Source organism: Accipiter gentilis, chromosome 15, assembly GCF_929443795.1.
Source record: "Accipiter gentilis chromosome 15, bAccGen1.1, whole genome shotgun sequence".
NCBI lineage: Eukaryota > Metazoa > Chordata > Aves > Accipitriformes > Accipitridae > Astur > Astur gentilis.
Genome location: NC_064894.1, coordinates 24,479,239 through 24,723,031, shown reverse-complemented (window position 1 = coordinate 24,723,031; position 243,793 = coordinate 24,479,239). Strand labels below are relative to the sequence as shown.

General features: G+C 41.5%; 3 protein-coding genes across 11 annotated transcripts; 1 reads left to right on the top strand and 2 right to left on the bottom strand.

Moving 5' to 3' along the window:
- The first annotated feature begins 17,344 nt into the window (after window positions 1-17,344).
- On the top strand, window positions 17,345-25,702 carry CCN6 (cellular communication network factor 6). The gene is made up of 5 exons (XM_049817892.1): window positions 17,345-17,407; window positions 21,244-21,520; window positions 21,947-22,189; window positions 24,694-24,887; window positions 25,288-25,702. The coding sequence occupies exons 1-5, from the start codon at window positions 17,345-17,347 to the stop codon at window positions 25,567-25,569; spliced, it is 1,059 nt and encodes a 352-aa protein (XP_049673849.1). The 3' UTR covers window positions 25,570-25,702.
- Window positions 18,442-40,751, bottom strand: TUBE1 (tubulin epsilon 1). Of its 9 annotated transcripts, none has more exons than XM_049817885.1 (13): window positions 40,662-40,751; window positions 40,508-40,581; window positions 39,234-39,286; window positions 36,507-36,582; window positions 35,824-35,939; window positions 34,691-34,812; window positions 33,181-33,368; window positions 32,192-32,367; window positions 31,304-31,444; window positions 29,598-29,738; window positions 28,532-28,706; window positions 27,335-27,449; window positions 18,442-18,473 (listed from the first exon to the last, which is right to left on the bottom strand). In XM_049817885.1, exons 1-13 carry the CDS (start codon window positions 40,684-40,686, stop codon window positions 18,457-18,459), a joined length of 1,419 nt encoding a protein of 472 aa, XP_049673842.1. In that variant the 5' UTR covers window positions 40,687-40,751; the 3' UTR covers window positions 18,442-18,456. The 9 variants fall into 9 exon arrangements, with proteins under 9 accessions (XP_049673842.1, XP_049673843.1, XP_049673839.1 ...); XM_049817886.1 differs by lacking the exon at window positions 18,442-18,473 and adding an exon at window positions 21,403-21,428; XM_049817882.1 differs by lacking the exon at window positions 18,442-18,473 and adding an exon at window positions 24,072-24,127.
- Window positions 40,752-45,132: 4,381 nt separating this feature from the next.
- Window positions 45,133-151,987, bottom strand: LAMA4 (laminin subunit alpha 4). The gene is made up of 38 exons (XM_049817891.1): window positions 151,734-151,987; window positions 128,453-128,554; window positions 116,289-116,413; window positions 112,213-112,293; window positions 106,893-107,107; window positions 102,701-102,796; window positions 100,515-100,666; window positions 100,262-100,372; window positions 96,913-97,024; window positions 93,423-93,590; window positions 92,469-92,662; window positions 90,447-90,563; window positions 88,285-88,433; window positions 86,090-86,231; window positions 84,975-85,071; window positions 84,072-84,188; window positions 82,847-83,032; window positions 77,833-77,972; window positions 76,436-76,609; window positions 75,243-75,385; window positions 74,750-74,912; window positions 72,511-72,644; window positions 71,149-71,320; window positions 68,931-69,062; window positions 67,699-67,841; window positions 64,155-64,290; window positions 62,874-63,011; window positions 61,215-61,348; window positions 59,725-59,889; window positions 58,870-59,023; window positions 57,953-58,146; window positions 56,198-56,387; window positions 55,179-55,334; window positions 54,202-54,361; window positions 53,044-53,174; window positions 50,445-50,538; window positions 49,345-49,464; window positions 45,133-47,884 (listed from the first exon to the last, which is right to left on the bottom strand). Exons 1-38 carry the CDS (start codon window positions 151,932-151,934, stop codon window positions 47,739-47,741), a joined length of 5,484 nt encoding a protein of 1,827 aa, XP_049673848.1. The 5' UTR covers window positions 151,935-151,987; the 3' UTR covers window positions 45,133-47,738.
- Window positions 151,988-243,793: the final 91,806 nt, after the last annotated feature.

The window sequence follows — 243,793 nt, the reverse complement described above, 5'->3', positions numbered from 1 at the left end:
TCCCAGCACTCACCAGCGTGAACGGCAGACACACAAACTCCAGAGCTTTAAAAATGCCTATGTTGGGTCACTTTTAATGCCCATTATCATATATTCGTACATGCTCAGATCTTGGAGAAGGGTGTATTTAATTCTGATTTCCAGCTACTCATCTCTGCTATCTTACCGACAGTGCAAACAGACAAAATGCAAAGCAATACAATTTTTTTGCTGCTTCCCATTTCTTATTATGCTGGTTTTGGCTGGGGTAGAGTTAATTTTCTTCACAGTAGCTAGTATGGGCTATGTTTTGTATTTGTGCTGGAAACGGTGTTCATAACACAGGGATGTTTTCGTTCCTGCTGAGCAGCGCTTACCCAGAGCCAAGGGCTGTTCTGCTCCTCACCCCACCCCACCAGCGAGCAGGCTGGGGGGCACAAGGGGTTGGAGGGGACACAGCTGGGACAGCTGACCCCGGCTGACCCAAGGGACATCCCAGACCGTGGGACATCATGTTCAGTAATGTAAAGGTGGGGGAAGAAGAAGGAAGGGAGGGATGTTGGGAGTGATGGCGTTTGTCTTCCCAAGTCACCTTGATGCTGGAGCCCTGCTGTCCTGGAGATGGCTGAACACCTGCCTGCCCAGGGGAAGGGGGTGAACGAATTCCTTGTTTTGCTTTGCTTTTGTGTGCAGCTTTTGCTTTACCTATTAAACTGTCTTTAGCTCAACCCACGAGTTTTCTCACTTGTACCCTTCTGATTCTCTCCCCCATCCCACTGTGGGGGAGTGAGCGAGTGGCTGTGTGGGGCTGAGCTGCCGGCTGGGGTTAAACCACAACACTTCTTAAGGTAACTGTTAACCCACTGGTGGCAAGCTACGTAATTTTATTATTTCTTTAACCAGGTTAACAGAACTGTGTGTGGGATTGCAAATGAGAATATTTGACAAAACTCTTTCAACCTGTTTTACAAACTAATTTTTTCCTGTATTATGCATTTATTTCCATTTTCTGTCTGTCCAGGTGCACCATAAAGGAAGCCAATGTAGTATTTACTCCACTCTCATGCTATTCAGAAATCTGATCTAGGGAATATACTGAAGACAGCAGTCAAAGTTTCCCAGCTGAATCCAGCTGGATAGACAGAAAACTGTCTCTTTCTGAATGCTCCCTGACTCAGTAAAATTCTGCAATGCTGAGTATATAAATACTCTAAGTACTTGAGGTACCACACTAATTAAAAAAAAAAAAAAAAATTTAAAAGGAAATCCAGTACTCAGTTCTTCAGGAGTTTCCACAAAACCAGAGAGCATTTCTGAGAATTTTGAAACCCTCTTTCTCTGCAGGCTTATATGAAAAATTGTGTGTAATGCCAAGTCTAGGACATTATCAGGAGTCTTGTGATCTTTGGTGTTTTTTTCTTAAAGTCTCAGTTTGTGTGACTAAACAATTCCTTGACAAGCTTGGCTTTCATTTTTGGAAAAAGTTTGTAGCCCTTTGGCTGCAGAGCCTGCCTCAGGGTCCAGAAGTCTAGAAACTGAGTAAACAGAAAAATAATACAAAATGTTCAATTTTTTTTAATCATTTAATTTTCAAAACAATTTTATGAATTTTGAGATTTGTGGCATGATTGTTGAGCGTGTTAATTTGGCAGTATCGATCCACGTTTGGGAGGATGCCAATGAGGGACTGCTCCTTCTGCGGAGGACAAATTATGGGCACTCAGGCGATGCTCCAAGGAGACACAGCCCTGTGGCCCAAACCTGTTGCTTTTCCAGGTGAATTGTTGAATTTTGTTGTCCTTTCGTGGCAGAGAGCTGGTGTCCAGCTACCCTGGATGAAAAAGTGGGTTGGGGCATCTAACCCAGCTGCTGCCCCTTCATTTTCAACACAGGTCACTCCTTGGCCCTGTGCGGTCACGGAGTGAATTTTGACCAGTTTTTCAAATGAAAGAAATTTGGCTTTTTTACTGTGTGTTTTCCTGCAACATTTTGCTGTTGGTGCGGTTCCCAATGTGCAGACACTTTTCCTGTCCGGCCCTTAGGGATAGGGATGACAGAGGACCCTCCCCAAAACATCTGCAGGGATAACCAGGAGAGAATGCTGGAGCCACCTCAGGTCCGAGAGAAATCTGGGGGTCTGGGTTTTCCTGGGACTATGCCGGGCACTTCCCGGGGGGGGCGTGTGGGGGAGAGCCCCATTTGCTCTGCCTGGTGCAGGGAGGGGGTATCCCTGCTGGCCGTACCGATCTGATAAAGCCAGAGCATAGTCGTTATCTGCACCTCCAAGACTGAACATACAGTAGACAAAAGAAGTTGTATTCATGGGGCTCTTCAGTATTTATAGGATCTGATATAAGAGTAAGGGCTGAGGGAGAAAAGGCAGAAAATATGGATAGGTGTTATACCACAGAATACCTCCTAAGAATCAAAACTTTTTTTCTTTTGAAGCCACAGCCGTGGTCACAGTAGAGACACCTGTGTAGCTTCAGTGGCAAGTTACAGCTGCATTTAAATTATATGTATTTCTATTCTTAGCCAAATTAACACATCATTGTCTACATCTTTTCCCAGATTGCCACTGATCATATGAACAGCCTGCTTTACTAACCTATTTCCACTCTGAAAAGCATCCATTCATTATTAATATTTCTTGTCTCCCAACGAATTTGGAGCTTACACCTTCTTCTTTACTTACTCAGCTTCTGAAAATGTCTCTGGGGCAAATATCATAATAATTCCCTGCTTCCCTCTAACAGTACCAAGCAAGCTGCTAAATCAAGGGCAATATGCACTCCTACAAACTGCCCCGGTTGCCTGCTTCCCACTGGCAGCTCCCGAAGCCCTGGCTCGTATCACGGGCACCCTGCATATCGCCACCCCACCGCCTCCTCCTGCCCGTCCCAGACCTGCCTCGGCTCTCCTCTGGTGCCGCAGTTCTCTGCCTTTTCCTAACATGAGGCACGTATAGCACGGCTATAGGCTGGCTGGAGACAGACGGAGAAAGGGCAACCCTTCACCCGGTGGTGACAGTCTCTGAGCTGGCACGCTCCCACCCATTACCCTTGTAAAAAGCACATTTTCGCCCTCCGTGCTTCACAGTGTGAACCGACAGTTGCTTAGGCAGTAGCTAAATAGCTTTTCCTTAGGAACAAAGTGTTCAAAAAAAAGGTTTCCTCTGCCGCAGGGAGCTCAGGAGTGCACCGTCCATGTCAGCCGTCCTGTTCTTCTTCATTAGGCAAGGCAAGCAGCGGTCTGCCTGCAAATCCTACTGCAAACTTTCCCAGCCAAGCCATGTTAATACTGCCCGTGTGATGCGCTATCAGGCCTCACGGTGCAATGGGAAAAATGTCCCTCTGGGAGTTTTGACTAGCGAGTCATGATGCTTCAGCGTGGGAAAGGCAATGTTTATCTGGGTGCACCAGTGCTGCCTTTTCCTTTCCTACCTGCCGACGCTCAACGTGCAGCGCCGCGCACAGCAAAGCCACGTCTGGAAAAGTCTCTTTGCAAGAGCTTCCCCTTATCATGACCCAAATTCTCAGTTCCTGTTAGGTGACACTGGAGCTGTTGTTGCTATAAAAAGAAATCCTCAGTGGTTGCCTCTCAGAGCTGTAGCCACCCAAGAATATCACAACAAAGCCACTTTCATGTTTGCTGTGGGTTTTTTTTTTTCCTGATTATCAGAATTTAGTCTCCTCCACGGTGCTGTTTGGCATTTCCAAAATGGCATTAATGACCCAAGTGGTGAGAAATGTTGGAGCAGCTGGACTTGCTGCTGGGTGTCGGGCAATGACTCTCTCCTGTCCCCCACTAGATATCCCACCCTCTGCAGAAATATCCATTTCAGCAACGTGCAAGATCTTGGCAGGACACAAAGGGGACCGTGAAACATCCCCCAATACTAAATTCAGCCCAAACTCCCCTTCTGCTTCCCTGTGAAGGAGAGCAGTGGTTCACAGTGCTGCCACCCACACTTTAACCAGACAAAATAGGCAGCCTCAGGAACTTGGGCTTTTAAAGTCTTCTGACAGTGTGTATTGGTTTTGTTTGGCAAGGTTTTGGTAGCGGGGGGGGGGGGGGGTTACAGGGGTGGCTTCTGTAAGAAGCTGCTGGAAGCTTCCCCTGTGTTCGAGAGAGAGCGAGCCCATACTAGCTGGCTCTAAGACGGACCCGCCGCCGGCCAAGGCCGAGCCCATCAGTGATAGTGGTAACGCCTCTGTGATAACATTTTTTAAGAAGGAAAAAAAGTTGGGACGGAGAGAAACTGCCGCCGGAGTGAGGAGTGAGAACATGTAAGAGAAACAAGCCTGCGGACACCAAGGTCAGTGAAGAAGGAGGGGGAGGAGATGCTCCAGGCACCGGAGCGAAGATTCCCCTGCAGCCCGTGGTGAAGACCCTGGTGAGGCAGGCTGTCCCCCTGCAGTCCAGGGAGGTCCACGGTGGAGCAGATATCCACCTGTAGCCCGTGGAGGACCCCACGCCGGAGCAGGTGGGTTCCCGAAGGAGGCTGTGACCCCGTGGGAACCCCGCGCTGGAGCAGGTTCCTGGCAGGACCTGCGGATCTGTGGAGAGAGGAGCCCACGGAGCAGGCTTTCTGGCAGGACTTGTGACCCCGTGGGGGACCCGCGCTGGAGCAGTGTGCTCCTGAAGGACTGCACACCGTGGAATGGACCCATGCTGGAGCAGTTCGTGAAGAACTGCAGCCCGTGGGAATGGCCCACGTTGGAGGAGTTCGTGGAGGACTGTCTCCCGTGGGTGGGACCCCACGCTGGAGCAGGGGAAGAGTGTGATCAGCCCTCGTCCTGAGGAGGTGAAGCGGCAGAAAATAACGTGTGATGACCATAAACCCCATCCCTGTCCCCCTGTGCCGCTGGGGGCGCTTGGTGGTGAAATCCGGGAGGGTAGTTGTGCCCGGGAAGAACGGAGGGGTGGTGGGAAGGTGTTCTGAGATTTCATTTTACTTCTCATTACCATGCTCTGGTTGATTTGTAATAAATTGAGTTAATTTTGCAAATTGAGTCTGTTTTGCCCGTGACGGTAATAGTGAATGATCTCTCCTGTCCTTATCTCGACCCGCGAGCCTTTTGTTATATTTTCTCTCCCCTATCCAGCTGAGGATGGGGGAGTGATAGAACGGCTTTGGTGGGCACCTGGTGTTCAGCCAGGGTTAACCCATCACAAGTGTCACCAAGGCGGCTGCCTACGAGAGCCTGGACAAAACCAGGCAATGACAGTCGAATCAAAGCCCTGATCTCCAGGTGGCCACGGCCAGTGGAGAGCCACCACTGCACAGCCTCCCTTGCTGCTGCTGGGCGTGCAAGCACCCGTGTTGGTCTCTCCTCTCCTTTTCTTTTACTAGCTCTGCATTTCACTCATGTCCCAGCCCTTGAAAAAAACCCCACAAACCAACAATCAGAGGCAAGAGAAAAAAAACCTGACTTTTTCTTTCCTCCCCCAATTTCAAGGAGGACTGGTTCACCTAAACCCCAGTAATTCTGAAAAAAAATCCCAACCTGGGAAGCAGTGACCGGCTCCTTTGCAAGTGTTGCCTCTGGCTGTGGCCAGCCCATGCTGAGGCTCGCTGGGGTGACGATGGGGACGGAGGCAGGCGGGCCATCCCACAGGACACTTCTGCTTTGGGCTGCTGGGTCAGCGGTTGAGTCTGTAGAAAACCTGTAGGAGCTTTTTGTTATGTTATTGTTTTTCCAATAAATGCTGTGTTACTTTGACTCCTTAAGTGGTGGCTGTCCAAATCATTGGCAGTGCGTTTCCCTGATGCAAGCACAGGGGCTGTTAACAAGACTATTTCACTGAGGGCTTCAAAATTACTGATGTGTCCTAAGTAAAAGGAGGGGTAAAAAAACCCAAGAACAAAGAAAATATGACCCAGACATGTTTCTATTCCTCCTCTCCCCGCCACCCTCCTCCCCCCTTTTAAGGAAAGAGAGCATTTCTTAGAGGAAAAAACACAGCACTTGGAAAAAAAGCTGCAGCTTAGGTGGCCTCCTAATTTATTGTGCAGCTGATGTGCATGGTCCCTGCTGGGAACAAGGAGTCACTCATGGGAATCGGTGGCTGGGGGAGCCTGAGCCAGAGGGAGCCCCTCACCCAGCGCAGGGCTGTTCCCTGGTGCGTGCGTTGGTGGGAGCTCACTCCATCAGAGATCAGGTATGAGCTGCAGCACAAAAAGAAGATTAAAAGGCTGATGGAGTACCACTCACCATGAGAAAATGAGAAGGCAAATATAGAAGATGCAACAAGTCTTGTAGCCTGTGCAATAGAAGATGAATGGGAGAATTCCTTATGGCCTATAAATAAATGCCTGGGATACATTCAAAGAGGAGTCAATATGGCAATATCGAGAAGGACCAAGATAGTCAAGTGGTTGAACTTCAGATTCAGGCAGGCTGGGGATATGCATTGGACTTGTTTACACAGGGGAAGAGGATTCCTCAAATCCAGATTGGATACTCTGCAGACAGAAATGCTGTAGGTCAACAGGAGGCTTCTGTGTTCAGTTCTGGAGATATCTGGCTCAAAATAAAGCTCTGGGTGAGGTTGAGTATGAGGCCGTAAGAGTCTCATAAATTTTAATTATGGGTCAAGCTTCAGGGCAAAAATCAGGAGGGATTCCCTTGTTCCTTCCCTGTGTTCATCATTGCACAGCTGGACACGTACAGTGTGAGCAACTTGACGGAGCTGGGGATGTTTGCATCCCTCTGGATTATCGGGTCTTGACAGGACTCAATTATTCTGAGCATTTAAGAAGAGCTCCTGCATTCCTGTTTCATAGGGACAGAAGTTACTGGTCATAAATGGCTTTTGATGCTGCTGAGTGTCTCAGCTTCGATTTTGTCCAATCAAGATTGAACTCCTCTGCTACTCTTACTAGTTTTGTCCAATTTTCTGTGCTCGTCAGGTCAGGCTCCAGCCCTGCAAATACTTAGGCACAAACCTTTATGCACATCAAACAGCCCCTCTGCACAACTGCTCTGGGCAGATTAAATCCCATTCTGAGGTCTTTGAAGAACTGAGACCAGAGGTCCTGGAGGGCAGACGCTCTCAACTGTCTTTGTAATTCCAGTCAAACATTAGACACTCCTATAGCATGATGAAAATACTAACTACTGGTGTTCAGTATTGTTTATTTTCCTGCATTGTGTGTGTTTTTTCTAAATGTTTTATAGCAGCACGGATATTCAGGAGAACTGCAACAAAAGCTGTGTACTTTCCAAGTGCAGTAATTTCTCCTGTCAGAAGGAAAGTGATGAAGGAGAATAAAGCCAGGTAGTTTCAATAGCAGTAATTACTAGCACCACAGCCATCTGCAGAAGGCAAGGGAAGAGCTGCAGCACTGCTGTGCCAAGAGCTGCTCCAGCCACTGGCAGTGACACGGCTGTGTCCTCATTGCTGGGGGCTCGTTCTGATTTCACATCAGGCTTACATGGGTCTCTGATCCCAACGGGCCTCTTATGCCACTGGCTTACCCCTTTTCTTACGTGACTAGTGATTTTAGGTCTCAGGTTGATGCTTTAAGAGAGTGGGGCAAGCCAGGTTTTCTTTAAGCCTGGTTTGTTTTAAAGAAGTATCCATTAGATGCTCCGACTGGCTTGTCACCTTTGGAAAGGCAAGCAAAGATGTCCTGCCGGGCCAGATTTCCATGCTGCCATGGCAACTCTGTTTGCAGGACCCCAGCTAGACATTTTAAAGGTGTACTTGGTATTTCCGTGACACCTACAAAGGGCTGACAGTCACGCAGACACACTTTCGGTGTGCACTTAAAGACAAAAGTTGCTAACTGCCAGACGAGTATAAAACTGCATAAAGTGATTTTTAATGATAGTAATTTCCTGATTTAAGGCATAGTAGGAGACTCTACTCTAGATCCTGTTATCAAAAGGTACATGGAAAAATGATTAGGTATGTTTTAGACCCAGAGGCTGCCTCTCCACTGTAATAAAACAGACCAGAGACCATTATCTAGTTCTGATGCCAGCAGGTGCAGCACAGCTCAGACCTGTACTACTAAATTCACTTACCCCCAAAACTGGATTTGTGTCTCCACCCTAACTGCTGTGAAGGGTGTCAGACCCGCGCTGACCCTGAACTGTGTCTGGGAGAGCACAAGCGGCTGGAGGTCCAGCATCACTGAGGAAAGGTCCAGGTTTGTCCGATGCTTTGAAGATGCCTGGAGACCCTGTGAGTTGTGCGTGGAGGTGAGGTGTTACCATCCATACGTGAGCTGCTGAATTTAGATGGTGTGGCCACCCCGACTGAACTGGTGTGTCTTTTTGTCCTTGCCTCCTGCCTCCTCCACGGCTGGGCAAAGTTCAGGCTGCCCATACATGTGTATGAGCATCGTGGATGCTAAGTGAGATATCGCTGAGATTTTAATTGACAGTTGAGCTTTACCCCTCCATAGCAGTGTAGTTACATCCTCTGGGCTATGTCTGTGAGAGCGCATTTGCCCATGGCAGAGTTCTGGAGTGCATGTGCTGCAGTTCATGTAATGTCACCTTCTTGCTACTGTCGTAACTCAGGCTGGGTGTCAGGCAACGTCGCTCATCCATGCGCGTTCACCCCAGGCTGCCTCTCCCAGCGCACTGTAACCTTGCCTTGAACCAGGTACATGACTCGGGTGAAGCAGTTTTCCCCGGGTTCTCTGTTATTTTTGTCAGGTTTCAGCTGCTGTTGGGGCAGGACCGAGTTCCCCAAGAGGTTTTGAATGAGTCTGTTGTGGGGAAGAACCTCTGGGGGGTGGGAAAACCTCTCAATTGCAGAATAGATATGAGCTTTTTTCCTGTTGTTTCTGTTGTAGTATAGAAAATCCATGGCATTATCTGCAGTGGTTTCCGTTAGCTGCCTGCTGGCTTTCAGAGAGGAAATTTGCCTGTGTTTTGACACAGCAATAAGAGCTGCAATGTGAAACTGGACAAGACTATTGGAAGAACAATGTGAGCTGCCCGCTGTGAATACACCAACTGTTCTAAAAATCCTACTTCCAACAGCGTACTTCAGGGAGCGTCTTCTGCCATTGTCTGCAGTTGCAACAGCATCTTGCATAAGCAGTTTCTAAATGCTGCCTTTCATGTTGTCATAAGAAAAAAGATCCAGTTGCCAGTTTAACTAACCTTACCTGGGTCTCTCAACAAACACCACTTGGGACTTTCTTTTGAGTGTAGCCTAAGTATATGAAAACAGAAGCCAGAGTGCTTGTTTCTTCTGTTCAGAGTGAATGACTGATGCCAACACAATCAAAAGCATCAGAGGCTCGAATCAGAACGATGGCAATGAACGCATCCTCCACGCTCAGAGGCTCACCGGTAAGTCTCTTTTCATTTTTTTATTGAAGGCCTCTTCATGTTGAAAGCAAGGAGCTGGTGGTGGGTGTTGTGCTGGGCAGAGCTGCGGAGCGAGTGCTTGCTGGGTACCTGCAGCTGATTTTTCCTGTGGCTTGACACTGAGCACTGCCAAAGGGGCATCTCCTCCCATTGCCCCTGACATGGAGCAAGGAACCAAAAGCACTTTTCAAGCTCATCGAGATCATGGGCTGGCCCTGACTGCCTATGCCAACCCCATGGCAGGCTGCACCATGCCTATGGCTCTGCTGTGGTGCCAGCCCCAGACACACAGAGGGCAAGGCCAGAAGGGACTGTGAAATCACCTGAGGACATGTAAGAATCAAGTTTTACGCTGCAGCCGGTCACCCGAGATTTGGGCATCATTATTTGTGTTTCGTTCAAGTGGTTCTGCCAGAGAGATGCCTAGACACAAAAGGCACACTTCTCTGACCAGATGTCATCCTGAGCTCCCTGCATGGTCACCAGAGAGAAAAAGATGCAGAGGTACTTCAAGGATGTGATTCATCTCCTCCTAAGGACGAATTGTCCGTTTGAAGAAATGAACTACACCATGGAAGTGCCTGTTCCTCTCCAGAGACAGAAAGGGTTCCTAGCTGACATGCAGCCGTCTCCGTTGGAGGACATCTAGGGGAATGTCATCCCCAAAAGGCAGACACCTGCTGCTTCCCTCCAGATATTGTGTTGTAGTTTATCCTCTGTTAAATATTTGTGTCTAATAAGAATTTGTCTGGCTTGAGATGTCCATCGCTGGGTCTTCTTATCCCTACCTTTGTTAGGTTAAAGGGTCTTTTAGTATCCCTGGTCTTCTTCCCCCAGAAAGTCTCTCTGGAGCCCAGACAAACATACATGACAGATGATCTGGTAGTCTTAGGTGAAAAAACCTACCTTTTTCCCTTAAAAGGAACCTTTTCCTTTTCATGTGGGAAGGTGCCCACAGGAGTAGGATGTTGCCATTGCTGAAGCCGGTTTATACCTTTGGCGAGACGGGCTCCGAGCAGGAGCGCAGCTTTGGGTGCAGGCTGCCTGGATGGGGCCCCAGATGAACTGGACTCCCCAGGAAATGTCAGGATTGCTGCTGGTTTCTGAACTCCTTTAGGAAAGCAAACACATATTTAACTGAAATGAAAAACCAAGCAACTGCTGTCGGGGGTTTTTTTCCTTATATTAAACAAGTGTTTAATTTAAAAAAAAAAATCCAACAGATGGCAGGGCTGTACCTAATGCAAGACCGAGCACTTCTCCGGTGAATTTAAGGTGGTCTGCAAGAGATTTTAAAAGACAAGGATTGAGGGAATCCATGCATTATTGAGGACATATTAAAAAAGCCCCTAATATCTTCCTTGCTTTTAATTACATTGGAAAAATTTTCTTCTCTTTTCCTAATTTCTTCTTAGCTTTGCAGTGTGGGGCCATCCCTGGTTTATCCAGAGGCCTCTTGGGTATCTGCCCAGGTACATGTGGGGTATCCTTCCTCTGGCGACTGGTCAGCAGGAGAGACAAGGCAAGGTGTTAGGTGCAGTGCCTGCGTCCCTCAGCCCTAGCTGGAGCAGACCAGAGCGGTGATGAAAGGACACCAGCTCTAAAGCTGGCCCTGCGAATGGTCTGGCTCCAGCAGCCCTAAACCTTCTGTTTCTCTCCCCTTTCCCATTTAAAGTTCCCCGGTTTGGCTTTCTGCCACCACATCATCCCACCAGCAGTCAGCACCATGGCTCCCACCCCGTAGGGAGCCAGAATTTTAAGGTGGCAAAAAAAAAACAAAAGGAAGGCGACATCTCTGGGGCCCAATTTTTTGTAGAAGGAAGACGGAGACTTTTGTAGCTGTCAATAGGTCATGACTCATTTATAGAAAATGCAAATGAAATAATCCTCTCTGCAAAATGGTACCGAGAGCCTTGGATCTCAGACACATTATTCACTTGTTTATGTTTGAGCTCTCCCGTGGGGTTTTCCGGATCGGAGATGACTGAGCCAGGCGCAATCATTCACTAGGAGACTTCTGCCTTAACCCCTTACTGCTTTTTTTCTTTCCTCCCTTCCACCCACACGGCAAATGAGGTTTGGGCAACCCACCAGCCGACCCCTGCCTTCCATCTTCTTACTTCAGCCTGGTGGTGGTGGACACGTTACTTGGAACGAAGCATTGGGATGAAGTAAATGGACACAGTTGTGCAGCGGCGGTGGTTGTTTTCTTTTCCCCTGTTGGTTTACGGGGAATTCTGCTCTAGGCGTGAAAAAGGAAGGGTAACTATGCAATGGAATTGCTGGGGTGGTCAACCCAACACAACTTGGCAACATTTTCTTGCAAGCCAGGCAAGCTTGCAAGCCCTCTGTAGAGTTTCAATTGATGTGGCGTTTTGCTTGGATGTTTTGTAGATTTTGATGCTTTTTTCTATAGGGGAAACTGAAAAGAAACCAAACATGACTGTTTAAACTGAGTTTCCCATAGGTTTTGCACTCTTTCATACACATATGCTGAGGTGAGATTCTTAAATAGAAAAATAAAGACATTTCACACTGTTCTCCATACCCTTGCAATAAAGAGGTGTGGATTTTTTCTCTTGGATACTTCATTGCTTTTTAGAGTCTGAAAGACACAGCCTGAGGACAGAGGCAAGACCTCTTTTATGCCCTTTCCAAAATCTTCCCTTACAAGAGCCTCAAGACAGGCTGTCACCATCTTTGTGAACCCTGGACCTTGCCCAGATCTGATGTGCCCACCCGGTGTTTGCTCTTTGGACTGTCCACCACCAGTTCAACAGCTTCTGCTATTTTTTATGGACCCATCCAATGAAGGGGCAAATCCTTTCAGCTCTGAAACTTGGAGCAGCTTCCTTGTACACGGGAGGAGAGAGGTGGAGGTGACCTTCGTACATGAGGGGACAGAGGTGGAGGTGACTGCACCAGCGGGAAGGAGAGGGTCGGGCACAGCCTCCCTTCCCCTTGCTGAGGGTTTCTCACCCTCTGGGACACTTGCCATGCAAAATGGGCACCAGATCCAGCCAATGCCCTACAATTTATGGGTGTCTCTGGGTCTGTAGAGAGCATCATATACTTTCTCTGTAGACTGAAGAACTGAGTTTGTCTTTCGGATGACTTTGTGCCAAAATAAATCTGGAGATAGCAGTGAGAATACACCAATATTTAGGTGGGATTTTTTTTTTTAAAGGTTAATAAAGTATGTACTGGGAATAAAATAAAATTAAAAAAAAATCCCCAACCAGTGGTTTGGGAAAAAATACAACTCTTTTTCTGTGTCTCTCCCATGCCCTCCCCTCAAGGAAGGTTTGGGTAGGACATTGGCCGGGACCTTATTTTCATTTCCACCAGGAATGTTTTTTAGCTGGCACACGAACTACATGTGTAAATACCCCAGGAGTTTGGGAAGCTGCTTTACTATTTCCTCCCGTAACTAACAATGGAAACCCTTTGAGAGCCGTACGAGCCTCGGTGGAAGTTCGCATGTCTCCTGACACGTGGGATTAGCCGCCGTGCTCAAATATTTATCCTGACGGCGCTTCTCCCCAAGAAGCAGCTGGCTGCCTGCTCCGCAAAGCGCTGGCCAGCCGCGGGGGCAGAAAGGTAGGGGAGGCTGGAGCTGCCGGCGTCGGGGTGCCCACAGAGCTGGGCTATGAGGAGAAAAGCTGCTTTGCAAATATGATGTGGGCTGATCTGAGTTTATTCTGTCACAGTGAATTCAGCGTCAAATTAAAAAAAGAGAAAGCAGAGCCGATGCATTGGCCAATTCCAGAGTGTAATAGGTTAGCTCAGTGCAGTTACACTTCTTTGCTTTGCTTGGTGGGTCCCCAGTTTGTCTTCATTTTTTATTCCTGTCTCTGCTTTTGCTCTTCCTGGCCTGTATTTTATAGCCTATGCCTCTCTGGATTGATTGCACAGTCTGCCCTACAGAGCTGGGCAGAGCGCAGGCTGATCCTGTTTCACATGTACAGGTATTTTTAAATGATCTGCTAACAAGAAAATGAAAGCTCAGCCTCTTTTTGCTGACAAATACTTAGCTTAAACAATTCTGGGAGTTACTTGTTTCACATGGTTGATGCTCATGGAATGACAAAACATTTCGGAGATGTGTCTGTAGGAATACAGGTACTTTATGGCATCTTTTCTGTGTTTAAGGCCTGTTAGAAGAAAATAGGATATAGACAACTACCTGCATAAGTCAGTTTTGAAAATGGGACCTAGACATCTTAAATCAGCATGTAAATATCTTCATAAATCAGGTAGCACGGTATGGCTCTGAGAGGCTTTGTAAATTAGTTTGGAAGTAGACAACAGCTGAAATAGAAACAGAGGCACGCTGTGGGGAACATAGTATAGCTGCCCTTCCACAAAGCTTTCTACGCCTCCGACAGCGACCTCAGTGTCGCACGTGGCCTTGTGGAAGTGGGTATGAAGGACAAGATGAATTTCTGTCCCATTGGCAATACCCCCGTCGTCTCGGGAGAAGTTGGTTACTCAGCTCATTGAGGACCGTGCTGGTTTTGGTGGTGCTCCGGGAGGAGAGGTACGGAGCCTTTTTGAGTGCAACTCATGGCTGACGCACAATTTGAAGAGAAGCAAAAGTGGCTCAAATTTACTAAAGCTGAGCAGCTGGCCAGCCGAGGAGGACGGCACCTCACAAGGGCTTGTCGGTGGTGGGTGGGTGGCTCCTCTGCAAAGTCCATCACAGCACCCTCAGTGCCTCAGTGACCCAGCTGGGAACTTCACCGCACGCTTGAGCGCGAATAAGCCCAGGACCTGGAGCACGCCGTGCTGCCCGGGAGCAACCTCTGCCGCTCCCAGCAGGGACCCGTGTGTGTCTCGGTGTGGCCAAGCTGCTGTCAGTAGCAAGCATACCTCTTGGTGAAGTCCCTTGGTGTTTTTGGAGCACGGTTGTTTTGAAGAAGGCAGCTTCTTTGCAAAGCCCGGGTGAGCAAACAGCATGTGAGACAGGGTGAGCCAAGGGCAATACGCTGTCGTATAATGTGCCTATTTCTTTTTACTCATCTGTTTATTTTTTGGAGCAGAGACACAGACAGTAGGCTTGACTGACTGAAATAGCGGAGTCTCTTCGTAGCATACGTGCACAAAGAACGGCAAAACAGGACAACATATTAAAACCTTCCTGCCAAAAGGTGAGCTCCCAGCTCTGCTGCGTTTCTGGGACCGACACCGTTATTAGGAATGACTGGACCCAACCCTGGTTTCACTGGATTTTGTCACAATAACTCCACCAACCCAGTAAGGAGTATTGAAAATCTTGGCCCATAACAAATATCAATAATGAATACTTCTGGCATTTTGTCTAAGGCAGGGTATCCTGTTAGAATGCATGGTTATGTTCATTTACGGGTTTATATCCCATACTTTTCCATCTCTTAAGACAATGGATTTACATGGCATGTTTCACAGACAGGAGGAGGATTTTTTTTGGCACCAAAGAAATGTGTGCAGTACGTAGAGACCACTGACTATACAACCAAATTACTTTCCTTTCAGGGTAGTATTAGAATGGCACCAGATAACAGAGCAGGTTTAGTTCAGGAAATGAATGATGCTTTATGTAATCAAATCTGCAAGGGAGATTTGGCAAGAAGGATGCATACAGACAAATGATTGCTGAGACTGGACATGGCATTAAGAACATTAATTTTTAAGTTGTGGGGATCACTAAAGATCTCTAGGAGAGGAAAAGGGCACACAGCCTCCATTTATTTAAATCAGAGGCAATACTGGCAGAGGCACAGACCTAATACTAAGTCAAAGTATTGGCGTATTATTTATGCAAACGAGTTAGTGTTGCTGTCTTTGTGGTCTTATGGCTCCTTATTAAATACAGTCAGGGTTCAGTACTGCGGGTACTGCAAGCTCCAGACAGCCTCGGTCAATGCGTTTGCTAGGGAGAGGCAACGAAGGCATGTTACTGCTTTGGAGACCTGAGTCCTGCTAGCAGGAGTGCTGCTTCTAGCAGCAGGCTTTTCCCGGGCTGAAGAAGCGTGCCGGTTACGTTGCACACATGTGAGCAACCGTCCAGCCACATAAAAATCACATTCTAATGTGTTATACCATCAGAATGTCTTCCTCAGAGAGGAACCTTCCTCCTACCCATCCCAAACCAACATTCTCTATCAATCAATCAGCTTAATTATACTCAAAGCCCAGTTGCAAAGTCTCACTCTCCGATCCTGAAGATACCTGCTCTCCAGGTGGACTCCAGCAAGATACACCATATAAAACAAATGGCTAATCCTACAGGAACATCTCTAAAGACAGGGGACTGTTACCCACAGCAGACCAGTCTTTGCCAGCTCGCACAGGGCACTCCCAGCCCTGCACTGGCCACATGCTTTATTTCTGCGAAGCAAAGAGGAGTGACACATTTCAAATGAAAGCTGTGTGCTCCCCCGCAGCCCTCGGAGGAGAATGGATGTCCTAGTCCTCTGACCTTCCTCACTTCTTCCAGGCTGGAGAGCGAAAGGGGTGTCTTTGGGTCTGCAGGAGAAAACTGTACCTGGGATCTCCTCAGTCAGCCTGCATTGCTCGTTATTACCTCTCCGAAAAGCTGCCAGGAGAGGTTTGTCTGTCTCCACCCTTGGAGCTTTTCCAGACCCAAAGAGACAGAGCCCTGAGTAACCTGGTCTGATCTCCCAGCTGACCCTGCTTGAGCACTGGTTGGACTACAGACCTCCTGGGTCTCTTCCAACCTCAGCTGTCCTCTGATCCTATGAAACAAGCTGTGTTTTGAAAGTATACAGAAGAGATTTTTTGGGAAACCTAGGCGCTATGCTCATTACCTTTTAATGGGAAACACAAGGCTTGAGTCAGACTTGGTCTGCACAGATGCATGTTTAGGGTAATGTCACTGAAATTAACTGATCTGCAGCATCCACTTGGTACTGAGGTATTGTTTGGACTTCACGTTGAAGTATGTGACAAAGCAGATGTGCTAAAGAGGAGCAGTTTTTCAGTGACTTACAGCTGACTGCTCAGGAGTTGGAAGGGCAGTTCAGGTTTCACGTGTAACTGCAGAGGGCACGTGGTGCTCCGAGCCGGGGACCAAACCAGAATTGCTCGGACGGGATTTGACTCCATATTCCCACCGCCTCTGTCCACACACAGCTGCTGCGGGAGCGTGGGCTTCGGCAGCCTCCCCTAGTAACTCCTGGACTTCGCAGGAGGTGACCGAGCGAGGACAACGCCAAGGAGGAGCATCCACCAGGGCACCACCACCACCGCTGCTGCAGGGGTGGATGGAGCTTTTATCTTATCCTGCAGACCCTCGCTCGTTAGCCTGAAATCAGGCACATCACCTCGGTAGTATTAGGGAGGAGGAAATCTGGAGATTTGAAGGGTCTTGTGTTTAAGCGGCGTGGCACGGCGGTAAGACAAGGTGCATACTTCACGGAAAAGTACAGTTTGGGTTTCCCCATTAAGAGTCCATGGAAAGAAGCAGTGCGGGATACGTACTAGTGCTGTAACACACTACAGCATCTCTTTCCCTATTTAGAGAGCAGGTACTGACAGTGTTAATTTTTACGCTGTGATTCTGCTAGGCACAATACATTAGAAATTTTGAGAAACTCTGCTTTCTCTGTCTCAAAAAATACATATGTTTGGGGCTCTGCCCTTCAGATTTCAGAAGTTCCTGTGATATGGACTTAAAGACAAGTTGAAAATAACACTACATTTCCAGCAGCGAGATTTTAAGAATCAGATGTCACCCTACCCGACCTCAATTAAGTCAGGCAGAATCTGCTGAAGCAGCTGGATGGGATCAAGCAGGGTGTGAAAATCTGTATTCTAACGCTGGGCAGAGAAAAGAAGATCAGTTGGAAATTTCAGTGTGAAGCTGGTTCTGTATGAAGTGGAGAATTTCAAGTGTGAATGCGTGTATGTGTTCGTGCATGTGCTGGGGAAAGTAGGGTTGGCAAGGGAGACAGAGGAGAGCTTTGTGTTCAGTGCTTCCTCTGACACAGCTCAGCCTGTTCCCTATCTCCCAGTTTCACTTCTGAATGTGCAGGAACATGCGGTGGCTCCTTTTTCCCACCATCTTCATCATCCCTTGTACGCAACAGGTAAGTTCATTCAAAAGAAGAAAAAGATTTCTCCCTTCTTCACCCTGTCCCGGTTTAAAGTTTTTATTTGCTTAATGACAAAAAAAATTGCAGAGAAGCAAATTCCTCATAAAGAATAAGGAGCCATTCCCTACTCCTGAGTAAATTTCATTTGCAGCTTATTTACTGCATCAGTCCTGATCTTGGTGGTTTTTTTCTCTCTAATCTGTACATTAATATGATTCAGTGGAAAAAAAGTATTAGGGAAGCTTAAATTGTCAGTGACCTTGCACTTTTTTTTTTTTTTTTAAATATAAGCACAAATTATCTGATGCAGTAAGAAAGTAAATATCTTGTCCATGCTCATATTCCATATATATCTATATCTATATGTATATATACACAGTGGTCTGACTTCAGGCTAGTTTTACAAATGAGAAAGGCACCTGGACTGTGTTATGCTTTGTCTCTTATGAGAAAATTTTAAGCGATGGCTTTTGGTGAAGGTATTTGTGTCAAAGGCCAATTTCATTACTTATTTACTTAATGTTTAAAATACACTTTACGTATACACAGTGCATTTTTTCCTTTACAATCAAGATGAATGTTAGATGGGGAATTTTCAAATGACTGTCTTCCTCTGCTAACTTTCTGCATATTTAAATCCAGACTAAGATAACTGAACATTAGCAATAATACATTGCCTACTTTTTTCTATTTGCTTATTTATGCCATACAGACCTTGTTCAATCTTTAAAACATAAGAAAACAAACAACAACACATGAAGGGTTCCTACACAATGGTCTCATTTTCTGATCTGCCCATAGGATCAGGAAAAGTATGCAGTGTGCTTGTGTGATGTAGATAGCTTTGGTATAGAAACTTTAGGAAGCAAGAATTAGAAAAATATTTGACCTGTAAACTTTGCAAGCAAACTTTAAATTTTCATTGTAACTGAATAGATTTTTGAAGATTTTTCAGGTAGACTGAGTTTCTCAGAAACTGCACAGTTAAAACTGTCAGATATTTGCCTGATGGCGTTTTTCTTACTGGGAAACTTTGTCACCATTCAGTTGACATCTTTCCCTAAAAAAAAGGAGAGAAAAATCACTTGCTTAGGTAAAATTCTGTAGGTTTAAAGCACGTTTTAATTTGTAATACAAATTAAACATACTGGTTGAAGCACAGGGATTATTTCCTGCTACACATACCCATTTCGAAACGCGATATCTGATTTAAGCCACATAACCTCATATAGCTGGCACGTGGCCACATTCCTAATAATAACAATACTCTGCTTAAAAGGAAAAAGCAGCAAGAAAGTGTTTCCTAAAGCAACCATACAATCTTGAACACTGCTAAATGTATAGGAACACCTGTGTGTCTTGTTTCCAGAACAAGCCTTTAAGAAGCTTTACACTCCAATGCACGTGTTCATCAAATTAACATTATGGTTTATAGGAAAGGCTTAGCTGCCTAAAGAAAAGAATGCTTAAGTTAGTTGTTTCTATAGTATTTCTGCATTTAGGTAAAAAAGGATTAAAAGAAATCCTTTATCAGCAAATGAATAACAAAATAACACGTTTATGAAACTATCTTCCTCACGCTGCGTGGGATACCACATGACATTGTTTAAATTTCATTTATTATATGAATTGCCTTTGTGAATGAATATCTATCTTAAAAATCATTCAGCCAAAGGAACTTGAAAGCTGCTACTTTGGAGCTTCATTAGTAGCTGTGGATTAAGATATCGTTAAGTATAGTTGTAAATGACCATGAAAAATGGAAATTAGTGGTAGAAAAAATCCTTTTAAAAGGTCATTTACTGCTGCATGCAATTAGGCGAGCTCAATTATGCTGTGAGAGCTTTCACGGGATTTGACACATGAAATGCTGAATTCTGCAGATATTTCCAGTTTGAAAGCTGAACTGAAAGGAAACCCAGCCGAACGACCCCTTCCCCAGCTTTTCCTTAGCGTCTCTGCTGGAGGTGGTGTCTACATTGCTAGAGCCCTGCAGTTTGGAGGAACAGAGAAAAACTGGTCAGTGGGGCTTCACACGCCCAGAAAAAACATAGGCTGTATTTTTTTTTTTTTCCCTGCAAGCTAGATGGTGATACTGGCACCTGATGAGGAGCTGGATCTTGTCTTTCCCTCTTGCTCTTCGGGCAGTCAGAGCTGCTTGATGAGAGCAGCTCCCAAGCCTTACATTGTACTAGTGGCCAAGCACTGTGTGTGCCCCCACATAACTATGGATCCAGTCATCCGCGATGAATAACTATATCACAATCTGCATTTCTGCTGAAATCAGCAGCATGGAAAGATTTAATGCTAAGATCTAAACTTGTTATGTTTTAGATGTCGTTCTTCAAAAAAGCAGATTGAATATAGCTATCTCAAATAGATCCTTTCACACTCTGTGCTGACTTAATCTTCCGTCGTGCCACAGAAAATTAAACCCATCAAGAATTACTTAGGACTTCCTTTGCTTAAAAAAAAAAAAAGAAAAGAGAGACATGAATTCTGAGACAGAATGTGGAAAACAGTAAATTCTGGCTAGATCTTGACTTCCTACTGCTGATACAAATCTCCTTTAGATATATGTCTTTACCCTGTAAGCCCTGGATTCAATAAACACTTACTCATGCAAACAGATACACTCTTAGAAAATTACCTGTTAAGCTCAATGCAACTACTAGCCTCCTTTATTAGGGTGCAATTTTTGCATCTAGCACAAGAGAATTTGTAAATACTATAATGCTTCTTCCCAAACAGCTACTCAAATTTTGGAGCAAAAGTAACACTCAAAAGAGGTTTACTATTTTAAAAGGCTTTTGCCATCAGAAGTGGCACACAGGGCAGTGGCTGGCTGTCAAACAGTGGGAGCAATCAAAAGCTAATTAATTAGATAGGAGGTTTGTGGGAAGGAATATTTAAAATAAATCCACTGTCTACTTTAAAACACTTTTTTTCCCTACTTTAGGTCTACTACAGGTTTTGTTCTATTGAAGGCAAAGGAAAGAGTGGTGAATTTTGTTTCATACAAGCAGTAGGCCAGGCTCATTGGTGGAATGACACCTGTCCTGGTTTCAGCTGGGATGGAGTTAATTGTCTTCCTAGTATCTGGCACAGTGCTGCGTTTTGGGTTCAGTATGAGAAGAATGTTGATAACACTGATGTTTGCAGTTGTTGCTAAGTAATGTTTGGTCTAAAGTCAAGGATTTTTCAGCTGCTCATGCCCAGCCAGCAAGAAGGCTGGAGGGGCACAAGAAGTTGGGAGGGGACACAGCCAGGACAGCTGACCCCAACTGGCCAAAGGGGTATTCCAGACCATGTGATGTCATGCCCAGTATATAAACTGGGGGAAGTGGGGGCAGGGGGATCACCGCTCTGGGAACTAACGGCATCAATCGGCGGGTGGTGAGCAATTGCACTGTGCGTCATTTGTATATTCCACTCCTTTTATTACTACTGCTGTCATTTTATTAGTGTTATCATTAGTAGTCTCTTCTTTTCTGTTCTATTAAACTGTTCTTATCTCAACCCATGAGTTTTACTTCTTTTCCTGATTTTCTCCCCCATCCCACTGGGTGGGGGGGAAGCGGGTGAGCGGCTGGGTGGTGCTTCGTTGCTGGCTGGGGTTAAACCACAACACACCTCAGTGCACCACAGTGACTGATGAAATTGGTCCTGTCTCCTACCTACACCTCACAGCCTCTCCTTTTTTGGATCCTGTGAGATGAGAAATATGTCTTCATGCAACTTCACAGGTTTTTTTTCCATCCCAACTTCATTTTGTACCATCCCAGCTACGATAACGTATTCAGCTCTCAAAATATCTCACTGTGTGCAAGTTTTTCCACAGCCCACCAGCGAAGCCTGGAGAAAAACCTTCAGAAACTGGTGAAGTCCACCAGCGCAAGGAGGTCTGTCACTGGCCATGCAGATGCCCACCTGTGCCAACCTGCACCCCCGGGGTAAGCTTGGTGAAGGACGGTTGTGGCTGCTGTAAGGTCTGTGCCAAGCAGTCAGGAGAGACCTGCAATGAAGCAGACATCTGTGATCCCCACAAAGGCCTCTACTGCGACTACTCGGAAGATGAGCCTAGGTATGAAACAGGCGTGTGTGCATGTAAGTTGTTGTTTCACATTCCCTTCTTGAAATCTGGGAGGGTGGGACCACACAGGTGAACGCTTTTGGAGGAAAACTCTGCTTGCTGGTGCTGCACGGCTCTGTGCTAGGCCATTTATCCTAATTTAGTCCCCCATCTGCTCAGTCAGAGAATCTGAGAGTAGGGCTGGGACTGTCTTTAAACTTACCTGCGTATGAATCAGTAAAACAAGTTCATTGTGCACAAGCCTGTTATTTGCAGACATGTTGATGACTGATTTAAAGTTTGGTGGCTGTAGTTATCACTGGGCATAATTAAAAAATATGTGCTTGGGTGGGAAGAGCTTGAAGCTGTGGGCACAGTAAAGGCTGATTGCACTTTAGCACTCCGTAAGCAGGAACCATGTGTTTCTCCTGTGTTAGTTAACTATTGTTTACTATTTGCAGATCTGGTAGCTGTAGGATGTGAGCTCAATGGAGTTTATTATCTTAATGGGCAGACCTTCCAACCTAACCCACTTTATAAGTGCCTGTGTGTCAGTGGTGCCATTGGATGTACACCTGTATTCACACCAAGATTAGGAGCAAGTCCCTGCACCAGAGTCACAGGCAGGAAGAAGCCTGGACAATCCATCTGTGGCCCAGGACAGCACAAGCAGCTTCAATCAACAAACTACAGACTGATGTCAGGTGTGCCTGGCTACTTTTCTGGTAAACTGGTTCCTGCTAAACTTTTCTGTACATAAGCCTTGCTGCATTTAGCATCCCTGGCTCCAACAGCCAGGCAGGCAGCGCACTGGCAATTTCTCAGTTCTTCCTGAAGGCCATTGCCAGGGTGACCGGTTTGTCCCAATTACCCCTCTTACTCTTAGGTCACAGATTCTTTTCACTAAAGTTGATGACTATGAAAAGCAAAAAGCTTTTTGGCTTCTGTCACCAGGGAATTGGCCAAAGCTACCTTCAACCCATCTTTCTGCTGAGGTTTACTACTCATCAGATCAGACCAATTAGGGCTGCTGGTGGACAGCCATTTCGCAGCTTGGGAGCCTTCTCACTTCCTCCTGCTTTGTGGTGGTAGGGAGTCTTGGCCTCTTCTTTCAATAGAAAGCAGAAAATGAAAATTGCAAGGACAATGCTTCTCCCAATTTCTTCTCTATTCAGTCTAATCAAAAGCATACATGAGCTTATCCATGCAGTTCTGCCAGGGTCAGTTGATATTCCCTTTAACCTCATTCTTGCTCTGCTGTTAACACTGTAGCTCTCTTTTTTTTTTACTTCAAGGAAGCACCATTGTCAGAAGCAGCTATCCTTGCCCTTCCCTGGCCACAGCTGCCTGTGCTTGTGCTGTCTCCTTCTAGGTGCACATGCAAGTTTCCATGGTGAAACTCCTCTTTGTTACAACTAATGTGGGTACCAGAAACCTGAGCCATTTTATTTGGTGGCAGCTTCAACTGTGGGAAAATTATGGCCCAAATCATCATCATGGATCTATAAAATAAAACTAAAAGGATCACAAAGCTTATCAGAAAACCTTCCTAAAAAGGCTACTGAGTAAATAAACAGATACACATAAGTCAATCTGCAGATAAATAGACCTGCTTACAGAACCTGAAGTTCAGTTTGGACAACTTTTAACACATTAGCAGTGGTTACGCAAGTTAGCAAAAATAATAGAAAAAAAAGCAGCTCATCTTTACTTCAAAAGTATAATACCTATAACTAGTATCAAAGCCTTTTTACAGAAACATATTTAATGCTATGTATAAACACACACTCAGTATAGCAACAGACTTCAAATGAAGAGTTAATTTCTAGAGAACATTGCCAATTTGATCAAAGAGAGAACATAACATGTTGAAAACAATGGCAACCAAACCATTTGACCCCATGAAATGTATTAATTGGGTTTGTGGGGAGCTGTACTTCCAACACCTGGATCACAGCAGTAAGCCATTTACATTGTAGCACTTCAGCAGCTCCAAAAGCTGAAGTCCAAGCTTCAGTAACTCCTTCACTGACTGCAATGCTGCACCTCACGGTGTTTATTCAGGAATTTGAATCAACTGCACAACATAACCTTGAGAAAAGATACCCAGCTTGAAAAGCACACTTGGTTCAGGGACCTGACAGCCTGTCCCTGCGGTGACTGTATGTGCTGAAGGATGGCATCCTTCAGCTGATACAAACCTTCTGAAGAAAAGCACCTTGAAATTTTTCTTTCAAAGTGAGGTCTTCCCCCTTCCCTTTCCCAGTGCAGCAGAAGTATCAAGTCAACTTGTGCATGAATTTCATGAATGGCTCAATGGACCAGTATTATATAAATGTATATTATATTTATTTTGAAAAGCCTTTTTTCTGTTACTGTGGATAACAAGTGCTAAGTTTCACTTCACTGCTCTTGCTTTGTTTTCTGGCTTTCCCCGTCAAATTGATTTACCTAATTCAGATACACAGGGATGTACCTAGGTCATACTTTAAAAAAACGTACCAAGTATAAACAGCCATTTAACTTGCCTTTATTTGTTGCAGATCTGTAGATGTGCAGGCTTCTAATCTGCTTGCTGCAATGAGATCTTTAAATTTCTGTCTACTTTCCAGGTATCCTTGTAATTCTGCCTGTGCTCTTACCTAAATGCACAGATTCCACAGAGTCAGGGGTTTTTTGCAGTTTCACCATGAACTTTTGCACCACAATTTTGTTTCTTTTTTAAAGTGTAGTCCACCTAATCCATCCCTCATCCATCAGAAAATAGGCTTTTTGGTGATATTTAGAAGTGACTGGAGAATTTTACTTCTCAACACAAACCCTAAAGCCTTCACAATATTGACAAAGAAACCAACATTAATGTTTTCAGCACCCGTTTTCAAGCTATGCTTGGCCTTCAATAATTGTCAGTGTCTCTTCCATCCTGGACATTCCCTAAAAATTCCACAAATAACTCTCTCCACAAAATTTCCAAACTGGAGGGCCATACAACACATGCAACTTCATAGCCTTTGCTAGGGTCTGAGTATCCAGTGTCAGTAAAGTTTAACAGCAGCTCAGCCAGCTTTTGTATAACTTTGTTTATGCCTCATTTTGAGATTTACCTACAAAAGCACCTTTATAAACAGAAATCAAATGTTTATCCTTCTATTTTCAACTAATCCTTTTGGGGCTGTTCTGCTGCATAAATAATATATTGCTGTCTTAGCTTACAGAAGCTTACCGCTAGTTTTGAAGAAAAAGTGCCTAGTACAGGCAACTCCCTGGACACCCTGTTCCAGGACCTGTGGCATAGGCATATCCAGCAGAGTGACCAACGAAAACAGAAAATGTGAAATGAAAAAAGAAAAGAGATTATGCTTCGTCCAGCCTTGTCTGACCAATATACTGAAGACAATAAAGGTACTTTCTAATATAAAATGACTTCCTACTAGAAAATCAAAACATTGGAAGTAATGGAAAAATGGATATATTGGCAACTACTAATATAAAATGACTTCTTTTTCCAAGGGTTCTAAAATAACTCTTCTCTGTTTTCTACCTTCAGTCTTCAACTTTCAATAGTGAGTGACAGATGTATAATTTCAAACAAAACAATATAATGTCCTGAAATATAAGTGCTGCTAGTGCTGTCCTGGTGCTCAGTCACTCAGAAAATATTTTCTGACTGATAAGCAAAAGTAAGACAGCTTTCAGAAGGAGTAATTTTCAAGATACTTCTATGTAAATGTTGCAATTTTTTCTTACGTGTTGAGTTTTTAATGTGTAAAAACTCAGGCTTTTCTTTGTTTCTATATTAAAGATTCCAAAAGGAAAAACATGTCAACCGACATTCCAGCTTCCTACAGCAGAGAAACTAGTTTTTTCTGGATGCTCAACTACTCAAAGCTACAGACTAACTTTCTGTGGGGTGTGCTTGGACAAGAGGTGCTGCATACCTAATAAATCCAAAATGATCACTGTACAGTTTGAGTGTCCCAATGAAGGCTTCTTTAAGTGGAAGATGATGTGGATAACATCATGCGTATGTCAGAGGATTTGCACTGCTCCAGGAGATATATTTTCTGAACTCAAAGTTGTATGACAAGTTAAACCACTGACTGTAACATACTGAGAGTGCAACAGCCCACTCACACCCTGAAGAGTTAGCATAACCCCATGCCACAGCAATGTTATAGTGAAACTACGCATGAGAATATTCATTTTTTAAATAGCACCTGGAAAACACAAGTAAGAGTGCATCTTTTTAAACATAATTGGTTTTATATGTGGAAATACATTCTTGAGAAGGATGTATATAACACTAGGATTATCAAAACAAGAACTTTGGTAATTGAAAAAGGTACAGCAAGACAGCTTCATACCCCACTGTAACAAGTTGTTGCCCACAAAGACAACTACATGTAAATTCACAGATGCTCTGACTAACCTATTAGAAAAAAAAAATTACCCTGTAATACTTCATCTATCATTCTTGATTCTCAAATTAACATTTTCTACTATCTATCTGCAATAGTAAAACACATCAATACTGTTTCAAACAGAAGTCAATTTTAAGCTCAGATTGCTTTTTTGCAGCAGATAATCTTTCTCTAGTGTTGTGAATATAAACAATGCACTTGGTAAAGGAACAAGTAAGTGGGCACCTGCAGATAACAGATGCAAAACTTCAAGGAAATTACTACTTTTAGAATGTTTTCTTAGAAAAAGGCACTCAAATGATATCACAATGTTTTCTTGAATACTTCTGGACTTATAAATTGAAAATTGTGCTTACTTACACACCCACTCCAACTCTGCTAGAAGGGCTTCAAGCTTTAAGAAATCATTGTATTGATCCATTCTGATTTGTAACAGTTCGCTAGTCTTGCTGTTCTAAGACAGCCAAAGCTGGCAAGCAATTGGAAATAGTTGTACATTCTGTTTTGTAAAAGTTCTTACTGTAATATAAAAATCTACTTACCCTGATTATTATAAATATTAAAACATCTATTTTACTTGCATTCTTTTAAGCATATAAACTTTGTTCTCTGAACAGTCATTATAACTTCACTATAAGTACATGTTTTGCTCAGAGGTATATTGTATTATCCCATTATCAAGTGCAACTCAGCATTCATGAATATGAATCATTAAAATAATGTTAGTTAATACTCCAAGTATAATACTTGAAACAAAATTTATTTTGTTGAATTTTCTGATATTGCCAATTTTGATATCAACTCAGAATGCTCTAATACTGCTAAGTACAACATGGAAGCAGAAATATTAAAACTGTGAACACAGCTTCGAGCATTCTGAAATGACTACTATCCTGCAAAGTTTAAGAACCCAGTTTCATTAGAGACTTGCTTTCACCTTTGAAAAGACTATGCAGGCTTTTCTTCTCTTCATAGTTGCTTGTTAAAAACCAAATCTAGCAACAGTGATCCTTCTTTGAAGCAAGGCCTGCCTTTAGTTTACTGTAAGCTGAAAGTCTGAGAAAAGAACTACATTTTTGGCTGCTATAACCTCTCTTTTCTTTACAGCATATGGTATGTCAATTTACTCTACAGTAAGGAAGACTGCTTTTACTGATATCCACTATAATTAGGTGCCTTCAAATCTTTCTTACAGGCTGGGCCTTGTCACTTAATATGACACCTCTCAGAGCTGACGAAGCCATTGTCCCAGCCTCACTTTGGAATTACAATAGCTAGGCATGCTGCAATTCATTCTGGTTAACTGAAGTGGTTGGATGCTTGGGGGATATATATATTTTATTTTTTTTTTAAGAAAAAAAACCCCAAAACAGTTCTTCCTTCTTTAAACAGCTATCTTCAGTCTTGATGGGTCTGTTCTAGGCCCACCTTTTGTGGCATCCAGTTCATTGTACTCTTCTATTAGGTCAGACAAAGACAATATGGCTTCAGAAAAACAGCTTTGCTCCATTCCATCTATATGCAGGTAATGGTGAAGGTGAGCCTACGAGAATAAAAAATATTCAGTGTTATCCTTTTTCTTGGCACCTAATTCTTTTGGCTCAATAAGCACCATTTAGCCTGCACTGAAGAGGGGAGTACAACCAATGTAGAAAGTAGATTTAAAGACTTATATCATGATATCCCTTGTGCAAATAATTGGCAACTTCAGTAACAATGCCCTATAGAATCACAGTCGATATTACTGATTTCTTACACATCCATCTTTTCATATGCTGTCTTCTTGGGTACAGCTGACCAAACTGTATTGAGTTTATATGGCAAGGTTTTGGTAGCAGCAGGGAGCACAGGACTGCAGGGGTGGCTTCTGTGAGAAGATACCAGGAGCTGCCCCCATGTCAGACAGAGCCAGTTCCAGCCAGCTCCAATACGGACATGCTGCTGGCCAAAGCTGAGCCCATCAGTGATGCTGGTAGTGCCTCTGTGATAATGTATTTAATGAGGGGTAAAAAAATGCTTCACAACAGCTGCAAGAGAGAGAGAGCGCACAAGCAGAGTTAGAATAGTGTGAGAAACAGCCCTGCAGACACCAAGATCAGTGAAGGAGAAGCAGGAATGAAATTAAGCCTGGGAAGAAGGGTGTGGGGTGAGGTGAAGGTGTTTTCAGTTTTGGTTTTATTTCTTGCTATCCTACTCTGTTATTGATTGGCAATAAATTAAATTACTATTCCCCACGTCAAGCCTGTTTTGTCCATGACAGTAATTGGCGAGTGACATCCCTGTCCTTATCTTGACCTACGAGCTCTTCTAACGGAGGGAAGTGAGAGAACATCTTGGTGGGCACCTGGTGGCCAGCCAAGGTCAACCCAGCACAAACTGGTAGGCAGATCTGTCAGATACTGCCTCATGGCTGAAGAAAGTAAGTATATTGCCTGGTAGGTACAGATTAATCAGGGGTTTATGCTTTTTAAGCAGCAGCTGTTGGAATGATTCCTTGATAGGTAACACAAATAAAAATCTTGGGCTGTTACTTTTAAGCAGTCCCATTGCAATACTAAGATTTGCTTCCCAATAATGCCAGAAGATAATGATTAGTGGCTACAGATGTTATAATGAGAGTTTTACCTTTTTCTTATAGAGCTTCATAAATCTGTCTTTGAGTTCAATGAAAGTTGGTTTTACACAGGTGTTGTTTGCTAAAGACAGAAGGGAATGGGAATGGCCCACAGGAGGTACTGAACACAAACCAGTTTTCCAGCCCTCTTGGTTCCAGGAGACAAAGTGCAGGGAAGGCTTCAACCTGTGATACGAAAATGTAGTTACCTAAGGAATGTAAATAACACAAAGCTTAAGTTTCCTTTGCTAAAAAACAGTCCGAAAAGGTTAACATTTAAGCTTTCAGAACTAAGCAAGCCAGTTATAACTATCATTTTGAATAAGACATTTTAAGACTTCAGACTAAAACACTGTGTGTATTTTAAATTTAAATGGCAAATGCCAATTTTGTTAATGTATCAGGGTTTGAAAAGTAAAGTTACACACACTCATTTCTATATCAGGGACTGCAAGCACTCAGATTTAGGAGACGGGCAGTTTATTATTGTGTGAAGACAATCACAGTCTACCTGTAGTTTAGAAAAAAGTGCTCTAGACTCTCAGAAATTTCTCCCACACCTGTGTGCCTGTAAACTCCATTCTGTATGCAAAGCTTGCCTGCCTTTTCTGTTATAATTATGTACATCAATAGTGTAAAAGGTAGAAACAGACTGCTAACAATACAGAGTTAAAGTAAGGATGATTCCCTATCTACGTGAAAGTAACCATGAAAGAGAGTGGCCTTCTGTTCAGTAAAAACAAACTTCTACTACAGAACTTATTCCTCCAACATCTTTTAATGGCAGAAGACCTCTGGAAGGTCAGGCTTTGCTTTGTTTTGCATTTTTGAGAATGAAAGGAGCAGCACAGGGATATCTAGTCAGCTCCCTTTATTTGGAAATCCAAGAATGCTGCAACTTACTCTAACTCACAATGTAAATTAATTACATTTTCTTCCCTTCTGAAATTAAGAAAAATATTTCTGAGTAAACTGATTCAGTATTGAAATTCTTCAAATGAAAAGTGAGAGTGCTCTGGACAACTGACAACAGTTTCAATAGCAAATCCCATGACAACTTTGTGTGGTATTACCAACCTTTCAATATTTCTGCGAAGGTCTGAAACCTGCACATTTCCTCGAACGAGAAGTGCACAGGCAAGGTAGAGGCTATGCTTTGGATCTGCTTGAATTAGTTGATGTTCTCTACTAAAAGCATCTGAAAACATCTGATCCAACCTAGGTAAAAAGAAAACAGTTATCTACTCTTACTAAACCAGGCTACAGAAGTTCTTCAGAATGCTGACCTTCAGGGTTTAAAAGTTCATAAAATTCTGGAGATAAAGGTACATTTAACCTGGGACCATGAATGACAGGAAAAAGATTCAAACCTTTATATGTACATGTGCTGGCATTAGAAGTTTTTTAAAAACACACCAGATCCATTTTTCCCTTCTCTTTTCCCTCATGTTACAAGCCACTGTTGAGTCTAAATTCAGAGAAATGGAGAGACTAAGAGACCTTTATTATGGCAATTTTAGGTCAATGTTTACAAAGTATTAAAAATATGTTAAAGGATTTAACTACTTGAGGTTCTGGTTATATGACAATTTGAGTAGAGAACGTCACTGTTTGTGAAGCATCTGACAGGGAATACCAAAGTGCAGCTGACACTTACAGAACAGATTATTGGCCTGTTACACTCCACTATTTAAAAGAATCAATGAATCATAGATTTGTATTAATTTTGATTAATGATTTAGGAAAAGACAGACTATATATTTGTCTACTTATTCTAATTTTATGATGTATGACTGCTTTAAAAGATGACACTGCAGATCATATTCTTTCCCTCTTCACCTCCTTAAGCAAGTTCCACTGTACTGTGGGATAGCAAAGATGCTGTCTTGAGGAGGTTTCTATGGACCCATAACATCCAAGTTATTCTTTCCATTTGTTTCAAACTCTCTGCATCTATCATCTCTATTTTTTTTTTTTTAAATCACCTCTGCCACAATCTGCCTATTAAAAAAATAACTAAATAAAGGAGACAAAAATATTACTGTTCATTCTGAAACATGATTGACCGAGCATCTCCCCATAGTCTGCTACCTTCCCTCCAGCACTGTAATGTCTCCTCAGGGCATGGTTTCAAGAGATCCAACTGATTGTCAGAACTTGCTATCACAGAAAAGGGGTGGTTCCTGCCCTCTTCTCCACTTCCCATACTTCCACCGCTTACCCTTAGCTGCCTCTATCACTTTTTGGACCTTTTGCTGACTGGACTTAATTCACTAAAACCAGTAAAATCTATTTTAACTTATTATTTTTTGGCCATGTCAGTGGGATAAATAATCTCACAAAATTTGTCAAGTGTCAGCTTACTGTTACAATAAGCTGTTAAATAGGCTCACCACATCTCCAGACTGAAGTAAGACTGAAGATTATTTCCCAAGGAGTCTAGTTTCTAAATTCCTTGTTTGTCTTTACAGTGAGTCAAGTGTCAAATGTTACTCCAAAGAACTTGTGGTGAGTTCTATCCAAGTAACACATTTTTCCAACAGAAACATTTCCCAGCAGAGATAACAAAAATACATTTCAACTTTACTGGCTCAACCGTTACAGAGAAAAGGGACAAAGGATGTTCCTAAAATCAGCAGGATGAATTTCAAATGTGGCAGACTTAAAACATTTAGAACGTCTACCCTTAGTTTTGCTATAGAATGGATTTTTTTAAATGAAAACTATGGAAGAATCAGAAATTAAGCTTCAAATGTAAAACTTCCATAGTACTTTTTTCTTACCTTCTAGAAGGTACATTAACATCAGCCAATGTATACAGAGGAGTCAAGCTTGAAACCAAGTAATGAAGTCGAGGAAATGGAACCAAATTCATGCTGATTTCATTAAGATCCATGTTAAGTGAACCTTCAAACCTAGCAGAGCTGAAAAATTAACAAACTGTTACAAAACTGATATAAACTAAATTACTTTTATAATGTAAACATTCATTAAATCTATTTCTCAACTGTTCTGTACAATAAAACAGTAAAACAACAGAGCATTTGAGAAACTGTTCATGTATAATTACTAAACTTTCACATTTGGCAGTAACAGCACTTTATCTTACTTATTTACACTTCTCATTATAGAACAATAAATCATCAAGAATAAGACCTTGTTTCCCAATTGTAATCTTTAGCACTATTTTTCAGTACATGGACATAGCTGGTGAATACCAGTTTTAATAGGCTATAATAAAACATGCATGACTTGGCATTCCTGACAAGCTGTTTAAAAGAAAAGCAGGCCAATACTCCAGAAGTATATTTCACAGACATTTCTTGAAGCAACAGACAGTTTAGGAGCAACAATGATCTGACAGTATTTATAAAACAATACAACTGGCCTAGAAAGGCAAACCTCCCTGGGCTCCATTAAGCATTAATGGAAGATAATATCCTTCTGCCTATAAACCTTTTCTTACTTCAGTTCTAAGACTATCATGGCTAGAGCAATACCACTGCAACCTGAATACTTCCAAATACTTTAACATTTAGTAGCTAATTCGTAAAAAGAGGAGCCTCTCACAAAATGGAAACCCATTTTCTTTGAGTTGATACAGGCCTGCATATTTGCAGCACACACCGCCTCCAGCAATACTACTTTTACAGAATAACCTATAACTTTACCTTGTCAGGTTCAACAGCAAGTTAGCTACGATATTATTCATTGCGTCAAACGGCTTCTCTTGTACAGTTTTTGCACTGCCTGCACTTGATGTTACCAAGCTGTTTTGCTTCACAGTTGACCCTAGCTTCCCAGAATTGATCATCTGATGAATTTTATTAACTATATCAAACAGAGACTTGAGAGAGGAAAAACAAAAGCATACAAATAGTCTTGAGCAGAGCTTTCAAAATCAGTACTCCAATTTTCATTTCAATTAATCTTAAAGAAAAAGCTAAACATGGTACTGTCAGTTCAAAAATTATACCTTTCATACATGTAAGTCCAACTTTTGACCAATTCCAATTGACTGAAGTGTTTCTAAGTCTGTTCCCTACATGTCACAAACCAGTACACAGCTTGGTGAGAATTTTGAATTTTATTCAACTATTCAAAGTCCTCATCTTCTAAAATTACATTTTAAATTTTCATCATTCCTGTGAAAGCAAAAATATATTCTCTAAATATATTTCACTTTCTCTTGCTTTTTTTCATAAACAAACAACAAGAGTCAAAGTTATATTCAAATGATCCAGTGGTTTGCGTGGTCAGGTATGCTTATGATGACCGTATCACTAATCAGCAAAGTCAAGTCTGTTGGAATTTGGAATGGTTAGTCATTTGCCTTGCAGGACTCTACTAATACTACACACAAATTGATTACTAAAAGATAAGACTCAGCCTCAGTAAATGGAAGCTTTTCACTGTTTACCTTGAAATAGACATGAAAAAATTCACTCTAGACTACTATGAAGGTGCAGAGCAACTTTTTAGTGATACCCATATTAATTTCAAAAGCCTGCAAGTGACTTGGGAGTTCAATTATTACTTCAAAAAATGAAATTATGGTTTTTAAGACTTGGTACTCAAATCAATACACAGAAGGAAGAAACACTTCCTATGTGCAGTCTAATAAAAAAGAAATTGACAGTAATAGAATATTATTTCTTACTTCATTCTCTATTGGTAGCACACAGTCTGCATGTTCATTAAGCTCCTTCATAGCCAGAACAGTGTTATATGGAGAAGTAATAACATCATCTTCACCAGAGGGATAAACTGAAGTAACAAATCTATATACTTCTGGAAATTCATCCTCAAGCAAATTTAGCACAAAAGTTCCGAGACCAGATCCTGTCCCTAATTATGAATGAAGACAGAATGAGAGAAGATAAAAGGTTCCCCGTGTTATCTTAAGCCTTAAGTCTCATATGTTGGAAACACAGCTTTTCAATCATATGTATTAATATTTTCTGAAGCATTTGGCTGACAGTAGAGGCTACTCAGATGTAAATTAAGGCAGGAAGGTTTTTCCCAGACAGGACAATAATTAAGTGATAAAAGTATTTCCCATGGTATACCAGACAGGATGAAGTATACAATCCCCCAATTTTCTGCAAACCAAAAAGTCCTATTAAGTAAACAACATTTTTCTGACCTAATATTTTTATTTCTTATTTTAAAGTCTTTAATTTGAATTTTGAAATAAAATATTTGTTTAAAAACATTGAACTGCCCCAAACAATTATTTACTTTCCTTCTGGGTTTTCTTTATAAAGTTTTCCCATTCTCCAGTCAAGAGAGAGCAACCCCTTTCCCCCAGCACAGGCTTTTTTCCTCTTAACACTAAGCACATAGCACGGAGTTCAAATCAGAAAACTGAACTGTGTTTTTTCTGTCTTGGACAGCTAACATTCTCAGCAGCAGACAATTTCATCTATGAATAAGACAGCAATTTTTTGCAATACAGAAACAATATCTGCAGGGTCTCTCAAATTAAGCAAATGGCCACAAAAAAGGCCCTTGACAAAACTCTTGCTTCATATTTAGATCCATTTTCTGTGTCTTTTTCCACTTCATAACCAATTATAATACATGCTCCCCCCACGTTTTTTGGGGAGGAAGGCTTAGTGGCAATTCAGTAATGACAAAATTGTCACTGCAAGGGATTCTCCCTTCTGATTTATTAAAAAAAGTAGCTAGACTGGATTCAAGAGAATTATGTGGAAGGAAAACAGAAAAACAAAGTTTTTCTAAAGTTAAGCACATTAGAAGTCTCCTTCAAAGCCCTTTGGAAAACTTTCCCCACGATTAAAACCAACTTGATCACAACAATGATGTCAGTGTTCTGAAGCCACTGTCCCTTCTTCTGATCAGTAATACCTCAGTGTTTCCTTGTATTTGGTACCTGTCTTGATCCACCCACTTCCTCATATTTAAAATTTCAGCTCTATTTTTGTTCTGGGTAGCACTTACCTTAATTCATGATTAAGGCTCCTCAGTGGTCTAATAAAACACATAATAAATAATTACAGGTCCACTTAATGTCACTGTGTTAAATCTTTTTATTCTGCGTTCTGAATGATCTAGATTATTACACTGATCTTCTTTTCAAGATCCAGGTTTTTCCTCTTTCATCTGTGGCTGGTGCAATCATACTAACCATTAAAAAAATTACTTACCACCTCCCATAGAATGAATTATAAAAAAACACTGTAGACAGTCACAATGTTCTGCAGCTTTCCTCAGCTTTTCCACAATGTTTTCCCGGTACTGATAGCCATATAGCTTATGACCTACAGCCCTGAGGATATGAAAAGTACTTTAAAAAAAAAATCCATCAATCAATCTTTCAGTTTTTTATTTTAACTCCTCCTATTTGACATTTTAGAGTTCAGAGTCCAGAGCTGGGTGCAACACCTAATTTGAGAGAGTTGCTCAGCTGTGACTACGTCATGTGAATATGGGAGTCAGGATATGGTTTCAATTTTGAGGATGCAAGCAGCACAAAGTTCACAGCTTTGGAGTCTGCACTATTATTTTGTGCCAATAAGGAAATAAACTCATACATTGGATGATCAAATTGTAATTATGAAATGAAAGTTATACTCTCCTTAACAATAAGGATATCCCTATGTAATATGTGTACTAATCTTCATTTGAGCACTATGCGAGTCAGTTGCTACCAGTAATAAAAAAACCCAAACAGCTTGTTTTCAATACACTTGCCTGCTAGATGGTGAAGTTACAAGATGCTTTATTCCTTGTATTGCACTCTCTTTTGGTACATTTACTGATGATTTGCTTTCCAGTCTGTAGTATGCTGAATATTAGAGGCGCGTTAAGGTCTTGGTGAAAATTTGGAATTCGTTATGTTAATCAATCTTTTTTCTGAATTTCTTTTTTTGGTAATGTAGTTTATATGCACATAGCACTGTGGTGCTTAGAAATCAGGAGTGCGTTTGTTCATATATCTCATTTCCACACTAGTTGCACAGTCTCAAACTAGATTATGGCTTCGACTGAGCAATGGAAACAGCTGAATACCAAAGAAACAAAAATAAAAAGCATGTTCTTTTGAAAAAGAAAATCAAAAAAGAGGAAGAAAAAATAGATTAAATGATGTATCAGCAGAATTATCCTTCTGTAAAAGGCTTTTCAAAGCCCTCCTCCAGGCAACAGTGACACCAAAGTTTACTGCTAATATGCTGCAGCTCCCCAAGTGCAGAAGGAACCAGAAAGCTACTGTTATAATTTCCCTTTTAAAATGCCATCTAATTAGTTGCTAAGAAGTGCTTTCTGAAGAGGTTCTCACCAGTTGTTTCCTGAACCAGAAACATCTGTGATAAGTTGCTTGCTATCAAACACATCCCTCAATGGTCCCTGCAGAATTTCATTTACCACACCCTCCTCCATGTCAATCAACAGTGCCTTTGAGAAAGGAAAGAATTAAGATTCAGTCAATAAGCAAACCACCCTTTGAAGTAATCACACAAAGAAATATAAAATTATTTACAATATAAAAGGTATGTTGTTTCTACTGTGCTCCAGAAAAACTTTTTTAGTTTTTAATTTGGGGACCAACTAGATTCACCTTGGCTGATTTGCTAGAAGTTGTTCAATAGGGATAGCATTTCTGACAATGCAATTTTGTTAAAATCTTACAATATTTTGCCCCAATACTTAGGAATAAAGAAATTAAAGCATTTTTAAGTTTCAAGTTTTCTTGCTTCTTAATCACTTAAAGTAGCTCAAGGATACGCATTCCTTAGAAAATTCAGATAAAAACTTGGTTTGTAATATCTGCAAACATTTTATTAAAATTATAATTTAAATTACTCAACAAGACTAGCAGCAAACTGCATTACTCCACTGAGAAAAAAGTTACTATTAGAAATTTTACTATTCTAAGTAGTATTTAAAAACATATGCAATTATAAGGACCTTATGAAAATTCCTACACAGTTGGACTTAAATATGCAATGTAAAAAGAATAACCTTTATAGATTGCCTTACTCGTGCTTTTAAAGAGCAGATTTTTCCTTTGTAAATATCAGGACCATCACCACCACTTCTGAAAAAGAAAAAGAAAATCCAAGCTCAGAATCACAATATAAAATAAGGCAATATATATTAGAATAAGATTCCCTCCTTAATCTTTCACATTCAGAGGACTGTTACAATGTAAACAAAGAGAAATACCCTGAACATGCTCCTAAGAAAGACCTCATAATTGCACTCCTTTAGGGAATTACAGGACACGCTCTCAATCAGAAATATCCTAAGCAGTACTTCAGGAAGCTGAAAAGTATTGAAAGTTTACTCTCTTTCTCTTTTATTCTTAGATACAGCCTCGGCTCCGTGGTAATTCTACAAGCATTGCCAAAACTTGAAAGGATTATTTTTTATGCAGCATGTGGTATATCTGCATCATATAATGAAACAGAGCACCAAATAGCACCACTAGCTTTTCAATGAGGGTAGCACAGCACTGTACTACTGCTCAAGGTGTGAAAGCTGTGTAACTGCACTAGCATGGCACTGTGCTTGACTTACTTTGTCATTAAGATTTACCAATTCAGAAATCATGCTGGGCTGACATAGCTTAATTTTCCTTTTTTTCCAGGATCGGTCGTACTGAGCCAACCTCGGGGACTATGCATTGTGTACAATCACTTTTTTCCACAATGAATGCTGGTGCTTCTGCACTCAGAGGATGAGATACTCCAGTCTGGCCAAACTATATTCAACACAGGGGAAAAGGCAGGGATACTAGAAGATGGATCTAAATTTTCCCCTCAATTATTTACCTAATTTGGTGGCTGGTCAAGCCTAAACTTAAAGTATCTCTTAGACTGTTCTACATTCAACCACAATAATACTCCAAACACAACAGCTGAAATTTGCTACAGCACCAAATATTCTGACCATGCTCAGTCTTATCAGGAACGAGGGGAAGAGAGTATGGGGCTGCACTGGATTCCTCAATCTTTCACCCTCTCACTCAAAGCTCTCCAGACACTTCTCATTAGTTGAGCAGCTCACAGCAGCCTCCAGTACTCACGTGATTCCTCTAGCCTACACAACTCCCTATACGAGTCCACTACAGCACCAGTAAATCCAGCTAGAGAAGTTCTATTTCTCTTCAGGGACTAACAAAACTCAAAGAGGAAAAAACAAACAAACAAAACAAACCCCACAAATCAACACTTCTTTCTCTTACTATTGTATTTGTGGTCTTTCATACCAGCCCATACTTTCAATCACTTTGATTCAATTGCTGAAAAAAATCCCCACATTCCCTAGAATCCCCTAGGCTTAAGAGATGCATTCCTGCATATAAAACCATACATATGCATAAGCACATTTCCAATATTACACAGTTTAATAATTGTGATAACAGGAAAAAAAAAAAGCAACACTCCCAGAGTGTTGTTCATAGCTGTTTCTGACAGGATAACCCATCTGGATTAACTACTTTGAACAGTGGTATGGCATAGCATAGAAGACTGAAGTTTGTGACTTCTATGACATAGGGTTTTATGCCTGCAATGACCTGGAAGGTCAACTAGTTCTTTCTGATAAAACCCCCAACCCCCCCCCCCCCCCAAACCCCACAACAATAACAAAAAGACAAAACGTCACAGCCTGAGCAAGAGTTTGAAATGACTCTTCATAACTAAACCGTGTTTCAAGTCTCCAGTTAAAAGTGGGAACTGTTTCAACAGGAAAATGAACAGCGCCTGGAAAAGACGGGATTTGAATAATCATTCTTCTGTTTCATAGGTAGGGGATTCTTCCTTGAAACTTCTGCAGTATTCAGTAAGGTAAGTCCTTCCTCTTTAGAGAGAAAACAGATGTTTCTATTGCAGCCAACCTGTCAATTATAAATTTGGTGGTTTCATCTGGTACATACAGAAACATAGACATTGTTTATAACTAAATTTTCTTGGTTAAAAAAACCAAAGAAGATATTCTAGGAAATGCCCACATAGAAATGGCAATGATAAACTCCAATGCACTTGCACATTCTTTTGAAGAGGTAAAATTTGAGACAAAACAATTATTATTTCAATGCCATTTTAGTTAAAACTGCATGCTGTGCTGCAGCCTTGCCATATGATGGAAGGAAAGAGGCTAGTCAAATGCATTTTAATTAAAATGCAACAGCAATATCCAAGTGCGCAACTGTTTTATTCTTGCAAACTGCAAGGATTTTTGTAACTGGGCAGGTAAGAGATGACTGAATGCTCTTAAAGTATGAATTTGTTAATTTTTTAAAAAAATGATAGCCACCACTCTTTGTGCGACAAACTAGTCGGATAAAAGGGATTTAAAAAATGACATGACCTTTTCCGATTAACTTATATACAATTCCTCTTACAACTCTTCTAGAAAATTCTCCTAAATTGGTATTCAGGGGGCTTGCAGTCCGATCATGATTTGCAATGGCAAAAGCTATTAGATCTGACTATCCATTTTTGGGACAGAAGGAAGGGAAAACAAACCCAAAGACTTTCAACAGCTTTAACTACTGATGTAAGTATAGTTAAAATGGAAAGGTAAAGACAGTGTTTTGAGGCGAACACAAAAAAGCAAAATCTTTTTCTAGCACAAACTAAATGTGACCTGAAACAAAGAAAACTGTAACTTAGGTTAAGAGAAGATACTAGAACTGTTCATCTACTGTGTTAAGCTCATGAGCTGCTTGATAAGGAGACTTACCTTGTATCTACGTTCCTAAAGAAACTGCTTAATGCTTCATCATAAATTCCTTTCTAAAAGGAAACAACACAACATAAGATGATGTGTAACGTCATAAATTCTTGGTGTTTTTCACAGAATAATTTAAGTTGGAAGGGACCTCTGAAGGTCATCTGTCAAACCTCCCTACTCAAAACAGAGTGAATATCTATGTTGAATCCAACTAGCTCTAGTCAGCACTAAAAAGAACATTTCATTGAAGCATCAGCTTGATATTAAAAACTGACAGGAGGATATAACTAAGAAATTAATTTTTCAGCACAAGATTGAACAACCACTCTTCCTTCATTTCTAAAGATTTAGGATTTTACTAAAGATCCCAATGCAAATATTAAATTAAGCAGCTGCTGTTTAGCTGACTCTGTTCATCAGATACAACACTCAGTTCCTCATGGGCTCCATGCCCATACCATGAAGTTCTGTGGAAAGGAAAGCACATCACGCTGCATCAGCGATTCTAAACTCCCTGCTGAGGGGTGGTGTGGCAATTACTTACCCCACCATAAAGTTAGAGAGACCTGGCAAGTTTGAATACTTTAACATCATTCTTTTACAGACTGCTTACCACACTACTAAAGACCTGATGAAGCAGAATTTGGGAGTCCCTGTTCCCTGCAACACTAAACCCAAGAGACTCTCCATACACATATGGCTTCATCCACTGCCTTTTTACAGCTGCTTCAACAGAAGGCATTGAGAAGGACTGCTCATCATTATCTGTTAACCCAGTGTTTACCAGGATACAGCATCTTTATAGTCATGGCAAGAAGAATGCATTTTTGCCCAGGGTACTTAGCACAATCCTAGGCCCTCTTTACGCTGCTATTTCGGTCAGCAGAACCGCACAGCAAGTGCTGACATGGAAAACAAAGGTGGGCTTCGGCGGGCTGCCTTTTCGCTTTACTGCCAGTGGCAAAGAACCTGCATCGAACAACCCTCTCTTTTCACTAACTGCCTCAAAACTGCCTGCCTGTAGGGAGACGTCCCGGGCTTTTCAAGGTAGAAAGGCTAGAGAAAGCTGATCTGAACTAGAGACTCTTAGCTAAAAGGCATAAAAACCTGGGGACGAAGCGGCCTGGGCTTAATCTAACAAATACGGTGCTTTGCCCCCACAGTAAAGAGCACGGCACGACGCGAGGGCCGCCGTGGGGGGGTGCAGAGGGCGGCTGAACCCAACCGCCGCCCCCCCCCCCCCCCCCTCAGGCCAGCAACGAGGCGGGAAGCGGCGCCGTTACCTTGTTGACGGCGGCGTGCTCCCGCAGCGCCAGGTCCCAGAAGCGGCAGCCCACCTGGTTCCCGCACTGTCCCACTGCAAAGGGGAGGGAGAGACACGGGTCAGGCACGGGGAGGGGGCGGCGGGGAGGAGCCCTGGCCGCCACGGCCCCTTACCCTGCACCACCACCGACTGGGCCATGGCGGGCGGCGGCGACCACCTCCGCTTTCGAACTCGGCGCCCGGAAGCCGCGCCCCCCTAATGGCCGCGGCGGGCGGGCTTTTCTAACGGCGCGGCCTCCTTCCCCCCGCTTTCCTCCTGCGGTGGAACGTCCCATCCGCTGGCATACCTGCGGGCGCTCGCCGCCTACGCGTCGCGAGTGGAACATTCCATTAGGGAGCGGGGGGGAGGAGGGGGTTTGAGGCTGTGCCTCCCGTGCAGCGTGGCGGGCGCGTGGGCTCGCCTCAGGCCGGCGGGTGGCAACGGCCGCCAGTCTGAGGGAGCGGCGTTTGGGTGTTGATCCTGGTGGCTCCGACTGTTTCTATAACGTTCAAGGCTTGGTGTAAGAATAAGTGTGCACTGAGAGAAGCTGAGGGAGTAGTAAGGTGTCTGTCGCCCGTTTGGCAGTACGGGAACAGCGGACGTAGTGAGGTACTCGGGGACTCCGTGTAGTCTTGAGGGTGAACCCGTCAGGGGCTACAGGGTCTCTGCCAAAGCCCAAACACAGGAGACGTGGCAGAGATCTAAAATGAAGTCTTTCTGTGGGAGAACAGAAATACTTCCATGCCATGCAGTTCATTACCTTTTATGGCTAAAAATGTGTGATAACGTATGTTTTATTTTCCCCAAATACATTATTCAGAACGATGGTGTGAAATGTGCCAAGTGATATGAAAATACAATTTAAATGAAAAAATGGTCATGTGGAAATCCTGTAATGATGTACCCTTCCATCAAGTTTGCAAATTATGTTTTTCTTTAAGCTCAGTTTCATATTTCTCGTGCAAATAATTGTCCACAGTGCAATTAGGAGGTGCTTTTGCCTATGTGTTGAACATAGCAACTTTGGGACTAAAAATGAGAGACGAGAAATATAAAGATGCTATTGTCTCAGCATGGTAAGACTGGTCCATGACATAGCTATGCTGCAAGATGATGTAAAAAAATGTGTTATGTGCAAAGCAGTCACTTGTAGAAAGCTATCTTGTGACACAGATGGCATTTCTGTTTCCTGTGGGAGAAGAAAAGTACTTCCATACAACGCAGTTCATTAGGTTTTATGGCTAAAACTATCCAACAAAATACACTTTTTCCAAATATATTATTTCTAGTGCTGGTGTGCAAACAAAATTTGCTGAATGAAATTCTTAGTAGAAATCTGAAGTTCAGTGTACCTTAATCCTTTATTTGCTCTGGAGAAACCATGATGCTGACTCCTGGACAAGACCTAGGATCCTGTAGAGATCAATAATAATTCCCCAGGAAAATAAAAGTATACCAAATGACTATTTTAAAAAACTTTCCTGGAAAGATGAAGTATGTATTGCAGCAAATACAGTATTGGACAATATAATATAATATTGCATTACATATAAGAAATACATATCAAGACTAATTTTTTAAAACTTATGTCCTGGTTTCAGCTGGGATAGAGTTAATTGTGTTCCTAGTATCTGGTACGGTGCTATGTTTTGAGTTCAGTATGAGAAGAATGTTGATAACACTGATGTTTTCAGTTGTTGCTAAGTAGTGTTTAGTCTAAAGTCAAGGATTTTTCAGCTTCTCATGCCCAGCCAGCAAGAAGGCTGGAGGGGCACAAGAAGTTGGGAGGGGACACAGCCAGGACAGCTGACCCAAACTGGCCAAAGGGGTATTCCAGACCATGTGATGTCATGCCCAGTATATAAACTGGGGGAAGTGGGGGCAGGGGGATCACCGCTCAGGGAACTAACTGGGCATCAATTGGCGGGTGGTGAGCAGTTGCACTGTGCGTCATTTGTATATTCCAATCCTTTTATTAGTACTGTTGTCATTTTATTAGTGTTATCATTAGTAGTCTCTTCTTTTCTGTTCTATTAAACTGTTCTTATTTCAACCCACGAGTTTTACTTCTTTTCCTGATTTTCTCCCCCATCCCACTGGGTGGGGGGGAAGTGAGTGAGTGGCTGCTTGGTTGGGGTTAAACTACGACAATTTAATTGAAAGAGAAGAATCCATCTACTGGAAATTCATATTGTTCTTAAGAAAAAGTATTGAGTGGCCCAAGCTTACGCAAAATTCATGTTTGATGTTGAAAGGACCAATGGCTTCAGTGGTATAGGCAGGTTGACTACAGTAATAGTGCCTCAAACACTTCTTTTATAAACTAATCACCAGTGTAAAACACATGGATATTAATCAGGAAAGTAGATAGTAATTTCTCATCGCTCTCTGGACAGACTAGATGTAACCTATAGCTTGATTTTGTTTCCTGTGGTTACCTGAACTGGTCTGAACCTGCAGGCTGTGGTCTGTTCTAGCTACTAGATGTGAAACCTTCTATACTTTTTGCCTACTGTAATGTGCTTAAAGTCTTCCCTTCACATGTCTTTTTGGCCTTACTTCAGCTAAAAGCAGTGCAACATTGCTTGTAAACATTCTAAAGCTTAATTTAAAGTCTACAGAAATCTCTTAGTGTTACTATATCTGGCTTGCTTTCTTCCTGCATAGTTAGCTACACTTTCTAGTTGTTCGTTCAGTTAGCTGTTTTTGTGTTCTATGTCCCATCAAGATTCATCTTACTTAATGGGATTCGCTCCATTGAACATGAGATTGCAGCAAGAAACTCTATGCTTTGGCTTCCAATATGCTATTAAGAGGTCTGTGATGGCAATTGTAATTATTCTCACTGAGCTTGGAAACACTGTGAATCAGAGATGCAACTGAGATTCATATTCATGTGGGAATATTTTCTAGCTTCCAAAGGAGGTCCAAGGGCAGAAAGTGGATGCGTAATAACCAGTTTGGCTTGATGCATGTGCTCAGAGGTTTAATGAAACAGGCAGCTCAACTATGTGAAAGAAATAATCACACACTGACTTTCTCTTTTGTTATAGATGAAGCTCTACTTCATCTACCATAGTATAAATGCATGAATCTAGCCAGGTCCCCTCAGAGACTTTTGTCTATGTTAATTATTTAATCAACAGTCTTATGCTAATGTGTGTTTCTTACCCTTATTTTCTCAGTAACTTTCTGTTGTTGATGCTATACAGTAATTGTGTTCCACAGCTTTGGAACATGAATTGAATAATTGAATTGTAGGAATAACTTACTATGGTATTGAGAGGAACTGAGTTGACATGGACCACTGTGAATCTATGAATAACCCTTAAATCCCAACCATAACAAGAGCCAAATGTACATCACAAGTTAAATACATGTGCTATGTTCAACATCTTTTTAATGACAGTCATTTGACTATTTAGGCCACATGCTGCTGTAGGGAGAATACAGTGGAATTTGAACTAATGTTATTCCTTAATTTCTATCAGTGCTTAGTTCACATATGAAGGTCTGTTGTGTTTTCTGGTTTTGGCTTTGCTTTTTTTTTTTTTTTTTTTCCACTTAGAATGGTTGACTTTTGGGGAATTACTGTCAGACCTGTAACCCTTCATCTTTCATTTTTCTTTTCAGGCTGTTTTCCATACTCTTGATCCTTGAAGAGACAGAAAGATTGATAAGAACCTTTAGCTATGGGAGATGTCTACAGATCTTCAGAAATAAGAGATAGAGGGGCCAGAGATCCTAATTAAATACTCTATTTTGAAGCAGGGTTTTTTTGAGTATTTCAACTTGAATTCTGATTCTTTCTTATATAGCCATGCAAATGTCAAATTTCAGAATATTCCATGATATAATAACAGTGTAGTTGTAGCCCTGATTTGGATAATGGCTATAACAACACTTATTAAAACCTTGAAGGTGTCAGAGAAAAGTTATAATCTCCTTAGGGTCAGTGCTCATTTTTTTTGTAGGCTTTCTGCAGAATTGAGATAGTTATATTGAAAATGCAAATGTACGATGTGACAACGTACCTCAGAACTTGGAGGGTTTTCCCAAATCTTTGTAGATGAAGGGTTTTGTAAGAATTTTTAAGATGGATACAGAAGACAAAGTGAATTCTGGGAAGATTTCTGCTTAGGCAGTTGCCTTCTCTTAAGCACCAGGGGCTTTGAAATGGATGTGGAGGTGTGTGTAATGTAATGCATCACATACAGACTTTCTTTGGTGCATATGGAATGGTAATTTCAAGGTCTATGTGGATGTTGGGGGCAGGGAAATTTGCATTATTCACTGCTCTATCCTGAGTCTGCAAGTATCCTCCTGTTTATAGTATTTTTTCTTTGGGAACCCTGTTCTGCAGAGGGAAAACCTGCATCTCTGAGGCCTAGAAAGGAAAACTGAGGAAGATATCCTTGGCAAATACTGCTGTGTTTGATTAGCTGGTGATATAGTAAAGAGAAGTAAATTGAATGGTAGCAGTTTATGAATTTTAATGTGTTTTTTATTCATATACTATTTTACTGTATTTTTAGTTTTATATATATAAAGTATGCAAGGGACTGATTAATCAGAAAAGTCATTCTTAAATGTAAATCCACTGAACAAAACCAAATCTTATTACAGCAAATATGGCTAAGGAAAATATTGTTTATTCACAGAGCTTGGATGTGGAAATGAGAAAATATGCTTTAGTTTGGAGTAGGTGTAAGATAGAAAAACGTTCTGAGTATGTGTGTACAGGTTAACATACAACGCTCCACTTAATACCAGCATTCACTAAACTGTGATGCTCTTAGGGGGCACAAGCATGTGCTATTCCTGGCTATCTCTGCTTAGCAGCTGCAGACAACCTTGAAAGGAATTTCAGTAATCCTTGTAACAAACCTGTCTAAGCAGGAAATCTGCTGTTCTTTTCTTTCCAGCAATAGGGTCCTGGAGACCAGGGCCTGAGGAATCTTAGCTCAGGTTGTGGTGTCATGAGATTGACTGAGCCAATCTAACAACTCACTGCCACTGGAAGGAGAGAGACTTCCTTTTTTACCCCTGCTCCCAGCTGCACGGCCTGGATACCTTGCATGGCCTCTGGTACCCACTGGGAACACAATTCACTGATCTGAGGACATTCCCCCTCAACCCCAATAATACAAAAAATCCCAAACCAAAAGCCCTAAATGTTTTCTCTTCAGAATCTGGGTAGTAGCTGGGAGCAGGAAAGAGTTGAGCAGGCATACTGGTTTTTGTATCCGAGACAAAGATGGCATTTGAACGCAACTGGATTTGGGTGTCCATGATGTGCTTGATTCAGAGACACTGCAGAGGGGTACTCTTACTGCTTGCTTCTGAAGTATGAACAGTGGGCTATGGACTGATGAAAAGAGGGGGCTATATACCACTCCCAGAAGTAGGGGGTCTCCCTGTGGGGTTGGAAAGGGAATCAGTCCTGGGAGCATATTGCCTGACAGTTGCAGGGAACAGAATGGGAGACACGTCCAGGAGAAGGCAGTTAGAACAGGCATGGTGCTGAAAGCATGAGCAGAGCTGACAAGGCTGGTGGAAAGAGAGGCAGTGGCTGCTGGAGCCACGCTATCTTCTCTCGTCTGCTTACCACCCAACACTGGACTCCAAAGACAAGTGGAGAGGTAGTGATGGGGTCTCAACTGCTGTAGAGTTCATGTGCCAATCTGTCCAGAGCTTGCAGTTCTTTATCCAGAGTAAGCCAAGACTCCTTCAATCTGTCAAAACCCTTTTCCTACTGAGAAAGTAGTGGGGAAGCTACTGATTAGTGCTTACACATGTATCTTATTCTGATGGTTCCTCCAGCTGTCCATAGATTCAAGATCTTTGGATTCCCGTTGTCACTTGTGTGTTTTCCAGATAAGCTCCTATTAATTTTTAGTCTGTAGGGTGTTGTCCTTTATTTTCGCCTCTCATACTTTCCTACTTTGCAGCTGGTCAGGTTTTGAGTTGGTTCCAACAATAATTTGCCCAGCAATCATGAAAATTTCTGTCAACAGTAGTTTATTCTTTAAAGAAAAGAAACCTAAATGGCTTTGGTGCCTTGTAGGGTATCACTGAAGAGACTAAGTTTTGCAGGTGACTTGTCTGTTTGATGTTCAAGCCTACTGTGAGCTAAAGCCTAGTATTAACTTCCATCTACCTTATGTGGTTTTAACATAGCTCATATTTGCAGCCCTTTGCCTTCTGTTTACATCTTCCTGTTTCACCCCCTGTTCCTCTGCAGCAGCATGTCTTCTGGGATACATTCCACAGTAACATGTTCCTACTTTGAGGATTACTTCTGTAAACTGAAGTCCTGCAGCAGTCGCACAAAGAAGTGATGATTTTAAGTGATAAGGGATTTGCCTGAAATGTGACTGATTCTGCTTTCTATGCTTCGTGTTTACTTGTGTTATATTAGTGCAAATGAGATCACAATGAATTGTGGATTTAGTGTTTATGTGTAAGTGCATTTAAAAATCTAGAGAAAAAACTTGAAATTTTGAATTTTGTCTCTCCCTTCCTACATAAGGCAAGTATTTCTCTAAAATTAACCTAGTTTAGGTAAATGATCAGTTATATGAAGCATCTGTCTTAAAAGATATACATTCTATCTTCATGTGCTAGAACATATCCATGAAGTTTAGAAGTAGAATAAAATTTTTAATTTTTCATTGTTTGTAAGGTTACATAATTGGTATGTTCTCTGCCCCTCATTTTAATTGAGGGATAGATAAATGAGTTGAATGGAAAATTAAAAAAAAAACAAACAACTTTGATCCCAGTTATTTGCAATGTAAGTCTATTATCTAGCTTTATTCTTTGATGTGCATTAGCAGATCTTTTCCTGTGAAACAAAGGGTGACCTAAAGTATGGAATAAAATAATGTAGAGGATCTATCTTGAAAGTACCATATTTAATATAATTTTCATTTCTTTTATAATCCCACATTTTCATGTAACAGACTGGCCACACATAAGAAATGGTAAAGCTCACTCTTGTGGTGTAGTAAGAGAAGTGCAGAAGCAACAGTCCTTTATTCTTCAGTGACTTTTGTTTGCACATAAACATTAGAAGTGACCCTTTAACATACTGCTTTCTGTAGATGGATCCTTGATATTTACATTCTTCTCTCAATGAACATGGTTTCTTTTGTTCTGTTTTTCTTTCTGTGGTCTAAGGAACTTTATGGGATTGATGCAGTGCACTATCAGGCTGCTGGACAGGTATTGATGCTTACAGCACCACTAACCAAAGCTGCTTTACTAAAACTCACTGGTTTTTCATCAATCATGAAGTTACGAATGCAGCCAATGAAGGAGTTGCGTGTAGACAGGCTGGATGTTAGCAGAGACTCTGGAAGAAGCAGATTTAAAAAAAAGATAAAATTAGAGCTCATGATGATCAAAATAATCAGTTTGGTGGCAGGATTTTTTCAATTTGCTGCTAACTGCAGCTCTGCTGAATCTTCTGTGGATCTTTTAAAATGTCTGGCCTACTGCCAGTGTCCTAGAGACCATTAGAGTAAGTATGAGGAGTTATCTACATCTATGTAAAACTCTTCATACTACATAGTCAATAGGGGCCTAGTCTTGCATTTTTTGACAACTGCATTTTCTTTTAAGTAACAGAGTAGATGAATCCCAGGGTGCATGTTTGTAATTTCTTTTAACATTACATGTATTGTCATCTGTGTCTGATTTGTTAGTTTGCATTTAGTTTACTATATTTACATGGTATTAGTTAGTATTGTATCTTGTTTCTTGTCATGAAGTTCTTTGTAAGATTTTTCTGTGCCAGGGTGATAATAGCATTATAGAGCCGATATATTGCATTGCTTTTGAATTCTATAATTAATGTAGAAATAGAAGGCTCTATTATGAAGCAGAACAGCATTTGCAATTACCACTTTATATTACCTCTCTGGGATAAGTTCTGTCCTAATAAAATTCCAGTTTGGATTTAAAGAGTGAACAGGCATCTGCACATAGATTTTATTATTCCCTTTAGGCTCATTTTTTCCTCCTGGTGGTGTGGGATGGATGAGAACATCACGCACTCAAGCCACTAATCCAAGATAAGCAATATAATAAATTTTGTAGTTAGAGCTGTTCATGATTGACATGCAAGACACAGAGAAATAATGCTTCATATTTTCAATGAGAAATGTACAGGAGATGACTTAAAAATTGAATCACGTAGTGTTGATTACAGTTTGTATATGAACCCCAACAGAGTAGCTCTGTCTGTTGAATAAGGGAAGTAAATGTAGTAATCTTGGCCCACACTACACAGATGGTCTGTGAGTCACAAATTCACATTAGCAGACATCTGTGCAATAGAAATCACTAGTCAGAAAAAGAATTTTCATGTTTTGTCTCGTGTTCAAAGACACCATTGCTTGAAGAAGAAGGAAGAAGCCTACCAGCCACAAAACCTTGAGACTCCAGTTACAGTGACAGTGAGTTTCCAACCCCATAAATAAATAAATCACTTCTTAAAAAACAGTAAGCCCACACTGGAAAGTAAAATGGAAAAAAACTGATTTTTTTTCTAGCTGGCTGACTTCTCTACTGAGTCCTTACCTGACTATCCAGCAACTGTGAATGTTTTACTTTCAATGAAGCAGCACTTTTTTTCTTTGAGAACTTGAGGCAGAACGTTTCTGATCAGCTCTTGAGCCTTTGAATTTTACCAGGTTGTTCACATGAGATATGTTTTGTTCTTTTTTGAAATGAAAATGAAGTCTCTACGCTTCCTCTGGAAACTGTGTTGAAATTTGAGAACAACTTACCACAAAGCTTCCAAAAACTTACCTGGTACACCTCCAATAAACACTGGCTCCCTGTGGTCAGTTGCCTTTGGATTTAGTGGCCCTACAACATGGTTGACTTCAGAGTCTACATCCAGCTGCACCACATTAGCATCTCTAATAACTGAAAGGAGAACAGGGATCAAGAAGATTGTAAGAAGTAGCACATAAGTCTTCTATGACAGACAGGAGTTATCTGATCTGACTAGTTTGATTTAGTGTTTGCTAGGTTGGGTGTGACAGTATGTGGGCAAATTCTGGCATAGAGCAGGGCCAATGGAAGATACAGTGTGGGAGCAAGGGTGCTTTTGAGTGGGGCTCTTGATTGCCAGCATGTGTGTCTAGGCTGCAGGGTATGAGCATACAATGGTGTGTGGCTTAGAAAAACTGTTTGCCAAATCATTCCCAATAGGAGATGTACTAGAATGCAGTGAAGTTTCCTCCTTGCTTGTGCGCCTGGGTTTCCATCAGAAGGAAACCAGAATGCATGGGGAAAGGGTGCACACTCGTATCTCTTATGGATGTGATGCTGGGAGATAGGCCAAGTCAGCACCTAGATGGGAAGGTAAGGGAGTTCAAAGTACCTTAGGTTTAGAAGTACTTTCTGACTTTCAGACCCAGGAAAGAAGGATGGCTGTATAGCATAGAGGCAAAATCCTGTCTGTAGACATCTCTCTGTGTGAGGCAGAGGCTCCCCAGATCTGTCCTGTTATTTGACCTTTAAGGGCAGCATATACTTGTGCCTACTACATTCTACCAACTTATTAAACTCTAATTGGGAAAAGAAGAATATCATCTGGTATAGGACTTAGGAAAGGTTGCCAGCATTTCAGCTAGGCTGTCTGGTGTTCTTTGAACAAGGAGCTTCCATCTTTGCTTGTTCTTTGTAGGAACTTGTGCTTGTCCTCCCAGGAAGCTCTACGGTTCCTGTATCTGAGGGATGAATATGACTATGTCTTTCACACAAACTTATATCTTGACAGGTGAAAAGGAAGAACTGAGAATATGACTCCATTCCCTGTGCACTAGCCCATGGAGATGGTTGTCTGGAGGGGAAAACTGGGCTCTGTCACCTTTCTTAGGGGATGATCATGTCTTACTGACCTGCAATTCGGTGCCACCTCCCATCGCAGAGACTCTGTTTCAGTGTCACTGAAGTTGAAAAATCCCTGATGCCATTATTTAGTTTCACAGTAACCTGGGGGAAAATAATGTAGTTGCCACTGTAAACCCCTTCCTGTTCTCTTTTTTCCTTCTGTTGTAATAATGCTGTATTCCTCACTCAAAACATGCCTAGTATGTAAGTGAAAGAAAAACCTGATTTCATGAAATTCTTTAAAATAAAGCACCTTTCTAGTTCACAGATTTAGTGGTTTTGGGTTTTGGGGTTTTTTTTTTTAGATTCAGTAGTTCTGCAACATTTCTGATTTGAACTCAAGGAAGAGTTCAAAAAAAGATTAAAAAGAACAGCTAATTTCACTCAAGTTTTCTAGTACTGCTACTCTATAATTTCCTGTGTGGTAAATTGGTGTTTAGAGCCATCAGATGATGTTTTGGCATCTTGCTAGCCACTTAATAAGGAAAACAGTCATGAAAGACCTAAGTATAAACAAACAGACAAGATGTGAGAAAGAAATAGATAGGGAACTTATGAATCACTTTTAAGTTACTTGTTCAAGCTTACCAGCAAATCTCTGGCAGAGCTAGAAAGTGAACCTAATTCTGAATTTTGCACCTCTGCTTTATGTGGATTACGTGGATTAATATCTTTCTGCATGGAGATGTTACAGCAGTGGCAGAGCAGTGCTGTGTCCCTGTTGTGGGGCACAAGATTGCCAGTGGTGATTGCCAGAGAACTCCAAACACTGAGTATAGCCACTTAGGCTTTTCAAATGTCTAAGTTGTCCCTGCTAATACTGACAACTTGTTGACTGAAAATGTTGCAAGGAAACAACTTCTATTTAATTTTAGAGGATCTCTGTTTCAACATAGTTGTAACTAAGAAATTTTTAAACTTTTTTTCCACAAGGGCACCAGCAAACAAAAATGAAATGATCCTCATGTTCTCTTTTATCCACCCTTGGACAGAATATATAGTAGTGATTAAAGCAAATACAGAATTGTGAGAGAAAGTGGCTCCTTAATAAATCCTCCAGACAAGCTGTACTGATAGAGATGTGTACATTTAAAAAATGAATTAAAAATGCTGATTGTTCTTATTTGTCCAGCAAAAATGTTTTCACAAAACAGTCTTTGGTAAGACTGCATTCAAAGAGAGCAGACGGTTAATGGTAAAAAACACAGATGCTTACTAAGAAGGTAACTGGCGTACCTGTTGCATTGACAAGCAGGGAAGAGCTGCTTTTCAAGGGTGAATTTTGTTTATGAATTGCATATGCGTTATGCAGGAAGTGAAGTTTGAAGCAGTAAGTGAGGCAGTTTCTTTTGTTAGACCAACTGATACAGTTGGAAAACCAGGCAAGATTCTGGACATTGCAAACCTTCCATCAGATCTTTACATAGGAAATACTAGGCTGGACTAGTTGTATACAGATTCAACCTTTAAATGTGACATGATACACAGCAATACAATGTGCTTTAGGAAGTTCTTTGTTAATTCACCAAGGACTAGCTACAGCTATAAGAATGGGCTTTATCTTACCTAATCAGCTGTCAAAAGTTAGGTGCCTGACTGAAGCACATGTTCTATCTATGGTCAATATAGAAAAATAGATTCTCTGAATGACAGATGACTTGGTCACATATATTAGGCACCTGCCTTAGGATAGGATGAATCATTGTGTTAAACTCTCCACTCAGTCGCTCTACTGTAGCTTCCTGTTCTTTTAAGAGAGGTGACAGCATGTTTCCTGAGATGTTGCATTTCTAACTGAGGTACAGCCAGCCTCACTTAAATACCCTTCTGATTTGGCTGACAGATACTGGGTAGTGCATTGCAGTGGTCAAAGGGTATCCACACTGCTTAGTCTCTTGACTATGCCCTGAGTTTCTTTTCTGCAAAAAGGAAAAAAATAAATAAATTTCCCCTGCTCTAAACCTTTGCTTGTTTTGTCCACTTAGACTGCAACTTATTACTGTATGTGTGCAATGCATAGCATGAAGGGATCCAGATTTTAGCGATGAACATAATAAAAAATAGCAACAGCAATAACTACCTGGTAAGTTCATTTCAGACATCCCCCTTTCAAAAAGAGAAAGCCTAACAAAAATCCAGAGGCTCTAGACACCAGATCAACAGACAATCAGAATTTTCCCTTTCTCTCTCTCCCCATCACACACATGTATGTTAAAGGAAGAAGAGTGAGCACAACTCAGGCTTCTCTTTCAACAAATGAGAAATAAAAATTCATCAACAGTTACCTTACTTGTAACTGTTACACATTTTTAATGTGTGGGTGAAAGAGCAGCACCAAAGAGTCAGTGCTCTTGCTTCTTTTCAACTGCTCATTAAATATTTATAATTGGTATAATTGGTAAAGTGATCTGATTTTGTCCTAGGTGTTATTTTTTGTATTTTGAAATAAATATCTGGGTTGCCTAATCTAAGCAGTTAATATATTTAGGAGAGAAATAAGAATCAATTAATGGCAAATTTGTAAGACAAAAGCTGCATATAGCAGAGCCCAAGTAGGTAGGAGAGGAACCAGTCAAAGCAGTGGAGGAAATAGGACTTTCATTATACCTGTCCATTTCTCATGTGCATATTCAAGTACTCTCCATTCACGCTGTGACCATGCAGTAGAATTCCTGAGCTGCTTCGGGGACGTATTTCAAAAACAACTTCAAATTTCAGGCCTAAACTGAAGGATTCATCTGTGAGGTAAAAAGAATAACATTCTCTTTGTACTGAGTTAGTGATGAAATTGGACATTTATTCAAAGTCAAAACAGAAATTCAAAGCCCAGGGTGGAACTTACTTATCCTGTCGTTGAAATTATTGAAACATGTGCCAGTACACATACTTGAAGAGATGGCATGGTGTGCTGTCAATGACCCATTTCAACTTTTGTTTAGATTGTTTGCTTGGAGTACTGATAAAGGTTTCTTTATTTTCCCATTATTTAAAAAAATGTATTTTGTTTAAAAATATTTCTTAGCAACGAAGTGGACAGCAGAAAGTAAATAATCTGTATTTTTTAGCAGTTTCTTATTGTGCAATTTGGTAGACATTCAGCAGTCTTTATACAGTGAGTGGGAGTTCACTTGAGCTTTGATGATTCAGTAGAAGAAACTCCCTTTTTCAATCTGGTGGCAGGCCAGGGAGCAAATTAGAAACACTGTCTAATTCTTCTTGGTGTTGCCAATGCATAGGGTTGTGCAGTTTCCTTTCCTGTTCAGATCAGAGCCTATGTGACCAAAAAACCCTCATAAAACACGTCCTGGAACATAACAGGCCTAAATGACAGAAAAGATGTATTCTGTCATGCTGTTCATTATCAAGACATGCAGAAAGCCTTTCCTTAGGATTTTTGCATTATATGTTGTTTTATTAATTAAAAAACTAAGGGATGACTATTTGCTGGTGTGCTTGGTCTTGGCCACATTGACTTCTGTATGTCTGTAATAATTTTTTCCATATTATAATCTGTTCCCCTGTGAAATTATTCTAATTATTTGAAATACATACATACAGATGTATTTATGTAACAACTCATTAAGTTTCATGGTGACATTGTAACCTGTCAACATCAGCTGCTTACCACAATAATGATCTGTATCTAGTAATCCTTACAGCTCCCAGCCTCAGAAATTACCACACCCTTTAGTAAAATATGCCATTCTGAAGCACAGTGAATACTACAGTCTTATTATGGGATACATTTGTTTAGTAGTGTATTACCAAGGACGACATATCCTCCTTCTGATGAAAAGTATGTTCCTGCTTCTGATGGGCCTTCAAAGCATGGCGTTACACTAAATGTCTGCGAAGCTGAATTAATTGATCTTCCATTGAGCTGTAAATTGCTGAGACAACCACTGAAACTGTAGACAGAGTTAATCTAAGGGGGGGAAAAAATCATGATTAGTAGAGAAACTACTTGTGGAAGGAAATAAACTCTTCTGTCCTTATTTGTACTTGTTTTACAAGCTGTAATGGTGTGGTTGTCTGGTGCTGCATCAATTTTGAATTAAAAAGTAGTTTCCAGAGAAAAAAAGCAGGACAGATACTTTCCCTAGCCTCTCATATCTCTCTGATGACTTCAAGGTAACTCCAACCTGTGTTGTTTCTCAGACAGTCCTTACTGAACTGTGAGAAATAAAGTGCAACTAGAGCAAGGCAGTGTTATACATACCTAATACCCTCAAGGCAGGACAGAGGGGTCTACTTTTTCTGAGTAGTGTATCTATCTTGTTAGGCACATAACACTAAAGATTATCTTGAAGGAGACTTGATTATGTTCATTTTTGCTTTAACACTCCTTTCCACGTAATTCAGTATCAAGATGTAAAGCAGAATCCTGACTTCTAGGTACTGTCTTAAAACAGAGATACTAGGACAACACTAAAATCTCTCCAAAATTCATCTGTATCTCAAACCTTAGGGTGAAACTGATCTCCCTTAACTTTACCTGCCTCATCTAAGCTTGGATGTTACTAGGATTTCTCTTTTCCTCAGGGACCATTGGCTTTCCAGTTGCTGCTGCAAGTCTATGGAAGTCTAGCCCAGCTACTGCCAGCTGAGCCCTGCAGGAGCTTTGCTATCCACTTGAATTGAGCTCTGTGCTCCTCGGCATGCTGAGGATTCAGATCATACAGTCAGCTTTTGCACTAGCTGTACATAGAGGTATGGGATGATGTAATGGGTGTCTGCTTTACCTGGATATTTTTTACAGCTTTTCCAGGAGCTACACCCCCAATATAGAGTGGTTCAGTGACTTGCCAGGTATTAGCATTGCTGCTGAAAGGTTCTTCCAGAACTCGGAGACCATCAATTATCAAGCGACCAATATTTTTGCCTCTAATAAATATCACCTAGAAAGAGAGGAAAAAAATTTGGAAGATTACTTTAATCTGTTGGTGAACACTCCTGTGCAGTGGAAGAAGATAAGAAATTTGAGAAGAAAAGCTTGTGAGTGATACTCTACAAACCTGTTTCATTAACTGCCAATATTCTTTGCTGGACAACCCTCTCTTTTCAAGTTCATGTAAAGGCTAGATAGTAAAACTGTTCTTTCTTACGTTTTGGTGTACAAGGCAGAGGTAATCAAGGTGTCACAAGGTCTACTGATATCTGACCATCTTATATTCACATATATGATCCATTGCTACAGTGCTATCACTGTTAGCATTTTCATGTTCTTCACCAGTTTTATGGTCTGGATTCATCCAGCCTGCTTTAAACACTTAAATGCCCAAGTTAGGAGCTTAGTAACTGTATACTTCCTCTGTAGTCAGTGAGGAGGGAGAGGTACCTATAGAGGGAAATTCACCTTGACCCCTAAAATTGGCTTTTTATTTTCATAGACTACAGAGGGAGACTAAGACAGCTGTGCTCCTTGCTTAGGGACTTCAAAGAAATTTGCTGAACAAAATTATCCTAGTCCTTCCTTTCCTAGCTAACTTAACTCTTAATTTCCTCACTGTTCTGCTTGTTGCCATCACTTCTTTTCAGTTGTTAGTGTTGGGAATTGCTGGATTTTTATAACTGACATACTTTCCTGTCCCTAGTTAATGACTTGATAAAATGCCACATGGAAGATTTAAAAACATTGGCAGAAGTTTCTCAACATGTAAGTGTGGTTATGAACACAGAAATGAAAACTTCCTGAGCTGTCACATCAGCAGTGTCTTTACTACAGCATGTGCCATCATAATGATTGCTTTCTTTTACTTACATTGTGCCAAAGGCCATCATTGTATTTCTCTTGGCTCTTAATCCTTATCTTCTGATGACCAGCATTAAACATAAAAATGAGTCGGCCATGAGCAATGAAAAGGGCCATGAAGTTGGTCTCTTTTTGATCCGAGACGTAGAAAATCATTCCATGAGATGAGTGAGTTTTCAGACTGATAGAGAACTGAGCTCTGGCACATAAAAACACAGTATTAAAATTAGAGCAGATATAACTGACTTAAATCAAACTGCAGCAGAGGAAGACTGAGATTTTCCTCTCATCCAAAGGAATATACATCTCCTTTATGGAAGTTCTGTTTCTGAGAAACATTCTGTACTGGATTTTGGAGTAGAAGTCAAAGTTGGAGAAGAAGCTGCCTTGCAAAGAACTTGTTTTCAAAAATTAAAATCTCTGGAATGAGTAAAATCAATACAGACCACCAATAACTGACACTATACACACTACATTTCCATTCCTGTTGAACAGCAGTGTTGGGGGACTTTTTAACTGTGATAGCATGGATGCCTGACAGTTCACAATTCTTTATTGTTATTCCAGACTCACTGCTAAGCTTCTCCTTCATTGTAGTTCCTTGTGAAGTCCAAGACAATGTGGCAAGTTATATTGACTTGGTTTGACGCTGTCAACAGTGAAGATTTCTTAAGTCATTGGTATTATTGCTTTGGGTCTAAAAAATGGCAAACCTGTACTGGTGTAGGACAGTGCCAGAACTGGTAACTCCTGCTTCTCATGTCAGGTGACTAGCCTAGCTTCCATTCTTAGTATTGCCTGAAGGATCTGTATGTTCCCCATTGCATGTGTGTACACACACTTTACGCCCTTGCCAATATCTGTTGTTTTAAAACATCACAAGTCATTGTTTTTTTGAAATGCACATTAAATGATGAAGCTGTAATAACAGTTGTAAAACAAATATGTCTTGTAGGGATGAAGAGACATATTAAAGTTTGGGTTTTCCTTCTTCATATGGGCACCATCAGGACTGCCCTACATGAAACACTATTGAATTAAAACAAACGTAATGCTTTTTTTTATTTAAGTCAGGAAATAGCACTCTTCTTTTCTGAGTTAGTGGTCTGGTATGCTTCCAGGAAGTGCTGTGTTGTTGAATTTATAGTCTTTCATGGAACGTATTAAACCAAAATCCTTTGTTGGTCATAACATACCATATGGCATATTCTGTGGGAGCCTGAGATTTAAAAGTCCACAATATCTGGACTCATTATTAATTACTTGAATTTCCATTATGGCTTGAATTGGACATGGTTTTCATAGCTTTATGTCCTACTGCACTGTGTAGATTCATAACCATTAAATAGCTGACAAGGTCCACTCAACACGTAACTGCTTCATTTCTTGGTAAACTGTCATGTTCTTTTCCAGCTCTGCTCTAATGCCATTGCTTCTTGTGTAAAGAGACAAAAGGTGCATTGCTTGTACAGAACTAACATCCTCAAAGTCTTCATACAAATAGGCAAGGAGACACATTTTATTAATATATGTTGCAGATGAAGACTGCACAAGAGGGTTGTAACTGGAAACACGTTCTATTTATTGCTCTTACTCAACTGGAACACCTTTTAATATATCCTAACAACATGCTCTATACAAAAATTGGCCTAAGATACAAAGGAAAAAGCCAGGGTAACAGCAGAAATGTGTCCCCTTTTTTTATTTGAAATACATCTTTCTCCTCCTCAGTATATGTAATTTTTATTTCTAAGGTCCCTTTACCTTTGACTGAAATCCTTTGGTATGTGATCAAATTCTTGCCGGCTGTTTGCTGTTCCTCCAAATTGATATGCATGTTCGGTTGCCTTGGGATTCATGGGCAAGTGGCACTGAGGGTCTCTTTGCATATTCACTTCTTGATACAGGTTTTTGAGGCCAGTTGAAGGCTGTGAAATCTTGTCTTTATCTCTTCCCACCTTCATAGAAAGAGAACCATTAACCACAAATTTTAACTAAGATTGGACATAATAAAATAACAGTATCATTTATACCTAAGCTAGTAATACATTTTTTTCCTTATAAAAATAGCAGGAATGGTTCCAAGTCAAATTTTCCTTGAACAGATCTACTATAGATGCTGATTTAGGGCAGAAAAAGGGATAAACAGAGTACTTGTGTAGCTAACATAATTACAATTAAATTCTTTTGCTGTTTTCCTAATTTAATCTTTTCGTCTCTGCTTTGATGGTATCAGATATACTATAGGCATAAGAAGACATGCTTGGACTAAAAGTTCTGCATGTTGGAAGAAGGGGGTTCTTTCACATTTATAATTAATGCATGCTAATTGTACCCAGTAGAGAGAGCCATATAGATGTAGCTGAGAATAGAAGCAACCTTATTGCCTTTAAGATATAGAAGAAATCAAGAAGGCTTCTTTCTGCAGTACTTTTTTGAAGATGTCATAAATTTTGTTTTACAGTTCTAGCAAGAGAGAATGATGGACGTGTAGGCCAGATAGATCGAGTCAGGGATGCAGTGATGGAATATGTAAAGAACAGGGTCCTTTCCTTCATATATGTGAAATAGTCTTCATGTGGTACATTTTGGATCCATGATTTGGAGAATTCCCAATCGTGGCACAGTATGTATCAACTTTGGAAAACTCTAGGGTGCTACTGGGGCAATTAGTAGCAAACCTTTTTATTACGGTTTCCTTTGGCTTTTGATGAGTTTTTTCCTTTCTTATGGAGAAGAGCAACTGGAGGAGATTCAACAGGGCATCCATACAAAGAAGTCTGAACTTTCTCAGAGTACTGCTGGAAATCTTCCACTTCAACCTCTCGATCCAACCTGTGTTTCAAAAAGGGGATTACAAGAAAAGCTTTTTTCCAAGCGTTGGAATTGTCTTCATAAAAATCGCAGAATCTTACATTTGTGGTTTAAATGATGTTTGGATGGGCTTTTTTTTCATTCTTGGATCATGGATAAAAGTACAGATTTATCAGTCAATGTTTGGGTAATGCAGGCAGCCTATAGTACCTCTGCCTGTTGCATCCATGCTTACATAAACAGAGAGTACCAACCTGCAGCATCAAATTAACTTTAAAATCTTCTATATAAGAACATTTCATAAAGTGATTATAATCAACAAGTTCTGACCATTTTCACATGACCAAACTCCTAACTTTCCCAGCTTCTGTGAGATGCCTTAATATAATTTTGTTTCAAAGGCAGAGCTGAAAGCTACATAATATAAATGTAAATTACAGCTATGCAAATTATACATTGCAGCAGCAGCATTAGCAGGTGCAGTACTGAAAGCTGATTTACATCAAGTTATTCCCACTTTAACAATATATTAACCTAGCAGGTCTGTGCTCACAGATTCCATGGCAAGCAAGGTAAGAAACTTATTCACACATACTGTCTAGCCTCAAAAAATGAGACAGGGATTTTTTTTTTTTTGTGACAATTAGTCATTTCTCTTGAGCTACTATTTGAGCTGTCAGGCAGTGACTGCCTGGTAATGTGTTTGGGAAGATGCTACGCACCTAGTGAAGTAAGCATTACTTATGCAGCCAGTGAAGTTGGCTTGCTGCGTTCTGAGGGGAGAGCCGCCAAAATAAAACTTCTTAACGCTGTCCAGGCTTTTCCCTGCCCTGTCCTTTGCTGGGTTCTTCTTGCTTTGTTTCTTGTCATCAACAGTCAGCTCATATCTGCAAAGGCAAAGCATCCATTTTGTAGGCTAGTTTCAGAAACATCAATGCCAGTGGTTAGCATATTACATGCACCCAAAATGCTCCGCTCAGTGTATACATTACTGAATGGGGGTACTGCTCAAAGTCATGAGAAGACCTTCTCATTTCCAGCTATGCAACAGGTAGCAGTGCAATAACCCACTGGCAAAGTTGAGCCCAGAGGCCTATGGATTTAATAATATTCTGGGGTTAATTGTGAAGTCCAAAAAAATACAGTCCACTCAGTGAAGACAGATAAACTAAGGGATTGCTAATAAATGGACGGAGCCACCATTTGGGTAAAATAAGATCTAAACACATGCTAATCCTTCTTCTTTATGCCCCTATCCCTTTTTCCTCCTCTTTCATCACAATACATTGATGTTTGAGCTTATACAATGTTTTTTACCTAATCTAATTTTGAAACACATTAATTGCTGCAGAAGTCAGGAAGTATTCTATTGCTTTAATAAGGAACTGAGTATAACTAAAGCATCAGACATTGATTTTGTTTGGCAAGTTCAGAATTCAGCACACTCAGGGAAACATGACAGTCCCCAAGGCTATTCCAAGGAATCTTTTCGCACCTTCAGCTTTTCAAACTATGTTTCTTGGAGTCAGAAGTCAAAGGTACAAACCTCCATTTCCATTAGAAAACTGAGAATGACCTGGTTGTATCTGCATAGGCAAGATTCTTGAAGAAAGATGATTTGATTATTCGACCTTCTAAGAAAATTTTAAACATAGAAAATGACACTAAAACATACCAATAAAACAATGCTTTCAAGATTTTAAAATGAACATAGGGAGACTTATTCCCTACTGCTGTATTTAGTCTCACATTTGTGTCTGTCAGTGCTAAAAAATACTGTAAACACGTTCCACTGCATATATCCCGAATGAATGTTTTTTTGTGAAGATGCCTCAATTACTTCAGGGTCAATTTCGGATTGCTTTAACAAATCAGAACAATAAATCCTGATGAAAAATGAATCTCATGCTAGTCTTTAATTATATTAAAATGCTTTCATACCTGAGGACAAAAAAGGACTAAGCTTTTAGAAAAACTATTATTTTAGTTTTACTAAAAACTACCAGCATCTTGTGCTCAGGCCAAGCTGGCCAGTTTTCAATCACATAGATTTTTGGCTTTGTATTTTCTTAACTGAATAGATCAGTTAAAAATATCACTTAAAAAATCCCACTTAAAAATCACTTTGGAAGTGAATATTAAATGATAATATGCTTTACAAGAAATAGTTATATGCTGAAGGTAGGGAATAAAAGATGCTGGACAGCTTTACCTTTCTGGTGTGACAGAAGTGATGATGAAGTGGGTTTTTCCATCATTGTAATTTCGGTCTGGTGATTGAATTTTGGTTCCACTTGCATTTAAAACCACAGCACCTCTGTCCATAGAGATGGATAATACATCTGACTGAAATATAGACAAAAACATCTTCATAAGCAAGTGTAACACAGAAAAATTAACAGTTCTGTGCACTTTCATGTTGTATTTATTTTCCTTCCTGCTGTTTTCCCCATTTGTGCTTTATTTGCAGAAAGGTATACTGAGAAGCAAAACAGGGAATGATCTCATTAGAATTGATATTCTTGCTGGTTTTTAAGCCTGAATTCTGGGAATTCTGGTGCTGATTATGTCTCAAGTATGTCACATGAGCTCCTTCCATCTAACATGGCTGCATGATGTTTACATTTCATTTGTGTTTCTGGTACTCCTGGTACTGTATAGAGCAGCTGTTACTGCAAGATTCCTGCTGTCGTAAGACCAATACTTTTTTTTTTTTTTTTTCCTAATTCCCTCTGATCAGACCAGTTCAATCACTCAAAATTATCTCAGAGATAAGATCTGCTATCTGGGTCAGGCATAGGGGATCACTATGCCACATAGCAGGAATATTGTCTGTTCTATTAGAGCAAGCACTGCCACTGTGCACTGGTAGGAATCGTCCTGTCTCCCACTGTCAAGTGCTAAGTAGCTGAACCTCCATTTGTTAAGTAGGGCACTTGGCACCTCATAGGATTAGAGCTTTTGATTTAACACCAGAAGTGGTGTGTATAAGGCTTCACTTATGCAAACGTTGTGGATAACTGACATGGTTACTGATTTCAATTTAAGGTAATACTTCAGGCTGTAAAATGTAAAAGTTCAGGAGTGGTTATCAGTGTCATACAGCCTTCCCTGCTGCACTGCTGATGATCTTCTGCAAGTACAGCAGAACAGACACTTGGGGGTGGTTGCAAATGTTCTGTCATCTAAGCTCATGCTTGCTGCAGATATCAGTCTGAGCCTGCAGGATCTTGGAATCGCTTTGGCTGACACAAGATTTTGGGAGTTCAAGTCCATGTTTCTGCCCATGTCACACCTTCGAGGGGGCATTGAGAACAAGGAGCCATTCTCCAGTGCAGCTTTTCCCAGTCACACATGGAGGTCTAAGTACCATCTGGGAATACAGGCAGCTTTCTTACTGATTTCTGTCAACTCAGCAATGCTCAAAATACCATCCCACTAATTCAAACAAACTTTGTCTTTGCTTCTAGGGGATTGCGTCTGGATGGAAAATGTCAGGCCCTTAATACTATTTGTACTTTGGTAGCACCTACAGGTCCAAATAGGGATTGCAGTACTGCTGAGCACAGCAAGACCGACTGTGCATTTCTGCTCTAAGGGACTTTATTGAGCACAAGTGGATGCATATTAATTCTAGGCATATGATCAAATCCTCTTCTCAACATCAAAATAATGCCTAAGCATTGCTGTTTTTCATCTGTAGATCAAATGTGAACTGTGAAAATGAGGTCATCAATGAATGCTTCTATATTGGAGACTGCTTTCTCTATTATGAAACCATTAAGTGAGAAATTGTATTATTCCCCTAGTATTCTCCTGGGAAACAATGTGAGGATAAAATAAAACCAACTGTAAAGAAATATATACTTACTCCTTCAGAATAGTAAAACAGCAGCCCGTTGGGCTGCAATGTCCGGAAATTAAAGCCTCCTTCAAATTCACCAAAGAGGGATTCTTTTTGGCTTGATGCAATGAAGCTCTCTCCATTGAAATATGCTTTGCGGGACATCTGTGTATTAAATGAAACAAAATTACAAGTAAACTTCAAGAAAACATTCAAATCATAAAAAGAATGAGGCTATTTCTTTTTTTTTTTAAAGATTCAGCCAGCTCAGTTCTATAAAACCTTCAATTTTTCATGCATGTCAATGTAATTTATATAGGCTTTCCCTTGCTGTGAAAATATTAAGAAAGTGTAGCCATTTTAGACAGTGCAAGCTGAATTGTTCTCAGTTTCCTGGGATTCTTGGCCTCATCCTAAGTCTGCTGATGTTAGTGGGCCTGAAGACCGAAGCAGAGGGGGCTCAAGCCCCTGTCTATGCTGTGTGGCACTGATTCACCATCCTAACATATTATATATTAGTTTGTGTCCTGCACTGAGTTCTGGGACGGGATGGGGGGGGATGTTGGACATGGTAGTCTATAACCCTCAGAGTCTCAGGAGTAAAACTGGGTCTGAGGTAGGACAAATTGCAGCTAGCTTCATTGTTCACAGCGGGTGAGATTGTGTGATGAGTTCTACAAGTGTTGGGCTCCTTCATCTTCACAGATTTGCAGCATGGCTTTGGATAGACATGGCCATAGGATAAAGACCACAAACACTGTTTAGATTTACCAGCCTTGCATTGTAATGGCCAAATGATGAATGATGGAAGGGATTGGAAACAAAATGGCAATTTTCTTGGTGGTAATGCTGGTGCAATTGGTTTGTGTATCACAGAGGAATAGCTGGCCTGACTTAAGGGGAGAACTTATTGGAAGGGTGAATATCGTGCTCTCTCTTAAATTTCATACATCTGTATTAGGATGCATGTGAGGATAATTCTCCTTGTTTCTTTAAGAAAAAACAAATTACGTTGGAATATTTCGTTGGAATACAGCACACAATTTATTTCAGATCCAGCTTTCACATTGCAATCTCACATATGATAAGAACATCAAGTGAAACAGCTTGTGCTGTAATTCAGGGTGAAAATTGGGTGCATGTCAGCAGACTTAAAACACACATGCACCACCCCCACCAGTCAGTGTGTGCATTATCATTTCCTTGGTTGAAGACTTTCTTTCTGTTATTTGGAGTAAAATTCAAGCTCACAGCTGTATCCATTGCCAAAATTTTGTTGTTATCTCACAAAAATGATGTTACGCTTACCAATGAATCCTCTGGGCACCCGTAGCTGATTCCCAGGGTTCCTGGTTCCTCTAACAAGTTGAAATCCTTCTTTTGGAACTGGAAACCCTTCATGCAGCCTTTAAAGCCGATACTTCCTGCCAGATGTGAGCTAATGCTGTCGGAAAACAATGCCAAACAAGCTGCAGTTAGATAGCCCTTGCCTTTCTGAACAGACTTTTATCACCAAGGTATTCTAAAAAACTTGGAAGAGCCTCAGTCATTTGCCTCACTAGTGCCCAATTCCTGCATCTTTATATAAAACAACTAATTAACCACATTATGTGTTTTGAAAAGTCAAGATGCACCAGATGTAATAAATATTATGGGGGGAAATATATGAGAGTTCAGAGAGGAGATCCATATAGAGTAACTTTAAAAAAATAAAAATAGCTGCTGATATGAAAAGATTTTAAAATGTATTTCTACCCACTTACAATTGGTTTCTATCTCCATTTTTTAATGATTTTGGAAAAGTTCTGGTTTAGTTTTCCTGTATTGCCTTTAGTAGCAAGATCCGTCCTTGCCTTTGGAAGCAAATGGATCTCTGTTTCTTAACAAACAATAGTAACAGAGGTCAGGGAAGTAAGAGCAAATTCTGCTTGCTGATGAGTGGGTTTATGTGATCATAAATGAGAGCAGCAGTTTGGCTTCCAGGATCTTTTTTAGGTCAGATTTGAGGTAGATAGCACAGCAGTGTATCCCAACTTCTCCTACTCACTGCTCTAAGTTTTTCTTCTCCACCCTTCACTAAGATATCACAGCATTACAGCACAGGGCAAATATAATTCAATTTATCCTCACAATACTCGAGGTGCATGAAGAGGAAGTAATTTGCTTAAAATTGCAGAAAGTCTGTGACAGGGCAAGGAAATTACATGGGATCTACTGGGTACCAGTCAGGAGACAGCTAGGGAACAAACACACTGAAGGAGTGAATGTGAAATCTGGAGCTTTGACCCGGTTACCTGTAAATGGTCTTTGTTCTTTCGACAGGATGTACCTTAGCAGTGGGATTCTTCTCACCTCACATGAGATGATATTGACAGTGTTGACATCTGCTTCTGTGCTAGTTGTCTATGAGCTATCTTATTGTAAGGTAGACATTGGAAACATGATGGATGAATGAGGCTCTGGAAATGCTTATTTTTCTACATTGGCAAAAATGGACCATCAGGTGAAGTAGCACAAATGTACATGTACATATTGGAAATAAGGTGAGGGGAGGAGCACTGTAGGGGCTTAATCTGCTCCTCAGTGAAATCAGCACGAAGGCAAAATCAACAGGAAGGCTCCTGCCATCCTCACTGGGATTTGGATCAAAGTGTGGGGTATCAGTCAACCAGTTTAATCTCTACTCTGATTGACAATGTGACTGGCTGGATGCCACAAATACACCTTTCTGTTAAATGCCATTAACTTCTAGGAGGAACAGGAACTAGAGAAGATAGGTTTTAACCTAAAGATAGGCTTCTGAGTTTATTTCTTAATGGTTCCCAGCAACCAGTGCTCATATCTCCCCTTAGCTTTCTGCTTTATGCAGTGACTGAGGTGGGAGAAAAATAACATATTGTGGTACTTTCAGATTCATTTATTTGGGAAAAAAGGCAATTGACAGAGGAAAGAGCTGTTGAAGTGAATGAAAATACACTGCTTTGAAAGAATATTAAACTCCCTCCCTAAGACTAGAGCTAATTTCCTGCCCCTGCTGCTGCCCTCCACTGTCAGTTATATGTTAGTCTGTCTAGAAAAAGGAAGCATAATTATAAATAGTAGGTAGTAGTAGTAGTAGAGAGATAGTAGTAGGTCATCAGTAGATGATAGAATTCTAATACTGACTTATGCTCTGATGAAAATGGAATGCTGTCACCACATTTGGACTGTACTTTTTGCTGTCTACCTTTGTCATGAGAACCAAAGCTGAGTATAATAGCAAAGGTGTAGCTCTGCTGAAATAATTTCGGTATACATTTTTCAATATTGATCATATTTTTGCAATGTCTATGGATTTTTTCTGACACAGCTTGTTTATTGAGATGCTATTTTTCCTGCTTTAACAGTACCTTCCGGGTATTTTGCAGAATAACCACAAGTCACTCAGAAAACTGCAGGCATAATTCATGTGATTCATCTTGTATCCTACATTTGTGAACAAGTCTCATCTGCCATTGAGCTGCACAATTGCCTAGATTTCTAGGTCCTTCTGGGCTTTTTCAGGGTTCTCTAGGCTTGATTAACCAAAGTAATTTTCACCATCCTTTTGTCCTTTGTTTCTAGATAGTTAATGTATTTAATACCAGCCCTAAGAGAGATCCTTTGGGCAGGTGGTGTAGACTTTTTATACTGTGAGAACTGAAGAGTTACTACTATGTCCTATTTTCTCTTTCCCAGCTGCTCTCTAATCCACTGCAGCCTTTCCCCTCTCCACACCACTAGTTTTCTCAATAGCCTTTTATGACAGACCTTTGTAAAGAACTATTTGAAAGGCCAGATAAATTATATACCCTGTTTCTTCCTTGCCCACCATTTTGTTTGCATGTTCAAATAATTACATGGGATTGAAAGGCATCGTTTTCCTTTACATGAAGATTGTCCCTATTTTAAAAGCTTAATCTGTAAGTATTTTATACCTCAGACATTATTTATCGATTCAACAGGCTCTCCTGACAACAAAATAAGGTTTCAGGAGGTTTACTACTAATTCCTAGAAACTATTGTGCAACATTTTCTATCTTCCCTTTTTTTTTTTTTTTACACAGAGGGTATTTTAAGGAGAGATGGTATTTCTGTTAGCAGTTGTGACACTTAAAACAGCAGCTGGAGCCCTTCTGAAAATGCTGGCCTCACTGTTTGACCCTGGGAATGAATACTGCCTGTCAGAAGAGCATACCCTTCTTCAAGCAGCCAGTCGGCTCTCCCAGAGCATGACCCTGGTTCGGCAGATTCCCACTGCAGGAAATGAGAGTAACACAGTCTACTGAGATTAAACCTGGCTTCTGTCAAATGGTACGATGGGAAAATGAGACTTTTTCTTTTCTTCCCACGCCTACACAGAGCCAGCTGACTAGGATCTAGAAAGAACCTGAGATGGATCAGAACTGAAGTGCATAGAAGGAAAAAATATTGTCTTTAGATTTGAAATGCAGTTGGTAGAAGGTTTTGATTCTTCAGCTAGTGCATTGCTATTTTACAAAGATCACTTTTTGCAGAGCAAGGAGGAACAGCAATTCTGTACATTCATGTGTTCTTCAAAAATGCCGTTTAGTTTTAAGAAGACATCAATTTCCGTTACCCTTACTAAAACTCAACCAGTTTCAGCAGAATTTACCTGTGCTGGATCAAGCCTAATCCTTGGTACTTCAGAGCTCTGAGAGATGCTTAGAAAAGTGTCTGAGGGGTTGTTTTACATAAAGTGTTGAGGCTTGGAAAAATGTTTTATTGTAAGCCCTTCAGCACAGATCATACAACATAACTTAAATATGGTGATTACTTGAAGATAATGATTGAATCCCAGTAGTAAACCAACCTGGAATGCAAGATCTCAGCAGGCGCTCCTCCAATGTAGATGTCTGTGAATGGCATTGCTGTTCTTTCATTGTCCACACTTTTTATATGTCGTCTGTCTACTACCAAGATCATCTTCTTAGAATTGTGATATATAATAGAAATCTGAAAAGAGAAACATGTGCTTAGAAGTGTCCAAAATGTCCTTTTGTAAGTTGTCATGGTGATTTTGCAAAATTGATTGCATCATTATATCTTTTTGTTTGAGAAGTTCCTCCCATTTATCAAAAAATTTGTTTGTAAATCAGGAGAGGCTGACAAAAATTACTAGTAGGGAGCTTATTTTGATGTCACAATTTATCTGATGACTGAAAACTCAGGATAATTCACTTATAAATAAATCCACATGAAACTACCCCATGTCAAATTCTACACTGTGGCAAACAGATAAGCTCCATTAACTTCAGAGTGCTTTCTTGATTTATCCAAGAAGCTAGGCCATACTTCTTAAAAAACTTATGTCATTTTCAAAGCATAAAAGACTTAATTGTGCTCTGCTTAAACAGTTTGAACAGAACTTTAGCTCTAGTTGTGGATCAGGAATCAGACTTTGAATTTACATCAAGTAAATGGCAAGAGAAGCAAGCCACTAAGCATGATTTGCTACTGTCACTGTCACAGTTACACCGGCTTAAAGCAAATTCTCTTAAACCAAATACAAGCAGATATTTTAGATCTGCCAAAGTCCCTAAAATACTATGCATATATAAAAGACTGCTACCAAATTAATTCTTTCTTCAAATGAAATGGGAAATGCAATATTTCTTGTAATACAATGCAAAACAACTAAGGTGGTCAAGTTAACATAATGACATGTTTTTAGTTGAGGAGAGTTGTATATTTGAAGGACATAGTTGTCTTGGATATAACTTCATTTTGAATTAATAACAATTTTTCTCCCATGTGAACTGTCCTGTCCTTGTCTAATAATATGCAGAATCTGTCCACAAGCACTGATTTACAAGGAGGCAGGGAGAGCCTTCCCTTTCCACTGCTCAGTAGTGGTGGGACTTGCGTGTCCTCTTTCACATCCAAGGCGGGCATGCTCTCTACTCTTCTGCCCACTCTGCTGCATCACCACCTGACACCTCATCCCTTTGCTCCTCTCATTGGTGTTGGAGTAAATTATTGCTGCTTTGGAGCTGCTGGGATAGTTGGTCAAATGGCTGTGATTGATTGTAACTGCATCTCTACCTCATGAAATTTAGCATCGTTAATCTGAGCCTTCTTCATGGAGTCCTCTAGCAGCACAGGGCCGGTGCTGAAGCCAAAGTCATAACGAAGGTACAAGAAACCATTGTGCATCTCTAGACTGAAGAACATACTCTGTGTAAAACAAAACAGCAGTCAGAAAAGGACAATGATTGTGGGAGCAATTAAAAAAAGTAATAAACAATGTTATGAGAGTGTCTGATATTGTGAAAAGCATGCTGGGAAAAGGTACTTTTGTTTGCAAAACTAAGTTTCTGGATTTTTTATATGTATATAAAATATATGTGTATATACACATGCACACATAATTGATAAACAGCACTTATTTTAAGACTTGATGAACTGTTTCCGTGTAGGAAGAGTATTTGGTAGCACAGTGATGTCAATATTCTTTACCAGCAAATTGTTCCTAATGCAAACACATCTATTTACTGTCAAAGTAATACCACACGCCCCAAATGAAAGATGTTATACTGCTAAAAGCAATGTTGTGCTAGAATGACTGTATCTGCATTAGCAGCTTCTGCCACGATGCCTGTAATAGCTCAGGATTATATCTTTTCACAGCCCTGATCAGCACTGATGTATTTCCTGACGGCTGAGCAATAGGTAGAGAGTATTTACTGTGTGTTTGATTTCTGGATTTCCTGACTATTCCTGCTTCATGGTTTGGCTTCTGTTCTGTGGCTGGGTGACCTACAGTTTATAAACAGGATCTCTACTTTAGAAATCTTTAGGGAGTGCTTGAAATGAAGATCTGTACCATAGAATTAGTCTTGTTCCAAAACTGAATATAAAGAAGCAGAAAGGACAGTTTACAGCAACTGTACATCTGGGTTAATGCTTTTAATGCTAATGCTTGTCTTCTCTCCTAGTGTTTGTGCTGTTGTTCCCATGCCTAATGGAAACATGGGAACAATAATTCTCAAAAAACTACTGCAGGACAAGAACTGCTGTCTCTAACACAAATGAGTGCACCTTCAGAAATCATTACTTGAAGTAGTAAAAGTAGGTCTTAATCTAGTGCTTTTAAATGAAACTGCAGCTTGGGTTTGTTTTGAACAGCTTAAACTTGAAAATGAAACAGGGATTACATTCAGAATATTTATGAGCTGTCTTTGCAGAGCTGAATAATGGACCAGCTTACTCAGTCTTTCTAAAAGTGCCTGTGAGCCGGCATGGTCTTCCACAGCTAACATCCGACTTGATTGCAGTTTCCACCCTAACACACAAAGTCCATACATGTCCAACAAACCTCTGGGCACTTTGGAAGAAAAATGTCTGATCTGCCATAGAGGCTGTTAAACTTCTAACAGCAGTTGCTTAGTCCAAAACCTCCTAAGAGCGAAGGTTAGTGGTGGCATGCTATGCTGCAGAGCAAATCACTCCCCACAGCTCTCCTTTGGAAGTTACCCTAAAGGTAAACACTAGAGAGTAACTCTTCTAATGAGACTGGATTTTTTTTCTCTTCTAAATGCTCAATGCAGTGGTACATGTAGGTGTCTAGACAAGTGTATGTCTGTGGACTGCATCTACATAGTAGAATGTTTTCTGTAGCTTTACCAAGTTGTAATCCACACAGGACTTGGGAGCTTGATGTGGAGATCCTCAAACCAAAAAAATCCGAGTTTGTCTTCAGAAGATATTTGCATGTGGAGTCTACTTTCTTCAAACCCTTACAGAGTTGGCATCACCCTCAAACTTCTGAAAAGCTGGTGATATTTGGATCAAGCCTTTTTATTTGGACTACTTTCTGTTTTCAGTAACTTAAATAAATATTTAGTACACCCTGAGACACAGTTATAAAGTGGCAGCTACCACAAAGTGGCCGCTTTATGGGAGTTACTTCATAGAAATTTCCTATTGCTTTGATTGTGTGTTCACATTTAAATAAAGGTGCAACTACTGGTCTTAACCGGAATCTCTCTCAAAGTGTCATTGCAAAGGTATGACCGGTCTGAAGACCTGACTATCTGGATGAGAGCAGAGTCCAACTCAGGGCCTCGGCTTCCTGGGGCCTTTGCAGAGCAAGTTCCAGTTCCCTCCTAATGTATACATGCACCAGACAAACACAAAATATTTCCTCATTCTGGAAGTTAAATGTATGAACATAAGCATTTTGGATTTTTCATGATATTGTAAGTACTGGGGAACTTGTGGCACTCATGGATAAAGGGTAACAAGAGGATTTGGTACTCACCCCATTAATCATCAGCAGGATCAATCCATTGTCTGTAGGTGTTCGAACTTCTATGTCAAACCGAGTCACCTGGCTGAATCTTCCCCTTCTCTCAATGTTTCTTGCCAGGGCATAGCCAGAGCCATCAAAGAAATAGCTCACAGCCCGGCTCTGAGTGAAAGCCAACTTATTTCTATGAAAAAACAAGAGGAGAAGTAGTATTTGGCATATCCCCATTTTAATTTGGGGAAATTTAAAGGCCTTTACAATTAGCATACTTTCTTGAAATAATTGTTCTGTACTGCTGCTTCTTCCTGGCAGCAGTGAGACTGATGACTTTCTTTCAAATTCTTTCTGGGAACTTTTTCTGAAAAACAGTGTGTATCTTTGAAGGTGTATCCTCCTTCATCATTACATTGTGCTTTTATTCTGTGTAGATTGTAGAGGATAGAAAAACTCTTTGCTCATCCTTGTAATGCGGCAGGCCCACAACACCTCCTCATTATAAGGATACACATACATTCCTATTAAGAGCTTGCCCAGTTTGCGCAGAAACCCATTGGAATTCTCTGAGGGATTTAGCTGAGCATGGGCTCTGCTGGGGAGCCCAGGAGCGGCTGCATGCACTGTCCTGGAGAGCAGCTGCTTGCGTTCCCTGCTTGTGGGAATGGTATGGGAAGCAATCATTTGCTCTGTCCCAACACATCCTGCATTTCTTCCTAGTGAGAGCAGCACATTCCTCTCCTCTTCTTTGTATGGAGAGATTCTACTGTTGCTGCCGGTTGTATGAACAAAATGCCTGCTAATATCTGTGCTAAATGAACGCTGCAGTTGATGTTGACTTCTACTTTAGGGGCTGCATTTCCCAGTTTGTGAATGGCTTATCTGAGGAATTTCTGTTGTGGGTTTCAGAGTGTGTGACAGAAAGATAACTTTGGTATGGGCTTTGCTAGCTGGGGGTGGGACTGCACTCAAGTTTGCCAGGCCCACTGGAGCAGTATTGCTTGCAGTAACAGGGTTCAAGTCAGGAGCAGTCCTGTCCTAGGCAAGCAGTGGGGTTGAGGAGGCAGCCTGGACCATGGCCCAGCTAACACATCAGTTACCCTTTCGAAGGCATGAGCAAGGATGTGAGAGAGTTAATGGAGACAGCAGCAAATCATAGAATGTCTTGAGTTGGGAGGGACCCATAAGGATCATCGAGTCCAACTCCCATGTATATGTAAGTTTAACTTGTTGACACAACTAGGAGTTAAAAGTGGCCAAGTTCCTTCTGGACAATTCAGTATCACCTTCACGTTTGTAATGTAAAACGAGAATAGAACCACCGGGACTGGCACTTGCAACAAACCAGAGCAGCAGAGTGACGGTGGGACTGTCCCCTACCTGGCACAAGGTGGCGATGTGGTGGTGTCGATGTTATAGACGTGCTTGAAGTTGTACAGGCTGATCACATCATCGTTCAGGGTAGCCAGTTCCAGGCAGCCGATGAAGCCAGGTAGGTTTAAGCTAGGAGGCAGCTGTGCAGAGGGCAAGGAAAAGTAAAAGGAGAAAAGTCACACTTTTTGTTTTGGTATCATGACAGCTTTTGTACCTGGGGTCAGTTTTGTCCCTGTGCTCTTCGTGTTTTGAAATGAATGGGATGATGCTACCTCGGAATAGTCTTTGCAGTCCGTATCATGATATGGCCGTTGTGCTGTAAGTTAAAATGGAGCACATGAATGGTCTCACAGTGAGAACAATAGGCCAGGTAAGGCAACTGCAAACAAAGAACTTTTGTAGATTTGAAGGGAGCACACTTGGAAAAGGGGAAAAGGGTTAAGATTTGACTAATCATAGATCTTTCTCAGCGTATTTGAATCTCTCAGTAGATATTTCATATCTAATGTATTGACATCCTTCACTGCCAGAAGAATAACTTCATACCGTGATGAAAGAGAGAGAAATGAGAGAGGTCTTTAAACCCATGAGACTTGGATTCAAAGTCTGTACCAGTGGCTAATCCTCACTATGTATTATTGTGAACAGTTAGCATGATATAAAAACCTCCTTCTTTTAACAATGGTCACTGCAAATGGAATTTAAATAGCCACATTGGTGAGGGGAAAAATACAAAAGAATAAAGCTGATAGAGCTAGTGAATCATTCCTTTAATATTAAAATACTCTGTCCTGTGGAACAGGTGTGATATTAATAACACCCCTTTTACTTCAGAGTCTGATCACTGCCAGTAACTTTTCTTTGGCTTCTCATTATTTCCATTTTGCTTATGGTATAATAATAATGGTAATACAGCAATGCAGAATATGTGTTGCTGTAAGAGAAAATGAGATTCTTATCTGCAGCACAGATACATTTTGTAAATGATCATGTTTCCTTTTTTTCCTTTGTTTCTTCTATTCTTTTAAATTATGTTAAGTATGAGACTTCTAATGGTTAAGTGGTACATTTCATATTTACAATGTAACAGGGAAGAAAAGGCAAAAGCTTTTAGCAAATAAGACTGTATGTTAATAAATGAAAATGTGAGGTGTCCATTCCTAAGGGAAAAGAGACCCATATGCTTATCAAATTAATTCCATGAATCCTTTTCTTCCCATTCTCCTTCCAATTTTTCTTCACTTTTCTCTTTTCCTTTTCCTCTGCCCTGCTCTGGAACAGACCTGGAGGGTTCATTTGCTGGATTTTTTGTTGTTGTTGTTGTGTGTGTGCAACTATTATTCAGTCCTCAGTCCTATTTGCAGGCAATTTGCACCCAGGGTTCAGTAATCAAAAATTCAAACCATGGCATATAGCTGGCAGTCACAGCAATGCAAAAGCTCAGGCATATGTAAGTGCATTGAGTTAATCTTTGTTTTTATATTGTTAGGAGGGCTGCTTGTAGAACAGTAGTTAGATGTTTTTAGCACCTACTACAGTTAGCTTAAAGAACTTAAGTCTTTCTAAGTATGTTTTCATTCAGTCATGGAATTTTCATAGCCAAGATCATTCATAACAATTTCTAAATCCAAAAAGAGGACCTGGTATATTCACATAAGCAGGTTACGTGAGGTGCTAATTCATGCTGACTGCTAAGGACTAGACTGAAGCAACTGTCTCACACAGATTTTCAGACATGTCTTGCACAGGCAAGTCTTCATGCTGTTCTAAGGCCGGATTTAAACCAATGATAATTTAAATTCAAACAAATCACTATATTACTAGTTTCCCACACTGTCCTAATATTAACAGTACATTACTTTTCATTTTTGTGACAGTGGTAAAAAAGAAACTGTAAGCATCAAGATGTTATTAGCATTGAAAAAACCTGGTAACCTACAAACTTTGTGCAAGCTGGGCTAATAGGCCTGAATTTTTACATACTACTTAACAGCCAGCAAGCTTTTTTCTTATTACATTTCAGAAAACTTGAATGACAGCTAACAGGAATCTAATCATCTTACTGTATGACATGATATGCTTGAGAAAACAGTAGTTTTCACCATGGCTAGAAGATGGATTCCTAAGATGACAAATGACTAAATAAGGATATTTTATTTATTAACCATTTCTGTGTTTAAAGGGAAGCCCAGCAAGATAGGTTTGCATTATTTAGGTTTGAATACAGACTATTTATCTGACCAACCTGAAAGTCTGGAGGCACTCCACCAACGTAGAAAACAGTGTTTTCAGGTTCCAAATTCAGGAGAGAGCCAGGACCAAGAACCTCTCCCTTTTTGATGAATTTTTCTTCAGCTGTGCTGCTCAGACTGGGCACGGTTAAAAACATTTTGCCATGTCTTCCAATCCTGTAGAAGTGAATTGTAAGAAAAGAGAGTTTCGTGTTGGCTAAACTTCAAAAAGAAGCAGCAAGCCTCCAACTCCTGGAGGGGTTTTTATTTCCTCACTAGAAGACTGGTACTCTTGGGGAAAAGAAGGAGAGAAACTACAGACACTTTCTCTCCCCCCCTGTGGCCCCATAGGTCCTGGCTCTCTAAAAGCAAAGAGAATTTCCATTTATTTCAGAAGGAATAGAACCAGGTACTGAAGACTCCTGATGAGCAGTTCTGACCCAGCCTTATCTGTTTGATTTTTTTTTCTATTAACTGATTTTGGGGAAATGCACATTATCACTTTACCTCTCAATTTTGATGATGCTGAAGTAAGAAGGCCAGGTGCTGACTGGCTTGGCATCCAGAGGTATCTCCACGTCTTGGCCCCCCAGATTATAAATGTACACAAGGTTGTCATTTTTAATTGTGAGACCAATGTAATTTTTTGCCTAAAACACCAATGGAGAAGGGCGTCAGGGCTACAACATTGAAAGAGATTTAATGCAGAACATTAATAAAGGGTGGGCTTTATAGACTAAATGACACCTTTAAATCTAACTAATAAACAAAAGATTCATTCTCTAACTGCTTTCCTTCACCATATAAAACTGTACAGAAAAGGTCTCTGATATTTTACTTTATATCCATTTTGACTGAGGTAAATACAAGGACATGAGATGTCATCTGACCATAAATCAGTCATGTTCAGTGGGAAGCTGTTCATCAGTATTTAGTGTGCAGTGTCATATGCAGGAAATAGGAAGAAACATTTGTCTAAAGCCTAGGATTTATGCTGCAATTAAATATTCTGCCAAGAGGGGCTTCACTTGATTTATATTCAGTAGACACTCTTTTTAAAAAAGAAAAGCTTGCCTCTTTACCCTTCCCAAGTAACAGCTTGCCAGGATTATACCTGGCTTGTGAGGTGTGATTTTTTTCTTTTAGGAACCACAATTTAAAGAACAATTACTTCACAACACTTAGAGGTCGTGAGAGTATATGCCCTTTATAGGTGTTTCAAAATAGTGATGCACAGAGTGTACAACAGCAGCACAAGCCACAGGCAAAGAAACCTGCTTATGTTGTGGGCCTGTAACCTCAGAGATTTGGAATTGACACTGTCAGCAGCATAAACCTGATTAAAATGTGGCCCACAAAACCCAGGCAGATGATATTAACTGCTTCAGAGCACCTCAGTACCAACAGTGGAGATAGCAAGTGTGGCTCACAGCAGTGACAATCACAGCAACATGCTGCATAGACAGTCTAATTTGCTTCTTAGCAAGAGTTCTTTACTGTTTGGGGTGAGAAGTTTCAAGGACAGGCATCTCGGGAACCCTTGCTCTTTGCTTGTCACAAAATCAGTGACAGTCATATAGTAGACACCTCTTATTTTGAAACATAAAGAAATAGTGAGAGGAAAAACCAAGGGCAAATAAACTTCAAAACTATTTCAAATTTTTTTATATATATAAAAATTAACTGGGTTATACTCTTACATTTTTGTTTCCAAGGTACAAAATAAATCTGTCTGGAGATGCTGCCAGTTGTGGGTTGTCGTTCTGAAACTTTATGTACAAGCTCATGGAAGTAAAAGATTTCAGTTCCTCCACATTGATCTTTGGGTTGACTTCAACAGCTGATTGGCCTCCAAACATCATAGAAACTTGGACCTGCAGTTGCAAGTGTGCTAAGTGAGACATGTTATTGCTGTCTGGAGACATTACTTAAGGTAAATGTGCAAGAATACTTAACCAGCAGCCTTGCTTATTGCAAGAGCTAAGTTGGCACCTATATATTGGCTATGCAAAATTGTATGTTTATAACAGTCAATTCTGGAAGGCACTGTAAAGAAGATGAAGGAAATTAATTTTAAAATTAATTACAGCTTCTAATTAACTGCACTTAAGCATATTCATAAAGTAAATTAAATTTCAGTGGGACATAGATGTGTGCTTAGTTGAATCAGGGCTACATCATTATGTATGTCACATAATGAAATTCTTCCATAGCTATAAAACTTCTACACATAATTTATTTCTTTGCTTTGGGAGTAGTTTGACCAGTTTTCTGTTCACAAGTAATCCTCTTATATTACTGAAGTTAAAGTGATGAGATGCTAATAAAATTTTAAAACATGTTCATTTTAGTTCAAAATGCCTTCAACATTAACTGAAATAATGTTTTCAAGTTTAAGCACTGTATGCCTGAATGACAAAATAGATTTAAAGAACAGCCAAGCACTGCACATGTACTAACTGATTTTTCCTTTTCTTTTTTAAGTAATGTACGTGGACAGCATATTTCAGCAATGTGAATGTACAATAATGCACTGAATTTTTTATTTATCTGAATGAATTCATATATACTGTTTTAATTTTTGACCTTGGTGTTCTTGTTACAGAAAAATACCTCATAATTAATGTATGATAATGAAAATGTTTTCCTCTATTAAATGTGAGCCAAATGTTCTCTTACCCTGCAGAAAATTAATTCAAAAGAAAAAAAAGAAATACTGTCATCTCAGAAAAGTTTGCGTTAAATTGCCATAATTACTACTGCTTGTAACTAATGTTGCCAGCTGAGTAATGACCTATTAGTTTTAGCTTTAAATGATTTTGCTATTGTGGCCATCTTTAACACTTAGGCCAATTAGGTAATTAAAGTTGCTAAGGCAGTAGCAGTAGTCTACCATGAATACCATGGTAATGTTAATTGCTTGCAAATAGCCACGGTAAAGATTTTAATGACTTCCACAGTACTTTGTTTATCCAGTTGTCGGGCAGTGATAATGTCAATGTTTGGGCTTCTAACATAGCCCTGGAAAATGGAGCTCCTAATAAGATGCATTTGATTATTAGCACTAGTAACTAAAAGTCCCATCCAAAAGTTTTACCTTGCTTGCTACACTCCTGGTTTGAGCAATTAACTCTCTGATCCGCTGAATGCTGGAAGAAATATTGTTTGCTGGTGCCTTCTGTTCTACTCTGCGCAGTTTGTCCAGGAGTTGAGGGAAGACTTCTGTAAGTTTCTTCACTGCAGTTAGAAAAGACGTGACAGCTTGTTTTTTTTCCTCTTTGTAACACTGGTTTTGCACCAGGAAAATTCCTCTTTACCCTCTTAGGTTAACTCACCTATCTCCTTCTGCTTTAAGAACAAGTCCTAACTTTGGTGTGTGAGAGGCAGTGATTTCAGAAAGGGTAGAGATTTATCAGAATCTAGTATTGCAAAAGTTTTTAGAAAGAAGTTTGCACGAAAGAGACTACTTTTTTCATGGGACTTCTAGGTACTACCATGATGTTGTATCTCTCTAATACTTTCCTCAACGAGCTTTGCAAACGTTAACCATTCTAACCTTTTCATCTTCCTTCAAGGCAAATAAATGTTAAACCCAATTTTACAAATATGGCAACTGGAGCAGAAGGATTATTTGTTCAGCCTCTCACTGGATATCTGTGGCTGACCTGGGAACCACAGCTAAGAGCTATGGTTCATGAGCTCTTCAAATTCATTTTAGGGGACATGAATAGGTTATTTCCCTCAGGTCTCAGCTGTGCATCTCTTCCAGACGTTATCACCCAGATGATAGCAGCAACAGCTGCACAGGTGATGTGTCTGTGTGTGGTTCACAGCCCACTCTACTAACAAACACTACTGCTTTCAGACTGTGGTAACAGACCTGTACCGTACAACGGTACAAAGCCTTAGCTGATGATGCATGTGCACCTAAACTGAGAGTGGTAATCTCTTCAGCTTTCCTGCCTACATCTGCCAGGGGTCATGAATCAGAGTCCTGGACCTTTGGTCTTTCACTGCTGTGTCTTCTGGTACATGTGCAAGTAGGATTGTTATCAAAGGGAAATGCAGGTGCTTTGTTGTGTTTAAAGGGAGAGAAGTCCTTTCCCAGAAAGATAAGCAGACAGAAAAATTACTGAGAAAGAAAAATAACTACCCCTAATTAGAATCCAATTTCATCACATCAGATTCCAATGACATGCTGCCCTTTGAAGTATATTTACACATCACATCAGTTTTCATCTTTAATTAGATGTAGGTACAAGTAGCTGAGTATAATGAAATGTGATTTTAGCCACAAGCTACATGCATATAAGAAAGATCCAGTAGTCGTAGTTAATTTTTAATGACATGGATTCGCTATAAAGGTTAAGACCAGATTTGTAGGGTTTGCAGTTATATTTTAGGGGTTGTCAGCTTGTGTCCACCTGATCTTATATTCTTCCTCTCATATTTTTACTGGTCTGAGAGGACAGCGGAGAGACAGAGGAGCTAATCCTCAGATGTACTGAGACTGTATAGAAGGGAAAGAAGGAAGAGTAGGCTCCAATCACTCTTCTGTGCTTCCAGTTCTGTGTTGTCTAAAGATTGAAGCTGCTCTCAGCCTCATTCAGAGCAATCCAGAGTATGAAAAGATCCCATGGAGTCCTACCAGTCCTGCTTCACTTTGGATAGATTGAAAAGTTTTATTTGCCACAGTCCTGCTGTTTCTCTGCTTGGCTCTTTTCAATTGTGTTTTACTTTCCAAATTCAGTGTAGGAGTGGGCCATATAGAGCTTTAGACTCTCCAGTTATTCCCATTAATTCCTGAAAGACCTTATGTGTCAGGGGTCAGTAATCAGATATTCTATATAAGGCTTACTGTACATTAAAATGCCATTATTTTAGCAAATCCTCAAACAACTACAATGAATTTTAGGCCACAAATTAATTCCAGAATGCATCAAAATTTCTACTTAAAAAAACCTAACCAGTATAATAATCAACTTACAGAAAGTTTTCTCTGCCTTTTGAAATCAATGTTCCATTGCATTGGAAAAAAGCCCACATTCTCAAAGTAAAAAAATTGCAAGCTAAGAAAATTATTTAGCAAATTTCAACCACTTTTTTTTTTTTTTTTTAATAGTCAGCAAGAGAATTGGAATTGTGTCTGATCTAATATCTTAAAAAACTGGCTTTTCATCTGTTTGAAATTTGAGGTATTAAACTTTAAACACAACCATAACATGAAAACACAAACCTAACATCTACTACTACTAGTACTATTGTAAAATCTCACCATAAATCTCTTCCCCTTGTCCTTTATAATGGCATTCTTTAACACAGAAGAATATTGATTTTTTATTTTAGTTTTGGGGGTGATGGTGAGAGTGAAAAAGGAAAACTAGTCTTACCCAGTGATAAAATACAAAAAAGAATACAAGGGAAACTGTCAAGGAGGAAATACCTCAACTATAACCTTCCAGACACTTTCTCCTTTTGTGTTTTCCTTCCCAAACTGTCCTTCATCCTCTCTGCTGAAGCCTACCTGTTGCCTGCGCCATGGCGGCATAGGGAGTATTCTCAGACAAACTGCACAGCCAAGATATGCTCTCACGTTTCCAAAAATCAAGTGCAAGCTTTATTCAAAGGCAATCCAGACTTGCCAGCTTAGAGGCTTCAGCTGCCATGGTAGTGTTATTGGCATGATGATCAGGTGTTTTGGTGTTTCAGGCACCTGTCTGAACATTTTTTGTGACTTTCTTTTGGACTTTGATGGGCATTCCTCCTGCCACATCAACCTCTCCTGGCAACATACACAGCTGATCTGAGAACACTCCACCATGCCCTGGCGTGTCTACATCTGTCTTCCCAGGCTGTGAATCACAGTCGCATCTGACTGGAGCATTACCCACGCCAGCCTCCTTTGTAGCACTGATCTGTCTTCTCAGCTATTTCCACCTAATCTTTCTGGCAAAAAAATCATCGTGGCTTAAAACAAAAAAATAAATGCCTTTAGATGAACAATGCCATGGAAAAGCTGTTTCCACAAATGTAGTAGGGCACACATTGCTGTAGTTTGCATATTAGCATCTCTCAGTTAGTTTGTGGTCGGCAGGCCCTCCAGGTGCTCTGATATGATCAGAATACTTTCAAGGTGACTCCCTACCTGCAAACCCACTATCACAGAGAAGACGTTTTTGCCAGGCACATCACATAGGAGCTGACCTGTTCTTTACAACCTGTGTTGCGTGTACCATGCGTGTCTTTTTGGTAACATAACCAACTAGGAGAGCTGGGCCATCTTAGGTTTCTCCATTCTTACAGAGCCTCTCAAATGTTACTGGAAATATTTCTTATAGTATATTAGCTAGTATGAGAAGATTTTTTGAATCCTGAATATCTGCTGACATTTTGAGGATGAAGAACCAAATGCAGCTTGTGTTGCTGCTCTATATACTAAGCTGGCACTGATAAATGTTAAATGTAAATCCAGTGTAAAGGTAAATTAAACAAAAACCTTCATGTGTAAGCTATAGCAGACTGTGTCTCTTAGATGTTTTTCCTTATACCATTCCCTCCTTGAATGCCGATCGTATCCACATTTACATTGTCTTAAATGGGAGTTGGAGCCCATAGCCCACAGTCTAAACTGTGCTCTGTGGTGATCAAAAACATTTTACAGCAATGCAATACAACTGTTATATCAATTACACCTTTATGGAGCTCTGTGCAGTGGTTAACAGTGAGCTTACCCATTCCCGGAGGGAGTGGCTCAATGTTTCCCTGATTAAAAGCTCAGAGAAATGTGAGTTGCTTCCAGTTCTGGAGCCAAAGGTTGGGCTATTGAATAGTACTGAATTTCTTCTTGTGGAGGGAACCAGTTTTATACCGGTTATTGGGAGCACTCACTTAACCAAAAATATCAGTGTGAGTGTCTTATCCATTACTGAATTCTGGAAATAACATGACCCTTGGGCTTCCTCAGTCTAGAGGGAAGAGTGTGGCTTTGGGGCACTAGAAGCACTGCTGGGTTTGATACTCATAACACCATTTGGAGTAAAATGACACTCAAGTTGCAAAGCTCCTGACAGAAGGAAAAGGGATTTGGGGCAGTAGATCTGAGATTCAGACTTTCTGGAAGTAGAGTCAATGGAGTTATGGACCTTCCCTGAGGCACTTTCAGGAGGGAAGACATCACTGGACAGTGCTGCAGGTGATGGTACATATCATCAAACATATGCAGGAAATTTCTTGTTCTGGATTTCCAGCTTCCCTAGCTGTGAATACCTTGGGACCTTTGTGAGCCTCCTGAACAGAGCCAGGAATACATTGAGCCAATAAGTAGTGGTGCTTGTCAGCAATTTTTTATTCTGAATATTCTCACTTCTATTCTTTTCTTTTCTTTCCTAATTTTTCTTTTCCTTCTTTCACCAGTCACTTCATTTCAGCTTCACTCTCTCTGCCTCTTTTTCCACTCTTCCCTATCATCTTCATTTTAATTCTGTAGCCTGCCTCCATTTTTCTTTTGTCTTTTTATTTGCCTTAAATTTTTCATAACAAGTCTTCTGGTTTTTACTCTACTTTTCCTCCTTCCCCTGACAATAAAAGTGGAATTAACGTGATGTTTACATCTTTTCTAGCAATCACCCTGCTTAAATACTGTATTTCCTCCCTAAGCCTCTTTGCCTCCTTTGTTTAGACTACAAGCTCATCAAGTCAGGGACCTTTTCTCCTCCATGTTTGTACTACTGAGGGCAAAAGGGCCCTGTTTTCAAATGCCTCCCAATGTTTAAAAAAAAAAGGAAACTACCAATCATAATAGCAAGAAGTATTTAAACAAGCTGTCTACCATTCAGTGTGACCTTGGTACACTGATAAAAATGACTTAGAAGCCAATAAGACTTCAGCCCTTAAGTGTTTAAGTCACTTTTGGAAATGCTTAAGTATCCAAAAGTTTTAAAGTATAGTCAAGTCTCTAGAAAACTGCTGATTTTTGAAATGTTTTCATGGAGGTAAGATGCTAGAGGATTATATGCAATGAACATGCAATGTAAACAATTCATATAACATGATGTTGTGATGATTCACTGACCTTTTAATGCTAAGGAATGGCAAAATTCAGGTCACCCTACCTGCATCCCCAGCTGAATGCACAGCACTGTCGTATGCTGCTGAGTTGTGCTGGAAGTCTTGCAGGTTTTGAGACCACAACCTCACGTTCTCATCCATGGGGGCCGTAGCCTGCGTTACTGTCATGGTAGCACTTAGAGCATCTGCAGTCTTCATTTTAGCTTGCTCCAAACGCTCTCTGGCCTCCACTACAAAATAAATAGGGGATGAGAAGAAATGAACTTTTTCAAAGATTCAGGCGAGCTATACCCAGTATCTAGAAAGTGGTGAGGCTAAGGGGATTTTACCTTCTGCAGAATGGGGACCCAGCCTTGCTTGGCTGGTTTTCTCTTTATTTCTACAGGGAATATTCAAAACTTCCTGTGGTTGTTCTACAATCATATTAATTCTTAAAATTTAAGAAATTCTCATTACCATTCTAGATTGTTAGAAATTTTCAATGTCCTTGGATTTTGATGGCTGTTACATAGGCAAGGAAGTTGGAACAGAGATGAAAAAATACATTGTTTGTCATCAAGTTTTTAAAAGAAAATGCACATATTTGTTGAATATTTTTCATGAAAGTTATTTTGAAGGAGCGAAACCCAAGACACTGAAGTGGTTTTGTTTTTTCATACCTGGCATTTTGGGTTTTTGTTTGGTTGTTTTTTGGAGTTACCAGCTACTCTATTTGTAAAACCTGTGGCATTTTGCATATGGTAATGTCTTGGCAGTAAAACCCAGCCATTTTTAGTTGAAGTTAATGAAGAAATCTTGACCATGTCAGTTTTGAACACCTTCAGATATACTTGCTGGATGGTCTATGATGTCTCTTTTCTGAAAAACTAAGGTGAGGTTTTGTCAATCAAGGCTGCCAGTAATTACCTCCCAAATAGTCTACTTGGCAGGTGTGATGTATATGTGAATTAGATTTGGACTATCAATACTGCAAAACCATAGACTTGTAGATTCTCCATGGCCTGAAAAGATCAAGAGTAACATGGGAGAGGACGACTGTAGTGAGGAGGATCAAGAAGAATGTTAGTAATTTCCTGTGGCAAAACATGTAATTTGATTATGAATATGTTAAAGTTGGATGTTTGCTATCTAGGTCTTGTAGTTTCAAATTCGTTTAGGCCTCCCTGGGACTGAAATTTTAATACCAACTTCATAGGTGATATGCAAAGATAAAATATGCTCTTAAATATGTGAAGATAAAGCATCATAAAATGAAGTTCCTCTTACAACCTGGCTCTGCTGATTGCATTTTTGTGATGGCTCTCATCAGTTGGCTTCGCAGAACACTCATTCTAGCAAGAGTGCCATTAACATGCCGGCTAGTGTCTGCAATGGTTAAATCATTACCTGCAGGGAGAAAATAGGAGGTATAGTTGAGTGGCATCAAAGTGGTGTTTAAAAAGGTATATTTTATCCTGTGGAAGTATGTTATTAAGCATTTAATACACCATAGGCAGTGTACTATGGCCTCTTTTAGTATAGGTCATACTAACACTCTTGACTTCACATAATCTAAAGGAAAAAGCAACCTTGCAGGTCCCAGTCATTATTTGCATGCCAGAGGCTGTCTTAGAAAAATCTGGAGACCTGTATCTCAGTCAGTACTATCCCACTCTGCTTTACCAGAACTGCTAAGAATAGCTGCAACAAGTATACAGGAAAAGTTTTAAGGAACTCAAAAGGTCCTGAAAAATTGAAGAGGTGATTTCTGTAGTTTGAGTTTTCTTTCATTTTCAGTGAAAAAAAGTCCAAAATACCTTAACATTTATTATTAACCTTCACTGGTGAAATCCAGCTTTCAGAACACTTACACTGTTGTGAATTAATTTCAGTTGAACTACTTGATTGAGTATATTTACCCGTGAACAAGACTTTGCAGGAACACATTTAAGCAGTGGTTGTATCTGAAATGGTCCTTTTGTGAATGAAATAAACTTTCAGCACGTGGCAGGATGACAACACATGAACTACTCATACTGTGCCTGTGGCCATTTCAAGTACTTTGCGTGGTAACTTCAATCAATACACTATTCTGTTACAGCAGTAGTTCTGCCTTAGTGATGTGCCTTTGAAATTTATTTTAACATGCATGCTTATAAACTGACTGGGAAGATAGAAAGGACATATATTTACTGTCATCTGCTGTCCGTTGTAGCTCCATGGCTTGGTTGAGGAGTTCTTCGCTTTTACCTTTATGGTAAATGATCTGAGTGTCAATTCCAACTGCAGCCTACAAGTATGTTCCAAAAAAGAATGTCAGAATAATGTTTATCAAATGTTCCTCTTTATTGTGTTTAATTGTGGACAACATATTACTTCATATAAATGCAACTGCAAAGTCACTGCTGTTTCATTTCATCTGAGGATTGGCGGTTAGATTGGGAAAAGTCTGAAAAGCAAAATTTTCTCTAGATTGCAATTCAAGTTTAGAGAAATGTATGCTTTTCCAGGCAACAACACTGAATAACAAAGATGGAGAAAGCACAGAAGTCCTCTTAATTTATCAACTCTAGTATGGTCAACGTGATACTCATGTTAGTTAGGCACTGTGACTGTTCATTTCTACTGTCATCTCTCATGGGTGATAAACACTTGCACTGCGTGGGGAGCTGCCTTGCAGTCCCCAGTAGTGTGCTGGAAGCAGAAGGTTGGACTTGAAATCCCACAGCCCTGTAATCTAACCAAGTCCTCTTGCTATCCCACTAATAAATTGCTGGTAAGTAGCATGTATATCAGTTGGAAACTATATATGTAAAAAAATACATATAAAATATTTCAGAACAGTGGGGCCAGAGACAAAATTAGCATCCTCATCCCTGCACTGAGTGTGTGAGTGGGCTCTTTGCCCCATTTTAACTTGACTTTCTATGAGAAACAGTGATGTTTCTGTTAGATGTCTTGACCGCCTTTCTTGCCACATGGTGCTGTGTGGAGTAGGAGGGCTTGGGCACTAATGCCAGCTCAGGTTCCTACAGGGCCAGGGAGTTGTTTGGAGTTTCACAGAACAGCATCACCCTATACTTAGGGACAGAAGTACCTGTTGCGTCTTTTCAAATACCAGGGGACTTTAGGCTGGCAGAATAATTAACTACCTAGCATTTAATTCAGGAAATAGTAGATGAAGCAAAATGTGCAGTGAGAAGTCCAGTGCTGACAGTTAACCTAAATCTTGTTTTTTCTTTATACTTAGGTGTCTGAAGTCCCTGAAGCATTGCAAGATAAAAGCTGATATTATGAAAATTACTTACATCATTGACCCGGTTTGTTGTGTTCAGTGCCAGCAATGCAGCTTTATTAGCTTCTTCAATATAACCAGCAATGTTTTCATAAACATTTGAAGCATTTATTGCCCTTTGTACCAAACCATTTGTATCAACACCATACAAATTCCTGTTAAAAAGAGAGTAAAAGGAGGAAGAAACCAGACTGAATCAAACTAGTTTCAAATTGATTAATTTTCTTACCATTGTGTGAATTCTGACTACATAATTACACAGATAAATATACTTGGCCTAAGCAGTATTCTCTTCATTGTGTATGACCATTTATGTCAATCTGAAGCAGGTGAAAACTATGTGGATAGAAGGTAATTCCAAGTGGTATAACTTTGGGAATTTTGCCCTCAACATCTATGTAAGCAGCAGCAAATGACTACTGAGCTTTTATCTTTTTTTAGTGCAGATTAGATATTCCATGAATTAACAGAATAACAGATCCATCAGTAGCCCTTCTTTAGGGTTAACTTCTGGCCATGAATGGAAAGACTTGTGTGTGCCAGTGATCAGGACAGCTGTATCACTGGGCTGTTTATATTTTCCAAAAGTAGGTGGGAAAAGGGGGAGGATCAGATGAAGGACTGCCCATGGTCATGATACTTTGCAAAAAGTTAGATTTAAAAAACACAAGATAGCTTTTCTGGCATAGTAGATCTTCATTTGCATATGAGGTGATAACTGGTCTTTAGGGGAGATTCCAAACAGCAGTTGGTTCAGGGCTCAACCTTCAGCTGTTAGCAACTTTGAATAAATATTATTTTTTTAAGATTTTTGTGATAAACAGATTTCAGAGTATATGTTAAATATAGACTAAATATATATATATTTACATGTGTGTGTAATCACTTCAAAGTGTTTGCACACTGAGAGATTATTAGGTTTCCAGATTCGGTGTTGTTGCAAGAATTTCCTGCTATATTCCCCTAAGACAAAAGAAGAAACTCTACCAAATAAAAGCCTAACAGGCTTATAAAGCAAAACCATAGAAACAAAATTATTTGAAAACAGGCTAAATGTTTTAAAGGATTAAAGTTTCACTGCAGGATAATCTTCTCAACAAATAAAAGAGTCAGCACATTTCCATCTGGATATTTCATAATTATTTCTGTTTGCTTTCTCTTAACTTCCTAATGTGTTGGACTTGGTAGTAATTTTTAAATTATTTTGGTAAGGGATGAAGGCTAGCCATATGGGGTATTTTCTTTCAAGTGATTCTGCTGCCCCCGGTTAGCTGATCTCAGACTGAACATATTGTTTGGTTTTTAGGCTGTCTGTAGTTTGTGTGGTGTTACAGAACAGAGTTTCAGATGTCAGCTTTATACAATTGTATAAAAGACAACCATCTGTTATTTTTTTCTCTATTTTAATCTCCTATCTAGGGCATACTAATATTAAGAAACAATTGGTATTTAGGTAATATACTTGAAGAGTACTTTTAATTTTATCTTCCAAAAGCATATGTCCATGATGTTACTTAAGGTAGAATTTGGTGAAATATTTTATTTAAGAATTCATTTGCAGCAGTGATTTTCCATGGGTAGTCCCGATTGCAAATAAAGTCAAATTTCAGGTCTGTCTAGAAGTGACTTGTTAGTAGATTGGGGGATGTTGATGCATTTAGTATCTTCCAGCAAAATAGGAAGACTTATAGTAAGTTTTTGGTGTTACGGTGGGCCAGTTTCACAGGAACACAACCTATTGAGTATCAGAACTACTCCATCTGTAAACCAGTTCTTGAAAAAAAATGATCCCAATGCCCATTTCATGGCCCATAGTGCTGAACATTTTTAATGTGAATGAACTTACTGACATGAGCTGTTTCTGCAAATCCCATTTAATCTGACTGTATTATTTTATTCTTCAGTGATCTACCTTTCCTATTCTCTTGCTATGGGAAGAGAAAAACATGCCAAATTAGAAAAGGCAGAATATCATGTAAGATATATGTTTATTCTTTGAAAAGATTAATAGATTTTGCTTAGCTCAACTTCAGCTGTTCCCTCTGGACCATGACAAGTCCTTCCATACATGACTTAACAGTGATTTGTTTAGTGCCTATTTACAGACAGCATATTTAATGTCACCGTGTTTCTGCTTGTCTTTTAGTTCATTCAGCTGTTCAGTCAGTAGCACTTGCATGAACAGAGTCTGCTGAAGTTAAATTTTACCGGTCCAGCTCATCAGCAAGTCTTCTTAGGTTGTGTGCATGATGCATAGCCTTTTCTACCAAATCATCATCAAACAGAGACAGATTGGCTAGTTTTTCCTGCAATTCCTTTTTTGCTCCATCTATTTCTGCGTAGAACCCTGACACATTCTGAAAAAAATATGGAAGGAAGGAAAGAAGATGAAAATCGTAAAAAATCAGGTCTGTATTTTTATTATTATGTTTTATTTTACGGTTTTTATTATTATAATGTTGTTGTTTTCTGTTATATTTGTTTTATGTTATATTTTTAACAGATCAAAAAGAGGAAAGATGTAAAAGAGTCTGTCCCATGAATGTCAGTATAGCAAGACTAATGCAGGAAGATAAAAATCAACCAAAAATTCTAGGAATCCCTTAAAAAGATATTAGAGATATATGTGTAAAATACAGAAGAAAGACAGTTGAGAAATGTCTAACTATCTTTTATGTTTGCTCCAGAATGGTGACAATGACAAGTCTCACAGAATAGGTGAATTAATTAAACTCGCTAATAGGTGAAGTAATTAAACCAAATCTTTGCAAAAATCCCCTTATTGTGGTTCTTAAATTGGGAGATGGAACCAATAATTTTTTTTTTTTTTTTTACCCCTTCGCTGTGAAGTCTGCAGGCCAGAAATTATTTTTTAGAACTTTTAAATGATACCTATACAAGTAAACTAAATAGTGCTGTAGTGGTTGGGCTAACGCATCATCCCCTTACTGCATGGGTCCTGGCACTGTTTTGGCCCTGGCCAGCTGCCACTCTCCCAAACCTGCCTCCTTGGGGAATAGCACGGGGCAGTGCCTGTGGCCCGGGGACAATTTGGCAATTGCTGGAGGGGGGCAGAGAGTTTAGCTGTACTGCTGTGAGCTGTGCCACATCGCGGAAAACGGGCCCTGGTCCCTTTCTGTCTCCTTGCACAGAGACATCCCTCATGCTAAGAAATCTTGGGTTAGTCTAATTTGTAGATTAGTGCTCCTAAATACTTCCTATATCTATTTGTAGGCAGGAGAAGTAGTATCCCTTTGCCTTAGCCATACTTCTTCCTTATATGAAATACTTGTGGGGAAGAATAATGGGCCTGCAGTCACGTTCTCTCCAATACACAACCTTGCTGATATGTTTGAGGATTATAAATGCGGCCTCAAAATACACAAAAAAAGGATGAAATGGAGGGAGAGAAAAAGGATGAATGAGCGAAGCGTGAAAATACTTATTGCTGATGAGGATGGAAGATGTATGATGTTTGCATACTACTTCTTTCCCTGCAGTGTGAATGTACCCTCTGTGTAAACTTATCCACAAGAGTGGGGGACCTGAAATGATAAACTGCAGCAATTTGTTTTGCACAAAACACAGGGGAAAAAAAAATCATGCTGCTTGATCACCTAGGGAGGGTTATAAAGCAAGCTGTTTTCCTTCTGTTTTCTCAAATAACTTTTTCAAAGAAAAATTAATGACTTCTGATATTTATTTTTGTGTTAAAAAAAAGAAGTGGGCAACTATGACCAAAGTCAATGTCTGTGGAGAATTTTCCTTTGTCTTAAATTACCTCAAAATGTTAAAATAAAACATGAAAAGAAAAAAAAAAAAAAAAAAGCAAGCTTTGGTAAGTCCAAAATCCTAAAATTTCTAGAAATTTCCTGCAACACCTTGTCTCATTCAAAACACTTGATACTAGTCTACGGTTCCAGAAGAGGAGTTCTGTAAGACAATCTGTTTATGTATGTTTTACAGCCTGACAGTGGCTGGTTTTAACACTGGTATCTGGGATCTGTAGCCTTCTCCTATGCTCACTTGCCGGTACAAGAAAAGGAATTTAGCATATAGTGCAGTCTTTTACCAGAGCATCTTTTGGCAGCTGCATGTAATTAAATGATTGAGAACTCTGCAGCAAGATCCTTCATTCAGCTCTGCCTACAGTTAGGTGTCCTTAGAATATGATTGTATTTCTGATGCAGTAAAATGTAATTGCAAAGCTTTTCATGCAGGAAGATTTATACTTTTTGGGGGGAATATTCATCAACATTTCATTGAAGCAGTATAAAAAAGGAGAGTTTTTTATTTAGTAGTCTAAACACATGACTTAAAAGTTCAAAAAATCAGGACATATCATTTAAACAAGTCACTGAGGCACCTACCTTTATTACCTCACTTAACTCAGAGTTGACCTTTTGTGGTCCTGCCAAAATAGTTGTGGCACTTAGCAGAATGTCGTTCACTTCATCTATTTGCTCTTTTATTTTCTCATGTTGTTTCTACAAAAAATAAAATAAAATAAAAATCACGTCCAAACCCATCTGTGCATTGCTAAAATACAGTGTTACCATTTTTGTTAAATTTATTAAAGTTAATTCAAAAGATGAAGTGATGAACTAAATGAAACTAAATTTGAAGTCTAAGTTTTTCCCAGACATCTGTAACAGCTGCATATTATAATGTGATTGTGCATTTTCTTGTCTTTGTGAAAGAAATGTTGGTTTTTTTAAAATTTATTAATTTCATTCTTTATTACAGCATGAGCACTTACTGGAATGAATCATTATTCAGTGCACTGCCAGCAGAGACAAATTAAACATGGATTTTTCATAGTGGTCTGGAGACTAGTTTTTTTCTGGAGGTTTTTTAAATCTACAGTAGAGAGATCTCTTTTCCTTGTCAATAGTAAAGCTAATGTGAACAATCTCTTTTGTACAGCATCTGCCTTCATTGTGAGTAATAATGAAGATCCAACTGGTTAAAAACAGTGAATAAATGCGACTACACATTTCAGGCTTTGCTTCATAAATGTGAGATGAGCTGCAGCTTGGCACTGTAATTATGAAACAATGGAACAACAGAAGAGGCTTTGTACGTAAGGATCCCAAGCTGCTTGTAGAAGAATTCACAAGAGCAGCACGCCTGATTTCTCTATTGAATTATTAGACCTTCCACATCAGCATGAACTTCTAGCCCTGCAAATTTCAAGAGCTCAAAACTTAGCCACTGATGCTGCGAAACCCAGAGGTTGGCCTGAATTTGCAAGATCATTCTTCAAATCACAAAATTGCTCCCCAAACCCCTCTCCTCCAGAATCCAAACAATTTCAGACATTGAAATGAAAACAGTTCACTTCAAATGGTCCCAAATTGTTCTCTGTCGTTTTCTTCCTTGCTGAAAAAATGAAGAGAAAATTTTTAGGTGGGACATTCTGGTTTTGCATTCCTTAAAGAAAACTAAAGAAAATGGAGAAAGAGTCATAAAACTGCTGGGAGGAGAAAAAATAGTCTTTTTGTATGGCTGATGGATTGGGTACTTTTCTGGGATAAGAGACCTGAAAATTCAATTTCCTCATCAGCCAGATGGGATTTGAACCTAATACCACCACTTACAAGCAAGCATGCCCCCTTTCCGTGCTGCAGGGGACATGTCTCCTCTGAGCTCTCCTCTGGAGTGATTACTTTGTTCAAAATACTGAAACCATTCATTTGAACAGAGCATAAGGGAAAACTGCTGTAGCCTTACAGCTAGGCTGTTCACCCAGCAAGTAGGAAACTCAGTTTCAAAGTATCTGTTGTGGAGCAGTTAGAGAATGGATTTGTGCTTGAAGATGCCAGGACAATTGTCTGCTCTTCCTGAAAAAATGGGGATGCATTTTGTTTAAAGAGGAACAGGGAGAAAGTTTGGACAAGACAGCATGAATGCACTCAGCCCGGGGCAAAAAATGCAATGCAGTGTCTTTATAAATAATTATTTTCATAGAATATAATTACTCTTTTGTGAGCATGAAGCCCTTCCACATTATAAATCAGTATGTAATAGGTGAAACAATCCCACCACAATATTTATAACAGCCATGCTACATGGAATTTTAAACTTCTTGGGTTTTATTGTAATGTCTTCCTACTTTAGGCATCAGTATCCATCTCTTCCTTGGCTTGCAGAGACATGCCATGCCAAAACTTGTCATTTATTGTCACTCCATGAATAAATAATAGTATCTTGCACTTCCACAACTTATTTCTTAGAATTGGAGAGTCAAACTCATCCTGCTGAGTGGTCCAAGAAATTCTTTTTTGGTGTGGTGATTCCTGAATCTAAATTGTTTGCAATCTACTATTTTAAGCGCCAGCAGAGATGGAGTGTTCAGAGACAACAGTTATGATAAATGTACTGCGTAGTACCTCACGCCTTTGAAGATTGGCTGTGTTTTCCTTATTTATATCTTCCGTTTGTATAACATAGTCAAGCGCCTGGTCTAATGCCTCCTCCAGGTCTGACAGTTTCACATCCTGTTCACTGAGCTGCTCCAGCACATCAGACACTAGAGATCTAGTGTCATTGTACCTCTCGTGAAACTCTTCAACTTGGTGTAGCACTGAGAGAAAAATCAGAGGCCACTGATTAGTCCAAACCTTGGATTTCTGACAAAACTTACCTATGAAACAATTTCTGTTGCTGTTACTCAGGGGACAGTAAAACACAGTTGTTAAGAGCTCACTTGAGAGGTCATGTACCTAGATTTTAATTTCCCCATCTTTTTTGAAAAGGAAAGATACCTCTCATTTTAGTACCTCATTGTAATCCCATTGATTCCCCCTCTCAAGTAGCTTTTCCTAAAAGAAACTAGGTTTGGCTTTCCTGGCTCTTCATTTGTTTTTCATTGTCACAGCTAACCAGGCTGTTCTGGAGAAAGCAGTCCTTATTGTGCTGGGGCTCTGACTCATGTTCACCAAGCAGTGAGAATTCGGCTGCCACTCTTTCCCATACCAGCAGTTTTTCTCTCTCTCTGTTGGAGTTCACTGTCCCCATAGCAGAGCTGGCAGGAGGGAAGGAAGATGTTCACACGAGCAGTTCTAGCCCTGGCACAAACCTTCCTAAGCAGCTATTGCTGAGGTGCTGCAGTGCACAGGCACGCACAGACACACGCATATTTTTCTGCCCATTCTGCCATGGGGGCAGCAAGCGCCAGCAGAGACCTGGGGCCGGCATTTGGAAGCACCAGCATCTTCAGTACACCGGTGCTTGTCAAACGCCTGCTGGTCCTTCCCAGGGGCTCAGCAGTACATCCAGAGCTGCTTGGCCTGTGCCAGCTGCACATCGACATGTGGGTGGATGGAAACAGTTTTAAAACTCACACTTCTCTGCTCCGTCTTCCTCTTCATCTGCAAGTTGCTTCTGATTAGTGAAAGGCTTGCGGCGTTTGATCTCCTTCAGCATCTCCTCAGCCACACTCAGCTTCTGGGAAATTTCTTCAGGGCTGAGCTCTTGTTGAATTGCATAGTATTTCATCTTGCTGCTGATCTCTGTGGGAAAAAGAAACAGATGGTCAATCCAGCATGGCTACAGCGAAGTAAATACTGTGGAGTACTTTTACTTTTGTGAATCCAGATCGTGTTGATGGCAAAAGAAAGTTTTAATTATCTTCCAACTTTATAGTAGGTAATTATGTTTAATCCAGTCTTAAAATTAAATCTGTAAATAAATCACACTTTCTGGCATGTGTGGGGGTCTCATCAGAAGAGGATGAGATTAAGCGGGCATGGGTTGTGTGCATTATTTGGCTTGGCATTTCTTATAGGCTGGGATCGTCATTTTATTCTGAGTTCTGTGGCATGCAGCAGGCTGGGCCTTTTGTCCCGGATCATGGGTTTTCAGTGCTGCTGCAAAAATGGTATGTTTATTAAATAACAACAACGGCAAGGAGACTGGAGTAACCTCTTTTTCCATCTGAAGAAGTTTGTGGCACCCTGAAGAGGTAACATATGGCTTCTGGCCTGGCACTGCCTAGCTGGTTTGGAGATAGATACTATTTCAAGGCTTTGGTCTCAGTTCAAAAAACACTGTTGGATCCCTGCTGCTGAAATTGAGTTTACCCGTCCCCAGTGTAGGCATTACAAAGTTTACCCACTTCACACTCCCTGGCCTCAAATACCAGTCACCTCCTCTTTTATGCCCTATGATGTGAGTAGCTTTGGCTTGTGTTCATCACCACTTTTGTGGATAACCAGAGCTGGCAAAGCCAGCGCTATGCATCTGTAAGGTCTTTATAAAAAATAGATGCGTAGTTGTGGCACAACTGATTCTTTGGCAGAGTGTCTTTGTATGCAGTTTCTTGCTGGCTCCTGAGCTCATTAATGAAGCTTTAAAGGCTCATACTGAGCAGTAACAGATCACAACCAGCAGCTCCATGGATTTCTTTTTCCTTCTCACGCTGGCACAGACATGTGCATGTGTGCAAACATACACCTTCCCTTCAGTAAAGAGCGGCTTACCTTCTACAGGGGTGATGCCCCTGTAGAAGAACAGTTTTCAGCATGGTGGAAATAATTTTCATCTACTTGTCTCCAGCTGCTTTGTGGGTGAACAAGCTCACTCTTTTTATTCACAGCCATGGGTGTTGCTTCTTCTATGATAGCTCAACCTGCTTGTGTTATTTGTGTGCTAAACTAGATACATGTCTGCCTTCTCTGGTTCCTGTTCTGCCCCAAACCAATTAATAATACAAAAGGATGATCCACAGAAATCAACCAGTGATTGTTAGTGACATACAATGAGGCTTATGCTGACACATCTGCTCAATAATTGTAGAAATAAAATGTGACGGTTGGCCAGACAGTCAAAGGTGATTTAGAATTACAGGTGTAAGAAGGTACTACAAATGTAACACCCTATGAAGCTGGTCTCACCCTGCCTCTTTTGTGTGAAGTGATATGTTAACTTAACTATGTTTGTGGAAATAAAGTAATGGTTGAAGCACCCATGGAGATAAGGATAAACAAGGATAACAGTTGATATGTAACCATTCTTCCTTACACAAGTTGCCACAGAGCTTGTGATAATTGCTCTAAGACAGAAGTACTCAGGTCTGTTCATCAAGTATTTCTATTCAAAAAGGGCTGTTTAACCTCAGGTACTGGTCAGCCTTTCTATTCTGATGCCATATACAGCTTTTGTATACTGTTGGCTTTGCCAGAGACTGGGAGAAATCAGTGTGCTGTACAGCAGGATGGAGGCTTTCATGATGCGGATGTACAGGTGACAGGGATGTTTCTGAGTACATTCCCTTGGGGTTTTATTGCTTTCTGTAAGTACTGAATAAGAAGCTGGAATTGGTTTAATCTCAGTTTTATATGTCAGCATGATAATGATATGCCATAGATATTCCAGATGAAGATAATCTTCTCTGACTAGGAAACCTTTTTTAAGTGCAGTTGTGCTTGGGAAGGTATTAACTGTTGTCATTTATCCTTTGATATACAGGATAGTAGAAATTCTTGAAGATGCAAGAGGTTTCACAGGCTCTAACTAAAAAAAAAATCTTAATCTGAGAAGGTGTAAAATACATACATACACAGTCAGAAGAGAAGTTATCTTTTGAAATTTACGCTAGCTCTAGAGATGCTTTTATTGCTCTAGCATGTTGCCCAAGGATGAACTTTATAAGTTTTATCTGCATCCCCTCACATCATATGGACAGATGAACAGGACACTGAGACAATAGGTGACAGTTTGTCCCAACATTTTAATGTGAAAAAGCTCTTGGTTTCACTCTCTTCCTAATTTTGGGAGATCATCATCATGTTTACCTCTCCTACTGTGAAACAGCATCACTATAACCGTTTCTGATGGTCTGCTCTAGCCACACGGTTTACAATTCTGCTGTTCACTTTTACCAGAGGCAGCGCTTTCTTGGTGGAAAAAGAAGGCAATGAGAATGCAGTTTTCCAATTCTATTTCTGTATTTCAGAAAAAAAAAAGAACAAGAGGACAACAGCTAGTCTGTAATGCTCTGTGGATGTGTCTGGACCCAAACTCAGTTGGAAATTCTGGTCAGATGAAGCAATAAGCAGCTTTTAGTATCTCATTTCTAAAAGAAAATCACCATCACCTCCCACACTGAACTTGGAGAAGCAGTAAGTTCAATAATTTATTTACTATTCAGCATCCTTTTCTTTTTAGAAGCATCTGCATGAAGTTTTATAAACAAGCACAATCCTCTCAGCAACAGTTTGCTAAAAGGCAAAAGCTGGATTTAAAGTAACACTCACTGGTGTGATCACCAGAGTTAGTCAGACCTAACTGACTGCCATGGGTTCAAAAGGGAAAGCACAATTTAAAAAAAAACTGTCTAGCTATTTATATGGCCTCCATTATTTATCAGCCAGAGGGGAAAAGTGCACTTGCATGAATCTGCTGACAAGTAAGACACAGCACTCTCGTTGCCCATCCTGTGCTTGTGTTTGTGGCTCCATCCAGCCCCAATCTGATACTGACTCTTTTTTTTTTAACCACAAGTGTATATAAATACGTTGAACAGCTATTCAAACAAACTAAGGCTACAAGCTGAATTAGCTTGAAGTATTTCATGTAACTCTATTTGCTATTATTTTGCTCCACCAACAAGAGAAAAAAGAAACAGAAGCTCTTGTTCTGGGTGTCAGACCAAGACAACCCATGGTGTCAGCTGTCTTAAGAGAGACAAGTTTTTGTCATGGCATTGCAGGCTGCAAAAGCCTTATGTGTGGGTTGCTTTGTGAGAGTGCCCAGGTACTACGACATTTTTTTGCTGAAGGTTTCATTAATACATGCTTGACACTGAGCTGAACCAGAAAGAAATCTGTTTACCTTGAATGTTATCCCTCATATTACTGAGCTGCTGCACAAGCTGAGTAGCACGGTTGTTGGTCTCCATGGTTTCCTTCTGTACTAGTAGGCCTTTGCTGGATGCTTCATTTCCCTATGAATAAACCATGTGAGCTAGACATTAGATTTCTTTTCAGATCCATATGCATGTGTGAGGATGAGCAGTGTAAACACACATTTTGCTTTCTCCTGATGAGCATGCGAAAGTCCATTTATCATATAAAGTGGTATTTACAGAGATGTTTGAAGTGAAGGGCTGTCTTGGTATTTTCAGAATTGCAGAGTGAGAGATTAAAATCTGTCCCATATTTATCCATCATTTGCTGCAATCAAATTGCCATAAATTATGTACAGTTGTAAAACTCCCATCTGCTGAGTCTCCTAGGCATTCAGCGGGGCTGGCTCATTTTGCTGGGTATGGTGTTTCTGAGTAAGCCTATAGACTGAACAACAAGGTGTCGCGCTCACAACCATTTTTAGATCGGTGTCTCCCTCAAGTGAGGTCCCCAGCTCTGGAACTTGTTAAAATTAAGAGGCACGAGGATTCAAAATACTCTAAAGAGCATAGCCACCCTCCTATACTATATTACTTTGGAGGCTGTACTCTGCATTATGTTCCCTTACATGTAAAAGAAATGAAAAGTTACCATGTCATTGTAGTTACCATCTTTCCGAGAAGGTCACTGACTTTGGGCATCCTTAGATTTAATTTTCAGTGGTATTTCCCAGGAAAGAGGAAAAAAATATGACTGCTGTGCCATCGACATTTCCTGGACCTTCTCTGTGTGTGTGTGTGCATGTGCGTGAGTAAGTCCGCACCGCACGCTCGCCGGTGGCAAGGTGTTTGATTCACGGTCCCCGTTGGGGCTGCATCAGTAAAAATTCCCACCATAAAATTAATTTCTGGGTTTGGGGCGCTGCAGCCACGACCCCCGAGGCTGTCCGCCTTCTTGCTGGGGGTTTGGGGAGGCACCAGGTGGCGCTTGAAGGCAGGGCCAGGGCCCGAACAGCAGGCTTTCTAGAAAGGTCTTAGTCTTATTTCTCTGTACTTGGGTTTTTAGTCTGTGAAGGGCAAGCATTATGCTTTTTAGTCTTATTCCTTTAGGGAATCAGGGTTTCTTTCTGTTGTTCAGCATCGCCACTTCATGCTTATTTTAAGCAACTTGTTATTGTTTTTACACACGCTTGCCTTGACTTAATACTCTTTCCTCGCCAGATTGTTCTTTAACTATTGAACACATGGGGAATTGCTGCGACAGGGAAACGCAGCTGCATGAGTGAGGGGTGCTCTTGGGGACCCTCAGATTCCCACTGATGTACAGAGGTTCATCCTGGAATTTGCTAAGAAAGAGCCCAGGAAGGAAAAGACGCTCGGCTTCCCGAGTCTCTGCCAAACGTTCGGGACTGAGCTACGTGCTGTTTTACTCTAAGATCACCCCAAGCAGACTCAGGGAGTTACAGCTCACATTTATTCTTCTCATCTAGCAGGAGGATTTGCCTACAGTTGGTGCATTCATCCTGCCTTTGGGGTTTCGGTCAGAATCTGCAGCAACCCCTCAGACACGGGGACGTGCACGTGAAATGCTCTGGATGGAAGATGCAGCATATCTCTGCAAAACCCACACAAGGCCCTAGTACCCATTTTCCATAAAAGTGCCTTGAAAGAGCAAAAAGTTCAATATATTCAGAGTTATTACTGTGGTCTTCCTTCCACTGTGGGAGGTTGGGGCCATTATTTCCCTGCCTTTACAAGCAATCACAAGTATTCATGTGGAACAAGCATTAGAAATAACCAGGGAGAAAAGACCAGAGGAAACGCTGAATTTATTGGTTCAGGGAGACTCAAACTGAGGAATGAGCTAAGAAATCCCCAGGTACTACTGAAGATGACAAAAACGTTATTATCTAAAATTCACTAAATATTCCTGAAAATCCTACAGCCTTAATCATCCTGCCTAACAGCTACATAGAGGGACCCTGAGGCGTGTGAGCTCTGCCGGATTTTCACAGCTGCAGAGGTGTGTGTGGGAGCTGATTTAATCAAACCTCTCTTGAACACAGGCATAGTGCATGTAATTCTGCAGTGCCCTTTCTGCTAAGTAAGTGCTGCTTAAATACACCCAAACCCAAATTTTCTCTTCCACCTCTCTGTACAGTCCTTTCTCCTCTTCCTTGGTGTTTTTTTCTCTTGCCTGCTGCTGTATCTGAGTTTTAGTCTGAGGTATAATTTCAGTTTCTCTTGTGAAGGAATTGGTAAGTGAATATAAGGTCTGGCATTTTGCAATAAGCATGAAATATACTTTAGTCCTAGTGCAGCTGTGGTTATTTCTGAGAATAACATGGAGTGATGTATCTCACTAATATATATATATCTCAGCAACAGAAAGATGTTTAATAATATCTCTTTAAAATGGAGGAGAAGCAATTTGGAGCCCTATTTCTCCTCTTCATATATATCATATCAGTATTCTTCCAGGGTGCAATGAAAGTGTTATGTGAGCTGAGAGCAGATAACCTTAATTTTATAGCCTGGCAATTGCATGTGGATGCAACATTTATGATTACAGTTGTGTTAAAATATATCTTGAGTGCTGATCAGGCTCCCGTCTCAGTGGGTGCATGAAAAACCTTTTAAACTGGCAGTTTTGTAACGTATTTTGAAGTGTCTAATCGGGGCTAATTTAATTTTATGAGGGCATCCATGTAAAATAGATATAGTACAAGTACTCCCAAATTAAATCTGAATTAGTTTAGTGTTGGTTACTTCGCTTAATTAGAAATCAAAATGTGAAATAGAAAGGCAGTGTGGCTATCTCAGATCAAATGTGTAGATCATGCAGGAAGGCTTTTTGTGATTGGTGACAAACCTCCAACCACATTCAACAGACTTTGGCCCTATATTCTTCCTTTTCTGGGAAGAAGACTTGATAGGTCTTTTATGCTTTTAATTCAGAGCTAAAGTAAAAGAAAGTTTAGAAAAAGAAAATAAAAAGTTCTCCCAACTATCTTTCAGGGCACTCCCACTCTTGTTTGGTGAACCTAGAGGTTCAGGCTAGATGTTAGGAAACATTTCTTTATCAAGACAGTGGTCAAATGCTGGAACAGGCTTCCGAGACAGGTGGTCGATGCCCCAAGCCTGTCAGCGTTTTGGACAATGCCCTTAACAACATGCTATAACTTTTGGTCAGCCCTGAAGTGGTCAGGCAGTTGGACTAGATGATCATTGTAGGTCCCTTCGAACTGGAACTATTCTACACTAACCTCTTACGCCAGCATGCGAATATGACAAACCGCAAACCCTCAGAGCTGTGGCAGGGGGCTGTAAACAAACCTGTTCGTCAAGTGTTGCTGCCTCTCTCAGGAGATCATTCATTTCATCTGCAGCATCATCAACCTGGATGGTCCAAAGCACAGCATGGTTCTTTTTTTTGGCCGTTGCTTCCTGTGTGTTGCGGAAAAAAAGTTAGTGCATCTGAAAACAAATTATTTCTCTAGTGAGGGTAGGGATTGAAATTTACAGGAATGGAGTGGAAATTCATAGATTAAAATTACATTGAAAAATAAAATATCATAACTGTTTGTACCTGGAGATGGGTAGTAGTAAGGTTCAGGTCATTCAAGCGCTTTTGAGCTGCAACACCTGTAGAAATGCTCAGTAAAGTCGATTTGCTTTCATCTATAGCCAGAACTGCTAATTGGATGTCGTCTGTCAAATCCCAAATACATTTATCGCAGCCTGATAAGAAAATAAAAGAGTAAAATTTTTCTTTAGTGCTTGTGTCAGTTAGCAGCAAGTATCTTAAATTCACGTTATAGTGCTCTTGCCCCATAGTGTTCTCTGTCATTGATGGATCCTGATGCATAGTCATTTTTCTTTCACTTTCATCCATCCTCTTCCAAGGTCCCATAATACAGTCATGATGCTTCCAGTTGAGCAGCACCAGATGGGATTGCTCTAAGCGGCTGCCCCAGCAGTTCCATAATCAGTAGGGAAGGAGACAGAAGAGGTATTTCCTGGCTATTCCCTAGAAGTTCTGCATATTTGTGGCCCAAAGAACAACAGACAAGGGTCAAAAATACAACTTCATTTTGTCAGAACCCAAACCTCTGTATTTAAAATGTAGTGGTATGAGGAGTGAGGATGTCCAGCAGATGGGCTCTTGGCTTTCTATTTGATTAGGAACGCAACTTCTGATAACACAGTTATAACACGTTTGGAATACTCTTGCGCAGAATGCTTGCAATACCACCTTCTTTTTAGTGACATTGGTGCCACGACTAAATGCAAGAAACTTAGGTGACTGTGAAACACAGATTCCTACTATCTGAAGTGGCGTTACAGAATAGGCGTGGACTGGATCTCCTACTTATGCATCAAGGAGGTCTATGCGCTGCCCTTAATGAAGAGTGCTGTTTTTATACCAACCATTCAGGAATAATTAAAAAATCTATGGCAGAGCTCCAAGAAAGGCTGGAGCGCCGCCGCAAAGAATATTCTTAGCAAAATTGGTTTAATTCGCTCTTTACCCAATCCCCCTGGATCGTCACCCTTATATCTACTTTGATGGGACCAGTTATCGTTATTGTTCTCACGCTTATAATCGGTCCTTGCCTTTTAAACAAGCTAGCTCAATTTGTTAAAGCCCGCCTAAATCAAATTGATGTCATGTACTTAGAACAAAGACAGCTTGTTTAGTTATAACAATTCGCTTGAAACGCATTATAAGTAACTAACGTATTATAGTTGCAGTTTTGTGTATCTGTCGGTGATCTGTCTTTGCTTGTTGTTACTAACACAGTTATATAAGTTTATTTGTTCATGGAGGGGGGGGGAAATGTGGTTAGACAGGTAACCCGATCGGAAGATTTTGCGGTGTACGGAAAGGTAGGGCCCCACCCCCTCCAGTTACGTTAACCAATAGCAGTTCAGTGGTGACGCAAGCGCACCGTGGCTATATAAGGAAGCGACACGGGGAATAAACGCTTTTCGCCATCCACCACATTGGTGCCCGTGTGTGACTAGCCCGAACGGCCTGTACGTTTTGCTGTCGTGTCTTCTCCGAACCGGGTCGCCAGAAACTTTTGCTTGATTGATATTGTATAGTCTGTAGTCTTGATGGCAGCAGCTCCCAAATGTTTTCCTTCTGGTTGCACTTCCAGGCACACGACCCCTCTTCTTGGGAGTGGGTTTAGGGACACGTGTGTGCTACATGGTCTGCCTTATACCACAGCCATAGTTATACTAACATTTAAAAAAAATCAGTGGCTGCCAATAGTTACAATGTTGTGCTTCTGGAAACTCCCCAGGCTTCCTATCATTAGAATAGAGGAGTTGATGGTGGAAAAGCAAGTGACTGATGGATATATGTCAAATTGTCAACAGCAACAATTTGTATTAGATGTACAACTAGAAACCTGGAAAATACGTGCAAGGTGGCACAGTTAAAGTTGTGATGGCAGTTTTTAGTGCCAGAATATTATTTTGCATGCACTGTGTCTCAAAAAGTGGCTTTGGTGATACTTCCCTACTGCTCCACAGTTTGTACCTAAACATTCAGTCTATCACAGAGTTGGACATATGCATGTACTCAGTCAAGCAAGTGAGAACATGTTTAAATATTCAGTCAGTGGGGCATTGTGCATATTCACGTTTAAGTGCCCTGTCAAAGTGCTGAGCCCACTGGAGAACCGAGCTCTTAAGTTAGTATTTGTAAGCATCTGAAGAGAAGAACAATATTAATTTTTGGTGTTCTCATGATAATCATCTTACTGATGGTTGGGCAGTCTGTGCCAGTAGAAAGTTCAGGGCTGTCTGCGAGGCATTCTCCAGTCTGGCTGTCACACATTCTCCCTCCACAGTTACATTCTGTGGGAAAAAGAAAGGATTTTTGAAAGAAGAGCTTCAAAATGTACAACTAACTCATCTTTCCCTTCCTAAGACTACTGAAATGATTATACGCAGGATTGTGCATGGATAGTCAAACCAAAATCAAGGACCTCTTGGACTGAATTTTCCTTCAGTATGTAGAAAAAAGGTGGTTTTTGCACTGGAGGGACCAGATAAAATAAAAGATAGGAAACAGAACCAGGAAGCCTCTGCTGAAATGATTTGTTCAAAGCTTCCCAGCTGGTCACAAGCAGAGACAGAGAGGCCAGAGTTGCCCAGCTGGGCCATTGTGCATCACTGTCTAGAGAGGGTGATTAGGAGGTGGGCTAAGAAAAGTGGTACAACTAAAGTAAATTATTGGTTACAAATCTCTCCACAGCTCTGTGGAATTTATTAACGCTATGTCAGGCTGCCACTAAATAAGATTTCCAGCTATCAGGGATTGATAGTGGACTCCAATTCCATCATCAGCATGAGCATATCAAAAAGTAAATATCTCCTACCACTTACAATGAAGAATAAATGAGGTTTTACATTTTTTTAAACTTGAGTAAGCTGCATTTTAATTGCCAGCACAAGTGGCTTTTTAAAAAGTATAATTTTAAATCTAAAGTGTCTCTTTCAAGGTTTAATTGGTCTTTTAAAATATATTATTTTAAAGATTAAAATATTCTTGGAACACTTTGATAGAATAACAAAAACTCTAGCAGAACATAAGAACAGCATCAACTTCTGTGGAATTCATTTTGCTTTTGTTTTTCATGGTTTCAGCAGAATCTCATGTAGCAAAATTGTTTACTGCCATTTTATTGCAGCTCATTCATAGTTCTCTATGAATTACCCTTGTTTTTACATTCAACATTACACTGTCGAAGAATTATCAGGGAAAACATGTAATACAGCTTCAAAGTCAGCACGATGCACTAACATTGGAATAATTTTGTGTAAGTGAACCAATGTTAGTAGAACTACTCAGTTTTTGTACTAATGTAAGAATAGAATTTGACTATTAATTCTGTGGGGCAATCGATAATTTGACCTCACCACAATCTGTACGAACTAGGTGCCTCCCAGATTTTGGATCTACATTTTTTTTTAATTTGTTATTTATTTTGTTAAGAAGTGAAAGAAAAGTCTCAGTTGAAAGCAGGCATTTCTCTTTACCTTTATCAGAGGATGTAGGCTATCCCCTGGTGGCAAGATTACAGTTACAAGATTAAAATTTGGATGAGATTGGTGCTCAAGAAAATCAAATAGTGTCTTCTTATTTAAATGGATAACTCTTAATTCACTACACAAATGCTTATAGTAAATTAATTTAAAAAGTGGTCCTAACAATTTGTCATCTACTTCTTTAGGAGGTACCACATTTTTAGTAGGGAATTAAGACTTTCATCGCTCCTGTGCCTTACTGGTGGAGAAAGCTTCTAGATTTCTCTTTATTTCTGAGGGACATTTGTGGAAAGCTTTGAAGTGTGGCTAAAGGACATGTGGTTAAAAAAATGTATGGAAAAAAAGCTGAAAACTACTGTCCACAGCTACACAGATTTTGTCTTTTGCTCAAAAAAAAAAAAAAAAAAAAAAGAAGTGATCTTTGCTGGATAGAGCTTTTTGCTCATTGAGTTCTCGTGCATTTTTTTTGTTCTGTATAACCTTTGAGGTGCTCTGTTGAAACCATGTACACAGACTCTCTTGTTTCTTACACTAGCTTCTTTTTCTGTATTTTTGTATTTCAAAAAAGCTATTTGTCTTATTTCAGAGTCAATATTTTTCTAAATAAGGGTTCCTAATTGCTCAAAAATGCCAAACAAAGTATAAGCTTGCCTTGTAAACTACCCGAATAGTTTGGATATTGCGATGTCTTGAGTGGTGCATGCAATCTACGCAGTACTGTCAGGTACAGCACATTGTGTTGTTCAGCACAAATGAAGATGAAATGAGAAGTGTGTAATTCTCTGAAACATAATACTTCAAAATCAGGATTTGCTAGAGTCAACTACAAGATTAAATTCACTCCTAAACAGAGAAATGCTGTACTTCTCACAACATATTCAAGTGCCCAGGCACTTTTTATTTTTAGCAAAGATCAAACACTGCAAGGAAATCTGCTAACGAAGAGAATTACCAAGCTGATTTATGGTCTGCATGAAAAACCTCTATAAAGAAGTCCTGTGCACCATGAAATCCCACTTAAACTGTACCTCAGAAATGTAAATGACACCGAGGCACTCTGCCTCTGATTCCTGCAACTCCTTAAGGGTGCAACCCAAAACTATACTGAGGTGATAGAAGTTTGACTTAACTTCAGTTTAGAAACTCTTGTTCAGAGATGCCTTCCGAAATTATGTGTTGCAGAATCTGCTCAGACACTTGGAATGCCCTGTAATCCTCAAATTCTGGCACAGCTACTCTTAGTTGTTTGAAGCTCTGCTTTTGCACATGGCCAGGGCACGACTGCTGCAGTTTGCTGAATTGAAGTGCTGGGTACATTTCTCCTGTGTCATGGCATTCAGGAGTCGCAAACTTGATCCCATCATTCCTTACGGGAGAACGACAGTTAAATCATCTCTGGTGAACTGAATTAGGCAATGAAGTGCATAAAAAAGGTTTGCTTTTGCAACCTCAAGATCACAGAAAAGTTGAATTTCAGGGATGTCTTGGGTGCCTAAATGCAGGCAGGAGGTGAGTTTTGGGCACGCTCTTCGCTACAGCTGCTGTCTTTTTGGCTGGTTTGGATACCTGGGAAGGGTTTTGGAGTTGCTGTGTGTGAGCATCATCTCCCTCTGTTCAGTGTCAATGGAATTTAAGCACGTGACTTAGTGATGTGAATTATATCCTGGAGATGGACACTCAACTTCTAGCTGTCACCGGAACACAAAACCAGAAGGGACCATTAGTGGCATCATACGCGGTCCCCTACAAATGAGGACAGCAGCACAAAGGCCGCTTGTGTACAGAGCATCCTCACAATCTTCATCCTGCAGGTCCCAAAACACACCTTAGCACTGTATAGTAAGCAAAAAGCAAAGTCCAAGCGTACAGTGAGTTGCAAGAAGGATGTAGGTTTGATTAAGACGTTGCTAAGACCCTGAGGCTTGTAGCTCTGTACCTTGAGACCCCAGAGCACTTCAGAGGTCTGGGTTGGGTGCGTGCTTTGGCTGTGTCTTACCTTCGAGTCAGGCTGAGAGCTAGGAGTGATCTATCTCCCCCATTTTTGTTCTGGTCCTTGAGGGAAGGACCCTGGCAAAGAAGTTGGGAGGGAGCCCCAAGGTCCTTGCTCTGAGCACCTGCGTTTTGCCTTTAGCAGTGGCTATTCCTCGGTGCTTTGAAAGAGGATGTAATCTTGTGTCTCAGAGCCAAAGCAAGGACAAAGGGCATGAATCCAAAGTCCTATTTGTATTGAACTCCAAGTGAATTTGGAGAATAATTAAATTAGAGGATGTAAACCTCTGTAACCCCTCTGTGTAGGTATGTCTTCTAAGATCCTCTGGGTAGCACTTTACTACACCCTGGAAGTACAGTCATCTCTGATGTGGAAATACAGTAACCAGCAAGATTACACAGACACATGGGAAATGCAGAATACATTGCCAGTGTGAAAACTAGCAGAAAACGAGCAGTGATTGGGTCGGGACAGGAAGGACAATCCTGTTCCCATAAAAAATGCTTTCAAGTCTTTAAGAGCCATCAGTCTGAGTGGTCACGTTGGGCAGCATGTGGTGTGAACAAACACAAAGGTGAAGTCTCTGCCCAAAGAAATCTTAGACACCCTTATTTAAAACAAGGTGCAGGACACAACAGTGCCTACGTTCATCCTGCCCAGGCATTTGAGATGTTGAAGTCTGGGGTCTGAGACTTTCTTGTGGGCAATGGAAAGAGTGCTAGAGCCTGGGATGGTTCAACTGGGCAGTCATCCCACTTATCCCACCAGGTAGGTGGCTGGGAGCACCCCTGCCTCCCTTGGCCGCAGGTGTCTGATGACTGATTCAGGCATCTCCCATCTCTGGGAGAGCATCCATAGACCATGCTGTGCTGCGTTTTGCTCGGCTCTGCTATGCTAAACTATAGACAATACCTGTACAGTTTTTAGCGAATCTGGCATCCCCGTAGTAACCCGGAGCGCATCGTTCGCACTTGAACCCGGTGGTGTGGCTCAGGCAGTTGCGGCACTGGCCTGTCACTTCATCACAGTCTTCAAAAATCAGGTTTGGGTCCGAGTTGCCACTGCAGTCGCATTTTTTACAAGTACTTCCAATTAGCAAGGGGTTCCCATAGTAACCGGGGGCACACCTGAAAGGAAGAGCAAGCACAGCAATGACGAGCAATGACATTCCCATCTGCGGTACTGTTTTTTCTCTGACCCTATTTATGTCACCAGGAATTGATGTCGGCCTGCAGCTACTAATGAACAGAAGGCAAATTAGGAGCTGTATTCCTGCAGAGGCTGTTTTGTGCTCTAATCTCAATCTGTACAGTTATATATTTTTCCCTTCTTGAACACTCCTGGTATCTCAATCACACCAGTCTGCATTTTTGTGTGTATGTGTGTTTTTAGCAGTAAAATTACTTGTTCCCCATTGTTTTAAAATCTACGACAGAATGACCTTGGCAGAGAGGCAGCTCTAGTGTTTATTTTGGTCTCTTTCAGCTTTGGATCTCACCAACTATATTGTGTTATATAGGAAACTGGGGTAAAGAGACTGCATTTCGTGATGCTGAAACTCAAGAGGAATTTCAGACCTTATTTCCATTATAATGCATATAACAAAGTACTGACCAGAAAAGGTGTCAATAAATACTTCTATGGTGAGGCATTGGGATGGTTTCTGGTTTTTGCAAAACAGAACAGGCACTGAACCAGCCTCCATTTTTCAGATTTGTTCAATCTTAGCCTGCTGGCTGAGGGTGAAAGGCTGAAAGCAGCCACCAGCCCAGGAGGGGAAGGTTCCTCTGTTGGTTTGCAGAGGGAGAGTGGGAGGTGGGTAACAAGCACCACAGGGAAGGTCTGAAATGGGTCCAAATTGCTTTGCATGTCTTGTCACATTTGGGAAGCATTTCAGTTGAAAACTTGCTACATCTTAAAATGGAAGAGGTGTTGAAACTAGTGGTTTTTGAAAGTGTAGGCAAACCAGCGATACCTAACATTCCTGGGTGACCAGTGGCCCTAAGCTAAGACATTTGGTACCATTCTTTGGAAAGAAAGAGGAGGGTCTCAGTTAAAGGAGTTTCTGCTGGTAGCAGGGACTGTGCCTAATCCTACAAGCTAGAGGAACTTTTGCAAAACAAGCAGTGAGGCGAACAGAGCCAGCACTGGAGTAGGCATGGAGCAGCTCGCGGGAGCAAATCCTGGAGCAAGGGCTTTGCTGGAGAAGCTGGCGTCTAGAGCAGCGTGGAGCAGCGGCTGACGGACTGGAGGGCTCAGCTGGCAGGACAGGAGCAACCCACGCCATTCACGGTGTCACTGCAGCAGGGTCCATGACCCAGCAGTCTGGGATGCAGAGATCAGGGACTCATACCCCCAAACTGGGAATGAAGAGTTACTTCAGGAAGGGAGATAACTAGCTGATGTAGCAATTGCTGACTGAAGACTTTGGAGGGCAGAATAGTTGTTGCAGTGATTTAGGTAAGGAGTAGTTACTGCATTTCATCCTGTTTTATCACCCTGTTGTCCTTGTCTTTTCGCCCATCCACTAAGTCTTGTTTTAAGACGCTGTTTATTCTGCTGTTTGTGGGCAGGGAGGTCGAGCTCAGGCACTTTAGTTTAATTTTCCCAGGTTCTGGCTGGGGACCTGAGCTGAGGTTTGTTGTCTCCTAAAAACTGAACATAGTCAAATCCAGGTTCTGCTATGTCTGAAGGATAAAAAAGTGGGAGATCTGATAAGAGCTCCCAGTTTTGATCTGTTCCTACATTTGCTGATTTTTTTTTTTTTTAAATAAAGAAAGTAATTTCCTCAACGCTGCTTTGTTCATGTTCCAGTCCTGAACCCCCACAGTAAAAACACATAAAATTTTAAGCATCTTAATATAAACCACTTGGCTGCCTCAGATACTGCTTTTGCCAATGACAAAGACTGTTTGTCTCTTTGCGGCACAGCCAGAATCTTTGGTGCAGATCTTATCATTTGGGTGACCCAGATGTAAAGAATAATAGTGCGACCTGGAGTTCTGTGCACCCCTTGAAGAACTGTGAATGCGACACTGAGTGCAGAGTGTGATTTAACTGACTTTGGTGGAGACACTCCCCATTCCTATGGGAGTTACAGCAGGCAGTGATGGGTAATGCTGCTATTCAGTCATGCCAAAAAGTCTTGCTAAAATTTTGTAATATTTCAGCCAATGTGAGATTGTAGTATTTTCCCGAATTTCAGAATTTCAGTATGGTTATGAAGTTTGAACAAGAAAAAACACCCTCTGTGTTTTAAAAAAATAAATATCTGTAGAACTGCTTGATTTATTGTGAACTTTCAAAATCTTGCAGGGTTGCTTTTTAATTTTCTGTAGTTAGGTATTTTCCAAAAGATCATCTGCCTAATGCGGCCACCAGGTCACAGAAGCCACTGAGCAGTGCTGGGGCAAGACCAGCATTTTGCTTATCACTATCGAGCTCTGTCTTTCAGCCAGCACCTGCCAAAGACTGCATGCTATTCCCATCAGGCCCACAATGTCTGCCCTCTCATCAGGACAAGGTGATTTTTTTTTTTTCTTCTTTTCTGAAATATACCATTCAGTTCACTTGCCAGAAACTTAGTGGACAGTTCTTCACATCCTCACAGATATATTTTGTAAGTAAGTGCTGATTTTTATGACCGTCTGACTCACTTTTATTGGCCATATCTCCTCATCTGGACTAGCTGTCTAAAACAAATAGAAACTTTTAGAGCTGAAAATACATGTGTCACCTTCACTTTCCCCTTCACCACTCAGTGCATCTCAAAGGGCTGAACTGCACTCGGCCTCTTTTGAATAGTTGGTAGCACGTGAGAAGAGCAGAGGCCGCTGATGGAAACATACTGCTCCATCTGTGCACTTTATGGCCTGAAAAAGTAGAGGCCCGCGGTTAATGTCTTTTCCCTCATTGTATCAATAAATGGCTCTTTGTTGCTAACAAAGAATATTTCCTCTCCCATAATAAAGCTGCTAAGTTATCTTTGTTTAATTTTGCAGCCATGTTTGCTTCCTGTAATTATTGGTGAGTAAGAAATTAACTTCCTCTTCCCTGGCAATGCCAAAAGAACCTTTTTTGTCTCTTCACTTTGGACAGTAAAGTATCATTTGTTCAGTTATCTTTTTTAACATTGGGGCATTAACAAAACCTGGATTTCATCCGCTACCACCTTAATGCCTTATTGCTGAACTGCAGGACCAAAATGATTCAGCCCTACATTGCAAACTGGGAAGCTGCTTTTCTCAGTTCCTAGCAAAGGCCTCCGTGATTCCCCAATGCCGTTCGCTGGCAAACTTTAACTGGACAGCTTTGTGCCAAGCCCCTGGAGCAGCACAAGAAAGCCTCCGACACGAATGCCGGAGGAACCGGAGCAGATTGCCCCCCCCCGGCGCGCTGCTCCGCAGATCCCCCGATCCTGCGGGTCGCTGCCCCGTCACCCACCGCTGCGGAGAGCTGGGGGGGAGAGCGGTCAGCAGGACGTAGCCTTCCTCTCCCTGGGGACACGAGCTGCTCCTCGGCTTTTAACCAATGCCCCTTCTCGCTCAGGATCCCCCAGTCCTCCTGCCAGCGGGTTGACAGGACCATAGCTGCCAGCGGGAGCAGGGGGTGGTGGCAGAGCCCAGCAGCAGCGTACGCGAAGCAGGGACTTGCTCTTTAGCAAGTGGGCAGGGACGAGCAATGCGTTTCTCATTAGTCTTTGAAATGCTTTTCGTTGTTTCTGACACAAATGGGAGCGGGACCAGGAGCCTACCAGAGGGAAAGTCCTGTTTGTCACTGCTCGCCACCTACCCAAGTCGTTAGTCGAGGGCTTAATGCGGTGACCAGGACAGGCTGATTTCTTTCTGTAGCTTTTTCTAAGCCATCTACCCAGCTTTGCCTTCCTTGAGACAGACGCACTGTGTCAGGCTGGGTAGTGGCTATTAGAAAACAAAGCTGATGCTATTTACTGCTGTTACTATGCATCTGCTACTTATTTCATAGGATTTAAATTGCTTGTAGTCTAGGTTGACATTTTAATAACCATTAAGAAACCTCACTGACCTTTTAATTGTCTGCGTTATCCTTTGTGTATAAATCTGACATTTTGGAAGAACAAAAGAATACAGCCATAGGCCTGGAAACAAGGGTGGGTTTTTTTATTTTTGTGTCATCTGTCTAAAGGGCTTCCACTATTGCTGTCACCGTGTTAGTGATGCGGAGGTAATATGCTGATGTTTTTGCATCATCTGTAAGGGCAAAAGCCTTTTTTTTTTTTAATCTTACCTTTTTCATATTGATTTCTCTTTGCATCTTAAGCATCCACTTTCTCCCTTCTCTGATAGTTACATTAAGTATCATTTGAATTCAAGACTTGCCCATTAATGACAGCGGACTGTAATCTTAAATACTTCAGGGGCTTTAAGGAAAAAGAAAATGACATGTTCAGGAAGCCAGTGTCTGAGCCACCCTATACCCCTCAGTCTTTCTGCTAGAGCTGTTTTAATTTATTGGCTGCTCAAGGAGAATTTCTGCATTATAATGGGGCGTCTGACATTCATTGAAACATCATCCATGTGTGTTCACAGCAAGCAAGGTGGCCCTTTACAAGATAGGAGAGTTAGCTATACTTCTGCTCTATAGCTCTATTTATTTGTGTACTTTGTTACTGAGAGGATAGTTAGTGGAAATTTTTTATGGGCATAAAGGAAATTTGAAAAGCAACACTGGTCTATGGTTGTTTGCTTGCCTTTATTAAATTATGTCTGTGAAGTACGTTTAAAATTTAACTAAAAAAGCTGCATCTGCTCATTAAGAATTTGACTAGATAATGGATTTTCTCCTTTGTTTTTGAAAAATTTATTTTGTAAAAGCCTGCTATATGTTTTAGAGTGCTGAATTGCAAAAGGCATCTATGTGGTGGTTATTTTTCACTTCAGCTGCTGTTTCTGATTTGCATTTTGTATTTTGATTTGTATATTGTACCCCTTTTAGGAAGATCACCACATGAAGGTACACAAAATGCAAGAACTCGATCAAAATACAACAGATGTAAATGTCTGTCTTACCCTGACATGTCTCTGCAGCAAGTTGTTAATGGTTTTTAATAGGACCTGAATGAGATCCTTTAACAGATGTGATTCAACCTGATGAAAACACATGCACAAGATTTCTCCCCCATATGGGAAGATTCCCTCAAAAACTTCTGCACTTCAGTATTGTCGACTAGTAATTAATCCTATTAGTTTCTTACCTTTCACAGTTGGGTCCTGCATAGTTTTCCTTACAGACACAGCGCACGCTTCCACTTTTTCTGTAACAGGAGACTGCAAAGCTGGAATTTCATTAGAATGCATAGTTAGAATAGCACATGATGGCAAACACTTGGGAGTATTTCTTTATTACATTATGGACATTTGCTGTAGTGTGAGCTCTGGCTCTTGGTTACTCATTGCTGAATAGGTATTCTTAAGCTCTGTATGTTATTCACATTTTACCCCTTGTTTAGTCTTTTTAATTAGTGTAGAAAGCACTAGTTAGTATATAGCACTACGGAGCTATATAAATACAGACATATGTAAGTTCTTGTTTTGCAGTGTAGATCAGACACAGCTGCAGGTTTTGATACACACATTTTAGATAAGGGACTTAGGATAAATGTGTATGTCATGTGAACATAATTGCTTCCTGTCTCTTATCCCAAAGGGTAAAATATTGCTTATGAAAGACACCGCCGTAAGCACTTCAGGAATTGAGATTCTGGAATGGGTGCAGCAGTTTCCTATGAAAATCCTACAGTTTTCCTCAAATCCAGTCTGGAAGTACCGAGTGGTGAAAACTGACCTCGGTGATGCCATCCTCATTTACAGTAACTGAGGCTGCTCTATTGTCTCTCTGAGCAAGCTGGAAAGAGTCTGGGGCCTCTTCTGAGACCAACATGCCAAGTAGTGATACTGACGGCAGTAATGGCTTGGCCTGCAGTTTTCTCTGCCGGGATTCTAAATTGTGGATTCCTTTGCTTTCTTACATTTTCAGGATTTAACAGATGTTTAACTAAATATGAGACCCAAGGAACAGCAGCAGCCAGATGTGGAAAGTGCAAATTGTATACACTTCAAACACAGTGATAGATGTGGGTTAAATACATTTGCAGGAAAAAGACATACAGTCCTAAAGAGGTTTCCAGTTAGTTTGCAATCTGTGTGAGTAAATTCCTGCCAGCACTGGAATGCAACCAGAGTAGTGAGTGGCGGCAGTTGCCAGCTGCAGGCCCACGGTTGCTAAAACGCGGGTCCCGAGTTGTACAGTGCTGGGCAGCTGTGGCCAGGCTGTATCCTTTTCACACAGAAGAACAAAAGACTCGGAGAGATGGGAAAGAGCATGATCCACGCGCTGCTTTTTCCAGGAATGAGCAGCATTGAAAGGTGACAAGAATTCCTGCACATTTCTGTTCCCACCAGCATTTCTCAGCTGGTTGGAGAACCAGTGTCAAATAAATCTGTGTCTGGATCTCTGCTGCCTCAAAATATTTCATATAACCAGAGAGAACATAAAATGAGATTCTGCTCACAGAATTCACAAATTAACTTCGGTAAAGCTTTTATGAGAACATACTGAGAAAATCCTAACAGTTTGGCAGTCTTCCTCTTCTTTCACAGAGGCTAATTCTTTCATGTAGTTGAAAAAACCCACATTGTGGATTTAAGTTATGAAATAAGACTGAAGCCTTCCTGAAGTTTTATGGTTTTTGTGATCTTTTAGGGAAAAGAAGTTCATATAAATCCCTCAGTTTTGAAAAGAAGTAACATCTGCTGGACTGTGAAGCAATCTCCATCCTCCTTTTTTGTTCCAAAGAGATGACATTACACTTCATGTGTAATGTCCAAAAGTTATTCCAAAAGTTTCCAGGATAGCAGATATGAAGATAGCCTGGTCAGAAAATCTGGATACACACAGATGAATCCCAAGAAAAAATATGTCACTTTATGTATTTTGTCACTTTGTTTAACTCTTATGAATTCACTGGCTATTTCCAAAGTAAAACAGAGTACAAAGCAACATCCTCTGGATGTTCTTTATTTAAAGCTTTTACTGCTTCTCTGCTTTCTGGTAGAGTTACTGTTTTGCCTTAATATAAATGGAGTAGGGTTAATGGAGGAAAAATGAAAAAAAAAAAGAAAAAGAAAGAATGGTTGTTCTTTAAATTTAGTTATTCAAGGCTGAATGTTGCTCAATCATTATTATTTGCCTGTTCCAGCCCCAGCTGAAGGCTATTGCTGTGGTCAGGTCTCTCTCATGCAAAAGCTGAACAGGCAGTATCTGCATGTTTTTTTATTTGGGTGTAAGAGGCAAATTGGGGTTGGATGTCCTTTAACTATTGCCTTCAGGACTTTTCGGAGTGAAAAACCCCGAAAAATCAAAATGCATTTTTACTGAGGTAGTTTTAAAGGGGTGACATATCACAGAACGTAGACTATCCTGAGATGGAAGGGACTACGAGGATCATCACATCCAACTCCTATATTGCTGCTAATGTCAAAGCCTCTGCATTCAGGTTCTCTGCAACCTTTTTTTCTCCCTTCCCAATCCCGTGCTGCTGTCTTTTTGGGTTTGGGGCTTCCTTATCTCTAGCGGTCTGGAACAGGAGAGGTGTTATGTCCCTGAGCAGAAGGGCTAAAGGAGCATGTTGAAGCAGGGAAAGCTGCTTGTCCTCTGCCCCCATCTCCCATAGCACTGGCAGAGATAGCTCAGGTCCCCGCTGGTCCCACCGCACCAAGCTCTGCTGGACTGGTGGGCTGGCCGGCTCCCTGCTATCAGGGACCAGCGCTGCAGAGCCCGGTGGGCTGCAGGGCAGGGGGCTGGGTGAATGCAGACCATGCTCTATCAAATGGCGCTGTAGGGAGGACAGAATTGACCTTGCTTGGTAGGGACTGGGTCTTGTGCGATGGTGCCTCAGGCACATGCAGCCCAGGTTGTGGTTGAGAGAACAGCTCCTTGCACCAAAGTGGCTAATCTGAGCCCAATAGGTTAAAAAAAAAATCACTTTCCTTTGCTGAGGGAAAAGCACTGCTTCCGACTTTGTATTTCTATTTCTGGCATTACAGCCACTACTGAAACTGGAGGAAGCGGTCTGCTGCTTTGTCTGTGAGCTCGCTCTCTCCTAAGCCTTTCTACATGTGAGCAAAGCCATGTTCTTCCGCCGTCTCTGGAGGATTTTCTCTCTAATCCGGGCAAAGCTGCAGTTTTTCAACAATAGCTGTCCTCCGCCCCACGGCCCTCCTCACATGTCTGCAGCTCACTGCGAAAGCCAAGAGGTGATCTGCGGAAGTTTGGCCAGGATGATTTTTCTCCGTTGCCATTTTGAGCCTGTGCCACTGAGCAGTTCAAGCTCATCCCGCCTTAAGGCAGTACAAGTAATCCTATAGCAACGGCAAACAAATACGGTGAGGAAATTCCCCTTTGCTGAGAAGCCCTGCTGAAAGCAGAATGGGAAACAACGCAAGGGGAGTATGTAGCTCGCTAAAAAATAGCTTCAACCCATTGGCAAATATTTACTAGCACCTCCTCTGTGCGCTAGAGCGGGATTTGCATGGATGCCTCTCTCCCAGAGCATGGACCTCAAGCAAGAGGAATTTGATAATTTCTTTCAGCTACATTACTGACATGCCACTAACAGTTTCTAATAGCTGGTTATGGTTTGCAGTTATTTGTTTCTTCCGAAGTCACAAAGCAAATAATAGCTCTTTGGCTTGGTCTTTGTTTTCTGCCAGGCTTCAGAGTTTCTTACCCGAAGGTAGCTGGGCATCAGCTGAAGGGGTGTTGTACCTGTCATAGGGTTGTCCAGCCCTTTCCTTTCAACTCTTACTGTACTAACCAGAACCAGCTGCTGCTGACTCAGGAGACTGCCAGGCTATGTTTTTTTTTGTGGTTTGTTTTATCCTCCAGAGGTCATAGACCAATCTGTCTGTCTCAGCCACATACATCCCTGATGCCATATTCCTCGGGAATTAGTCTTTACGGGATTCTTAAAAGTAACCAGACAACTGAATAATGTCTCCTACATAAAAGAGGATGAGCTTGAATTTGCTAAAATATTTCCTCCCCCCTCTTGGTAAGAACTGATATGAGCACTTAAGGATATTTTACACCTTCTAAATGAAATGCTGTTTCCTGTGCTTATAAATGTGAGCAGCTGGTAGTCCTCTTATTTTCCCCCGGTTGGCAAGGGCAGCAGCCATTGTATCCTGCATCCAGGAAGGGATGCTGACCCCTCCTTGGAAAGGGCCAGAGCCAGCCCAAATCAAAGAGAAGCAAAGACTCTTTACGTACTTGGCAAGCGCTGGCAGGGGGCAGGGGCAGGGCTGGCAGAACGTGGGCACTCCTCTGACAACGTCACCGATGAAGCCGTCTGGACATTGCTCGCAGTGCTGTCCCGTTGTGTTTCTCTGGCAGTCCTTCAGCGGAAAGAGAGAGAGCGGTGAAAGTTAAACGGAGGTGCTGCCTAATTCAGAATGAAATCATTTAGTTGAAGACCCGGCCAGACAGAATAGGGGCTGATGCCAGACCCTGACCCTTCAAGGCATTGACAGATGCAGCCAAACCGGTTAGTACTGCTGCAAACAAAAAATGCTATAAATGATTACACTGGACAGCCAGCAAGTGTTGGCAAGGTGCGGTACAGGACAAAACAGACATATGTGCCTGCCAGGTGCTGGAGCAGAAGCAGCACTGCCTGTCAGCAGAGATGTCAGTGGTACTCAGGTGTAGCTGGCAGCCCTCTTTTGAATTGCATGTGCCAGCAGGAAAAAGTCCCTTTTACTGACAGCAAAACAAAATGAAAAATATCTGCTGGTAAATACTATCAACAGATTTCAGCCTAGATATAAGTTTCAGCAAGGCTGCTTCTTGGACTTGGTAACTGGAAAAGAGCATCAGGGGAATCTGCCTGCAAATGGTGGCTAATATACCAGTGGCTCTGAGGTTTTTCTCCTGAGATGAAAAGCGTTACAGCATGAAGGGATGTGTTATCACTACTCCTTGTTCTCAGCCTTAAAGGAGGTCCACTTAATGGAGGGAAGAAGCAGGAGTCTTCTATAAGTGGCCTTTCTATAAAATACAGATCAACTGTGGAAAATGTCAGTCGCTTTATAAGCAAGTTTCATCTCCACAGTCTATTGTTTATGAGGAAATAGGCTTCCTCATGCAGAGACAAATTGGCCATCAGCTGATACTGTTGGGGCTCCGTGGAAGTAAATCAAGCTGTGGTAATTCATATACAAAATATTTGTTGCAGAATATTTCATGTTGCTAGGTACAAAATTGTGCCTCTCAGATAATATTTTCAATCACAAAAAAAGTCAAGGTTTGCTATAAACAATTCTAAATAGAATTTGTAAGTCCTGCAAGCTTAAGTAAGCATAGTTCTATCTTTTGCAAATGGACACACTTAGGTGCCACAGGTTATGTGGTCTTTCCTCTAGGCACACGGCAAGGCAGCGGGTGACTGGTGCAGAGTGCATGAACAGTGCAGGACTCAGGCAGACTCCTGTCCCTCTTTCCACTTCAGCAAAATACCCACAAGTTGTCAACAAAACCCCACAACCCTCCAAATTCTAGCTGTCTTGCCCAAATTGCTTTAGAAGAGTAGGAAGGGTGCAGAAGTATTTTTCTTTCTTGCAACTGTGCAATGAGTTTTGCAATGTCCCTGATTCGGATCTCTCCAGTTACACCACTTTGTACTGATGCAGTCCAGATGCAAACAGCTGTGCAAGGGTCGAGGCAGCAAGGAGTCAGCTTCACGTCAGAAGTATGTGGAGAACTACTCTGTCAGTGCATATTTGCTGTGGTTTTGGGTTAGCGTGCTTGATTCTTTCCTCTTCTGACCTACAAACAGTGGATCATGGGAACTGCAGACTAATGGATATGATTTCCATCCTTGGTAAGATGACAGTGTCTATAATAAAGAGGAAGATCTCTGAATACATGACTAAGGATGATTCAGGAGCTCCTGCTTCACTAACCTGCTGTATAATGGTACAAATAAGCAAGAGTATGAAGGGGAACCAGAGGACATAACATATCTGGACTTCCAAAAAAGCCAACTATGTTGTCAGGGGACTTGAAAAAAGTTCCTTTTATGAATTTCCAGAAAGCTGATAAAGGCTAGGAAGCGAAGGGTAGGATGTAACAGTCACCTTTCAGTATTGGGAAGAGTCACTGTTCGGATCACCTAGGCCTTGGGGCCAAGACTGGTTTTGCTCAGTGTTCACCAGTATCTTACAAACAGAGACCAAAAATGCTAGGGCTGCTCAGCTGGGAAAGTGTTGTGGTTTAGGCTCAGTCGGCAACAAAACACCATGAGACCGCTCGCTCACTCCTCCCCCACCCCCAGTGGGATGGGGAGGAGAACCGGAAGAAAAAGGTAAATACTCGTGGGTTGGGACGAGGACAGTTTAATAGGACAATACAAGGTTGATAATAATAATAACAACAAAAACAATACTGATAAAAGAATATGTAAAGCAAGTGATGCACAATGCAATTGCTCACCACCTGGAACCTGATGCTCAGCCTGTTCCCGAGCCTAGTTTCCCATCCCTATCCAGCTCCCCCCATTTATATACGGAGCATGACATCATATGGTATCGACTATCCCCTTGGCTAGTTGGGGTCAGCTATCCTGGCTGTGTCCCCTCCCAGCTTCTTGTGAAAATTAACTCTATCCTAGCTGAACCCAGAACAAAGAGAAAGGCCGACAAGTGTTTGGGTTATGTGAAATTACGAAGTTGGTAAATAAGCTGAATGCAGGACGGTAGTTCACCCAAATCCTGCAATACAAGAGCTGAAGGGCTCTGACTTGAAAAGGCATTTCTGTACACAGAAGTTAAGAAGCTTCTGCAACTTGCTGCTGGGAGGTGATGGTATTTGCAGGGACAAAAAGGGGTTTCCTAGAGAAATTCCTGGGCAACAGATTCATAAATGGATGTTGAAAGGACTCAAGGAGGTATGTACCCTCTAACATACCCAAATACAGCAGTTGTGGATGCTGGGGGAGTACGAAGCGGAGACTTCAGGAACAGGCCAGGCTAAGTCCGTGCCCCACAGAGCATCTCCTATTGCCACCGCTGGAGATCCAATATGGGCTGCAGAGACCTTCGGTCGAGCCCCGGAGGAGACCTCTTGTGCTACATTCAGAGTTCATGCAGATGCTAGGAAATGACCGCAGTGCCCCGGTTTATTCTCTAGCAGTCATTTAATCCCATTACAGAACTCGCTGTGCTGTCAGCAACTGGCAGCCCCTGGAATAACAGGGAAGCTGGATGTGGGATTTTAGGAGCGCTCACAGCGAGAGGGAGCTCCCCAGCACGGGGCAGGGGGCACCTTGGCCTCTCTGCGGTCGGAGCTTCTTCAGCAGTGCGGGGCTGCGGGTGGGCGAGCTCAGCTTACTGATTTTTCCTCTGAGCCAGTCCCTACAGATTTGAAACTCACTTTCTACTCCAAACATGGTGTGTTCTTTCAAGAAAAGAGTGTGAGGAGAAAGGAATGTGATTAGGGAAGACGTTTAATGAAAACAAATGGTCAAATTTCACTTTCACGGGCATTGCTAAATGAGTTTTGTATCCAAGTATTGTAACTTTGATTTAGTGGCAGAATTTTGTCCTGGCAACACTGATGTGTGGTGGTGTGTTCCCCGCCCCCCCCCCCCCCCCCCCCCCCCAAGCCTGTGTCCATTTATCATCAATCTGCATTGAAAAGTGTAATTTTAGTCAAGGACACTCACCCTTGTGAAAGCACATCTCATGTTTTTTTAGCCAGTGTTCCTTATTTGGAACCAATTACAGCTTCCCAGTTAGGACTCACTAGTTTAGCTCAGACCCTTATTGATTCTAGAAGACTTTGCTTGTCTTGCTGCATGTTTTGTAGTCATACAGAATCCATTGCACAGCAATTATTTATTTCTACAAGGCTGTGATGTGGCCAGAGAACTCTACAGCAAGTAGAATAAGATAAGGAAAGGAAAAAAGTAAATTTCTTTTTCCATGGATCTTTAAATAGATTAGACACCAGTAATTGTAGAGCTAAAGGTGGTTTTTCATAGTAGTATTTGCTGTAAAGAAGAGAGTATTTAGTATACGGAAAATCAGAAAGTTATTTTAACTAAAAGGCTCTAAAATGAGAGAATATAGAAAGCTTGACTAGGAGGAAGAGGAGGAGGAACAAAGAAACTTGGTGAGAGCAGAGAAACTGAGAGCAAATGAGGGCAGAGTGGCAGGCAGCTGCCGGGGAGATGTCCAGATCTCGCACTCCTCTCTGGCGAGAAAGCACTAACCGCAAGGGACACGGTGTGAGCCAGAAGGCACTGGAAGGCTAATACCGTTTCAAAAATAGTTTGCATTTCTCATTATTCAATGAAAAAGTAATGTTAATGCACCACAAGGGAGAGATGAGAGCGTGGGCACTGAGTGCTCGAAGGGAAAGAGCACTCCTGTATCTGAAGCGCTGGCGGAGGGCTCAGGTAGGCTCCGTTCAGTCGTAGCCTTCATCACGCTCTTCGTTTGTGCTCTGAGCAATTCACTTCACCTCTCTTGTCCTCAGCTCTCCAAACGACGCATGGGTATTATCAGAATAAATCTGTTATTGGCTTCCAAAGCTCAGATACTATTGTGATGAACAGAGCAGGGCAGCGAATGTTGCTCCTTGAATGTGCAGTGTTTTTCATCTTCTAAACTGAAGGGAAGTGCTAAAAGGCCCTTTTACCCCAAAGACTCTGTCAGCTGAGTGCTTGAGGCACTTTTGTAGTTTTTCTCTGGTTAGTGATTATGTAAAAGAGGCTTTATCTTACTTAACAAGTCAGAACTCCTGTGGGTATTTAGAATCATATTTTTACCGTGATAAAAATAGCATCCTTATATTTTATGTTCCATTAGCTTGCATCTCCAGCAAAATTGCTGACTGCAATAAGCCTGTGAGACATCTCTGAAGGCAGGGAGGACACCCTGCCTGCAGCTCATGGGTAATTCTCAGTGCCGGGTGACACTGGCTTGGTAGTTTGAGAAAAGTGTTTTGCTTCTAAATGGATCACTTTTGACAGAGAAATAATGATGAGGAAAAAAATGGAATTCCATTTATGGTGATTTTTGTGAAATTGGATTTTAAAGAAGTGCTTTGCTGTAAGAGTTACAAGGGCTACTCTTGGTCCCTGTATTCATACATGCTTTAGAACAAAAGCCATCATTTACGGTTGATGTTATAAATCAGACTATGTATGGGATCGCTCATGGCTTTCCCTGTCTCAGTGGTTCATTCAAATGTACTCACAAAATTGTAGAAATATGTTTACTGATATTGGTGTCTACTTTTTCAAATAAAGAAACTCAGTATATAGGTTTAGTTTTGATTTCTTTTGAAAACCAAGGAAGACTGACGTAAAAAATCTCTAGAAAATATGCAGTGATAATGTATCTTAGGTCATCAAACACTGAAGCTTAGCAGAAGTTTGCTGCCTGTCTTTGTACAGAACAGAGTGGGACATGGTAAAGGTCATGAAAACAGGTACAACCACGCAGTTTGAAGTATTGCAACTAGGCTCTATAATACGCTGCTTTTTGTAAACTGTTTCAAATTACAGTAAGTTAAAACTAAGCTCAATTCTTTCCATGTGCCTGTGTTAATACAACCTTTATTTTCATAAAGCAAAAGTCAAGGCAGAGATGTCCCTTCCTCATGGACACTTCAGCTTCAGAGGAAGTAATACAATAGAACAGCAGCCTGGTTTCTAAAAGCTTCTATACGAGGCTACAGCGCATAACATTCATCGATCAGTACATCATCATCAGCCTGTCAGGTAAGAGAGTGGCTGGAGTGTATTTTCCTATGTTAGAAAATGCCTTTGCTGGTCCTACTACTCTGCTCTTACTAAGTACCACAAATCAGAGCATTTCTACCTAGCCCTTACTGTAACTATCTATACTTTACACATGTGAAAAGCACATGAAAAGGTGCTGGGGGGGGTGTTACTTAGGAATGATCGTCAGCACTGAGCTCCTGAACTCATTTCCTTGGAAAGTAAAGTTAGAACCACTGTTCCGAGACCACAGAACACTTCATGTGATGCAGTTCTGCTCAGAAAATACCCTTGTGCACAAATAATAATGAAAAGTCTGTTGATTCTCTTCAGGCAATGGTACTAGGACATGTTTCCCAGCACAAGAGAAACATGCTTTTCTGTAAATGAATACAACTGAAAAGCTGAGAGGTGGGAATCTGCCCCACCTTAATTTAGGAACCTGAAGTTAGGAGAGAATAGCTCTTTCTAATGATCTTCAAAGGCACTAGCTTCATTAAATGTGCCAATTAGGCAGTTTTATGGAAATTATTTCATCAGATGGCTAACACATAGTGCAATTTAGGCAGGCTGGACCTCCACAATAGGAAACAGGTAGCAGACTGGTTTTCTGTGTACCCTCTAAACTTAAAGAAAGACAGGACCTGCCACAGAGTGGTGCAGAGCACCTGTGTCAGGCACCTAAAGCTGGATGGTATGGGGACTCTCCAGGGGCAAACAAAAGTTAATACTCATCCCTACCTCTGGTGAAGTTAGTATGACAAAAATCCCAAAAACCCAAATCCTAGTGGGTGGGGGGTGTGTTCACATACTATTTGTGAAATCCAGAAGTGTCCTCAAACCCTGGTTGGAAATTCTGAATATTACTTTGCAGCTGAAACCAGTCATTGTTACAATATAGTAGGAACTGTTGGGTTTTGTTTTGTTGTTTTTTTTTCTTGTTCTTCTGAATGATAGTCTTATAACAACTGTTAATGCAGAAAGATTGCACAAGGATAAATAAATTATACAGGTAAAGAGATGCAAATGGTTTACATTGCTGTGCAATTTGTCTCTATCTATTGCTGGGCCAGTGGAGGTTGCCTGAGGTATAATACCTGGATGTAGATTTAGACTTCCCCAAATTTGGGAGATGCACTCATATCTGAGGTTACAGAACTGCATAGCATCGCCCATGCCAGCATGCCAGGACTCATTGCTGTCCCCAAATAATAATAGTAAAAAGAGTACTTCAGCGTAATGACTTGAAAGTCAGGAGATGTACATGTTTTATCCTTTTACTCTTTGAGTTTTATGATTTCAAGCTTTCTCTCTCCAGCCAGTGTGGATGAGATGCAGTGTTAAATTTCAGAATTTCTTATGGAATAAGGAGATGAGGCACTAAAAGGAAACACTAAGTATTGCACAACTTTTACTGAAGACAACTGTCTACATAAAATAATGAGAACAGCAACAAAACTCAGTTCCTAGTCCAGTTTGGGTCAACATACCCCCTCTATGTCAAAGTTTTGGTTTGTAGAACTTGTCCTGTATTAATGAACAAAGCGGGAGCTGATGTTTTGCCAAAACCACCTGGCCCTCTACTTTCTTAATCCATCACTTGTCTTAGGTAACTGTGGGAAATGCAGCTGAGCAGGCCTGAGAGCAAGAGCAGCCCTTCCTCGCAGTCTTGGCCTGACTTCTACGTGCCTCTTACACAGGCTTCACGGGGAATGGAAATGAAGTGGTCGCATGGTGAGGGTCACTGTTGCAAGTTTTCAGTAGTAAACCAGTTAGGACAACACATACTAAGTTTAAACACAGCTAAGAGAGAGAGGGAAATATCTATATCTGAGAAAATGACTCCATTAACAGAAATGCTTTTGACAACTACTGCGTACTAAATCACTCTGGAGAAGAGAAGGGCTGCACTTCAGCACCAGACTGTTGTGGTTCTGGTTAGCTTTCCAAACATGTATCACCAATGTCACTATAGATAGATGTAGTCCATCTTTATAGAAAGAAACAGTGAGCCGTAAGCTGCAAGGTTCTTCATGAAGCCAGAAATACCTAATAAGCTGGAGAATTTTACTAGCTCCCTGCTGCTTTTTGCTCATGCTTGATGGATGGTTGTAGATCCACTGGCGATTCTCCAGACCTGCCTTGGCAATCATGTGGAACATATTATCCTCTCGGGCAGAACTGCCAAATCCATTCCAACCTTTCCACTCAGCTGTAAACCCAAACGCTTAAACACAAATCACTTACACGACAACGCGCTCGATTGTAAAAAAATTCCATAAAAGGCTGGAAAGGATACCAGTTAATTTATCCTCTCCACTGTTATGATCCTTTGGTCTTTCTTCTTCCCCAAAGGTCATATTTATTTATTTATTTATTTATGGCACTGAGGTGATAACAAAGCACTTAGAGATTTTTAGGTAGACACCAACACATTTACCCTTCACCTTCTGCTATAATGCTGTCTCCAGACTTACTTCTTCTGCCTCACTTATTTTCATGCATTTATGAAGATCTAACCTCCATCGACAGCAGAAACCTCAGAAAGGACACTGATAACTCAGTGCAACAAAAATTTTGTCTGGATATCCAGCTTTGTAATTTTTAAATTCTTTCAACCTTTCAATCCATATTACTGTGTTTGTCTGGAGTCATTGCCATAGTACATTGCAGTCACCTAAAGCAACTTCCTTCCCTAGTGTATGCAATCACATTTTTTAGTATGGTGAAGCCCTGCCCATTATATTAGTTGCATATGATAGGAGAGCTCATTGTTTAGACAAGCTGTTTCACTCATTTCAGAGTTGACCATCACAGCCACTCTGACGTTCTACTCAGCTGTCAAGTCATTTGAAGCCCCCTCTCATGTCTGAATTTTCAAATGTTGACCCCTCAGTGGAGGTGCTGTAAAGGAATAGCTCAGCTGTAGGTTGCTGGTGGGGTAGAGTCTGGGGGATGGTGAAGGAGGCAAAACCTTCGCTTCATTTCTTCATATCTTGTTAGCAGAAAAACCCAGTGGGCTTTATGCAGGAGAAATGCACATCACTGTCTGCAGACTGCCACTTGCAGGTGTTACAGTTTCACCCAGTTAGCATCACATATATGCGTGTTTCCAAAATCAAAAGCTAGAGGGTCCTACAAGTGACTTCCTTTCCTTGTCTTAGCTAGGATTGAGAAAGTTACATTAAAAGTCCAAAGTCTAAAATCAGTACAAAATATCGGTGTTTCTTCCTCTACTAACCTTTCATGTATCACCAGATAATGTCTTTGAAATGAGGCGTTATTTGACATCTCTATTATATTATATCATAAATGGAGCTTACACTCTGCTGGCTGCTTTTCTTCTAATACTTGGGTGATTTTCTATACTAATGAAGTGGACTGAGTGGCTCTTCGGTTTTAATCACGGGACAATGTGATTGATTTCTGTACTAGTTTTATGTGGACATCTATGCAAGAAAGGCTCTGTCTGCAATAATTTCTTCTGTCTGGTTACCTAATGAGTTTGTTGATTCATTGATTGTGTCACTCAATAAGCTTTTAAAGACTTGTGGATTTGATTTACACTCTATGAATAAGCTGAGAGAAGTTTTGAAAGAGAAACCTAAGATAGATACTTATGTCAGCAGAAATTAAAGATGTGAGTACTTTACCCTAAGGCATTGTTAATAGGGGTTTGATTTTACTTGATTTCGAATTCAGGGCAGAGGCCAACGAAAATTTCATTAATTTGTATGCTGTGGGAACTATATTTGCCAAATTGATTTGGGGGATTTGCATAATATGATGGTCTTAGAGCACTGTATAGAGTCTGACCCTTATATTTCATCCCTTTTGAAGTAGAGTACTTCTTCATTTTCATACTGCCTTATTCATTTATTCAGCTCTTGTAGCATAGTTATTACTTAAACTACAAAAAATAATTATCTACCAACTGAACACAGTGTTATTATTACTTTCATGTTGTCTTCTGTCATTGTTAGCAGAGTTAACTTTAAAAAATGATTTTTTTTTCATGTTTAAATCATTCCATTGTGTGAATAAACATGCAGACATAGAAACTTTTAATTCTGGGAAACATCAGTTCTTCTAAAGATCTTCTGCTAAAGACATTCCGTAACACCTCTGACTCATGGTTAGGGTAACATGTGGTGCCAGTAGAGAGTCAATAAGTGGTAGAATTTTAGAACACTGTTGCATATCAGAAGCAAGGAGATAGCAGGTTTATACTGATAGAAACAGAGGACGATGACAACAATAATAATATGGGATAAATACAGAATATCTCTCTTTGCAGAAATTCTTATAGCCGACTATCAGGTGTGGTGGTTACCACTGCAAGAATTATTGGAGTAATTTGCCTAAAAATTTGAGGACAGAGAAAATAGTGAGCTCTCCATACCTTGTGGTCCCATCTCTTCACAGAAACTCCCAGCCATATAGGTACCTACTCCTTTCTGCCCCAGTCTCAGCCCCAGCAGGCTTTGGCCAGATCCGTTCCTGTGCTTCTCCAGAACGGTCCTTAGGTAAGGCTGCTTTGTCCACTGATTCTAATACAAATCACATTATCAACCATCAAGTCTCCTTTTCCCAAATTACTTGCATTCATTCGTCTAACATGCTTCTTTCTTCTGTACTTCAAGTTGCATCTTTCTTTCTCTAAGCTGTTCTTCTCCCAGGCTTTCCGTGTCACATTTTGTAGTTTACTGATTTCTTCAGTCTTCCCTGGAAATTTCCACATCCTCAGTAAAGTCCTGTTACTGCAGTCCCCATGGGCATTTCTGGTTCTGTTTTATGCTATCAAACTTTCAAAAACTCTTTTCATTCTGTTCTTTCCTTGCACCACACTCTTTCCCTCTCTCTTTCACGTAAGCCTTTTTTCTGTTCCTCTTTATTCAGAAGTAAATGACCTGAGATTAATGGCTTCTTAAATCATTCAGATAAGCCATCAAATGGCCTATTTGAACTCAAGTAGTAAACTGGGGTTTAGCTCTTAGTTTTGTTCTTTACTACCTGGCTGGTTCCAAGAATTTAGTATCCCAGAGAAACGCCAGTCAGGAATGCACATATACTTTCAGATTATTTCCTGCTGATACAGTAACTTTGGTTTTTTTTTTTTTTTTTTTCTCTCCCCCCCCCCCCCCCCAACCCTTGACATTGGCCTTATTTTTGTAGAAGTTAGGAGACAAGTCTTCTGCGTGTTTGTAAACTGAGGGTATAATCACTTCCCTACCTCATATATTCCACTTCAGAAACTCTCTGGTCACCAGAGTCAGCAGCAGCAGACATTTGTCAAGCTCTCTCTCTTGTTCCCAAATCTTCCATCAGAAAATTCCTCTTGGCATCATTGTCACTTGACACTAAGGGGACAATCATCCAGTGAGCAAAAGCCTTGTGCATGCGAAAGAGAATAGCTGGGAATGCCTGCAGTGTAAAACCACTTTTAAAAATTTAATATTAAAACACTAAGCCAAAACGTGTTCTGCAGAAACCAGCCAGTCCTAAGCACGCTACAGTGGCCAAGCCATGATAATTGTTCCTGGGCTGAACAGCTGCACTGTCTTTCTCCCACAGAAATAAAAATGGTAGGAAATATGCCATGGAGCATGGCTTTATGTATTTGTATAACTGAAAACTTGATAGAAGCTGCAACGACGCAAAGTATGTGAATATTATCAGGCTGTTTTATGAAGAGACAAACTGAGGGCAAAGGTTTATGACTTGTCAAAAGCAACACATGGCAGAGCAAGGAGCTCTGGGCTCTACTCCTGCTTTACAAGCCTGTAAAAAGTACACTAGTGCCTAGCTCTTGCTATGTGGTTTAGCTACATTACATTATTAACTTCCATCCTTTTTTTAGTGTATTACTGCTCTGATTGCCCACTAGTAATTTGGGGTAGTTTTACTGGACTGATTTTTGCTCTGAAGCTACAAGTGATCAACTACTAATCCTAACTCACAGCTTTCTGTATAAGTTAATACTGAGTGAGATCGAACATACGGGAAATTGTAATACTACCCTGGAGTTCAACACGCTCTTCCCTTGGTGTATTATTTCAACCTCCTCATGTTGTTCCTTCACAGCAGGAGGCTGCCATGCAGCAGAATTACTATGGATAACACATGTATATACACTCACAGGGGTCACTCAGCATTGTAAATTGTTTACACAATCTACAGCACTGTATTCATAAAGGGGAGAATGAAATGTCTTTGAATTTATACATTTTTTCTCCAGAGGTATACAAAATTCTTTCCATATTTCTGATGGACTAAAAATTTTCCCCAGCATACTGACTCTCACAAATACTGCAAGCAGGAACTGTTTTGAATCTGCAGACATAATTTAAGTAAGTGAGAATGAACTTTGGCTAGGATAATCTTATTAATATGTTGCCTTTGGCCCTGCTTAGGATGGCTCTTCAGCAAAAAGCTCCTGTGGTAGACACTGTTTTTGCTGTGTATTGAAATTGAGCATTGGTGTTAATAGAAGAGTCAGACCACGGGTTCTTGGGTTTGCCTGGGAAATATTTCCTTCATGTGAAGCCTCATGCAAGAGTGAAAGAAGCTGAAACCGTTCGTGTTACCTTTTTTTAAAAAAGTACTGTTATTCAGTGAGGGACCAGCAGAGAACACAGGAATTCCTTACCACACAGATTCCAGATCCATCAAGGCATCTGTTTGCATTACCATTACAGTTGCATGGAGAGCATTTTCCTGAGCTGGTACGGTAAAATCCTTCTTGGCATCCCTGCAACAAAAAAAAAAAAAAAAAAAGTGTTTCCTATGCATATGTATTCGAAGAGTTAGATTTGGTTGAGAGGCAGGGCAAAGCAAGAATTACAACCGTCAGGTCTCCCCGGAGCACACTGCACAACCCCATCACAGCAGACCACACACACGCTGCTGAAATCAAGTCTGTTCTTTCACTCCCTGCCCCGGTGCTGGCTTTTTTGCCTTACAGCATTTAAGCTGTCAGCATTCCTGCCTGCGTCCTGCCCCTGGCCAGCAGCCGTTCCCTGCCCGTGGGTGAGATGCTGGCAGATTCTTACTGCATTTTGTACCAGAGGATGAGTTAACTAGAAAAGGCGATCCTTCCTCAGTAAAGAAGGTGTATTTATAGGAAAGGAATACCTTTTCCTAAAGAAGAAAAGCTTTAGAAATTTGCTTTACTTCAAAGCTTTGATGAGCTTTGGATGAAGAGCCTAGAGGAGACAGAAACGTATCTACAAAGATAATGCCCTTCTGAGTGAAAGCTGTCTGGCTGCTGTGGGAGGCTACCAACGCAGGTCTGTCTGTGGGACTGGTGAGATGTGCTGGCAATAACCTGTTGTCATTGTAGGAAGTAATCTGTCCCAGGGAGGTACAGCAGTTCTCCCATCATTCTTCATGTGACATAAGAAATAAATGGGGGGGGAGATTGTATGAAAGGTAAATTTTTCTTGTTATTTCTTAAATGTGTGGCTGTGCCTGGTGTATATAATTTAGTACTTTTGATAACTTACTGAAGCTTACCAAAATTAAACAGAAGATTGTAAATATCTAAATCAACTTCTTTTAAATACTAATTAAAGCAATAACATAAGGAATCAGAAACACAAACTAAGCTATTAGGATGCCCCTTTAAGACTGGAAAATAAAAAGAAAATGAAAGAGGATAGCTTTCATTTGATACGTTATGTGTAAATTCTTGTTCTCCGCTGAGGAACTTCTACCTCATTATGCAAAGCTGGTGAGACACGCACAGGTTGACCTCAGGAGCAACCTCTGCTACTCAGGCAGCACCTGCTCACCCCACGCAGTCTCCTTGTGTCACGTGTATTATGTCAGATCCATGCAGAATCGTGAATTTTTGGATCCTAAATCTCTTACCCTTGCCTAACTCTTGCAATGATGTTGCAGAGCTGATGGGAAGGCCCTAGCATGTAATTTAGACCTCCAGGAATTTACCACACCCTGTTTCTGCTAGCATTTACAAACACTATCCCTGAGGTGGCTGTCAGAGCCTGAGATACGCCAGGCTCTCCTGGAATATTTTTTTTGTGACTGCCTCTACAGCACTTTGTGTATTCTGTGGCTCTTGAGGTCACTTACACTTGCAAAAAAGGGGGAAAAGTGGGAAGTTCAAGCGAATCAGAAGGGTATGATCCTTCTGGCATTTGTATGAGCTGTGAGGCTTCTTATTATATTGTACTGATCTAATTAGGATTAGATTTCCTTTGTGTCTCCCTCTTTTCCCCGGGTTGCCCTGAAATAAAGGATGATTTCTTTTCTGCACTGAGCTAACCATCGCTTCTCATGCCCGCTGTAAGCTTTGACATGAACAGCGGGTCTACAATATCAAATGCAGCACTGCTCAGTGATACCTCCACCAGCTGCCAAAACTGGCCTGCGAGTAGTTTTGCCGAATAGCCCTGTTGGTGCTGTGGCTAACTAACCCTGGCGCAGTGCTATGGCCAAATTGCTTCTGGGACCTGAACTTGTACATCTGCACGTCGCTGTCGTTAGAGCTGTGGAGCACCGTGTAGCAAGAGTGAGCAATCCTGAGATTCATCTGCATGTCAGCTTCCATTCTCAAGGGTGGCTAGATACTTTTATCCAGCCAGATAAGCTGCTTGTTTAGAAAATAAAGTATCTTACGAGATGACTAACAACGAGCTTTGAAAATGAGGTTTACAAATGAATCATGAATCCAATCTTATCCTAGAGAGCCGTGAGAAGCTGAGATGAACATAAATGGAAAACTCAGTTGCCTTTAAGATTCTTACACACAATATTTTATCTGGTTTGCTTTGGAAACACTTTCTTAGATAATAGCTCCTAGGAGGAAAAACCTTCATACCATAGCCACTTTGGGACAGCAGGAATACTATCTATTTGTACGGCTTGTTTCTTTCCGTTGTTTATTCTTAAACACAGAGCTGCAGGACTGGCTTCCACCGGACTAAGGATTTCAGCTGAACGATTACGCCACACACTGTGGAAGGGAGACAGTTAGTTTCTCAATTGAAAACAGATTCTTATCCCAGTGTCTGTCTTGGCAATATTTCTCTCCACCCATACAGATCTAAGGCATGTTATATTCTCTGATGCCCCTCAACTGGTGGGTGGCCCTAGCTGGTCCATTAGTGTCTGCCCAAAAGCTTTCTTGGTTTTGCAGGTCTAAGCAGAATAATTTTTTACTTAAAATGGTGAATACGAACAATGGAAACGTATGAGTGCGTGTAAAGGTGACTGTGCAAATCCTTCAGTCAGCCATAAAGATCATCTCCTCTATACTTCGACCAAGGGTACACCTGCATTGCAGCCCTGAGTGAGCTTTCATCGAGCACGCACCCAGCCGTAACAAGGTAGGTGCAGTTCCGTGCAACGTCGCTGGTTCCAGCTGTATGGGCAGGGTTGTACAGTCTTTGCTGAAGTCCACTGGGAACCAGTTTACCTCCTATTATGAGCAGATGCATTTCACAGCTCCTCGAGACATCTGCCTCAGTTTTGGGTGCCTCTGCTATTCTTGCTGTCGGAGCCCATCTTGAAAATGAGACACAGGGTCCTAAGTCACCTGGGTATTTTCTGGCAACATTTTTTCCCCACATTATTCAATTCATCACAAAAACTTGGACGGTCCTGATGCTCACTATTTTAATACAGTATTTTAAACCGTGGGTTGCATCAATTTAAACCAGTAATGAGGTATTGACAATCAGTGCTACGAGGGAGGTGGGAATGAGGGGAAAATGGGATCCAGATTGTTTCCTTTGGGTTCAGAAGTTTTCTCAGGCATTCTCAATTATTCTGATATGTTTTTGTTGCTCCTTGCCCTACTAGTGATAATGGAGTGATTGGTTAGTTGTTCCAGGGTGTAAGCCAATTTCGTATTTATAAAAAGAAGTGTCAGAGTGTTGAGCTAATTGAGGGATTCAAATGGCCGAATGTTCTGGGAGCACAAAATAATTGCACACAAAGCACAAACAGGTCTGGAACAAAATGGAAATATCCTGCTTGAAAAATCGTTATGTAGGCAATTGAGTGAGGAACATTTCCGTCCACTGTCTGTTTCTGAATGGTGAAGACAATTAGTAGGCCAAAATGCTAGGTCTGCATTAGCAATTATGTCTTCACAGTTATTAGGTTTTTTTTGCCCGAGGGACAACGTTCATTCCAGTTGAAGCTGAAAAGTCCAATCTAATGTGGATCTTGCTGAGCTCTTGAAAATCTTTTACACTCATAGTGCCTTTATTTCCCCAGTTATTTTATTTGCATCTGGATTTAATTATTACATTCCTTAAAAACAAGAACCAGCTGCAGTGCTGAAAGCGCTGTGGAGCCTGTAGTCATATTCTGTTTCTTCAGCCCATTCTGCTGGTAGGGGTGCAAGACGGGACTGAAGATGGAAGACAATCCACATATACAGGGTATGAGTTTACTCCCATATTATATTCAAGCAGTTCCACTGATTTCATTGCAGCTGCTCCTGATTTGTGCCTCCATAACTGAGGGCAGAATCTGGTCCTCGTTCCTTCCCTGCTGCCCGCTAGCAGTAGTGGTGCAGCCGTGCCAGGGTAGCTAGGTTTGCTGTGACCCTGCCTCTTCTGGCTTGCTTCTCCCAAAAGAAGAGTGTTATGCTGGTAGCGTGCACGGAGTGTTCTCTGTGGTTACATCTGCACCAGCCAACGGAAGAAGGGCAAGGCATGGTTTCAGGCACTGTCTTACGATCATCCATACTGACTGATGGTTAATTTTCTACCTTGATTTTGCTGTTTGACAGATTGTGATTTTCCTGACAATGTCCAGGAACAGCTCAGAGCATAGCATCTCTGTTAGGATATGTTCCCACAAGGGAGTCTGTATGGGACTGCTTTTTCTGGGCAAACACAGAGAGAGCTTTGGCATGTGAACGCGAGCTGTGTTGTGCTGCTTGACCAGGAGGTCCTCACACTGCTTTATTTGGTAATACAGATGTAGCCATTGACTCATCTAATGGTAAGAAAACATGGCATGTTTCTTCAGTTACTGTTGGAACTTGTGACTTTCCTGTGAAGGTATAAAAGCACAAAAGGTCTCTTCCTTCCACAATAAAAGGCTCCCTTGGATCCACACCAGTGTTTGTTATTTTGAGTTTTCTCTTGAGTGCCGGGGTACCTGAAAGGATGTGATTCAGGGTTAAACAGTCTACATTAAGACATTTCAGCCTTTGTAATATTCATTATACTCACGCCTACCAGTCTTGGGCCAGGAATCTCATTACATTCGATTCAAAGCAAACCCAGAAGACAAAGGTGGTGCTTGTCTCCAGGACTATCGTAAAAGAGGAGACAGCTGGTGCGCTTGGGGAACTGAAGCTGAAGAACAGCGCTCAAAGTAGCAGTCATGGCACATGAGCTGCCACGTCACTGCTAAGTTTAGTGTCAGCTGAGACTTGGTTGTAGCTGGCCAGCAGTCTTGTGGTCTTTGCTGCTAGAGTCAAAAGGTGTGCTTCCTTCCAGGTCTGAGAAGGATCCTCAGTGGGCTGCGTGGATGTTCAGACATGAAGGCAAAGATCAAACATTATTACTTAGTAGATTCTCACTTCAAAGGTCTGTTCGGGATAGTAAAAGTGAGTGCAGGCTGGACACAGTTGAATCCTATAAACTCATGGGCTTGCGGTGAAATGAAAATTAACCTAACTAACCTAATATCCCAAATCTACCTGCAAAAATGCAAAGAAGTTCTATCCTGTGCCAAAAACACCTGTATTTTGTGTAGAAGGGTGATATTTGATGCCAAGAGGCAGAAGTGCACATTTTTTTAGTTTCTGGCAGCCCCCTCAAATTACTTCTTCATAGGCCAAGAGGCTACACAAATGACTGTAGCATAATTTATGGTATGCTACCCCAGGCACAGTAACTGTTCCTGATCATGCTCTTTTAGTCTTCAGTGGAAGAGAATTAAATTAATTCTCATTACCTGTCATCTGGTGATGGTCAAGCACATACATTGATAGTTACCTCTGGCTAAGCTGGCATACCACAACTTGTTCACCTGCTTTGACTTGATGGTGTAGCAAGTTCATTGGACATATAGTTTCATTTTGAAAAGATTTTTGTGCATTCAAGTTTCCATTTTTCTGCAGTCTGACCTGTTCTGTAAAGGTGGTAAAAATATTGTCAGAAGACATATTCTTAAGGGAGCCTTAGTCTGAGAACTGTGAAGTCTGGTGTGACAGGCTATCTCTCAATCCAAACATCTATGGAGAATTGTGACATACTGTGAATTATTTGCATAATAATATTTATCACTTGAAGTTGATTGAGCAACAGTTTCAGAACTGTGGGACCCTCAAAAGTCCTCACTGTCTGTTACGGAGTGAAAGAAGAAGAAAAGAAAACAAACTCTACTTGAACATTATCAAGTTTCACCTCAAAGCCCAGGGAAATGAAAAGAGAAAAATGTTGCTCCTCTGTCTGGTATAACAGACACAATATCAGCCATAGATACCTGTCAAACTAGGACACACGAGTAAATAAAGCCCAGGTTTTTAATGCATTGGTGAAAACAATCAGAAAAATTGAGTGGAGCAGTGGATTCTTCCCTTCTTGACAGTTTCCCATCAAGGTTTAATGTTTGTCTGGAAGGAACAGTTTAGCCAAACAGAAGTTTAGGACTCAACATAATACTCTAACCCTGAAACTCTCCTTCTTTTGCTATAGAGGGGTGAATGAATACTCTAAACATCCTCCACCCATTTTAAAATCCATGTGTCTAAAAGAGAGACCAGTCTGCTGGAAGTGCATGGCATTGCCATGGAAACAACAGCCCTCTGCTCCTTGGGGACATTTCCAAACCCAACCCAAACATGCTTGCTTTTGTTTATTTTTTTATGAGCAGTATTTGGAATTGGCAGCCACAGTTCTGAGGCCTTTTTGAAGATTGTTTGCTTAGGTCAACTTGAGATAAACAGCCTACTGCCCTTCCTAAAATTAAAGATGTTTTCCTGCTTGGATATCTCCCAGTACTTTCATTTACATGATTATTTATTAGAAATAAGAACATTAGAGAAACAAGTCTGAGAAAGAAGTCCTCTACTGTACGTTTGATGCTATTCCAATTTCTCTGGTCTCCTCAGAATGGGTAGGACTCTCTTCCGAAGAGATTCCTGGTCTTTCTCACCTACAATAGGGTCTTCACGTTCAGAAATACCCAACCCCCGGCCAAGCGCTCACAGAAAGCATGCCGAATTTTCAGCATTCGGCAGATCCCACCTGGCATGCCTATGTCAGCCCCGAAGCCAGTCCCAGGCTGAAGCCCAGAGGAGCCCCGTGCCCCAGGTGCTGTGCCGTGCTAACACAGCTCTGGCCGTGCAAGTATGGGGGCGTCCTGGCCAGCAGCCTCTGCAGCTGTGTAGGACTGGCTGTGTAAAGCCCAAACCACAGCAGGCTGGGAGTCTTCAACGTGGAGACGTCCACATGGGAAGAAGCCAGCTAGACACCCTTTGTACGGTTTAGTTTCTTCTATACTAAAATGCATCTAAAGTAGGTCAGCTGTGCTGGTTGCTCTCTACCGACTGTGAAGGGGGACTCGGAGGGCTAGCTCATGTGTAGGTGCCTGTACTGCGTACAAAGTCCGGGGAGATAAAACATCTTGCACATGTCAGACGTGCTGTGCTGTGTCGAAGTGTCCAGGTTATGACTGCTGTGCCATAGATCTGGCCAAACTGCTGGACACCCTGTACCTTTGGAGAAGTGCAGAGGCTCCTGACACTCTGTTCCACCAGTCAGTATCTTCAGGTAGAGAAAGTGGATGCATCTAAAGGAAACCTGGGGGTCTGACAGGTCTGAGCGATTCTCTTTCTACATTTGAGTTAGGCTGATTCTGGCAAGTTCAGAGCATGATCATGGGGTGTTTCCCTTTGTCCAGACAGCGTCTCCTCTGATATTTACAGGTAGGTCTCCAAGAAAGCTGTATTATATCACTCTGCACTGGTGCCACCTTCACCACTGAATACTTGTGCATTCAAAAATCTGCAAACAGAATCTTTTCAGCCCATCTCTGAGATATGTTTGTTTTTCTTTAGAAGGCTGAAAGCATACATATATGCTAGCACGTCTAGTAAAGCTATAATTCTTAGGAAGAGTTTTAAAACACCACTGGACATTTACTGTCTGGAAATTGATTTTATTGCTGTTAGTAGCTCAGTCCTGCTTCAACTTGATAGCTTTGGGCAGCATAGAAGATGTTTAGGAAAGAAATCTGTAAGAAATTATTAAGACTTTGTATCATCATCCAAAATACTTGGTGCTCACTGCAATGACTTTAGTTCTAATACGTGTCTGTGAGATACAAGATTATCCCATTTTACAGAGAGCAAAACTTATCCCTGCCATCATGTTAGTGCTGCTGTGTTCATTCCTGGCTCAAGGTGGGGTTGAGCACTATAGATACAGCCGGGAAGAAGAGCTCTCATGCTGTGAGTGGCTTTGACAATCTCCGGAACTAGTGACTACTAGTCCCAAATAACTACTCAGCAAAGCTCTAGCACAGAAAGGAGCACAGCCCCATTCTAAGGACACCTTCTGGCTCCCTCCAAAAGGCACACTTTTTGCTGCACAAAAAATACTGCTTTGCCAAATTGGGATGTAAATAAACAAAGTGTTTGTCTCCACGGACATCCTAGCTTAAAACCACTCTGGGCAGGCACAAATTGTATGGCTTATCGTGCTCGGAAATTATTAACTACAAAACAATCTTCTTTACCTTGGACAGATATACAAGTCTACTTCTGGTGTTTCGTTCAGCAAGAAAGTACTGAGGATGCCAACATGACTTCTACATCTGCTTTTCAGCTCAGGACAAAATTGACTTCCAGTGCGTTTAAACATGGACTTCTAAAATCCAGACTGCCAGTTGTAGGCTGAGGGACATTTGACCATTTCTTGCTCCCTGGGTGCAAAGTAACAGACGGTTCAAATTCCTTGGGTCAAAGACATGTAATTCATAAGCATAGACACAAAGATTTAGTTCTTCTTCAGTCTGCTGGGGAAACTATGCAAACAAAAAGAGCTGTGATAACACTGCACCCCACTGTCCTGACCTTCCTGCCTTTGGTGACCTGCAGGAGAAACCTCTCTCCATTTGTTGCCAAAACATACAACCCAGCAGATGTACAGTGGACACTGTGTGCAACCGCAGCTCGGTGCTGGCCCATGCTACTGGTGCGCAGCACACTCAGGAGCCCCACGCTCTTTGCCCTGTTACACAGCCACCATGCACTTTACTGACCGTGGAAAAGGTGCTTAACTGCCGGAGGTTAAATTTTGGCTTAGGCTTTCAGCACATGTAGTATTTAGGAGTGTCTTGTGACTGCAGGGGGTCTCAAAAGTGTGTGTGCATGGGGATGGAGAAGGGTTAAGTGGGGGGAAAGCATATAGCTATATTTGCTCTGCAGGACCCTGCTGCTGACTCAGCCATGCTGGTTGCTGCCTTGGTCTCAGAGGACTGGATGGACTCCCACGTTCACTAGAAAACCTGTGAACTGCACTTGCTGTATACGGTCAGCAGACAGGAAAACCTGCGTGCATTTCCCCCTTTTCTGAACGCGTAGGCAGCTGCACTGGGTCCATCAGACGCTGCGTTTACCAGACTGAAGTGTGTTTATTAATTAATGCTCTGATTTCAATGGTCTACGTGGACATGTCTTTAAGTTACGGAGATGGAGCCCTATTTCTGGCAGGGGATGAACTGTCAAAAGCTTTTATCCCCCTCTCACGTCTTATCCAGCCAATGTTCTGCCCATCCAGGCAGCGTGTGAAGCTCCGCTGTACTTCACGCCCAGACTTTTCCACCTTTGTGCGTGGGGAACTCATGGGCGCTAGCTCACCAGCTCTTGCTGGAAACGCTTTTGCAGCAAATATTGACTACAGCTGAGAAACATTGTTAAGTAAGTTTTGGGATGTATTTAACTGGTAAAGGTTAGGGCTATGCTGGCTTTGTCTGTCCCCAGGAGACAGTACATATTTTACAGGTACAGGTAAGATACCTGAGCACTGTGCCTCAGCAGGTAATCTGCCTTTGCTGTTTGGCCTAGCTAACCAAAAGACTGAAAGACTGTCTCGCCACACTTCATAACTAGGAGATAACAAATCACTGAACCCAGTATCAGGTGCTGTGAGACACCTCTGTATGATCAGATTCCTGATTCCTGTTTTCCAAAAGGGTAGGACTGTCAGTGATAACGGCATGCAAACAGAGCTTGTAGTATTATTTGCTGCTTTTTGTATATTATTTGGCATTGCTCCTCTTCTTCACAGCTTTTATTCTCATCTGTTCCACACATGAACACTAGACTGTTCACAAGATTGCCAGCAATGTGTAATCAAGAAATGCAAAGCAAAGCTCTGCATTTTTCCCTGTAATAGCTACAATGGGAGAAGCTTAAGAGGGTGGTCTCTGTCTCTCAACAGCTGAAACGGTTGAGTTAACGGATGGCTGTATTTAAACACTTGGATTTTTTTACTCCTCCAACCTGCCAAAACGATCCACCTCTACAACTACGTTTGATCTAACTACGGTAGGCCATGTAGACAAAGGATCTCATGATCTGATGGATCCTATGTGAAGTGTATGACTTGGGGTAAAATTTGCCTAATTAAATTCTCTCTGCTTTGTTTTGTTCTGATTTTTTTTGAGGCAGGAGAGAGAAAATATTTCTAGACGGTGTCCTTGGGCTCTTTCTATACAAGTGTTTGATGACAGCTCTGGTATTGTCCTATCTGTTATTCATATCCCTGCCACTTCTTTACAATCATAACTATATAGTTGCAAATAATTTGTTTATCAATTTCTTCTAGCTCTTGTGTCCCCAAAATTTGGATGGATTTTAATTTGCCAAAGGAGAAAGAATAATCATATGGATAGAGATTTATGTAGTTACAGTTTCCTCAAAAGCATAGTGAGTACTTGTAGCAGTGAGGGGTTTGCTGCAGACAGCCTGTTCCAATAGGTCAGTTTATATATAGTGAGGCATTGATTAAATTCATGGCTCCCCAGTTTATATTTATAGCACACATTCACTCTAGTTTTTATTTATAGGTTACCTTTTAGTCTTGTCTATATTATATGTCTCTCTTGTTGGCAATGAGGCTTGAATGTCATTTAAATGGTCTTACAGTAAATGCCAACCAGATGAGATGGTCGTTCATTGGCCCTTCTTGGGGGAGGCCTCTGTACTTCTCTTGGGCTGTTTCTATTAATGGAGCATCTGACCATTATGCTGATGGGTTGTGGATCTTCACCTGCCCCCATTGGCTCCCACAGCCCTTCTGCTGTTGCCTTGTCCTCTACTCATGCTTGTGTCCTGCCTGTCCTGGTTTCCATTTGTCCTCCTACTCCTCTTCTCCACTTTGCCTTTCCCTGCACCTGGTTCTAGTCACTCACCCACTTCATGACATACCCTTCACCTCTAATCTACTAACATCCTCCCAACAACAGTTTCATTACGTTGTTTGAAATTAACATAAGGAAAAATATTCTTTCTCACTGAACAGATAAGAAACTCATCACCTTGTTTCTGTGCATGATCTCCTCTGTCCCTAACTATGTTCATAAGGGGATTGGGACTCAAGAAAACACATTCTTCTGCTCATCTCTTGTGTGACCATGAACATTACTTTCACTCAGTTTCTCTATCTGTGAAATGGAATAATGACCACAGTCACTCAGAATCTCAGTAATCACAGAACGGTTGAGGTTGGCAGGGACCTCTGGAGGTCATCTGGTCCAACCCCCTGCTCAAGCAGGACCACCTAGAGCTGGTTGCCTGGGACTTTGTCCAAATATACCCAGTGTCATCCACAGCAGTGTACCCAATGGAATCCCACATTACAGTGTCCCACATGGACCCAGTGTAACCTACAGCAGTGACACCAGTCAACAGCTTCATGTCTTTTAAGAGAACTAGTCAGAACTGCCAGGAATAATGAATATCCCCACATGGGCAGACATTTTTGGTAGTCATGATCTGCTTGTTTCAGATGCCTGCAGTGTATATAATAAGCCATTGCTGGACCCAAGAGTTCCAGTCTTTTTAATCCAGTGCTGACAGAACTTTTTCAGCTTCCAGCTAAACAGCCATGTTTTAAAGCCAATTGCATATTTACCCAGCACTACTTGGCATTGTGCTGTCTTTTCTTTTTTTTTCTCCATACTTTCTAAGGGATAGACCACACTCTGGTATTTGAGGGCAACTTTTACGAGTGACCTGTGAGGATTTACTGCCAAGGCATACCAGATATATGAAAAGGATTTGTCAAAGAGGGTAGGGAGAAAGAGAAATAATTACATTTCGGTGTTAAAATTTCACGTGAAAAGTTGAAACTAACTTTGTAGGAGAGCTTTTAAGATATTTAAGGAAAATCTGTTTTCTTCATAAGAGGAAGGAAATACGAATATGGAAAAATCCATTTGATATAGAAGTTGTTTTTTTTAAACTGTCTTTCAGGGCATTTGTTCTTGTTAGATACAATGATTAAAACATTTTCCTTTTCCCGAAAAAAACAAATAAAGAACTGGAGCTCCTACTGGAGGTACAAATAACATTAGTTCTGCTGATAATTTCCCCTTAACCTGTCCTGTTCATTTGCCTTAGTTTGCTACATGCATCTTCCTAGACCAGGTCTTGGCTATGGAGGAGGTTGCTGTAAGTTCTTCCAACCACTCAGTTAAACAATAATTAATTTTAAAAATAAAATGCCCTGGTGATGCCCTTTCTAAAAGCTGTCATACTTTACTCTAGCTTGTTATCATTTCAAGAAATAAACGAATTTCAAATTCCCAGACCTTGAGTAATAGCAAATTCAAGACTGTCTTTGTACTTGAACCTATAAATCCCTATGAAGTGACATTTCAGAGGGATATTTGTCTGTCTTTGGAGAATGAGACTCTCAGAAGTTAATAGCTGACCTGTTGGCCAGACATGCTCTACCATTAAAGTCATCATACAGAGAGATAGACAGAAGTCCTGCTTTACACCGTAAAGTACTCTCCACAACATGCAGACAAAAGCAGAGATCTGCTCTGCAATTTTATTTCTTCTCCATTGTTTTTTGCTAAATTTCCCTGAGCTTTGAAGCCTCACAAACCTAGAGAATTTAAAACAAACAAGCTTGCTCACCAGCTTCCCCTTAGGCCTCCAAGCTCTATTTATAATTTCTATAAGCCTTCATCACCTCTGGTCTACAGTATCAAATTCTTCTGAACTAGAAAGGTCACATTCTAACTATTATTACTGGAGAAATTAATTCAGTGTGTGATGTCATAGATAGACAGTTAATTACTCCATTTAATACGACACTACAGATGCTAGAGAACTGTCTGCATGCAAAAAGCCACTCTATAGTATTTACCATTTCAAGGGCAGAAACTTAATGCAAATTAGCCATTTGCAATTTCAAATTTATTTTTAAAATTGTAAACATTGCTGAGAGGAACACATTCTTTAGCTTAGACTCCAAATCAATATTCATGATAGTTTTATAATAAGCACCCTGGTGTAGTACATTAAATTCCTGTATTGCTCTCTGAAATTTCTGACATTGTTAACTGTGAACTATTTATTACTTCCAGTGTTCCACTGATGTTGAAAATTAGGAATTAACCAGAAGTTGGTGAAGAGTTTTGGGCCCAATGCTGGTAATCTTTTTTTATCCACTTATCTTGACAGGTATCTCAGTTCTAATTGCATTTAGTAAGATTACAAATTAAAGCAATTATGTGAATTACACAATAAGAAGCTTTCTGTTTTGTTATTTAGCTTGCAAATGTAAAAGCAAATTCTTTCTTGCTGAAATAATCATTCAGTGAAAACTCCCAATATTGTTGCATATTCTTATTTTTTAAATTCAATTCTAAGATGTGATAGGTTCAGTGAAAATTAAAGCCTCACTGGGTGCATTTGCCATAGATCTGGGCAAATTAATTTAATAAAGGGATTTTCTAGGTAAGTGATATGAAATGCTCATTAAAGCTGCAGTGGTATGTTCTTCTGAAGCTGAGTAATTTGAATCTTCAAACGTAAAAAAATAAATAAAGCAGTCACTCTGGTTTTGAATCTGTAGTCTTTTGCAGTAAATGAACTGTTCAATGAATGATGAAAGAAATGAAGCCTTATTTTCTGTTACTAACATCCTTTCTGTCATCCCCTGTGTGTGGATTTCAATATTATCCCTTTTTGTCTGCATCCCCAGTGATGCTCCCACCTGAGAGCACGGGGCTGTGTCTGGCCAGTCTGCAGCTGCTAAAGAATATATCTGATGACTGGATTGAGTCTGACTTTCCAACTGTTGCTGTTTTAAGCAACAGCTTAACACTGTAAGATCTTCATCATTACAGAGGGTTTGAGCTCTCCTCAGAATTTGCTGAAAAAATTGTGATTGCCTTAAGGGAGGCAAGACAAGGCCCTAACAGTAACAGCTTCATTTGAAAACTTCACTTGCTGATTTATCCCTGACAATTGGGAATATTTATGTATCACCTGAGGAGTTATCAACTCATCAGCTTCCAAAACAGAAGTCTATTTTGATGAAAATTAAGAACAGATTATGACGTTGATGGAAACCATCTTCCCAAAGTTTTAGACAAGGAGCTCAGAGATTGCTAAAACTAAAACTAGCAAGACTGAAACTAGTTGCTCCAGTTCTAGGTAAAATCCTGCTGGCAGGGGAGATACAGAACAAAAGTTAACTCTATTTCTCCCTGCTGCATAGTAGGGCTAGCACTCAGCGAAAGAGTGAATATGTCCAATTGCACATGGGTAATCCCCAAACCAATAAGCAAAGCAAAGCATGGGCAACAGGGAAAAATGACAAGGAACCCCCTCCCCAGCCCACTGTCACTCTATGTTCTTGTTCCTTGAGTGGGCTTTTGCGTACCTCCGTTGTAGCAGGGACAGACTAACAGCGACGCTCACAAAAACAAGCAATAGCTGAAAGCCAGATGGCTTTATGCAGAGCAACGACATTATCTATTACCTTGACTAAGTAATTGTATTTAATTTAAAAAAATTTTCCGGTGTTGAAAAGGTTTCCAGACTGTTACTCCTTCCCCAGTCCAAGTGGAAAACAAAATGCCATTCAGCAACAGAGATGGGGTTGGATCCAATATAAACATTTCTCAGCTAGGCATTCTCCATAGAAGTGCACAGTCATTTTTTCCATATACAGTGGGAAAGACAAAGCCTCTGCTTAAAAGGCATGCTTCTCCAAAAAGGGGGAGGGCTAAAATGTTTTAGCTGTCTACAAGCTGGCTAAGAATTAGAGATTAATACCAGCCTCTGCTCTAATGTACTTAGTACTACAGCCACTAAGTAAAAAACTTACTCTTACAGATGCTCACTGTTGGCAATAGAAAATCTGCAGTTGGAAAGGTAGCTATTTGATTTTCCTCTTTCAAACAAAATGCCAAGTTCATTCAAGGAGAACAATTTACAGGAAAAGGGATGAATAATTCTGTGTTGTTTCCTCATTAACCACCCTCCACCCAGTCCCTACAAAACATTCACATGAAATGTGCGTTCTGAGTCATACTTTATCCTCTTCAGTCCCCCAGATAAGTGGGCCATAATCAGTTGACAAACTACAGCACTCCCTGAAAGATTTCCAGATAGAGACAAAAATTTGCAAGGGATACAGAAGAAAAGTGGCCTTTGAAGCAGGTACAACTGGGCTCGTGGGACACTGTTAAAACTGCGGGAGTAAATCTGAAGCTTCTTTTGATTTCCCCTTTTGCAGCAATTTTCCCCACCCTAGATTTCTAGTATTTCCTGCTCTAATTTCGCAGCTCTTTGAAATGTTGGAATCACAGTAGAGACATACAATGATCTACTTGAGCAATGGCCATGGCTTCAATTTGAAAGCCTGTTAGCATGAAACACAAACCGATGTGCAAATCTTGAAAGATCAAGAGAAAGAGCTTCCATCCACCTCTCCCTCCCAAGGGTGGCCCAACTGTGGACAAACCAGGCAGCTGCTGGGGATGGCTGACGGACAGGTCCTGTGTTTCGGGGCTGTTCTCAGAAATAGGGCTTCCCCTTTCACTGTCCCAGGACTTTTTAAATGTGTGGGAAGGACGTGAGGCAGCTCGGCGTGGTTAACTACATGCCTTACGTCCAGCGTGGAGGTGGGCAGAGGCCGTGCTCTGAAAAGAGAGAGGAAAAGCCAGGGCTTGGGAGAAGGGATAGCCTGCCCTGATCTCTCACTGCCTCTCGGCCCCTGGCTTGTTTCGTCATAGACATAGTCTGATAATGAAGAAATTAGTTTCTTCTTGTCTCAAAGAGGGCGAAGAATAGATGCATCAAGAGGAAAACCCCACATTTTCTTCCCTCACCCCTCACAAAAATCCATTTCCCAAACCCCTGTTTCCAGCTGACCTTAAAGGGAATTAGCTGGTGCCTTAGCGACTCTGCTGAGTCTCCGAAGACAATCCTTGCCATTGATGGGAAGTTGGAAGCCACAGAAAACCACAAACCTGCAAAAGGCTGAGTAGGGCACACAAATCCCCTCTGACCTTACTCCATGTCTAGACCTTCCCCCTGAACCTGCCCACCTCCCCCCGAATGGATCTGTGCCGAGCACTGGTGCTCCGGAGACCTTGCCGACCCTCAATGGGCCGGGCTGCGTTAGCTTTTTTGGGGGCATGTAGGATTTTAATAGCTGGGGTAGGGAGGGCTGTGCCGTGTTTTGCCCTGTCATCTCTTTTTTTTTTTTTTTTTTTTTTCTCCTTTTTTTGGATACTGGAGCAGATTTTCTCTGGATAAGTGCTTGCTTCCACAGAGTGCTTTCAAGGAAGGGTCCCTGGAGCCAGGAGTGGGGAGCACAGCATAAGGGAGTCATGAACGGTAGGCTGTCTGTGGCTGCCCACGGGCTATCATCCAGGATCAGAGGTGGAAAACCACCGTGGGAAACCCTAGTACATATTGGCCTTACAGTCACCTTGGCAGAAAAGAAGTCTGCTCATCTCCTGCCGCTCAGAAAACCTTTCGTACAACAGTAGCAGGATGCATTGTAGGGTGGTAACAAGGTACCGCACAGCCCAGAAACACTCTGGTTTAGGTGCTGGTTCCATGTAACTTTTTCTTTCACTTTACCCCAATGGTGAAAGGCTGAACGAGTTCATTTTCATTCATTTTTGTTGGGAAGACAGACTCAAACAATAATTCAAAGCCTTACAGTTTTAGCTAAAATGACTGTTTTTACAGATCATATTGGAAGTTGTTCATGCAAGTAGAGACTTTTTATTCAGTAATTATTAAATTATGTTTCACATTAACGTTCAAGTGTGCCAGTTCTTCCCATGCTCCCTGGCTTCCATGTGTCATGACTTAAACAATAACATTTTAGTTCATCTTACAGTCTCGTAACTTGCAAGAGTAATTTCTAAAATATTTTTCACAACCCTCTATTATTCTTTGGCTCCTATTAGGTAACTTAGTAACTGTTGAATGCTGGGGTTTTAGCACTGTTTCTTGCTGGTTTGTCTTAAAAGAAAAAAAAGGGAGTTCTAGTTTCCTGAAATATTTATTTTAAGAAAATAACCATCTAAAAAATTGCACAATACAGCTGAACAAGAATGACAAAGCTAGACAGTATTTACTGCATTTTATTCAATCTCTGTTTGCATTGCCAAATACACACTGTATGTATCCTGACTGATAGTTAGGAAAATCTCTTTGAGATCATTTAATGACAAAAAATTAGATTTTATAAACTGTGGAGATCTAATAGCTTTGTATACAGTACTATCCCGCAATTGTTGAATCTTGCATTAGGATGCATAACCCAAACATCCCCAGCTCATGGTAGTGTCTGAAAATGAACTGGGATCAGATCCAAGCATTCAAGAGGACCAATTAAAATATAAAAACCAAGGGTGTCTGTATTTTGGTGTTTGAAATGTGAGTCCAGAAGCAAATTTTAAGTTATCAATGGCTGGTTATATATTACTTAGAAACTAGACCTATTTTCCACAGCTCTTGAACACTAGGAACTCTAATTGTTATCAGTTTAAATCAGGGCAAGTACTCCGTCAGAAACAAATTCTTTTATTGCTTCTCATGCCCCCTGGAAAAACTAGACTTCTAATTCCTTCCTTGCTTCCCATGTCATGAAAAAGAGTGGGCATGAAATGCCTGTTACTGGTTTTCACAGCCCTGAATAAGCTTTGGGGCACTTTGCTGGTACTTGCCCAAAACTTTGTGGGAACTCACTGCAGTGGAGTTTAAATTGCATTGTTCTGGTGAGTGCTTTATGCACCTTCTTGAAATGAAGAACATTTCCCACTATCCATCTGCTCTGTCCTGTGCTTCCATTTCCTTCAGCTTCCTATGATTTAAAAGGTTTGGGGTCTGGTGGCTGTACTCCAAGCAGCTGACTTTCATTAAAGCTTTGATGAGAAACTTAAGCTGGAATCACAAACATCTGCAGTAAAACTTCCTCCCCACTAATAGACGTTTCTCAGAACATAACCTTGTTGTACCAGAAAAAAACAGCAGCTAGAACTCCATATTGCCCATTTTGGGAGTTAACCTAACATAACCTCAAGGGTCTGAAATGAATTCATTTAAAGATCGGCTTTTTTAAAGGTAGATGCAGTTCCCATTAGTTTAAAAGAATATAAAGTTTTCTGTCAAGCTAAAACCCTTTTTGGCTCACACCTCAGGATTAGGTCTTCTGCTGCTTCTTTGACTGCTAGTTTGTTTTGAACAGATTAATGTCACAAATAAGGATCAAACTGTGGTTTCTGTAAACAGTCTGCAAGACTTTCTGTTCCAACCTTTATGGAGGAAAGGGTGAAGGCAATTTGGTGATAGTTTGAGTCTTTGTTAACAAGTGGTTGGGACTTACGATTGCTCTCTTTTTATATACTTAATGTGAGCCATTTTAGAGAGGTGAGTTTGTCACAGGTCCTGTGCTAATTATTGCTTATCGCTTTAGAGAACCAGAAACAAAGCACCTCAAATACTGTTTCTTATTTTTTGAAAATTTAGATCAACAGCCGCTCTAGAAGTCAGGTGGGAAAAAAAGATTGTCAAACATATAATTTTAACATGCAAGCTCCAACAGATAACTTCCGCCTCTTACTTTCTCTCATAGTAAATGGCTAATTTTGACTTGACTATGATAATAGTTTCCTTTAAAGGACTTCTTTTGCCTCTCTGCCTTTCCCCTGAGCCAAAACCACTGATGCTGGAAACAGTTTTCCTCTTCCATCCGTCCAACAATATCATGCCTTCCTTCACTCTGGGAATTGGCTTCCTGCCCTGTCCCAGCTACTTCATTTTTTTCTTTACTCTTAAGGCTCTTGATTATCTCATTCTTGCTCTAATTTTTTTCCTCTCTCTTGTCTTCTTCTTGCTTTAGTTTGCTTCCTTTCCCACTATTTGCTTCTCTTCTTTCCATAGAGGACATTTGAAATTATCTTTTCTTACTTGGCAAGTGTCTCCACTTCCCACACTCATCTCCTGTAGCTCTCTTGGCTGTTTTCTTGACCTCAGTAGTCATTTACATCAGAATGAAATGAGCCTTTTTCTCAATGTCACCTTATATTCATTTTACATTAAAGTGAGTGACTGCACAACGTGAATCACAAGGAATCATTTGCCATACTCTCTAGTATTTGAAGTCTTGTACTATTGTTCGTTCTTACCTTAGACTCTGTAAGGAACTTTATTCCTACTGGGGAATAAAATCTACACCTATATAATTAAAACCATCATGTCAGTGGAATTTACAAACACAGATGTTGACAGTGGCAGGCTTCAGACCCAAGAGGTAATGTATGACCTGCCTCTTATTTTAAAGGCACGTGTTTGACATGATAGTGGGATATAACTGTTCTCAGAAGTTACTTCTGGTTTTCAGTTTTAACTCTGTGCCTCACCAAAACTGGAGTGTCTCACCACCCACTTTCTTTCAGCTGTGTCCAAGCAAATGAGTGGAGCTCTAAACCAAAGATTTCTGATGTTTGCCCCTCACTCGTTTGCTTTCATTTGATATCTGCCTGTGGGTTTTAAATCCTTTGCTTCCATCTCTGATGAACCTTCCTTGTAGAATATTTTCATCTATCCTTATTTGGAAAAATCAATCTCTGACTTAATGCCACCAACTGTGGTTGGGTTATACCAATGAGCTGGATCCAGTGCTTTGTGCTCACTCTCTTTCTCACTGTCTCCTCATACACATCAGGATTCGGCATTGTAACATCTCCCCCACATCCTCTTATTGTCTGTGTGAGCCAAGGAACGTAATCATCCTAAATAGCACGCAGACAACTGAGTACTTGAGAGTGCTTTTCATATTGATCTGCCTCTTGATAGACAATCCAACACAACTGGATAAAGTCTCCGGTGCTTAATTACCTTTGAAATTAAAATTTGTAAGTAATTTGTAGCCTGAATTGGGTCACCTCCAGTTTCCAGTTGTTGCATGTGATGATACCTTCATTTGTTAGACTAGCAAGCCTATTATCATTTCTTTTTTGCCTGCGTATGTGCTTACACAATAAGTTCAAAGTTTTTTCTTAACCTCCCTCTTAGCTAAGCAGATTGGATTATAGATACTCTCAGATATCTTCCAATTCCTAGCACTGTAACCCTTCTCATGATACTTTTCTGAATAATTTCCATCAATTTACAAGCATTTTTCTTGAAACAGGCAGAGAGGTAGATACCTTATTCCATGGGGGTCGCTACCACTGCTCATTATGTAGGTAACATGACATTTCATTGGGTGGAATCCAGTCCAGTTAACTTAAACATCTAAATTTGTGCCCCAGCCTTTAGCTGATTAATAAAGCTGTTCTGAAGCGAGTACCCAACACAGTTCTTACAGAGGAAGAGGCTCCTTTGAGGGCCTCAAGGGAAGACCACTAGGAGTTAGAGGCTTTAAACACCTAGTGTCTCCAGTACTGTATGGGGAAGAACTGTAGTGTCTGGAGTACTGTATACTTGAAGACAGTGTCTGATTCTGATTGAAAAATTTTGGGAACAGTTTATGTGCCTGATTTAGGTGTACTGTATTGCATATTGATTAACAACCAGGCCACCAAGCTACTACATGTTGCCTGAAGTCCAACTCAAACCCACGGTCCACTCTGTGAGTGGGTACAGCATATAGCATAGCATTGAAAATGTAGTTGGTCCTCTTCTCTCTGCTTTTAAGATGCTTTCATTCAAATCCAAGGCACAGAGAAGCTCCACATTAACATTAACTCTGAATTTTTAAACCACTTCTCCAAGTTCCTCTGAGTTTAGGGCTGCCAAACATGGGAAAAGAAAAGGAGTGGACAACTGAGAAATATTCACTAATAAGTATTTACATTAATTGGGAGCTCGTGTTCTTCTCTAGGTTCATAATATCGAACTCTTACAAGGATTTTAGAGCATCCCACCAGTTACAGCTTGGAAACTCCCACCGGCACTGTCTCAGACCTTACAGTTTTCTGAAGAGGTTGTGTAGAGCAGAATCACATGTAGGGCAAATTCTGTCCAGCACACTGAAACACCACGGTCTCTGTCTGCCCTGATCTGTCCTCTGGCTTTACAGCAGCGTGTTTCACATCACGGTTGACTGGCACCACAGTCCACAATGAAGCCCCATCCACAGCTCCATAACTCTGCCTTGCAAATCTGCCCCCTTTGTATAATTTGGCACTATTCAATGTGACTGACAACCTCTGTCTGCTCTGGAGAGCTGTAGGCCTGAGTCAATATTTAGACGAAGGAGCTGAATCAAACCGCGCTGTGTATGGGAGTTTATTCTGCGGTTGACTGTGAGCTGCGGGTTAAGAACTCAGGCTTCGGAAGAGGCTAATGCAAACCTGCTGGGATAAACCCTGTTCCCGGGGCCGAGGGAGGGGAGGTGGGCTGTGGAAGGGGGAAACTCTCTGAGGACAAAACGTGATGTTCCTTCCCTGGGTGAGAGACTACCAGACCATCACTCTCTGGCCCCTACACCAACCTCTGGGCTTAGAGCTGGATCCCCAGCTCCTGGTACCAACAACGTACGAGGATCAACGGGTAAGCAGGTTCCCACTGTTGCAGAGCCATCAGCCCTATCCCAAAAGAACATCCTACTGGGCCTCCTTGCAAATTGCCATAGAGCTGGGCCCTGAAACGCAATAGTAAGGTGAATCTGCAGCTAGCAAAGGGACCTGAAATCCTGGCTCCTTCCACCTGGAACCATAACATCCTGCAGCCAAAGGCCCTGGCGTGAAGACAGCGGGCAGCAGCATTAATTCGTAACATGGCATCCAGAGTCTAAATGCTGCCGTTGCAGGGACTGAAGTAAACTGCCAGACTAAATGCCAGTTAGTGAGTCTATTAGGTTGGACCATACGAATGAAACTTTAGGGAGGATTGAAACGGGTGAAGGAGACTAAAGTGGCATTCCCCTGAGGTGTTCAATACATCTCACAGCACTTTTGCGAGGTATAGTACAATATATTAAAGTGAAGCAATGTGAACTGCATCTTTGGCAAAACCATACTACACAATCATATCAAGAAAGGCTAATAATCACTTATGTACATTATCCTCTGAAAAGCAGCTACAAACCCCATCCAGCTCTTAAATCAGGCATTTCACTGAGGGACTTTCCACGTTGTAAGGAACAGGTGGCAATGTGGCTTCCCGAGGCTGATCCCAGGCCAGAGGAGAAGAGCTGTACATCCCATGGCGTGGAGCCCATCCAAGCCCGGGACGGCTCCCGAGAGCCCCTGTGCTGAGCAGAGCAGGGTTTATCCTCCAATTTTCTCACACAGGTCATGTTTCGCGCCGAGTCCCCGGCAGGGTGGGCAGGCAGCTCCTGAGGCTGCCCAGCTGCTTGGAGCCGCTGCGGCGGGGGGGGACGAGCTGTGCCCAGCCCCGGGGTAACCTCGGCTGGCTGGAGGGCTTGTACACTTATTTCCATGGCCGTTAGTTCTGGCAATTGGATCTGGGGCGGGGGGGGGGGGGGGGCGGGGGGGGGGGGGGAATTAGCCTTGTGATATCAGAGACTGTGATCTTGATATTGTCATAGTGACACGGCTGTGTTAATCTCACCTCATTTTTGGATGTTATGCTAGAAGAACTACTCTTTCCCTTCCCATGACCTCATGTAACTCAATTTACCTCCTACTTTGCATCTCCCACACATAACACATTATTGTCTCCCCCCTCCCAGTGTATGCTGGAGTAATTTATTGTTTTCTCAAGCTGTATTTTTGAGTAGTCCATTCCTGACGCAGCCTTCCTAGAATGAGAAGTATCAACCAATCCCAAAACACAGGAGTTGCAGGAAAATTTTCCACTGTAAATTGCTTCTCAGGTCTTTCTAATTTCATTTGTCACTAATCCCAACCTCATACTTTTTGGAAGTCTTAAAATGTCTGCAGGTGTTTTCTCTGCAGGCAGTTTCCTACACGTGTTTGATGTATTATCCCCACTCTCATCGTGAAAAGAAACTTCAGATTGTGGCATTCAAAGATAAAAGCACAAACTTCTACAGTACAGTGTTTGCCACCAACAGACAGACCCTTTCTGGAAGTTTAAGTGAATTACAGTTGCAGGAACTACAAGAAGACAAGCAGAAAAGTGTAGTGACAATTAACCCTTGTAAAATAGCTCTGTTTGGACAGGCCTGTTTAGTTACGTTGGCAGGAAAGTCAGAGACGTGCTAAGCCAGCCTCACGGCAAAGTACAGCAGCTGTCTGCTCACAGCAGGCAGGGCATGTGTACGTTTTGAAGTTTGAACTGTATCTCTCCAGTCCCGAAATGCAACGTCGCAGACCTCCCCCCCCAAAAAAAATCCTCCGGTATCGCTTTAAGGATCGAATGATTAAGCTAACGTTAACCAGATGGGAGCTTCAACACAGACAGACGAAAGCAGAAAAGCACAGACACTAGAGAGAGAAGGGAGTTACTGTACCTCAGCAAAAGGCACCCAACTTCCAGTAGCTACTGCCTGCTGCTGCCCTCTGATAACAGTGGCTTCTTGCGCGCTGACCGCTGAGCTACCTTCAATGTCAAACTGAAAAATGCCTCCCTCATTTGAGGCTGTGCTGGAGGAGAAGCATCTCAAAAAGAATAATATAGGAGAAATGAGGGGCCAGGCGGAGATCAAAGCCATTTCCTCCCCTTACATCCAGCAGTGGTCTTCTAGCGTCTCAGTAATTGTTTACCCTCTTCTGCAATCAGCCCCCCTTGGCTTAGTGGTGCCTCAGTTATTTTAACTTTCTTTCAGCATTCAGTTTCCAGATGTGGCACTTCAAGGCAGTCTAACCAGATCCCGATTTAAAGAGGAAAAAAAAAAAAAAAAAAAGGAAAAAAAAAAGGAAAAGAAGGGAAGAAAAGCGCTTTTGCTGCCTCCCTTGTTCACTCTCTGTGCCTGTGGCTCCTCTTTTTCCCCAGAGGCTCCAGCTCAATAACATACAGATGGGCAGTGCTTAAGCAGAGAGTGTCAAACAGAGATTGTATTCCAGGAAAGCACCGCTGGCTCCCCAGCCACCTTATCTCCCCCTGTCAGGATACAGACTGACGCTTTGCTCAGTGCTCTGGCTTCCTTCACATGTTCACATCATTCCCTTTTTTACCTTTCGTGTCGAGACCCTCCCACTCAAACTTTGCCGTTCAGAAAGTGAGGTCACACTTTTCTCCCCCCCCCCGCCACCCCCCCCCAACTCCATCCGACCACTCCACATGAAGCATTGGCTCTCGTGACTGTTTATTTTTTAACATGTCCAGTTTATTAAGTGGAAGGCAGAAAGGTGCAAAATTTATTAAAAAAACCCTCTAGAGTAACCTTTTCTTTTGCATGGGGGAGGGGAGGCTGTGGGCGGGAGGAGGAGGAAGAGGAGGAGGAGGAGGAGGAGGAAGAGGAGGAGGAGGAGGAGGGAGACAGCCTTGCTGTGCCATGGGCTAATAGGGCTAAGTGGTTTCTCTAACATGCTTCATTCAGATCCTTTCCCTCAAGCCCACCTCTCAGCTTCTCGTCTGCTCGTGAAAAAGAATATCGTTCACTGCGATTTTGGAAAATGACTTCATTCCTCAGACTCATGAACTTTTATTTACAAAGAGCATCTTGTATTCCTTTTTCAAGAGATGCTTTGTGAGGCCCTGGTAACAAGGCTTGCAGTGTGTGTATGAAAACGAGCTGAATATATTGCCCACAGCTGACAATTTTATGACTACAATCTCAAAAAGACAACGCAGTAACCCTTGCTAGGTTTTGGGATGAAGTCAGGGTGTACTTATACTGTTGCACGCTGTTCCAGCCCAGGGGTCAGCACCCTGTCCCTCAGCTGTCCCGCGTGCAAGGATTTGTAGAACCATCGGACTGTCGGGCTTCATTCTTAAATCTTAACAGAAATTGTCTTACTGGGCTTCATTCTGAGAGTGGGTTCCTTCTTTCTCCCTCCCTCCCCCCTTTCCTGTCTGATTGGAGGTATTATGAACCAAGGAAGCAGTCAGTAGAGAATTAAGGGTAAAATAAAGCGTTCTGGTGATCTGTTAACTTCTACACACCTATAGGCAGAGCTTCGGGCTCATAAATTCTGTACAGATGTCATGTAGAAGTTAACCAGCAAGAACTTCTGCCTCATTCAGAAATGGTGCTGCTGAGCTGGCAAAGCCACTCAAGCTTGTGGGACTAAGTATTACACTGGCAGAGAAGAAAAAGCTGTGTGACTCGAGGCTATGAGCTTCAGGACCAAGATTTGTAGGAGGAAATAAAAGATGGCGATGGTGGTTGCAGGTAATTCTGTCCTGAGAGTCATGGAAACATCTCTCCATTACCTGGACCTGATCTGGTGGCAAGCGTGCTGCCTTCCAGGAGCCTGCCAGGACTTTTCTATCCCCTTCTGCGGATGGCAGTCCTGGGAATGGCCTGGAGCAGGTCTGAAGGCTCAGGGAGCCGAAGACCTGGGAGACCCCAGGCAGGGACCCCATGAGGTTCCTGTTCGGCCTCCTTGCTATAGGGACAAGTTTGAGGTGTAAAGATGACATTAAAGCAGGGGCAAGAAAGAGAATAAACCATCTTGGCAGTAAGTGACAGAATCACCACTCCTGTGGCGGCAATGGAGGTTTTTAACTATCTGGTGAATTGTGCAGCAAATTACTGAAATATGTGTGAGACAGTTTTTTAGATACTTTTTTTTTGGAAAAAGCAACCACAAGAGAATCTTCTACATCTGTTCCCAGGCATTAGGGAGGAACTGTTGACAAAACAACACAGAAAGAGAAGTTGGGGAACAGTTACTTAAGATTTGTAAATCTTTGGATCGGAAGAACAGGAAAATTAAATCTACGTATTCCTGGCAGTCAGTCTTCAACAAATTCAGACACTTGGGAGGGAAGTTCTCTTGCCTAGTAGAAAAAGAAATTGAAATAAAGAAATGACATCAAGCAGAAAGACAGGAAAGACAAGAAGATTTGGCCAAGCTGTGAACTCTTTCTGAATCTGAAACTCAAGAAAGAAACATGTGGGAAGTGAACACTGAGACTACATCTGAGCACAGGAAGAACATACCAAGATGAAAGCTGAAAGGTAAAAGCAGTAAATGAAATGTAATTTTAAAGACAATAGGTGTGAGAGAAAGATATGGGAGATCCTTGGTTCAATATCCATCAAAGAGAGAAAGTTATCAAAGGGTAAATCTGAGAAGGGAAATTGTTTAAGGTGAAGGACTGTGTTAAATGGCTTCTAGAGGGTTTTCCTAGCTCTGGGAGCTTTAGTTTTCCTAGGAAGTCATTAGCTGTTATGGTTTTCGCTCTGGAGAACAGGACTTCTTAATTATAGTGGGTCAAAAATAAGGTGTGGCGCTGTTTTCCTACAATTGATTGTGCCTTCCTTTTTTTTTTTTTTTTTTTTTTTTTCTGGATTGCATTGCAACAATGAAGGAAAAGATTCTTTCCAGAACATTTTAGGAGAATTTCAGTAAATAAAATTTCAGAATAGAAGACTTTTAAAAGAGCTCCTTTCAAAAAGGTAATTTGCAGAGCAGATAAGGGTTTTTTTGTGTCTTTTCATCTGCCTAGTGATGTAGTTTGGGTACAGTTTAGGACTGGGAGTATGTCACAAGAAGTATCATGTGAGAGGTATTTGAGACCAGTGGTAGGTACTAGTCATTATGTTGAGTGATTTGTAGTTTTGGCAATTTAATTAATTCAGGGAATTAAAGTTAATTTAATTATTAAACCCAGACAATTTAATTGTTTGTGGGTGGTTTGGTTTTTTTTAAGTCTTTTTATTGCAGGGATGTTGAAAGGAAGATGAACGGTGTATTCATGCATACTTAATTTAGGTCAGGGTCCTGCAACTGTGTATATAAGTCACATAATGACTTTGAAGAGTTCAGGGCTTAAATGTTTTGCACAATTGTGCTTGACTAAGTAGCTGCATTGGGAACCAATAGCAGTGTTTGGGGGGCAGCAGCTGTAGGGTGCCCTGGGCTGGTCCAGCTGGCTCGGCAACAGATGGAAACAGCCCACAGTGCCCCAAAACATGGCTGCTTTGCTCAAACAGATGCTAAAAAGGGCAGTGACTGCTGGGGCAGGAGATACTGGAGGAGAGGCATGAGGGCACACTGAGGACACACAGAAAGGAAAGATAAGAGAATGCAAAAAAGGGGACTTGTGAGGAGAAATGCGAAGAGAAGCATTTTGAGAAATGAAATGGAGGAGATGTGGTAGTGGACGTGGCTGGGGAGATGGCTGGTGATGCGGCCTTGGAAGGAGGACATGCTTGTTGGTGGGTAGGGTGCCCACCTAAGGGTGGCCCACACCAGGGCAGAGACACCCTGCGGGAGCGCAGCCTGTGTGTGACCCGCGGGGGTCAGGGATGCCCCTGAACGTGCAGATTAAGAAGGGGCTAGGAAGGTGTTGGACAGAAGTTGAGCCTGGAGAAAGGGAAGGAAGGTATTTCTCTGGGTGTTTTTTAATAATTTGTTTTCTTGCTCTTTTCTCAATACCTAACGGGTGATTAAACATTTCTGTTTATTTATTTCCAATAAATTAAATTATGTGAAACGCCCTGAGTGGAGACTGTTTTGCCTGTGACAGTAGTGAATACAGAAGTCTCGTGAATGAGGTGCTGAATGAGATATATTCAAGCAGAGCAACTGTGAGCTTCATGAGCCTTGCCCAGTGCAGCAGACTGGCCATCTGCACCCTGGGCAGTCTATTGAGGGACTTTCTTCTTCAAGTATTCATCTGCTTTACCAGAGCAAGAAATACCGTTAGAAATATCATTAAGGCCGCTTAGATTACAAGTTCTTCAAGTAAAGCCTGATTTTATTGCACATATGTAGCAGGTAACAAAATGAACCTCAGTGTGTGATTAAGGTGTCCCACCTAGTAGGTTATTAATAATGCAAAAACCCTGAAACACATTTATAGAAAACAGAAAATACCATTCTTGAAATGGGCAAAAGTTGCCAAGTGAAAACAACATTGCTACCCATCACGTCTCTTTATGTAAAATCAGAACAAAGATATTCATATCCCTGTAAAAGAGTTCACAATGCTAATTTACAGCACTTTGAGAAAAGTAAAATTGTAATTATTCTCAAGATCAAATTCTTAAAAGGAAGATGTCTGCTTAACATCTTTGGGAAAATCAGTTCCTTTAAAAAAATATCTCAGACTGGCCCAAAGCATTAAAACTCCAGAAAAATCTCATGTCATGAATCTATATAGGGAAGGAAATACAGGTAACTTCAAATGGTAGAATTATTAAATAATAAATAATTTATTCTTATGAAATACAAGAAATACAAGAAATCAAGAAAGACACAGTTCATTGCAGCTCAGAAGATCTAAATCTCTCCACAAATACATATTAGTCCCATACCACAAAAATTATAACCAAAATCTTTTGAGCAGAATACATTATAAATATAATTTCCCTAAATATTGCTATACAGTGGAATGGCTTGCTAACCAATAACTGCTTACAAAAGCTGCTTCCTGCATTTAATTTTAAATCTTTTAAAATACTGTATTACTTTTCAAAACCTGCATATTTGTGTAGAGATTTAAAAAAAATTAGGATGGTGCATAGGGTGCTTATAAAAACACAAGCCTCTGAAGGTAAATTTATGCTGTGATGTACTTCCAGTTTCTTTATCCTTGGCAGAGATGATGTGCGTGTGTTACGTGAGCAGTCTCAGATTTGGAATGGGACTTCTTCAATATGGCAGGGTACAGAAACAGGAGTTTTTCCTTCTGTTTTCACAGTATCATCTTCTGTTCTTTTTACAAGTTCTGTCCCCCATCTTTAACATTTGGTTTTGATTCACTGTGATAGACAGTAGGATTAGTGAAAGACAAAAGGAGGAATCCAGTGGAAGGCTTATTGCAAGTAACATATTCCAAATTAACCAATCTCAAGCTGTTGTGTGTGGGCCACTGGTGGTTTGTCAGGTCTCAGTGGGAGATCTGCAAGCAGTCTGTCAAGCTCTAGTGCCAAGTGTTACCACTTAAACATTGGATAATTTTGCATGATGGCCCAATGGAAATGTTGACAGATGACTGATGTTTGTGGTCCAAAATGTTTTGGAACCAGTGTTCAAAGTACCTTTGAGAAGGTTGGAAGATGTTGGCAGCATATCTATGTATCATCAAATGAATTACCAATCTACAATCTGCACTAGAAACCTGTGTCAACTGAGGGGCAACAAGCAATAATTTGTCTGTCACAGTTTGTGCCAGAGAGAGATGCTAACAAAATCTCAGTTATGCAAGAAAAAAAGCACTTTTGCTAACTTATTTCATGTGTTTTGTATTATGTCATACTAGGAAAAGTCCAAGTTGGCAGGTAGAAGATAGAATTCATGCTGTAGGGTTCAAGGACAGCATACCTGCAAAGCCTTCAAGTTGTAGGTCTGGTGCAAGGAAGCACAAGCATGTTTGCTTTTTTGCCGTACTAGTTAAGAGCATCATATAATGAATTTCCCACACGACAACACTTTAAAGCCAACAACGCTCATCCTTCATGTTAGTAGTTACTGGCAACAATGGGATGTGGCTGATTCCAAGCTGATTTCAACTAACCTCATAGTGTTTCTTTTCTGCCTTGATAATTGTTACTGACCAACTTTTTCCTCTGTGAAACTCTTTAAATTCAATTAAGCATGCCAAAGTCTTGCAAGTCTGATGAAAATACCATTATTCTTTAGTAATACAGTATTAAAGGCAAGCTTGTTTACTGAGAAAGATTTCTCAAGGTTTCCACCTTCAGAGTGCAACAGGGAAAGAGCTGCCTGTCTTTCTGGCTAAAAGCGTTGTCCTTGGGAACCGTATGGGCCTTGTAAGATTAGAAATGAACCACAGCATCATGTAATACTGGACAACTTGAAAAATCCAGCCTACGCTGGTTGCTAAAAATCAGTCAGATTTAGAATAGTGGTTTTCCCAATCCAATCTTCCCAGTGGTAACCAATAAGCAATGACACCATTTTAATAGCTTTTTAATATGAAAGTCTTTCAGTACTTCCGGTCATTTTTGTCACCCATATCTGAACCCCCTGGTACTCTTCATATATCATTATTCCTGCCGAATGGCCTGAACTATAGAGGTGCTATACTACCATTAATGATATTACCTACTTCATTCCTTATGGATCCTAAGGTTCTGTCTGCTTCTGAGACAGCTTCTTTACACAAATTACTCAGCATGGTATAGGAGGTGTTAGCCCAACTTCCACTGAAGAAAGGTGCTTGAGAAAAGAAAACACCATCACACATAGCGTTGCATAAATAGCAAAGACTCGGTGATCTTAATAAGTGAACTAGAGTGAACTAGAAGAGGTGGGACTGGAGAGATGAGGGTGAAGGGGTATTTGCAGGGATGGAGACCATGGTTCCTGCCTTCTGTGGATAAACAGTTGAATCTTTTCATTTCCTGTGACAATTCTCACACCATCTTGGCTGTGGCAAGAGGACCAACGTAATATTCCAATTGTTCAGTTTCTTGTGACCTGGTGTTTGGCTCTGACACCTTGGCTTGCACATCCAGCACCTAATACTTCCAGATGGTCTCTCATATAAATTCTGGGCATGTCTGCTTATCTTTTAAGATAAAATAAGCCAAGGCAAATCAATTCAGTCTGTTATAGCCAGGAAAGTGATACCTTCTGCTAGAACAAAATAAAATGTTAAGTGAGAAATTAAAAAAAAATAAGGTGTTATTTCTACAATAGATAAGTCCCTGATTTTATCAAATATACTCGTAGGTTTGTGTGAGTCTGGAGGGAATTTAATTAGGATGGAATAGGACAACTATATTTTGCTCATAGATGATGACGATGCTTAATATCAGTAGATACATTGATGGAGAAAGACGTGGCATTGTGGCATGGCAAGAACATGTTTTTGGGGCTATTGATAGATCTTACTGATAACAGCAACACATCATACAGAAGAGAGTGGATAGCTCTGACTAACAAAGTGTCAACGGCTTCTTTTGAAATCAATAGGAATGGGCTTTGAAGTCAGACTCATAGGGTAGAGATTAATTGCTAGATAGACACATATTTTGACCTTATTTATAGACAGATAGGGAAACTGATGTCTTGTTATAATTAGTGAAGTTGCACTGGGTATTAGTGAAGACAGAAATCATCACTAAGCACTCCAGCATAATGCAGAAAGTCTAGGACGTGAATGGTGGATTCTCTTCTGCTGTTAATTGTATACTCATCTACTTTTGAAAAAGATTACACAGGGAGAGAGAAACAATTTTGCACATTTTAACCACATCAGACTAATGATAGGTGAATAGTGATCCAGTTCAGATAAATCCTTCTCTTAAAGAGGAGGCCAGTCCCAAACTCAAATTTCCTTATAATTTTCCTTTTGGTCTTCTCCTTACAAATCTTCTCCAAATCTCCAGAAAGATACTTCTTAATTTGTTAATCCTTCATGATTTCACTCGTGTCCTTACTGCCTCTGAAAATTTTTGTATTGGAGAGTCCTCAAAGCTACAACAGTTCCTTCATGAGGTTGCCCTCTAGGCCTAATGATTCCTCTCCTTGATTTTAGCTTGGGTCCTTCGCTGAGACGCTGGGCACAAGGGGCTAGCTGCTCTTCCTGGTCAAGTCAGGAGGAGTTTACTCTAACAACAACAACAAAGATTAAAGTAAAAAAAGCCTGATCGTTTTATTTCTAATCACTCATCCTTAACCTGTTTTTGGTACTCACACCCTGATAAACTGGCATATTTGGTTGTTGCATTCCTACACAGTGCAGCATTTCCCGTTGCATTATGCTTTGACCTACGCTGACCGCTTTCTTCTCTGGAGTCTTCAGATATTTCCCTTTCTCTCCCAACTTGTTTGTCTAATTCAAGTTGCATATCTCTATTTTTTTTTAATTCTCCATTCTCCCCCCAGGGAAGCTTCCCCACCCTTCCTCATCAGTCGTTGTTTGATCATAATAACGGAACTTTGGCTAAAGAAAACGAGTTTCATAAAAATCCACCCTGAACTTTACATCCCCTCTAGAAGTGCCATAAAACAGCTTTCCAAAACTGAAAAAAAAAACCCCACCCAAAACCCCAGACCCTGGAAAACTGGCTAACAACTCTCCCGAATCCAACAGTGCTTTACTTGGATATGAAGTCACACAGAAGTGGATACTCCAGCTCGCTGCCAAAACGTTTCCCATGGATCCTGCGTGGTCAGCACAAAGAAGAAATTGTCTTGTATCCCTTCAGGTTTATCCTACTCACTCCGAAGGCGTGCTGGTGGCCAGAAAGGAGTATGTCACCTACAGCTGACAGCAAAAATGCAATCTAACAGAGCTAACTGAAGTAATACTGAGAACACTAGCAGACTAACCATGGCAGTGAAACACTCGGTGCAGCTGGTTTTCTGGCAAGTTAGGTGGGTTTTATAGCCTCCACTGATCTGAGAACCTTACCTTGAGATGCACCCCTGTGCTAGATGTAGCAGAGACGTAGCAGTCTGCACTTGCAAGGACAATCTTTTCCAACCCTGCATGTCCCATAGTAGGGCATCCCAACACCAGCCAGCTCTGTCTGCTCAGTCATTCCCTTTTTAAGCATTGCACCAGTTTTGAAATTGCTCTGTGCCAGCAGTGCCTGAAACCAGCCTTAGCTGGCTTGCAGAGCAAGCCTAAAATGCACTCACAAACTTCTCTAATGTGATGGGAGAGGGAATATATGCCCTGCGACATAAAGAGTTCAGCAAGGCAGATTCAGAACATTTATAAGTCTAGATTTTTGTACCACACCTATTGCCGTATGATCTGATGGGGAATTTTTCAAATCCTTAGTTTCTCTAACACTGATTTATGTTTTTTTTAAGTGGAGGGAACTATGAATGTGCTCTGTCTTAGCTTATTGGTTTTGGATGCTAATATTACTTCTCCTGAATGGCTCAGTAAACAAGAAGGAGGAATAAATTTAGATTGCACTATGCCACCTGTATTCCTGACAGCTTAATTTGTTAATGTCAAGTCTGCAGGCTCTAAACGAATGCTCATGAAAGTCTTGACTATCTGCTGAAGGGCACTGGCTAGTATGATGCAATTAGCTGAGCTCATCGATTATGATGGACAGCTGGAGCTCTCTGGGTTTTTCTGAAAGAGCTTAATCAAAGGCATCAGAATAATAGAAGCTCTCTAAATGAGAAAGGCAGTGAACTAAGACAGTTAATTAGATTTTTTTTGAAATTGTTGTGTTTATTATACTTCCCATTTTTCCTTGACGTTTAAGTCTCCACCGCAAATGAGCATAACTGTACTGTTGATTTCACGTCAATCAAAAAGAGTTTTAATTTGCATAATAAGCTGAAAGTATTTGTATGGAACTAAGACCTGTAACAAGGTGAAAAAATAAATTCTTACAGTTTTGCAGGATTTTCATGTCCTGTCTTAACAGCAAGGGTGTTTGAAAGTCACTTTCATATACAGTAAACACTGCTTTTCAGATTTTTTTTTTGTTTGTTTCTTTCTTTTTTTACTTTTTTGTGATTTTCACCCTGGCCAACTGATGGATTCAGTAGAATAACAAAGCAATTCCCTTTGACAGGAGGCACAATACCAGCAAACCCAGCTTGTCTGTTAGCAACAGGGCTGGCTGAGCAGCTGGCCCCTGTCCCACTGCCAGGGAACGCTGACAGCAACAGCTACACCATTTCAGCTGCTAACCGGCTCCATAGCAGGTCTCGATGGCTAATGAATTGCGTAAGTGCTACCCAGATCTGTCCAGATCTCAGGAAAAAGAACAGCAGCTTCGGGATGTTTGAGAGAGACCCTGCGCCACGGAAAGTTTCATTACAAATGTTTGGGTCACGCTCTGTCCGCAGTGACTTTCCCTAGTGCGATAACACACTTCAACCATGCTGCGTTTTGCGGTAAAGCAGAATGAAAAAAAGAGTTTCGGAGACACCAGCATCTTTCAGCTGGCACAAAGTGTTTTGCTACAACAGCAGCCAGCCACGACGGAGCCAACAGACAGAGCAGTGTGCATGCATGTTGAAAATTGGCTGATTTAGTTGCCTACCCACACGTACAACCGAATCCTGGTAGCTCCCTAACTGCCAAGCTGTTAGCTATGCAGTCAGGCAGCTCCAGATTAAGCCAGTCCCTTCAATTTTAGACGCTTGCTTTCATAGCTGTGAGGAAATCCATGTTGCTTTGTCCACTTTTGTTAAGCTATTGGAGATCTGAATGTGTATGCATGTGGACAGGCATTGTGTAAAACTCCAAACAGATCAGCGCTACAAGGCAGCTGCCCTTAGGTACACAGGCCGTGTGGAGGACCAGAGGCAGCTGTTTCTTCTCTGGTGTCTTAGGCAGACTTTATCTGAAACAGGAAAAGCCGTCTGCCTTTAACAAGAATCAGAAGCTTTGTTTGGTGGCTTTTTCGAAGTAGTAAAAAGTTATTAACTTCAACCGGCATGATCACAAACATGATGTGGTGAGTTTTAAAGGCATATCTGCTGCATGTTGCTGATGGTACAAGCTATTGCTTTGGGGGAAAACTGTCCCTGTGACGTCTCCTCAATTGTTCGTTGGAAGTTCAGGCCTCCTGGGAAGATCACTGTCGCTGCTAGATACCTGACATTTGGAGAAAGAGTGGTCTGTTTAGATGCCTTTGGAAATGTTTCCTTGGATTCCTCTAAGCTTTGCACTAAGCTCAGATAATTCTTCTGGCTAAGCTGAGAATAGCTTTTTGAGAAACTGCTCTTCATAATTAAGGCGAAGGATGTAACAAGACTTGCTTTCTGAGCTGAAAGTGTTTAACAGCCCTAATAAATGGGTCAAGCATGTGGGTCTGTAACTGCAGGCTACCTGGCTGGCTGGGATAACAGCCTTACACCCTATGATGAGTGCGGATGGATGCCATGTGGACTCCAGCTTCAGTGCTCCCCTTCCCTTCCCACAGAGCTCGTTGCCACGCGAATGGAGCAATCCAGTCAGGCTATCATCTGCAGTGGAGATGCAGTCAGGACCAGTTGTCTCACCCAGACGGAGGCAAGGAAATAACAAACCAGTCATTTCACCAGTCATTTAATTCTACACAATGAGGTATACTCAGACTTTTCAGGATATGTATTTATTTTAAAACCATTGCCAGTGGATGTATCCCAGTCCTCCTGACAGCCTGCTATATCATTCCAGCGTACATACTGTGTCTCCATAGCATCACCCATTGCCCTTGTAATGGATGGGAAGGCCAAATGAGGCTTGTGTAGGCAGTATCATTCTGATAACTCCTGGCAAAGCTGCAGGATACAAAGCACTTCATATATTTTTCTTACCACTAATCTCATGGCAAAAAATACACCCCGTCAAAGTTCCTGGTACAGAGATAACAGTAAACCCACTAACACTTTGACACCATTCCCATTGTGGTTTCCGAAAAAAACAACCACTTTCTTTAGTGACTATCACTAGTTTCCACAGCTGAGAAATTACTGCTAGCTGCCAGAAAGTTTTCTTCACATCCCATTTAGGTTTTATTCTTACTCACAGCTGTAAAAGCTGTCTTTAAGGTCCTATTTTCTATTCTCTGTTTTCCTCAGTTGATGAGCACAGGTAGAAGTTTAGATTGCTTACTGTTGTGACAATCTTTCACGATGTTCTTTCCCTAGCTCCAGACCTCATCGGGGTTGGCAAATGCTTGAATCAGATGACACAGTGGTCTCTTAAATTTTATTCGTATGATGGGAGAATTCACGGCTGCTGCAGTGACTGCACTTACTGTATCCATAGCAGCCAATATCACACTTGGCTGCTTTGGAAACAGTCCCTGATGAACACTGGATTTGCATGAAAGGCTCAATTGTTCATACAGCCCATCAAATTAAACAAAGGAAATTTCCCTTTTGGTTGCATTTGCAGAAAGACAAAAGTAATTGCTGTGGGCCTCATACTGTGAGTCCTGGGTGCCTGCTGGGCCAGAGCAGGTTTTTCCTGTGGATCAAATCAAGGTAGCTAAAAATCTTTTGTTTGCCAGATTCCAGGGCTGACACACTCCAGCCTGACTCCTCTTACAGAGCAGATGATTTTAACATTGTTCATCATACAAGGTATCCTTTTATTTCTGATTCTTTTGCCTTCTTGTGATGCCAGTGATACCTGTCCTCTCACCTCCTCACATATCACCATGTGACTGCTTTGATTTGAGGTTATTATTCTGTGCTAGGATGCTCCCTTAGCTCTCTTTCTTTGATGCAACAAAACCAGAAAGTTTAAATATTGAAAGATTTTAAGCTCATGGAGTTAGGTCTGTCATTATCTGGTATGAGCTGTCCAATTTTCTAGGCTAGATTTCTAGGCTGGATGTTTTAGGCTAGATGCACATTTTTTGGACTTGTGGGTTAGAACTGGAAGCTCAGCTCTGGAACCTCTTACTTGTTGCCCACCTGTTGTTGGTTCAAGGTGAATTTAGGCTATCCTGGGTTTGGTTGTGGGAGTCTGAAGTTATTGCTCTAGGCAGCAGAAAAAAAGGAAGAAAACACAAACCAACAAGCTTTTAAAGTTTCATTGCAAATTTGCCATGTAGTTTTAATGGTGCCATCAGGGATAGAAAATGGTGCAATGAAAGAAAAAAAGAATCTTTCCATAGGCTTCTTTAGAACCTCTTAAAGAATGATGTATAGAATTGTACCTCATTTATAGGAATTACATGGGATAGTAAAAGTCCCCGAAACTGTTAAAAAGAAAGGGAAATTGCTCTGGCAAGTCTTTTCATGAGTAATTTCTGGACAAACCTACCACACATTTACGTATGCTTATTGACAATTTCATGCTGTTTTACTCCAGTAGTGCTGTCCAAAACAATGAATGTGGTAAGTAGGAAACATTGAACGCAGTCATCAAATGTGAATTTAGTCAGACTCTTACTGTGCTGCTCTCACTCTTCTACCTAACTGCCTTTAAGCCTTATTTTCCAACTCCCTGACAATTTATGCTGATCTAAGTCCATGTGCTAGCACTGGTATTTTTCTGATCCTGTGGTAAGCCAGTTCAGGGAGCTGAAGAGGAAGAAAACTAACCTTACAAAACCAACCAAATTATTTTCAGTCAGTTTGGCTCCCTGAACTTGATTGCTAAGAGATCAGCAAGCACCAGTGCTAGTGCAAGTTTAAAGAATACTCTAGGAAAAAAGCTATACTTCAGGAGCTGGGTATCCTAAATCTTACCTGATCCCTGGTTTCTGAATGGAGTTTCAGCGTAAATCAGGATTCATCAATTTCCTTGTTAGGATAGCTTGCTTTTCTCTTTCCCAAACACAGAGTCTGTTGTGACTCATTAGGACACACCTTGATGAAATAAAATGCAAACCAAATAACTGAACTGACTTAATGGATCCAGGAGTTATCCACATGCCAGCAAGAAAATGTAGGTAGAGTATTTCAAAATATAACAAGATTGCAATCTGTTAACCAGGTCATTTGTGTCATTTCATAGTTCTGCCAATCAAGCAGATCAGGTGAAGCCTTGACCTTTCTGGAATCCATGGGCATTTTTTGATTTGCTTGAACAAGGATTTGACCGCCAAGATTTTTCTCTTATAACAGAAAGCAGAAAACCAGAAGTTACTCTCTCTGCATCTACAGTGGCCACATATTTGAATATATAAGTATATTTGTTTGTATAAAAGAGAGCTCACAGATGCAGAAATGCAATGTGGATTTAGAACAGAAAAGAGGGGATAAACCTCTGGAATCAAATCTGAAACTATTGAACTGTCCATATATACATTTATCATTGCAATAAAAGTCTAAGAAAACAATTGATGTTTAGGAGGAAAGGAATGCTATAGCAAGCATCTAATTAATCTTAATAAATCTTAATGTATTTAATTTAATAAATCTTAATTTTTCAGTGTAGTGCCTTGACACCATATGCTGTAGTGGGATATCTGCAGTTGTGACACCTTGAAACGTCCAATGTTACTCTTTACCTGCTAAATCAATTGTCTGTTTTAGTGGAAGTCTTTACTAGCTGATTTGTTGGAATACAATACAATACAATACAGGTGAGAAGGCCCAGAAGTTGCATTCCTGTATTCTTACATTTATTTGTTTGTAAAAATCACTGAAAGATTCAAAGATGTGTAACAAGATTACAAGACAACAGCACAGATATTGTGGCTGATCCCTTCCTCAGATGGGACATTGTCAAGGTCAGGCTATTATCAGGCATGGCATTGACTGTTTGGGCAGAAGGAAAACAACCTTTTCAGCATAACTATGTCAATTTGAATGTGAATAATATTTCTCAACACTTAATCTGGGAAAAGCTGTCAAAGGTCAAAGCTATAACCTGAAATAAAAGAGGAATATTCAGAGCTACGAGATGTTTGGCAGTCAAGACTGAAAAGTAGAGCTCAACTGAGCCTCAGCATACATGTAATTCTACTAAAAAAACCCCAAACAAAACCCAAATAGAAAGAAAAGAGAAAGACGGTGTTTAACACTGGCTGTACTTAGCAGAGGGTATTGTTGGTTTCCACCCTGCATTAATCCACTCCAGAGACTGTGCCAGTACACAACACTGCAGTTTTAAAAGGCTTAGTGTTTGGCAGCTGTTTTTCTTGTACAGTAGGCTCCATGTACAGAATCATGGGATTACATCTTTCCCCCCCCTCCACCTGAATGTATTAACTTCCTTTCAACAGTATTGTGACTTAATTCCCCCAGAAAAGGGAGGAGGGCAAAGGAAGAGGAGGAAGAAGAGGAAAAAGTCAACACATAAAAATGCTATAGATTTAATTTGGACTAGAAAAAGACTTCACATATCTGGAAGCTCAATAGCTCTTTCAGGGCCAGAATTATCCCCATATGGTGACCTTTGAAATATTCTTTAAAATTTTTTAAGAGGGGTCACATCATGGCTTGAAATTTGGATGCATTTTCAAGTGCAGTGATAACTTAATTGTTAGGAATTTTTCTGCTACTCCTCTCTGGTCCCTGATGAATTCAGAGAAAGTAGATCTGGCAAGAAACTAGAACTGACCACCTTTTAGTGAAGGTCTCCTCATCAGCAGCCATCATTAAATGTATATGGGATGCTGGGTTATGGGACAATGGGCTCCACTGCAGCCAGTGGAGCTGCAATCCTTTATACCAGTAACAAGTGGCAGTAACTGGCTGGAAACATATTTCTCACATCTCTCAGGCAAAAGTGATTCCATCACACTCCCTAGATCATGGGAAATACAGAGATTACTCCTCCTAAACCACCATCCTTCTACATATTTCTGAATTCATTCCCTGCTGTTGAGTGGAGATGTGGAAGGGAAACATGTTGACCCATTCACAGACACTACCAGACTGCTAAAATAATCTGGAAGTGATTGTATTGTAGGTAGTGTAAATATTTTTGAGCTCCAAGATGATGGAATTCCAGACTGGCTTTTAGATGCTGAGTGTAGTTTGGCTCTTTCTTGTCTCTGCTTATTAAAGGTCTCTTAATATCCTTTACAAGATCCCCATTTCAAATGGTCTATAATAAGAAGAGCGAAATGAGGAATGTGTTGACAAGTATTTCCTTAATTATTTACTTTGCATTGTGAGGGAGAGGAAAACCAACATAAATTTACAGGGTGTTCTCTAATACGTTGGTTTATATATCCTACTAAAGGATACAAAAATTCTTTTTTTTTTTGCAATGTAAGAAGCCAGCTTAGGAATCTTTGGACTCAAATATACTGGCTGTAGACATCTTTGACTAAATGTTTGCTAAAATACTGTATTTCATGCTGGAGCTATATAGGCAGGGAAGGAAAGACGTCCCCATATATACGAAGACAGCATGTACTCGCTACTTTGTTTCCTGGTGTAATGCAGACCTCATTGCTTTGTCTAGCTCTGACAGCAGAAAGTGCTGGCAGCATCAGGAGTTCGGTTTAGATATCTTGTGTTTACTCTTAAAATTAAAAAACACATCCATTTTAGAATTTACCCAGAACAGCCCCAAGGCTACTGACTACCTTTAACAGGCAAGTTTCCCTGATTTTGTACACTGATTCTGCCTAAAACACAATAAAGGGCTGTATAAAAGAAGTGAAGACTTTTATTTGGGGACAAAAGAAGTACAGCATCACCTTTGGGAAAAAACTCTGCTGGCACAAATGGACTCTATATAAAGCACTCTCGCTTCAGCGTCTTTGGCTAAAGTCTTTTTCCTGCCTGGCTATGAAATCTTTGGAGGGTGAATGACCCTCTTAACCAGCACACTACCACCTCTGTTAACACTTTCCCAATTGGAGAAATGCATGTGAATGAATTCTGAGCATCCGCGCTTTCCCTTGTTCACCCAAAGGCAGTGGCAAAGGTATTCTCACGCTAAATTTACGTCTCTCTTTTCTAGGTTAGCAGGCTTTGATTTGTCTCTTCGCTTCTCTTTCCTATGTTGGTGGAGAGATCCTTACTCACTCAGCTGGTAGACGTTCAGACCCCAGGGATTACGTGCACAGAATCTCCCTTAGCTTCACACAAATAGGACACTTCGGCACCGAGATGCTTTTCTGCTCCCAGACGAAGGGCTGCCTGCAACTGTGGGGCCTGGGGAAAAGCCATCAAGGGGGTGGGCAGAGGTCAGACCCAAACAGTCAAAGGGTACGTTCCTGTTGTGGATGCGCTGTGCTCCTAATCAAAGGGCAAATGCTTCCCGACGAACTGAAAGCTGCCGCTTTGTGGTTTCTCTCATGTTTCGACTACCAGGATGTATGTGACAATATGGAAGGACTGCACTGGCCTCACAACGGTGCTTGCAGGTAGCTGCTGTGAGGTCCCCGAGGTGCCTACGCCCGTGTGATGTGTTTGTGCCATGAAGGCCACTTGCTAGTGCAACAGCCACGGTGACCGCTCGACCAAGGATGCTGCTGCTGGGTTCCACTGTGCTCAGTACCACTGTGCAGCTGGCTGCGTAGCTCCTGCATCTGCAACGCTATGCGCCCTGTGACAAACGTACCTCTGTGAAGGACCACCAAGATACACCCCCTGCGTTACTGCTCAATGGGTGCAGACAAGGTGACCCCACCACCTCAGCAGACAGCCCGAGAGGACTTCAGCCACAGCACCGCTGGCTCGGTCCTGGCTGCGTGGCAGCCTGCGCCCTGGCTGCATAAAACCCCACCCCAGCTGCTAGACACCCCGATCTCTGACACCAAGGGGTTTATGTACCGCTGTGGAACGGAATGGATTCAGTTCCTGAATGTCTCAGAAACTCTCTGTTTGTAGTACTCGAAACTAAAGTTAGCACTTTATTTTTTAGTAATTTATTCAGTACTTTAGAAACTCTCCAAAAAGTACAAACCATATGCCTCTGGAAAGTAGGATGATACTACTTTCTTCCTCCTGCTCTTGCCTTGTGGTCCTAATGAGGAAATGAATTTTTCAAAGTCGGGAATAGCTCTTCTTCTGTATATGCAGTGTCCCGAAACGATAGGGTTGACTCTGAACTGGTGACACTATTGTCATAACTGGTCAACATTCCTGGTCTACTGGTCAGCAAGTTGAATTCAAGCCTTAGAGAGAAAAGCTCTAAAAGATACTATAGCTGACTTGTTTGTTCTTCATACTTTCGCCCTTCTTTATTTAGTTTGTTAGAAAGTCTAGAAAGGGGCCTCGGGTGACTTACTATATTAACATTCTGTTGAGGAAAGTGAGTGCTCAATGGGCCAGACAATACCAAAGCTGCAGTGAAATGAATATTGTGAAGCATCTCGTGTGTGCCTTTCAAGTCAAGAATTTTCAGTGATTGGTTAGTGCTGATAATTCAAGTTGCACAGAAGTCAGAAGCTATAAAAAGAAGATTGATTTGACACAGGAAAAGAGAAATGGAAATAGGATCTGCATTAAGATATGAGCATTACAAGCTGCTCTTTCTGTTCACCTTCTCCAGGTTTGGAGGCAGAGATAAGAGAAGATTTTTAGTTTTATTATTTCTGGACAATAAATCAAAGAATGTCAATGAGAAAATAAAGATAAGAAAAAACCTCATCCCCCTGACCTTTCTATCAGCATATACAACCGTTTCTCCCAAGGAACAAAGCAGGTCACGAAACACAGAAGAGGAAACTTGGTGGAAGGGAAGGAAAAGGATTTGGGAGGAAGGATGGTGCAGTGGTTAGCACATGGGCTTGCACTGGTTCAGTTCTTTGTCCTTTCCAGTCTTGTGTAGTTTCAGATGCATTATTTCAGCTGTGTCTTCTCTCCCTTCTAGTGCAATAGCATTGCTTTGATTATTGCAAGTATAAGCAGATTGAAACTAATTATGCCTTAGAGTGGGAAACCTATATGGGTCTTACTTTGGGGGCAGTAGGTTCCTTCCCTGGTAGAACTTACAACTCTCAGTAAAATCTTTCTCGGTCTTATTTCCCTCTTGTGTTTAGCATGGCTAGTGCACATGCTAGCAGCAAGTCCGGCAGCACTGCACAATGGAAATGGAAGTTTACAGTGTGGGGATTTCCCTAGCTATTCCCAAGCTTGCACAGATGGGCATGTGGCCTTGGGCTGAGCACAAAAAGGGAGTATCAGAGCAAGTTTTAAGTCCTCTACAAGGCAATGCCCTTTTATTCTGTTTTCAATATATCACAATTAAATACGCCTATCTTGCTAGTAGTATATTGCTAATAACTTATGTTGTTCTTGTTTTGTTTGACATTGTTTTCTTAAACCTGTATTGCATTACAAATGTGTGTGCACGCATCTGCTACAAAATAGTCTATTGACATCCTCATCGCCTAAAAAGTGTCAGAGACATCAGTGCTGAAAAGTGTCAGCTTCTTCATATGGATTTGGTCAGCTCCCACCCCCAAAACCTCTGGATTCTGGGAAGCAGGTCCCTCCTGCATGGATCTGAGGACCTCCTAGCTCAGTGCTAGGAAATCTTTTTAGCAGGTCTTCCCATGGTCTTCCAACTTCCTCTGTAAAGCACTATGGTCTTCTACAGAAGGAGGCATTTTCTGGCTTTTCCTGTGATATTGCTTACGGTGCAAGGAGAAGGGGAACACATCTTTCAGCTTGGCCCTACTCCCCAGGTCTGCCACTCAAACCTCCAGCAACATCAAGCAATACTGAGCTTTTCATGGAGCTACAAGGAGGTGGGACTGCAGCTTACTGGCTGGAGAGCAGCTTTGCAGCGAAAGACCTTGGGGTCCTGGTGGACAAGAAGTTGAACATGAGTCAGCCTTTGTGGCAATGAAGGCTGTCTGCATTTTGGGCTACATTACCACAGACTGTAGATTGAGTGGAATGACTTACTCACCCTTCTCCACTATTTGACATTCGTGGGACCGCATGTGGAATACTGTGTCCAGTTTTGGGCTCCCAGTACAGGAAAGATACTGTCAAACTGGAGCAAGTCTAGCTGAGGAAGAAGTTTAGGAGGAGTATGTGGCATGAGAAGAGAGATTGAGGTCACATGTTTTGTTCTGCCAGGGAAAGCAAGCTGCTGTTTTCAGCTGCCAAATGAGGTTATGAAGGTGGCAGAGCCTGACTCTTCCTAAAGGTGCACAGTGCCGGCAGTCAGAGGGATTGGGCACCAGCTGCAGCAAGGGAAATTCCATTACACGTAAGGAAAATGTTTTTCAACACGAGGGTGTTCGAGCATTGGGAGGTGTTGCCAGGGTAGGTTGTGGTATCTCCATCCTTGGGGATATTACATACTCAGCTGGGCATGGCCCATAGCTGTCTGATCTAACTTTGTAGGTAACCCAGCATTGAGCAGAGGTTGGAGCACATGGCCTCCAGAGGTGCCTTCAAGACCTAATTATTCTGTGATTATGTGATTCTATAGTATTGTCGTGAAAGTAAGCACCTGAATACACACACACACACAGAAAAAGGGTATAGGGGGGGTGCTTACAATGGTCAGATTCAGGACCTGGCCTTTATTTTAGGAAATTTACATAGCAATATGACTGTAAGTACACTCCCAGCAGGGCAGTGATCGTAAAAGGTGCAGAACAAAGAGTTACAGACACTTAAGTAAATATTTCCTTCCACTGTTCCTCTTGAAAAGAGGTAGCTGGGCAAGAGCTACCATTTCTCTCTTCTGAACAGCAAAGCCCTCTTCATTAACATCGCCCACTCAGAGGTAATGAATGGGTTCTTATTTTATATCTATCTGCTGCATTACATGCATATATTTTGCAATAAGCAGAAGTCTCTGTCACCCATGGGTTACATTACTAAGAAAAGGAACAAAGCCATAGAGATCAGTTTTTAAGTTTAAGCTTGTATATCATTAAAAGGTGTTCTTCCTCTGAGGGAGGCCAATGTCTGTAGCTGCTCACCCCAGAGAACCTGCAATTGAGATCCTTGACAAAGAAAAAGTATGGATGGGAAAGCAGATGGCAAAAGGACAATTAGTGAACAGTAAAATAAATGTGTTTTTACATAATTACCAAGACCAAGCTTTCTCAGATGCTTACATCTACACCTCTGTGGTGCAGAACTAGCTTGATGTATTTTTAAAATATGGTGGTTAACATCTTGTAAAAATGAGATTACAAGAGACTTTCAGGAAAACAGAATTTCATAGAGTGATGGCATTACTTTGTGTTTCCACAAGCTTGACATAACTCAGAAATTAAGAAGATTGTCAGCTTGTCAAAATAACTTCCAAAAATGAAAGGGAGGCAATTTGCCAAAGCTTAATAAAAACAGATGACATCTGCTCTTTCAGAGTTGGACTGATACTGCTAGCTACCTTAAATTGTACCTTATTCTCAATCCTACAAAAGCTTTTGCCTGGGCTTAGCTTGATTACTATTGATTTCAATAGCACTATTGATAATAAAGAAATAAGATAAGCACATATATTTAAGCTCTGCAGGATCAAAGTCTTATTCTGCTGAATTTTCTTATTGCTCCAAATGAAATTTATTGGAGATAGGGATACCACTGACACAAATAATTTGATTTTTTTTTTTTTTTTTTTTTTAATTGGAGAGTCACCATTTCAGTAAATTCTCAATTTGTAAAACACATCAGCATCATCTACTCTTTGTTTCTTTACACTGATACAGTGGCAGAGTTACTGGCATATTGCCGCTAAAAAAACGTCAGAATGACTATTTTCTCTACACAGTTCTGTTTATGATATTTTACAGCAGGAAGTTATTCCACTGACATTATCTCTTCAATTAGACAAGCCTGCTGTGCTGCTGGTAATTGCGAAGTGGATTATTGTACCAACGCAAAGAAAGCTCTTCTCCAACATGTGTGTCAGAGTGTAGTAGGTGAGGGAATTATGCCCACAGTTTGGCTCTTCAGAGGTTATGAATGTCGGGATATTCAGACTATGTTCAAGTGTCAGGATAAGCTGAGGAAGAATGACCACAGGGCTCATAAGCAGAGCTGTAACGTACTCCATTTTAGCAACCCACTCTGGTCTCTAATGTGAGCAAAAAATTAAAAGATTGCCTGACAGTGTCTGGTCATAATGTAACAGCACCGGGCTCCAGCACCAACAGAGATTCACTGTTGTAGACAGTAGAAGTGGGGCATTAACACATTTATGTTGCCCTGTCGTAGACTTGTCTTTGCACCAGCTCTGTGTGCACTAATCCCATGCTGCCTGCTCTGGGAGGGAGCGCTTGCCAAACCCCCTTGAATTCAGGCTCAACCTGGCATGCTCCAATGCAAATGTTGTGACCGCAGGACATTTGAAATGAAGCCACGGGCTGTATGTGCGTAGGCTCCCTGGCTTGGTCAGGGAATTTATCTTCACAGCAGATCCAAGCTTAAATATTTCCTGTGCCTGATGGGACTCATGTCTGAAGGTCCCACTTTGCAGGAGAATGCCTTAACTATCAGATGGTGCAGAGATTTTAGTACTTTGTAGGCCAACTGTTCCCCTCACCCCAAATCCCATGGGCCATGGACTATCTCTAGACAAAAAAGAACAGTCCTCAGCTTAGTCCACTCCCTAAAGCAAAGTAGTACAATAAAGAGTTTGTATTCACAGACTTGTCTTTTCCCTTTAAATAAGGAGACTGCATAAAAACTGCTTATTGAAAACAGTCCCTATCTTGTGCTATCCTCCAAACAGTACCAAGTGAGCCAAAATTTGACCAGAAACCATTGTAAGCACGTAAGAGAATGAATGATCATGCTTCAGAGGCTGGGTTCGTGCCCTGTTCACTTTACGGGTACAGATGAGTCCCCGGGGATTTGTGTGCCCAGCTGAGGAGATCTGGTTTCTTGCTTTTGTCCCCAAACCGCTTACACGAAAGAGTTGGTGGCTTTAACATGAGAAGGTGAGACTCTTCCTACTGGTGGAGAAAGGCATGTCTCCACCAGTCCTTTCAGGTGGAAATTATGTGAAAGATACTAGGCTGAGTTACCATTTGTTTCAAAACCTGACCCAAATGAGTGTGTGTACCCACACATCAGAACTCCAGGCAAGAAAAAGAGGTTTCTGTATGCATAAACCTGCGTGGAGCTGCCATGTCGTGCTGGACTCCAGGAGGGAAGGGGAAATCTGGCAGAAGGGAAACCAGCGGAAGGAAGGATGCTTCCCTCATGTTGCAGGACTTCTGTGGTTTCTGGATGTTTGCCATTCAGAGGAACAATGAAACAGAAACAGTTCAGAGGCTTTCAAAAGTTAAAACAAATCACCTCTTCCCAAACCCCTTTCCCCCAAAACTCTCCCTTACTCAGATCAACCCAAGCAAGCAACAAGTTGCTGGTCAGGGCACTCCTCTGGGACACCTAAATGCCAGGTTTAGGCCCTCATTCTGGCTTTGCCCTTTGTGATCAGGAACTGGGACTTGCTACGGGTTCTCCAAGTTGGAACCAGCAAGCTCTAAAAGTCTGCCTCCTCAGCCCCATGCTTATTTAACGATTTCTTCGGTACGGAGCTGCTGTAAGGAGAGAAGTCTCCATAGGCAGTAATCACATCCAAGGTCTTACCCAGGGATATGGGATCCTTCCTGTTCTTAATCCTTATTGTTTTTACCATCTCCTTACTGTCCTTTCCTCACTCCCAGAGGAGACTGTTATTCTGGGATGGAGACTTCTCAGACCCGAAATCCCATTCTAAATCTTAAAAACTTTTTCCGACTAACCTTTTTTCCAAAGCCAGAAAATCCTTCATCGACACGCTTTTGACAGTGCTGTTTCCCAGCAATGACAGAAACAACATCGAGTCATTAGATAATCACTTTTATTACATTGTACTTATAAATCTGCACAGAGTAGAGAACTATTTATGGAAAATTTTCCTGATGTCCTTATTTTTCAAAGGCTCTAAGAATGTATGACAAAGAAATGCACAGATGCTTTTCCCTAATAAATATGCTTCAGAGTGGACTAAGAGATTTAGCATCAAAAGCATCTCTCCCTAAACACAAGGTAACACACTGACATTCAAAGAGAATGGCAACAGATCACTCTGCCAGTATGTGGTGATGGATTCTCAGTTCCTTGTGTGATTCATGGTGATAGCTAGATGTTAAGTCTTTGCTGCATACAAATGAAGAAATAAAAAATAATAACAATAAAAAGAATCCAATGACTTCTGACAGGAAAAATCTGAGATAAGGATGACCTATCTAAAAGAAGCTACATATGTTAGATCCATTAATTTTATTTTCTTAGGAGCACTGAAAAGATGTGTCAGGTAGCATGAAGAGCTGCTGACATTTCCATGTATAGCTTTTTTGTTTTCACTTTCCAGTTACGTGATTGAAAGCTACTGCATTTTAATGGGATTTGGTAGGAAACCAAAGGCTAATATTTTCAAAAGCAGAGATGTCGCTGAGAAAACTGAGCAACTCTGAAAGTCAAAGTCTGTTAGCCACCTACATCATTTAGGCCAAGACCTTAACAACCAGAAGTATTTGTCTGCCTCTTTGAATTCCAGTGACATCTTAAACCACACCATCCACCTTTTGCCAAACATATTGCTACTGAGTATGCTAAAAACCCCCTAAAGGTTGATACGGCTCTATGGAGTCACACGGAGTCTTAGGCCAAACTTAGAACTGTTGTTAATGCAGGTTTTATTTAAGAGCAGACATAGGACTGGCTGTGCCAGACCGGGACCAATAATCCATCTCCCCCACGTATCCTGTCTCTGACAGTGTCCAAGAGCAGGCATGTCAGAAAGCGTATAGCAACAAGACTGTCACGTAGTAATACTTCTCTGTGGTATTTTCCCAGTCTCCAAAAATGAGTGTTCAACAATCTTCTGAGTCAGCATTGTCATCCTTGTATCAAATGGTCCTCAATGGATTCTTCTTCCTTGAGTTTTTCTGGTCAGATTTTGAACTTGTCTAAATGTTTTGCTTCCACAGTGCCCCATGCCAAAGGACTCCTCTCACCAGCCAGAGACATTGGATGCCCCCTGATTCTTAGGGGATTTCTTCATGAAATAATTACTACCTTCCAATCACAAAATCGGCAAGATTAGCAGGTACTTTTCCTGTGGATATCTCTCTGTTTCAGCTTCCTCTTTGTAAAATACAGCCACGTTTCCACAACATGTAAGGATGCTGCTTGTGAATCACTGAGATGCTGTGCCAAGTTCATGGAAAAACCCAGTGGGAAAATGAACAGCTGAACAGCATGCTGTACATGAAACTGAGGCCCAGATAGTGAATAATGAGGAGAAAACAAATTATCAGTGGGATGCTCATTAAATGAACACCATCCTCTAGTATACTGGATAAGCATAGACAAGCTTGTTATCTGCTTCTGTAATTAGAAGCCATGTCCTAATAGATGTGCAGAAATGTGCCGAATTCAGGTGACTCACGTTTGACTTTACAGTCTTAAAAAGTTTTCAGTGTAGCTTGTGCATGTGCATGTCCCATGTCAGAGATAACACCTTTCATTTAAAGTGACACAGATGCTTACTAAAAATGGATATTGTATTACTTTTTTTTAAGTTCTAAACTGCACAAGAGGTTCAGTTTTGAGAACAGTTGAGTTGTTTTTTTTTGAGAATTTCATTGCACATCCTACCCATTGCATTATGGATAGGCCCGTGCAAATATTATTTCTGTAAATGAAAAAGACTGTTGATAACTACTGTGACCTGTATAGATCACACGTGCCAGGGTTAACTGGAGTGTTTATCAGGCTCATGTTGGTAATGAAAACCAGCTGCTCTTCAGTCACACTGAGTTGTTCATAGCTAGCAGTTCCCATATACAACTAAATTGTGTTTTGTATAGGGAAAGGTGTTTGCAAAACGTCCCAGGCTGGTAAAACCAAAAGGGATGGATTTAATAACATCTCTGAAAGCAGTATCCTATGACATTTACAATCAAGAAATATTTTTGTAACTATTGAGGATAGGGTCAAATACCTATGCCAGCTGTCCAGCTGTCTTAGCAAAGAGCCAGGAATGAATAGATCCAGAAGAGGTCTGAGTGGATTTCTAAAGTAAACTCTCCTTGTTCTGTCAGCTGTTTTACCTCTGGGTTAAGCTGACATAAGCTTCCTGGTGATGTTTGGAAGATTGCCTTTTTCCTCCCCAAATCTTGCTTTCCTGCAGGTAAAGCAAGGTATTACTGTTCCACCACTGTTGGTGGTCCACGGGACCTGGCAAAAGAGTGGAAGTGGAACAGTAGTAAAAAAAGAGCAGTAGTGGAAGTTAGTATTAGTGAAGGTGGAAGCTAAATGCACAGAGAGATGAAAATTCAATAGTCCTGTGTTCTATAATACATATCTTGTGGCAACTGATTGGAGCAGTATTCCACCATGGTGTGGTGTGACCACACTGAAAAGGATGGGAAATAAACACTTTTGAGTTTCAAATTAAAAAAAAACAGGGAATATAAATATAAAAAGTAAATGAGTGAAGCGAACTTAAGTAAATATAAACCATGAAAAGTTCAGTTGCTTCAAGTTTTCTGGTTATAAAGCAGTCTCTGGACCTACTTCCCAGCACAGGCACAGAAAGATGTGCTAGCCATATGTCTAGAATGGCAGAATTAAAGTATAGGAGGTATTGGGAAGGATGTGGCTTGTTGACATTAAATTTGCATCACAGCCAAAGCAATTACAGTGGTTACTCTTAGGCCACAACCTGGAGCTGAAGATGTGGTACAGTTAATTTCTTAGTGACAGAAACTGACCCTCTCTGCAACAAGGGAACATGTTGAGGAAAACCTGATGTGAGCCAAAGCAAAGTCTCACAGCTTTGGCTTTTTAGCTGTCAATACAAATAGCCATTACTCCATAACTTCTTTCTTGCAGGAGGTATAATCTTCTGCACGTGCTGAAGGAGACAGAAGCAAGGTGCAGCGTAAGTGGTAAGGTCATATATCCACGCTGTGGCATTACCGATGCATGGCGTTGCAGGTCTGCGCTTTACACCCAAATACGCTGGATGATTATACAGAAGGCAAGGGAGGATGCCTGAAGCCAAAAGGAGAAATCACTGACAGTGTATGACTTTGGGGGCCCGGTGGGAAAGGGACTCTGCTGTGTGGTCACTTTGTGGTCCATAACCTCTTCTTCTTCGCTCGTTTACCCCAAGACAGTTGAATGCAAACCTCATGTACAGCCCTTGGGTAGGCACCCTCTCCAGGCAGGGGCACTTAGTTTTTTTGGGCTGCCCTCCTGAGATGCCTAATTCCACAAGGTGGCAGAAAATGGAGACTACATTACCAATCCTAAATATTAGGTACCCGTATTTTGGCACCAAAGCGTGTAAAACGTTGCATCCCTCAGCAGTTTCCACTGCTCAGCTTTGGCTGCAGCAGTCTGTGAGGCTCTGGTTTTGGCAGCGCGTTAGTACTAATTTTGCTGTGGGTATCTGGAGGTGGAGGAAGGCTGAGGGCTGATGGTAACTGCAGAACTTTGGAATCGCCAGCGACTGGCGGCTTCTCCAAATGAGGCTATGAAACCCCCCCTGGGCTGGCCTGGGTGGTAAGAATAATATCAAAAGAAATTATGGACGACCCTGTCGGTCTGCCAGCAGCTTTGCGTGCATGATGCTGTAGGAGCGGCCTTTGGCAGCTGAGCTTTGGGCGTTTTCGAGTTGCTAAAAAATTGCTCAGGAGGGACCATTCATGGGCACGAGGTGAACAGGGTGCGCTGCTGGACTCACTGGCAGCGTGGTCACAGCCCTTACTGAGAGGGCAATCAAACCTGTTGCAAAGAGGCGGCTAACTCCCAACACTTGCAGAGCTTCTCAAATTCTTCAATTTGTTGTAGTTACCAAAGGTTTCAGCTGCTCTTCTATCATCACAGTAATCCCATCTACCACACGCTGTGCAGAAGGCTATTTGGTATCTAGCACTTCTTTTTTGTTCGTTTTCGGTTCCTCAGTGAAATTAAATGTGAGATCCCTGAGAAGATAATAAGAAATGAAACGCAAGTTCTAGAGGTGCTTTACCACTGTATTATTTGGTATTGCAACCCATCTAGGTATATGTGATTAACATTTAGATTTAAACAGCTTGAAAATCATTTAACATTTCCCCATCTTTCATTTGTTTCTCCTTCTCTCCCTTCCCAAAATACTGTGCACTTTGAAGAATGATCTAATAAAAAATGAAAGCATATCTACTTGCTTTAATATGCCTGTGTCGCTTTTTAACATCAAGGCAGAAGCTTATGTATGAAAAAAATTTTAAATTCAGCATTCTTTTTATTCACTTAGGGAAAAGAAAGGAAGAAATGTTAGCTTATTTATTTCCAGGAAACATAAAAAAATTTCCTACCCTACCCTGCAGTGTGTTCTGTTTTGTTTTACTTTGTTAATAGTCTGTATTCTGATTGCTGCTTGGTAAAGAATAAAAGAGGATTCTTTAGTCATGGGAATGCAGAGATGTTTATTTCCACTTTGGGAGTATAACATACTTTTAAAAAAATTCAGCTGTTTCCAGAGTTAGTAACCGAAGCACCTGGTATCCCACGCTCCACCCAAGATTATAAAAATATTTGAAACTGCAGAAAGGCAATACAGCTGTGCAAGCTTATATGGGGACTTGTTGATTTAATTAACTTCAGAAAAAGCAGCCATACCAATAAATTTGTAGTTACTTGAAAAAGAGATGCCATTTGCTAAAATAAATCCCCCCTCCCCCCCACACCTTAATTATCCAGTATCTAGTTAACATTATAGTCTCCCATCATTTCTCTGGCAGTGTGGTGCAACCAAATTCTGTTCTCCTCGAAATCACATGTTAGATGATTATTTTTTAAGGGTGAAAAAATGACACAGTAAGGAGAAATTCAGATTCAGCTCTTGCTGTTGATGTTTATGGCAGTACAACCTGGTTAAAAAACAAAACAAAACAAAACAAAACAAAACAAGCCCAAGCTAAATTTTCTGCCTTTGTGAGTGATTCTCCTTGGCAATAAATACAGTCTCTTGTAGGAAGGCCCTTCTTGCCCTGATTTACTAGAAAGATATATAGTTACAGGGGAGAGCCCTGGCTGGAGGATACCATACATATGGGCCAAAAAGCAGCGAGTGTTTCAGTGGATGGGATTCAATTCCCGGAAGGTCTGGATCCATCAAATCCTGTTCGTCTAGCTGGGGGAAAACTTCCACAGTCATCCTGGAAGCAGGAACAGCGGCACCATGCATCCTTGCTCATTTTAATGAGGAAGGTGCCAAAGTGATGTTCAACATTCAGGGATAAATGACGGTATAGAAAAAGGTATCACGTGTAAAAATGGGTCTACCTCTGAAAGACAAAACTGAAATCCAAAAGAAAAGCTGTTTGTTACAAATGAGATTTTTCTGCAAAACCTTGGTGTGGGGGGATAAATAGTGAATTTTCCACTTTCCCCAAACTCAAGGATCCTAAACTATTTGGAAGAATAGCCTCAAATCTATATGGGAAGCTATTTGTAATTTTCCGGGTTACATACCATATGTGGCAAGCTTCTGACATTTAAGTGTAACAACCATAAAACAGTATGTGATTAGTTAGTGGAACATGTATTGGTATAAGGATGGTAAATCAGTATTAAATGCACATGTGAAACAAAGATCATCAGTTCACTCACTGGTCTTTAATTTCTTGCTTGAAAATCAATTGATCATTTGGTTACATGAAGTGTTGATAGATGGGAAATTGTTTTCACATTTTGCTCTGCATCCTGTTTGATTTTGAAGTGTTCGTGGGTAAACTCACTCGCGGTGTTTTCACGTGGTAATGCTGTATTTGCATATTGTCAGGGGAGGACTCTAAAACTTGGGAAATCTTCTAAGTGAAGTTCTGATATAAAAGCAGAGTGACAGAATTTTTGAAACAGAAAACACCAACGACTGAAAGAAATGGCAGCACTTAGGATATGCAAACAGAGAGGAAAGACAGAGTATCACCATCCTTTTGTTATATATTGTTGCTTACTAGAGACGAATTTATACTTTGCATGTGCTGAATCACATTTGACTGGGTAATCAATGAGGTTGATGCTTCAGAAAGACAGTTCACCCTAACTTCTCTGCTGGAAAGCATACAGCACAGATGAATACAAACCGCTCTCTGGACTCAGGCATGATATATGTGAGTGTTGAGGACGTCACTGACACATATTCTAGAAACTGTGTAATATCACTCCAACTCTTTTCATGTTTCTTCTTTCTCTCTCCAGTGATATGAAACAAAAAAGAAAGTTAAACTGATTTGTAACTATTTCACGTTCAAGTACATAGAAGCATCCTTGCTAAAGGTGGTTTTCTCAGCTAGTTTGTCTCTGTCAAAAGCTTCTGCAAAGTTTGGTATAATCAGTACCTGTGATCCAGAAGCACCTCATCATAGACCCTGCGCTTGAAAACACAGGTGTGCAATTTCATGTGTGAAACTACTTCTCAGGACTGGGTCTGTGCACTTTGCTAAGGTAGGCATAAATGTGTCTGAAGTGGCTGGGACAGCATTTTGTTAGGGAATCAGCTGATGATCAGTTTATAAAGTGTCATACTACACCTTGAAATGAATATAGGACTAGGATATGAGATATGAGAAGTGCAAATGTGATACCAATAGGGAAGTCTTCTGAGTTTTACTATTACGAGGGGGAAAAAAAAGAAAACATAAGCATATGTTTTTGTATGGCATAATTTGCTAAATATAACAGATCATGGCCTTAAAGTAGTAAGAAATTATAAACACACATTTCACCATGTAAACTCAGTACTGTTTAGTGACAGGATGACCGAATCAATAGATAAAGTGAATGAAAGAGATGAAATGTAATTGGATTTTGGTAAGTATTAGATAATATTTCACAGTTGGTTCAAGCCAGCTGTGGTGTGAACACCACCATGTGGATCAAAATCTGACTAGCTGGCGATAGAAAGGCTGTAAAAAGAACAATGTGTTAAATGGGAAAAGATATCTAGCTGTGTGATGTCGGGATTAGCTCCTCACTTCTAAATTTCCTGGCCTGGAAAGCAGTGAATAACATCCTTATGAAATTTACAGCTGTCAGGGCAGTGTTTTCGAGAGCAGTGAAGACATGAGGAAAAGAGGCCTAGAAACAGAAATGAGAATTGCTAAATAACAAGATCACCCGCACACCCAGAAAGGGGCACAGAGAGGCGATGGCGGGGGGGTGGGGGGGGGAGCCCAAATAACATCAGCCCCGCTAGCACCAGCCTGCCTCTGTGTGCCCAGAGGAGCCCAGGGGCGAAGGCAGGCGGGAGGCCAAACTGCAGGCTCAGAGGAGGGGACACCCTGTCCCGGGACAGCCTCAGCACCCCTGTCCAGGTGGGACACCCAGCGGGACGAGTCAACGCCAGGGCACGGTCAGGACTTTGATGGGAATTACTGCCTTGGGGCAAGGGGCACGCTGGGGCAGGGAGGAGAGGGAGGAGAGCGTTTGGGGATTGCACGGAACTTACTAGGAGATGTTCAGGGCAGGCATTTAGGTGATCTGGGGAGGAACAAGTGTGGGAAAATAAGAAGGATAAGAGGATAAACAGGACCGGTCCATGTAAAGAGTTTGCTGGCTGGTGTGCTTGTCTGGCCATGCTCTACACCTCATCAGTGAGTGCAGTCAGCCCTGTCTTCTTGTTAAATTCCTTTCTGACCTCTTCCCGGGCAAGAGACTCTCCATCTGTGTGCATGTGTGTGCGTGTGTGCACCTGGGTGTGCGCATACATATGTGTGTGTATGTATGTATTCTCACTCACGGACCTCCATCCTGCTCAGCCAGAGAGGGGAGCAGAATGCGGCCGTTGGTTTTGTCTGTGTTCATGTGAGAGCTCTGTGTGTCTGATCTGTGCCCAGCCATGTGCACATGCACGGATGTGCTCTGTGTAAGCATGCCTACTCGCAAGACATTTTCAGCCTCACTACTGGTTGGAAATGGGGGCAATGATGAGCATGAGCCTGGCCTTTTTCAGCCTGTCACATGCGGCCCAATATTTTACCCTCAACAAGAACGACAGAAGAAGATATGCCACTCTGCTAAAAATACCTAGAATTATCTGTGTGGCTGAACTTTGCCTGAAACACATTTGAATATGAAAGGAGATGGGGCCTTATAAAAGAAGGTATCAGCACAGAGAGGAGCTCTGCTCCAAATTTCCAGCCTGACCGTTGGTTGACTCTTAATATGTGGTTTACAGTGATAAAAAGTAGCTGATGAGCAACTTGTAAAGATTAATTGGGTTTTGAAGCATGCACCTTTGGTAGTGGGGTTGATGCAGCTGTAGCACCAAGATCAGATTTAGTAGGAAAGGCTGAGAGCAGCGTGCCATTACCAGCAGCCAAGGTAGCTGCCTTTCCAGGCCATGTGAGAACCACTGCCTTTCTTCAGCATGCTCTGGGTGTTTCTAGCTCCCCAAAGCCCATAGCTGTGCATGAACTGTTTATTCAGGTTCTTAGTATGGTCCGGCCACGTGTGCTTAACTGCTGGTTAATACACCTCACTGCGAGCCGTACCCGCCTGGGTGGTACGAATCTGCCTTGTGCATTTCTACACTGCGCTGCAGTTGCAATAGTAGGAGGAGGACATACATTACCTGTTTTCCACTTGTAAAGATGGTTACGATAGTAAATATTTTTGTATTCTCTAGAAAAACGTGAAGGGAGGTCACTACTTCATCTAACATGAATGATCACAAAGCTGAGCCTGAAGTTTAAACCAAGTGTCTCAGGTGGGAGGGAGCAGCCCCTGGGTGACTCTGTTGACTGCAATGGGAAAAGCTGATTAGTTTTGTCTGGGTACCTGGTGGTTATGTGAGGTGACAAAATGTACACAAAAGACTTGTCAGAGTGTTTCTCCAGAGCTGGATTCAGCTGACCTGCATTAGGTGTCGAAGAGATGGTTGTCTGATTTAAGGTAGTTCCCTGAGGCTATTTCTGTAGGCAAGAGAGTGAGGCAGGCACCTTCAGGGAGCGATTCCTCCTGGGTGAGGTAGAACAGATGAATCACCACCTGGAAGTGCCAATTTCTTTCCATTGACTCTACAGGGATTCCAGCCTAGCTGCGGGTGGGTGCCTACGGCAGGGATAACTCCAGCTGGGAGCAGGAATCCCACCCACAGCACTCGGCACAATGCAGCTCTGCTCCTAGTTAGCCCTTCAGAGCACCACCGTAATAGAAATCACTGCACACAAAACCACGACATTGAAATGCATGCTGTACGTTTATTAAGCATTTGATTTCTCCAGGGCTTTCTGTAGCACTCATCACTCAAGAAGCTGGGTTTTTCAGAGCTAATGACTTTATTTTTATAAACAAGCTGGCTAGATGAACCAGATCATCTATAAATGGGAAACAGCTACAGAGGCCAAGATGGAAATGTCTTTGATTTTGAGTGGCCAGTCAGAGGTACCGATATCTCTGCTCAATTTTCCAGTGTCCTTGCTGGTTGGATTTACTCTCTGATCCTTTCACAGCAAACATTTTCCTCAGGATGCCTTTGAATCATGGAGCTAAGCATTTTCTTCTGCTCTGCTTAGACCCAGCAAGGGGCCCAATGAAAATATATAGAAATCTGGCTCTCAGACGAGGTGCCTGGACCAAACCTTAGAGCGGCTCAAAAGTGCAGTTTTGGGCCTCATGGTGCAGTGCCTTCAGATGTTTTAGCTGCAGAAGTCAACATGGCTTCTACTGAACATCCACGTACTGTACTTTTGAGGGGTCTGTAACTTGGCTGAATTTATTCAGATTTTTCACTGGGTAGGAAAAAGAATTACGGACAGACAAGCTGTGCTGTCAGTTCCAGCTATGAAGTGTGTGTTCTGAAGTTCAGGATTTTGAAGAAAAAGTTGCCAGGATTTACCAGGAGCAAGTGTTTCTTTTCTTTCCTTGGCCAAGTAAAGACTGATAAGGATAAATCCCAAAGCCATACCATCCGGCATGTAAAATTTGAACCTCAAATGGTGATGGTTTGGCAAAGACGTGAAGTAAAATGCAGGCTGCAGAATGTGAAGCGCTGCAGGCTGGCAAGATGCTGGGGTTCCACCCTGCTGACATAATTTCGTTATGCACTTCTACTAAGATATTTTCTTGAATTTTCTGTACTTTACTACACTTACATGCTTTTATGCCAGGAATATCCTTACCTATATATGCGTTTCCATGAAAAAGTGCTCTATCTGAGTAGACGTGCAATGCAGACGGATGGAATATAACCTAGTCTATGTACTACCAACAAAGATATGCTCTTTTTCTCCCTTTACATTTAACTTAAAGTACTTTTTGAATGCCACCATCTGCACAGCAGTATCTCTCACCAAGGCCCACTGTCCCTAAAACCTATTAACTGGAAAACTCTGACTACTCTGAAGCAAAAGCATTCAACTTACCCCTCTTTTTTTCAAGTGTCCAAGGTAAAAAAGAAACTAATAGGTGTCATAAGGTGTTTTTGTGTTACTTCAGATGAGTGTAGTTGTGAATTCTAAAGCTGCAAATTCTTTACATCTGCCCCTGTTAATTAATAAAATTGCTTAAATGTAAGTTAGGTATCCATGTAAATGTTTTCTGAATAAGTTTAAGGATGGGCCCAAGAGATGACTGGAGAGCAGTCCTTCCCCACACGCTTCCCGAGCTCCAGCTTGGACTCGCTGCCTGACCTTCGCCGCGGAGACGTGTGGGCTGGGGACAGCTTTACAGTGCCCATATTCTATTCAGTTCAAAGGAGATGGATTTAATTACAAGCGCTATAATTTGAAAATATTTTGTAATTCAGAAAAGCTTTTAAAAATCCTTGCTGGCAAGCTAAATAAATGGTCCTTTATTGCATTTCCTCATCTTTGCGTGGCAGCAGGGAGTTTAACAAGGACCTCTGCTGTTCGTTTAATTTATTACACCACCTTATGCTTTACATTCCTGTAAGTTCCCTTTTTACGAGTTCTCGTTTTGTTGGTCTTTCACAACATTTTTTCATGCCCCTTGTGTGCTTGCATGCACCAATTATATGTCACATAAAAAATCGTAAATCCTCCAATACCAGCTGGTGTAGTTAATAAACTTGTAACTTTAGCCTTGTTGAACTATGTCAAATCCCGGTAACATCTGGCATGTTTTAATTTCTATGCTATTGAGGGTTGAGTTTTCATTTAAGAGCTCCCAGATATGGACCTGTCAAGATTTTCTTTGCACTGTAGCTTCTTTAAGCTCCTTAAACTGCGTCTGTAAGTGTGAAGACTTTGAACTGACAACTGCTAAATATTTATGGATTTTTTTTTATTTGTTTCACTTGTGTTAAGGATATTTTTTCCTTTTTTAGCTTCCCTCTTGCTTTCTGTTCTGGTGAGTAGCCCAACCAAATGAATAATGGATTACCATTTCTCCCTGTTGAGCTGGTCTTTCTACCTGTACTACTGGCTCTGTAACTACACCCTCACCTTGAATGAGGAGATGGGCAGCTTTGGACAGGGTGAACGTGCAAGTGATAATGGTTAGGTTAGAAATACAGTTTTGTCTCTCCTGCTCTGTCATGTGAGATTTTCGTAGCATGCCTATTCTGAATATTTCTTAGTAACACTGAATTTATGCCCTTTGCTACTCAATGGCACTATCGTAATTACAACTGGATTTCAGTATTTGTTTTCCACCCTTTGTACTGGGCTGGACACACAGGTCAGAATAAACCCTCCAGAGGTTTTGCCTGTATCACATTTAGTCTCATACTCCTGCCCTCCCACCTGCTTCCTTATTTTTTAAACAAAAGTCTTGCTGAGGAAGGTTTGCCAGAGTGTGTCAAAGGGTTAATACATTCCTCTTTCACTGCAATTTAATGGATTATCCGTGTCTTCCATATTAGCTCATCTGAGGCTACCCCAAATGATATATGATCTGTGTAGGCCCTTTCAGGCAAACCATACCATTAGCAATGCTTCCACAGCATCCCCTCAGCTGTGTGAAAAACCATGTTGAAAAGACAGGCTAAAGCATGTTACTGGTTTCACAAAAGGAATGAATGAGGGGAGAGAGAAATAAAACAGAGCGATGCTCAGCTGGGGCCTCACTGTCACCATCTTTTCACCTTGGCTCAAGGTTACGTGTCTGCACACCAGCTCACATTTAAAGTCTGTCACATATCCTTCTCTTTTGTCTAGACAGCTATGGTATTAATATGAAAGAAATCACTTTGCTTGGTGGACTCAGTGGAAACCCTTTGCTAGGAGCGGGTATGACTCTAAATAGGCTTAGAACGTAATAAAGCAATAGGTCCAGCAACATGCTAGAAAGAGCCAATAAAGCATTTGTTAGTCTGTGCAGACTGGAGGACCTGCTGAAAATAAGCTAGTGTGTAGCTTTGTGAAAGGCCCAGCCAGACACTGCAGCCTGAGGGCTATCTGGCAGCTGGAGAGATGCTCGGCTTCTTGGAAACATCCCTCTGGGCAGAGGGAGAGAGAGTTTTCAGCATGTGCGTGATTTACCATCTGCAGTGTAACTCACACCAAAGCACGGCTTTCCTGGGGGGAGAGGGGCATGACTACAGTTACCTCTGTCTAGGCAGAAGGTTACGTGGTGCGGCCCATGTACAGTCAACATGAAACTTTGAGAGAGTGCGAGAGTTACAGGTCATGCAACATAAGCACATCAACTTGCCTTGTGGGAGTGACCGTGCAGCACCATCCAGAAAATTCAGTACTTTGTGGCTGCTGTACACATACCATAAACCACCTGATATTTCGGGATGACCAACTGCCCAGTCTAAGCTGTGTATGCCTGGGGCTGCAAGTTGTCAAGAAATCCCAGGCTCAGGTATGCCATCTCCTCTCACCTTCCTGAAGGAAATCTGGACATGTGGTAATCTCTGCAGAGGTCAGGCATGTGCTCCCACAGTGCAATAACCCTGTCCTGCTCTAGTTCAGAGCAAAGGCTGGGTCTGCATTGCCCTTTGAGCTGGATTAGGTTATTTGCCCCTTCACAAACTCTGAAGGAAGAACACTGTGGTCTACAAATATAGTTGCTTACTAAAATACCTCTAAGTAGGTATTATAAATTAACAGCATCTTTCTTTTGTTTTATAAGATTCAATGAAACACTGCCTTTTTCCTCACTGTCATGCTTATTATCAGATGTGCCAGCATGCTTTGGGAATGGCAGTGGACCTGGAGAGGGTTATTTATGAGGCTGAACTCCCCCTGCATGACCTACACATGCATGTCCCAGCTGTACAAAGGACCGAGAAATGAGACTCTTGTGAAAAGGGAGGGAAAAGGAATAAAACCACTCACTGTTTCTAATTGGAATCTGAATTTAGCAAAAGAACCCCTTGCACCATGCTGAAGTGTTAGCACGCCAGGGTAAGCGGTCATGTAGCTACTAGAGCTAACCAGTAAAGACTGTGCAAAACAATTGCTCTTCCATGTGGAAACCTTTCAGCTGGTTATCTGACTTTGCATTTTACATCAGTCATACAACTTTTCAGACATTAAAATGAACTATACATTACATAATTCCTAAAGCAAATGGCATAGTTCCACTCTAATGTGTTTAATTAACTTATTAGCGCTAATTAAAAGTGTGGAAATCACTAATGTGATTCAGAATTTGCTACTCTCTTTCTCCATGTTTTTATTCTTGTCTGCACACACTGAAGTCTGAACTAGGAATAAAACACGGGCATCCTAAGCCTACAAGCTCCATACAGTTGTGTTTGGTGTCTTTATGACCCTCAGACCACGCACCTCTCTTAGGGGCAATGAACACTTAGGAGACTGGTCATGAGCTATGAAGCCTTGTACATTCAGCTTATCAATCTAAAGCCAACTCAGGCTTACGATGGCTGAACGGTTTGTATATGACTTGTAGAGGGATTTATGTGTGTGACCGTGCAGGCTGGACTATATTTGCCTCCTACTTTGATGGTTCCTCAGTTTTCTGCTAAGGCAGGGAGGCAGAGCAATGAGAGGAGCATTGCCCTTTCTGTGTTCGTCCTGTGAGCAAAGCGTAAACACGAATATCCTCATTTCTGTCAAGATCCTCGCTATACTTTCTGTTTCACATTACCATCTAGTGTTTTAAAAGTCTGTAGCACTAGTATGGTGGGGGTTTGCAGGTAGGAGGAGAGCCTCTTCTCTACTTGCACAGGCACCCTGGCGTGGTGCACGCTTCTGTATCGCCTTTGCACTGGGCTTGGAAGAGTGCCTTTTGTTTCGGCAGGTGCACATTTCACATTCAGCCCCCCCTTACATACAGGTACGTTATTGTCACCGGGAGGGTCATTCTTTCTGGTGTGTGCTTATATGAGGTTCATGTACAACTGAATGGTACAACACCTCTATCGCCTTTTGTAAGAGGAAGCCAAACATTACCATGCCACGATGACTTATCAGCTCTGCATCAGCATCATTTTTAAGTTCACTGGTTAGTTTATATTATGGTTTTACCTTCTGGTGTGTATTCATGTACACATAAGCAGTTGTGGAATTACAATGTGTCTCTGACTCTGTGCAATACTATACTTCACCAAACCTTCAGCTGGTACCAGTGTATTACAAATCAAGTACAGCATTACCTGAATCGACTGGATAACTATGTCAGTTTATGTCTATAAACCTTCATGAAGCTTGTATAACACTGTTTTTGGGGCATAAAAGACTATTTGGTACAACATTTGAGGAACAGGAGAAAGCTGTATCAAGGCATTATTTTATAAGCAAATGATGCTTTGTCTTATGCCTTAGCAACTGCATGGTATTAATTTTCTAATTGATGAATTTTCTGTCTCCAAGTAAATGTTACCTTGAGTGCTTGCTAAATTAATTAACCTTTTGTTTGCATATATGAATGAAGTTCCTATCTAAATAGTTCTAGCTTATTTGGAGACTCTGTCAAAAGGAAGAGAAAATTACACAGTGAATGTACTTTTCCCTGTGCCTGGTATTAAGCCTCAGCATACTTTTACATTTTTTTTCAAATTGTGGCAGTTCCAGAGGGTAGCCAGTCTTGATTTGAAGATATGAAAGAATGGAGAGTCTTTCCTAAAAACATTTTGTATCTAACTGAAATTTTTATCATCTAATATCCACTTATTATTTCTTGCCATTCCTTCCTTTCTATTGGTTCATGGGGCCCTTCAATATGCTATTTGTCACCATGAAAGTGCTTGCTGTGACCAAGCTAGCTCAGTCTTCTGGGGCAATATTTTTAGCTCCATAGAACCAACATATTAGGTTTCTTACTAGAAATGAGTTTTAGTTCTTAGATTATTCTATTAGTTTTTCATTTTTAGCCGTCTCCCTTCTTCTCCATCCTTTGTAAAATATGGACGTCAGCATTATGTGCAACATTTCTGTACATGCTGTGTGTAAAAGTAAAATCACTACATTATTCACTGCTCTCTTTACACAAAGGGATCACAAGAATCACATCCATCCTTTTTGTCAGTTTCATACTGAGAATTCATGTTCTGTTGCTTTTCACAGTTTGGTCTTGAAAAATTTATATCAGCTTGATAGTGATCCCCCTATCACCTCAGAAAGATTGTTTATATTTTCCAGTATTTATCCTTGCATGGCATTTAAGTCAGTCATTCTACAATATTTCTTTTTGTGGTGTCCTTCCCCCATTCTCAAAGATGGGCACTAAAATGGGCCTTTTGCATCGTTCTGGAACTTCTCTTTTTCTCCACAAATTTTGAAATGTGTAAAGATTAGTTCATTCAGGTCCCTAAGTACACTAGAGATGGTGGGAGTGGGACCAGGTGTTTGTGTAACATAGGTGAGTAATCCTAACTCATCATTGTTCTAGCCTGAGCCGTTACCACTTTATCACTGATGTTAATTGTGTCAGCCATCTGAGCCTGGTTTACTTTCTTAATGAAGATGGAAGCAGAAAGACGGAAGCAAAAAAAAAAAGGTCTAAATAAATTGCCCTTCCCAAAGCCATCTGCTACCAGCTTTCTTTTTCATTTAGTAGAGGACCAGGTCATCCAGTTTGTTCTGATTTATCATATTTAATCCACTGTAACCCTTGCTTTCTCTGCCTCAAATCAGCAAATGTTTTCCAAATGTGTTGTTTTTAATATTGTTCCCTCCATGTTACGCCATCTTTTCCTCATTGTGAGGAGCCTCTCAAATGATTCCTATTTCTGGGTGAAAACCCATTCTTTCATTTTTGCAGTGTAGAGATTTTTTCAGTGGATTATGGTTTATGGCCATTCCCCTCAGGTGAACTGCCCACAGCAGTGCTTTAGGAGTGCAGTCAAACGTCACTCATGTGGTGCAAAATGGTCTCATTTGATTTGAATCTGATATTGAATCTTCCTTCTTTATTTGCCTCTGATGAAATGCCCTCAAACTTCTACAATCAAATTACTTCCTCACTAATTGAAATTCCTAATGACCTTTTATAGATGTCTCAATATACCAGCATCTCATTTTTTCCTGCATATCTTACACAAACTCACAAATGTAGTTGTTGCCCTTCAGAAAGATTTCAGAGTCTTAATAAAATTTGTTATAAAGTGTCCCCTTATATAAAGTCAGCTTTGCCGACTCAGTACATATCTTAATGTTGCAGCTATCGGCAAATCCGGACAGTCAGTGTCAGTGTTAACCTAGCAGGCAAGTCACTAGCTGGCAATGAGAGTTGGGATAAACCTCTGAGCTATCCTAGCCCAAGCTAACTTGGCTGGAATCTTACAAAATAGGATGAATGGGAACGGTAGCAACATCGTATAAACTGAGATCAGTTTCCTGTGACTTATTCTGCAAGAGGGCTGACTTGTCTCCCCTGATTTAATGTGTGGCTGATATCAGATCAGCTCTAGGTCTCAGTGCTCAGCCTGAAGCTCTGCAACCCTGAATGTGATGCTCCAGAATAATGCCTAGTGTTACAAGTACAAACCTCCCAAGCCTCAACAACAGAACTTCCAATGTACCTTCTTAAGTCGTCCCCAATTCTACTGCTACTTGAGTTTTGCTCCTAGTTTCAAAGGATACACCACATGGGTTTTACTCTTTAAAGTACTGGAGCACAGCTTTGCATGTCTCCTTGGTGTGCAATCCTAGTCTTCTACAGAACAGTTTGATCTTTTAGGAAAATCTTCCTCCTTTACCTGTGGGATTAAAGAACCCATCTATGACACTGTATGAGTTCAAGTTCCTTCTCTGCCTGATTAGGAACAGGATTTATTACTTCACAGGAGACCTTTCTTAAGCAGGGTTTGGCTGCATATCCCAAGGTGACCTACTGCACTGTCTTCAGCTGAGGATGTTCCACCTTTACAAAATGTTCATTGCTGAATCAAATGTAAGCCAAGACTCTGATAAACATTTTCCCCACTGAGCTCTAGATTTCCATGCTTGTAGCCCTGTGGATATTCAATAAGCAAGACTGAGAAGCACTATGAACAGCTAGTAGATAACTAGCAGATAATAGTCTGATAGTTTGGGAAGAATAACATAAGGAAACGGAGTTTTTTATTAAAATCCCTACTGCAAAAGAGGCATTAGAATTTTATTTGACTCGTGTCAGCATTTTATCAACAGGACTGCTTAGTGGAAAGAAAGGTCAACAGCACCTGCTGTGTGTTGTGGGCATGTCCCAAACAGCTGGTCATACTCCGAAAATGCTTTGCAGATTGGACCCTGGGAAAGAGAAGAGGGATCGCGAACACTGAAAACCTTTCTGGGGGTCAGGTACAAAACACACCAGCAGCAGTTAGCGTCAAGCACTTATCCTCCATGAACAAAACTTGAGGGAACATGTTGTGTAGGGAAGCTATTGAGAAGGCAGTTTCAATGTCTCAATGGTTTGGCAGTAGCTAAGTGTATCTATGAATTCTTGGATTTGGACAACTAAAACTTCATTAGGATTTTAATCTGGCTTGTGGATCCTGCCTAAGATCAGGAGAAACAATGTGCATACTTTGCAGAGAGCACAGGAGCATAGATCTCCAAACATGGCAAATGCTCTTGTACTTCCACCAGTTCGGAAAAGCCTGTCAGAAAGTTTGTTCTTTTCTTATTCCCAGAGCTCAGAATGCCTCTAGCAAGGATTTAGTCTCCCTTGAAAAGGGTCTTCAGGGACTTAGCCTTTTTTCTCCAGAAAAAATAAGGATAAATAAATTAATAAAAATAAATTTTACAAAATTTTGTTGATTCATTAGCTTCAGCAGGGTGCCAGATCTGATGTCCACATGGAAACAGCCTTCCAGGGCTCTGACCTGCATTGCAAATTGTCTGTAATTTAATAGTGAGTGAAGCCTAGTAGGAGCAATTTCTTTCAAATGTTTGCTGCCATTAGCTTAGGAGAGAGGAAATTAGAGGAATCCAGAAGTTTTCATTTCCAAGCGAAGCAAGTCACACAGCACAGCATAAGACCTTTTTAAATTGCAATATGGCATCATATTAAACAGAAGCCATCTGTGTTTCCTTTGGCTTTCTATCAGTTTACATTTTTTCTTAGATGTAGTAGTAGCAAACGTCAGAGCTTTTTCACCCTGTCCCATAATGCAAAATTAGTATGTGACTGTCTGTAGGTCTATAGCTCTCAGCTAACCCATTGCTGCAAACCCCGAGTTGTGCGAGCTGCTCGTCTTCACAGAAGTACCACCAGTGAACTTAAATGGTGCTTCACATGAATTGTGACCTAGTTCCTGCACAGTATTAAAACACTTGTTTAATTAGCTTGCTAGAGGGGAGTTTTGAATTAGTTGGGTTTTTTTCAGAAGGCAGTTGCAATAACATGTGTGGTTCCTGAGTATCTTCTAAAATGACACTGTAGTTTTCTACATTGCTGGCTTCCAGGGCAGCTGCGCTGTGTTGTTAAAAAATGCTGTGGTCCCCAACTGTTTTCCTGCCTCTCTGCTGGAAGCTACTGCCTCTATAGTAGGATAGGCAGCTATCCTGCTACATGCCAGCTGCTCAACTTGTGCAGTTTGCAGCCTGGGCTATTAGCTTTTACTGCAGCTGGAGATAAGCTGGTCTCTGAACAGCATTGCCTTGAGGTGTAATGCCATACTGGTCTGCTATAACAGACACCAGCAGAAAGGCAAAGGCAGTCACTGGGAGCTGAGGAAATATTACTTTCCGTGACATGAATTGTTAATGCTTGTGAACCTTTAATGACTTTTGTTTCTTCGGGGTTTTGCCAAAACAGACACTGTGTGAAGTGACTTTATCAAAGGCTTTTACTGCTGTTAATGAAATAAGAGAATAGTAATTAATGTGAAATGATGCCTGAAAATTAATGGAAGGCACTAGCAGATCCTGTTGGGCTAGACAGTCTTGTGGGCCACTACCAAGGTATACGGATAGCCCTCGGTACTAGCGGGGTGTGCGGGCTGTACCTCTGCAGCGTCACCGCTCCATCTGCACGAGGGAGGGGGCTGGGGCTGTGCTGCCCAAGCAGGGACGGATGCTGCCAGGGGCTGAGCTCTGGCACGGAGGGCTGGGGCAGCAGGGTCCTGAGGTCTGATCCTGCCTCCGAGGGGCAGGAGAAGGGGCAGGTTGTGTCTGCTGAGCTGGGTGTGGGGAAGGGAAGGGGTCTTGCTGGGGATAGCGTTAACCATCAGCTAAGAAAGAGTCCGTGACTTTAACTGCTGATTCCCAAGCACTAGTGGTTTCTTATTCTTGGGGGTAAGGGGTGAGGATTTAAAGAAAAATTGCAGGGGATTTCTGACAGCAGGGTTGAGATGTTGATGTGCTGTTGCAAGGGCACCAAGGCATGAGGCCACGCGTGTCTGGAAGTGAGCTCCTTGGATGTAGCCTGTGGCCATCAGTGCTGCCACCCCTCATCTCCCTGAGGGCTGACAGCTCCTGGGGCTGGCAGGGGAGCTGAACTTAGATGGGCTGTCAAAGCTGCCTGGGGGGATGACGCTGTCAGGAACGGGCCTTTGAACCGGACCCTGCGGGGAGATAGCACGGAGAGACGAGCTCTGGAAATATGAGATTTCGATGGTTCCTGCTACTTAATGGACTGCCTGTTGGGTTTGCAGTGAGTGGGCCTTTGTTTTGAAGGGTTTTGCTGCTAGGGAGAAGGGAGGTGGGTGCCTCTGATAGCCAGGGGTGGTGCGGCTAGAGATGAGCCCACTCCTAGCATTACTTCGTCAAGCTTAGCTTGAATCTGGCAATGAGAAAACCAGGGGAAGGTGTCCATGAAGTGCAAAATGCTGTCTGTGTGTCAAAGAGTGGTGTCCTAGCTGGGGTGGTTGAAGGGTTGCTGGGATCCTCTACCAGCTCACAGGGTACAGCAAGGGAAAGAGTGCAAGTTTGGAGGTGGATGGAGTGCGGTTGGTCTCACCAAACTGCAGCAAGTCATCCCATCCTAAGGCCAGCATGTAAACTGGTTCAGGTTAGCTCCTCTCTGGAGGTACCTAGCTATTTTTCAGGCTATGAGTCTTAATGATTGGACGTAGATGTTGGTATTCTGTGCGTTCAGAGCTTGGGGAGCTAACTCCCACCAGCAGCAGCCTGTGGAAATGACATGTCAAGTCTGTCTGCATCTTGTTGCTGTAGCTGTATCAAATATGCTGGTGAAATACAGCACTCTCTTTTACGAGATTTTTCTCCTCGGTTGATCCCAAGTCTACAGCTTATCATGCACAGGCACTGAAGTGGTACCTATCAGTAGCTTAAAGAGTAACATCGAGGTCGTTGCAGTTGACCCAGTCTGCTGATGCACTATGTAGACAAACACGGAGAAAGTCTGGATCACTGGGTTGTGTGGCACTTGCTTCAAGAGCAGAATAAGAGTGACATTTCAGTAGAGAATCAGCAGTGACTCTGACAAAACTAAGCTAAAAAAATGGGGAGCACTTCAGGTATTTCCAATATTCAGGTCACCTAAAGACTTACACATAAGTCTATTTTGCCCTCATGGAAGCTGTGGAACATCAAAGGGTAGAAGAGATGCATTGCATTTTTTTTTGTTTTTTATAAACTCTCAGCAGTTTTATTTTTCTTAATTAATTTTCTGTGTCACTTTCTGGTCCTTCTGGTTTGTTATAATACTTTCTTGTGACAATCATGGGAGCTTTGCATTGATTACAATAAGTGTGTTCAATTAGATCAGGCTCTTTTTTTAGGTATAGGTGTACAAAAATTGTGATGGATCAGAGGCCAGCTGAAAAATTCCACCTAATCTTTTAATTAAGAGTTTTAACTTATCTATCTAATATTATATCCTGTCTTTTGAAGCAACTAAGATTGCTTGTGAGGCCTTTTTTCCTAGGTTGAGCCCCCCAAAAGCCAAGTAGATGCATGAACTGAATAACCATGAGAACAGGCAACCTTTCTGGTTTTTTTAAACTTATTTTTGAAAGCTTTTCTATTTTCTTGCTCTGTTCCTGGGTCTTGAGGCTTTCTGAAAGTGTAAAGTCCTGTGCAGCCTGAAGAGATGTAATAAAAGGTTAAGAAAAAATGGTGGTGGTGCTTTCTAATATCTGCTTAATGATGTAATGCAATGCAGATTAATGCCTCTCCTCTGGCTGGCTAACTCCAGTGGAAGTCATTCACACACTCGCATATACATGTACATACACATACTCATGCTTTTTCCCTTTCTGTGGCCTTAAAAAAAAACCCCAAACAAACAAAAACCCAACAAAATTCCTTTCTGTTCAAAGAAGTAACGGATCCTGGTCTACTCTGCTGAAACCATGATTAATGAAGTATAAAATGGATAGTTTTCTTATTGAAGGGCTACTGACAGATTAAATGCTGATTAAAGTTGACTGCTCTTTACATGTGAAAGGAGGCAGCTACCTGATTCCTGGTGGGCAGCAATCATGAAAGACTGTGTACTTTTGATGGAGCTGAAGGATTGGCAGAAGGATTCCTGGAAGAGTGCAAATTTTTCTCCAAGATAGTGCAGCCAAATACTTCCTATGCAGTATGTCTCAGCTTTTATATATTAAAAGGTATATAAATGCATTGAGAGTAGGGAAGGGTGGAGAACCCTTGTGGAAGCACTCAATAAATCCTGCATCAGGTAATAAACTGGCTGATATCAAAACGCTTGTCTGCTCCTTAGAGATAAGCTCTTACGTGATTTGATACTTATCAAAGACCCATGAGTTTGCAAAATTTAGTTGGGAAATCTTCTGAGCAAAGGCCATGACAAGCCATTTGTGAAAACAGCGTGATATATTTCACAGTTGTCAAAGCATTAGAGCAGTCGTCCTTGCAGTACCTTAGAATACTTGTATTTCTTGCTGAAGCACAAGAAACTACGGAAAAGAAGTCATGCTAGCTCAGACATATCCAAAATATCTCTGTACTGAGAAGATTTGGCCACTGGGAAAACTTTATGCTGTAACTCAAGGTGCTTCATCAACACTACGATACGCTGTGCTCATCCCTGCGGTCTGTCCCTGTGTACCTGGATGGCAGAGGTTTCAGCAGTCACAGCAGGCTCGCACAGCATGCACCCTGCCTGGCAGCTGCAGGAGATGTGGTCCAGCTTCATCCAAGAAAAATCTTCTTAGCAGCTTCCCCCACCTTGTCTTAGGAGCTGTGTTTAAGCTGGTCCTTGCCTGCACTGCATTATGGCTGTGCCTGTACCTGGCCTCGTACCTTGTTGACCCAGACGCACAGGCTTGATGCCTTGACTTGAGCAAGAGTGATGTCTGCCCAGGTGCGTGCTTTATCTTTGGCTTTGTTTTCCTCCATTGCAAGCTACATCAACTAAGTGTTTCCTACCAGTTGCAGGTCAGTGCCCTTCCTCTTTGAAACCATTCTCTGAAAACAGGATTAGTCTGTTCTGGTATATTTTGCAGTCACATTTTATTTTCCCTTCTAGAAACTGCCTTATTTTGTTCTGATCATATTGCTCATGATAAACATATGCTGGCTAATAATAATCAACAACCATAATACCACCAATGTTATAGTTTTGAAAGTCTATTTGCAAATATGTCAAGTGGATCTTTTTAAAGCATACTTTGATATTTCTTTCCATTTTCTCTGACAGTGTCTCCATGATTTCAGTTGCTCTGTGGTATACATCACAGTAATTACAGTGTAAAAAGACACAAACAGTGCTAAAAAGTAGGCTATTCAGTGTTTGTTTTGTTAGTTTAAAATAACGAAATGAGTATTATCTGAGCAACTTTCCTACCTCAGAGAGCTTAAAAGCCAGGCCACTGTGTCCATGCTGAGGATGTTTGAAATGAGGCCAGTGACAAAACTGCGAGCTGTAGTTCTTGCGTATCGTCACAATTCAGCACCGCATCCCCCCACGGTAGAGCGCTGCTGTGCGATAAGGATGCAGGAGAGCAGCTGGCTCTGCTATGTGAGGAAAGGACCAGCATTGCTGGGAACCACCCTGAGGGGTATCGTTTCTCACTAATGGGCTTAAGCAGACCCAGGTGGAGTTTTTGTAGAAAGGGCCAGTGTCAGCACGACCACATGAATAAATGGAGGAAGGTTTTCTTCCTCAGATATGAAACAATTGGATGGCTGAAGAATGATGCTGATGGTCCAAAGAGACAGTTATTTTGCTTTGCACTTTGTTTTGAATGTATAGTAATGCCTGACTGCTTTTTTTGTGGGTTTGGGGAGAGGGTTATTTTTCTTTTGTTAACCAAAATATGTGTGTGCCATTTTCTCCATCACTAATTTGCACTGCCTTGAAGACTTAACCTATTTCCTTCAGGTTCAGTTAAAACCTGGTTGAGAGCTTGGCTCATGCAAGAGGCTGCACTTACTGAGACATCAACTTCCTCACTCCTTAAAGGCTGTTCCACATGTTGTAGACAGCCCTGTTGGCTGGATTTATTCTCACCACCTGTAGGCATCTAACTCAACAGTTAGAGCAGGAGCTCAGTGTTTCTCTTAGATATTTCTCTACTTGATCTAGGAAAATACAGATCTTCATCCCACTCAAAGTCAATCACCCTGTGAGGTTGCCTTTCTGTTTCCATTCATATAAAGCAAGTCTGTGATGACTATGTACTATAGGTCTCTCAGGTAAGAGAGATGAACCTGAGCACAAACAAGTGCATGCAAGGATGGTATCTGATGTTGACTTGTAGCAGCTATGAAGGAAACTTATACAGAGGAATATGCCTTTTTCATTACTTGTCCCTACATTTTTTTTATTTAGCCAACTTATGGTATAGCATTTGGTATGCTTGTTTGAATTCTCTACCAGGTTTTTTTTTTTAAGCATACACAATACATTAAACTACTGAAATACAATCTCTGTGGAATCCCTTTGGATTCCCTGTAAATGTTTAGCTTCCACTCCAGCTTTCTAGCTACCTTGTTGTTTCTGTGTTATAACAGGATCCTTTAATATAGCTCCCAGATCTGTAGTATAGAACCTTACACCTTATAAAAGAGATTTTGCAATGGATGCAAGGAAATGATATCAGAAATATCCCTGCAAACAGCTTGCCATGAGTTAGAGATAGTGTCAAGGCTGGCATGATGCCAGCACTGGGTGACCACAGCTTTTGGATATTTTTCTAAAGTTCATTTAATTCTTCACGTATGTTCTTTTCCCAGCCCCCAAAGAAATATTTTTGCAATGCTCTTAAAAAAAAAAAAAACACCCAAAAAATCAATACCAGCTGTTGGGTCCTTAGAAGAAACTTTTAACAAGGAATGCAGTGCACACACAATGGAATTAAATACTCTGGGTACAGAAAACAGATTTCTGTAAAGATAAAGATTGTGATCATCAGTAAATAAGACAAAATAGAGCTTTTCCCATGGAAAAAAACTTGAAGGGAATGAAAAACTGAATGTGGTGGATTCTTTCTAGTGTCAAGTCCTACAGACCAAGGCAGAGGTGCTAATGAAATAAGGGAGTATTTCATGTGCATTGCAGTCAGTACTTTCAATAAACCCCCTGGCTGGGGTGTGGCTGCAGCTAGTGTTTGCATAGATTTCACTCTCTGTAATTTGGTACCAATCTCTATTGCAAACACTGCTGTATTACAAAGGAGTTGTTCTTGCCACCAGAGCTCTTTTTTAGCAATTAAAACCCAAACAACCCCCTACCTTGCAAAAACAAACAAAACCAAACATCTCCAACCTGAAAACTCAAAGAAATTGAGCCATTCCTCCCAGCATCCTGCAGGTTTTTTAAGTTGCTTGGACTGCCTGCTGACTCACAGCCTCATTCGGTCAAGTGTTGAAAATCTTCAAGGATGGAGATTTCACAGTTTCCCTGAGCACCTGTCGCAGTGCTTAACTGCTGTCACTGTGAAACCTTCCCCTTGTTGCAGCCTGTGCTCATTGCTTTTGCTGGCACCTCTAAATCATCTGGCTCCATCTTCTCTACAACCCCATTTAAGCTGTGGAAAGGCTGCAGTTAAATCACCCAGCAGCTCCCTTCTCTCCAGGCTTAAGTAGACTCAGTTCCTTCAGCCACTCCTTGTACATCATATACTCCAATCACCTTAACCATCAGAGGCAGCTTGCCTCTTCCTGAATAAAATAAAACCAACAGCAAAATGTATAAAATAAGCTTAACAAAAAACCCCCACCCCATTTTGCTCATTGTTCCTTAAAGGCAAATTTTTCTAAGGTCAGTAGTGTTTGCTCCATTATGTGTGAAAGGGTGGGGCCCTGACGGGAGCCATTATTTACTTTTTTATCATTTTCTCTTTTCTGTTAATGAGTAGTCAGAAAGACAGTGCTACCTTCAACTACTACTCAATCATCTTCTTGAAACAATCTTTTCTCTTGAGCTACCACTGCAGAGAGGGGTTTAAAGGAGCTTCAAGATGTCATCCATCCTGCTGACCTAATAAAACAGCATCCTCTATACCACTGCCTTCTCTCTAACCAAGATTTGCCTAATGTGTTTTTGAAGATACCCAAGGATGGAGACTCCAAAATTCTCCAATACTTTGTTAATTTTTACTGTCATAAATAATTTTCTAGTGTGCAATATGAATCTTTCTCATTGAAAGATAGGTGATCACCAGGTGATCAGGCCCAGTCAGCATGGGTTTATGAAAGGCAGGTCCTGCTTGACCAACCTGATTTCCTTCTATGACAAGGTGACCCGCCTAGTGGATGAGGGAAAGGCTGTGGATATTGTATACCTAGGGTTTAGTAAAGCCTTTGACACCGTTTCCCACAGCATTCTCCTGGAGAAACTGGCTGCTCGTGGTTTGGATGGGCATACGCTTTGCTGGGTGAAAAACTGCCTGGATGGCCGGGCCCACATTGTTGTGGTGACTGGAGTTAAATCCAGTTGATGGCCGGTCACAACTGGTGTTCCCAAGGGCTGAGTACTGGGGCAAGTTCTGTTTAATATCTTTATCAATGATCTGGACGAGGGGATTGAGTGCACCCTCAGTAACTTCACAGACAACACCAAGCTGGGTGGGAGGGTTGATCCGCTGGCGGGTAGGAAGGCTCTCAATGCGCCGAGGCCAACTGCATGAAGTTCAACAAGGCCCAGTGCTGGGTCCTGCACTTGGTCACAACAACCCCATGCAGCACTACAGGCTTGGGGAAGAGTGGCTGGAAAGCTGCCCGGTTGAAAAGGGGTGGTGGTTGACAGCCGGCTGGATATGAGCCAGCAGTGTGCCCAGGTGGCCAAGGTGGCCAACAGCATCCTGGCCTGTGTCAGAAATAGTGTGGCCAGCAGGAGCAGGGAAGGGATCGTCCCCCTGTACTGGGCACTGGTGAGGCCGCACCTCGAGTCCTGTGTTCAGTTTTGGGCCCCTCACTGCAGGAAAGACATCGAGGTGCTGGAGCGTGTCCAGAGAAGGGCAATCGAGTTGGTGAGGGGTCTGGAGCACAAGTCTTATGAGGAGCGGCTGAGGGAACTGGGGTTGTTCAGCCTGGAGAAAAGGAGGCTGGGGGGAGACCTGATCGCTCTCTACAACCGCCTGAAAGGGGGCTGTAGTGAGGTGGGTGCTGGTCCTTCTCCCAAGTAACAAGTGGTGGGGCAAGAGGAAATGGCCTCAAGCTGCACCAGGGGAGGTTTAGACTGGATATTAGGAAAAACTTCTTCACTGAAAGGGTTGTCAAGCGTTGGAACAGGCTGCCCAGGGAAGTGGTTGAGTCTCCATCCCTGGAGGTATTTAAATGACGTGTAGATGTGATGCTTAGGGACATGGTTTAGTGTCGGACTTGGCAGTGCTACGTTGATGGTTGGACTCGATCTTAAAGGTCTTTTCCAACCTAAATGATTCTATGATTCTATGAAATTTTATCCCCTTACCTACTGTTTCCTTCAACATAGGTACAAAGAACAAACTTGTCCCTTCTAAACAGCAGTCTTTTATGTGTGCAGGCTGTTGTCATGTTTCTTGTCAGTCTTTCTGCTACAGGCTGAACAGTTCAAATACCCTCCTTCCTTTCTCCCAGATTGTTTTCCAGACCTCATTCAATCATCAGTCTCCTTGGGACTCTTACTAACAAGTTTAAAATTTTCTTTAAGAGCCCTACCTGGTGCAGTATTGCAGCTGAAGTTTGACCAGTGCTGTGTAGGATGGAGAGATGATCCTGCCAGTGCTGCAGACTACATTTCTATTTATTCACCTCAGTATGATGTTTCTTTTTTTTGCAGTAGCATGATGTTGTTGACTCATGTTCAGCTTGTGATCCATAGTAACTGCCAGCTCCTTTTTTTCAGATTTGCTGATTAGTCATCTGCCATCCAGGACCTGTGCAGCTGACTGTTCTTACCTAACTACGGTAAATTGTGCACATGTCCTTTGAATAGTATTATATTTCTGTTGGACTGGGCCTATGATTTGTCATGATCATTTTGAATTCTATATCTATATTCCAATGTCTTCGCACGCCTGCAAATGTGGGAAGCCCACTCCCTGTTCCATCACCCAAAGCAATCATGACAATACTGTGTTGCAGTGGACTCCAGGTATACCTTATGGTACTGTGTATGATACATAGCTCCGTCCTGATCGTAGCTGCATATAACTCCTCTGGTATGCTTTGCCAGCCCATTTTACACCCTTGGATAGCAGTTTCATGTACTTCATGTTTCTCTAGGTTAAGTGTGAGAACGTGCCACAATCTGAAAAAAGTACCAACATCATAAGAGCCTATTACTGCCCACACACGGTCATAGGAATTGCACTGAAGAAAAAATCCCACCTCTACTAAGTTATACCCTGGTAAGAATGGCAAGTAATTTTAGGCTGTAGAAAACTTCAGGCAGTGAGGCATCAAGAGATAATGAAGAAATACTAGAAAGAATCATGAAAATAAAATGGTCTTAAAATTATAATCCATTCTGATTTCATACATTGCTGAATGTGTGGTTATTCATCTCTAACTTAGACATGTGCTGAAACAACTTTCATCACTTAACCCTTGCTGCCCTGAAGCAAAAATAAGATCGAGGACTAGTAGAATCAGACAGTGGGTAGTTTGGGTAAAGAAATTTTGTTTTTTCCAGTAAGAATTCTTCTTCTTTGAATATCATTATAATGTTCAGGTAGAGAAAAATACCATGAAGAAGGAAAAAAGCCAGATGGGGCTACAAACCATGTTATGGAATAGATCCATGTTCGTATGCATGGAGTGAACTCAGCACCTGGATGGAAACAGGCCTGTGTTTTAAATGAACAGATCTTATAGCTTTTTCCTTTGGAAAAAGTTACAACATAATGCACCAATGTATCACTGGATTATGCCCGTTTTACAGGGAGAAGAATGTGATGCCATGGCTTGTCTTACTGAAGTTGGCAGGAGTGTGGCAGGGCTGCCAATATCCCCAAGGTTTCCTGGAAAAATCTTATGTTTCCTTCACAAAGTCCTGCACTGCGCTGAGTCTTATGTATTTACTCACTCTGTGATTGCCATGTAACACTTTGTGGTCTGCTCTTAGCACTTCAAAAGGCCAGCTGCTCCCTCTATCAGCTAACTGGTTATCTATAAATAGAGGATAGCTACTGCCCTGGGGAGATTCGGAGCTGGAATATAAGCAAATGTATTTGACAGGTTTTCTGAGGCTCACTCTTGGGGGTTACCATAAATTTTCATATAGGATAAAAGTCAGCAAGACATCCAAATATTCTTATGCAAGCACCTTATGACACTGGAGATTGTTCTAGTTTATTTCTATATGCTGTCACTCATTAGGGTGATAATACAAATCAAATCCTTATTTTCAAGATGAAAAGTATAGGCAGTCTCCTTCACTGTGCAAAACTTGGGACCTTCAGTGGCCATATATGCCATTCGCATGTATTTGTGCATTGGTTTGGATTTATTCTCCGTACCCTTATGCAATCCCTTCTTGAAGCATGACGAGAGTGACAGGCAGTGGTAATTTTGTTTGAAGTTCCTTATTTTCTAGGCTTCAGTTTCACGCCGTAGTTTGAGTAGAGACACAGTAGATGGCAGTGCATAACATAAATTACCTCTGCTGCACACTCCTGTTCCCAGCGGTAATTGCCAAGAGCCGGTGAGATTACACGGGAGGGCATCCCCTGCTCTCCGGGTCCATGTGGAGGAAAGGAGGAGGCTTCTGCGAAGCAGCGTACTCCGAAGCATCACTTTTGCTCACTGCATGAAGGCTGCTGAATCAGCAAAGGAAACTACCCCTGATTTAAGCAGCTTAATCACCGGTAGGAGACTCTGAAGGCCTCCTTCATCCCGACAGGCTGTGGCTTTCAGCAGCAGCCAGCCCCAGGGTATTTTTGTATTCACCCCTGGTTTTGTCTTCCACATCTTGATTTTCATGTTCATAATAGCTTTGCCGCTTCAAAATCTAGACAATTTGCATGCCAAATTAATTTTTTCCCATTTATCCTCATAACTCTCTTTTTGGTATACGTTAGAGTGCTCATTCTTGATGCTTTGTGACATTTGAACTAATATCTGGTACAGGAATAACGATGATGTTAAACGAAAGTTCCCTTACCAGGTCCTGATGTTTTTCATCAATTTGATCTGGTGCTGTCGTGGCTTTTTTTTTTTTTAGCAAAGACATGACTGACATGTAGGAACTCGTGTGTGGACATGACCAACATATAGGAACTCGTGTGTGGAACCACATAGTAATAGCAATTATTTTTGTCAGCAGTCTTATTCGGCATGTACTGTTTACTCTCTAGCCTGGATAATTTTGGACCAGAAGGGTTAGAAAAAGATTTTGATTCTCTCTATTACAAGAGAAGAAGATTGCTTTAGGATCTTTCTATTAAAGGACAAGAAGATTCATTTAGGATCTGCTTCTTAAAGTGTATGCTCTCTTTCAGGAATGAGTAAATAGGAGGAAAAGCATGTTTTCAAAGAGCTCTCTGCAGGGAGCAGTGGTTGGGAAGTCAGTCGGGAATCCCTCCAGGAAGCGGTGTGTGCAGCAAAAGCTTACCCTGTGCTCCTCAGGGTGGTGATGAGACAATATTCCTAGGGGACAGATGTCCATGTCATGACCATCCACTTAGAAAGTGGCTCTGACTTTGACCTCAGAAAGGCAAAAGATTATAAAGCAAAAAGACTACATTTTTCTCTTTCCCTGGATGCCATTCCTCCAGGAGAGGCTTGAATGGTTGGAAATGTCAAAAGCACTGTGGAGATGTTTGCACATCTGCAAATGGGTGAAGAAGCTCATCAGTCAGAGCAGTTGATTTAGGAAACAAGAATACTGCAGCTAATGCCTGTTTCAAATTCTCTTTATAGAGTTAGCTTAGGATTTTATAATGTATAACATTAGCACTTCAGAGACCCTCATCTTTTTTTTAGAAACTAAAAGCAAATTTTGACTATAATCTTTCTACTGCTTGTCCCAGAAGAAGAGCAGCTATTAAACAACACAGCTAACTTTCAGCAGTCCTCGTATCACCAATATTCACAACCCATGTGAATTTTCCAGAACAGACAATCACTAGTTCTCATACTTAAGAAACAAAACAATATCAGTGAGAAATGTCTGCAAAGTCACAAGAGTATCCCACATAAAGTTCTTAACTTCCAACGAGGTCTGACGTTGGCAGTTTAATGCCCCTGACACAACTTCTGCAAGCTTTGAAATGGGGTGCGATTCCCTTGCCGGTAAGATAGTCTGCTTCCTTAAGCTCGTTTGGAAATAGGGTAACCAGAAGAAAAAACCTGGACTGATAGTGCCACAAAACCAGATATCTTTCATTGAGAGAACCTGAACTTCTGCAAGCCTGAAACCTTGCAGTGCAGCTGAGGAACAGTAGGAAATCCAAAATTTACTCCCACTTAGCTGGGCTGCTACTTTTTCTTTCCTGCCCTGCCTCTCTTCTCTTCCGATTAAGTCTGCTTTGTGACCTTCAGGCCAGATAAATTCTTTCAGAGTCCTGGTTTTCCGCTGCAACCCGCACAGAAAGCTGTGATTTTCCTTCCAAACTGAGCCAAGGAACATGTGAAATTCCCCTGGTTTTCCTGGAACATGCTGCTGTTGGTTGCTATTTGTCTACTAATGGTTTGCTGCTGGACTCTGGGCACTGGTTAATTATTATGACAAATAGTCACTCTGGAGACAAGCAAAATAAAAAGGAAAAAGTGAAACTTCTATCTCTATTGATTTACTGTAAAGCCGGAATTGTAGATCTGCTAGCCTGTGTAGGTTACCTCTCCAAGAAATTCTTGCCTGGTCCTGCTGCCTAGCACATGAATAGGTTTAATAAAAGTAAGGGTGGGGGTAATTCTGCACCAAAAGGCACCTGGATTGCCAGATTTGACTCACTATTCTTTACAATCCCTTCTTACACTGACCTATTTTCAAGTACTGTGCCTTTTTTTTTTTATGATTTTGCCCTGCTTTTGCCTTTAGTTTTGTTCTGAGTTTTGAGGGTCCACTCAGAAGAGGAGAGGGGTGTCAGTTATTCATCCATTTATAGATCAGATTTGACTTTTTTTTTTTCTTTAAACTAAGTAATTACAACTTAAATCACTGTTTTAGTTGTGTGTCTCTGGAGTTTTTCAATCTTGACTATATCTTTCTTGAACAAGGGCATCCAAAACTGAACAGATGTTTCTTCCACAATCACCTTCATTCATAACAGGCATTCAGAGAGTATTGCTGAAATATTCATAAGCCTTAAGAGATAACAATGCATGAATACTAATGAATAGTAAGTTGTATGGTGCTTTAAACAATGACACAACAAGGCAAGTCCAAACTAAAACATCACACAATTAAACATTTCCTTAGCCTCATGGTCTTAGGTGAAGATTTCACATGCGTTGTTTCCTCTAACATTCAGATAAAGGGAGAAGAGGGCATGACAGAAAAATGCATTTCAGTTTACAAAGACGCTTTGCCAATGTATTTAATATATCTTGAATCAAGGAGTTCACGAGAGATTGTTTAATAGCCTCATCACTATGATTATTCATAAATGGACATCTGCGGAATACATTTAAGGCTAATTAGAACTTTTTCTGTTTATTTGTTTATTTTAATTGAGGATGATCCAACAACTTATGCTGCATGCGTACAATCACTACCAGTTAGAGCTGGAACCTGTGGTTTTTTCATGGAAATTTCTAATATTAATTAACTGCCATTTTTCAGTTTCGACACTTTTATCAAAACCACAACTTTTTTGGATGACGTTTCCTTCCTCACGAATTTGATCTCAAATGAATGATGAGTATTTTGACCATCTCAACTGGCAAGCTGTTGAACATGAAAGCAGACAGCAAATACTTTCACAGTTTAGAAACAGTAAGGTTGCGCTGGGCTCAGGCTTTACTATTGTTGAAGCTGGCCAGTGGCATGTAGCTAAAATTGCTTTGCAGTCCATCCTCAGTTGACACCTCCAGAGGCGGAGTGCGGTGGGATGAGCCTGGAGGGGAGGAACCTGACAGCCCAGCCCACTAGCACCGACATTTGCTCTTTGGGGGTCTCTGTAGACTTGTGCCTTTGCCCTGCTGGCAGGACATGGTGGCACCACCATGACATGGAGTAGTGCCACCGGCGAGGATGTTGCTGTCTTTGGCTTTCAAGTCCTTCTGGTGCCCTTTGGCTTTCAGCTGAGGATGGTTGTGTTATGCAAATGCTGCATTTTCAGCCCCATGCATTCTGCGTTCCCCTGTGCCAACAAAAGAGCTGCTTTAGCCCACTGCACTGAGCTGAGAATATCCCCTCAAATACTCTACAACTTGTCCCATTTTACATAGTTTTTAAATTACAAATTACATTATTCCACCTCCCTGCTGCCAGTGTTTAAAGACTCGTTACCATGGAATTTCAGATGAAATAGAAATAATGATGCTGAGAGACGTTAGCTGACACCCTCGACGACTGATGAGTTCCAGTGCTTATCGAGACAACCCCTCTCACAACGTGATCAAATGCTGGAAACGCTGACTTTTCACAAGCATGTGTCACCAGGAGATGAGAAGTCTTAAATGTTTTTTAGGGAGGGCTCAGGTAGTCAAAATAACATAAATGATAGAATCTGTGATTTACAGCACAATGGCTAATCCAGAACAATGACTTGTCATGTTTTTTCCAGGGAAATCATGTAAGATCATGTAAGGGAAGATGTAATGCAAAAAGTAAATGGAAGGTAATTATAAAAGGAAAGGTTAGCTGTCATACTGGTAATAGTGCCTGGTATCAATCTGTTTAATTGCCACGTGAGATTGTTAGTGGGGGAGCACATAGACCTGACAACAAAAGTGGTGGGGGCCCCATTGGCCATTTTAGCCCCTGGAGTTTCCCTGTCACGCAGGGACGAGTCTTGCAGGGATAGTTCCCACACAACCAGCTGTAGTGGCAACTTGGAGAGAGGTAATTGTGATGAGGGAATACCCTGAACACAAGCTGTACAAATGCAATCTATTTGATTTTTGCCCTTTGTGGTAATGTCTTAAAATTTAAACAAAATAACAAGTGTTTCCATCAGTACCTGCGTTTTCTGAAGCATTGACTTCTCTCATCAGTTACATATTTATCATTCACTGAAGTATTAAAAAGGAAGAATTATTCTGCATTCATCAAAATAATAGTAGTTACTTTCAAATATTTGTTTACTTCTCTATATCCAGCCAAAGAAAATGATCGCATGACTCTTATTATCTCTACATCTATACCAGGGTTTGACTAAATACTTGTAAAACTGTATTTATTACTCTGCAAACAATTTTGCATAATAGCTGAGCATCTTATTTACCAGGACAGTCTTGAAGAGCATCACAGAAATAGGTTTGGAGTTGTACATTTTGCAAATCAGTCTTTGTAATGTACAGGAAACCATAATAGAAGCATTAGTAAGGTTTGAACTTTGTTCTTTCTATGTATTTCCAAGATTTTTATGTCTCTCGATTTATGATAACTTCCCCATTTCATTGCCTTTTCCTCAATATTTCATGGTTTCGCTTCTACATTTTAATAGAGGTGTCTTCTAGAAGGGAAATTTATGGAATGAGCTTGATTTCTTTTTTCTGCAGCTCTGAAGTGTCTAGGTGTGTTTTTCATTTCTGTCACCTCTCCTGATGAAATGTATCATCTGCTTGAACCATATGTATCTCTCCAGGTTACCTCAGGAGGTGGAGAGGAAAGGAAACAGCAGTTAAAAAAATCAACACCTTTAAAATGTTATTTTATCTTTAAAAATCTGCAGTCTCTTTCTCCTCAGGATGAACATTAGCCCTGAGAGCCATATATTCATTTATAAGTGTAGGACCAGGCAGAACCTGACTTTTTGCAGTGTGTGGTTCATAGATTCCCACTCAAAATGTTACCCAGCAACAGGCTGTGAAACAAGAACAAGAGCTACCCCTTCGGGAAGACACATTCTCTTCAAGGTAGTTAAAACAGTTGCTTGGCTTTATACCGTTTGTTCCCAGAGTGCAAGCGACTCCTTACTGACTTCCGTTTTGAGGGACAGGAATGGTGGCTCCTTTACCCAGCACATCTGGGAGATTAATAGTCTTCTTTTGGTGCTCCAGAGGTGGCCCAGAAGATTACATCTAGACTGTGTGGCAATAGCATGCTCCAGCTCACCGGTGCTCGGAACTGGGGGTACGGCTGGGATTTGCCATAGTTCCTTTCCGATCCAGGTGTCCGAGTTCCTGCTATGGAAGCAATTTAGCGGAGATAGCACGAGAGGGAAGAGGACGGGTCTCTGCCTGGGTCATCCCCATGCATATGGTCAGTGTGTGGCCAGGGTGTGCACCTCCGTCTAGATCCACTCTCCAGTCTGCAGGGTTTGATACAGCACCAGAGAGGACGTCTTTCTAGGTGACTGGCTGGGCTGCGGCCAGCTTCCTTGGATATATACTGGTTAACACCTACTGCAGAACTGTTTGCTTATAGAACCCTATTTATTGGTTTATATTTGAATATCGGTCTGTCTACACATACATTCTGAAGTCTGCAGGCAGGATGGGAGGTGGTTAACAACTCCTGAGGCATCAGTAGAATAGGAGGGACTCCACAGCGGATTCTCTGCCCCAGCAGCCTGGTTTTGGCAGAGTGAGAAGGTCTGGTTAGATGAAAGAACTGCAGGGTGGCCACACATGGTGATCTAACAGGGCTGACATGAATAGAAGTGACAGAACATTATTATTTTTGCCAGTGGTGTAGTGAACCATTTCAAAATTATAAAGTACCAAGACATTGCCTTATCTCCTTTCAATCACACTCATCTGGAGAGCAGCAAACATACCCACCAGACAGCAAGAGAAGCAGATAAATGCTGTGCTACTTTACATAGAATTAGGTTAATGCCCTTCACCTGTACATGACCTGCCAACTCCACTGGCCCTATTAAGTAGGAGCTGGCAGCTGAGAGAAGAAGAGGAGTACCTCCATCAAATGCTGCTGGTGGCTTCAGCAGTCCAAAACAAGTCTCTATGCGGGTTGTCAGGGTGTTTTTTAGGTACCTCGAGAGTGTTACTTGACATCATAGCTCTGATTTGCCCCCTCCTGTCCTTGTCCCTTGCTTTTGATGACAAAGAGAGCCCGAACTCTGCTTTTGGGCCGTATACCTACCGAGAGCACCAAAATTATGGAAGAGTAATTGAACTGACGTAATGCTGCAGCTGGGTGCCGAGGTGGTTTCAGAGCAGAGCGGGGCGGGGGCTGCAGCTCTGGCTCTGCTCTGGAGCACGGAGGGGACCCCACCTCCAGCTGCAGCCACCCCGGGGCGCGGGCTCACGCCGTCCGCTCCACGCCGTCATCTCCTCTACGGTGTTTTGGGGCTTGGTGTTACTCCTGCGGTATTTGCCATTGGATGACAAAGTGGAGTAAGGCACAAGGGCAGGTTTAAAGGTTCTACTAAACTATCCCCAAGTGCTGCCTGAAAATGTTGTGTGCGGTGTATTAATGGGTAGTACTCTATACCGTTGCCTTAACAGCCTTTGTTTTAAAAAAACTCCTCTACGACTACGTGGAAAAATATAAATAAGTACTTTTTCTGTCATGATAGCACTAGAGGAACAACAGAATAACTTATTGCTAATAGGCTTTAGGAAAACAGTGAATAGAGCTAATGATACTTGCAACTAATGTACGTGCTTTCCCAGGCAATAGGTGCATCTCAGGTAAAACCAGAAATGTTTTAATGCGATCACTGTGTCCATTTTAGGCAATAATGAAAGGAATATTTCCTTTTCTTTTTCATCATCTGTCCTCTTGTATGGGCATAAATGTTTATTCAATAGTGTTAAACTGAATAACTCTGAACTTTATTACTTTTTTTCTCTAGCTGAAAAGAACAGTTTTATGGAGATAATGTGAACTATATGTTTATTGCCTCTTAAATCCATAATCAAATTGAATCTATCAGGAAGAATTACATTGTTCACTCAGTTAGGCTCATTGCAGCCTTGAAATGTGCTCCAGATGCTGGGGATACTAACTTAATATTTAGTTTAAAATTAACATTTTTATACTTTAAGCTTGTTGAATATCTTCTTAGTGAATAAATTAAAATGAGATATTTTCCTTTCCATTAAACCAGCAGTGCAATTATTTCTTTCAGATATGATACAAATGTTTCTTATGAGATTTTATAAAGTATTATTTTTAACTTTTATTAAAACTTTAATAAATTTTTCATTACAGAGAGTGCAACGCTGCCTTTTGAATTCATGTCACAGTGTGAGATACACAGAGTTGCTTATAGGGGAAGCACTCTCTTTTGGCAGGATGCGGAAGGAAAACAACTAGCAGTTAGTAAGTAGTGATATCTGTCAAAGAAGCTTACCTAAAAATCAAAGTTTCAAACAAAAATTGTAAAAAGACACAAATTCTCCATTTCACTTCTGACATCTGAGTACGGGTTCATCTATGCCACTTAAATGGTTTCAAATTTTAATAGTATATAAAACCCAAAATTGTTTTTCACTATTAGGGATCTAAGTAAACAGATTATGCTTTTATTATTATTTTTAAAGCAGCAGAATATATAGAATTCTTCAAGAGAACTCTTCAGAGAGGTTCTCTCCTGTTCATACTACTTCAGCCTTAAAAGAATTGGTTAGATGTTTACAAATGTTTATAAAGTTGACCAAATTTATTTGTTGACTTCCATGCCGAAGGGAATAATGTATTGCAAAGATGTCAAACAACTTTTAGGCAGCCCTGTGATTGTAATGCTCAAGATCACACAATTTGTTTACTCAAAGCATTTCTAAAATTTGGGGGTCTAAAAAGTGACTTTTTTTTTTTCTTTTTGAAAGATGTCTGGAATTTGGTTTAGCTGAATTAGAAATACAGTGTAAACAGTCCCTTCCTATACTAAACGTTTGTATGTGCATTAGAGAATTTTATGCTTATAGTGATAGAAAAAATACAAACGCACCATACAGAAACTAAAAATGACGTGAATTATTAATAATGTTCAAGCTCAGTAGAAATTTTGTGCAAAGACATGGGTGGATAGCTAATTTAGCTGTTGCGCTTGCCCTTGCTTTCTGGCAAATTTTTAAGAGTGTCTTTCCTTTTAAAACTTGTTACTAGAAAGTTTATCTGATTAGTTGCTGGTAGCAAAAGAAATTTTTATGTCTCTATTTCCTTTGTTGAAGATGAAACCCTTTCACTCTACCAGGACCTCTCCCTGTGCTGCATGTGAGCTGTACCTTTTTCTTTATTATTGTGGTGATCCTATTTCTGAAGGAATGGGTGTTGACAAAGCATGGCCTGAGAGTAGTCTTTTTGATTAGGCTGTAAATACAATACACATGGAAAAGAAGAAATGTCACAGGCATTGGGGTGCATATTTCTTTTATCCATTTTTAAAGTATTTTTTTCAAGGGCTGTGAAATCTAAAGCATGAGCAGCTGCTGTTTTGCTACTATTCAACCAAAACACAATCAGCTGCATCCTGAAGTCAGATTGCTATGCTGATGCTGTAGAAATTTGGACCTCTAGGGCCCTGGGCCCTGGTTATCATCAAGCCACCACAAACCTCTGAGAAGGACTTAGAAGCAAAAAAAGGTTTGGGCTAAATTAGGAGTTGATTGTTGTTGTGGGTTGACCTTGGCTGGGCGCCATGTGCCCACCAAGCTGCTCTATCGCTCCCCTGCTCAGCTGGACAGGGGAGAGAAAATATAACAAAGAGCTCGTGGGTCACGATAAGGACAGGAGAGATCACCCAACCAATTGCCGTCACAGGCAAAACAGACTCAGCTTGGGGAAATTAGCTTAGTTTATTACCAATCAAATCAGAGTAGGATAATGAGAAATAAACCCAAATTTCAAAACACCTTCCTCCCCCACCTCTCCCTTCTTCCTGGGCTCAACTCCATTCCTGGTTTTCTCTCCCTCGGGGAATGGGGGTTGGGGTCAGTTCATCACACGTTGTCTCTACTGCTCCTTCCCCCTCAGGAGCAGGACTCCTCACACTCTTCCCCTGCTCCACTGTGGGGTCCCTCCCATGGGCTGCAGTCCTCCATGAACTTCTCCAGCATGGGTCCTTTCCACGGGCTGCGGTTCTTCAGGAGCACACTGCTCCAGCGTGGGCTCCTCTTTCCACGGGGCCACAGGTCCTGCCAGGACCCTGCTCCAGCGCAGGCTTCCCATGGGGTCACAGCCTCCTTCGGGCATCTCCCTGCTCTGGTGTGAGGTCCTCTCTCCCCAGGCTGCAGGTGGAGATCTGCTCCCCCGTGGAGCTCCCTGGGCTGCAGGGGCACAGCCTGCCTCACCAGGGTCTTCATCACCACGGGCTGCAGGGGAATCTCTGCTCCGGCGCCTGAGGCATCTCCTCCCCTCCTTCTGCACTGACCTGGGGGGCTGCAGGGCTGGTGCTCTCACATGTTCTCACTCCTCTCTGTGGCTCCAAGTGCACAGGGTTTTTTTCCCCCCCTTCTGAAATCTGTTCTCCCAGAGCATGACCACCATCACTGCTGGGCTCAGCCTTGGCCAGCAGCGGGTCCGTCTTGGAGCCGGCTGGCATTGGCTCTGTCGGGCACAGGGGAAGCTTCCAGCAGCTTCTCACTGAAGCCACCCCTCCAGCCCCCGTGCTACCAAAACCTTGCCACACCAACCCAATAAATTTGTTATCAAAGAGAAAATCCTGTTCTCCCAACTGGTAAATAGTGAAGCTCCCAGGTCCATAGCAAAGCCTGGAGCCCCCAGCATTGCCAAGAGATGCGAGATGTTTTCCCTGGCATGCAGCGGTCATTTATACATACTCTCACTGTGGCTCCCGTTTTTACTTCAGAGCAATAATTAATGATAGATGATGGCAAATCTCTAGAAAACAGGGAAGGTCTGACAGGCTACAGAGCTTTATTCAGTGTTACCATGCCAAAAGAAAAAAATGAACCAAATGAATTACAGGCTTTTATTCATATTGCATTTGCCCTAATTTTTGCTCTTTGACCCAAGTACTGCTCAGGTCAATTACAGAGTATTATGGGACCAGCTAAAAGCTGGGATTGTTTTTCTGGGTAGAATACTGCAAAGAAAGATATATTGTTAAATGTAGCCATGCTGATTCAGTCAGATACTGTGGAGACACTGCTCAAAATAATTATGATTCCTCTCTGACCCATTTCAGTTGTCTGGGTTGTCTTTCATCATTCAAAAATGTCAAGTGTATGTTGAATTATATGCCTTTATCAGTGTCCAAGCAACAAGCAGAGTGAACTTTTTATGTCTACATTAAATAAACATCATTAAAAGCAGTTTTAAATAACAGAAACTTGATTTTTTTTTGTAGGGGGCGGGGAAGGATGAAATAAAATATAAATCACTCTTCAAGGTAATTTCAGTGTACAGTGAAAATACCCATTTTAATAATATTTTCATCTTCAGACTGACATTCCACTGTGTGTGTGTGGGAGGGCCAGCAGAATTTACACTTTTTAATCTCGCCCGAGAAAAAAACATCACACGCTGTCATTTTGTAACCTGCAGCTGAAGGTATCAAATGACTCATTTGGCTTGCGTGTTATAAACTACAGCCCCTCAGAGACAAGGACTGCAGTCAAACTGGGATCTCAAACTGGTGCGCCTTCACCGGGCAGCTGCGTCTCACAAACCCAAGCCTTGGACCGGTGGCTCTGCTCAGCCTCCATCCTAAAAAACCTTTACAGAGGTAGTGTTTGCTATTCTTGGATAAAACACAAGCCTTCGTGGGAGGACTGAAGGTATCTGTCAAGTATAAAGACAGGGTGCTCAGCTAGCGGGAGGAATGGCAGGGCAGGAATAACCACAGCTCTCTTCCCATCTCCATTTACTCGAAGGGCCCCATCTCTCGTTTTGGAGCAGTTTGGGGCTGCTCAGTGTCTGCACGGATACGGCCCTAAGAGAAAAGAAGGGGCTTGCTGTATGCCCACCTATTCACCTGGGTCGTGAAAAAACAGGCGACTTCCTCTTGCTCCTTGGAATTTGGGCTACGGGTACCCAGAACGAGGGGCTTGATGCTAATCTTTTCTGACCTAAAGGAAAGAGATGCTGATTGCTTAAAGAGCAGATCCCAACAGCCCTCTGCAGCAGCCTGCGCGTTGGTTCAGGGGGTGTGATTTCATCAGCGCTCTTGGGGAGTGCTGCCGTTTCACAGCTAGAATAATCTCTCTGTAGTAACTAACTTCTCAGTACAAGTGCCTTTAATTTTTTAGAAAACACGTGGAAATGTTTTCATTTTGGCCTGGAATCGCTACTTTTGTCATCCTGTATGTCCTTTAATGTGATTAAATGGTTGCCTAGTTGTGCTGTCATAACTGCTAAGCTACTGTCATAACTTACTGCCATGCTGTCATAGCTATTACGATAGTGCCATCTGTATTTAACAGCTGTCAGCAGTGTGCTTAGTAATTCTTATGTAGCAAACTGCTATTATTTTGACCAGATGTTTATTTTCTTCGAATAAATTGACCAAGTCCAGTATCTTATGAAAAGATTTGAGGGCACTGTGAGATCAGTAAAACTGATGACAACATCCTATTTCTCCAGCACATTTTACAAAATCCTTCTTTCTTTTACATTATGATACTCTGCTATAGCCAGTGCTACCCTACATGTGCAGAATGAAACAGGCGCTTCAGCTTCGTTAAAAACAACCTAGTCTCCGCACCCTTTCCTTCTCCCCGACTTTTCCCCACAGCAACCCACCAGACGTGCCCATCTGGTGGGACATTTTCTGCAGAGGCAGGAGCTGTGAAACAAACCTGGACAACTCAGTGGTTTGATTCTCTTCAGCAGCCAAACTTCAGAAATTTCTACAGGGTCCAGTTTATGGAGGTAGTTAGGTGCCTAGAAATGCAAAAAGGTCTGTGTAGGATTTGCTAAATCCTAAACGGATTATATACTTAACTCCTATTGACCTCCTTTCAAATGGTTTTGATTCTTTTGTCTGCAAAACAAGCTGAAAAATCTGAAACAATCTGCTTCTGAAAACTCTGAACACTTGCTGATTTTGGTCAAGACAGAAATAACACATGGCAAACCCACCCATGAAATGCAAACACTTCTGTATGTGATGTTGCAGAAGCCAGGAGATGCAGAAAGAAGTGAAGAAGAAGGGGCCCTTCATTCCAGTTCTCCTTCCTGCTTTCCCCTCTTTCACCCACATCATTACCAGTTACAAAGCCAATACCTCAGCTGAGAAATGTTGGGTTTCTTTCCAGAGACCGATTTCTTGTCTGCGCTGGGTGGGAAAACCAGGCCTAATGTTTTTCATTATCCTTTTCAGCCACTGGCATGGAACTGATGGCAGACAGGCTGGGTCACAGGGCACCTACAATTAAAACAATTACTGTAAACAAGAAAGGTAGCTACATTTGTCACCTATTTCTTCTTGTTTGCATTTATTTGTTTTAAATTTGAGGTGGCCAAGGCAAGGTGACATAAGTTCAGCTTGTGGGGTGCCTTTCTACTCCATCATGTTCACAGACAGTAGTGTCTACATTAAAAAAAATCCAGAAAATGGAAATTTAACTAGTAAGCAGATGAAAGTGTGAGTCAGAAAGATGGTAGGGGATGGTGGCAAGTGCTGGTTGTGTTTCTATCATTGAGACCCTCCCAGATGAAGGTGGTATGAGAGGAGGAAAACAAATCTCCTGGGACAGCTGGAGCCTTTATCCAGTACCTTGCTGGAGCCTTTATCTACTTACCTCCTGTGGTGCAAAGGTTGTTCTGGGTAGGACAGAAACAAAGCACGCAGGAAAAAGGCATGAAAGAAGGCATTTTAAAAGTGGCCTAACATACTCGATTCTTTCAGGCTAAGGGCAGCACACGCTGGTGAGAAATGCGAATCACACTGAGAAAGTGCCAGAAGCCCGAGGTTTGCTCCTACCTAATTGGCTTGTTAACCTGTTAAAACTGAAAGCACCAAATCCTTGCATATTTCTTGCCTGTATTTTTTTGCACAAACAGACGTGAAAAGACACATGTGCATGGCTAAGATCTGATATAAAACTGGCTTTGCTATGTTTCACCTCCTGTGCGCCAATGACTTAATTCATTTTATTCTGTGCTTGTGCAGCACTCAGCGCAGCGGGGTCCAGAGTTGTGCCTGGGGTTTCTGGTAACGAGCATCATCGCTACCACTGCGTGTGAAACATCTAAAACATTACGAAGTGTGTCCGCGGAGCTTTTTTCTTTGGGAATTAATGTTGTTGTCATTACCACATCATTTCTGTGTCCTGTCTATTATTTTTTAGATTTCGACAGTACTAACAATGTTCCACGCATAATAGGTCTAAGCAATTTAAAGTAAAGAGGTAATCCATTAGCAGTAAGTACCCACACAGTGTATTGACATAATGCCTTTACCTCATTCTTTCTTGGCCTGTCATCTAAAATGGTGTAAAATTTTGGAGTCGCAAAACACCTCCCACCCGTGAAAATGCCAAACTGGCCTAGAAATAAGCCTTTGTCAGAGCTTTAACCATCCCACAACTCCAAATCAATCTCCTCAGGTCTCCCATTTATTTACAGAAATGCTTCTTTCTGAATTGTCAACCAAAATGTTATCATTTTTCTGGTTTAGTTTAGTTGAGGTTCATGACTGTTTGGCTGCTGTAGATCATGTCCTATGGACACTGTGTCTCTAATTGACCCAGCTCAGAGGATGAAACTGGTTAAGAACAGCAGGATTTTACATGAAAGCTAAAATTCAGTTGCTTGTATTCAGGTGACTTTCTTTCTCTGTTTTCCGGGATCTTTGACAGGAGTGTGCCTATTTCCATATTTGAAACTGTCACTGATGGAAAACTGCCTTGTGAACCACTTGTGGTGTCTTGAATCAAAACAGCAAAGTGTCTTTCTTCTGTGTACTTCCACAATCTTTATTTTCTTATGGATTTTGTGCATTAACAACTGCCATTCCTGGTAGTGTGAATCAAAGAAGATGAATTAGGAGAAGGGTTGTAAAATGCCTAATTCTGTAATGAAAAATGTGACATTCAGTGTGTTGCTGTGCACAGGATGGGGTCTCTGAGAGTGTTCAAAGAGCCAAAAATGACAGAAAAAAATAGAGCTGGAAAATATTTTTAAAGAGTAATCTTTTTTTATTTCAGAAACACTTACATCTTATGGCCTTGTCAAATGATTTATCATCTCCTTTCTGAGGCTGTCCCTGATGCTGTTCTTCAGCATCTGATTTTTATGAGCCTTATTCTGGTTTCTAGGTCACCGAGCCCAGAGGCAGCTACAATTGGTTGTTGCCTCACATGCAGGCAGGGTGGGAGATACTTTGCTCTTCATCTATTAATGTGCAGTTAAGACAATCAAATGATAAGAAAAATCTGTACCCTTCCTTTTTTATAAGTATATTTAATGTGTGAAGGTGGTTAGACCTGAATACAGAACAGTAAATAAGATCAAGCCAAGTCAGAGAGGAATCAATAAGTGATACTGTTTTATAAGCCAAGTATCTGATTTTTCCTTGCAGTGATTTGCTGGAGAGGCAGATTTCTTGTTTTCTCAGTAGGAACTGAATTAACAAGTGCAGAACAGCAGTAAATTTCTGACGCATACGTTTAAGAGTTAGCAGTGTATCTTACAGTCAATCCCCAAATGAAGGTTCTGGAGCCCAAAGATTTCCAAGTTAATGAATGACAAGTTGACTACAGCATAATGTCTTGGAGACATTTGTATCTCTGTGGGGACTCAGCAGTCAAAAAGGTCAGTAAAAATAAGACCTGAAAGTTTTTACTTATGTCCATTACCGCATATGTTAATGTTTTCTTTCAGCTTTTGCAAGACATGCAGGAGAATTTTGTTCTCACAGGGCCTATATATGCTCACACAAACTCTCGTTTTACAGGTTTGGGGAAACACAATAAACAAGGCACAGTCATGGTCAAAAGCAAATTCAATTAAAATGTGTTCAATTCTAGTAATTCGTATTCATACTACGATGGAAGTTGTAGCACAAAACATTTCTGCCAATATTTGTTTGAAAGTAAATGAGAGTTTGTAGGGACTTTGTCTCCACTAATTTAGTATTTGCTACTTTGAAGCATTTTGTGACTGAATTTTATGAGCATGAATGATCATAGAAAGCAAGTTTTATGCTCCTGTGATCATAGGGAAAATGTGACTTATGTGACTTAGGGAAAATGAGCTTACTTATTAAATGCAGTGTTTCCCAAAACCTAAGAATAAATGTGTTTTTCTTTGAACTAGAGAGCATAGGCAATCATAGCAAGACAATGAGGCAGAGATTTCTCCTCTGTAAGATCAGGTATAAGGCACAGAATAAACCATTCAAGATAACAAATACACTGGAGAAAATGGGCATCTCTGTGGAGAAGTTATGTGAAAAAAGAAATAATATTTGTCAGACATGATTCACTGTGGACCTCGCTGAGCTGTGGTGCCGAGTTTCTAAATGCTTTACCATTACCGAATTTAAAGTGAACGACGATGCCTCATTAAGAGATTTTCCTTGATGCCCATTTGTCTAAGCCAACTGTTTACATGTGCCCTCAACTCCTTGGGCTTTTGCTCAAGAATCTGTCAGAAGGTCCAGGAGATGCCATTTCCCCAGACGAATAGTGACTCAGGTGCTGTGGTTTGAGAGGTACAAAGGGAGAGACTTTTTGGATAACTCAGGTGCCTCTCGTGTATGTTCACACCTGAAAACTGAGGTTACGCAGCTTTGTGTTTAAGGCCGCATCGGACACGTATAGAGTGAGGACCCCTGTGTACGTACAGTCCCAGAAACCGTGGCAGTGGCAGCCAGGAGTACATCTGGCCCTCAGAGTATCCGAGTCATGAAGTCTCACTAACGTCAGACATCACAAAACCAATTCCTAAATCTTATGCCGCTGCTTATGACTACACTGAGTCTGTTTAACTGCAAACAGGGCGTTACTCTCTGCATTTACAGAGCGGTACTCAAAATAACCTCTTTCACCCGTGAAGAAACACCCCAGCTCTGTTAAGAGTCAGCTGCTGGATAGTCTTTCTCTAAATCCCTTTAATTAACTGGGCTATTCTGATTGTCGTCACCCTGACGCTAATAAGTGTTTCCAACCTTAGTGCCTGATGGGATATGAAACCTCAAAGACATCTGACTTTTCCTGAGATGGAGGCTGGCTGCCTGCCTTTGAAAACTGCTACAGATTATTTATTCCCAGCGGAAAGCTGGGCTGACTTGACATGAATGTCACGCGAGGAGTGACTACAGATCTATATTAGTTGGGGCATTAGGGCTTCCTCGGCCCTGCCTAAATGGATCCGAAAGATCAGCCGTTGTCATAGCCATCGTCACATCACAAATGTGGCTCCAGGTTTTTCCAAAACACAGGCAAGCGGCAGTGGGGAGGAGACAGACAGACGGCCACCCCCCTGGGGCTGCAGCGTTTCTTGTCCCATCCCACTTGCTCCACGCTGCCTCATCCCTCACGGAGCAGCATGGGGCCGGGACAAACCCGGCCAGCCTGGCTCCCCAGGGCTCGGGCACTGGCAGAAATGAGCAATTTCACTGCTCCCAGCAGCCTGCTATGTGCCCAAACTTGGCCCAGCCCTTAAAGGAGGATTTCCTCTGCTTACAGGACTAAACCAACCCTTCCTGCTTTGATTTTAGCAAAATCACACCTTTACTGGGCAATCTGCACTTGTGATCCAGTTGCAGCGATAGTCCACCAACCATCATTTCTCTCAACATTCCAGCAAGCACTTGCTATGTATGATTTTCAAGGCACTCATATCTGTAACTTATTCATGAGAATTAAGTAAATGGAAAGGAACAAAAAGTGTATGTCAGTCAAACTCAAAATCCACTGTGCAGAAACTTCTGACCTTAGTGAAAGTTTATATACTGAGCCAAACACTTTGCCCGTGACTTTACAAGGCAGCAAAGCAGAAACCTGCATCTTGAAATCTGCATCAGCTCTTGTTTCCCAGACCTCCCATTCTGTCTAGATTGGACTGGGGCAGAGTGGCATCACATGTAAAGAAAACTTCCCAGGTTTTTGTTTTCAGTAGGCACCTCCCTGCATTCATTCAGTGCTCATGAATGCCTGGGATGTACTGGCTTGTTTCAGTGGCTGCAAGGCAGTGGCCAAGGCCTTTACCCCCTCAGCAAATTGATCCTAAGGAGATACATTCAGCTTACTGAAGTATTTTTTTTTTAAAGGCAGCTAGACTGTGGAGACAGACAGAATACAGATTTATTCATGGAAGCATTTCAAATCTTAGCACACACATTTGTGAGCTTGATTTACTAGCATACATCATGACAGTTATGAGTATATTTTAACCAGAGATACAGTCTGTCTCTGAAATACATGCTTTGTCAATTGTGGCCGCAATTTGTATGCAATTTGAGAGTGCTTTTTTTTTTTTTTTGGAATTGGTTTTGGAGTGATATCACTGGTAATGAATTAGATAGATGCAGAATTCTCTGAAATAGTTCCTAAACCCAAACATACAGTATTTGTCATGTGATACTGTAAAAATCCTCTAATGGTATTTGTAACTTTATATTGCATTCACATGCAAGCACAACGATTAGCTGGAATAATTCAGAGCAAATGCAATCAAAGTAAAGTACACAGACAGAAAGAAGGCGGCAAAAAGGTTTGGTATTTTTGAACCAGACTTAAACTTTGTTATCTGCACATCAATATTTTGTGTAGCTGTGGATCGCAAAGAGCATGTGATTGTTTATTTTATTAATAATGGTCACAATATCTTAAATATAAGCAGGTTGGTCATTTTGCAGTATCTCTAGCAGTGAGTGCATAAGCAAACCCCAGATGTGTTCATTTTGTGCAAGGCAATACTCAGTGGGCACAGGATGACTAACTACTGCCCACTTACTGACCACATTGCAGCTGTATCTAGCTGTGATCACAAAAAAATATTCCTGCCATTCAGCATGCATAAATCTCAAATGCTAATTCAGCTTATTAAAAGCTTGTTTAAGTGAAAATAGTGCTATAGGCTTGGAAGGGTATGGCTTCTCCTGGATTAGTTTTTCAGTGGAAAGCTGAAGCCAGTTAGTGGTATACTGTCTAGTTCTGGCCCCATCTATACTGATAGAAACTCATTGCAACTGGGTTTTTCTCCTGTTTCTGAGGGAATATGCTTGAATACTCCATGGAAATCTTATTACTTTTTCTTCCTCTGTTTTTGTGTCCTACCACCTCTAGGGTATAGTACAGAATAGAGTGTCTCTTTCAGCTGAAAATAGAGTTGGAACAATATGGTCTTTTTAGAGGAATGGCAAGAACCTCCATGTTTTGGTCGACACTTTGGTTTACAGTTCGTTATTATTTGCTTTCACAGTGAAAACAAATATGACGAGGAGACATATGGAGAAGAACGAATGTGTATATTCTGTTCAGAGCTGGCTGGGAGTGCCACATGCATGCATATAGGACCGTGCTTCTTCTGCCCTGGCAGGGAATATGCAGGATGTACTGAAACGAATGACAGAGCACCAGGAACCAGTGCTGGAAGATGTGAAGCAAGTGGGAGCTGAAGATGACACAGGAGCCTGCTCTTCACCTTCTGAGCAGCTGATTTCTGCCACTTAGTGGGAAGAGACCTGGGCCACAAGCAGCACATGGTACTGAACGAGGCAGAGGTCATGAGAAAACCTGCTTTTTTAACTAGTTTAAGGGCTTGGAGTCTAATAGCAGACATGTCCTATGAGTCTCATCTAGAAGTAATGGAAGGAGTCACTGTTCCCTTCAACAGTTTTATTAGCTTACGTAGGCAACACTAAGACGTCTGGTGGAGAGTATGTAGAAGGATACTGTAGTCATGCCACAAACCTGGAGCTCCCAGGCGTTTTAGGGAGTAAAAAAAAGAGAGGTTCTATCAAGTATACTTTTAGCTTTGTAGGTTTGTGAACAGATTTAGGGGTAGATTAATGTAATGCTGGCAGTTCTGGGAGGTGAATGCATCCAAGTTGCCTGTGTCCCATCAGACCTCTTGGCCACAGACCTCCAATATGCAACGGCTGGAATTAATGGTTCTTGATGGGATATTCTGCCCAGGATCATGCTGTATTATCTTGGGAAAAAAAATGTATCTCCAGGGTTTTGGAAGAGAAAGAAGGATAGGAACATGTCGTAGTGCTTATTCATTGCCACAAAGAGGGAAATGCTCAGACTACATGGAGGCTGGCATTGCTGTCTGTCTTGGGAATTGTCTCTCTCTGTGGGCTATAATGGAAGAGAAAAAGGAAACGTCACTGTTTTGGGATGGGATTTACCAAAGGGTCAGTTCCAGGACCCTACCTAAAAATGCATGGTCTTGGGTTCATTTTAGCCCAAGGCCATATAGAAGCTGGGCAGAAGCATGTGAGGCAGCAAATTCAAGCTGAGAGAGAGGTGACAAAGAACTCAAGTTCCCTGCTTAAAAACTCATGAAAACAGTATCTATAATCCAGTTGTGGGAAGATACCTTTCAGTGTGACCAGTGATGCTTCTTTTTCCTTTCTTTCCTTAAAGCTGACCCTGGATCTGAAGGAAGAAAAATTCATGCTCAAATAAAGAGAGTAAAAAAATGAAGATTATAAATTTATAGAAAGCAGACTTTTTTTATGTTTTCTACCTTGTAAATTAGCCAATGGTACTGTAGCTACATGTGCTTACTTGAGTGTTGGCTAGTACACAGCATAACGCTGAGACACAACAGCCCATAAATCTCATTGCTGGATCTCAGGCTGGATTTAGATTTTCTGAATCAATTAGTGGCCTTGTTTGTTTTTTTTTTTTTTGTGTTCATCATTGTTTTCCCCATAGAAGATGGGGAAATTCAACTGTAAGTTTTGGGTAGTGGGATAAAGGGACTGAGGCTCACAGAATGAGCAGCCAAACTTCCTAAAACCATCTTGTCACCAAGTCTCAAATTTCAGCAATGTAGCTGGTGAGCCCTGTACTGAAAAGGAGACATAAATTGAAGCCCTAAGCTGGTGTATGCTGTGGTCCACAGACGTCTCTACTCATTGCCAGATAGTGCAGCATTTCCTGAGCCCCGTCAGTGTAATTTCTGATCTCTGTAAAGCTTGGGAAGGTTGTTCTGTGAACTTCTGCCCTCTATTTGTAAGAAAGGTACAAATTTGAAAGGGTACCCAGCAGGGAAAATTGCATTATTATTTCAATGTGATAAGAGAGAGAGGGACTGAAATGTGAGGCAAGGTTCACCATTCGTCCGTGCTTTCCTCAAGTGGCATGGGATTTGGACAAAAGCAATCTTTGCAAAGACAGAAATGTTTGTTGGGATCTTGAAAGTGAAATTTATAGTGCAAAAAATGTCAGGTTAACCCATCATCTGCTGAAATGTAACAAATTGTGTTTCACTGGTGGTGTTAAACATTGTTCAAACACGTGGAAAAAAACACAACCTCTGCTATAGGAAGCTTTGGTGCTTCGGGATGGAAAATCAAAATATACAGGTGAGTAGAAAGGTCTGTGCAATCATGTGGCATCTCCCACTGACAGCTGTGAGGAGCTGAACAGCACTTGCAGGTACAAATATGGGGACAGGGACCCCATTGCCTGCCACAGCAAATCTAAACAGAGAGGTGGGGATGGCTGTGTCTTGGCAATCCCCGTTTTTTTTCTTTTATTAAAAAAGATATGGACTATTATCAAGTCTGAAACTCCACATAATGAAAGCGTTTGTTTCCTGGAACATCCAAGGTAGTTTCAGAAAATTTACTTCCTTTTGCTGAGGATACACTAATTTTCAAAATCTTTTTCCACCCCAAAAAAAAAAAAAAAAAAAGAGGACAAAACCCAGGTAGGTGTTTTCCTTTCATTTTATCTCTCTTTTTTAACTCTTTTTTTTTTTTTTTTTTTTTTTTTTCCTCACACGGAAAATATGAGATATATTTTTCTACTGACTGCAACAGTTTTTAAATGGGCATTTTTAGTTTCAAAATTTTTCTTTGTCTAATGAAAAAAACCTTCTGAAATGAGAAATCAATTTCTGTTTTAAACTGGAAGGGTTGAAAAAGATTCATTAGGAAAAGAAAAAAAGTATTATTGTAGCTACAAGCAAAGTATTTCACACAGTTGTGTCAGAAAGCACCTACGAATAAGAAATGCATGGAGGCAAATTACAGGTTTGAAGCCAGTAGCACAGTGGAAAGGAAGAGGTAGCTGATGGGAAAATGAGTAGGCAGAGAAACAGCTTTCTTTGTGAGATATTGAAAGTAACCAGTTGTGGTGAACTTGGTATTTTTAAGGGACTGGAAAGAGAGAAGGTGTTTTCAGGAGGATCTGAGCATTGTGCTTGATATGGAATGGAAGATCTAAAGAAAATTTCCAAATACAAAGGCAGAGGAAATTAATACTTAGGGATAGATGTCAGACAGAAGTGAAGACGTTTCCATAATGCAAGGTGGGTGACTCTGTTTGTATAAAATATTTGCTATTTCAGATAGAGAGAACTTGCAAGAACTTGCACTGGCACAGCTTGATAGAGGAAAAAGGGACTACAGTGGAAAGAGGCATCGGTTAACCTCCAAACCAGCATGTTGTGCCAATGCTTGGCTTCAAATCTAGTTAGTTATTGATCTTTTAGACCTTTTTTTCTGCTGATTCACAGATCATATCTTGTCAATTCACTTGTACCAGTGAGAAAATGAACTCTGGAAGCACATGTCAGGGCAGAGGAGGAATATAGGTGGAGTTTGCTTTCCTGACACATTTCAGGCTGGTATCGTCTTGTCAGAGAAGATGTGAAGCTGAGATAGCAAAACTGCCTTTTTATGGCAGGACCTGAAGAACAGCACATAGCAATGACAAGCTCAGTAGAAGCAGTTAACTTGCAGTAGCACAGCTTTTTACACTGCATCATCACTGTGCTGAGGCAGATGGCTTCCAAATGCCTTGTTTCTGACACTGTCTCATTTTCAGCTATGTTATCTGTTATGAGATGCTCCAAAAGAGATCCTTAGCAAATTGTCCTGTGTCAGTGCATGATGAGCACAAAATCCAGCTGCATTTTAGTTTCCATGTGCCACTCCAAGTTTTCACAGTCTGCCCTGTCCTCAGGCAGCCCTCTGCTTGCTTCATGTTTCACTGAAAATGCCTGACCTTCCCATGTAATAGCTTAGGTTTGCCTATTGCATTATTCTCTGGTCCCATAAAATAAGCATCTCAGATTAGGTTATTACACTAGTCCTTTTACAACAAGGGGGGCATAGGGTGGATAGTTGTTGGTGGAAGGTATGTGTTTTCCCTCCTGGATTTTGAAAATTGAGAGTGTCTCTTATGGAAATGCATGTGGAGCCAAGATTCATTGCTGTTTGCATACTGTATGGTGGATACTTAGATATCTGAAGGCAAGTAACCTTATGAATAAACTGTGCTGACTGTCTACATGCCGGTCCCCCTGGACCTGCCCCGTTGTGATCTCATTAAAGTATCATTTAGCTTTCATTAAGGCAGAAAGCAAATACAGAAGTGGCTGTCAATCTAAGTCTATTTTACAATTCCAGGGCCAAATCCTTTTCACCTCATTGGAGCAAGTTATCCCACTGAAACCAGTGAAGTATTTCTGTAAGATTTGCTCTTGATCAAAGTAAAGTGACCTGCTACTGCTACTAATTAAGCTTCTCTCTACTGAACCTCAACAAAGTTCGACAGACGGGAAACTGTCTTCTTGCTGAATGGTAAATACACCCTGCTCATTGGAGAACCGCTCAGGTCTCAGATGGGCAAGCCCAAAATGATGGCTGAACCTATTGATTTAATTTGCTTTAAAAGGAACAGAGGATAATTTTTGAAATCAGACTTGACGATCCCTCGATCTCCCACCTGCCCCCACAGGAGTACATTCTGGTACACAGCCTGGCACCCGAGCCTTGCTGGCAGCCAGAGCTGAGGTGTCAGGTGGAGATCACAAGTGAATGGGAAGCTATTTTACGCTGAAGCTCAATATTGCAGAGGAAAACAAATCTATTAGGCAGTCTAGTGAAAAACGAGAGCTGACAGTTACAAAGTATTGCAAGGAGAAGCAAGTAAAGCAATAGCAAGATGTATAAGCATTAGCTGGTCTAGAACTGTTCTTTCCTTTTGCTTGTTTGATCTGACAATTAAAGTGGTTAATTGTATCACAGAATGGTTTTAACAGAGGAAAATTCTAGTGACAACAGACACGTCATTGAAAAGCATTCAGGCCACTTGTGGTAACAAGCTGGATACTATACTGCAAGGAGTCTAATTTGTAGAGCATTTGGATAAAATGAAACGTAATGCATTGTGCATTACACATCACATGCATTTGTGATGGGGATTGGGTATTGCAATTATTCCCCATGAATAAGGAATTCCTAGTAAGTGTGGGGCATAAACTTGCTTTGATTAAGTCCCTGCTTTTTGTACACACTGCCCATCACTACTACCTGTTGGGTGGTTTAGTGAGGTGCTGTGTGCTATGCATTATACGTTGCACTATTCTTCTATTCAGAGTAGTTATTGTGAATGATTTCTTGTGTGGTAACCAAGTCCTGATGAGGTCTGGCAACCTTAACACTGAGTGCTGTACAGGAACAGACAAAAAGAGTTTCCTATTCTGAATTGCTTTCAAGCCAAAGACTCATCCTGCAAATGCATCTGTCCTGATGTCTTTGGGGTTCAAATAGAGCTCTGAAGACAGTACTGGCACACAACCCATCTCTAAGCAAAAAGCAGAAAAATAAGTGCAGTGAATGACTAAAATGCAAAACAGATGAGAAGGGAGCCAATGATAAAAGCTGATGCATCAGAAATGAGAGAAATGTCATGGGTGAAATTCTAAGTCTGCTGAAGGTAATGAAAGCATTGGTGCTGACTTAATTAGGACAGAATTTCATCAGTCTCTGCTTTGCTTACCAGAGAATCTTGTTATTCCTGACTGGCAATTTCTGAAAAACATCAGTATTAAAGTGGATATTGATGGGGCCAGAGTATAGATCTTTTTGAAGAATGTGCTTCATCTATCAAGGGTAACGCAGAAAAAGTGTCAGATAATTGTTAATATGAATGGAAAAATCGGCAATGGAAGTCAAAAGACTTCTCAAAATGTATATCTATTTGTCTTGGAACTTGGGGATTAAATTGGAAGAAAAAGGTGCTTGGAAAGATTGTTTTTGAAATCTTTCAAAGAAAACATTTTGAAACAATAATCCTGTTTTGAAATTTTCCTCCTGTTTATTGTTTTTCAATGTGAAATAATATGAGAACAAAATGGTATATGGAGCTCTATGGGCAACAAAATGTCTCATCTGCTTTGAAATGATTATTCTTTCCATTTTGTTAGATGGCCCATTGTACTGAGAAAATTTTTTTCTTTTCATATGCCTCAGAACATCACTGGTGGATTGGGGGAAGGGGGACACAATAGGATATTGTGTTGTACAAAAGCATACGAGTAGGTGTAAAAAACTGGAGAGTGGGAGATATTGTTCTAATTTTAATACCCAATAACAACATCCTGATTCACAATGCAGTGATCTGATTGCTTCATCAAAAGTGTAGCAAGTGGAGCTAAGTAGTACAGATAATTTGGTTGCAATGCAGCAACATATGTATGTGTGTGTATATATATATGTATATGCATATATATGTACATATGCATACACACACACAAAATATTGGAAGATATATACTTACTTTTAGTACTATCATAATCACATGCTCATAGGCTTGAGGCATAGGGCTTACAAGAGCTGCTTACATCATAACATCACTTTTGGAGAGAGGACACCTGGATGTTTGGAGCAGGTAAGAGAGAATACAGAGCCTGGCTCTGCCCTAGATTTTTCTCTCACCTTACGAGCTGGGTTGGGCAGGGTGGGTTTGCCTGCCCTCTAAGCACTGTTTCAAGTATGAGACATTTAAAGGGTCTGGACTGCATTGTAACAACCCATTCTGATTGCGACCAGTGAATGTTTGATAGGGTGAACATGTTACAACTGCTCTCATGGTAAGAGAGGGTCATTTTTAGACCTTTTGCCTCCCTCACATGCCCTTTCCTACAATAGTGTCTGGCATTATTTGTAAGGCTCTGCATTGTCATAAGGACGAGCTCACGGTTCCCATAGACTAATCTACTGGCAGTAACCCCGGTGCAGGTGACTCCACCTTTGGGACAGCAATAGAAATTTGGACAGGTAAAGGATCCCCTTCCTGGACTGCTTTGGGCAGCACAACGCCACTCTGCGACACTGCCACAGGGAAATTTCTGCAGAAAGGGTTGGCAACTACACGTAATACCTTAGAGTGGGAGCTGTTGACCACCCACTCCTACTTCTATTTGTGTGTTGATATAGTGCAGCTTTGTAAATTAAATTTGTTTGGAAGAGATGAATCTGCCTTTGAGTTGTACAGCATGCACAGATGATAATAATAAAAGCTGCAGGAATATTTTTTCACTAGTGATGCAAATGGGAAATGAACCTTGTCTCTCTTACCCTTCCTCCACTCTTCTGCAAAACAGGAATCACTGGTGGGTGGACAGAGTTGAAATTTGTCACTAGTTTGCATAAAGTGGAATTTGGAGAGCTTGTGAAAAGTTGTTCAGAGTTGGTTTTGCTTCTTTTTCCTCTCTGATCCCTGGAAGGAGAAATTTCTCAGCAGTATTTCCACATGACTTCTCACATAAATCCTTCAAAATGGGAGTTTCTTGAGTGGCACCGTTGTTTTCAGGCTTGAAAAGCCAACATCTGCCTGGGCAGTTTGGCCATGTCCCATGGAGCCAGATGCTTGAAGTCCATTTTGAGATGTACAAGCAATTTGTGAAAATTTGTGGTGCTGCTATGCATGTTATATCCCTCTGCCCAGACTGCTTATGAGCACGGAGTGCTGGTTTCCAGAGCTGTCAGTCAAGCAGCTTTCACCAGAACTAAATTGACTTGAAAGAATCAAAAGAAAAATACCCCTAATTTTTCAAAAGAGATTATTTGCAGTGTGAAAGCTGATCATTTCAAATTCAGACATTAATCCAAACCTGTAACCTTTAGCAAGAGCACAATTTACTTGTTCTTTATTGCCTAAATGAATCCACATCTCAATTTTTTTTCCAGTACAAACCCAGATGAAGTTCAGATGTTTACTTGGAGCCAGTCATTTCAAATTTAACCATGAAAAGCAGAAATAGAATCTCCTAGTACAGAAAGACTCTCTTTCATTTCCTTTAGTGCTTGCAAAAACACTCTATAGCAAGCTGTTTTTAAAGTCCTAGTATCTGTTTTACAGGCATTCCTTCTTCTCTTTAAGGACTATTTGATTGCTCAAACTTTTATGAAGTTCAGTGAATATCTGATGAAAATTGAAGATGCTTTGGATGGATCCTGTTCTGAAACCAGGACAGTATTGGATGAGTTTCACAATAATGCAGTGTAATTGAATAATAGGCAGGTAATTCCTCCTTTGGCTTCCTCACTCCTGGGTGAAAGCTGTACACACATACTTCCTTAAGACCCTACCTGGAACGTGTTAAGCCTTTCTCATGAAGCATAATGGGAAAATCCCATTAAGGATCTATCTGCACAGGCATTTGGCCCTACCTGCAGGTCGGGGTAGGTGTAAGGGTACGTATCAATACGGGCAAATCAGCTGCTGAGGAAAGGGTAGACGCTTTCCTTCCTAAATAAAAAAGAGCAGACGGTGTTCATCTGTGCTCACCTCGAGTTCCCTGCTGCACAGGGCCCTGAGAAGGAAAGCACAGCGAGCCGTTTTGAGGATCTCAGCTGGAGTGGCGGCAGCTACCGACACTACGTTGGCTGGTGCAGTCAAGCGCCTTACTGACACATGCCTCTCAGGGTGATAAACCCAAGGAGGAGGTTAAATGTCTCCCCCACTACTGGTTTTTCAGAAGAGAAAAATATGCCCGAAGGGACTGTGACGAGTTTTCCAAATTCTTAGAAGTAAATGCTGAACCAGATAAAGGGGGTTTAAAACCAGAGATTTCCTATCTGTCAGTTAATCTGGCAGGTGCGATAGGGCACAGCCACCGCTGTTGTGTGTTATAGGTTATATGGGTTATGTGGGCATAAGATAAGAGATAAGATTATTGGGGGCCTATGAACAGGTTTGTTTATGCTCCTGCTGCTTGTCCTGTAGCCCCTTAAATCAGAAAAACCTCTGACTCCTTTCCACACTTCTGCCTCCTGGTCTTTATTCTCGCTCTGTCCTCTCCCCTCCTTCATCCCACGGGAAGGCCCCTTCCTCCAGATTTGTCACTCCTGGCAAATGCTGTGGGAAAAGGCCAAAGCAACACTTTCCCCAAGAAAGGCCATTAACCCCTTCATGCTCTCACCTAGTGCTTCCTTTTAATACCGCTCCACACTGGAATATTTAAAACATTATATAAACACGAAGGGTGTTTATTTTCTGGATGAAGCTATAACATTCTCCAGTCAAAGACTTGCAAGTGCTAAAAAGGAAATGGTAAGCCACGTTGTATTATTAACCCTTGCTCTGTAGAAACTGCTGGATTTAAGTGTGACAAATTGTTGGCTTTTTTCCTGTTTCTTGAAAAACTTTATTAATTGATTATGCACTGGCTGGGAAATCCTGTAGAAAAGAAAAAAACCCATGCATTTGCTGAGCAGTCTGAAGATTGAAAAGAAAGCATAAGCTTTTTGTACCAGACTTCTTCAGGGAAAATTAAATTCAGCAGAGGAAACTAGAAATAAAAATAAGAACAGATTTACTAAACATCTCTAAACTTTTTTATGTCTTTGGTGGCTAAACAATAAAAATAATTTTGCATTAATAGAGACAGATATGAGCTGAAAATCTGAGGATGAGCTTTTGAGCCTTCTCCCCAAAACCTGTTGGCTTTGCTAGCCATGATATCAGAGTGGGATCATTCCCAACTGTTATATGCAGAAACCATGAGTCACGCAAAGTCCAATAAATAGTGTTGAACAAGGGATATACTCTAACCCAGGTTAATGATTTCCCAGAGAGAAAATGGTAAGTGGAGCAATACTACTTATCTTAAAGGATTATATTTGGCTTTGCTGTCTGGAATATGGGAAGTATCCATTTGGGTCAGTGAGTTTTTCAGTGATCTTTGATGAGGTATAAACAAACCCTCAACACACAAGCTAAATAAGATGGACATATTTTCTGTAAAGGTAATTTAGCAATGCTCTAAAGAAAAGGACTTTCCTGCGTTAGCTGTTCTCTTAATTCCCTACTTATTCAAGGCTTCAGAAAACTCCAGAGATGGGAGGAATTTGGGGAGGTTGTCTTCTTTATCCGCTTGTCCCAGGGCAGGATCAGGTATTCTTATGCCCACAGACATCTGCCTAACCTCATCTTTATGGTCTTTCTTCATGGAGGCCCACAGTCCCTCCAAGCACCATTGCTTCATTCTCCTTACAACCCACTGACTTTTCCTAGAGTGTCCCTGGGCTTCTCCTTGCTCTAAGGCAAGGAGGTTACCTCTTGTCCTGCCTGCCACAGAAACGGACACAAGAATACTTCCTTGCTCTGTCATATATTTGAAGATCTTTTGTCCAGCCTACCTTCTGGATCACATGTAGTAGCATAAACAAGTCCAGTTTCCCTAATCTTTCCTCCCAGCTTGTTTACTGGTGTAGACCCTAGTCATTCTTACTGAGTTCTTCTCAATCTTTTCCAATGGGTTCATATTTTCCTCTTGTTTTTCTCCATCACTGATATCATTGACTAGTGCTGCATGGAGTACTGCAGCTACATCCTGACCAGCACAGAGCAGAATGGAGAGACAACTTCATACGATTTGCAGGCTACGTCTCTGTTTATACGTATTGGTATGGGTTTGCTTTTTCTGCAATAGCAGGCCCTTTTTGACTCATGCTCAGTTTCTGCTTGGCAATGACCCAAATCCTTTTCTTCAGAACAGCACACATTCTGATAGTACTTCTGTGCACCGAGAGCAGATTTAATCTCCCGTCAAAATGAAGGTACATGACAACTGGAGAAGTTTGAGAGAAGATGATCAAAAGTAACTTCTGTATGAAAATCAACTAATCCTATGAGGAAACTTCAGATAGGATAAGAATAGCTAAGTGGGCATACTGTAGAGGTCTGTCTGTCATCGTTTAGCCCCAGCTGGCAACTCAGCACCACACAGCTACTCACTCGCTCCCCCCCGCAGCAGGGTGGGGGAAGAGAATGGGAAGGGTAAAAGTGAGAAAACTTGTGGGTTGAGATAAGACCAGTTTAATAATTGAAATATAATGATAATAACTACAACAACAATAAAAATAATGATAATAATAATAAATTGTAATGAAAAGGAAAATAAATTAAAAAAAAAGAGAGAGATAAAACCTAAAAAAGACAAGTGATGCAAATGAAAAACAATTGCTCATCACCAACTGACTGATGCCGAGCCAGTCCCATAGCAGCAGCCCCCAGCCAATTTTCCCCCTAGTTTATATGCTGAGCATGACATCATATGGTGTGGAATGTCCCTTTGGTCAGTGGGGGTCAGCTGTCCCGGCTGTGTCTCCTCCCAGCTTTTTGTGCCCCCCCAGCCTGCTCGCTGGCAGGGTGGTATGAGGAGCAGAAAAGGCCTTGAATCTGTGTAAACACTGCTCAGCAATAACTAAAACATCCCTGTATTATCAACACTGTTTTCAGCACAAATCCAAAATATAGCCCCATACTAGCTACTATGAAGAAAAACAACTCTACCCCAGCCAAAACCAGCACACTGTCATATCACGAGTACCATAGAAAAGGGGAAAACAGATTTATTTTTTCTCTTTTCCAACATAAGAAATAAGGGAAATTGAATTAAATATTAAAAATCAGATTCAAAACAACTGGACATTGTTCATTATGCACCGCAAAGTTAAGTTCCTAGTATTTCTTGCCACAGGATATTTTGGCTGCCAGAAGAATATGCTGGTTAGGAAAAGCAACCAAGCAATTCACAAGGAAAAAGTATAAAGAGATCACCCTCTGTTTAGACAGCCCCTGAGCCACAAACTGTTTGAATCAAAGAGAGTATTCTGGTAAAGCATTGCGGTATTTTTTCCTTTTTCTTCCGTTCTTCCCCAGGGTTCTGTCTTTGACCGCCTTTACAGATGAGATTGAACCGCTGGTCCCTTCACCCATTGGTTTGATCACGTCAATGGCTGCCTGTATTTTGTGTCTTCAGTGCAGAGTACTGTCAGAATGCAAATTTCCAGCTACATTTCCCTAGTCTGCTTAGGAAAATGTTGTATAAAATAGTCAAATTCCTAACTAGTGTCAAGTTATATCGCATCTACTGTTTCTCCTTTATTTGCCAGACCTACTGCCCTGTCAGAGTAATAAATGAGATTGGCTTGACAGAATTTGCTCCTGAAAAATCCATATGGGTTATTATTCAACACTTTGTTTCCATTTACAGACTTGTAATCATTTATTCATTTAGCTGTTCCAGTATTTTTCCTGAAAATGGAACTAAGTAGATATGTCTGTAGTTCCCTGATTCCTCGTCCTTGAAAGTAGATGCCATATCTGCCCTCTACTTGTTTCAAACATCCCACCTTCTTCCATTACTTTTCAAATGTAACTCCTAATGACTTGGAGATTCAATCAACCAGCTCTTTAAAATTCTCTATGATGACATTGTGTCAAGACTTGTCAATTTGAAAAAAATCTGACTTCTTAAAATACTTTTTAACCTGTTCTTTCCCTACCAAAGGCAGATGTGTTTGCTTGTTTATTAGGACTAATTATACTTTCTCTCTGATTGCAGCTGACTTTCATACCTTCTTAGAGCAATGTCTCAATAAACTCTCATCTCAGTTGCTTAGTGGATCAATCTTTCCTTCGCCCTTCTTCTTATCTGTGAACGTATTTATAAACTTGACATTTTCCATGTCCCTACCTGTTACTCTTGTCTCAACATCTTGTACTTTTAAGCTTGTCCAGAGTAATCTGACCCTATTTCCCCTGCCTGCACACTTAGTCGTGATGTGTAAGATACATGAAGGACACCTCACTTAGCCAAGTTAATTCCTTGGAATGCTTCGCATCTATCGCTCTCTACAACTACCTGAAAGGAGGTTGTAGTGAGGTGGGTGTCGCTGCCTTCTCCCAAGTAACAAGCAATAGGACAAGAGGAAATGGCCTGAAGTTGCGCCAGGGGAGGTTTAGATTGGGTATTAGGAAAAATTTCTTCACCGAAAGGGTTGTCAAGCATTGGAACAGGCTGCCCAGGGAAATGGTTGAGTCACCGTCTCTGGAGGTATTTAAAAGACGTGTAGATGTGGTGCTTAGGGACATGGTTTAGTGTTGGACTTGGCAGTGCTAGGCTAATGGTTAGACCTGATGATCTTTAAGGTCTTTTCCAACCTAAACAATTCTATGATTCTATGATTCACGATGATGTAATTTATGTTGGTGCCTTTTTCCAGGAACCCCCTGCTTTTCAACCCCTTTCCTTCTTAACCTATTCTCTCATGAGACCTCACATGACAGTTTTATGACATTCTTTGTTGACTTTGGAGTTTGTCTATGATCATTTCACTGCACCACAAGTGCTTCTATGTGATCAGTTGCTACAACGATTGGTCCTTCCTATTAATGGGAGCTCTGTTAGAACAACAGTAGAAAACTTCATTTTTTTGTCTCAATAACAATCAAAATAACAGTCTTGAGTTCAAGAAAGGATGAATGCTCTCTTTCAGCCAGGCCTAACTAACTATGCACAGGGTTGGAAGAGGCTTCTTAGGTGCCTGAAGTCCAGCAGGCTTCCCTGGTTGATGATGCTGAATCATATATGTGGTCAAGTGCTGGGTTGAATTCTGCCCTAACCTTTGGCCCAAGACTATCATGAATGAAATAAATACTGGACTTATTCTTATCTTTAATTATTTATTTTCTGTATTGTGTTATTTATTTTGTTACTTAAGCACAAAGGGAGTAAAGAGGTCACTATTTTCTGCTTCTCTGACAATTTTCTGCTCTTTTTGGGGTAACTGCAGTAGAGCTGGGTACTCTCACCTTGAAGAAACATTCATGAGAGAAAAACTGCAAGCTGGACAAAACAGATTTTCTGTGCTTTTGATTTTCCACTTCCCTCTATTTTTACAATTCCTTCCTTGCTCCAGCATGCATCTCCTCACAGCTTTTCTGCTGGAGTTGTACTTTTATGCCCATAATATCTTCACAGTCTCAGTTACATCTGCATGTGCCAGGGCAACATACTCAGAGAAGTCTATGACAACAGCTACAGGATCTTGGATAGTCTCTGGTAAGTTTTGTTAAATATTTTTCAGTCTATTGGAATTGTTTAAAACTATGTTACTTTGCTTCAAAGCTGCCTACTTCAGAGGATGCACCAGCCATTTTGGAGCTCCCAGCATTCCTTAGCCAGATGTTTCACAGGAAAATATTTTCTCAGCTGGATGGGAAATCAGTGAAACTGCAGAAAGCAGTGGTGGGAATAATCAGCCTCAATGATACACTTATATTCTAATTTCACGTGGGAGAATGGCACAAAAATCTGAAATACGAATCCCTATCTTGCTCCTGATTTACCTTAATAAATTCCAGTTCCAGCATAGCAAATGTAAATTGACAAACATGGACTACATGGAGTGTAAAAATATGGAACATATTCAGAAGTTACTACAGCTCATCCTGCTTCCAATCATACATTTGTACTACTTCAGTATGATAAATGAATGCTCCGTGTATGTTTGCAATGATATTTATGAATGTCAAAGAATTGTTGTTCCTACTGCAAGGAGTTTATGGAACTGAGTTGCATCAGGCCTGAAATAATGACAGAGAAGTTTAAAGTGATTTTAATTGATTTTGAAAAGGTATTGAAAAAAGAAAAAATCTCTAGTCACTTGGAATGGCTCCTGAGCTGCATCAGTGTATATCTGTTGCTGAATTCCCTGCCCAAAAAGGGATGAATTTGTAGGAATTCATATCACTCATCTGTGCATCCTCCAAAGAAATAGATAAACGTTGAGCAAAAACTATGGCAACAAAACAGCACAGGTTTCTTCTCTAACTGTCCCCCTGCTCTCTTTTCAGAGGACAGGCGCAGGACAGCAGTCTCTGAGCAGTGGCAAGGGAGGCAAAGGAAGCAGGATTTTCTACCAAGAAATACCTTGGGATGCTGATTTTCTTGTTGCTGTGTGTTATGTGTCCTGCAGCAGCGTGAACTCCAATAACAGCCTGGTGATAAAGTGCATGCATGGAAGCAGGGCTGAGGGGAGGAAGCTGGAGAGACCTAAAAGGGTAAGTCTGATTTTGGGGTAGTGAGAGTGCAGGGTCTGGCTGTCTGCACTAGAAACGACTGATATCTACCGATCTTAAATGTAACATCAAAGAAGCCTGTCTAGAGGGGAAAACTCATCTTTTTGTCCACCTTTGAAAAAAGAAAAATAAAAATATTGATGAACTTGTCGACTTGTCTCAACTTTTCTCATTCAAAATCTGCCACAGTAAATCTGACTTCATTTGTCTCAGTAAGAGCTCAGGGGTTAGCCTTGTCATGTGTCTCGGCTACATGTTTAGGGGTAGAAATCAACATCTTCAGCTCCTCTCCCTCCCAGGAAAAAAAAAAAAAAAAAAAAAAAAAGCAAAAATAGCCATAGAAGCATAGAATCATTTAGGTTGGAAAAGACCTTTAAGATCATCGAGTCCAACCGCAAATGTATTTCAGCTATTTTTTCAAAGTTGTACTTCTAACGTTTCAACTCAATATTGGAAGCACAAGCCCTGGCTATGAAACGTAATCTATCACAGAAAGCAGTGATACTTTCATGGGAAATAACTTTACGCTTGCAACAGAAAAGGATTGTTTGGTATATATGATCCATTACTTTTGTCAGGGCTATAGTAATTATGAGTGATGCTGCATTTGTAGTTATGACCTCTCAGTAGCCAGCTGATACTAAAATCTTGTAAGGGGCAATTACCTGATTTTACAAGTACTTTTAGTTACTCACCGAAGGCATACACTGCCGTTAAAGAGAACTGTTTTCCTAAAGATCATCCGAGGAAACATGTGCCCATGACTTCTGAAGGCCACAGGAACTGGAAAAAAAAGCTTACCAAAATATTTTTTCTTGTGGATCAACACATTCTCCCCATGCTTTTCTGATGACACCCTGAAGGAAAGGCACATAAAACCAGCACCCTTTTCAATGCCAGGTCCCCAGGCCTATCTTGCTTCATCTGAGGGTATTTCCCTGACCAAGTCCAGAATCACTTAGCTTTTTAATTATCACTGTTGAGTCTTATGTGTTATCTGGTACTGAATCTTGGGTACTGTCTCTCCTTCCCTATGTATCTCCTTCTGCTAATTGTGGCAGTATTTATAAAGGTATTTCTGACCCGACATTTTTTATGAATCTGGGTTGCAGCTGTATGCTTGTCAATGTATAGAGCCAAACACACTTCATTTATGTTCATAGAGATCTTATGTAAGTTACTCATTTCTCCTGTTCCTGTAAGTAACATTACCAAAGTCTCAGGGAGTACTGAGGATTTGGACATGACAGACCTATTCAGCATTCCCAGTTTGGCTCCCTAGCCTTTTGGCCTCTCAGCACATATTTTTGTTCTTTTCATTAAACACTTTCCTTGGGGTTAGACTCAGAATGTCATTTGGTCGGCTCCTTCCTCTTTGTGTTGGTACAAATCCCTTTCATTACTTCTTCCTTTGGCACCCATTAAGGCTGCTCTCAGGCTGGAAAGTCAGTTCCTGTGCACGCTGTCATCTTTTCCAAAGCCTTTGCCATCTCCCTCCTTCTCCCTCCTGTCCTTGGGACACCGGTTCCTGAACAGGGCTGCCGGGACTGCTGGCTGCTGGTTCATGGGGACCTGGCACGGAGCTTCGTTCAGGCTTGCTTCATTGTTTCCAGGTCTAAATTACATTAGAGGTTAAAGTCCATTAACATTTTCCTAATGTTACTTTCCTTCGCACTCAGTTGGTGCCATTGACAGAGGGATGTTATGGAATCCCCTTTGGGAAAGAGAGTGATCAGCACTTTTCCAGTTGGGAGTGGAACGGGAGGGAAGTGGGACCAACTGCGTGGATGGGGAAAAGGGGGGAGGAGATGGAGGAGAGCTGGGCCAGGAGATGGGCTCCCTGATGGAGAAGGAAAAACGTCTTTTTCGGTCTTTCTCCTTCTGGTAACAGGTCTCCTCACTGCATTGGTGGTCGTGATGTATACCTGTCCCGTCCTGGAGTAGCTCTGATAGGAGGAAGAAATGAAAGAGGAGCTGTGTGCCTTCAGTCCAAGTCAGGACGAGCGGCCAGCCCCTCGGTACGGGAGCCTGGGATGTGTCAGTGTGACTGCGAGGGCACAACTGATGTTTTAGCTGCCCCGCACAGCTGAGACTGGACTGAAGGCAGGAGCAGCCGGGCTGGGTAAACCTCTGTTCTCCAGGCTCTAGCACTAGGTATTTCAACCCTGCTTAGCTTTTAGGAGGGGCAAATAAGGAATACAATGGAATGGTTTTGACAGCAAGCTGAAACAGAAAAGGAGGATGAAACTTCTCTTTTAGGTTATGCTTAGTTTCTGTAACAGAATTGTTTCTGTCCAAATTTGCATAACTTATTTTAAATAAGGTACATATACCATATTTAATAGGAATTGAATAGCATTCCCTCTATTAAAGAGGAAAAAAGACAGCATTCCAATGGATTAAAAAAATTCAAAATATATGCTCTAGCCACTTATGTTTCATGTTTAGGAACTGATAAACTTTGCCCTTATTTTCCTCAGGTCTTCAGAGGCCCAGGCCAAACAAGGTTCAACTGAAGCTGCAAGCCGAGGAAGGTGACAGTGGCTAAGCTTGGATCTAAGCCATGGTCACCCATTTCCTATACTGGTGCTTTAGCTGCTTCCTTCCTGCAGGCTGCCTGTGCCTGAGGTTCCCAAGCATTAGCCAAAGTTTTACTCATGTTGCTTTTTATGTATGCAGACACCTACTGCACGCAAATATTTTTACCTTTTACCACTGAAGTTGGGAAATACACTTTTTGTGTATATGGGCTGTTCTTTAGGCCATGTTCTACATGTGATGCAGAGCTTGGCAGCTAAGCAGTAACTGCATTAGCAACGCTTATGGTCTGTACAGAGCCAAGACGTACAGCGCCCAGCCTTTTCCCTGAGTGTCCTCTGGGGGATCTGTTTGTCCTTCTTCCACCCAGCCCAGGCAGGCATCTCTGTGAGGCGAGGGGAAGGATTTCTTCTTTGTGGGCCATGAAAGAGCAGCTGAGCTATTCCTGCGTCGTTTGAGGGCTCCATTTCCCCTCTCCAATGCCATGCCCAGGCTGCTTTCTCTGCAGGGAAGGAGAATGCTTTTGAACCCAGTTTCCAGCTGACTGGCACAGAAAGCTTTCCATGCGGCCTTTGACTGGGGAAGCAATGGGCAGGGTTTGATGGGAAAGAACGTTGCACATGGAGAAAGGGCTAGAAAGATGTTGTCTTAGCATGTTGTGTTGTCTTGGGATGTTGTGTTGTCTTGGGATGTTGTGTTGTCTTGGTGCCTTCTTGCTCTGTCTCTCAAACACCGACTGGTATCAGAAGTCAGTTGGCCTCTGCAGGTTTGTGAAATCAGAAATTATGAGTATTTCCAATCCCCTCCAACCCTCCCCACCAAAAAGCCTATTTAAAAAGAAAGCAAGCAGGAAAACAAAAATTACCTCATCAAAGCAGATTGTTTGAACAACATGTCACATTCCTGTCCCTGAGCAGATGGTGGTGATGAGTTCAGCGAGTGGATGCGCTCTAGCTCACGGTAGGGAGAAGTCGGCAGCAACAGGAGCTGGATGCCAGTGTCCCTGTCACTCTTTGCGGTGGCGGCTGGGAATAGAAGAGGTGTATGGTATATTTCTCGGTCCTTTCTGCCACCATGTGCAGACATGGTAGAAGTTGCAGGTTGCTTCAGAGCTGTCCTCACCCTTCCATCCTCCTGTGTCTTCCCATCCCAGGGGAGAAGGCTCTGCCTGGCAGCTCACTGGCATCCCTCTCCTCCCCCAGGCCACAGCAGTGGCAGGAGCTGCTCCACTGAAGAGAGGGGGCTCCTGTTGGGTCGTTGGTTAGGCAGGTCCTGATGCCCACATCTCCTTAAGGAATATAGGGAGGCAGAGCTAAAGCTGCCTGTGGGTTGGCCTTCCTTTAAGTAACTCTGAATAAATGATGCTACTCTAATGGGGTTGGTAGACTAAAACAAAAGGAAAAAAAAGGGGAAAAAGAGGAAGAAAAAGGAAAAAAAGAACAAAAAAGACCCCAGCCAGATTCTTCTCTTTTTCAGTTCAATATGTTCCCTATTTCAGGAGTGTTTGCCCAAGGATGGAGCGTATAAGGGGGGTAAAGTGCTGCGAGTATTCCAAAAGTATTTTCAACTAGAAGTCAGAGAGGTGTCTATTTAGTGAGTTTAATCAAGAATTGGAGAAACAATGGATCCGTGTTTTGGTGACCTGACTCATGCAGTTAACACATTTTGAAACTGATTCATGATAGGTTAGTAAATGGCATGCAAAATGCAGGTGTTTGCATGAGAAGTACTTAGACATCCCACGCTAACTCTGTCAGAAGTTGTTGGCAGATAAGGCAAATTGAAAGTTCATATTGAAATGCAGAGCAGAAGGGGAGCAGTCTCAGAGATAAACTGTCAGTAATAATGAGCACAGACACCTCAAAATCAGCACTGTTCAAAACAACAGAGGAGAGGAAGAATGTCTCTGAGCTTATTAGGGATAAGCATGAGAAAGCAACTGTTCATTTGCGTGGTCCCCAGCAACTTAAGCAAAGCACTGAAGAGAGCTCCTTGCCCAATGCTTGTAATTGACTTGGCAAAAGTAGTATCCTATGCTGAAGATGGATCTTGGCAAGTGCTGCCACATAAAGAAGTTTTTTCTGGCCACATTTGGTATCTCTAGCAAGTAGAGGTGTCTGAACAAACTTTTGGGGATCAAACCAATTGCAGATCAGTATTAACAGTGCCAGAGGGAAGTACTCAGGTTTGCAAAGAGCTGCATCAAAATGAGTGACTTCTGTTGTAGGGATGTGTAGCTGGCCTGACAGATGGGCTGCAACCATATCCTTCCCTGTCAGCTTGAAAGACTCAGGGAAACAGATTTGAATAGAAATAAGGGAAAATGGTTATAAAGTACCAATCATGCGACTCCTATTGGCCTGCACCGGGCTGTCATTCAATCCAGAAAACATAGCAAAGCCCGTACCAGAAGATAATAAATAATTTCAGAAATTATCTAATTTTGTGAAAGAACCCAGGGCTTTTGGTTGTGCAAAAATCCTTCAGCCTACACAGGCAGAGGCATAGCATGCCAGGGTTACCTTAGTGTGCACCAGCCACGTCATGCATGAACAATGTTGTGAATACAACTCCTGGACTAAAAGAATAAATTAAAGCTA

Excerpts from the sequence above, each read along its gene's own strand:
- CCN6 (XM_049817892.1), top strand. The coding sequence starts at position 17,345 with ATGTGCAGGAACATGCGGTGGCTCCTTTTTCCCACCATCTTCATCATC. Across the intron at positions 21,521-21,946 it reads TGAAACAGGCGTGTGTGCAT|ATCTGGTAGCTGTAGGATGT; the intron begins GTAAGTTGTTGT and ends TACTATTTGCAG. Across the intron at positions 22,190-24,693 it reads AAACTACAGACTGATGTCAG|CTTACAGAAGCTTACCGCTA; the intron begins GTGTGCCTGGCT and ends TTGCTGTCTTAG.
- TUBE1 (XM_049817881.1), bottom strand. The coding sequence starts at position 40,686 with ATGGCCCAGTCGGTGGTGGTGCAGG. Across the intron at positions 31,445-32,191 it reads TTGCTGTTGAACCTGACAAG|CTCTGCTAGGTTTGAAGGTT; the intron begins GTAAAGTTATAG and ends TTAATTTTTCAG. Across the intron at positions 29,739-31,303 it reads GTTAATGTACCTTCTAGAAG|GTTGGATCAGATGTTTTCAG; the intron begins GTAAGAAAAAAG and ends CTTTTTACCTAG.
- LAMA4 (XM_049817891.1), bottom strand. The coding sequence starts at position 151,934 with ATGGCTTTGATCTCCGCCTGGCCCCTCATTTCTCCTATATTATTCTTT. Across the intron at positions 97,025-100,261 it reads CAGCAACACTTGACGAACAG|GGAAATGAAGCATCCAGCAA; the intron begins GTTTGTTTACAG and ends GTTTATTCATAG. Across the intron at positions 61,349-62,873 it reads TGTTTTACTATTCTGAAGGA|TCAGATGTATTATCCATCTC; the intron begins GTAAGTATATAT and ends TCTATATTTCAG.